The sequence below is a fragment of the Calypte anna genome, chromosome 3 (genome assembly GCF_003957555.1).
Source record: "Calypte anna isolate BGI_N300 chromosome 3, bCalAnn1_v1.p, whole genome shotgun sequence".
NCBI lineage: Eukaryota > Metazoa > Chordata > Aves > Apodiformes > Trochilidae > Calypte > Calypte anna.
The window spans coordinates 14454789-14680601 of NC_044246.1; the positions used below are offsets into that span (position 1 = coordinate 14454789).

Here is a 225813-nt window from a genome sequence, read left to right on the forward strand (position 1 = left end):
TTTTGAATTAAAATTAAAGCTGCACCATGCTGTGTATTATTGTTTCTTAGTGCACGGCACAGCTGAGCTATGCAGTCTCCTATACCTGACTGCAGAAATGTCATTCCTTTTACTCAGACCCAGATAAACAATTATGCTCTTCTTTTTTTTCAGTGAAACATGGTTTATATCCGCTGTGACATTTAACACATGGGGTCCAAGAAGTTTCCTTAATTATGCATTTTATTTTCAAAATTTCATAGGGAAATTGCTTTTTGCTTTTAGCAAAGAACTAGAAACATAACCTAGGGCATTATGGAGTCAGTGTACCCAGTTACTGATAGAGGAGACCAATAGTTGTACTTCTATGTAAACTTCTTTTAGTGGTTATAAGAATATCTCAGCTTTACCTGAGCTCTCTCCAGCTAGTTTTCTCTAGTTTAACTGGAGGGAAGGTTACTGCTACCTTCTAAGTTAAAAAAGAAAATAGAAAAATTGATAGTCAATTAAAAGGCAGACACGTTTCTTCACTTTGAGCAGAGTTGTTGCTGGTGTCTGCAAAATTTTCTTCACACCTCCAATTGAAATACAATTTGCAGAAAAGATCAAGCCCAGAACACACTCTAAATCTCAATCAAAGATCTGTGAACAAAGCTAATGTATTTCTCAGTTGCAGTGGTCCTTTACCTGGAATATAGGGCAGTGTGGGAAGCAGAATGTGAGCCCTTACCATCTCAGCAGCTGTGGGCCTCTCTGATTCCTCCTTCTGACCGTGCATGTGAAGCCCTCCCTGAACATAGCAGCCACCAGGCAGCATAGAGTTCCAGCACCAGCTGAACCACTTTCTTACCTACATCCTAGCAACCCATCATAGCCTTCATCAAATCTCCTTCACTCTTAGCCCTGGCCCAGTCAACGGCAGGGAAATGCAGTTTCATTAACTGTTTCTCATAAAAACTGCATTCAAGTGCACCATCCAGATAAGTACTAATGTTCGTTCAGGTCCTCTTACCTCAGTTTCTCCAGCGACTCTTCTTTCTTTCTCTTCTGCCTCCAGTAAGCTCTTTATATTCAACCACTAACCTCAGGCAAACTTTTTATATCAAAGCTGGATTACTGCCTTAACTCCCTCTCTCCATTTTTCTACCACTTATCTCAGTGCTCTCTGACTGTGAGGATGTAACACAGCAACAAAGGACCAAGAAAAAGACAAGGGATTAAAGTATAAATGGATCTAAATACTTAATAGCTGAAAGGAAGAAGAATGTGACCTATATTAATCAGAGGTAAAATAGTTACAATAAGCTTCAGCTGGTTGTGTATCTATTTATTTATTTATTTATTTTAAAGACACCAGGTAGCAAGAAAACATGCTTGAAAAGCTGTAATTCTAATGTGGATTCTGACATGATTTGGAAGTTTTCTACACTTTGGAAACAACTGGACAGCATTTGAGGGAAAAAAATAAAATTCACCTTTATGAGGGCTGGCACTCCAGACAAGAGACAGTCAAGAGCTGCCGATTGAACCCTCTTGTGTGTAAATAACCAAGATTTCTGTTTAATTTCACCATGAGGATCTTTGTTGCCAGTACTTGAAACTCATCCATATGCCTTTCAAACTGCAGCTTAAAGCTTCAGGCCCTGGAGTCAAAAGATGATGTGAGAGTTTCAGCTTCTATCACAGATAAAATTGAGGCCTGACACTGTAATTATAAAGATAATGTTGAATGTCAACAAGGTTCAGATAGCAGGGGAAAAGAAAAAAACCTTTTCTGTTCCCTTTTACTTAGTGTTTGTAAAGGCAAACTCATAAGAACACTGTACTGACTTTCCTGAATTGCTGGAGTAAGCAGTCCAATAGACGTGGGGCTGTTGTAAGTATGCAGATCCCTCATGTCTATTAGGTGCATCCTTCATTTTTCAATCGAGCTGCTACTTGAGAGAAAAGACAGAAAATGCAAATGACCAATGTAAACAGCTAGGTATGTGCCATCCGTTGCCTTATGGGAAGTCTGGGAAGAAGACTTGCTCTTCTGACACTTCTTGTCTTGCCAAAAATAGGGTGCATCACTGGGGTTCTCAAGCTTGAAGCAATGAGCAGCTGGGAGTGATGCATTCATAGCTTCAAACTATACCCTAGCTGCTACCTTCCTTTGAAACGCTACAGCTTCACTTGTTGACTGTACTCTGGTCTCAGCAGCCTCTTGAGCTCTGAGCTGGATTGGGTTTCCTTTAACAAATCAGCCTCCGAGCCCCCATTTTAACATTAATTGATTGGAGATGCTTTTAACTGTTCCTTCTGGGTGTATTAATTTTTTACAGATTGAATTTTGTTTGATGAGGCAGGAAACCCGAAACTATTCCTGGCATCTCCTGCATGCTCAGAATAACCACTCTAATGCATTCAAAGAAGCACACAGCAGCAAAGTGGTAACAGAGCATGGCTGGGGAGTGGGGAGACAGCAGAAGGGGGGGTGGGGGATGCCTAGGTAGTCACCTATCCATTTCCAAAAGACATCAGTAAGTGATTGCTTACCCGTGTCATCTTTTATATTAAACATTTTTCCCAGCAATGCAGGTATTTCGATCAGGCTGGGGCTGCTGACATTAACAGATATTAAATACACTCAGGAGAAATATGATCAAATGTTTGAAGTGTCTGGTAAATGTGCTGTTAGCCACCCTCCCGGGTAGGCTTAGTGCAAGCTATTGTGTTTTGCTGAGCGAGAGAAAGGCTGGAATATTAGACAAGGAATCCAAAGGCAATTTTATCAGCAGTGTTATGCAGCTCTGGAACACATTGCTAAAGGATTGGAAGCTTTTCTATTACAGCCATCAAATTACTTGCTATTCTTAAACATTGAAATGCCATTTTGCATTTTAAACCCTCCAAGTTGGCACCTGTGAAGAATTGCTGTGCTCAGCAACATCTTATTTTGACACTGTGGCAAGGCCCTGAGCAGGGCTGAGGTTTGACACCCTGTTAGGCCAGACAAAGATTTCATCCTCCTGTTCACCCAGACATGAGTGGGGGATAGACTTGGCCAAGTTCCTCTCTCATGTAATCTTGCTCAGTTCAGCACATTTAACCCATAGATGGGTTTGACTGATCCCATTCCTAGTGAGATGCCCTCAGATGGCCTTTATCCATCTCAGAGACCATTTCTTGATTCCTCCAATTAAATTTGCTATATTTTTACTTCTAGAGATGTAGTACCAGCAAACCTCATCATTGCAGCTCAGCTACTCTGCTCCTGGAGCAGAGGAAGTAACAGATGGGAAAACAATTGGCTGAGGAGGAAGGGGGTCTGCCACACTGAAATGAGAAGTTTGGGGCTGCTCCTTTCTTTTGACAGACCGGGGATACTGTCTGAGCCTGTACAAGCTCTGTTAGGCTGGGCAATGTAACCAGTCCCTCACAGGTATTTCTTCATCCTTAAAACAGCCTCTTAATCCTTCAGGACTCTTCCACAGGGTCATAAAAAATAAACCAACCAAGAGCAAGAGGCCACTTTCTTTGGTAAAAGCTCAGGTTGCCTTAAGGAAAAATGTTGTAGCTTACAGAAAGCAGTCCACTTATTAATAACAAATAAGTTACATGGATTAGTGACATGTAGTATTTTTCTATCCTGGAAAGCATCCTCGTTCCTCTTAAACTTCTCAGTATATCCGAATAACCCAAATACAGCCATGCCTGGACTGGATACAGCACCTCAAAATACACAGCTCCAGCCAAGAGCACTTTCCATTTGGCTCAGCCAAGCTGAAGAACCAGGGTTTTCTATTAAAATTCTAATAAAATTCCATGTTCCTGGTGTTTATCTACACCTCACCTAAAGTGGACAGTCGCAGGAGCAGCCTAAAGTCTTGGACACTCCTGAGACCCAGTGCTACATATCTACAGCATCCTTGTAGATGATTCAAATTCAGCCTGTACTCATACTACACACAAATCCTGCCACCTTTCCAACATGGTCCAACAGTCTCAGTGCCCTGCTGGGAAAGGACTTGGACCATCTCATCTGTCCAATCAATTATTTGATGTTGCCAGAGGTCAAACAAGATACACAAGGACATCAGAGCCATGCATCTCACACTGGGGTCTCCAGGTACGCTCACCCTTTAGCACCTGTACAGCACCGTGTTCCCTTTCTACCTCCTCCCTATAACCCTGGGCTGGATTAGCCCAGAAGTAATCCAAGGCACTGATTCAATGGGCTAGACAGTCAGTGTGGTCAAGACTTTGAGACCAATTACTAATCAGGAATGGTGGTCAAAAAGTAACTGGCCAAAGCACTGCAGAGGATTTTAACCCACCATTGAAGCACTGGGTACCAACCAGTGGTGTCATTCAGGAAAGCAAGGCCTCGTTCCTCCCATTTGTTAGACTAGCATGATGATTTTAAATTCAAGTCTGCTGTCTTTTTGTATTCTTCCTTTTCCATTGCTAAAAATGGTTCTATGACAGATTTTGATGGATATGAATTGTCTGCCATATGTTGTTTCCTTTCCTGACTGTTATCTCCATATGTCAAATGTACTTGGATCTGATGATCTCCATACAAATGATAACAAAACAAACAGACAAGGAGAGGGTAGAGTACAGGGGAAACAGAATCCCAGTCAGAGAACTGAAATACCAGCAGATGGCCTTTCTACTGGAGACTGTACAGTTTCTGTGCTATCACTCAAAACCTCGATGCTCCTTCCAGGCACTCTCACACATCAGGTGCTCCCTGACTGCTACAAAAGGACATGTATGAGGGGGAATTGCCTGGGAATCCTCAACGTGGATAGCATATACAGAGTCTAGCAAGAGACTTCACGAGTAAGGGTTTCTCTATCTCCAGCATAATCAATCCCAAGCTTTTTAGATCTTACTTTTCCTGGTAAATTGGGTAAATTATCAGAAGTGCCTCAAGTGAGTTAAATCTACCAGATATTTGATCTCCCGAGTCCCTTAGACACTCGTGAATATTGGATCCCTTCTCTTTTATAGGTTTTTTTTCTTACTCTCTCATTTTCTCCTTACCCCATTCCTGTTTCTCTTTCTGTCTTCGAGGTTTCTTGTGCACCCTGAGAGATACAACAACAAGGAGGATTTATAAAACAGAGGAACATAAATATCTGAAAATCTGAAGTAGTGTAAGGTGGAAATACTACCATGTTGCTCCTAATTAATTTGCATATTTGCTCCAGTTTTGTTTACCAAACTAAAATACTAGAATTTCTGCTCATTCTTCAGGCTGCTCCCCTCCTCACACCCCCTCCTGCAGTGAGCATCTCTGAGCATGGGAGCACTTAGCCTGGCCAAAGTCTCTTTTTCAAGTCTGTTGCAAAGAGGATAGGCTATTCCCAGGGAGGCTGGTGACACTGAGGACAGGTGAAGCTGAGCTCCACAACATTCTCCTCACTGTGGTGGGAACTTTCTTTGAGGCTGACACACTGTGCAGCCCCTGTGACTGCAATGCATCGCTGGAAAGAAATCATCTTTCCAGTGACCAGTACATGTGCTGCCCTTCTCCCCTGTTCCCGTGCCCAAACTCTCCACACACAGGCAAAGCTCAGTGCCTTTCATCCCAGGTGAATCCACAAGGAATCAAGTTTTTCCTTATGGAACAAGGTAAATCTTTGCAGTTCCAGAGAAAGAACCTACAGAAGGATAAAAGTTAAAAAAAACATATTTTAGGTGTGATAGTTTATGACTTCCTCAAGTTCTACTTCTCTGAACCCTTCTTTTCCTTCTTCTTCTCACAGTTATTGCCCTCCTGAGCTGCTCACAAAACAAAGTAAAGCGTTGGACTAGAGATCCTTGCAAGGTTAAAAAAGGCACCTTTCACTTTAACAAATGATGGTCTCCATCTGTTTAGCATCCCTCTCATGTGTCTGTAACAGATACAGGCAGAATTGATTATCTTTACTTCAGGCTTACTAATTAAAGCCCTCCTCTGATGTAATGGTGCTACTAAAATTTCCACTTGGGTCATCTGTGTTTTTTCTGTGGATCTGATCCTTTTTTTAGGACAGAGAAGATAACATTTAAGGGGATAAATTTTTAAGGAAGACCAGATGGAAAAGAAATTAAAGGAGCTGATGAGTCAAAACAATCTATAGGAACAAATTCTAAGATCCAGAATAATTCAAGTTGAAAGGGATTTTAGAAGTCCATCTAGTCCAAGCACAAGCTCAAAATCAAATTCAAAAGTATATCAGGTTGCTGAGAGCCTTGTCCAGAAGTTGTAAAAACCTCTGACACTGTTTAACACTGGGCGGGCAATTAACCAATTGACAGATGTGCTCTCTATTTATTCCCCTCCCCTGCCTGATAAAGAAAGGAGAAAGAATAAAGGAGAAAGACTTACAGGTTGCAAAGCAAACTACACAGCTTTAATGAAACAATAATTATAAAAAATGAAAAATTATAAAATATATACAAATATACAGAAAAACTATACCATGTTCTTTCCCTCTTTCCCCCAGTAATTCCCATGTCACCACTGAGGCTGCAGGGCAGACCTGGAAAAGTCCTGGTTGGACTCCTTGAGTCAGCAGCAGATGGGAGCTGGAGGCAGGGGCACGAGGATTCAGGCTGGCACGGATCAGGACAACAGGCAGATGAATGGATGGAATCCTCCCGTGATGATGAAGCAAAGAGGAAAAGGCAAAGAAGGGATGGAGAAAAATGCAAAGAAGGTGAAGAGGAAAGGGCTTGACCCTTGTGATACCTCAACTTTATATCAAGTTCATATATATATATATATATATATATATGATATGTATGGGATGGGATGAAATACTCTGCCTGGTAAATTTGGGTCACCTGTCTTGTCCACTCCTCCCTAAAGGAGGGTTGCAGGTGTGAACCCTTTACTCTCTTTCTCTTTCTGGACCATAAGATATTCCTCAGAACTGAGCAGAGGCCTTGGTTCTAAACATCGAATGTTATCAGCCCTTGAAGCAGACACTGTCTGAGAAACTTGCTGTTAATTTCAGCAAGTGCAGCTACTTACAAGAGACTTCTGCCATGCCCACCATTATCTTTTCAGAACCTTAGCAAGTGATTCAGGTCCACAATACACCCAAGAGGACAGTCAGCTTGGGTACTGAGGCAGAAATGAGGCAGAAATGAGCAGCAAAGAGCAGTCCAGGTCAGAGGACAACAGCCCAGGTTTCACCTGCTTCAGTGCTAAAATCTATGTGCTAAAACTGTGGCCAGAGTGCTGAGTGGTATCTTTGAGAAGATACCAGAACAAGTGCTGATGCTTGTATGAGCAGACAGGCACAGGAGAGGGTCTGAACCCTTCAAGAAACACCTCTTTCTGGAAGGTAGGTTACTACCTCTTCTTCTTGAGTGTCTTTAACAGAGGTCAGAGACTCTCCATAACTCTCAAGGTGAGTCCCTCACTTCATAAACCTTGATGCCATTTTGGCAGCAGGCCCTTGTGATAGCAGGCCCTGTGTTTTCCAGACCCTCCTCAGGGAAGGAGGAGAGGCACAGGCTGCAGCAGATCTTTAAAGGCACAGGGAAAACAAGATTTTCCTGAGAAGTTGTGATACATGTAGAGTTTATTTGTCAAATTAGTAATGCCTGAGATAACAAAAAACTTGCTGCTTCTCTAATGCAGTCAAAGTTTAGCTGTTGGCTCAGGCCAATACTACAGCTGATTGGTGGAGTTGCCTCTGTTCTACATGATGGTTGTTATTAAATGTGTATTTAGATTATTTTTTTACATGAATGGGATTCATTTTTTTTGAGCTAACTGAAACAATGAGTTGACCCAGACAGAGTGAATAGACAGCACAATGTGCTTGCATACACTGGAGTTTTCTTTGTTCAAGTTATTCTAACACTACCAAGCCTAAGATGTCAGTATTTAGCAGGAAAATTCACACTTGTTAAAATTCAAGTCTTCTAGGTCACTTGCTCATCAGCCACAGAAGTGCTCTGCTTGGAAATGCAATGTAAATAAAAAAGGATAATGTATGTAATTCAAAATCAAGAATTTGATTTTGCACCTAGAGATTTTTTTCTTAAAGTTACTCATCTTTCTCAGACTCTGGTCTTCTGACCATACTTTAAAACCTGCTGTTAAAGAAACAAGCAGTTTAGCAAGAGGCACTGGGATATGGGAAAGGTTGAGAACCAGGGAAGGATCAGTGTGAATGGACTGTGACCACCCCAGCATTAGCACTGAAAGAAAGCAATAATTTCAGACTCTCCTTCACCACAGCTCCAGTTACCAGAAATCCATCTGTAAGGATTTACGTAGTAAATAACTCCTAGTTTTGTCTCTTGTACATCTCTAGTCATTAAGTACCAGTGTTATTGCCCTTGGGGAGCACTTAATGTCTCCATCTATTTTAATTTCATATCATTTTGCACTGGTTCTTTAGAAATGCAATTGCATGCATTGCTTTGTTTCAGTCAATAACACCCAGACAGCTTGAAGTCGGTACAAAAACTCCTTAAAGATAATAATGCCCTGAGATGAAAAGAAAATATTTGACTGCTTCACACACTTGAATAGGAAGGAATTGAAAGGACCACTACCAACATCAGACAAGCTCTCCATTTAATTTTATATTTCAAGAGTCTGATTGTATTTTGTTGTCAAACTCTTGGAGTTCAATTAAATACAGTTTTTACTATCATGCAGACCACTTCAAAGCTGCTACTGCAATTGTTTCTATTTAGATGGTGCCCTTGATCAACAAAAGATATAGTGTTAGAGACAGCATATATGTATAACTCTTAGAAGGCCTTGCCAAATCAGAACTCATGAACCTTCACAAGCTCTAAAAACAGGTATATCTGTGACTGGAAAATAAAAGGAAACATAAAGCTTTCCTAATTAGTGTATTCAGTTTTGGTGCCATCTAAAGACTGAAGCACGTAAGTCTCCACGTTTAAAATTAATTCTACAAGACAGAGAGGAACCACTGCAGCACACAAGCAGAACCAGGAAAGGTGAGCGAGGAGGAACTGGAACTGCAAAACAACTGTGGCACTAGCAATTACAGATAATGACAAGATGTTACAACAGATAATTTGTCCAGAGTGTGCATGTTTGTGTGTGTGCATGAGTGCATGGGGTGAGAATCAAAAGGGTGGACTGCTAAACCTCAGTGGAGTTGAGCAATTATTTAATATAAATAACTTCTTGAATGAAGTTTATCTGATAGTCTGTTTACTCTTTAGCAGGTACCTGTCCACTGATATGAGATTTTTCTGAAATTAATTCATCATTTGAAAATGTATCTGGGAACCTGTTAATTCAAATTGTTTATGCCTCGTTCATAAGCTGCTTGTTGCAAAAATTCAGTACCTGAAATTGTGCTGGTTTTGTCTAGATTTCTACATGAGATAATATGCTTCTCTATCCCTAATTTCTGTCCTTCATTAGTTGCTAATTCTGGTTTTCAAAGGCAGACTCTATTACAAATTTGAAATCCACTGTCTGAAAAAATTCACACACCACCTAAATTTCCTGGTTAAATGTAAGCAAAACAATTCTCCCTTTTAACAAAACTTCTGTTTGTAAGTCAACCTGGGAACTCTGTCTTCCAGCTCCCCTCAGGAAGACATGGCAGGGACAATGACAACTATGTCACATAATGAGGGTGGGCTCACAGAGCTCACAGCAAAGGACTAGGGAATTCAAAATGAAAGATGTACTTGAGAGGCAAGCAGTAATTTGAGCTTACATCTCTTAACACTGGAGGCATTTTAGATGGGTGTTTTGGATAAGATCCTCAGCAAAGACAATCCCAGTGAATTAGTTTGAAACTACAAATGTTGATGGTAGCTTTGCTCAAGTTGATTAATGGAATCCCTTGAATGGTTGATTTTGCTCTGATGTTAATGACTGCAGGTACCTTCAGTTTAGATGGCACATTTCTCTTCTACAAGAGAAGGATAGTCAGAGCCTATCTGCATCTGCATCTGCATCTGCATAGGCATCTGCAGGATGCCTACTGCATCCTGCTAATGCAGTAAATCTCTAAATTTAGTCACAATAACAGGGATAATGACAACAGTGCAGGTACCACAGCAAGTGGCCTTAGCTGTGTGGATGCTAAATTTTTGTAAGTGACATCTAAGGGGGACAAATAGCTTCCTGCACATATTTGAAGATCATGTATAGCAGAGTTGGAAAATGTCAGTGTAAATGGAACCTAGATGTAACAATATGTCTGTATTGTGCTAAGCCAAGTAAGCTGGTGAATCCAGCTGTGACACAGTGAGGACTCACACATACCATACGCTTCAACTACAGCAAAGGTGAGGTCCCCGATTTGGCTGCTTACATGGGCTGTAAAAATAAAGCACTGAAGTCCTACAGAGGATATCTAACATGAGGCATCATGAAACAAATGAGCTTGTAAGAATGGGGCCTGACAAGCCAAGGGACAAAATCAAAGGAGAAGGGGTAATAAACACATTTTTGAGACACTCAGTTTGAGAGCAGGTAGAGAGATGCTGAGTTGGTCTTTTCCACGTATAGCTGTGAGCTATGATTTGCTAGCAGCCAGTGGCAGAAAAAGAAAAAAAGAAAAAAATGAAAAAGGAAAATTGAAAAAGAAAAAGAAATATTTTTCTGAGAGTAAAACAAGCATTTCAAATCCCCTTTCTGTGGCAACATTTATGACACGTATACACCCAGTGAATAGTGGGAGACATGCTCCCCACTACTCTTAGTGCCTCTTCCATGGACAACCCTTCCCATGCTTGGTATCTCTTTTTGGTGCTTATTGCTTTCTTGTCAATGATAAAGCTACATCCATCACTGCTGCTGTAGGTTATGTAATCAGATTGGACTTCAAAATCCATGGAGGTATGACTGACAACAGGAAAAAATTTAAATTAATTGAGATTTCCCTCTTCATTTGGAAACAACTCAGGGAAAACATAAACCTTGTCATATCTGAAGAATGGCTTAATACTACACTCCTAAGTGAGACATGACTGAGTCTTAATCCCACTGAGTGAAACTTGACTAGTTTGTATTAATAGTTCATTATTATCTCTGATAGTTCCCACACTCCAAATCCTTTGTGCATCATTTACATGGGATTTTTAAATGGCAAAGCAAAATCCATTTGGAGAGACATTTTCCCATTTTAATAACATTTTCACACACATCAGCTAAGTCAGTGACTGCTGCAAGCTCAGCCTCCCTTTTTCTGCAGGGATCAAAATTAAATGTCAGCTGATCTCCAGGGTGGCTACAGACTGAGCCAAGCACACTGAGTTCCTGTGGTAGATACTAATGCTCTTGGTGAATCCCATCACTACTTATTCATGCATTTAGCAGTAATCCAACACCACATTTTTACACAAATCATGGGATCCCAGCACAGCATATTTTGCTGAGGGAGTTTCTCCATAGCCTGAGACTGGTCTGCAAGCTTCCTCACTCCAGCCTCTCCATTTCTCAGTGCCAAGCTAGACCCTCTCTCCACTCTGGATTAAGTGAAGAAGTGGCCCTGAAGTTAACACAGGAGATGGGAGCTAAAGAAGGCCAGGAACCTAAGAAGCAGATGTCAAATTCAGGCTTTGCTGTTATGTTTACATTCTTGGTTATAAATATTTTTTTTCAAGAAGGAGCAGAATATAACTCCTTTTATTTCTCCATTACAGAACAGGTCTCTGTCTCTCCTGGGAGGAGCTGAAATGAGAAGTAGAAACACCAATGTGCAGCCTCCCTTATAGGCATGGCCAGCACTGCCTGGCCACAGATGGCCAGGGTTCATTAAAAAAAAACCAAACCACTGGGATTACTTAGTATCAGCTCTGTCTTTTTACAAGTAAGGTCCATCTTCATAAATGTGAATACATAGATCTGTGATAACATTTTCCTAAGATTAACACTGTAACAAACAATTCAAGAACCTGTGCCAACAAGCCCTTCAGATTTGGAGCAGCAAACTGTATGTGCGTTCTTCTGAGGACACCAGAATAAGAGAAACCCAATTACAGAAGCAGGAAGAACACTCACTTCAGGGGTTCTTCCACAACTACTACCTCCTCTTGTTCCCTCAAGATTATCTCTCTTCTTAACAGCCTGTGTCCCAGCCCCCTACATGGCTAAAACAAAGAGCACTTGCTTTGAATGTAATCCTTGAGGGAGGGCACACTGATGCCAGCTCTGCCATCACCCGGAACATTTTGCAGGACTATAAACCATCTGAAAAAAAATCAAATGCAAAACAAACACCAATGTGCAGGACAACTGTATAATAAAAAACTTGCATTCTGTTTGAGGTATGAAATGGGTCAGGTGATTTTAATTGTGAGTGCATCCAGAATCCTTTCCCCTTCACTCTGCACTGCAATCATAGGTGATCACAGCCCACCTGGGAATCACTCGGGGTTCAAGCTGGCAGTGTTAAAATTCCTATTCAGGCCCCGATTTTGATAAATTGAATTTTATTTGCAGGTTACAAGCAAACAAGGTCATGGGAAAGGGTGTTTTATACCTAGTGGTTTTCTAAATTTATACCAGCCTTGTAGGGTGGGGACTGCACTCAGTCTCAGTGATCCTGCTTTCAGGCAAGAGGCAGAAGAACTAAGGGAAAGTGCTACCGTGTTTTAGCATTTGCTGGTAACATTCTGTGATTAGGGCTATTGTAGCATCTGAGCCAGTCTTGCTTTGCACCTTGCACAGACATTCATGCCTGAACAAAGAACATACAAAATGCTACTCTTTGGATTTGGCAGCATGTTATAAGCAGTTGGCACAAGCATGCATTTCAGTGTAAAGTGCAAGACAACAAAGAATCCAATCCTATTCACTTCACAACGAAAAGAGGGGGGAAAAAAGAAGAGTATTTTGCACTTACCTAATGACAAAATTTGCCAGGTCTGAAGAGTCCTTTTTTAAATGTTCCTATAACCCTTGCTTTTAAAACAGGAAGAATGGTAGCTGAGGGCAACTAATAGCTTACAGGGTCAATCTCAGCATTAGGATTTGAATGAAGAGATGAAAGAGGTCTAAAGGGAATAAAATCCCCAGACACAGAACTATGATCCTTTTGGGAATTGTTCCCATGGGGCCACTTAGCAACAGGCCACCATCCAAACACAACACCCCTGAGAGCAGAAGAAAAACTTTTTTCTTTGTATTTTGCCCTCTCTGTTGAAAATACTGTTTTCAACTTATTCTCTGGGGAGTCAGTGCCTCATCAGGAAGAAATAAAGCTGGCCGGTCTGAGAGTGATTGTGTCTTATGCTCTCCAAAGGCACACATTTCTCTTATCCCCAGGAAGAAAATTGCCTCATTTTATATTCAGAACCAAATGTACTGAAATTATAAGCAGTGGAATAATTACGTTCAACATGACACACTAGGTCTGACCTTAATAAGAGAGCCTGGTGGCCTTAACTGTTAGGGGACTGGTTCCTTCCCTTTGCAGACCTGGGGATTATTTCCACATTCTCCCTCCAGTAAAAATAAGTTATGTGCTTCTTGCATCATGTCCATGTGCTCTGTATGACCCTGGAGGCTAAAGCAATAACTCATTTGGTTCTGCAGCATCTGAGTGCTGACTCGGCCAGTCTCACTAACACAGAAACAAAGAAAGTAAACATTTACTTAGAGAGAGGCACAGACACAGCCATGGAGTTATTTTTAAACTCTAATTGTTTGATATTGAATTTTAGCAATTCTAGAAGAAACTGTGTCTCCTCTGACACAATGAATTTGCCCTGAGTATTGATGGCTCCACTGCAGAAAGGACATACTTCTTTGACAAAGGTATTTGTTATCAAAATCTGTCACACACCAAAATCTGCCAGCAGCCATCAATTCTGACCTCCAGATCACATTGATATTCCAGTGCCACCTCCATGTTCCTCTGCCAGTGCTGCTTTGTCACGACCTACGCCCGCTACTATTACAGCACCGAGCACCCCACAGGATGTAGACAACACATTTTTCTGGTGAGATAAGTAGATAAAAAAAACATCATACAATTTGCAATTATTTGCCTTTGCTCTGGACCCTCCCTCCCTGCACTTAGACAACAGAAAGCTGCAGGACAGGAGTGGGAAGGAGGAACAGATCTGTCCAGGACAGATCCTGGGAGCTACCTGGGAGCCTGCAGATGTAGATTTTAATCCCTCTTTTCCTTGGGGATCAGTTAATCAAAAGCAGGTGAGAGATTCAAACCATCATCCCACCTTTCTGCTGAGTAACAGAAGCAGCTGGAGAGAAATATATGTATTATATAACTGAAATCTAACAACTACGTGCAAATTTTACTCTCCAGGGGGGTGCACACATGACAGTTTGGTTGAGAGTTTGCTCCTTCTCCCCTGTTAGAGGAGGTATTAAGGTATCTTCAAAACCACTTTCTGATACACACCTTGGGAAATGATAACATGGCAAGCTGTAGGCCATTCATCAAGGAAACCTGCACAATATGGCTCTGCAAAGGAGCCACAGCACCTCTTGCATGGAGTCCTATCCTCTTTCTAAGAGCTCTGCAAAACAAACCATAAGCAAAAACAAAGGCTGAAAGAGTACTCAGAAACTTCACTGTACCTTTGTCCTCCTGAGTTTCCTGGTTTTCCTGTTAGGAGTCTCTCAGTGCATGTAATCTGCCTCAGAGAGCCTGGCAGGACAGAAGATGCCTCATAGCCATTTTGTCACTCAGTGTTACAGATCAGGGACTCGTGTTCCCACCCCTGTCAAAAACTTCTGACAGGAATTTTCCAAGCTTTGGTGTATCCTTTGTCTCCAAGAAAGTTCCATAATCTGAAGTCAGAGAGGGTCTCCTACCCAGCAGGAACTGGTCAGTGCCTTGCTGCTTCCCACTGACAGGGGTTTTGCTCCTTGTGTTATTTTGCATAACCTAAGCATTTATGGTCTGTAGCCTTCTATACACCCAGCTCTTTGCAATGCCACCATGGAAATGTCTGTGTAATTGTGAATTTCAATAGCCATTATACTCCCAGCAGCAGCAATCTGTGTTCTGTACCTCAGAGCCTGTTAATCTGTAGTAGTCATAAGGCTACTTATCTCCTGCTCTTTTCAAATACTTCAGTAGTGGATAAAAAGAGAAATGGCAGGAGCTATTCTTCTCTGGAGCCTGAGGGATCTTTCTTTCTTTCTTTCTTTCTTTCTTTCTTTCTTTTTCTTTCTTCTTTCTTTTCTTTCTTTCTTTCTTTCTTTCTTTCTTTCTTTCTTTCTTTCTTCTTTCTTTTCTTTCTTTCTTTCTTTCTTTCTTTCTTTCTTTCTTTCTTCTTTCTTCTTTCTTTCTTTCTTTCTTCTTTCTTTCTTTCTTTCTTTCTTTCTTTCTTTCTTTCTTTCTTTCTTTCTTTCTTTCTTTCTTTCTTTCTTTCTTTCTTTCTTTCTTTCTTTCTTTCTTTCTTTCTTTCTTTCTTTCTTTCTTTCTTTTCTTTCTTTTTCTTTCTCTCTTTCTTTCTCTCTTTCTCTCTTTCTCTCTTTCTCTCTTTCTCTCTTTCTCTCTTTCTCTCTTCTCTCTTTCTTTCTTTCTCTCTTTCTTTCTTTCTCTCTTTCTTTCTCTCTTTCTTTCTCTCTTTCTTTCTCTCTCTCTTTCTCTCTTTCTCTCTTTCTCTCTTTCTTTCTCTCTTTCTCTCTTTCTCTCTTTCTCTCTTTCTCTCTTTCTTTCTCTCTTTCTTTCTCTCTTCTTTCTCTCTCTCTCTTTCTCTCTTTCTCTCTTTCTCTCTTTCTTTCTCTCTTTCTCTCTTTCTCTCTTTCTCTCTTTCTCTCTTTCTTTCTCTCTTTCTTTCTCTCTTTCTTTCTTCTTTCTCTCTTTCTTTCTTCTTTCTCTCTCTCTTTCTCTCTTTCTCTCTTTCTCTCTTTCTCTCTTTCTTTCTCTCTTTCTTTCTCTCTTTCTCTCTTCTCTCTCTCTTTCTCTCTTTCTCTCTTTCTTTCTCTCTTTCTTTTTTTAAATTTTTATTTAATGTTGTACCATTGCTACATTACCAAATGTCACATTCAAAACTGACAGCAAAGTTTGCAAGAGAGATCAGAGATGACAATCTCTCAAGTTTCTGCTAGTGTAAGACTCCTGGCCTAGGAAAGCAGCTAGTTGTGGGGTGATGTTGCAAGGGCTCAGTGTGCTTAGCTCTCTGTTAGCTAATTAAAGCACCATGATCTGAAAGCTTTGAAAGATTTAGTTCAGATCCTCCTTGGGGTCATTTTTAGCTCTACTGCTGATTTGCTGATGAATCCTCAGCTCCAGCCTACAGATACCGAGCTGCAAAAGGAAGTTTGGAGAGGGCTGTCTGTGTGCCATGGACATAAGCGTTAAAAGACAAAAAGAGATGTGGCTCCTGAGAAACTTCTAGTGAGGATAACAAGTGCTAAAAAATCTGCAAAGGAAATAAATTACAAAAGAAAATTTGTATTGCATTTGGGCTGCTGCCTCTGAGGCTCTTACAGTGAAAAATCTGGGACCATGACTCACTTAACTTCTACCACTGCTGATATTCAAAGCTGAAGCATTTAAGCAGCCAAAATCTGGACAAAAGCTCTCCCTGAGAGCCAGCCTTCATCCCTTTTTATCTCCCCAGGTGGAGTGCTGCTTCTGAGCAATAGAGCCCATTGCCCAGCCCTGGGAGATCTCACTGGGAGGACAACTGTGACTAAAACAGGCCACAAAAAGAGCATTCTTCATGATTAACTATCTAGGTAAGTTGTACACACTGTGTCTAATGAGGGACTGAAGAAAATTCTGTGCTCTGGGATGAAGTGTTCCAGATGAGAGCAGAGGTCTGCCAGATGCTAGCAAGGGAAATCCAGCAGGTTTACAAAGCCAAAGGGAAGTACTGGACTTAACACATCCAGGCACTCCTGAGCAGAGCTGGGTCCCACAAATGGAAAATTATTATACCAGCTATGGCAGGACATAGATTATTGCAGATGTGAGGGAATTAAGAGGATGCTGAACATGCTTAGCAAAGAGCTCCAAAAAGGTGGGGTGATCTGGTGAGTTGGTTCTTGTGAGGAAATTGTAATACTACAACTTCATTTTCTACATACAATAATTAAGATTCTTCCCAGTTCTTTCAGTTCAATTTTAATCATTGTGTAACCAAGAGACCCTTAGACATTTTTTTCACTGACCTTTATTTTGTTAAAACCATGCTTCACTCCTGCCACTTCTGCAACTCTACCAGCAGCAGCAGCAGTGGAAGGGCTAGAATAGACAGAGCAGCAGTGTGGCCTCTGTTACATTGTCACACCATTTTGTGGGCCTTCACAAATCAATTTTAGGTGATATTGCAGTGTAAATGTCAGCAGCTACGGCTGTACTTTTGGGAAACAGTCATGGTCTCTGCTCAGTCAGGCTGGCATTTTACACTAGAGATAAGGAACAAAGGGATAGCATAGGATTTGCTCCTGTCCTGCTACCAAGAGTCCAAGAAAATTCAGCCAAGGATAACACATGGCTCCTTGGAAGGTATCTTTAATTCCAATTGAATTTCTGCAGGGCACAGCCATATATAACAATAATCAAGCCAAGACAAAATAAAAGCAAAGAGCAAGGCCTAGCAACCTAAGATAAACCGCACTCCTTTTGCTATTGATCACCTTGACTGTGCTTTCACGCATAGTCAAATCTGATCAAAACATTGGAGAGAGAAACAACTCAAGGATTTCTGAGAAAATAGGACAAATGCTGTATACCTGAAAAATTGTATCTGAAAAGCCATGGGCCATGAGCGAAGAAATAAAATGGAATTAAAATCTGTCTCTCTTTCCCCCTCACCTCTTTTCCACTTCCCCACAGAGCTAACAAGCTTCTACCATCACCTGCTTGTGAAAAGGCAAAGGCCTCAGGCACCCTTTCTTTTTCTTTGCCACTGTCATTGTAATTACATGAGCAACCACCAGTGTAGTAAAGGAGCCTTTTCTTCAGCAAGTCTGCCTGTTTGGCCAACCTGGAAGGATTGTACTTTCGGTGCCTTTCCTTGTACATCCGCATGCACAGCCCACTGCGACTTGGTTGGTGTTTGCTTTTCCTGCCTCAAGGGGACAGATATTCAGCAGGAAGAAAGTAAATGAGAGAGTGCCCAAGGTGCCTCGAAACACGATTTGTTTTGCCTTCTAAATTATTGCTGCCAGAAGCTAATGAGAATTTCTCCCCAGACTTTCTCTCACACTATCAGAAAACTCACTTAGTTTAGCAAGATTTTCCACATGCCTGTTGTTGTGGGTACAGGCCATGCAAGCCAGAAATGAGAAACATTTTCTTTGTTTGAGGCAGCCATACAAAAACAAAAGAAGTTTTTGTAGAAATCAGGAGACATAATGAATGAGCTCAGATTTGCATTCAAACTTTACCTCAGATTGTCAAAGGCAGAGAAATCTGAGGTGATCTTTTCAGAATGTTTCCTTGCCGTCTGCTCAAGGTGAGAGTGCATGAATACAATTTTGTGGTTTATGTTTAGGTGCTCCTGTACCTGCTGATTATTTATGTGAACTCTGGCATGCGTGTTTATATATATATATTCAGGGCTTGCTTCAATGGGTTTGGCAATACTAGTAAACCCATTCTCCAGTGTTTACCTAAGCAAACTAATAAGCTAGTTGTACTTACAGCACTTTGCAGCCAGGACACTTGGGGCACTGCAGAACAACAATAGAAGCATTTCAGAACACAAGACAAACACAGTATTAAAATCACCTTATAATTCAAACAAAACATGCTGAGCTCCCAAGAGGCAGAGCAATGGAGATGACAGAAAGGAATAAATATGTGGTTACAATGGTTTTCTTTCACAGCACACTGTGAGAAAAAAATGGTTTAGCTGGATTTAGCAGGGAAGAGAGGGTGGGGTGAGTTCCCAGCGCTGGAGCCCCCTCTGACAGAGTCACTGTAAAAGCCGGGCTGTGTCTGGCGCTGCCACGCAGTCAAATTAAGCTTGGGGGAAGCAAGCCTGGGGTATTGCAGGGAGAGGTGCCATAAAGGGCTTTCAACGAGCAGTACCAGCGTGTGACGATCACTCTGCCCCAGAGTTGGCATCCGTGAAGCTGGAGGCAGGGCAGGTGAAATTCATCTGGGGGATGTAGGACCTGGGGGATGTAGGAGCCATGTGAAGGGATGGGGAATGATGCCTGTGACCCCCAAAATGCGTGCTGCTCCAACAAACAGCCCATCCCAGGTACAAAATAGACACCCCCCACCCTCCTCCTCTATTATTACATTTGGCCCTTACCTTCCCATGGGTTTACCCGGAGAAACACAGGTCTGACCACTGGGAACATGAGCTCCCCTGCTTGCCTGCTCAGACATCGAGGGGTCCCCAGCAAATGCTGACAGAGCCGTTTCCTCCTGTGCAATATCTCTGAGCACAGCACAGCACAGATATAAAGCCAGTAGGAGCCTTTCAGACAAGAGCCTGGTGGTGTGTTGAGTGCCTTCTCCAAGGCTAGCACTATGCAAAGGGAGCTGCATCTGGTGATAAGAGTCTAGCTCCAAGGCTCCTTGAAAGCTAAATAAACCAACATTTATTTGTTGTGCAGCAAGCAGAGCTGTGAGCTGGATGCTGCCTGGTGCCTTCCCTATGGAAATCAGGGAGTTCCTGCTCAGATGCCAAATGTTAGAGTTGCCTTGGAGTGCCTGACATTGATTTGAATGTGAAGCCATCGCTGGAGCTTGGTTTTCACTGAACAATACTAAAGACCTTAAGGAAAGTTGTGCCAGGTGGAGACAAGTTGGGTGTAGCAAGAAGAAGGCTGAACACTGCCCTCTGCCTTTTCATCTCTATGCAATAGGCATTTCTCACTCCCAGACATACTTCTGTAGTATTCCAGGAAAAATGCCAGGAAGCTCTCAAGAAGCCTGGGGTCAGGGCTGAGCCCTGCTGGTAGTGTGCACGGTGAACTAGAAATACTAGTGGGACAGAAGAGCACCAGAGAAGGAAAAAATATTTGCCAGGAAAGCACTAACACTGCCCTGGAACAGAAGCACTCAGTATCATCTTGCTCAGAGAGGTACCAGAAAGCTTTGGATTGTGGTGGCTGTCCTGCAGGAGTCCTGATGCCATCAAAGCAAAAGACCCACAGCAACCTGTCTGACTTTCTTGATAGTTGTGTGTCAGAGTCCCCACAGTGTGTGAGACCCAATGAGGTATAAAATTAAACCAAATACTTTCATATAATCCCACTGACATAAATAAAATCATGAATTTCACATGCCAATTCTATCATGAATGGGACATCCATATTTTCCCTCTAATTTAAAGAACATCAGGTGATCTTAGCCCAAATATTAATGTAACATAGCAAGGCAGGGAAAGAGCCATCAGTATATAAACAAAATTACTTGTTTGCTTTATCAGAATAGCACAGAATACAGATTAGTTATCAATATTTGTACAGTGCTTAGATGATGGCTGAGTGCTTGGGCTCTTGGAGTATCCTCTCAAGCAAAGGAGACAAAAGACACTGTTATACCATCTAGTGGTAGATGGGAATCTACCACTACTGTTCCACCACCTAGTGGTTCTACCATCTAGTGGCTCTGGCTGGCAGAGGTCATACTGGAATTTCTTCTCTTCCCCAACCACCCTACCCCCAAATGTTTAATTTTTCCACAAAAATGAAGGGTACTGTGGATCTCAGGTACAGTGCTCAGGATTTGTACTCACAATGAAGTCATCACTGACTGAAAGAATAAGAGCTTAAGGTAGTATTGAATCAAGAACCAGAACAACTTAAAATTATAGTATTAGAGTAATTACTGATCTTCTCCAGTCAGTGTCTCAGCTGGAGAAGTTCCTGTGGCAATAAAATCAGCATCCCTGCAAGGCTCAGACAGGGCCTGAGACTCCAAGCTTCAATTTTTTTAGGCAGGACCACGCAAGAACAGTTACAGCAGCTCTGTCATTTCAAGGTTAAATGTTTGAAATACCTAGTGTATCAAAAAATGAAAAACATCAGGATATATTGGGCCAATTGGTGTAATTAACCCTCAAAGGAGGATTGATTTCCACCTGTCCAGAATCCCTTCAGTACTGCCTTTGTCTCCATGTATTATTAGTGACATTAGACCTGTATCTGTGGCCTCTCTCTCTGCCTGTCACAGTCCCTACACACCACACACTAACATTGTCCTTTCCTCCCAGCTTTCATAAGAAATGACATTTTTGACATCATTCTATGAGCAAGAAGAAGCAGCAAAGCTACAAGCTATTTCGGGATGAAAACACACAGATCCACCCAGTTAGTGATCTGAGAGTTTTGCAGGCAGGTGATGCCTCCTGTAGGTTTCTTCTTCAGATGGAAGGAAAAAGGATACACGGAAGATGGAATATCTCACAGTCCAGGGCATCTGGTAAGAACGCGACTGACAGCGTTCAGAAATTTCCGAAGTTTGTTTCACTCTTTTAGGGTACACTTACATTTGGGTGCTTTAATTAAACAGCCTCCTGGGGCTTCCTTGCTCATTTTGAGAAACTCCCTTTGCATGTGAAGCACTTTCCTTGGGCATTCGGGCATGTGAAAGTGTAGAAAATATGCAGTCTGGGAGAGAAACTTGAAAAGATCAGCTATTCCAGGAAGAGGTTTAAAGATGCTGAAAGAGACCACATGTCTCACTGTGGACACTTCTGCCTTCCTGTTGTTCCATTCTCCTTCTTCTCCTCCCTTTTTCCTGAAAAGAATTTAAGGATAATGATCAGCAGTAACACAAATAGCAGAAAATGACAGATAGAACCTAATAAAGTAGATGCTCTTCTGGGACTGGTCTGGAGTCCATAACAGTGCTGTAAGTCACTGCAGAACCTGACTTCCACATTGTTCCAATCTCTCTGTGTCAGTTTCCAGCTTTATTTTTCCTTTATTTTTCCTGTCAGCACTATATCTCTATGGCAGTTATATATAAAAGAACAAACAAAGCATTTAGTGCTGCCTAATTTTCTGAGGTTGTAGCTCAGTTTTGACTCAGTCTTTCCTCAAGCTCCTTCTGGAGAAAGAACTGAATCGTTATTAAGTAGGGAGCATGTAAAAGGAAATGGATAAACAGAATATGAAATGTTTTTCCTGGAATTTTGTTCATATTTCAGCCATTACCCTCCATTTATGTACAAACAGATGAAAGGATGGGTACAAATATGTTCCATCCTAGACAAAGTAAAATTGATGGAGACTACAGATGCCAGAGCAAATGAGATCTCTGAGGGCTTGGAGAGAAACTCGCTGACATATCCACTCAATATTCATTGAAATGAGCTCAGGGAACTTTGCTCAATTAAAACCTGGCTGTGGGGAAAGGCAGATCCAAGCTGAACTCAGAAGTGGTTTTCTGGACCCATGAGATCTAGGTCAAAAGAGACATAATTAACCAAAGTATGTAGTATATTATAATGACATCTTCTGGAATTGGTGTTTTGGAGCACTCTGTCTTAATGATGCTCATCTCCTACTTATACCAGGGATGCAGTTTTCATGCCTCTATAGCAAGCTTGGTAGCATAAATTTGCAAATGCAGACTCCCACAGACAAAGAGGACTTTTAAACTGACCAATGAGAGAAGAACAATTAGGATTCTCATCCTACTGACATAAATCTGAAATCAATCCACTGAATTAATTTTGGTGGATTTACAGTAGCATAGACTGTTTTTACATATTCAGTTGTTGTACTGCAGACTTAGATTGATATAATCATATATCCTGTGTCCCTTTCATTTGGAGAGAGAAAACAACAGACAACTGGAGTCAGCATTACTCATCACCTACCCAGACTCCCCATAAAAGCTCCAGAACAGGCAATACTCTGCCAGTGAAGGTTAAACAAACCTGCATTGTCATTCTAAACAGTGTCTCCCAGCATGGTACTGAGCCATACTGATGCAGTTGATTGCAATGACATCTTACATTACTGCATCTTTCATCCCAAAGGAGACAGTGAAGGGTCCAGTTTAGAGCTTCCGTGGAATTCTTTGACCCTCCTTTCCTGCAAGAGAGCTTATTAATTAAAAATACCTGCTTGCAACTGCTGTGAAGCCCTTTCCTGGAGCCTATGCAGTTCAGTCTGACACTCAATAACATCACTCACTGACCACTCAGCAAACACCACCAGCAAAAGCTGTGAATGAATGTGAAAATCTGTCAGAGAAGAGACACAAAGAGACACACTCTGCAGGTAAAAATCAGACAACCCTCCCTGGTTGCACTACAATGGGAGGCATAATGTGGATCATGAATTTCCAAGCAATGGGTAAATGTCATGACCTTTAGAACATGAAACTGGAAGAAGTAGATGCAGAGACCCAGCCTAAGAGAGAATCTAGGTAGGATGGAGACCAGGAAAAAGCTGAGCATTTTCATCATGTTGCATTCTCAAATTATGCTGTGAGTATCGGACACAGAAAGGAAAATCTTCCATGGGGGATCTGACTTTTCTCTGCCTCCACTTTTGGTAATGGTTCCCACAACACTGAATGCAGACTATAATTTAAGTGGATTTGATAACTAACTCTGGAAATAAGGGAATTACAACCATTAGTAAATCTTTTCACCTCAGAACCTAGACAAACAGGATCAAATTTCTATTTGGTGTAATCTAATTGAATTCCATGGATTTACAACCACAGACAAATTTTAGCCCATAAAGAGAAGAACATAAATGTTTTATTCTGGCATTTGTGACATCATAAAGTTAATATATCTGTGCAATGAAGAGAAAATTTCTGAGCACATTTGTCTAATTTAAGTCTCATTTATAAAGGAAAGTAATTAAATACATTCAATGAAATTGGAGAAAGCAGAGGAGAATGCTGAAGACTGTATCTTCATTTGTGCAAGAGAGATGTACTTTGTTGTTTCCTGCTGTTTATCTTTTGCTCTGTAAGCAGGAGTTCCCATTTATGTTCAGCAGTCAGCTGCCAACCTAGAGCCCACTGGAAGATCCATGTCATTTCAGAAGGAGCTTAATAAACACCACCAGTGGAGAGGCATTTCACACTTGGCAGTTCATCTGTCAGAGCAAGAGATAACTTCAAATAATTTTCATGACCATTCTGCTAATATTTATGGAAGAAGGCTAACACCAAGAAGATAAAACTTAGGGAAGACACAGGTTAGAGAGCACGCACTTGTTACATTAGAGTAGAGCACAGTTGCATTAGGGTAGAGCATTGCACTGCAAGTGCACCTCTCTCAGCTACTACCAGCTGGTAACTACCTAGCAGGGCTTCACACACACACAGAAATTTAGCTCTTCTCCCTCCAACAACTCTTTGACACCAAGGGTGTTGGGACTTCTTTCTGTTCTAAGAAAATAATCTTCCCATCATGAAACTTTTCCTGGGCACTTCTAGAAGACTTGGTCTGTTCTACCAAGACTTAATGTGGAATGGATATGAAATATGTATTTGGAAGCCTGGTGAAGTTAGGACAAAGCTGGAGGCTACTGAGCAAAATCTGCTCCTGTGATATATGAACTTACTCTGGTTTTTTTGCCCTATAGCCAAACCTAGTCCTGGCTGGTAGAAGGTGAAGCACAGGGTCTTTGAATATGTTAAGGTCAGCAAGCTGCAACAAAGCATGGCTCAAATGGGAGGGTGGTTTTTTTATTCCTTCTTTACACCTAGGTGCTAACCATTCTGAAATGCAATTTTATTATGCAGCCTGGCATGATTTCAGCAATTTTATCAAAAGGGCATTTTGTTATGTTTATTAGATTTGTCAAGAACACATTTTACAGTGCTTACGAGATCATGTATAAATTTATGAAACTTTAATATTTTTTTCAAAAATAGCCCTTACTAAAAGTCAAATAATGCAAGTAGTAAAACCTCCCACCAGACAAATCCAGGCAAAATTTTCTGTCAAGCAAGGCAAAGACTCATCCACTGAGAAATCTGTGAAATACTGACACTGACACCTGTGCTGTAAAGCAGTGGAATAGCTGCTGGGTGCATGCAGGAAGGCTGCAATGCTCCCAGGTGGGTACAGATGTAGCAGTTCTGTCGGATGTCCTTGCCTGACTACAAGTGTGGGAGTTTCAGGGCATCTGCTGGTTTTGTTGCCCATACATTTGCAGTAGGAAAAAGGAAGTAGGAAGAAGGAAAGAGATTCTGGCTTGTGTTTCAGCAAGTGTACTGCTGTTCATATTAAGCATTTGCCCCTGTGGGCTCCAGGGCAAGGCTGGCTGGGGTTAACAAGGACACAGGAATGAGCTGCAGGCACATCTTCCACCAGTTCTCTGCTTCTGCCTCCACTCCTGAAGCCCTTTCAGTGGGTTTTTTTCTTAGGTGCTCTTCTTGGTCTTAATTTTCCTGTTATCCCACTCTACACATTATCACACTCAGCTCAGTGCTTGTCAGACCATGCCTGGAACACTGATCTCAGTTTTGGTCCCCACTATATAAAAAAGATGAGGACATGCTGGAGAGGCTCCAGAGAAGGACCATGAAGATAATGAAAGGACTGTGAAGCCTGCTGTGTAAGGAAAGGCTGAGAGAACTGGGTTTGATCAGCCTTGAGAAAAGAAGGCTTAGGGGACACCTCATCACCATGTTCCAGTACTTAAAGGATGGCCACAAAGAAGAGGGAGAGTCCCTTTTTACAAGCAGTCTCCTGGAGAAGAAAAGGGGTAATGGGTGCAAATTACTTCTGGGGAGATTTCACTTGTCCACTAGAAGAAATTTTTTCACAATGAGAGCAATCAGTCATTGGATTAATCTCCCCAGGGAAATAGTGGATTCCCCAACACTGGCTATTTTTAAGATTCAGCTGGATAAGGTGATGGGCCATCTTGTCTAGACCTCACTTTTGCCAAGAAAGCTTGGACCAAATGATCCTTGCAGTCCCCTTCCACCCTGGCATTTTATGTTTCTGCTGTTCATTTCTGTCCCTCCCTTCCCACCTCCCAGCACACTTTTAAGTACAAAACTGCCTTGTATTTCTGCTCATGGATCTCCCTTTTTCTCCTCGTTTTTTCCCTTTCTTCACTGTCCACAATACCACCAAGACGATGTGAAACACTTGATTTCTTTTTCCCTTTCCTTTCTTACTCAGGATGTCAGTCTGGCTCTCTGCAGCTGATACTCTTCTTAGAGACTGCAGTGTGGCAGTGAGACAGGCTGAGGAGCTGATTAAGTCATTACTGTGTCAGCTGAGTTCTCTGTAGCAGCCAAGACACCATTTCCAAAATGATGATGTTGGAATGCTGTTCCCAAGTCTCCTTCCCAGGTGGGGGAAGACTTAGAGGCAATAAAATGCTTCCCACACTGTTTGTCCCTTGTGACAGAGCCTTAAAAAGTTGGAAAGGTGGAGGGAATGAGAGCACTGGGAGGTTAGGCAGGGGGAATCCGTGTAGTAAAGAGCTAGAAGAAGAGTAAGGATTGGGAGGAAATGCAATCAGCCCTGCCTGTGTGTTCAGGCAAGTTGTCCTTATGCTGTAGGAATTCACCCTGGTATGAACAAAGCCCTGAAGAGCAGAGAAGGGAGATACCTGAAAAGCAGAGAACAGGCAGGGGAGATGTGGTCACTTCATGTGGCAGAGCAGCCCTCTCACAGGTGAAGCATAGATTCAGAACAACCTTTCTGGTCTTGCTTTGTATTGCAGTCTCGGTGAGAAGCTGCATCTCTGTCTGCTCACTGTTCTCCTGTATTTCATGAGGTAACACATTCAATGCAGAGTGCCAAGCAGGGTCCTGCAATAACCTTACTAGACCTAAGCTCTGATGGTGGCATGAGGGAGCATCTTTGTCAGGGTCTACCCTCGATATTTGCACAGGGAAAAGATCCCAAATTTACAAGAAGTTTCCACCCTCATAGCCCTGGCTAAGTTAGGAAAAGTGTCCTCTTTGCCAGCAGCACAGCCACAGCCTGCACAACACCTGCACCAAGTATCAGACCCAAAGATTCAGAGGAGAAATAGGCACTTGGAGTGTTGTCAGAGATCTTGTTTACAGCACTGGGCGTCCCCCATTTTTTGCCAGTTTTATTCCTTCCTTGTTGCAATCAGCTATATTCTAAGTAGATCCTTCTCCACTCATTCATTATAGTATAGATTCCTATGTCTCTAGGCCACTCCAGGCAAGTCTGAACAGCCTGATTTCCTGGGTATAGGATGTACACTCCTGGATGACCGTGGACGGGCAAGGATGTTGCAGGACGTGATACAGTATATAAGATTTTTGAGAGTATATATTCACAGGCTATTTTGGGGTACACATACCATTAGCTGGATCCCACTAGCTTGACCCTTGATTCAGTGAGAGCCAGATGAGTAAGCAGATGAATCAGTCATGTGGGACATCAGCAAGAGGCCAGGCAGAGAAGTTCAAAGTGTACATGTGTCCACACAAAACACACTGTAGCTTATCCAATGATTTTTGCACAAACCATTCTTTAACATTAATCCAATCAATAAAAAGTGAGCACTGACTCACTGTATTTCACTATGCAAATTCGAACTGTTTCAGGTTTGTAAGAAGAGAGTAGTACAAAAGCACAGATAGAATAAGCCATCCATTAGGTTTGTCAGATGGCTGAAAATAACTGAGGAAAGCATGTGAGCAGCACACAGAGCCATAAAAGAGAGGAGGATCAGAAAGAATGGTAGAGCTTCTTCCTCTTAAGAATTTGTTTAACCCACTGACTGCTTGTTTGCTTAATTCAAAATAAAATGTTGCTGAAAGGCCTCTGTGGTTCTTGGATGATATATTGAGGATACCTTAACTGAGCACTTTGGCTGGTAACCTTCAGACAAAAAGTGGTCTTGGTACGATCCCAGCACCTTCTGCCAAGGTGCACCTCATTGCCACAGTGCTGATCTTGCCCTCTCTTCCTGAGGCCACATAACTGTGCTTGGCAGTTATGAAAGAAATGTATGAAACCGAAAGAAAGGTATGAGTGCAGCTTCATTAATTTTACTCCAGTCTGAATGAACTTGGAAAGCTTCCTACGCAAGGTTTTGGAAACAAGGGAGATTTATGCCATTAGTTTTTTTAAATCTATCAACGCTGATCCTGATTTAATTTTTCTGTATCGCTTCAAACATGAGGACTCATAGTCAATCTCACAGGACTTTCAGAAGAGGCTGCCTGAGCACTTTGAGATCACAAAGGTCTTGGAAACCAGATGCCCTTAATATCTGAATGTTGTTGAGAACTCAGGAGAGATTCTTGTCCACTGGAAACCTGATTTTGTCTGTGCTAACAAAATATCAATTGCCTTATCAAAGAAAATGTTCTTCAGATCTAGAGGTGGCTATTGCTATAACTGATGAGGAGGAGCATTGTTTACTGTGGGAGCAACTCTAGTGCATTGTCCTTTAGAAATAAAGATGGAGAAAAAGAAAGGCTCCAGGGGGGTTGATCAGCCCTCTCCAGTGCAGCTCCCATGCCTAGTGATGGGATGGGAGGGAGCATCTGTTGGATCAGCCCTATTTGCCCCTTCCTGCCCCCCTTGCTGCCCTGGATACTTTTGCACCCTTCCCCTGACCCTGTTGAATACTGAGCCTGTATACCACAGAGCTCCTGATGCACCTGTAAAATATGCAGAATGAGTATGTGAGAGACTGGATGGGCTCCGAACTACTGCATGGGTCACCAGCTGAAAGTGGAGCAGCTTGCAGCTGAACAGATGGCAGCATTCAAAGTACCTGGGCTCGCATCCCCCAGAGCCCAGAGCTTGGGTCTCAGCAGGGCCAATCCAGTGAGCTATTCCCCAGTTGCTGAACTGCAGTCCATAGATCTTTCTGTCTTTAATGCTCTAGATTAGAACCTGCACATCCTGAGGCTGTGCCTGGTTAGTATTCCTGCAATACATTTTGCAGCACACTTAGTGAAATCTGGGTTCCCCCAGTGGTTTGGGGTAATATTTGCAGCAGGAATGATCTAAATATCTAACTGGCAAGAATCCTAGACCTTCTAGGGAGTAAATTTCCTGGGGAGGTATTTAATAGATAAGATACTCTGCCATACAAATAGATATATCAATATTTACAATTTCTAGGACAACACTAGAGTCTCTTGCTGAATAACTGGAAGAACTCACACATATTTTGACAGTGCTAAGTAAGTGTTGGGCATCAACTCTAATTTATAGCATGCTTTGGGATTAAAGGTGTCCTATAAATGTAAGATTATTATTAACAACCCTATCACTTCAAGTTCCAAAGCAGTGAGCAAGGAACAAATAAAGGGGTATTCTGCATGTTTGTTAAACCAAACAAAACCACTACAGAAGGCCGAGTTATTCTTGCATTTTATCAGAAGAAAGATGAGAAGCAGTCTGAACAAGTATGATTAAAAAGACCCTCTGGATTAAATGTACCCCTGATTGCTCTCGCAAGCCAGATATCAAATTTTGTGCTGTTTTCTAGAGGTTGATTTTTACTCTACAGTCTTTATCTGATTTTACAGTCAGCATTACTTCAAGCTTATTACATTTGTAACAGGATACAAATACAGCACCATTAATTTAGTTTTATTTACACTTCAGAGTTATTCAGTAGGAATAAATTGAACACAATTTGATTGAAACTGTCCTGCAGGACTGACTTTAAGCACATTCAACAAGAGTGCTTTATAAATAATGGCAGCATTTCATACACGAAAGACACCCCTTGGACTGGAGTATTTGCAGAAGTCATTAGTAGATGAGGGGAAAATAGCATTGCCAACAACAGAGTTGTACTGAACACTCCTGCTCTGGAGCCCACTTTTCACTGCATGCATCTTTGGAAGAGAATTCAGCTGCAGAGCGGGATGACCTTTCCACTATGGATTCTACAGGCAGCAGTTGGTAGCTTTGGTGTTTCACTATCACAAAAACACCAGGACTCAGATGAACTGTTCAAATGAACTCTGACAGAAAAGGGATGAGGAATATCAATGTTTGTTTTGCAGAGGCCCTCAGAAATCCTCCTCGATAGTGGAGAAGTTGTTGTAAAGACACTTCACAGAATCAAAAGACCATCCCTACCTGCCAGATATGAGCATCTATCTGAAAGGCAGAGGGTGTATCTGGGCAGTCTGGGCAGAGGATAGGATGAATAAACTCTTGTTTTTCAGTACGATGCAGAGTGGCCAAATCACTGCCAAGCTCTTCATAGTCAGCATAGTAAAGGAGAGTTTTCAACAAAGATTTGGAAAGATAATGAGGGCCTTTCACTGCTCTTTATCAAGATTTCTCCCAATAACAGCAAGGAAAAAAGCACAGAAGTGTTTCTATGAAAATGTTAACAAGTGAGAAATAGAGCCTGACAGAATGATGAAAAGGGAAACGACATTGTCATAGCAAAGGAGAGCTCCTTGGCAGGGTAAGAAGGGCCTTGACAGGAGAGATAAATAGCTTGTATTTGATGGACTAAAGAAGAATATAGTAGAGGGGAGCAAAGAATGTGTAAAAACCTCAAACTGATTGATTAGGAGGATGATCTTTACAGCAATATTTTGCAGGAATGTGCACAGACTGAAATTACAGTTGGCAAGACCAACGAGAAATAATCATAATGCAAGACAATTTAATTTTAGCCAGGTTAGCTAAGGCCTTCTGATGCTTGTAAAGGAAAGCGCTAGGCTCTTACCAGCATCTTTGCCATCTTGCCTGGAAGTGAAAGGAAGAGTTTTGAAGCATTTCTTCCTTATGATTACAATTGTTTCGTTTTTACCCCAATGTGTTTTGTTTCAACTTCTGACAGCCTGCAGCATCCCATTCACATGTGTGGGAGAAGGACATGCTCTCAAAAGCTGTAGGTTTTGGGGTCCTTGGTGTTCTGCCACCTCTCTAGCTGATTTTGCACAAGCCCTGAAGGAGAGTTAGAAGGTGTCACTGTTAGGAGAGGTAAGTAAGATTTGTTAGTACTGATTTGATGATACCTAATACACGGGCACTCCAGGTCAACCCCTTGAGGGAGCTAGCAGAATTAAAAAGGGATTCTGTTTCAGACTGATGGGATTTGTGTGATGTATCACAGTGAGATATCTGATTATGAAGGAATGGAATTGCCATGCTTTACCAAACAAATGGACCATATAGTTTAATAATCTCACTGTAATAGTGTCTGGTGAAATGCTTCAAATTAAGTACAGGGAACCTAAAAGAAGACAAGTAGGGAATAACTTGTCAACAAGGGAAGTTTCTTTTTAATTCTTATCAGTTGCCAACTAGCCTAGGCCCTGAAGCAGGGGGGTTTATATCCTTTCATAACAAAAGAAAATATGTATTCTATTTAATGAGAACATCCCCAATTACATTATCCATATAAATGTCTAATCCTTTTTTTCAAATCCTACTAATCTCTTAGGCTTAATGTGATCTTATGAGAATGAGCTAATTAGGCACTGCATAAAATGTATTTCCTTTAAAAAAATTTATATTCGTTGCCTTTTATTTCCATTGAATGTCCCTTTGTCTTTGTATTCTGGGAAGGTGAATAGGTCCATTGATTTTTCCTTTTTTCTGTAACCTGTATATTCCACATCCCAGTCAGGGGCCTCCTCTCTTATGTACAACTTCCAGTATTCCCAGATCTTCCCCATTTGAACACCATATTAATGTTGTCTTGCTATTTCTGCAACTTGTATCTGAGAGCCTTATCCATTATCTTTCCCAAAACATGAAACCAGAGTAAGGCAAGAATATTGTGCCATTGACTTAGTTTGCAGACTGGTTTGCCCTGTTCTCAAGCTAGATTGACATTATTTACATATTTGATCACCCCCTTATGCCTTAAGAAGTACAATCAGCTACAATCTCTCTTGCAGCACCCCAGTTCCCTTCCGAAGGCACAAAACCCAGTGAGCTGCCTGGGTCCCTCAATCACCCTTTCTGGAGGCACTGCCCTTCTGTGCCCCACCAACAACCCCAGCTCCTCCAGGATCCCTCTGCCATTGCTTTGCCTCCTCTAGATATGAGAATACACCATGGCAGTATCAGATCAATCTCTTACACCTCTCTTTCCCCTCTGTTTTCCAACCAGTTAAACAGTGGCCACAGCAGGGAGTAAAGGGGCATTTCCCTGCCCATCTTCATCAACCTAAAAGCTGATTGCTTACTCCTATGTTTTGTTTCCAGTCCTTTTGCAGGTGTTAGATAGCTCCACATCTCACCTTTGCTTTTTAACAGCATCTTGGTAAGGGGTTTTGATATGTGTTTTTAATTGAGCAAATAAAATTTGTCAATTTGTTCACATCTTATACAACACTTCAGTGGTGCTGGAGTCCTGAGAGTAAAGCTTGGTTCTTGCTAGGATGCACAGAGCCTGTACAGAGCAGAATACAGAAATTGTGAAGGATTTCTGTATTCTGGATTCAGTACAGCATTTCTTCTGGCTCTTATCCAAGCTTCCCCACATTGATTTTTTTTTTCAGAGCTTATACAGGAAGCCAAACAACCTTTCCATTGAACTCAGAAGTAAACTGATCACAAGCCAAAGATGAGACCTCTCTCTGCAGCTGAATCATTACAGCAGCATTTGTTGAGTGTGCCTTTATTTTTCTGTTTTTAATCTGCAGTGTGCTGACAGCCCCAGAAAGATCCTTCTTAATGGACTTTAATAGCAATGCAGCACTAAACTTATATAGCACCTGCTGCACCAAGGCATCCCAATAGACTTCCCAAATGAAAGAGTTTAAAGCTTCTGCTTTCACAAGCCAAAGTCAAGGCTCAGGAGAGCAAAAATAGGTTTGGGTTTTAAAATATTGACAAGCTTGACATTATTAATTTCAAGAGGTGAGTTCATCACTGCTGGAATGGATTTCAGGGGAGAAAACAGGGAAGGATCAGAAGAGACAACATTGATCAACTTACAACCAAGCACCTGGATAGGAACCCAGGAAGGAAAACTGTTGTTCAACCTGCAACAACTGCATGTTTACTGCTGCTTAACCCACTGTAATTAAAATAATTCATCCAGAAAAGTGACAGAGAGTCTGAAGTCAGGCTTGCTGTATGTAGTTTTGAGCTTTCATGCAGTACCTTCTATGTAATGACCTCAAAGCATTCTACAGCTGTTAACAGGTTACACCTCCCTGGTAGCAAAAGTGTTACAGTGATTGCAAACCCAGACATCTAAGGATCAAATGATCTGTGAAAATTAATTCACAGGAGTACTAACAGCAGAAACCCAGGAGCTCTGGTTCTCATCTATCCCTCAGAAAATGAAGCTTTTTGGAAATCCAAGAGGCCAGTGTGTCACATGCATGACTTCTTTTTCACTTTGGTCCTAATATTAACAATGGATACATATGTACTATTAAGACATATGTACTATAATGTTGATAATTGTAGCCGTTTGGGTGTAAAGCAGGTGTCATTTCCTCTCATCAATAGGATTTCACACTTTTAAAGCCAAAGAATAGGAAAAGAACCAAACCTTGCGTTTCCCAAGGTTCCCAGCCTTTCAGCAGTAAATGAAATACATTGGAAACATCTTGCAGACCACCTGAAACAAGAATATGAGATGCTGAAATGTTTGGAACATTTATATTTTACATAAATATTTAACAGAGCCTGGTAAGAGGTTTTACCTTTTTTAAATGGAATGGGAAACCTATTACTTAGCTATCCACATGAGCTGATGTAAGCTGCTGCTGAACTGTGGCTGCAAAGTTCAAGACAAGTCATACTTTCCAACAGGAAAGCAGGCACATTCTTTCTGAACATTACAACCAATATATACTTTTTGGTTCTATATATTTAGAAGTTAAATGCATCTTCAATGATTACAACCATCTTCTTATTCTCAAGTTACTTATCACATGTCTAATAAATCTGTGAGCACCGATCAGTACATCAAGCTGCAAGTTCCATTTGAAACTCCTAAAATACTTTTTTGTAATGGCAATAAATGATTTTGATTCAGACAGCATAAGTAATGCATCTTATAGATATTATACAGAACTGAGCTTGGAAATAAGGCATTTTTATTCCTCTGCTCTAAGATTGCCCTCCTTGATTTTCAAACCATTCTCAGACATTTTGCTGCCGGGCAAAAGACAACATGTAAAAATAAGCTCTTAGAATGAAAGGGTATGACTGAGCAAAAAGCAAGCTTAAAAAAAGGTAAAAGGGGCTTTTCTCTAAAAGAGAAAGTTTATAACCAAACCTAAACAAAGAAAAACAAAATAAAAAACAAACACAAAAACAAAAACAAACAAAACAAACAACAAACCAACAGCTCTAGTGCAGGGATTTGAACTATTCTTATCATCCATATCTGAACTTCACCCTTCCTCAAGGTCATTCTCTCTTTTTGTCTCCTAAGCTGCCCATTTACAATTTTTTTTTCTTGAGTGGCTTTTGAAGGTGTAAGGAGGGACATAAATGAGCTCTGTCTGGTTAGGAACCAATTAGTGCCCTGCACCTAAAACTAATTTGCAGCATCACTTCACTTATGGACAGAGCATCTGACCCTGGAAACCAAAATGTTGAACTAGTGTCCTTGTGCTCTCCTTCAGTTGTTTGGTGTCAGGAGAATCCAGCTGGGTAAATCAGATAACATAAAGCCCACTTCAAGTGAATTCAGGATCACTTTCAATGCTATCCAATGAAGAAGGTACATCTTTGGGTTAAAAAGATTCAAAATATGCAGTATTAATGCTGATTCCTTCCAGCATTCAGGTGTGAAAGTAACAAAGAGATGTGTTGTTCAAAATGCCTGAACACCACAGAGGCGCAGCATAAAAAATGAGGCAGACTGGATGGCAGACCTTCCCTTGGCTCATGCATCAGCCTGCATGTGTGGGGAAACAGGCAGTAAAAAACCTGCTATCTTCTATGCTATGCTAAGCTATGCTATGCTATCTTCTCTATCATCACATCCAAAGCTGGGGCAAATAGTCACCAAGAAGAAGTTGATGGTGGTACCTGTTAGAGGAGAAAACCAGCTTGGACTGGTCATGGACAGCCAAAAGTATCAGACAGCAGAAGGGACAAAGCAAACTCATAGATATTTTATAGGATTGACATGGCTCTTTTTGGCCCCTTGCATTTTGGCCCCTCTAAATGCGTGGCCCTTCCTGAGAGATGCTGCCACTCTGGCAGCAGGGTTGGTGGGGGATAGAGAAGCAGCTTAGCACCTTGCAGCTGAAGGGAGCAGAACAGATGTTCACAGACTCTCTGGGGAAGAGCCAACCTTTTTTTTTTAGGTTTTATCCAAGGTTGGCACAGCATGGGAGGGCAGGAGAGGGGAGAGAAATAATCAGGTACTTTATCCTGGGTATTTTAGTGGCTTTACATATGTAGAGGATTTTATGTGTTTCATTCAGGGGCAATGTAATGCTGGGTACTGTCAAAATATAAACTACCAAGGCAGTTCTGCCTTGATAAAGTTACCAGATAGGAATGGGGAGCACAGAACAGATCAATATTTAAAGTGGGTGTCATTGGCAAACCACCTGCTTAACCAATGTCTAACAGCCTGTCTCTAGAAATAGACTACAGGAGACAAACTCAGTTCTCAGAGATTCTGCAGAAAATAATTGTGGATTAAGTTGCCACTAACTACCGATAGTTTGTCTCTCATCCATTTTTGTACTGCTTCTCCTATGGCTGCAGTCTTCATGCATTTGAATGACAAACTTTATTTTCTTTCTCCTGAAAAAAAGCTAGTCATATGCACCTTGCAGGGATATAAATTAGAGCCTAGGTTTCAGTGTAAGCTGAACCCAGCCTGGACACAGCTGAAACCTAGAGAGTAGAGTTTAATTTTAGTAGCACTTCGATGCCACTCTGTCTCCTAAGCCTGTATTTTCTAGCCTCTTCATTGCTCCTCCTTTTCCTCCACCTTACTAGAAGCCACCTGCTTGTTTCTAGCAAAGCTGAAACCAAAAATACCACAACATGCTCCATTTCTTCACTGCTCAGCTCTCTTCAACAACCTAAAAAGATACTACTTGAATGGGCCACTTGCTGGGCTGAGTGCTCAGCCCTGGGTGCTCATTGGTGAAAGAAGGGCAAAGAACATGGTTTGGGGAAACCAACTGCTGTGTGAAAACAGTCATGGGAATCTGGCAAGTGAAAGGCTTGAGCAGATGGGTGTCCCGCACTGGGGCAAGTGGAACACTGTTAGATTATCTCAACTTTCTGTTTTATAAGGCAAAGTACTGCAACAGCAAGAGCAGGCAGGAGGCATCCCCATAGTCAGGAGGCTGACAAGGCACAGAGTCAAGTGGTGATATGGGTAAAAGAGAAGAGACAACAGAGCACTTTGGGAGAGACCTTGGCAACAGGAGGACCAGAAAAGCAGGAACAGACCCTGGGACAGATTGTGTGATTAAGTGGAGCTGGAGATAATTGTACTTTAAAGATCTCCTGGGGAATGGGCTCAGAATAGAAGCAGCAGCAGGGCTGGATCTGTACCTATGTAGATAACTATCAATGCATCTGTTTGCATGGAGAAGGAAATGGAGAACCATGGTCTACACAGGTAAATTTCTTTTTAGCAGTTCAGTGCAGTGCTAGACAGATGAGCCAATGCTAATGGTGTAAAATTGTCCCACACAGGCTGTGGTACTAAATGAAACTGTTGACAGGAATAGCAGTCTCCAGGGGTTATTTGTTCACAGCCTACTGCTTGGGAATAACGAAGGAAGCTGGACAAGAGATAATTTTTTAACCATCTGGTACCTTAATTCAGCACCAACCACTTTTAGGTTCAGTCCAGTTGTTATTGACTGCATGCTTCCCAATTTTTTAGAGAAGAGAATTGATGCAAACTGTGATATTCATATGCAGGTAAACAGTCCAACATGTGCCAGTTAGCCCTCCCCATTTGTTCATACAATGTTTGGTCAAGCGGTGCTGAAATCTCCCCTCTGAATAAGTATATGATTTTCTTTCAAAATCTCAAGAAAAGTTATCCACTCTCTTGTTCAGAGGTCTACAAAAAAATGTCATCCTCACAGGGTTTCCCCAGGCTGGAGAAGCAGCATAACAGCAGTGGATGTGGGCACTACATCTGATTGCCTTAACATTTTGAGCTATTCCCCTTACCTTTTTTCCATTTTTTTAAATGAAATCATTTGAAACCATGACAATAGAATAGGTGCAGCTGCTGCTAGTAACCAGGTTATTAATATATTTTGAACAGGCTAAGCAATTAAATAAAGGCATGCCGGGTAAGCAGAAATACTAACTTGAGGCCATGCTGTGCAGTAAGTTTTAATATAGGATTTTCTTTCTCTGGACAAAAAATAAAATGCTCTTCCATTGTTATGATAGGACTTGCCACCTCAGCATGGCTAAGGCAAATGTTCTCACCTTTCAGTGTGAGAGATTTGTGATGCAGGAAAAGCAAAAGAACTCGGAAGGAATAATGTGCAAAGAAAGCCCGGTGGCTTTGTACATTTGCCTCAGTACCAGGAGGGAGAGAGTGACAGGGAGAGAGGAAATAGGAACAGAGGCAGTGGGGACAGGAAGATACATACTACCCAGGATGTGAAGAGAGGAAATGGGACAAAAAAGCATCAGCAGAATCTCGAATGGTTCATGGATTAAACAGCCATCAAGTAAAAACCCCAGGAACAGTGTTTGTGACAGCACCGCCTCCCATGATAGCAACCAAGCAATCTCTACATCCTGTGAAGCACCTAAGAGTGGGTGATGCTGGTGGTGAATTAGGGAAAAAGGTCCCTATTCACTGCCCTGTCACCCTCTGTCACCATGAGAGCAGACCAGGCATTGTGCAAGCCAAGTGAAACACCACTTGGTGCCACAGGTCCTTTCACACCAGATGCACACTTCCCCTTCAGCCTTGGCAATGCATATTGCTTACTGGCAACTGTGAATTTTTTCAGTATCACATTTGTTATTTTGAAACTGTGTTATGGTTAGATCAGACAGTAGATCTGTAGATACACATGGGAGAAAGAAGGGAAAATAAGGAAGCTTGAAATGAAACATCATTAATTATGTAAGAAAGGGCAATGTCTTGCTCTGCCCTCAGAGCTGTACATGGCATCACAGAGGTCACCCCGTGATGTTGGTTGTGAGAATAGAGGTCACTCCTCTGTCACTTTGGCCCAGCCACAGCATGGATGAGTGCCTTTGCTGGCTGCCCATATTTTCCTGCAAACTAGTGGAGCTTTGAACCCCTTTCTGGAGAACTGCCCTGACACCACAGATGCTGTGCAGATGCACTGTGCTGCAGCAAACAGGAGCTGCACCCAGGGGGCTTTGCAGCCAGTGTGGCCATGCATTCAGTGCATTCAGAGCACCAGATGTGTGCTACCCCCAGCACAGCATGTATAGACCACTTACTTCCAGGTGCTTTGATTTCAACATTTACCTCTTGAACCAGAGCAGTGCAGTCTGCATTTCTTTAAAAAGCTTGCAGCATCCCTTGCCTGGTTGCTGCAGCCCCTTTTCCAGGCACAGCCAAGTGAAAAACTCTGGTTGTGAGAGCAGCTGTCTCACTCTCTGTAATAAATCAGCATGGCCAGAAAGTGCTGGGGTAGAAGCAAGAGGGTCACAGCGTGTGGCCTTCCCTCAGGGCCCAAAGTAGGGAGGTGATGTGCCCATCCCAAAAACGAAAGGAGCCACCACAGAGAATGAATGATTCATGGCTATCAACACCTACTCCAGTCATGCTGTCTGGAGGACCTTGTGTCACCTCTTGATCCCACATGTTAAGGAGGCTCTTCTACTAAGTGCAAGTAACAAAAGTAGTCAACAAGTAGCAGAGTCAATTCACACCTCAGAGCTATTGTCTATGAATTGCCTTTGAAAGTCAGCAGAAATTCCTGGATAGGGTTTTTCAAGCTTTTTAAATTTTAAAAAATTATTATTTTTCCTTTATTTTCTTTTAATTTAATTTAATTTAATTTTATTTTATTTTATTAAACCAGGAAAGCAGAAAGCTTTCTACCCTGGAGAACTGGTTAGAAATAGGCCCACACTAACGTGGTCTTAATCCAGCCTTGACTATGAATAACAGAGTAGAAAAACAAAGCAGTCTGTCCCAGATCCTATTTTGAGGTTTAAAACTGTCATACCACTTTCAGAAATAGATGCTATTACATACAAAGCCACTGTGCCAGCTTTTCCCTTGTCCTCCTTTAATCTCTGAAGCCCCTGTTAACCACTGCCTGAGGTGAAGGGTTAATAAAGAAAAAACTCAACTGCTCTCAAACTCAGCAGGCAACACAAGCAACAGTCCCAGCAACACTGAGGAGCTTCAAGAGGCTAATTGCAACACTAAGGGCTGGAGGATCCCTGCTCAGACATCTCTCAGGTTTTGTGTTGCCTCCCAAGAGCTCACTGGTACCTTTCCTTTTCCTATCCTCCTGTTACTCTTTTCTCAATTGCTATGGCTTTGCCTGTGGTACTACACTGAATTATTTTCAGCTTGTTAAGCATTGACCTCCCCACATGTTCCACCTCTTCCTCTCTCTACCTGTCAGCATCCTTCAAGATGTATCATGCAACCTGCTCCTCTGTTGAAAAGTTGTCTGTAAAATGTAATAATCCTCCCAAACCCCATTTGTAAGCCCAGTTACTCATCCTCTCTCACCTACAGGTGGTTAGACATCCACAATCATCCACTGCTTCATCTCTGTACCAGCACTCAGCTCCAAACTGAAATATGGTTATTCACATTCATCATTTGGCTGGACTCTTACTCCACTCACATTCTCATTTATCCTATAAATCCACACATTTTTATCCCAGACTCTCTGAATGTGAGAGGCCAGACTCTCTGCTGAAGCCAAAGATGGTTTGGGGAAGCTAGAAGGGTGAGTGCAACTTCAGAGAGTGAAGTACAGAAGGTGTGATGAGTCCGTTTCCATCTCCCTCTTCTGCTCCAGAAGCTTTGTACCTCCCTCCTCCATACAAACACTTGTAGCCATTTTCCCTCCCACCTGCTCATGAGACATCACCCCTTTCACAAGAGCTGACTGCAACTCTGGACCATCTACATACTTGGGGTGTGTGTTATGTGCTATGCAATCTGGGATGGAGAACCCCAAAGACTTTGAGATGAGGCTTGCATTGCCTGCTGCTATGGGAAGAAAAAGATGACTGCTGCTTGTGGGGGCATCAGTACCCCCAGCAGCAGCCCCACACTGTCCAGCCCTCTTTTTGTACCAGTGGTAGCAGCAACAGAGCTGTGCTGGGATGGAGTAAGGAGAGCAGCTGGAGTCTCAGTGCTGCTCACACTGTGGTCATGCAGCTTGGGTGCTGCAGCTTCTTTCTCATCCAGGTGCTTTCCACCTTCTGTCTCATCTACAGCTATAAAGTTGTTGCACAATTTCAGTTCCTTTCTTTTGCAACTGAGACAAGGTCTCTCCTTATGGCTGGTATCTTGTGGGAAACTTCACCCTAGTCACTGCTTCACTCACAGATTCCCAGCCACAACTCTCCCAGTTCCCTGGAAACAACTTTTTCACAGCTCTGGTTTCTTATCTACTCCTCTGTTGTAGGCTCCCCTCAAGTTTCTTCCCTGACTGAAACAAAATGGAGTATTCTGGCTTCACCAGTAGCCTGGTGAAGTGAAATTCTTACCAGCTTGACAGAAGGAGATACAGAGTTCCCCCGCTGTGTTTCTAAGGAAAATTAAAGACTTCAGCATTCTCCTTACTCACCCTCAAAGACCACCATCTCTTCACCCTCTGGTATGTACCCCAGCTCCTCCACCCTGGAGCTCCAGCTCTCCCCTTGGGGTGAAAGTCTCCAGATCTCAGTGTTTCCAGCAAGAGGAGAGGAGAGAAGAGAGAGGAGAGAGGAGAGGAGACTCTGGTGGCTGCTGCCGTGGTCTCGGGAGGACCAAGCTGCTCAGGGCTACTACCTCTTTCTTCTGCTTGCTTCTTTCCTGCTTGTATTCCTGCCATCCCACTGATGCAATGGGCAGAGTGAGAAACACTGGGGCTCTCTGGCAGGCTGGAGGGATGCCGCCTAGCACAGGGTCAGAAGGCACAAATTTAATGGCGTAGGCCAGCAGGTTTGACCACCCCCACCGGCACTGGTCAGCCCAGGAGATGCTGCTGTGTGCCATGAAAGTTGTGGCTGGCTACAGAGAGCTCTGGCACCCCAGCCTGCAAGCCCACCCCGAGTCTGCCTGGCCATTTGTAGCCACCAGCTGGGTGGACATGTTGCTCAGCAGAGTTGGTCTGAAAGGCAAGGGGACTGAGCACAACTGTGGTGGCTCAGCTGGAAAGCATAAAGGAAAGCTGTCAGTGTGTATGCAGTAGGGGAAACCCTGCCCTGGGTACAACTGCTAACACTTTAAACTTGTTTTATAACAGCATCAGACAAATTTGAAACAGTTGCTCTGTGTGCTCTTCATTTCCAATGGCAATGCTGTTTTGTTTCATTTTTTCACTTGCTGTAAAATAAATTGGTGCTGTTGCTGTTTACAAAATTACTCAAGCTGCACTTAAGACTTCTGGTCTTGCTGTAATCATACGGATACCATAAGATGAATTTTTTTCTCAGCTAATATCAGTGCCACAGCCCTGAAAATGTTCATTGTTGGATAAATTCTGGAGGGAAGCAGAGGTAGCTAGGGAGAATGGAAGGCTCCCATTTCACATTCTCTTAGGACCTTTTGTCATTGAACTACCCAACACTTTCTCATGCCACCCAGCAATTAACGCTGGAGAGCTTCTGAGGGAATTGCAGCCCATCTCAGCTGTGCTCAGAAACACCAGGTCAGAAGTCAGAGAATTGATAAACCCATTGAGGTGCCTGAAAATACATCCAGCAGCTAAGTCCCTGGGCTGACACCTTCAGAGCAGCAGATGAAAGAGCAGAAATATCTTATGTTCAAACAGGTTGCCAGGGTCAGGCACCTATCAGTCTAATGAAGGCTGAACTGTTTTATATTTATAGAAGACGAGGGCTTTATTATGCTTGTTTATCTGTGCTGCAGGAGGACCCAGACCTAGGTGCAGACAAGGTCCCTTAACACAAAAAGTGCTGAAAGGAACCCAGATAAAGAAAATAGAGACATATGCAAGTATCATTGAGCTTTTACCTTTCCATCTAACCATATCTCCTTGGCCTAAGGCTCCTTGTTTAAATGTAAGGACAGGCACAGTGCTTTATTTAGGTTTAACTCTTTAATTCATAAAGCAAGTGTTCACATGAAATATGATTTGGGAGGCCACTGATAAGAGAACCTGGACCCCGGGGCAGAGGAGGTCTTGGGGGTTACAAAAGGATCACACATGGCACAAGCTCTGGGAGGAGGCTCGGACTCTGCATCTGTTTCTATCTTGGGAGCTGAGCAATGTGAACACTATTACTGGATTGGCAGGTGCCTTCTTCTGTGACCCCAAGCAGCTTGTTTCACTTTCCAAGGCTGCTTTCGTCTTGGTTAAACTACTGTAACAATGCTTACCTTTTTTTTTAAAGAAATGCTTGGAGATCATTTGCTAAAAAGAGCTTCCAAAGCCTAATAATGTACTTTGCTGAGTCTGCTATCCATCATCAGGAAATGCCTAGCACAATGTGATCATCATTACACATTCATAAATCTCATGGTTTATAATAATAATAAAAGTCTAGGCTTATATATGAACATCTGCAGGTTTATTTTTCTGTGAGTAATTTCAGTATTAGTCACTGTCACATCTGTGTGGGGTCACTACCCACTTTTTTCCTAGGCATCCTCCTTTTATTAATCATGCCAAATGTTTTGATTTTTTTTTAAAGTATTTTATCTGGCAATTTTAGACTAGCCTAGAATGTCTAATGGCACTCCATTTTTTTGCATTTGTGCTTTCCTCAAAGTGCCCTGGATTACATAGGGGGCAAGAAGAAGAAGTAATACGTGTGTGAAATAAAGAAAAGTATTATTAATAACAATAATAAATTATTATTATTATTAAATTATTATTATTATTAATAATAATAATAGCCTCTGGGTTAGTCATATCCGTGCAAATTGCAACTGGTTGTGTTGAGTTCTCTGTTTCACCTTGGACCCTCCATCCACCCATTAATGGCAAAGAAATGGTACTCTCTCAGTCACAGTAATAATAACAGTAATTCCTCATTTCTAAAAAAGCCATCCAATAAAGAGTCATTTACCAGACTGCCCATGAGTTTATTGTTTCCATTTCAGAAACTAAACTGAGGCACGGAGAGACTTAAAATAACCAAAAGAATGTCAAATTCTTGACTCCCAAATCTGTGATGTAACTATTTAAACTTACACTCTACTGTTCAAACCCATGTTTTACATTTACAAAAGATATAACTAAGAAAACCTTCTAATAAAATTTATAATTCTGAGTAGTTTTTTTTTTTTTTTTTTGCTTTGTTAACACTGCCAAAGTTGAGAGCCAAGATGAACTCACCATGCCTTCTTTAATCTGGAGACTTCTTTCAATCAACAAAGAAAACTAGAGTCAGATTCATTGAACCCCAAGCCAGAGGCTAAGGTGCAGGCACTTCTCCAGACTGTTTGCACTGACATCTAACTTAAACTAAATGAATAAGCAAATCTTGAGGCATTCAGCTGGATCACACCCTGCTATGCCAGCTGCACACAAAACCCAGGGTCTGCTTTTCAAATTCAGAAAATGAGATGAACTATGCACTGAAGAGCAGGCATTTGAAAGCCTGGCAGCCCTGGTCCCAGCCCAGCCAGCCTTGGGCAGGGTTCAGTCGCCTTTTGCAGGGTCCCATCTGCGTTGCTGCCTTGCTGCAGGTTACTGTCTTCATGGTCTGTAGCCTATGCCCTGGGCTCCAGCAAATCATTGTCACTGTTCACTGCTATGACTTCTGCTCAGAGGAGCCCCGTTCACTGCCCTTTCCTCCATGTTCATTTTGCTCTTCTGCCTCAATACAGAGTTTAACAAGAATGATCTTCCAAAAGAAAAGATCTCACCAAGAATATCTGCCTACTGGAAAGGAATAAGAAGTGGTGATTATTTCAATCAGTTCAAGAGTCTTTCTAACAGATTGGCACCACATGAATCACTTTTATTGTTTTATGGTAATTTAGATCTCAAGACGAGAAGGAAGATGTACAATACTTGTGACTTTCTCCACCTGCTCCACTTTTCAGTTGTGCACGTGTATCTCAATCAGGCAGTCATGTTTATACTAAAACAAACAACCCCCAAATGTTATGATTACATACAGGTTCAACCTTTTCTATTATAACTGAAAAAAAAAGAGAGCACTTGAGAAACAATGGTATTTAATTGTGACTTCTAAATCTGGCGGAGTTTTGCCTCCTGATCCTGTGAGGTCTGTTACCTCATCTAATCCTGCCATGAGGCCCTCTTGAGAACAAGCCTGAAGCATTGCAGTGAGTGATAAAAAACAGACTTTACCATGAGAACATTTACCGTATTTGTCCATTTGTAAGCATTTCTCCCCTTAAACACACCTCTTTTACATTTTTTACTAAACTCCGTGTGTCCTTCTGCAAAATAGCTTCCTTTTTTTCTTATAATTTCACGTAATTTTATGGTTATGATCTCTCCCCAGATGTAATCGTTCCCTGGCCAAACTGTATACATTTGATTTTTGAAGTATTTCAGTGTCTGCAGGCTGTAATTTGGTTGCTTTTGTCTGCATTCTCTCTGATTTGTCTGCAAACAGAGGCCAAGAGAAAAGCCCCATTAGAATGACTACCACCTTCCCCATCTATTCCATGCATTTGGATATGCACAATTACATCATCTGTTTCTGTCATCATATTGTTAAACTGTTGCCACTATTCCTCTTCTGGTATTACTGTTTTTCAAGTTACTTCTCTATCACCAAGTAGGTTTCTCCCTCACCTAATGCATGTTGAAAATTCACATTTGCTTCCTAAGGTTGACACACGCTTTGCTGTATCTTGACCATATGATGACTTTCTTCATATAAATATTCCTAGCCCTATCCAGCTACCCTATCCCTGCTTATGCTTTCTAAATGCTGTTTATCCATTTGTCTCTGGATGCTTATAAAATTATCTGAGAATGCATCCGGGTCTTGGACTCCGTGGATGAAAAAAACCCTAGAAAAGAATATCAGTTAGAACTAAAAACTCCTCAGGACGCCAGAGGCTCCCCAGGCTCCCCAGGAGATCTGTTGAAGGAAGCACCCCCACACTGAACAGAGGTTGCAATGCCCTGTTCGTGACTGCGTTCATTTTAGATCAGATGAACCAGTTTTCTCCCTGCCAGCCTCTGAAGAAGCATCACACAGCAACAGTTCCCCTTGCTGTCACTTTGCACCACCAGAACACATTTCCTGGTGGTTGCAAATGAATGGATATGATTACAAGAAACATGACAGTAGATTACAAGGGTTAGGAAAGCAAGTGTAAACTAACACAAAAAATCTTCAGGAAATAATACTGAATGCATACATCAGTAATTTCCATTTTTTATTGTTTAAACAAAATAGGAAATACTGCAATTATACAGAACCAGTGTTACAAAAGTTGTACTTTACAAAAACAAACAAACAAAAAGACAAATGTATTATACACATACAACATGATGGTATCGAATCACTCATGGTCCTTCTGCTCCAATCCGTTGTATTCAACTGTACTATAATCCTAAAGTCCCCCTTCCCACCCCCTCCTGCCCCACCCCCAGTATTCCTCTTCACAAGGGCATTAGTAGTAGGCTGAGATAGAGCTGTTCAGGTGTCTTTGTCATTATGCTTAATATGTTTGCTTCACATAACATTATTCCTAAGCTCATGTTTTTCTTGTGTTTAACTTTGGAGTGAATTACCACATCACTGCAAGACTTTCTGAATTGCTCAGAAATTTTTAATATTATTCCAACGTAACTTCACAAAATCAAGAAAGGTTCATTTAAAATTACACAAGAGTACTGAGAGAATGCTTATCCACACTTGTAATACTTGAAAGCTAACTCAACATGAACTGACTTTAATAGCAAAATAAAGGCAAACTATCAAATCTTCTTTTTAAAGATACTAGGGACAGGAATATCCCTACCTGAAGGTAATTTACAGATGTAGTAGCAGTGCACGTAGCCAGCACATAAGACAATATTCAGTTCACTTACTGGCTTAAAGGGTTGAGTTAATGAGGCCAGGGCTATTTTGTTCAAGCACTCACTTCTCTTGGTGCACTCAGCAGTGCTGCTTCAGCAGTTGGGCTCCTCAGAAAGCTGTGCCAAGAGGAAGCTCTCACGCTTCAGTGCCCAGAGTGGTGTGGAGACACAGACACTTTAGAGAGGGCTGCGAGTTGGACCAATTATTGTATCAATGAAAAACTCTCAACACATGCCATCTCACATGGTACCACGCTGATCTTACACTCAATAACATTACTGCATTCAAAGTCACTGCTGAGGAAGAGCTGCTGAAGTATACAGAAGGAAGAACACGCTGAAAGTCTGCTTGATGCAGCAAGAGGGAGGGAGGTAACCTCAGAGTCAACGGTTTGACAAAACAACCATTATGAGTAAATGCTCTCACAAACCACTCCCTTCAATGTAAGTCTGTTTACATTACTTCAATTCCAACTTTTTAATATAAAGTTTTAAGCATACATGCACACGTATCTTGCTATTGCTTTTTTCTCTCATGAATTACTGATATAAAATTCCTTAAGAAGGTTAATATTCAAGTCAAAAGGTCATTGACAAAATTAATTAGTTGCTCGAAAGACCTACATACTCTGTAAAGGATATTCATTACTTTCAGTGTTAAATAACCTTGGTTTTGAGTGCAAAGCAGAAATCAAAGCATAAAATGGGTAACAGCACTTCCAGAACGTATCAAAATTCCACCCTCAATATTGCCACAACAGTATTTTTCCACATAGCATGTCCCATTCAGATCAAAAGGCAATTCCTAGCAGGGGGGCCGCAATATTTCCACATCATGTACAAAACCAAGGTACAGCCAGTGCAAGACTGCAGGTTACTCAAGGCCATTTCCTAAACTCGTACCAGAAGTACAAACTCGATTACTCAGCCCTCGAAACTCCCCTCTCCTGTCCTGTCCAGTAAGCGCCTACACACGCTCTGCGCCTGCCTGCCTGCCATACCTTACCTCCTGCAGGTCCCTTTCTCTGGGGCCGAAACACCAGGGCTCAGACGGCCCTTTCCTCTTGGCTTCAGCCAGCCCTCAGCTTAGTGTCCTCAGTCACTGAGTGGTGTTGGCCGCAGGCCAAGAAATCTCCACGGACATTAGACACGTAACCGATTTTATTTCGCACTGAGGAAAACCGAGGACGAACGCTTACAAAATAAACAGGAAAAAGAAGGAGCGTCGCCCTCAGGGGCTTCCAGGCCTCCTTCCCAGCTCGCAGGGGCACGAACGCAAACAGAGCCCATAGAGAAGCCCAATCCACCTCCCCCATCCCCACACCCGGATCTCTCAGAGGCAGCCGCGGCAGCGCGCACCGGGCCGGGTCCCGGGCCGGGCAGGTGATGGGGCGCGGGCCCGCCCAGCCCCCCCGGGCCTGGGCAGCGCGGGGGAGGCCCCCGGGACCCTCGCGCCACCGACTAACTTCCGCGTCGAGCGCCTTCCGCGCCTGCGCTGCCAGCGCCGGCACCCACCCCCACCTCCCGCTTCCCACCCCCACTCCCCGGCCTTCCCGGGCTGTACCACTCTCAGCCTGACGTGTGGGTAGAGGCAAAACAGGGCGGCAGCCCCAGGCAGCCCTGCCGGCCTCGGCCCCCCCTTTACAAAGAAGATCGTTCCGTTCTCGAGTCTATGGGTGCCTTCCAAACTTCTTTCTCTCCTACTTCCTGCTCCTCATCTAACACGACTCCCCCTGGGGTGGGCTATGGTATCTGCCACTCCCAGCTGATCCGGCGGCTTGGCGAAACCATCCCGCTCAGGAGAGGGGGAGGCAAGGCAAGGCGCCGGAGGGGGGACAGACACTCACACGAATTGTGAAGCCAGGGGCCGAGCGACGGGGGAGGGCGGGCGCGTTCCTCTGCGACAGCGGGGTCGTGACAGGAACCGGCGGGCGGGAGGGGCCGCCACAGATTGCTCCGCACCGCGTCCCCCCGCCCCTGCGGGCCCGGCCGGTAGGGCGCGGCCGCCCCCCCTTACCCGCGTCCTCCCCTCCATCGCCGCACCAGTGGTCGCGCCCGGCTCCAGCTGACCGGCCTGGAATCCCGGCCGGGAGCCCCGCGCCCCCCCCGCCGCTGCCGCCGCCCCGCGCACCGGCCCCGCCATGGGAGACGCCGGCAGCGAGCGCAGCAAGGCGCCCAGCCTGCCACCGCGCTGCCCCTGCGGCTTCTGGGGGTAAGGGGGGCCGGAGGGGGAGGAAGGGGCTGGGATGGAGCTGGGCCGGCCCGGCTCAACGCTGGGAGGGGGTCGTGCAGCGAGGCGAAGGGCGAGGCGGTGGGGGGCCGCGGCCGGGCGGGGGCAGGGCCCAGGCTCTGGCTCTGGCCCTGGCCCTGGCCTGGCGGGCAGGCCGGCCGGCCGGGGCGCTGGGCCAGGTCGTAGCCGTGGGTTGGGGCCTGTCACGGGGGCTGAGCCCGCAGCTCGCCCCGGGGCGGGGGTGGCCGCTGGCCTGTGTCCGGAGGGCCGCCGGGGGTGCCCGCGGGGGGTGAGGGGTGTCCCCTGTCTCCTGGCGCGTGGCGGGGTGTGCCGTGGTCCCGGGGGGCCCGGGCGGGGGTGGCGGTGGCGGCAGCTCCTGGCTTAGGGACAGCGGGTGACCCGGGGGAGGGGAACTGGGGGGTAAGGTGGCTGCGTTGGGGTGTGGGGGTTTGGGGAGGGAGCTGCCCCTGCTCCGACACCTCGGCGGCGGCCTTCCCGGCAGCTCTGCTCCTCGGGGGGAGGCCTGACCGCTTCCCCAGACACTCAGGTTTCTTGGAGCGGCTGCCTCTCCTCTGGGGCTGCCGGCTGCGCTCCGGGGCTGCCTTTAGCTCCTCGTAGGCACAGGCGAATAGTGTGGGCCCCTGGCTGCCCGGCCTGGTGTCCTGGAGCGCGGTGCCTGGCACGTCCCTGCCCTGCGCCCGGGAACGGGGAGCTCTCCCAGCTATTCACGCCAGGAGAGGAAAATTAATGAAGGAAAAAGGCTGAGGACAAAAATATACTCATTTCTGCGTCTTACGGAGGCAGAGAGATTCATAATAGATGAGGTCCTTGTTAGCTGTTGGCTGATCCCCTTTTAGAAGGAAGGAAGTAGGGTCATTCCTGTTTGCCAAAGGTGAAAAAAAAAAGAAAAGCTGCTTCCTTGCTACACTCTTCTCACCTCTAGAGTCATGATTACACGAGCAATATTGATTATTGTTATTTTTCTTTTTTTTAATCCAATGTATCATGTCAGATGTGATGCTGGCAGATAAACATTTTCATAAAGCACCTTTAATGTATATCAGAGTTATTAGTCCCTAATGTTCTTGTTTATGGAGAGTTCAAAGAGTATGTGACTAGATAGACTTTTGAGGACCCACCTGAGATTTACAGTTACCCGTGATTGTACTTTCTTGGGATTTATGTCATGCAATTTAAAGTACTCTGGGGGAGTGGAGGCTGAAAGAGGAAAGAGATGCAATAAGAGTGATTTAGTGATGTCACCCTGCATTTGGTTGGAGTGGCAGGATTTAAAGTGAAATCCTATTTTTGAGTTATGGCAGAAGCCTGAACTGCAACAAATGCCATGGCCCTTCCGGGAGTGATCTTGAAAGACAGATTATAAATATACAGTAAATTATTTTGTTTGTTTCCTTTTTGTTAGGATCCCATAGTCAGGCTGGATATTTTCTGGGATGTAGTGGAAAGCAAGTTGCTGCTATCTCTGATGTAGAATACTGACTTCTGTAACATGATACTGATGTGAAAGGAGAGTTGCAGAAAGCTGGAAGTGAACTTTTTCATTGGGCTGAACTTCTTGGCTAGTTCAGCATGTTGCAGTAATGAGAAGAAAATATGGTGATTTGTGTTCTTAGAATCTGCTTAATGGTGACAGCGCTCTCAAGAAAACTCATTGCCTCTAAGGCTACTATTAAAAAAAAATAATTATTTCCCTTGTACATGCAGCTATCCAAATGGTATTTTTTTGCCTTCTCCCCCTTCACAGTGTTTCTTGTACGTGGAAACGCAGCTCACTTTCTTCACCAATACAGCGAAGAATTAGTCTGTTTTTCAGTTTCTTTAAATGTCAGCCAGGTACATTTCAATACACAGTGGTAAACTACACTCTATTTTTTCACTTGAAACAAACAAAAAAACCAAATCTGTGCTGTCAGTTTCCAGAGTTTGGTGGTTTCTCATTTCCAGAAAACTTTAATGTCATCTTGTCTTTACTTACTTAGATCTTGCTACTGCTTGAAAGTATTGGCTGGTAAATCTGTGTAGACATGCCCTTCTAGTGAAGTTGCACTGGAAGGAGTACTCATGGGCCACAGTTTTATACCAGCTTTGTGGAGAAAGTAAATCAGGATAGCAAAAAGAATATGTATCTGAAGCTGGAATTCTGCTCTAGATGTCACTGGGGTTATTACTTGCAACATCTCTTAGGACTGTCTTATCTTTTACCTTTGTATCACATATGTGTCTGTCAAGTTGTATTTTGGAATAACAGGGCCATATTTGCTTTTTGTAGGCAGAACATTCAAGGCTATGAAAAGTTCTGAAAATTCTATTTCAATATAGCAGTTTCCATTAAATTTGTAAATAATGTAGTAGAATATTGTTTGTTGCTTTATGTTTCCTGGTCCTCATCAGTCCAGAGGTTGAGAAATCTTTTCATGGTGTTGCTCTTCTTGAGTGAGCCTGAACCATACAGGTAGCAAAACAATTTGGTGTCAGTGGGTCATATAACAGGGTCTATATTTTTTCAGGTATAAAAGATGATTTTTATTTATTTATTTATTTATTTTATTTTTAGTTTATTGATTTTATGTAATGCTTAGCCCATTTTCTGCAGTAATCCACAAAGATGGGAAACATAAAGGAAAATGCAGAAAGAAGCATTAAAATTGAAGTAAGCTCTGGGTCTCGTCTAAAATTTGCTTGTTGGTTAATGGTGGTATCGGTAGCTCCTCGGGTGCATGATGACAGTAATGGCATGCAAAGAGCTTACAAGAGAAGACTAGTATGTACTACTTACTGCATTGAAGTTGAAGGGGGTTTTCCTTTAAAATGCTTGCTTTTATATTAGAAATTCAGATCCTGTAGGTTTCAAGAATCTCTAGTGACTGCAAAACTACTAAACTCTTGATGTTTCAAGATCTAAGAGACTGAACAATGAACAGCTGACGGAAGGGACTTGACTGAGACTGTTCAGAACTTCTGAAGCATCTACTTTAGGTTAACAGCCAATGCTCGCTTACCTTTTGTTTGAAGATCAGATCCTCAAATCTTCTGTGGGCTTTCCCTTCTTTGTAGAATGTCCACTTTGTCATTTTTGCTCAAGTGAAGTTCAAATCGAGAATTGAGATGATCTTTGTATGTTACAAGATAATTTTCGTTACCCAGATAACCTCAGTTGTGAAACCTCATCTGTATTCATGTTATGAAGAATTCACACAACTTATTTGGATATAATTTTGCTCCCCTTTCTTCCTCTTTTTATATCTTAAACTTCAGTCAGTTGCACCAGCTCAATTTTTAGTGGAATAGCCTAGCATACAAAGGTTGGAAAGGTTGCAGCATGCAAGTTATTATTTTAGGTTACTTCAGCTAGATTTTATGCTGTGCTTAATGTCTCATTCTTATGATCTGGAAAAAATCTTTCTTCTCTTCCTGATTAGCAGACCATGTAACATTGTTTTTTTTCTTAGATTAGTGGATTTCAAAAACCTGTTTCACTTTATGGCATATATAAAATCTTAAACTCTTAAGTTAGTAAATGCATGAATGTATTACTATATGTATATATGCCAGTTAAACCATCTTGCTTATTAGAGATGAGGCATGATCCTTTAATGAACTATATGTTGGCAGTTCCCCATTGGCTTGTAAAGGACTCCACAAAGGTTTTATTTCTGTATAGCTCATCAAAGAGCTGGGGTTTTCACTATTAAACAGTTACATGCATAGATGAGACTTGTAAGCTAAAATACTCCTTGGATGGTGGAAGCATATAAGGTGAAGGAGTACGTCATAGCAGGTAATACTTTTACAATTCTGTTTGTACTGCAGTGACTGCTTTTTTCCTTTTTTTTTTTATTTTATTTTATTTGTGGTCCAGACTGGTACTATTCCATTGCATTCACTGCCTTAAAACCAGAAAGAAGGAAATGCATTAATGGACGTAAAACAAATGAATTCCATTCTTGAAATGGTGGCAGCCAGCAGGAAGTTGATTGAAAACACAGTATGATTAGTTTAATCTCATTTCTGGCAACTTTAAGGTACTGTAGTCAGATAAAACCAACGGCAATACTGTTTGAGAACATGCCAGCAGGGGTTTTGCAGGATGCTACCATTTGTTCTGCCTTTCCCTGACACTGTATGCCTCATATGTGTGGTGAGACATTGTGCCCCAAGCATTCTATGCAGGCCTAATCCAGAATTTATTTCAGAGTCTGGATCTTCCAGTCACTTATGTATCATCAGGTCTCTGCCATGCCAATCTTGCTCTTTTCTCCATTTTGTTTACTAAAATCAAACATCTGATGGAATGATGAATCATTTCGCATAAGCTTGGTTAGTTTCTGACTGTATTACCAAAGCTTTCTTTTAGCTTCTAAACAAACAATGACTGTATATATGTATATGCCATGAAGGAGAAGCCTCCTCTCTGCATAGTCTTTTCCATCTTTTTTTTTTGTGTGTGTGTGATTATAGCTGCTTATTCCATTTGAACTCTCAGTGACTGTCCTTTCAATAAATACTTTCTAATCTTATAAATTGTTCAGGTCATTGTGAATACATAATGTGTTCATAAACCTAATTTTGTTTTAGCCACTGCTGAAATATCACGTATGTGTTCCTAAATGAGGCTTGAGTAAACTGTTGAAATATGTACCTCTCCCTTTGAGAATTATTTTTCACTGGCCTTGTGTCATGCAGTTTCTTAGCCAGGCTTTCACTTACTGGAGCTTTGGATCAGATGCTAGAATAAGCAATGAATTTGGCACTTCATGCAGGACAACATATGCACTACCAAATGGGTTATTGTTTATCAGGCCTCATGAGGTCTTTGAGTGAGCAGTGAGGGTCAAATAAGGTGCTTTGGGATGGCTGTGTATGGGTAGTGCTGTATGAGGGGCAGGGTTTCTCTGCAGTTATTGATGATCAGAAATGCCAGTTCTTCCCTTTAAAATGTTAAATTGATTTAAATCAATAAATTAATGATACTTAATTTTAGGAAGACTACTTATTACCTTGTACAAGACCTAAACCACTTTTTCTTTTTTTTTTTAAGATAAAAGCTTGTTTGCTTTTATGTATTACAAACGTGCATAGGCCATCTATTGCAGGAGACTGCAATTGTTTGGAATAAAGTAATTAATTTGCCAGCTATGAACCTTTACTTTGTTTTGGTCTTAGAGATACTAAGATATCGTATTTTCTTGTGGATGAGCTCAATAAATACTCTGTCAAATCCTTGCCTGTAAGAGCTTGAAGCATTTTATAGGTAAAGCCACTGTAAACTGCTATGACATAACTACTGGTGTGTCACACAAATTGGTGCTATTACACAAATAGCAGTTGCGTGTTTAACTGATGGAAAAAGAGTCTGATGAGGAATTGATTTATTTATAAGCTTTACCAGGAACAGCTACAGAAGGTGATAACAGGCATTGGAGAAACACTGAAAGTCTTTGCTTGGATTTTAGAAGATACTGAGAATTATGAGGTAAAGAGAAATTTTACCTGAGGAGAGATTGGTTGTGCAGGGGGGAGTGAAACTTTGTCATATTCCCTGCTTGAATAAGAGTATGCAGAATAAAGAATTATAAATTGTGAGGTTGTTGTGATTTCCTTCAGTCATAATACTTCTGGAAAGGCATTTCAACTAAACTCAAAAGACAGGAATCTTTTTCACTTTTTTTATACAGTGATCAACTGCCTTTTGCTACCACAGTTGGAAGGTACCATGTTTTGGATGAGTGATGATTTTTAAAAATGCTTTTAATTTTTATTTTGTTTGATTTTTTTAAAAATTTTTTTTTCCTTGCAACAGCTTACCTTCACAACTATAAGGGTTATTGGCACTCGAAGTTAAAGCAGATAGACTGAATTTCATACTTCAGCTGTAATAAGCTCTTTTCTAGGAATCTGAAAACAATGCTTTCCTTTGCAGTACTTAATAGAATAGACAAAACAGAGAGGAGATTTTGCTGTTTAATGGAAAACAGCTGTTCTGGATCAGACCAAAGATCAGCCCTGTTTCTGATCTGGGTGATAAGTGATGCCAAGGGAACAAGCATAAGGACAGAGCAAGCATGCAGTGCTGCTTATCTTGGTGTATCTCCTTTGCTTCTGACAGTTTGACATAAGTTTGTCCTCTGTTTTATGGATTTATGGCTCAATAGGTCTTTCTTGTTTTCTTTTAAATGAATTTGCATAATGACTGTGTGAATCCACATGTACTCTTGACCCTCAACATCCTGCAGCAAGCAGTTCCATAATTTAACCGTTCTCTTTACTTATGAAAAAGTAATTGATTTTGTTTCTTTTAATCTTGCTGTGTGATAATTCTAAGGAGTCAATAAATTCAAACAGCTGGTGTATGAGGGTGTTTTGCTTAAGACCTTGCAAAAATAGGCCTGCTTGATTAAAAATGTCTCCACTTCTTCAATGAAGCCAGAATTTGAGAAAACAAACACTTGCCTAAACCATGAATTTATTAAAAATCTTTACATAAACTTTTTTAGAAATATTTTCTAATTGTAGATGGATGCAATGCTAATTGTAGGTAGATGCATCCAGAACCTTTTAATCCAACTGCAACTTCCTCATCAGTCACAATGAAATTTGGTGTCAGATGCTGTTTCTACAAGTGGAACAAACAAGAGGGAAGTAGATGATGTGCTGCTTCTTGAAGCAGATAGAAGATAGATCTTTGAATTGATGAGACATACATGCTTAAGGAATGTAGGGTTTAAATGTAATTTTTATTTTTTTAAACACGTTTTTTTGAAATTTAGTAACTCAGAAGGCAAACTGTATATATATAGCTCCATTCACTCTGAATTATTCTTAACCTGAGCTCAGGAAAAAGTATTCAGGAGAATTGAAGAGTTATAGTATTCCATGAGCTGGAGAAGGAAGACATTTTCAGTTTTGTTCAATCTCTCTGTCAATACTGTCTGAATACTGATGTTGTGGTAAGTGCAGAACTTGCCTGTACAGAGTAGTTGTGTTAGGAAATTGTTGATGGATTTTTACATTTAATCAGTTCTCTGGAGGCTTCCCTGCATCAGGGACTGCTGCCCTACGTTACTTATGAAAGAACTGTAGGTCTCCTGTTTACTTCCTGCTGTTTAATCTGGCCACCATATGCATGCTCTGAACTTGAACAATGAAAGTCCATAGGAGAAAGATAAATTTCAGTTGCTAAATGTTGTAGCACTTTTTATTAGTGGTATAAAGGAATATATTTTCAAGATTACTTTCACTGATGTAATATCGTTTGATAAATACACTCTGGCTAGTGTGTGATATCTAGTGATTATTTGGTGTAAATTAAAGAGAGTAAATGGAAGTAGTAAAAAATTTTGAATGGAGATAAAAACTGGTTTTCCTAAAATAATTTCAGTGAACGGTCAAACTGAGAAAAACAAGATGATTTGATTATTACTCCTTTCTTTTCTAGCTCTTTAGTCTATGTAGCATCTATTGCTGGATGAGCTGTTTAATTTGAGGTCTGCTAACTCCTGCTTGTTTTAATGTTGACGTCCTATTTAGTTGCTAAGTGTGTAGGGAAGAGGAAGAAAGGAATGCAGTGCTAGATTGGAAGCAGTGTTTAGAAGGAAGGGGGAAAACAAAAAGTAGGCTGGTTCCATGATAACCTCCTAATTGTGCATTTTAAAAAAGCAGAATCCAAATCCAGAGTCATGTCCGCATTGGCTTAATTGCTAAAGCACAACCTTCTTTCACAATATGACTGCTACTGAGATCAGCCCTGTCGCCATAACAGCAGCATTTCAATCTGTAATTATGTGTTGTTAGAGGTGTCTCAGAGGAAGTTGCATATACAAAGTAGGCAAAATGCTGTCATTTAGCAAGAGTCCTTCAGTACTGGAAATTGTGTTGTTATTCTAATTGCTGATGATGTATTTGATCCAAGGTACTGTACCTATTAAGGAGTTCATCTTTTTGATAAATCAATTATTTGCCTTTGAGCAGTACTGGATATTTGTTAAAGAAAAGTTTCAATGAAATGTACTTTTAGCTGGAGGAAGGCGAGTCTTAGGTCAGGTATTGCTGACACCAGTTTTCAAGAAGTATTAGTGTCAGATGCAGTAATGCTTCCTCATTGTCTGAATGTCCTACTGTTACCTTTTTTTTAGTAATCTCTGCCAGTGAACTAATGGACAATAATGGTTTCTAAAATTATCTGTGTTTTAGCAAATGTTTGCTTGTTCACTCAGGTAGGTTTCCAGTGTTTGCTCTGAATCATGTTAATCAAATTAAAAGCTTATAATTTCCATTTTTAAAATCAACTTTTGATTGTATTTCAGTACAGTGAAGTACAGGATGGGTGAAAACATCTTTAACATTGTATGCTTTCATAATAAGGGTTGTCTACGGCTTTATTTTGCAAGCATATTATTGTAATTATTCAGTTTTTAATAGAAAAAATTATTTGGAAAGCATCTGATTTTTAAAATGCTCAATTTTAGAAGATTTAAAATATAGTAGTCCTTTGAGGCAGCTGAAATATTGGGGTTTTATTTTCTTTTTACAAAAATGTGTGGATGAACAGTCAGCTGTGCCATAGCTGATTAAAGAGCTTCTAGGATTAATCCCTGTATACTCAGTAATTTCTCTAGGTTCTGAGTTTTTAAAAGAAAAGCAATTAACAACAGTATTTGAAGATTTCAAATACCTTTTTTGGCATTAGGCCTTTGTCATTAATACTTCATTGCAAAGTAACTGAAATTCAACTTGCTTTTGACATAATAATTAAGATGGTACAAGTTGACCCCTCATTTGATTTGAGGAAGTGGACTAAGTCTGTTGCTTGTAGCTCCTGGTGTTGCTAAATACACGGAGTGCTTGTGATACTCTAAAATAAGCATGTGAGAAGTGCATTTCTTTTCCAGAATTATTTAGTTGTTAGAAATGAAAGTTTTGAATTTTACCTTATGTGTGTTTCATCTTTTGTCTGTACTTAGCAATTTATTTATTTTTGGACACTGGGTGTGATCTTTTCTGCTTGGGTAGCATAATTCCAAGTATATAGACATTACACCTCAGATGTTGATTTTTTTTTAAAATGCATCTTACATTTATTAAGAGTCTAGAGACTGCAAACCCATAAAGATAGTAAAATGTTGTGTTTTTTTAAATAAAAGTCCCCTTTGTAGCATTTAAGTTTGGAAAGGGTTTATTATTACTTCTGCTGCTGCAGTGTGTGGTGTGGTTCATGCTTTTCCCTTTGCATGTTTTCCTTCATTAGTGAATTATATATCACTCTTCATTAAATTTGGCAATGCTTTAGGAGCCTTGAATGAAAGACCTGGTAGCAAGGAGTACTTAACAGCTTCTCCACCTCTGTCCTTTAGAGAGAGGTGTTTGTTTTAAATCAGAACTTGCTCTAGGACAATATTGACCCATTAACGTGTTGTTCCCAAGGATGTTGGCATAGAAGGAAGTGTTTGTGGTAGGTGGGTGAAGTTTCTTTCAATCAGAAGAGTTCCTGTGCAATCAGAAGAGCAAGAACCGCCTGCATTACACATCTGCAAGTCTCAGGTGGTTTAGCAGCAGTCTCTTGATGAAGATAGGACCCCATTATTATCCATTATTCTCTGATGCAGTCTCTCCTTTGACGATTAATGTTCTCATGTGACTAATTCAGGAAAGACCAGAAATCTTTCTGGTGAATAATTAACACTTCCTGTCCTGCTGAAGTGGCTTGTAAGGACAGATTTAAAAGGCAAAAGAAACATGCAGTCATGGATATTGTCGTAGTAAACAAAACTGATGTGTTACACCATTATTTCAAAATAAAATGGAAATTCCATCACGTAGTGGCATAATGAGAACTTGGGCATTATAGGTCAGAATTCGTTTGCCTTAGCTGACATGTCTGCTCAAGTGTGTCTGAAATTCAGATAACTGAAATTACTGGTTGTTTTTGAAATTGTTTTAACTGAAAACCCAAACTAAATAGAACTAGAACCAGGGCTTAGAGAAACTTAAACCTACAGCTTTCAGATACTGCTTTAATTTCAATTTCTATTTGCATGTGTGTCTTCAGATCAGGTTCCCAGCACACTGCTAGGTGCCATTGAGATGGGAAGTGATTTAGCTTCTTTCTTATTAACATGTTTTCTGTCCTTTTTATTTCAGTTTACTGATTTAGCAGTGGGTTTCTGACGTGCATTATCAAGGACTTAAATACAAAAGTGCTTTTAAGTAGTCTTTATGTTGTGATGGAAACGTTGACAAAGCGTGTGGTGGTTTTATTTTATGTATATATATATATATATATATATACACGCACACAGACACAGAACTTTGATTTCTTTGCAGCTTTTGATAGAGAATTATAAATATTGAAATGGCTTCTTCTGAAGCACTCATATAGATCAATTGTATGGACTTACTGTAGCATAGAAGAATGTTTGCATTTATCAGTTTTCAAGATGAAAACAGCTATAAAAGAAAAAAATTTTTTTTTTTTAAGGTTATGTAGTAAGATCACAAATGGGAGGTGTGATGACTTGTGTTCTTTTGGTGTCTGTAAAGGCAATAAGAGAAAGGGACTAAGGGAAAGGGTGTAAATGATCCTCACCTTGATAGTTATTATTAGCTGTTAAAGAACAGTACTTTCTTTTCTTCTGGTTTGCTTTCTTGTCTCTCATCATCCATGGAGGACAAATTCTGAAGGTAGATGTTATATTTTTAGTAGCATGACTGAATATTTATTGGAGACACAAGTTTTTCTTCAGTATATTGGGAAGCTGACTGGCTTTTTCTAAGTATTTACCTAGATATTACCTTTGTCTCTAAAATCAGTTTTGCCTGTATCCTTGGGTCATCAGGGTTGCAAAAAGGTACTGTGAAGACCTGTTCATAAACTGAGTTGAGAAAAATGATGCTCCTAAGACCCAACAATTCCATCTGCCCATCTACTGTTCACCTGGTGTTAAGGCTACTAATCTATTGCTCAAGGGTGTTAAGTACTGGGTAGTAAGACAGCAAGAAAACTGCATGTGGAGTTCATAGTTGACATATCTGCTATTTATTAGTGCCATAGTTGGACATACCTTCTTCACTTGTACCTGCCACCTAATTTCCCAAACTGCTGTGGTGCTTTGGTGAAAATGGAGGGTGAGGGAAGATGGTGTGGTTTCCTTTCAGAAGCCTTGCATGGGTAGCATATAACTGAAAAAGATGCATAGATGAATGATAAACTTAAATGTCATGCAGACCATGAAAACGTTAATTTTTCTTTCTTTCATTGTCTGTTTCCTGGAGACTAGAGATGACTGGAGAGTTACTAGCTGACACTGCTGTTTACTTAATTTTTAAAACACCTTTTAACTCCTTCTTACATTTAGGACTCCATGTTAATTTTACAGTTTACAGCTGTAACATGTCACTGTGGTTAGATAGTTAAAACTTGCTTGTGTTCTCCTTGTATACAGAGTTTACACATAGTCTGGATGAGAGTTCAGGATGAGGTAATGTTACGGGGCTCGTTTTTATTACCCTAGTGTTAATGATCACTCTGTGTTTGGTTACTGTGCCTTTGCCTAAGATTACCTTTAGAAATGCATAAAAAGCTGATTGTAGGAAAGGGCCTTTGCTGTTTGCTCTGCATGCATGTAAATGAAATATTTAACTTGGCCGTGAGTTCCCACTGTCTGAATTAGTTGAAATAAGTGTACTGAATGCCATTTATCTCTTCAGTCTTGATTAGTAGAGAAAAATCAAAAGTAGAGGCTTGTTCTCACACTTTCTCTGTGTTGTTTCAAAATTTTAAAATTATGAGAAACTCAATGCTTTCTGTGAGTGCTGCGCTACCCTTGTTTTTGTTCATGTAAAGAAATCTCGGATGCCTCTTTTAAACACTTAAAAGTTAATAAAAGCTACCTTGTGAAAATGACAGCTGTGAAAATTACATTACACTACAGTTTGCATTTACTTTAGTCTGGACCGTGGAAGATGGAAAAGCCAAAATACCATCCTGTGTGAAGGTTTCCTTCTCCTGGCATGGGATGAAGGGTAGTTTTTTCACTAAATATTTAAAACCCATGAACTTTAAAGCAAAATGGGTATACTGAATTCATTCTAATCTAGGAATTGAAACACAATTGCCTGAGACCTGGGAAGCAGGCTGTGTGAAACAGGAAAAAGGCACAAGGCATTAAGTAAAGGGAGTCTTATGCCAGCTCTATATCTGGCACCCTTTAAGTGCTGTTCTCTGCCCTCTGATCCGCTGAAGGGAACCCACAGAGCTCATTCCTCATTGCTAGAATACCAAGACAAACTTGGTGGAGAAAAGTGAGCTACCTGTACAGCTGGTCCAGACTGCCTTCTGCAGTGGTTGCTGTCTTAGTTCAGGGTCTTTCACCTGACCAGGGGTGGCATAAGAGCTGCTGTCATCAAGCCTTGGAGCCTGAGGAAGGCTATCACAAATGCCTGCACTCAGGAATTGATTTGGACCGTGGCAAAACTTTGAAGGAGGGGGGAGTTTAAGCACATTGACATTATGATCCATTCTTTAGTGTCCTTGCTACCTTTTCTTTTGGGTCCTCACAAGTAGAAAAGAAAAACTAGTTAATTTTATTTTTAACAGAGAATAAAACTTTACAGTTTGGGGTGACCTTGTTCTCTCTGTCCTCCAGCCATTGAATTTTAGATCTGCTGTACCTGCAAAAAGGATTTAGTGATAAATTTACAAGGAAAATGTCAAGTGGCTAAGCACAAAATTTGTTCTATCTTGTTAATTAGTAGACACTGCAAACTTTTCCGCATACTGCTTAAAACTCTTTGGAAAAAAGCACTCATTGCTGATCTGTAATTGAATTATGATAGAGTAATGTTCACACTATAGAATGGTAAATACCAGTACTTTCTACAATTTTACTTCAGATACTGAGGCAGTAGATAGTATGTTGGAGGGTAATGTTTAAGATGCTTGAGAGATCCTTATAATTTATTTACTTAAAACAGGCTGGCAATGGATTTTATGTAGTTCAGAAGAGAAAGTTAGTGCTTGTCTTGAATTAATTGTATGAATTAACAGAATTTGCACATTTAAATTGCAAAAGTGGACTGATGTAGATCAAGCAAGTTACATTTGGGAGCTTAGATTTGTGGGTCACTGATTAACTCAACATATTTGTTATGTTAAAGTTGTTTCCAAACAAGATTTATTGCTGTTGATAGCACGTTTGATTATTAAGCTAAACACTTAACTAACCCCCCTGCGATTCAGCATGCGTGGTGTTTACGTAGTTGCATTTCTCATTAGTTTCTCTGGGAGGAAATGAGATGAGCAGGTTTTATTTATGTTTTGGCAAATTATTTTATAACACTTTCTTGTATTGCTGGACTGCTCATATTATAAAATTCATAAAAATGCTTCTTTTTTAAAAAAGTAAAGTTTCTCTGAGCTTTGCATGAATAGTTATTATTTATAAATGATAGCTATGTACACCCTGCTTTGCAGAGCTGCCACATAGACTGAAATATAAGAGAAATTGATATTTTTTTTTCATGAAAACATTAATTTTGCTGAACCTAAATTTGGAACAGCACTCATATGAAAATATTTATATGTACTATAGAGACACAAAGATCCCTCAAAACTGGAAAAATAATTTATCAAACTGACATAATGTGAAATTGCAACTGTTAATAAATCAGAATGTTCTGCACTAGAACAGTTCAAAATCCTAAAATGGAATTGCTTCCCAAAGTGTTTGGGTAAAAGTAGAGAAGTGTGATGCAACATAGACCTGGGTAGTAGTAGTACAAATGAGTACAGCTACCCAAGTGTAGTTATGAAGTAGGGGGAAATGCATAGGAGATTGTAAACAGAGTTATTTGGTATCTTACTGGAAATATATAGGGAAATGTATGCATGGAGGATGTGTTTGGGGAGTGCTGAATGCACTCCACTGGGTATGCCACTTGCTACTTAAAGGAACCAGATTTGCATGGTGACAAGGTGAGAGCAGAGGACAAGGTTGCTCAAACACTGTACAACCCCTGGGTTGTCGTTTGAATGAAATTCCAGAGGAAGGGCAGAACAGCAGCTTGGTGTGCTGGGTGGGCACTGGCAAACTCCAGGTTTGAGAGACAGATGGTAAGAAAGGACTCCAACTTTATTTTACTTTTCGTATTTCATTAAGAGGAGTGAGGATGGTACTGGAATGCATAAGGATGAAAGAGATTTGCCAGAAAAATAGCAAAAACTTGTTTTTAAAACTTGGAGCATGAAAATGAAAAAACTGGTAGAGATCATGAATGAATGGAGATTTTTAGCCTAGGCAGTATTACAGTCCATCTTCTTGGGTTTCTCTTGCTGAGGTTGTTTAGCCTTTCTGTACACTTTCAAATACTGAAAAGTTAAAAACTGAGTTAAGCCCACCTGAATTTTGATGATGTAACAGAGTTTCATGTATTTTTTTATTTGTTGAAGTTGAGTTTTGACTTTTTACTGGGAGGGCCTGGTTAGAGAAGCCCTGAGAGTAACATGATTAGGTTAAAAATAAAAAGAACTCTGTCTTTTGTGGGTTCAAGGCAAACATAGTTCTTGTAACTGAGTGTCCTTCACTGAAAGTCCAAACGCAATAAATTATTTCAAAGCATTTAAATGCTTGTGTGTCAAATCCCAATGACACTTGGGAGACTTTGATAATGGTACGTTGCCATCCATACTTCTGAAAGGGGATCAAACCTTGATTGTAGGCTTGTAGGACTGAATCCAAAGCCAAAAATGAGGTGAATATCTTAGTGGGGTGATTTTGTTCAGTAGCAGAGTCAGGATTTAATAGGCTTGTGTATTACTTCATTTAGGTGCATTTAAAATGTAGTTGTGTCAGCGTTTTCTTTTATAAAGCATATATACTTTAAATATTACACCAGTTTTTTACAACTATGAAATGATTTACATGTTGGAGTAAATCATAATTTTACATTCTAATATTTTCCCCAACTGGCGAGATATCAGATTAAGAACTGTTGTATATCTGTGGTTTACATTCAGTCTTGTAGTAAAATTTCAGAACATTCAAATAAAGAAATGCCACCAAACAGCATAAATAACCATAGCTCTGTCCGTAGTTTGCACATAGGAAAATGAGTCAGAAATACACAGTGACTTAGTAGATGACTTTTTTTTTTTTTTTTACTTCTTACTGGTTACTCTTTTGTGTAATTAATTACTGGCACAAATGATCTTATGTGTTTGAAAAATATGTATGTGTTCCACATTAGTATATTATTTATTAAAAATTATCACTTATTACAATTTATTATTGTTTCTACTCACAAACTATTTTGAGAGAAATATGTTCTCAGCATTATATTCACATTCTGCTTAGAGCTATTCCTTTGACAGACTCTGTAGCAGTACACCTAATTTTTGTTCTGTTTGACCTATTTTCTCACCATTTTGGTTTGGAAATTACTTCAGATATCTGCTATGCTCAAAAAAAAGTTTGGTAAATTTTCTCTGTAAAAGATGCAGATTTGTTGCACAAAATGGTCTACAAGTCTGAAGGAAAAAATTGGAAATCCTTAATTTCTAGATCTGTTCTCATGTTGCATGTTAACTTCTATAAAACTAAGTAAACTCACATCTTTAACCCCTTTGCTTGTGCCTTAGGATGGATTCAGTAGTGTGAGGAGCTCTGGGAGCAGTAGGATTTTTCCTGAATAGGACAATCAAGTAAATTGCTTGAAGCAGGAAACAGGGCAGGAACACATTGAATTGTGTAGGAGTAACAATTTAAATATGGTATTGGGAATACAACTTACGTTCTGGTATCCTGAATCAGCAGGTTCTCAGTTCACATACTTTGCTGCTAAATTTGGAGGAAAGGGGAAGGACAAAGGGTACAGAGCAGTAGCTGTCATCAGTATGGTTGTTTAACGTTCAGTGCTATGAACCTAAAAGTAGTTTGGAATCTTTACCTGCACCCCAAAAAGCCCCATTAGTTTCACCGAGGTGTGAATGCTTACACTGTGTAGGAAATTGTCTCCAAGTCCAGACTACCTGTAACTTAATAGCATTCCAGGATGTAGTGTTTGATACGGTACAGGTTCAAAAGCCTCAGTCACTTAGAAGAGACAATAATGAAGAAAATGCATTATTCCATCCACACAAATACTGTTTTTGGAATTAGATGCAATGCCAATTGAAGCTTTCATTCAACATAGCTTTTAGAGAAAAGGCTAAGGTTTTTAGAACTGCTCTGCTTTCTCCTAATCAACCCTTGAATTATTTGAGATAATTCTGTAACATTACACAGCTAGTTTTTGTATTACATAATATAAATGCCAGAAATACCATTATAATCTTTGGCCTTCAGCTGTATAATGAAAAAAATTTATAAAATACTTGGCCTGATACATAAAGGGAACTGCTTTGTAAGCTAGGGAGACTTCACTCAAGAGTGAAGGCCAGAATATTTGTCTGGTTAGTTGAATTAAAAACAAATTAAAACCAAACCTGTGTATTATTAATGTTCCAACTAAAAGCAATGACATAAAATGCTCACCTTTAAGGAAAAAAAAAAGCAAGCAATACAAGGAAAGACACACGTGTGTATGTGTATATGGTTGATGTGATGCCTTGGAAGAGAGGGAGCAATGGCAAGTTGTTCCTGCCTGCAGGAGGCAATGCAAATGTGTCTGTCCAACAACTACACCACCTTCCAGGTGCCACAGGTGTACAGTACTTTGCAAGTGGAGCAGGATAAAGGTGAGAACAAAAATGCCTGTAGCTTTGAGGTGTCATTGAGGTCTAGCTGGACCACCCCTCTGATCAAAACAGCTGCAGTAAAGAAAGCAAACCTGGTCCTTGTCCTAGGGGATTTGATTCTGCAGGGAGCAGAAGTCCTGATATGTAGACCAGACCCCTGCATAGGGAGGTTTGCTGCCTCCCTGGTGCCAGGGTCAAGGACGTACAGAAAAAACTTCCTACCCTGGTCAGTTAAGCCCTTGGATTACAATCCATTAGTGGTTTTTTAGGTAGGCAGTGTTGAGATTTTTACAAGAAGTCCAAGGGAAATGAAGTTGGTTAGGTGGTCTGGAGCATAAGTAGTGTTTGCCTCTATCTCTGTTGCAAGAATTGATGAGGGGATAAAGAGGAGCAGCCTGCAGATTAATGCATGGCTATGTGACTGGTGTCATCGGCACAACTTAGGGTTCTGTGACCATGGGCTGCTTTACAAGGTAGTGGGGCTGCAGGGAAGAGATGGGGTACACCTATCTCAAAATGGGAAAAGAATCCTGAGTCAGGAGCTAGGAGCACTCATAGTAAAGTCTTTAAACTAGACTTGAAGGGGAGTGGGGGTAAAACTGGGCTTACTAGAGAGGAGCCTGGGAGTGGCTTGTCAGGACCAGAGGGACAGGGTAGTAGTAAGGTTCTGCAGCCTGCCCTCTCAGTGGAGATGGAGGATAATAGGCTGGCAGCAGTAGAAGCATCCAAGAGCTGTCTGGTGGGAGTTACGGCTTCTCCATTCAAAAAGGTGGCAGGACCATTAACCCAGCTGAAGTGCATTTGTACCAGTGTGTGCAGTATGGGGAACAGATGTGATGAGCCAAAGATCTCAGTGCAGTCACAGGCCTTTTACAGGCAGCTGAAAATATCCTCACAATCACTGGCCCTGGTTCTCATGGGGGATTTCAGTCACCCAGATATTTGCTGGAAAGGCAACACAGCCAGACATGCATGGTCCAGGAAGTTTCTGCAGAGTGTTGATGACAACTTTCTGATTTTTCTCCCCTACAAGGAGAGTTGTGCTGCTGGATCTGTTGTTAACAAAGAGGGTCTTGTTGGGGATGTGAAAGTTGGGGGTGACCTTGGCTGTAGTGACCATGAAATGGTGGAGTTTACTATTTTATGTAGAAGTAGAGAAATAAGCAAGACTACAACCCAGGACTTCAGGAATGTGGAGTTCAGCCTCTTCAAAGATCTACTTCTTGGAATGCCATGGGGGCAGGGCTCTGAGAGGTATGGATACCCATGAGAACTGGGCAACTTTCAAATACTGCTTGCTTCAAGCTCAAGACTGGTGCATCCCTAGGAGGAAAAAATGAAGCAGAGGAGGTAAAAGACCTGCATGGATGAGTAAGGGTCTTCTGGGAAAAATTACAGGGAAGAAAGAGATCTACAGAAAGTGGGAAACAGGACGGTCCACTTGGGAGGAATATAGGAACATAGAGAATGCAGGAATGCAATGTGGAAAGCTAAGGACCTCCTGGAACTAAAGCTGGTGAAGAATATCAGGGACAGCAAAAAAGGTTTCTTCGAGTACATCAATAATAAAAGGAAGAATAAGGGAAATGTAGGCCTGCTGATGAATGAGGTGAGTGCCCTAGTGAGCCACAGGGACTTACTGAATGCCTTCTTTTCTTCATTCTTCACTGCAAAAGCCAACCCTCTTGCATCCTGGATCCTGGAGATAAGAGATAAGGCTTACAGAGAGGAAGATTTTATTTTGGCAGAGGAAGACCAGGTTAGAGGCCACTTAGTCAAACTGGATATTAGTAAAACCATGGACCCTGATGGGTTGCATCCATGAGTTCTAAGAGAGCTGGCAGATATTATTGCTCGGCCACTCTCCATTATCTTTGAGAGGTCATGGAGAACAGGAGAGGTAACTGAGGACTGGAGGAGGGCTAATGTCACCCCAGTCTTCAAAAAGAGGAAGAAGAAGGACCTATGGGCTGGTTAATCTCACCTTTGTTCCTGGTAAGGTGTTGGAAAAAAATCATCCTAGATGTCATCACAAAACATGTGAAAGCAAAGAATGCTATTAGGAGAAGACAGCGTGTATTCACCCAAGGGAGACCAAGTTTGACCAGCCCAGGTGCCTTTTGTGGTGTCTTTACTGGCAGGCTAGATGAGGGGAGAGCAGTGGATGTTATCTACCTTGACTTCAGCAAGGCTTTTGATACTGTCTGCCATAACATTGTCATTGGGAAACTCCAAAAATGTGGGCTAGATAAGTGGACAGTGAGATGGATTGAGAGCTGGCCGGGTGTCAGAACTGAGAGGGTGGTGATCAATGGAGCAGGGTTGAGTTGGAGGCCTGTAAGCAGCAGTGTCGCCAGGGGTCAATATTCGGTCTGGTCTTGTTCAGCATGTTCATCCATGACCTGAATGAGGGGACAGAGTTTGCTCAGCAAGTTTGCTGGTGATACAAAGGTGGTGGTGGGGGAGAGGGCTGACACTCCAAGGGGCTATGCTGCCATGCCGCATGACCTGGACAGGCTGAAGAACTGGTCAGAGGAGAATCTGATGAGGTTCAACAAGAGCAAGTGTAGGGTCCTACACCTGGAGAGGAATAACCCCAAGCACCAATATTGGTTATGGGTGAACCTCCTGGAAAGCAGTTCAGAGGAGAAAGGTCCTGATAGACAGTAAATTGTCCATGTGCCAGCAGTATGCCCTTGCTGCCAGGAAGGCCAATGGAATCTGGGTTGCATAAAGAAGAGTGTGACCAGTAGGTCAAGGGCGGTCATTGTCCCCCTCTGTTCTGCCCTGGTGAGGCCACAGCTGGAATCCTACATCCAGTTCTGGGCTCCCAACTTCAAGAGAGAGAGAGAACTACTGGAGAGAGTCCAGAGGGAGGCAACATAGATGATTGGGGGATTGGAGCATGGGACTTCTGACAGAGCTGTGACTCCTTAGCCTGGAGCAGAGAATGCTGAGGGGAGACCTTGTTAATGTACCTAAAGTATCTAAAAGGTAGGTGCAAAGAAGATGGAGCCAGACTCTTCTCAGTAGTCCCCAGTGACAGGATGAGAGGCAGTGGGCACAAACTGGAACATAGGAAGTTCCATTTAAACACAGGGAAAAACTTCCTTACTATGAGGGTGTCAAGGCACTGGAACAGGCTGCCCAGGGAGGTTGTGGAGTCCCCTTCTGTGGAGATACTCAAAATCCACTTGGTTGCAGTCCTGTGTAATGAATGTGCTCTAGGTGATCCTGCTTTAGTGAAAGTTGAACTAAATGATCTCTAGAGGTTCCAACTCTGATAATTCTGTCATTCTGATATGATGACTTGTCCCAATGGCAGCTGAAACAAAAGAGGCATTTTGTTCAAAAACTCTTACTTTTTCATTTGGACTGCTCTGTCACTGTTATTGAGGCGGCTTCTGGACCTTATTGACTGCTCTGGATGAAGTTCGTGCCTGCATTGTGTGACTGGTTTTAGTCATGCTTATGGGTAAACTAATGACATTTTAATTAATTAAAAGCAAGCTAGAATTGTCTGTGTTTTGAAGCTTTAGGAAAGTGTTGGTTACTGATCTGCAGCTACTAAGAAAATTTATTTCAAACAGAAAAATAATCGGAAACATTTGGGAAGATGGGAGGATTTCTGGGATTTTTTCGTATATTTTTTTTCCTCCCCCAGAGTAGGTATTGTAACATGGAAGAGTCTGTTTCAGGATGTTAAGGGCTTTAGTGTCAAATGTGAGTCTTAAAGAATCATGTGTTCTTATGTTTGCTTAGACAGTTGTCCAGAAAAAAATTACTGTCAAGCAGAATATATGAATTCATGCTCTTATGTTACCAAAACCAAGAGGTGAGTGCATGAGTTTGACAGTTGCAGTGTGTGATGCATTTTATACCATTTCAATTCAGTTTAAGGTTTTTAGATGGCATGTTTCAGAAGCCATAAGATTATGGTAACAGTGCCCTCATATGTAGAAATACTAATAAGTATTACGTATCTCACTTTTGTTGAAGCCGATGTTAAATTTGAGCAGTTTACTTTAGCAAAAAAAAACACATTCTCTTTTTTTTTTTTAAACTTGAGGATCTAGAGAAACAGAATGTGGTCATTTCTTGCGTGATGCAAAGAAAATGAAATATTTTATCCACTTTTAGAAATATGGATAATTCTAGCTGTCGAGTGACCCACAGTTTAAATTTTGAATCAAACTTAATTCTGAAGTTGCAGCCAGTTGAAAAGCCTGAGGTCTTCACTTAGGATTTTAAAAAGGGATTGCTAAAAGAAAGTGTCCGTCTTGCATTCTTTTCTGTTGTTATTTTAACCTTTACAGAGACACTGAAATGATTTATGGTGTGTTTTATCAATAAAGCTATGGGAATCCTCAAGATGCTTCTTTCTTTCCATTGAATTTACTAAAGTCTCCGGAACAGAAGTGGGAGCTCTCACAAACCTTTATTGAGGGAGCAAGAAGTGAGCTGAAATACACTGTATTGTTCACTTTTGCATTGCTCAAGCATTTTGTGAGTGATCCTTGTATTATATTTAAATAGATTAAATAGATACTTATGTTTTCTTTCCTGGATTCTTGGTTTCCTATTTTTTTGATGATTGTACCTCCGAATGTATTTATTCTCCCATCTTCTGAACTGCTAGTTCTTATGTTGAGAAACGAAAGAATGGCCCAGAACTCTTGTAATGTAGTGTAAAAAAGAGGCAAGGGAATACATTTTTGTGTAGATTGCTCATGCTTTTATTTTGTAGAGAAATGTTCTGGATTATTTTGCATACATGATACAGAATCTTGTAATAAGATAATCTGTAAAATTTATCATGTTGCTCTTAATAGAGAAGCCAACATTTCTCCTTCTTTCAATAGCATACAAAACACCACATCAATAAATGCATTTGGTTGCTATGTACGACTGATAACCTCTTAACAGTACAGTCCAATTTCTGTGATTGGTAGTAGTTCCCTATAAATTTATTTACAGCCTTTGCAACCCGGGTTATGATGTAGTAGTGCCTATATACATCTACTACATCTATAGTAGTGGATGGCATTCACTGCAGCCTGGCAGTACAAGCAGATAGTGATTTAGTTTGGTTGTTGTAGAGCTGAGGGGTGATGTGAACTTGGTTCAAGTCCTGCTGTGTACTTACTGAAGTGTGGTAACCTGGTTCTCGAAGACATTTCCTTTCTGCAGTAAATTCTCATTAGTGGTGCTGGTAGTTCAGCTGATTCAGTGGTTACAACAGCAGGAGGCCTTGTGTGCTGATAGTGTGAGTTATAAAATGTTTCACAGATACTAGTGTTCCTAGAGAATTATGGATGTTCAGCACAGACTGGCAGAGACCCACGGAGTGCAGGGTTTGTAACACAGCAGAAAGGCAGTTTTGTAAATACTGTTCTGTGTGGGTGCATTTCTGCGGTGCATTGTCATCTTGGGAGTCATGGCTACAACCCCTTAGGTGGTTATACCTGTGTTAGATTTCCAAGTATATAGGGTCATCAGTTACTCAATAAGCAGTCAATTTAATTTTCTAACTTTGGTTATGAATGAAGGCCAAGGGGAAGTGAGCACCACCTAATGTAAGACAGTCTTTCCCTGCCTTCCTTTGCCATTTTTGTATTGCCATGTCTGATTTTTTTAGTTGTTTTGGTTTTGTTTTGGTTTTGTTTTATTTGTTTTTTAAGGGGTCTGCAGACCTTTTAAAGACAAAGGGTTATCTGAGATTTGGAGTACGTATGATTTTGCCTGAGAAGATGAATTAGACACCAGAACAATTTGTCAGGTTTTTTATAGGATGTGCTCAAGAGAAGACAGGTGGAATATTTACTATTAAATAACTTGCTGTGTTACTGAGCATCACTATGAACACAACTGGACTTTTAGAAGCTCTTTGAGTTTAGCCTGTACCTAATTAATTCCAGAAACTTATCTCAGGAATGTAGGCAAATTGAAGAATGCTTAAGAATTATTTTTAAAACTTATTTGTAGAGTTGACTATAGTGGCATACATATTGCAGCACCTGTGTTATTTCTCTGCTCTAAGTCACACTTTTACCTCTCCGTAAATAAAGATTTGAGTTCTGATTAGAGAATATTGTTGTTGTAAATTTTTCAGTTGATAATCAAGTAAATGAGGAGTGGAATTTGATGTTCGTGTCTCTGATTCTAATTTTAAAAAATGTAGTGGTCTCCAGGTTTGGTGGTTGATAGCTGGAAGTACACCTGTAGGTAAGTGATGTATGTTTTTAGGAGATTGGAAGCAGTACTGACTGACAGCACAGCAGTGGGTTTTGTTCCTTATCAGGGGTAATAGCACCATAGAAACCTTTGGAGTGATGAGTGTGAGGTAAAAAAATGTTTGACCAGGGAGGCCTTGAAGCCTGCCTGTCAGATAAATGCATGCTAAAATGTCAGAGCTTTGGTGTGGCAGTTTTTGTCCATACCACAGAGCTTTGATTCCTATGCTCTGTTTGGAAGATAACAACTAAAACTTGAATGTGAAAGTGCATATCCTGGTGTTAGTCATGGATGATCTCCTGTCAGTAAATAGCTTCAGAGCTGTGCAATACAACATGGTAGCAAACTGAGTATTACTATGCAAAAGACAGCCTGTATGGAAAAAGATATTGGAAAGGTATCTGTACTTTCTCCCTTATGCTTCACTCTTGGGAAAAGATGCTCATACTGGAATGTAAGGGATTTATGTTCAAGCATTCTGCAGTTAAACATGAAGAAGAGGGAACAGTCTTGGTCACAATCGAGGCCTCTGATGAGCTCTCCATCACTTTGAATATTTTAAGTAGGAATTTTTTAGTGGGATAGCTAGGTATATGACTACCCAGTCTTGAATGTTTGTGAATGAATTGCTAGTGTTTACTTTTAGAATTTTGAGAAATACAGGTTTTAATATTTATTTTTAAGAGATACAGAGAGATGAAAGATGGAAAAAAATAGGTAGGTAGACTCAGAATGATCTGGTGTAAAAATGCCAGTGCAGCTTCATAAGGAACAGATCTTTGTCTCTTAGAGCCAATTTGCACTGATGCTGTTGGTCTCTATCTTCTACATGCTATTTGAGTGCCTATGGAAGATTCCTCATTCTTGTTCAAGGCAGTGACTTGGAACAAGTGATCATACAGTCAAGAAAGAGAAGGGAAGGATTTTATTTGCCTATTGAGAAGAAAAAGGAAAAGCACTTGTATAATAATGAAAATAATTTACATATTTCTCAAATTACTTTTGTTGTATACTTTTGTTTCATTGTTTACATGCAAAGTTAAATATGCAGTTATACATATAGACAGCTTTCCTATTACACAAAGTTACTCTTTTATCAGGCTTTTATTTTCAGGAGTTTCAATTTACTCTTTAGAAGAAATTAATAAACATAGACATTTATGTTTTTATTGGTTTGCTCCTTGAACTCTGTTGTGATTTTTACCAGAATTATATATTTTCAGACAATTTAGAAGTTGAGTATTTACCACAAAACATCTTGGGAGTTGTTTGTAAGTGGTTTTATGCTGGTTAAATTCCCTGGAATTATGTTGAATTCTAACTTCATGGTGGAAAAAACAGCAGTTACATCTGAGACATCTCAAGTTTTAATATCCAGAGTGCTCTTCTGGGTAAAAACTTTGTGTTAGGTGCTAATACAAATATTGTTGTAGTATCGCTGCAGTATAGGAAGGGAGTGGCTCTTTCTTTCTTTACTCTTATGTATTTCTTGAGGCTTCTTTGGTGTTCATTTTTGGTTGTTGATTTTTGTGGGGTTTTTGGGTATTTTTGTTTGGTTGTTTATTTTGGGTTTTTTCTCCTATTTTTCTCTCTGATTTTTTTTTTTTCATTGTGCCAGCAGGGCTGAAATGCTTTCTGCCAGTATAGGAAGATCTGCTTTTAGGGGTGTTGTGTTTAAGTAGTTAACTGGCAGATTGCTTCTTGTGTGGACACACCCTTAATAAGATTGATTTTGTGGCTACAATCTCCCACCAAAAATGCCTGTGCCTAGTCAGGTGCAGGGGCAGCACAGACCAAAGTAAGAGCTGGGTTGCTTCCTGGCTATACAATTGGGTTCAAGGCTAGCTGGGATGGAATAAAGTGAATTTCCTGCAGAGAACCTCCAGGTAAACTTTTAAAGACTTTGCCAAAACCTAGTTGAAATGATGATGAGGAAAAATCCATGCTGATGCACAAACTGGTAGCTTCTCTTAGACATAGGTGTTCATGTGTAGTGTAATAAGATAGGGTTGCAGGCACTCAGTCAAAACTCTTCAGCTGCTTTCCAGGCAGTGCTAGAAATCTGCTGTAGCCTGCCTGCCTTTCCAGAAGGGTTCCATAAGCAAGAAGTGCAGAGTATTTTAAGAGTGAAATGGTCACTTATTCATGAAAATAGTGTTCTATTGCTACTTTTTAGGGTGACTTAGAGGGAGATCTAAGCAAGTTGAGGCAATTGCTGGACAATCTGCTCACTACAGAAGGGGCCACAGCTGCTTACTGCTGTTGGAACAGCAATGCTTTCTTGCTCTGTGCAAGGGACACTTTCCTCTTCCTTCTGGCTGTGTTACTGGTGAACCTACCTTCCTGTGCCTTGAATAGTAGGAATAGCCAAAATAATTCTTGGGGTTCTTACTGTCACATCTTGTGAATATAATGCACCTTCAGGTGCTTTCCTTCCATGTATTTGGGCTAGTCAACTTTTTAAACTCCTTTTTGCTTTTGCAGTATTTAACTTTAACTTGTTAGACATTAAAAGTAGCTCTCTGCAACACAGGAGTTGTTCTTAAAATTTTGATACAGTGCTAACTTTGGAGAGAACACTTAGGGCACAGTAATTAAACCAGACTTTGTTGGTGTGCTTTGGTAATACTGTGCAACAGCATTTTTTAACTGATTTACATAAGTTGTCTTTGTAAATGTTATTTAACACACGAGGTCTTTGAAATATTTCGTAAGGTGTCTCCTGGTTTGGGTTTTGTTTTTTGGGGTTTTTTTGTGTGTTTGTGTTATTCAAAAGTTCTGACCATAATAATGCCAGGCCTTTTAACATTTTGAAGTATTTTTTTTTCCAGAGAAAATTAACCATGATTAAAAAAAGGGAAAATGCTGCTCTGTGCTTTTCTGTAGAGAAGACGCAAATGGGGCTTCAATTGAGCAGGAATGAAAAGTTTTCCTGTTTTATAAGCTGAGTGTAACAGTTGTTCAGGTCAGGAATTATTGGAATAGTTTTCCTGGAGTGGCTTGTTATATAATTAGCCATGCCTTTAAGTCACTGGGACAAAAAGGATACTTTCTTGAGGCTTCTTCCAGCTTCTTTTTTTCTGAGAATGTTTTACCTTTTACCTTTACCGACCCTGTTGTAAAAGGAATAACACAAATAGAATAGGGTTTCAAATGCTGTTTGTATGTGAAGCACTGGAGTGCCTGATCTGAAGAAGAAGATAAAGTTGATATGATTTCCTAGTGTAAATCTGAAGAAGATGATTGTGTTGTCATAGAGCAATGTTAGTTATTACCTTCAATGCACTTAAATAATAATGTGCTTGAGAGGTTGGTGGAAGGTGGGGAGATCAGAAATTTCAAATTTTATTCCTCCTTTTCTACTAAAGGCTCTTGGACTCTTAATACTTTAGTATTCCAACATTTTTACTGTCCTTTAAATGGTGGGCTACACGTCTTTATGAAAAAGATTGTGAAGATTTGCAGAGGACTGTCTGCTATAGGATTTTCCTGCTCAGATATTTTTCTTAAAAAAGTGTAGAGACCTGTATTTATGGGAATATGAAGCATTTAGCTTTAGGTTGTGGGCAACAGCTTTGTAAAATCAGAAACCCAGTTGAATCTGATCTGAGTTCCTACAGCCTGTCTTACCTAGTTTAGATGCATCGGATTCTTTGCAGTTTATTGTATGAATTGTTGGAGAAGGCTTTAAATTGAAACTCTATCAGTGTTTTTGTGCCAGAGTCCATGATATCTTTTGTAAGAGTAAGGAGTTTGTTCCTGTGTGCCTTTCCCGGTTTTCCTTTCTTACTCTTGTATATTTGTGCTCTCCTCTGGTTTTATTGTCAACAAAGTGCTTTGGTGTCTTTGTATATCCAAAACATAAAAGGTGCTTCAGCCACAGTTTTAAAATAAGGCTTCAGTGTAGCTATTGGAGAAAAATAAAAATCAGGATACAGCAACTTCATTGAGATGCATCAACACATCCTTTGAGTGTGGAAAGCTGCCAGAGGGGCATTGCACTAGCACACTGTGCTGTGCATAAAATTTACCCTCCATTTCGTTTCAAATTGAGGTCAGAATGTTGAGGTCCTTACAAATGTGTGACTCACTAACTGAAACATCATTTTCAGCAGCTTACTGAAATTCTTGGAATTGTAAGAAAAACTTAAATTATCTGTGGTGAAAATGAGGACTCCAAACCCAGAACACTTGTATATTCTCCAAGCAATGAGGATAATAAAATCTTACTGATAATACTTCTCTAATCGAACTGGAGTTCTTATCGCTGAGTATATGGGTATAGAACAGTTGATGAAGTAGAGGACATTGTTTTCATTTGTGAAGTGTTTAATTTCAGATTTTATTCCTCTTAAAAACCTGGTTTTGAGGTTATGTGTTTCTATTTGCCAAGTTCTCCATAGATCTACCTGCATTTGACATGCTCCATTTCTGCTCTTTTATTTGAAAAGAATTTGGCATATATAATTCCTGAAGAATAATTGAGCTGCTTCTGTCTCAGAATATGAATAATTATTTAAAATGTAAAAAAAAAAACTTTGCCCATATCCCATTAGCAAGGTCATAAATTGAGGAGGAACTATAAATATCAAATATGCGGCATATGTGAAATCAATGAGGTGACTTCTGATTTAGAAAAGTTAAGATGGCTTTCTTCCGAAGGTAGTGCACAGGATATACAGAACTTTCAAAGGACGATTGAGGGTCTTATTAATGCAATCTAATTAACCTCCTTCCTGGACAAGGTGAAGTTTTATACGCTCTAAGTGAATGATGAGAAGTGTAAGGGAAATACAGAACTGGATCAATTTTCCTTTAATGATAAATAATCCTTCTAGGCTGGTTGGATGAAAGTAAACATATGTGGGCTATGATTTTACTTTTGCTGTGTGCCAGGATTCAGCTCAAAGTGAATTCTTCAGCAGAGTTATAAGCCTTTGAAAATTGCTTTATAATGGAAATGGTGACAGACCATTAACTACAGTGGTATAAATGCATTGATTTAACATATGTATGGTCGTCCTGGGTTGCCAAATACATGAAACAGTATGTGCTGAATGTATAGGGAGGAGTTCCCTTTGTAGTTTTAACTAATTAATGACATGATTCATGTTCTGTTAGTGTTTTTCAAACATATGGCCCCTGACAGTTTTGGGCAGGTATCATTTAGGGGCTAAGGTACATTTTTTCCTGTGGTGAGACAATGATCCCAGTCTAATTACTGTACTGGAATAGGACCAAGAAGCATTTAACATGATGCGCTTAATCACCAGTGCAATTACAGTGCTACTGAAGCAGATATGTTTTCCTACTATCAAGTCAGAGGAATTTGACTTGTAAAGGATCATGACTAGATTTGCTGAAAAACTATGTTTCGTATAAAAATGAAGATTCTAGGATTCTACAGTCATACTTAATTTTAATCTGTGGTTTAAATATCTTTAAAGTTAAGTATCCAGTGCACATTTGCTTTATTCAAGTCTTTTTTCCTCTAAATACCTTATTCTTTCATATTCAAAAGACAACTGAACAAAAATTATTTTCAAGAATGACTTTTACTCTAATGACTTTTACTTCAAATTATGAGAGTATACCCCCATAGGAGAATCCTTACTTATTTTGGTGCAGCTGCGTGATTCTTCCTGTTGGTGGACATTTACGTTAATAATGCTGATTCACTATTATCTTAAAAAGTGTAGGAGAGCTGAGTATTTTGTGTTGCCCTTTTGCACTTGTGTGAATTGAAGCTAGTGTTATTTTTTTAGCATATCCTCTTATGTGGTGGGTTTTTTGTTTTACTATGATTTGCTTATTTTTTCCCCCACTTAAAGAGCTTTAAGTACCTGACAATCTACTTGAAAATAGAGGCTTTTACTACAAAATCTTTACAGTATTTTTTAGGCATAAATTTCTTGGCAAAAAAATTGTTTGCATTGCAGAGGTTCAGTTCAGACAAATTTCTGTATACTTCTTAACTCTTCAAGTGCACAGAATTTCCATGTGTAATTTATTATCAGACCTTCAGATGGAGCTTTGTTTTTTTAGCTTCTGGCTGTTCTGATCAGCTCTTGTATATCTATCTAACAGTCTTGTCTTTGAGATTTATGGCTAGAGTATCAACTTCATTCTCTAGATGTGGTTTTGTACTGATAAAATTTGGGAGAAGGGGGAAGGGAAAACAAACTTCCAGTAAAGACAGAGTAGAATGCATGTTGATTTTAATGGTTCCTTGTGATATACTGCCAAATGGCAAGAAAGAAAAGGAATAATTAGCAGAATAGGGCATAAATTTGCATAAGTAATTTTCAGTGCTTTTAGTGGAGTAGATGTGGCCACACCTTCAGCAGACTGTACTGAAAGTAACATGAAAATTCAATCAAGGAAGCAAGCAGAGGGGCTGAGTATGAGTCTTAGTTATTTAGTTTTATTAATTTATTATGTATCAATACACAGGATTTGACATGGTATTTTTGTTACTTGGTGCCTCTCATAGGTGCTCTCTTTGAAAGATCACTTTTCAGATCTTTAACTGGGGATGCAGATATTACCTTGCTGAAGTTGGGAGTGGTCTGAGTAAGCATATCTCTGAAGGCTCAAATAGTTTATTTTGCTATGGAGATCTGTAGATGCAACCCTGTGAAAGCACAATGGTTTGAACAGCCTCATGGTTTTTTTGTTTAGTTGTTCTTTTGTTTTTTGGAGGTTTTTTGTTTGTTCTTTTGTTATTCTATTTTTTCAATATTTTTATCTCATGAATTACTCATTGCTTAAGTAGAAAGGTTACCATTTGCAGGATTTCCCATTTTTGCAGATTTCTCCCTTCTTTCAGAGTCCCTGTCTTTGTTACTACTTTTATGCCTGTGTTGTTAAGGGAGTGTTTTTTCTTCTGGCAGTGGAAGCTCATGTAATACCTACACTTTTTTAAGATCAAATCCTGGGGAGCTGTTGCATGCAATCATTCTGTAGCCTCTGGGGTTTTCCAGCTGGCTTGAAGCATCTTCTGCCTTTAATTTCCTCTGCCACTTGACCTTCTGAGCTTGCTTCACCTTGTGGTTTCCAATCTACATAATAATTTTGTGTCGCCTTTTAACTAAATGGTTTCTTTCTGGCAGATGGAAGTAACTTCAAGTAGGGTTTAACTTTATATTCTGCCTCAGAGATAATAACATTCTATTTGACTTGATTTATCCATAAATATGAATGTCTTTCTGAATACCAGCTTAAATTATGTACAAATGGAGATTCAAAATTGCCCCTATAAAACTGGCTTTCTATGGATATTGTACATATGAAGTGTCTACTGTAGTAATTCTGGATTAGAAGCTTTTAAGCATGAAGTTAACTATTATGAGGGAAATCTGGAAATTACCTTAATATGCCCAGTTAAAAACTGGTAGTTTGGTAACTATTTCACATATCACTGACCTAAATGCAACAGAAGGCTACAGAAAGGTTCAAACTTGCAGTCTGAAACAAGAATTTCTTTTTGCCAGGGCTGACTTGGAATTTTAGCTTCACTGTGCCTTATTCACCTTTACAGTCATGATTTCATTGCATATTCCTAGAAATCTGAAATGTATTGTTTTCTCTGGAAGTTACCTGATCTAAGTAGCATTGGCCACTGTGACCATTGTTTTCCTATGCAGTGGAGGGAAAGGAGTCTGTGTCATCCCCAGGACTCTCTGATGCTTTTGACCTTTGAATGCTTCAAATAAAATTAGCTCAAGAAATAGCAAATATTATAGGTGAATGATAGATTTTAAAAGGCAATTGAGAGCAAAGATATTTTATATTTTAGTGTTCCTGGCTGGCAGCATGAGGTTCTTGTGAATGATGGCATCACTGGGAAGTGTTTAATGTAAAAGAGTGATACTGTTAAAAAGATCTTCTTCAGAGAGAAAATAGTAATATGTAGTTTTGCTTAATTTCATGAGCCTGGTGAGAGAGCCCTGCTGTAAAGAAAAAATCCTTGTAATGAGAGAAGGGATTTGCAGTGTAACAAAGAGCTGTCAAACATGTATTTTACTTGAAAAGCATTGACATGACTCAGATAATACTTAGTAAGTCTGACATATGTGAACTGCTTAATGTGTTTTCTTTATAAAGCTTTTGCTCTAATTAAATATTGCATTTTCAAAAAGGGGCTGATTGATCAATGCTGTTTCTATGTTTCTAATAAAGTAGAACTAAAAAAATGTTTTTTTATAATGTTGATGGATCTGCAGTGACATGAATTGACTGTGTTAAAAAAACTGAAATACAAAAAAAACACCCTCAAATTTTAGATTCTTGTCTTATGTTACTGCCTCAAGCTGACTTTTACATCTTAAAAAAACATGTAAAAGGGTCAGAGAGAAAGTGATCCTTGAAAATGTAACAGTGTTCTGATGTTATTTGGCTCACAGGGTCACTTGTCCAGTTGCACTGTCCTTCAGAAAACCTGCTTTTTTGTGTAATGATTAATAGGCAGCCTTTTTTCTTTTTTCACATAGCTGTATGTTGTGTATGTGTGTTTTTCATTGTTGGTATGCTGATAAGTAAATATTATGTGAGGCTGCCAGTTGCTATTTAACAGCTGAGATGGTTGATTATACCACTGAAAACATTTGTCATTGCCCATTCCAATGTCATCGATATGAACCATCTGAACTCTGCCTTTCTTTTTCTTTGCTGCCCCTGGGGTTTAATGGCTTTACAGAGAAGCGGCTGCCTGGCATATTGAGCTGCTCCAGAAGGTCTAACCCATAAGCAGTGAGTACTGAACTGCAGCACACTAATGCTGTAGGTGTTGACTCACCATGCTGTTTTTAATTGCAGTTCTTTTCAAGGTAGATAATCTGTGCAGACTGTCAACATAGATGTTGAATCTTTGGGTACATACCCTTTTGATGATGTATTTGTATGGCTAAAAATGCTGTTCTGCTTTTCTTTTCCTGGGAATTAACTTTTCTGCTGTCTACATACTGTTTGTATTTAAAACCAGCTTTCATGTGTCTGTGGCTCTTGCTATAGCTGGCAAATGCTTATGTCTTATATATGCAGTGAACTGTGTCCTTCTAGAATTCTTGAGCCTGATGTAAACCAGCTTTCAACCATGCATGAACTGAAAAGTATCTGTAATGTTTTGATGTGACTAATACTAAGATATGATTGACCAACTCTGATTTACTTTGTTACTGGAAAATCATAGAAAATATCTATTTGCAAACTTGGGGATGGGGTAGGAGTTCTCTAGTTCTGATAGATGCATTCATTTGTGAGATAATTACTTTGAAAAAAAGAGTCAATTTTTGTCCTGAGGTAATAAAATAGTTTCGATTTTTATTTTGTAAAATGCAGATCTCATCTCAAAATTCCTTCCATGTTTGGATGGAAGTAGACTAAAACTGTTTTGGTAATCTCAATTGTTATTGTGTACACATATTTCTAAAGGCAAAGGTGCAATCAATTTAGCTCAATTATGTGTTCCAGCTAGAGGCTGACCTAGAGAAGCAAAAAAGTCTTATGGGTATGGACAGTTTTGGTCCTTGCCTGTCAAATACTTTAAGACCTAGCCAGGTTGGTGTTAAGACTCACATGTAATGATGAAGCTGATCAGGAACACTGAACAAATTAAATATTGGACAGAGTGCATACATGCTGGGTTGCTCTTACCTAGCAATATTTTGATGTGTGGGGAGTTTTCAAGAATATTGTCCAGCTCATTTTCTAAAAGAGACTTTGTGATATGAGAAGAGAACTTCCGATAAAGTGAGAGAAACTTCTTCCATAGTACGTTACTTTGGTAGTTTCTTGGTAGACCTATAGATGTCTACAGCCTTATTTTTTTTTCTTTTCCTTTTTCCTTTTTTTTTAATTTTTTTTTTTGTGGGCCTACTGACTTCCTTTATGAGGGTGAACGCTTGTTGGGATAATTGCACAAACACTTCACAGACATCTGGGAGGCTTAAGAAATTGCTGTCATTCTGCAGCTGTTTTTTCTCAGCTGAAGGTTACTGCCCTCAAAGTTGAGCCACAGAAATGGATCATGTGAACTATCCCAGTCCATGTCAGTGCAAAGTCAGCCAGGTTATTTTAAATTGCTGCTGGATGTGGCTGAGGATAGTAATGAGCAGCTTGAGGTAATAACTTCTTAAGCCATTCCCATTAGACTTCCAAGAGCACATCTGTCTGTCCATACAAGTGCAATACTGAAATCTCTCTATTGCTGTCCTGTTCAGGATTTTGTCAGTACTTTAAAGCTGTTGCCAAGGGGATTCTAATATTCAAGTGGAATGTCCTGACTCTTCCTGTCTATCATACTATCACGTAGCAAGAGAAAGATCAGAATGACAAATGTATAACATATACATCGAATGGGAAAGTAAGCTTATTTTCAAATATGTGGTAAATGTGTGGAAGTCATGTATTTGAAGCTCTTTAAGTTGGAATGAGATTGCCAGATGAGATTCTCTCCCCTCATCCTGTCTGTTCTTAGTTCAGCCACTTCTAGCTATTTATCTTTGATTCTTAGCCATTTAAGTTTATACCCTCTCTCTGCCCTTGCTTCATTTCCCCAAAAAACTTTCCCATGTTGATTAGAATGATAATAAATTTTTTAGCTCTATTTTTTTTTTATTTTTGCCCCAGGTCCAGCAAGACTATGAATCTCTGTTCCAAATGCTTTGCTGGTAAGTGCAGTAAAAGGTTTTGTGTTTTTCTTAGAGTATCAAAACCACATTGTTGGTATCTCCTTCAGGATTTGTGCATGGTTTTTCTTCCTTCAGTGCATAGGTGCAGTCATATTTTCCTCACCTTGGTGCTTCATTTACTTACTAATGAAGAACCTTTGTGTCAATGTACCAGTCAAATCTTGTTCTTGAAGTTCATGGAATTCTGGAATACCCTTGAACTACAGAGCTCTGCTGTCATCACAGCTCCTACATGGATTACGTGGCTTTCAAAATGCATGTCTGAATTGCAATTTGGAACTTTGTAGGATTTATTTTGTAATAACCTCTGAAATATATGGGATAATGAAAAATGAAAAGAAAAAAATTGATGTAGAAAACCACTTGCTCCATTTCTTTTTATCGTGCAGTCCTTTGAACATTGTCATCCGTAGCTCCATAAGTAAGCTAATTCTAATTGCTACATATTTTCTTATTGCAAGGTCATTTCTACTGTGTAAAATCTTAGGAATTGCTAGTGACCTTTTCTGGTTAGCATTTTCTATCTTTGCCTTTCTGAATATATTTTAGGTTGGATTTAGTATTGTAAACTTTTAATTGTAATGAAAGTATTGTCGTAGTTAATGATTTTTCATTTCTTTGGGGGAACAGATGCACTATTAAAAAGATCAGAATATTTATTTTAACTCTCAGTCATTGGCTTCTCTATGAAATATTACTTTAATATTGAGCTTGCAGAAAAAATAATTATGACCACTGGCTTCCAAGACAGAATCTTTGAAAATTAAGGCAAAATAAAGAAAAAAAAATGAAAACTTTTTTTCTGTGTTTTGTTTTGTCTTTTACAAAAAATAAATTTTGACATGTAGATTTCAGATCTTGGATTCAGCATCACTTCATTAAAAAAACACATGGGAAATAAAGATTATCAAAGACTTCACCAAAATGGCATAAATTTCTTTGTCTGTTTTGCAAAGCCATGGGTCACTGGAAAGGCTGAGGATAGTTCAAGTCCTTTCTTGTACTCTTTCCCTACTGACCACTGTCAGAAACATGCTAGGAGGTCTTTTTGGTAGAAATGTCATGTTCATGCTTGCACTGTAAACAACTTCTGTTTGGGTACCTAGAAATGTGAATTTTCTGATTCTGAGATAACAAAATATTCCCATAGTGGTCTTAACAAAGAACCCAAAAGGCCAGCAGGTCAAGCATTAAGCTAAGCATCTTTTATTTTGGATTTACTGTTTTTGGGTTTTGGTTTTTTGTTTGGGTTTTTTTTTCCTTGCTGTTTGTTTTGAAAATTGTTGGCTTCTGCTTTCTAAATGTCCTGAAAAGCCACTACTGCCTCTGATCAAGTTAATTTTTCTGTTGTGAAAATACAGGATGAGGTTGAAACATTTTAGATGAGGTGTGTACAGGGAAGGTTACCTTTGAAAATTTTCAAGACTTTCTTTACAGCCTGTTTATTTTAATGAAATAAGACTTGAAGAGTTTGAGTAACTTAAAGCTATCACAAGTTGGAACAGAACCAAGTATTGTGGAAAAAGACATTTATTCATATCTTTCTAGATTTTAGCTTCTATTCCTTCAGCAAGTATTACTGAAATAAGCAGTTCTGTTTAAGCAGTAACTAGAAAACTCTTGATGTTACCAGTCTTGCATAAGTTTTTTGATTTTTTTTTTTTAATATATTTATTTTTCCTGGTATTGAAGTGTTTTTAGCATACTTTTTATATATGTATGGGCTTATATATATAGATATACATGTATATATTTTTATATATATATGGGCTTTCAGGTGCAGTGTTGAAATAAACGTGTATGCTCTTATTTTCTAACTTTAATAAACACAGCAAGATTTTTAGGCAAGTAAGCTGTTGAAGTAATTTTACAGCAATTCATGCACTCTAAAGATACATTGTGAAAAAGATTCTCCTTGTTTCTCTTTTAATATGGGAAGTTATTAGTTCAAATGTATTGAACCAGATTTATATGCAAGGGAAAATGGGGAAGAATTATTTCTCTTGACTGTCGTTTCCTTTCTCTTTTATTTTAGAAAAAAGAAATCCACACAACGAAAAAGGTTAGTAACTTTCTAAATGTTTGGGTTTTTTTTCCAGAGGGAATCCAGTCTTCTTTGTGTTTTCAGACACACAGAGAAGCATTGGTGTAAAAATTATCCTTTTATAGGAACCAGGGGAGAAGAGCAACAAGTCAGCACAAGATGAAAACATTGTTGGGTTTACATTGTAATATGAATTATTATGTAGAACCTTTCTATTTTACTGTTTTTTTGTGACCTTCTGAATTATGTGCAAGTTTGTAAATATATGATCACGAGCATTTCCTTGCTTCTGTTCTTTCTCTCCTCTCCATCCCTGGTCATGGTTTGATGTCTGGTATATTTAATTAGCACAGAAGTAGAGCAATGGTGTGGGACTGTCAGTGTGCCCTCTTGTTTGACCAAGCACTTGAGATTTCTAATTTGTTATCAAGATAAATTCACTGAATTTTCACTCCCATTTGTCCCCAGATGAAACACAAAACAACAGCAACAAAAATACTTAGCAGGGAGAGTGGCATCCCTTGTTTTTGCTATCTTGGTGCACTTAAAAAATATTAAACGTGAGAATTCTTTTCACAGGTTATTATAAAGATTAGGTTGTTCAACTGTCTATGGTAAGAGTGAGCTGGATACTGCAAAGAAATGTGCAGCCCTTTACCTCGATGAGCCCAGTGTCTTGACCTAGATCTAAGAGGTTCACTAAACATTTTTTTATAGCCACAAATCTGCAGTCTTTGCCATGGACTAGGTCTTGACTTGCACGTAAATTTGGTAAATACTGGATAGGAACTTGAAGTTAGCCATCTTCTTCACCCCTCTTTGCCTCCTCTTCACCTTTTCTGCCAGTTCCAAAAAAGACAACTGAATTGTTTTATTTTAAACCCTATGGAAGCAGCAGATTTTGAAATGTTCAAAATCCTATATAAAATAATTTCAAGTTAATTGTACTTCTGCAAAGTCCTTAGCAACCTTCTGTCTCCAATTCAAGTGCTGACCATGTGCTAGCAATGCCTCAGTCTCCAGATACAGTACAAGTGTAATCTTTCGTGTTAAATTGCTTCAAATAAGTTTGCTCTTCAGATGATTAAGGAACAGTTTGAAAAAACTTCTATCCAGAATACAAATGCAATAAAGATGGATTTTTTAAAAAAATCAGAATATAGACTGGTAAGTGAAAAAATGCAAATTACAGCCAAAGTATCTCCCTTAGTGACACCACTTTTTTGCTAATACTGCAACCTCTCTTCTGTCAAAGTAAAATTTGAAAGCTGAACACTTAAAAAATACAGCACAGTGGTGAGCGAAATTCTTCAAAAATGCTCTTTGTTAACCTATCCTTGCTCCCATTAGGTTTATAGAATTTTAAAAGGGACATAATATTTGATTACTTTTGAGAAGCCACTTCTACTAAGTAGGCTCTTTCAGGCAGGAATTCTATGAAATTTCTTGGAAAAAGCACCTGGTGCCTGAGGAATTCCTTTTTAATTGAAACCACTGGGAACAGTCACAAAATAAGCTATTAGAGAGTAAGAACAACTATACAAATACAGAAAACTGTAAAACTAAACTTTCCACTTAAATCAGTCAAAAAATTCATTCTACCTGTGATCCAGTTGATTGTGATTCTAGAAAGTTTAATTTTAGTTATGGTGCAATCAGCATTGGAAAGGGATGCAGTAAGTGGATTTCAGTATTGGAAACAGAAGGTAAGTGCAGTGCTGGGTGCACTGGTGGAGAGATGGAGTTGGAAAGCTGGAAGAGAGAGATTACTAGAGTATTCATGTATTTGTGAATCAATTTCATAGCCCTTCTGTTGGAAGGTGTAATTGTAATGTCAGTGTCCACCTGTTTTTACCCAGGTATGCCTGGGTATGTTTATCATAGAATGGCTTAGGTTGGAAGTGACCTTAGAGATCATCTACTCCAACCTCCCTGCCATGGTCAGGGACACCTCTCATCTAAACAGGGTTGCTCCCAGTCTCACCCAGCCTGGCCTTGAACACCTCCAGGGAGGTGGCATCCACAGCTTCTCTGGGCAGTCTATTCCAGAGTTTCATCACCCTCATATTGAAGAACTTCTTCCTAAGATACCGTCTCAATCTGTTCTCCTTCAGTTTAATAGCATTTTCACTTGTCCTTTTGCTGGACACTTGTATGAAAAGTCCCTCTCTAGCCTTCCTCTAGGTTCCCTTAAGATACTAGAAGTCAGCTATAAGGTCCCCCTGGAGTCTTCTCCAGGCTGAACAATCTCTCCCTTAACCTCTCCTCAGAGGAGAGGTGATGCAACCCCTGGATCATCTTTGTGGCCCTTCTCTGGACTCATTCCAAGAGATTTTTGTCCTCCTTATGGTGGGGATACCAGAACTGGACACATTATTTGAAGTAGGGTCTCAACTGCAGAGTATAGAGGGAGAATCACCTCTCTCGCTCTGCTGGCCATGCTTCTCTTGATGGATTGTAGGATACAGTTGGTCTTCCAAGCTGCGTGAGCTCATCACTGGCTCATGTTGAGCTTCTTGTTAATCAACACCCCCAAATCCTTCCCTCCAGGGCAACTCTCAGCCCACTCTGTACCCAGCTTGCAGTTGTGCCTGGGACTGGTCTGACCCAGATGCACCTGGTCTTGTTGAACTGCATGCAGTTTGCACTGGTGCATGTCTCAAGCCTGTGAAGGTACCTCTGGATGGCATCTGTTCCCTCAAGTGATTTCACCACACCACACAGCTTCATGTCATCAGCAAATTTCCTGCTAGTGCACTCAATGCCATTGTCCATGTTGCTGACAAAGAAGTTAAACAGCACTGAACCCAGAACAGACCCCTGAGGAACTCCACTTGTTACTGCTCTTCAGCTGGAATCAAGCTGTTGATCACAACTCTTCGAGTGGGAGCCAAGAGCTTTTAGCCATTGAGTTGTTCACCCATCAAAGCCATGTCTCTCCATCTTAGAGACAAAGATGTCATGTGGAAAAGTGTCAAATGCCTTGGTCAAGTCCAGTTAGATGACATCAGTCATGTCTACCAGAGCTGTAACTCTTGTCATGGAAGGCCACAAAATTCATCAGGCATGATTTGCCCTTAGTGAAGCCATGTTGGCTATCACCAGTCACCTTGTTGTTTTTCGTGTGCCTTAGTACAGGTGCCAGGAGGATCTGCTCCATGGTTTTACCTGGTACAGAGGTGAACTTGACTGGTCTTTAGTTCCCTTTGCTTCATTTTTAAAATATTTCCAATCTGTGGGAACTTCTGCAGATTGCCATGACTTCTCAAATATCATGGCAAGTGGCCTAGCATCTTCAGCCTCCAGTTTCTTCAGGACCTGAGGCTGAATCTCATCAGGTCCCATGGACCTGTGTACTTTTAGGTTCTCTGGGTGTTCTGGACGTGGTATTTGCTTAATCTGGGTGGTTCTTCACTCTCCCAGAACCTGCTGTTGCCCTCTGTGACTTGGATGGTGTGGCAGAAATGGTTATTAGTGAAGACTGAAGCAAAGAAGTCACTGAGTACTTCAGCCTTCTCTATATCTTTGATAACCAGGTCACCTGTATCCCTCCAGAGGGGCCCCACATTCTCTCTTGTTTTTCCTTTTTTTCCTGGCATATCTGTAGAATCCTTTTTTGTTACCTTTAATGTCCCTGGCCAGATTTGACTCCATCAGGGCTTTATCTTTTCTAACCTGGCTTCTGGTGTCATGAACAATTTCCTTGTAATCCTCCCAGGTTATCTGTCCTATCTTCCACCCTTTGTGGATTTCTCTTTTGTGTTATGTTAAATGTTCTGTGAAGTGCTAGGTCAGCATCACTGAATTTGAGAAAACATTTCAACTGTATAATCCAAGAATTCTCAAGAGAGTTAAGGGCCTTGACCCTTAGTTCCATTTTATTTTTAGTTTGAAATAAAACATTTTTTCACATACTAGTGCCTTGATAAATGAAAAATTACAGATTTTTAAAATCTTAGTCTATCAACTAAGCAGTCAGTATTGCTGGGACCACATAGATATTGTCCATACATATGCATGGATCTACGCCAGATTATAAAACTTTGTAGCTTTGATACTATCCTTTGTTCTGAATTAAAAAAATCAAATAGTGGAAAAAATAAAACAGACACTATTGTCTCCTATGTATCATCTGAGTCTAGAAGTATCAGATGAATCACTGTTCATTCTGTTTCCTGAATTCACTTAAATATCTGACTTGAGAGTTATTTTGTGTTTTTGTCTGTCTTAACCCTTAACCAGACCTTTATTTCGGTGTGTTTAAGCCATGACAAAGCTTTACAAAATTCTCGGGGTTATGGGACTGGCAGTCACTTGACTAATACAGTTTCCTCCTCTCTCCATCTTTGTAAATTCTGGAAGTTATTTAGAATGTTGCCTTTTCTGGCAGTAACAACACCTACGGTAAGCATGAGCTGCTAGAAGTCATTGTTCCTGCCTAAATAGCGGTTGATTAACATCAAAGTGTAACTTGATCCTCAGTTACACTTTCAAATTGCTTACTGAAAACCTTTTCAAAAGGTACATCTTGCATGGTACTAGTTCAAATTTTATTATCTTTCCTGTAGCTTCTTGTATGATACATGGAAAATTATGCTTTATTCATCCTGCATCTTCTTAATGACTTTTTCATTCCTAATTTAATGATTAATAATCTGCTGTATTTGCATTTTCTGTACCCTTATGTGGATTCACATCAGAAATTATTTTAGTACTCTGCTGGAAAAGGAGCAAGCATTTTCACAAGTATACAAACAAAAGTTAAGTACTGATTTTCTTTATTTGAATACAAACTCTTTTGCATTGTGGTATTCCCTTTGCTGGTTGTTGGCTTCATTAGACAAGAATTTGTTGCTATATTCATGTCTGTATTTGTATTTTTTGAAATACATGGGCTTCTTACTGCAAAAACCTGCACTCGCTGACTAGCATGTGAGAGCAGTGAAGTTTTATCTTCAACTTTTATTATACATCTAGACTGGAAGCTAAATAATTATTTGGAAAATTCTTTATCTGGTTATAGTAGCAACAAAGATATTCCTAATTTCTAGAACACCTACTAGATGATAATGATAGAATTCCAGGTATAAACATGGATATTGATTGGCAGTGCATTTTATTTCTTTTACTCTGTACCAAAAGAACTTTTAAATGGGAAGGCTGCTAGGGAAAAGATGGCTTAGCATAGTTAGTATATTTGGAAAGGTGAAATATATGCTAAACTTGAGAATCACAATCAACATGAAATGGAATTAAGAAAAAAAAATGGATGGATGACTTAAAAAACCCAAAACTTAAGTTATTTCTAACCTTGATTTACTCTGCTGACCCCAAAGTTGTTTTTTTTTTCACTATCACTATGCATCAATCTGCATTAAAAAAAATCTGAGATCTGAATAAGAGCTCTGTTTTGGTGGTTAGAACAGGGCAATATAGTGTGGAAGAATTCTGAAAGCTTTTGTCTTTAGTTTATTCCTTTTCCCCTAGCCTGTCTTAATGTTTTGGAGAAGAAATACAAATTAATAGAAAACTATTTAAGCATAGTTGTATTATCAAACCTTAGGATTAATTGGTTTAATTCTGTCAAAAATTGTGCCAACTGAAATATCCAGGGGATTTATGCTATGTGTTCCCAGTACTCAATGAAAGTATAGGAGATAAGGATACCTGAAGCTTTCTGGGCTTGCTGGAGGTTATAGGTTAAACAGAGAACATGTTTTGAGGGAAGTTACTATAAGGTTAATTGAGAGGTCCACTTTTATTCTGTGTCTATACTGTTATGACATGGAAATTGTGGAGTACAGGGTTTCTATGTTGCTTTGTGGCACCACTGGTATGGTTTTGCTATGTGTTATTTAGGATGGTGTTAAATATGCTGTATGGAAGGCACAGCCCTCAACTGCCTGGGACCTCGTTGGTGAAGGCAGCTGATTATAACCCAGCAGCATGCCCAGGTGGCCAAGAAGGCCAACAGCATCCTGGCCTGCATCAGAAATAGTGTTGCCAGCAGGAGCAAGGAAGTGACCGTGCCCCTGTACTCAGCACTGGTGAGGCTGCATCTTGAGTATTGAGTTCATTTCTGGGCCCCTCACTACAAGCAGGACATTGAGGTGCTGGAATGTGCCCAGGGAAGGGCAGTCAAGCTGAAGTTCCTAGAGAAATAAGTGCTATGAGGAGAGACTGGGGGAACTGGGATTGTTTATAGTCTGTAGAAAAGGAGGCTGAGGGGAAGACCTTATTGCTCTCTACAGTTACATGATAGGAGGTTGTAATAAGGTGGGGATTGGTCTCTTTTCCCATGTAAAAAAAAAAAAACAAACCAAAACAAAAAGCCTAGAGGAAATGGCCTGACTTTGTGTGAGGGGAGGTTTCGGTATAGATAAGGAAGAATTTCTTTACTGAAAGAGTGGTTAGGCATTAGAGCAGGCTGCCCAGGGAGGTGTTAGAGTCACCATCCCTGATAGTATTAAAAAACCATGTAGGTGTGGCACTTCAAGACATGCTTCAGAGGGTATGAGGTTTTTTTCCGGGTTGATGGTTGGCCTTGATCTTGGTCTTTTCCAAGCATGATGATTCTGTGTGTCCAACACTACAAAATAAGTTATCAGTAGGGCCAATGGTTCAGCTGCTGGTTTGACTTCCTCAATTTTTTTTCTTTTTTCCTTCTTCATTTTCACCCATGTAAAACAGTGGGAAGGGGCAAGCGCAGATGGAGAACAGACCCATGAAAGGTTTTTATTTCTATACATAGAAACATATATACATAGAAATATATATATATACTATTCTATACGTAGTGGAAGAAAGAGAATTTATTTCAAAGCTGGCACTCAGATATTGCATATTGAGGGAGGACAGTTTTTTTTCTTTTTCTCTTCCTGGCTGCTATTAGCTTGAAGTTGGTAGTGCTTTTCTCCAGTCACATTTGAAAATATCTTTTGATCAACACAGTCAAGGAAAATTGAATGCCTTTTAATTTAGAACTCTAACATTTTACAGCAAATCAATCCTATCAGGAAACTACCCTGTAGGACATTAGTGACTGTTCCATTGAATTGAATCTTGCAAAATTCACAGGCTCATTTGTTAAAACTATAAATTATACTCAAAGATATGACCTCTTCTGAGTACTGGCTACCTGAAAAGGCAGCCAAATAGTCTTAATCACCAATATTTTCCATGTGTTTTCTTTCTCTTACCTCAGGGCATTTTCAGTCTCATTTTACAGATTGATCCATAAGCAAAGAAAAGATCTCAGCCCTTTTTTGTCTCAGACTTGCATTATTTTTAGTCTTTCATGGCTCTGTTTTTTAGTATTTTTCTTGCATATGGTAAAGCAATTTTCTTTGTTTTGTTAATATCTTTTTCACCTTCTAACTTGTAACCTTTCCAAGTGACTTGTCAAAACACCAGCTGTAATTTAGTCTCTCATGTATAGGTTCTCTGATGTAAAAAAAAATGTTGAGAAATCTGACTTAATTGCCATGATGTTTGCACATTGCCAGCATGAAAGCAGAGCTACCTATTTAGAATGCGCAACCTGCAGGTTTAATTTATTAAACTTTCTTGTAACTTCATTCTCCTATAAATGCCATGTATAAGATAGGAGAAGAAATGTTTTTTCTTTTTTTCCATCCACATTTAGCAATTTGCTTGACTTAAAGAAAAGTCTGTGCTCTGTTTTGTGTATTTGTTCATTTGGAAACCTTCTGCAGTTTATAGAGATGCAAGTGATTTGTTCCTTAGCCTCCCTGTGGAGTTTATTCCATATTACAATCTAATTCCATGTCCGTGTCGTGCACTCCTAAGCTGTTAATTTGTGCATTTCGATGCAGTTTGTTTCATCGTGTTTTTGTAATCCAAACTGAATGTAACGAGCTGTGTGCTTCAGGGACCCAGCCTTGCCTTGCCAATTAGAACAAGTGGTTACTGAGAGAGAGCATGTTTTAAATAAAACATAGCACCTCTGCATGGGACCAGAAGCCTTTGGAGAATAAAATAGGGTGTTTAACTCTTTCCCTCTGAGAAGAGGTCTTTATCAGTGAGTATGTTTTAGAAAAATTCTATTCATTCCTTTGAGAAGTAGGATGCAGATTCATGTTTCATCTTGCAAATAAAATTTTGTCATTTGAGACATGTTTTGCAGTACTGCATGGGGGTTTCTTAGGAATGAACAAGCATAACTGTCAAACTGCATATTTTCTAGTATTCCAATTGCTAATGTCACATGAAAAATTGTAGAGAACTAGCAGCTAACTTTTCTCTTGCTCCTTGAACTGCTACTTAAGAGGCTGAGGTAGGACAGGAAAAGTGCCAGATTGTAAAAGAGTTACTTTCAAAACCTATTTTACAAGGGAAGGAATCTAGAAGCAATGTTTATTTAATGAGAGTAATAAAGGTATGTGCTAGGTGACCATGAGGAAAGGCTTGTTGTTCTTGCAATGTTTTGAGGTAACTGGGAAAGGGTGCCTCTATGACCATCTGTATTTTTGACTGTTGCAGAAATTCTCCAGTGCTATACTTGTCTTTATAGTAGCTAAACTTCCTGGTTAATTCAGGCAAGACACAACAACAATTTTAGAAGTTAACTCCACTTCGCAATTCTCCCCCAACATTTCCTTTCCTCTCTGCTCTAACTTGCATGTTCTACTTGCTTGAACATCTTCAAAGGGAAGAAGTTTCTGTCCACCATTTACCTTCAGCTAAGGACACAGAAAGGATTTAGGTGAACCATCATGCCTATTGACTCAGACAACATTTCAACAGTCCTTACATAGACAAGGAAGGCAAGACCAGGAAAAACCTCACCTAAGAGTGAAAACCTCTTATCTCTGCAGATAGGAACAAGGGAACTGTAAGGGTTGGCTAGGGTGATTTAGACTGTTAGGGAAACAGGTGTACAGGACATATGCAATCTGGATAATGGAACAAAACAAAACTGACTTTTCAGCTGTCCATTTTATATGAAAGGAATGTGATCTAGCAGCTAGACAGCTAGCTAGGAACTTGAGACTTGTTTTCTTTTTTACAGTCAATGAGCATTTCCTTGTGATACTAGACCAGTTGCTTGGTTTTGTCTTCTGCTTTGTTCCTTGTGTTTTCCTGCTTCACTGGAGTGTTTGTGAAGATAAAATATATATCCTGTTCAGTATAGTAACAGTGGACATCTAAGGAGTGGAGATAAATTTAGATCCTTATCTTGGTCATTTTGAGGAACCAGAAGGTCATTTTGAGAAACAGTATCTGTGTTTTCCTCTTCCAAATGAACTCGAAGCAAGTATGCCATTAACACATACTAGATTAAAATGTGAATTGCCTGTCTGCAAAGTCAGTCAAGGGCTTCAGGCTGACAAAATTGCCCAAAATCTAGGATCAAAATTTGCTTCTTTCATTGTATCTAATGAAGATTCATCCCTCACTCCTTCCCATCCCCCAGCTCTAGCATAGTGTTACTGATAGTGCAGAAAATCAGTGTAGCAATTTAGTTTCAGATCATATGGAGGTGGAAGGCAATTTTCTTTAACAAAATCTGTAATTAAGTTAATTTTGTCTATTAATGCTTTCACACCCATGTACTCATAAGTGTCAAGATGCATGTCCAAACAGTATGGCCAACATTACCAGTGTGTGACATGGAGAATAAGATATTCTGGGTATTAAGCCTTCTGCTGTCTTATCAGGATGATAAGCTGATTTTGGACTTTCCCTTTATACCTTTAAGGAATTTCAGTTCTCTCCTGTGTGTGGTTATGCTGCTTGTTTCAGCTTTGCTTTTCATCTGCTTGACACTTTCCTCTAGTTCAGTTTGTTTCTCTTTTTAATTTGAATGAAATCACATTGTGCTGTTGCAGTTAATGCATACCATTTCTTTTAACTCTTTTAATGCTGTTTTGTGTGGATTTTTCAAACATTCCAGTCATTCTTTATTCATACCAGTCTTCATGTATCTGTTACAAATCTTGTCTCACAAAGTTAGTCACCAGAGGGCAAACAGCTCATGCAGATTTAGTCAATACAACTATAGCTTTCTTTAAAAAAAAAAAATAACAAACCCAAACATGGTCTATGAGTGAGTCTACATGTAGTATTTATTAGATGGAAAGTGAAAAGTATAATAACTGTCTTCCTTAGAGATTTAGAAGTTAGAATTTTACATCAAATGAGAGGGAATTTTTAAAAGTTATTATTCAAACTGTTGCACTAATTAGCAAACTTTGGGGTTAAAAAATACCCCTCTAGATATTTTTATTTCTTGTGATCACATTAAAATATCACCTAATTTTTAGTCATGGAGAATAGCGGCAGGTTAAAATAGTATCCAGCTGGAATCTGTCTTTAACATTGATTGTGAGCCAGTAAATCTCCATAACAGGGTGGAGTGGAATATTATGGTGAAGATCTCTGAGCCTGTAGGACTGTAGATAAAGCCCTTCTTGAAAATGAACCTGCAATAACTGCGTCTCCTAGTAACTGGACTGTAAAATTTTGTTCCTTTCCTTTGCAGAAGGCATAGACTGTTGCCTGAAACTGGCACTGTAAATTTAGAAAACTAGAAGACAGATTTGGGTGCAGCCATAATTAATCCAATCCATGTATGTGCTTTATAATTAATCTTTTAATTATGTAAAAGGATCAAAGAGTACAAGAAAACATAAGCTTATGTGCCTAATCTCCTGGTTTAAATCACAGGTAATTTAATATCATTCAGGTAAGGCTACTTTGCTAAAAATGTCTCCTTTAAGCAGATACCCTGTCCTAATGTGAAGACACTTGGGGTCCTGCATGCACCACAGGTGCTAGTATTTCTAATGAATTACCTTCCTTGCTGTTAAGTAAGAAATAAGGTACACATTTTTAACTGCAATACTATAGGGATGTTTCCACCAAATTTTAATTCTATTCATTGTACTGAATAAGAAGCAATACAAGACATTCTGTCATGCCCTGTATCATTTTAATAAAGCATTTGCACATTGACCTGAATGGAGAATAATTATTTTCTTTACAGAATTTATTTAGAGAACTAATTAGCCCCCAAGTGCTTCAAGAAAATAAGTAATTTTCCATCTTGACATTTCTGTGAGTCAAGGTGGTGGTATTCTTGTTAGCTATACATAGATAAAAATCTAAAATGCAAATGTCAAACATCCACAGATATTCAGTATCAACTTTCCCCTTCCTTGGGACCACTATAGTGGTCTTAAATCTCCCTTCACCAAACCATATAATTTTATGGTGCTTCAAGCGTTGAAAGTATAGAACTCCCTACTTTTATTGAACTGCAGGGGTATTGAATGCTTCTGATAGTGGGGACCTAAGTATACCTAATTAAACATCCTGAAAATAAATGAATGGGAGGAACTTAAAAAAATCACATAGGAGTTCTGTGACATAGTGTGTAGAAGGTAGTTCTATTTGATTTCTTTTCAGAATTTTCCTCTGGGATAAAAGCAAGCGATTAGTCTCAGAGAAAGGAGCTTTGCCTCAATTGTCAGTTTTGAACTTCTCATTCTACCCAGTCAGCAGGCTAAGTGGCCCCTAAAATAAAAGTTCTGTAATTGTTTGTATGCATTGTAAAAACTATTTAAAATTAAATAAAGAGGTCAGATCTAAAGTGTATAAAAATCTTTTATCTGAGGTGAAAGTTGTTTGCAGTGAGCAAAATCAGCAGTAAAGGATGGATTTCTTCATTCAACTTAAGTTGCAGGATTTTCTCACTTAACTGAAGATGGTAGATGGTGATTTTTTACCTTCTGTCCTGTCTTTTTTTGCTTCAGAGCAGTGAAAAAAACACTTCAGTACTTTAGATAGTATCTGTGGGGGTAATACCAGAGTCTGGATCATTTCTGGACTGGAAATGGAATATATTGTGCTATCATTGTGCTTTAGCAATGTTTAGTATAGTGTTACTGGTCTTAATACACAAGCTTTTGTTCACCTCTGTTGACGTGTCCTGCCCTATGATACGTGAAGAAATGGAAAGCTGAATCCCAGTGCAGGTGAGTGCACTTTTTCACTATGACATTTTCTGTGCCTCAGCAAAGTCTGTGCATCACTTTAGGCCTTCAACAGAACTGCTGTCTGCTGGAGAGCTTTGAGCAGCACTTTAAAAGGTAGATTCGTGACAATGGCCATGCTTCTAAATTTTTTGTTTGTTTCTAAATGAGACTTACTAATATCTAAATAAAACTAATAGATAAAAATAATCCTAAAAATGTGGAAACTTATAAGGGATATTGAAATCTATGTAATTGCAAAGGGTAAGTTCATGTTCAGAAATACCTCAAATGTTATTCTTTATTAGGTACCATTTCTGTTAGTATGTAATGATGTATTCTTTAATAAGTTAAAATTATTCTATAACTGGAACCTTTTAACTGCATGGGTTTAATTTAAAACATACACAGCAGTAATTTGTTTTGGTAGTTGACACATGAAAATCATAGCTGATTTTAAATTTTTTTTTTTTTTAATTGGGTTCACAGAATCACAGTGTTAGGGTTTGAAAGGGACCTCTGGAGATCAAGTCCAACCCCACCTGCCACAGCAGGTTCATGAACAACTGAGGGTAAAAAAAGTGTCCCTGAAATCAGAATCAAGATGGCTGGCAATATTCTTTGAATCAGTATATCTGGTAGCTCTGCATAGCAGCAGGTCTCCAGTGCACTTCCTTCCTTCTAACCCTCCTCCCCTCCGTCTTGTTATGCCTCAGTTGGGGGAAAATACGAAGGAATATTCATCAAACTGGTTTAAAAATGCAGAGTGCTGTAAGCTTCTGTAACAGATCCTGGTTTTCTTTGTGGTAGCCAAAAGAGCTTTTTTGATGTAAAGGTCAGATTTCATGTATTTGTTCCCACTTGAGCTGGTTTTGACAGAATGAAAGCTATTTTGCTCTTGATATATCAGATATTTACCCTGAGTTAGTACTGCATAAGCATCTGACATTGTGAGCAACTCTGTGTTCTGCTGACCATGTCCTAGTAAATGATGAAAGGAGTTTTAAGATACTGAGGACTTTTCTGTAGGTACTGTAGCGAAGTACAGAATGTCCATTTACAGGAAAGGGGCAGTAATTGCTCTGTTTCAGGTTAAACTGCTTACTCTTATACATAGCAAGCTGCAGTAGGTAACTACCTGTAGAAAGGGAATGGTCAGTTTAACTCTTTCCATACATACACCTCAGCCTAAGAAATTAAATAGTGCCTTAACCTACTGGGTAGCTGAACTTGCAGCTCTCAATTTTGACTTCTGAAGATGTCAAAAGAACTTGTATGTCCTTTTAAGAGACTTCAGAAAATACTAAACCTTCTGTACTGGAAGCTTGTTATATAGTGAGGCTTAGCAAGGTATTTAAGTAAGTTCAGCTGCTTTAACAATAACAAAAGGTAACAATTAAACAATTTAACAATTAAAAAAGGTAAGCAGGTAATCCTATTGGTGTGATGGCATATAACATAAAATTTTATAAACTTCTATCCTTTTATATAAATTATTTCTATGAAGAGCAAGGACAGTTTGTAATCTTACTGAACTCTAGTAAAATTGAACAATTAATAAATTTATTGGGTTCTGTAGGAGTTTGTTTAGTAAGGAAAACTTTGAAACCATTTGAGAGGTTTCAGAATTTGAAACAGACTTTTAGTATATTTAAACTTAAAATGTGTGAGAAGGTGGTATTTCAAGGGTTAAGTTATTAAGCTGAAGTCTCACATTCTCAGAGTACACTTGAGTAATGTCAGATTAAATGCTCTTGTCTGCATAAGTCTTCAGATACTCTTCAGTGTGTAAAAAATGCCACAGTTCTTTACCAGTTTTTCTTTCCTATGGTGTTGTTTCATAACAATCAGGAATAAAGATATCTAAATCTTGAACTTATTTTTTGTTTTATGTTTCTATGTATTTACCTAAAATGTTCTGTGTTTTTGTAGACATGTACATGCACACTCTGTTTTTAAGTGTATGTGTTCTCTCTAGATATGTGCTCTATATTTTATGTGAATGCTCTAAATTGGCTCTTTACTCCGAATTGTGTTAAATATTTCCCATCATGAAGTTCCTTTACTTTTTAGAATTTTATATTAAAATGTCACGTTCCTAATCAAAATAATCCTTCAGAAACTGAAAGCCCTCAGTGATTTCTGAAAGCCCTCAGTGATTTCTGAAAGCCCAAGTATGTTGTTTTGAATTGACAAGCTTTTAGCTGCCAGATGCTACAAAGGAGCAGATCAAGCATGAAGTTACAGAACTCGTTGGCTAAGTACTTGTATAGAAAAAAACTGCCTTTTGTTATAGTAACCTGTTCTGGAAGTGTAGAGAAAATATTTTTATGAATTTTGGCTTATTTTTATTATTTTGATGGTAAACATAAAATTGTAAAACAGAAAGGGCTTCCTCTGGCCTCTTTCCTTTAAGCTATGAACAGAGATGTTGGACAGGAAATATGATGCAGGATGTGGCAGCCTGAATCAGACGTTGTTGACAGAAGTAGTTCCTCTAAATAAATCCAAAGTGTCCATAAACTTAAAGAAAAGTAAAAATAATTCAAAGCATTTGAGCTAGCTGTATTTTTTAACTTTCTGTTACATTCTGGTTTGCATTCAAATGTATGCCCAAACTATGAATAGGCAAATAAGCTAACAAACAAGAAGTATCTTTTAATGCAAGTGATTATGTTTAGGTGCGAACAGTGACTTTGAGTCAGTCTTTAAACTCTGATCACCAATTTATAAAACATTTTAGTTTAAATCAGTCTTGTGAAATAGGATTAGAATATCATTCACTAAGTTTAAAATCTGACAGCTCTCCCTAGAGCCACCAGTTTAGAACCATTACTTCCATTTCTCCTTTCCTAGAGAACTTCTAAGGAATTCAGAACTTGAAAATGGAAGAAAAGCATGAATTAGTGTGAGATTGTATTACTGAGCTGGTGAAGGAATCTGATGTTCTGTTCTACATTCTCAACAAAGTCTGAGGCTGAGTAGCTGTAGAAACCTGAGTGTAGTGAGAGAAGGCAACCAGGTGCCCCTAATTGCCAGGGAGTGGGCATGAGCTTGTGTCAAGCCCACCTGTGCCTGATTAGGGCAGGCCCCAACTGCACATGAGCAGGATTAGGGGTCCAGTAAAAGGTGAGGCCTGAGTCACAGGCTCAGCTCAGTCCCGAGATAGCTAGCAGAGAGGTCAGTTGCTCTTGGAGCAACAGCACTGATCCGGGCTAGTCAACTCTGAGGGATATAGGCTCAGAGCACTACTTGTGAGTCTCTGCTGGAACACCTGGTTGGACCTTGAAGCGCCGTTCCCTAAAAGAAGTTCGTCTTGCTACACCTGTGTAGTTATTTACTTGCAAGGACTGAGATGCTTGCTGGTTTCTTCCTCTTTGGTTCTCCTGGGCAAAGGATTGGGGGGGGGGGAAGTTACAGTGGCATGGAATTTCCCATGTCCAAAATATTGACTTTTTTTCTGCCCTGTATTAGAAAGCTCCTATTTTATGTGGTGTCTTGTGTTGTACACAGAAAAAGAAATGTACTCTAGCAGGGACATAGGCCCCTTTACAAAACACTAAGTCATGCATAACTGGTTAAGGAAGGGAAAGATTCCGGAATTTTGACTAAACTGTAGCTTACACCTGGAGGATAGCTGAGTGAAACTAGTAGCAAATTATTGTCTTGCCTTTTTTTGCCTGTGCAGTTCTGTCTCTCAAGTTGCAACTTCGCTGAAAACTTTCTATGGTACTTAGTATTATTTCTTAAATATAGGCTTAATGCAGAGTTGAATTTTGTCCTTAACGGCAACTCATTTTCTGCTCTTGGCTCAAGGGAAAGTAAGTAGGAGGCTTCTTGCCTCTTTTCCAAGTTTTACTGCTGATTAGGGAAACTGAAACTATAAAAGTTGGCTTTTTTTTTTCTTTATAAGTTTGTGTAGCAAGATATTAACAATCTTTCAGTTGTGTTGAAGTCTATTAGCAGGAATATACAGTGGTACAAGAATGAATTCCTTGAAAATTTTATGCTTTCATGACCTATTGTACAACATTATCCTGCTGCAGTGTTATTAAGTCATTTTTCATTTCCTCTTAAATTAACATTGGTGTTCTATTACCGAATTTCTTCTTGTCTTCAGATTGAAACATAAAGGAAAAAAAAATTACTTCTGGAATATTACAATTAAGTGTTCGTTAAGCAGTACATTTCTTGAGGTAGAATTCTCCTAGGAAGTTTATAATGCAAGATCAATCTCGGCTTTAGAATTGCTTTCATGTATGAAAAAGTACTTTTGGAACATTCAGGGCATTGGGAGAGTGCTGGAGGGATGACTTCTAATTGCAGTGAGAAAGGGGAGACTGCAGGAGAAGGGATACTTAATGTTTGTCCATGCTGATAGTGCAAGGGATAGTAATGCAGAAGAGTTCTGCCTTTACTGAGCATCATAATGCTTTTTCAATAACTGCCTTTTAACACTGTCTGCTGTTTGACTTGGATTTTATGTGATGTACAGAGGTGGGAAAGCTGTTTAAATTAAATGTCAGTCCTGGTGGTTGTTGATATTTTTTACTGTTTTGTTTTTGCTTGCTTTGAAAAGAGCCTGTTTGCAAAACTGGGTGCAGGTTGGGAGCAGACATGTTTGGAGCTGGCATTTGACAAATGCTAGAGATTTTCAGTCTGATTCGGCTTGAGTCAACCATAACTATGTCATTAATATGGAATTTCAATTTGCCTGTAGAAGACAAATGGTCTTTATAATTCAGTTTCTGTGTAATACTTGTATCAAAATTTCAGAATGATCCAGGTGAAGCATTTGCTTGTAACTTTGGGAAAGAGGTAGATTCATGGAGATAAAGCTAGAGTACACTGTATAACCCGTAAGAGGTTTGGGTTGGGAAGTGGAAAGAAATGCCTTGTTTTACTTTTAAGATAATTTCACCAACCTGGAGACATACAGTCCTTTAGACAAAGCTTAGATTTATCCGTAGGTGACCTGGTATTTGTCAGACCTGGTGGATCACAGACTACTGCTGAGAAAAACATGCTGTATTTTTGCAAAACAATGCTGAATGACAAATAATTCGGTTATTAACAGCCCTAGACAGAAGCACCCAGTTCTGAGATGAATCAGTCATTTCAGAACCTGTTATATTCATTAGGCAAGAGAATTATTTGCTTTTACTGTTTGGCGTTTTCTTTTTCTTCTGGAGGCATAGCCACCACCACATGGTAGCAGAGGAAGCAGAAAATTATTTTCAGTTTGTTTCAGGAATTGTTCTCGTGTCTTCTACTTCTCCTGTAGAGTTGCAGCAGGATCACATGTGTACATTTTTAATGCATTTGGTTACAATTCATGACTTCAAATGATGTTCATCTGGCTCATATAAAAAAGAAAACCAATGCAAAGCAAATTGCAGTAGTTTTGTGCTGAAAACATTTTTAATTGTTGGATACTTCTAGATAAACTGGACTCACACACTGGCCAAAGAAGTACATTGAGATGTGAAACCTAGGGTTAGAGTTAGCTTCTTTCTTTTCACCCATGTCGCTGAAGTTTAGTTCATTAAATGGCTAGTTGGAAATTTTTATGCCAGAAGTCTGAATTGTGTCTCTCATCTGATGGGACAGACTCTTGCTGTAATTCCATTTATGAAGAAGAAAACTGGTTTGTTGAATGCCATAAATTAGTGACAAAAAACCAGTCCATCTGCAGGAAAACAGAATTTCTGATCTGCTTTTGACTTGTGATTGATTGTGATTCGAGGGTAAAAGGCAAATTATTGGAATTGCTTCTTCTTTACAAACAAGATAAGAAAACTGCAAATTTCCTCAATGTCTACCAAATGCAATTCATCTGCAAGAAAATAGCATTTTTTTCCTCTATTATCATGTCTAACACCATGATATTTTTGCACTTTACCTAAATTTGGTCCCAGAGGCTTTTAGAGAGTTTTTTTAAAAAAAACATTAGTGTTTTGCATAGGCTATCTTATAATGAAAGTGCAAGACACAAGCATGAGCTTTTGTAGGGTTACAACAAGTGAGGACAGGCTAGCACACCTTTCTTTAGAGCTGCCATTTTCTAGAGCACTGTCAGTATAACTTAGCTTTTTATAATTTGTCCTCATAGGCTACAGCTGCTGTCCTATGTTCCAGCTCAGAATGGATCATTGCTCAATTATTTTTGTGATTTGTATGAAAGTACAAATTATTTAATTTCATGTGCATAAACGCACAGAACAAAATAAGGGATTTGTTAGAACAAAAATTAATTAATTAGGATCTCTGTGTTCCAGTTTGTAATGTTTGTGCTGCCACCCACCAGGTCTACACGTGTCTGCTGGAAACAGCTTCTTGTACTGGACAGTTCTTCCTGTCTCCTCCCCTCCTCCCCAACACCCATCCCCCCCCCCCCCCCCCCCCTTTTTTTTTTTTCCTTCCATTTTCTTTTCCTTCTTTTTTTATTCTTTTTTTTCTTTTTTTCCCTGGTTTGATTTAGAAGATGGGTGATAGTTGTACATCCATCAGTGTGGTAATACCTTACAGAATGCAGTGCAGGAAGGTTAAAGGAGAGCATCTGTATCTCTGATAGCTTTCTGAGAAGCAGTTTTAATCCCTTAGGTGTGATGCATTGCCTGTCTTGTATGATCAGTGCTAAGTGTTCCTTACAAATGAGGCATTCTGTGGCAAACTCTTTAAATTCTTGAAATCAAACCCACGGTGTTCAAGAATTGTAAAACCAATATTATGAAGCTTTCCTAAGAAACAGCATACTCCTGATGTTTTTCATTGAGATAAAATAAGTGAAATGTTAGCAACTTTTATTCTTTGTTTACATAAGTCATTTGTGATAATGCTTCTGCCCTCTCCCTAGTGTCATCTTCTGCATAGGTATAAATGGTAAATGTGAACTGCATTTTTGAAGGAGGGCCTTCTGGTGTTCAAATTTTCTTCTAACTCTTATAATGAGATTTCAAAACTGTTTTAGTTTCTAAACAAGGTTTTCAGATATGTTCTTGCTTGAAATGTACTGGGCAATGGGTTTTTCTGGGCAAATTTCTCTAAATGAATGCTTATTCCTTTTCCAGAGGAACTGAAAATTAATCTTAACTCTAATCTGGCAATATTGCATGTGTGTGTCATTCAACCTTTCCATGATTAAAAAATATAGGATAAGGTTAGGTTACTAGGTACTGCTAAACAAACTGTGAAGTGTACAGAGAAGCTAACTGGAAGAAATCCATAGAGAAACTGTGCTCACTTTTGGAAGTTAATTTTTATTTTTGTTCAGTACTTTGTATGTATCTGCACAATACAGATGGAGGGATCACAGTTTTAGTTTCTCTTCTGCCAGAAGCCAGTATAGTGGTTATGCAGAACTCTATCCATAAGACAGAAGAGATGAGAAATTGTATACAATAAAGATAAAAGTTTGAGAATTCATACTGAATCTTCGAATTTGGTCTAAATATCTAAAGAAAATTGAGTTGCTGTTTATTTACAATATTTCAGTATGTCATGCCACTCCTGGCAAGTTTCTGGAAAGCACTGAACAATAGTGCTGCATTCACCTACGTAGGATTGGCAGCAGTGTTGGAAAATTACACTGCTCTTTTGAAACCCTTCAAGACTATTTGGTAATTAGCAAATTTAATTGAGTTCTAGTAACATGTGATATTACTGGTGATGAAAAGTTACTAGCAATCCTGAAAAAAATTCTTTGCTCTCTGGTGCTCTAGTAATGATATGAATCTTCTAGATGAAATTCCGTAACGACGACGGCAAAAATGAATGTTAATTTCAGTTTTGTTTTACAGTAGCAGTCACGTTTATGGAATTTCATTGTGTGGATTTTCTACCATTTAGGCAGTTTGGCTTTGTAATTCCCATGTGGTTCAGTCAAAAATAAAGCTGTGTACTCTACAGAGAAAAGTGATGATTCACTGTGAGCTCAAGTGTGTGAGCGAGGAGATTGCATTGTGCTGGGGAGGCTGGTGTAGGAGGAACATACAGGCAGGGTTTCTGCAGTGGGAGAAGCCCTGGACTTCTTGAAACTCTTTGTTCTCTGTCAGTAGCAAAAACTTCCATGAATAATAATTCAGAATGTTGGATTCTGATTTTAATTTTTAAAGGTGCTTTTTTATATTTTACTATTAAAAATGTAGTATAGTTAAATAAACAATGGCTCAAAACGACATTTGGTTTTTTTAGTGGAAGACACTCATGGGAAATTTTTACCTAGCTGTTGTCTGCTGTGGGACATAATTCAGTTACTTATGTTTACTTTAGGGGTTCAGAAGCACAGGGTAGGTTTACTTAACTTTGAAAGGAGGAGGTGATGGGTGCTTCTGCAGAGCTCAGTCTGTGGACTCACATTGCTTACAGACTGTTCTTTTCATTGATATAGTTCAATGACCATCAGTCTTCTCTTAAGATTGTGATCCCGAACAAGTAGCATGGAGAAGGGAATTACATATCTGAACAAAAGAGAATGATCTTTCTTTTTGAAAGGATGAGATCAGTTTCCTCCTCTCAAGGCAGAAATCGTGGTCTTATAAGGGGAGTTTCCTCCATGGTGCATGAGGATAAGATGAGTTTTAATCACAAATGTGTGATTGGTTTGGGATACCAAATGTATTCAAAAAGAAATTTTCCTTTACTTGCTTTCTGAACAGTAGGGCCTTTACTAAGTGAATTTTCTTGCATTGACCAAAGCAAGGAATTGACAGGGGGCATGGAAGTGCTGGACCTGATATAGGTGGCATAAAGGAAGGTTTCTGTGCCTGAGGCTGTGAAAGCCATGCTTGTCCTGTGAAACTGTGGGGTGCAATAGCTTCTGAAACCCTGAAGGGAGCAAACCATTGAAACTTCTGTGGGGTTTTTTGTGTGTTTGTTTGTGGTTTTTTGTTTGGTTTTTTTTCTTTTATCCTCTGGTAGCAATTTCTTTCCAAAGACTACTCATTTGGCATACTTGGGTAAAAAAGGTGGGGTTTTTCTGGTTTTCAAATAATGCTAAACTGTTGTGACTGACTTAGAGATAAAGAAGAGTGTGCGCATGTGTGAACACATTTATTTGTTTATCTCTCAATTATATAGAGACTTTTGCAAGAGGGCACCCTCTACTTTATGCATACACTGTACCATATATGAATAATTCCTACCCCTGCCCTTGGAAGAAGGCTGATGAGACAGTTTTATATGTTATACAGCTTTTTATAGAGGGAAGAGACAATGCGTTAAGCATGGTCTGAAATGTGTCCTCTACCACTTCAACAGTTTTAAGTACAAAGTATTTATCTCTGCTGCTGCTAGTAAAATAAGAGTTGATCAGCTGTGTTGGATTTTACAGTAAATGAATGGGACAGCAAAATGTGAAAATAGAAGAGGGAAGGTGGCAGCATCATAATACTGGAGACATTTATAAAAGAATATTAGGTCTATTGATGCACTGTGCTGGGTCAGGGCTGTAGTGGAAGCTATTGACTCTTGCACAGATTCTATTAACTAGATTTTTTCTTAATTTAGGAAGCTTCTTAGCAGAAATTTAATTTGTTAACCTGACACAGACCTTTCCCTTTGCCTCTCTTGAATTGGTGCAAGAAAATTAATTTGTATTAGGTACTTTATTCAGAGTTTTATTTCAAGTTCTTGGAAATAAATTTCATTAATTTGCCTTAGGCAAATCAAACTAAAATTTTCTGCAGTGAGTTTTGTTCAGTCCTGTCTCTAGTATGCATTTATCCTGCTGTGTGTTAATGTATGTTCTAGTTGCTAACCCATTTTTTCTTCTGGAAGGTATGTTTCAGATGTGGAATATAGAAAATCTACCTTCAAGAATTCTTTAGTGAAACTGCAAAGAGAAATAAAAACACAATTCCCTATTGTGTAAGAGTCTCAACATAAAATACTAAATTGGACTTTCCTCCTGCTTCATGAAAATCTCCTGGATGCAGACATAAATAGACAAGAGTTCAAAGTAGTTTTCCCATGGATGATAATACTATAATTAAAACTTTTTTTTTTACTTTATCTTTTAATCTGCTGCTCAAAACCAAAACTTACACAATTTTCATAGCATTTAAATCTATTTCATAGTACCTGAATGTTCTCATATGCACAGTCTCTATTTGTTTTTTGTATCTTTTTACTCTGCTGTAAATTTCTCATTTGAATACTCTATCAAGTTTTCTTCCATTTGTACATGGAACTTACTATTGTTATACTGATTGCACAGTATAAAAATTTTAATAGATAAAATCTAAAAAAAGAAGCAAAGAATAACTAAGACTGCATGGTTATGAACTGTTGTTCCAAAAGTGAAATTTTCAGTAGCTGAAGGATGAGAATAGTGGTGAAGAAGACAGCATCAGTCATTGTCACTTCAGAAGCAGTAAATCCTAAAGCAAGATTGTAGCTCTGAAGAGCTGAATCTTGCTCTTGACTAAGCTAAACAAAATGAATATATGATTAATATTAAGTATATCTAAAAAATGTTTTCAATGTGAAGAGAAGAAAACAAATGATTTTGCCAATTTTGATGATTAGAGATTCTTAAACATCTTTAATTTATCTTTTTCCACACTCTAGTATTGTATGTAGAAAATGAGTTACCGTACCTTTTGTCACAAAGTGTAAACACGCAAATAATATTCTTTGGTTAAAGTCTTCAAATCATACACATGTACTCTATATAATTTTATTGCCCCTCCATAGTACAAGACAAAAATAAGAGTTTCCAGTGTAATGGATGTGAAACAAAAAAATACAGCAAATTTGGTTCTGACAGGAGAGTATTTGTAAACAAAAGGGAAACCAGTTAAAATTACATGCTGTCTTTCAGAAAAATTCAGAGACCTCTTAAAAATGTCAGCACTCTGCCGGTGTCCCTGTCAATACTAAACTGTTGGATTATTTTTTCTGTTGGTACTGTCTCTTTTATTATGGAATATTGTAATAATTACAAGCACTCTTACAATAAGAGTGTCTGTACAAGTGTGTCTATTTGTATTTAAACGTCTACAAGCTAATGCTTCCAAAGTGTTTTCAGTCCTTCATGTTACTGTTCCGCCCATCAAGAGCACAGGTTCTCTCAGTTCTCTGTGACATGGCACAATTTTCTAGAAGATCCTGTGTTTTAGCATAGCTACTTGCCTGCCTCAAACATAGTCTGGTGTCCTGTACTGCTATTTCTGTTGGCTCAAGTGTGACGTTTTCTAATTATTCTGCTTCCTTGATCTGGTTTGTTTGTTTGTTTCATATATGTAGTTCTCATTTTTGTAATGCTGGGAATTAATTAAGCAATGTGATTAATATCTGTTATGGGTGGTTTGTTTTGTCTTTCCCCAAGGTAAATCCTGTAAGGCTGTTAAATACTTTTATTCTATGCTCTATATTTATGGTAGTGAAAGACAGATCACCAGAGTATACCTTGCCTTTAGAAAAGATATTGGTAGTACTTGCAGCGGTGTTTAGTTTCTCTAGGAATGTATTACACAGACTTGAACTTACTGTGGTGAAGAGTTTGTGCTGTGCAGGTGAGCGTCACCCTTGCTTTAGGGAATTTGTGGTGTGTTGATTGACTGCATGGTTCAGATGCCTTCTAGGACCATGTTGGCAGGTAGCTGGGTTTCACAAAGATAAAATCTAAAATCTCACCTGAATTTCTTCTCTGAGAAGCCATTATAGAGGTACGGTCAGGTTTCACATGCTGCTCACAGTATGATGGCAACAGCTATGTTCAGCACCAGTTGCAATTCCCTGAGGCTTTGGGTGTCAGCATTTCTGTAGAGCATCTGACATACAACAACACTGAATGTATCTGAGGCCAGATCATCACAACCAGATAGGATGCAGCTTCCTTAATGCAACGATACCCTTAGAGATAATAGTTACTTGTAGGTGTTGGTACAGTGGTTGCTGTCTCCTATAAGCTGACAGTAGAGGTCATCCATGATTTTCATAGATGATGTTGATTTGACCTTCTACATGCTGTCAAAATATTTGTTTGTTTCTATTCTCCAACCACGACATTGGGAGTATGGTCTTAACACTGCCAGATAGCTCTCTAATATCACATAGAAATAAGTTTCTTTCTAGGCCACATAACAGTACTCCTATTCACCTAAGTTTCTGTGTCTTAAGAGTTCAGTCAAGCACAAGTGTAGTTCCTGGTTGATGAAAAGTTTGTCATTTCTTGACAGTTCAGATGCTAAAGGCCACATGATGGGAGACGCAGGAAAATTTGCCTTTATACCTCCAAAATGTAGGCATTTGAGGCAGGAGGTTTTAGTAATAGCAAACAGCGTTTCATACTCTATAATATTTACAGGGCTTTGAATATGTTAAATATGTTATATCAAATAATTAGGTTAGCTGTAATGATGAATTTCAGAAATACTAATTTACATACAATTATTGTGATATAGATAGTTTAAAAGTTACAGCTTTGCATATAAGGCAAGCAATTACTTGAAGTCACTATGTAATCAAATTCTTAGGATTGTAATTTTTCAGGGCAGAGGATTAGAAACAGTGGCCCAGTATTGTGTACTGTCATTTCCAGGAGGTACTGAAGCATATTTATAAGAGGCAGTGAAGGTGTAAATTGCATACAAAGAGCACAACTAGCTACTGTACCAGTAGACTTCAGCATTTTACTCTCCTTCTTGTGCTGACCAGGAGTTTCAATACCTGGATTCACATAACTGTTTTATAGTACCAAAATCTGCCAGTGTGCTGTTCTCTAGTACCTATTAACTCCGTGATGTTTGTAATAAAGAAACAATAATGTAGGTGACTGACAATCCACAGCTCACCTACTAAAGATGTAACTGTAAAATTTGACACTGGAAGAACAGTTAATATCATTTAAGCTTTGTATTGGAATGGCTTTAAGCAGGAATGTATAATGCCCTAGAGAAAGGCCAACTTAATTCTCTGCATGGTGGCCACTAAGTAATTTATATAGTATTTTTAGTGGAAAAGCAGTTTAATGGACCTGCGGGTAATGTTTAATAACTGAGAACGTAAGTTAAATTGACCATCTGTTACGTGTCTCTGCACTCACTGCAACAGCATGTGACATGGAGGAAAGTCACCCTTCCCTTGTTTCAGTTTGTTCTAATTGTTTCTTTCTTATGCAAACCATGAAAAGGCTCCTGCAATTAAGAGAATACCCTTTATAAACTAAATGTAAACTCAGAGATCTAATCAAATTAATTCCAGAGTACATTCACTGCATTTGAGTGATAGTAAGCAGCCTCATAACTGACTTGAAACTGGACTTCATTGCAAATGATGTCTCTGAGGTGCCTACTCAGTTGCTTAGCTCATTCCTTGACTGATATGCCTTGGTTAGCTGGTTACAGTTTGTCCCGGATTATTTTATTTTGGGTCGTTGCATAATAACTTGCCCTGTTTTTAAAAATCCTGGTAATTTGTAAGTAGGTGTGATTTTTTTGGTCCTGTGTTTGAGGTCATAGAGATCACCTTTTCTTGAGGAAAGCAACAGGAAATGGAATTCAGAAGAATTTTGTCCATATGCAAAACATGGTAACAAATATGTCAATTTCATTGACTCTAGGAAATTAGAAAATGTTGCCATCCCTCTGGCAACTCATGTATTCCTCAATGGACAGCAGAAAGGTTATGCCATATGCTAATGAAATAAATAGTACTCCTCATTATGAGAAGCTGAACCATCTCTGTCAGCTAATTTAAAAAATGTCCAGAATGAAGTCATGAAGCATAAGTGAGAGGCCTCTTGAGAAGGTGATTACTAGCTGTAATACAGGAATACTTTTTCAAATCAAAGTTACTTCAGGCATCAACACATGGGTTGAAAAGTGCCCTCAAGCTGACATATATTGGAGGACAAATCAATATTTTAGCTGCACAATTTCTTTGGAAGTGCTACAGTCAAAATACTGTTCATTTCTTCAGTGTATGTAGAATTAGATGGAAACTTGTGTATACAGATATCTTCTGAGAGCAAAGTTTCTTGTGCATTGTTGAACTTGACCTAATGATGGGTTCAGACACACAGAAGTGAACTCTATAAGGGATTGGTAAGGATAAAAGCTAGATTTGGCTTAAATGTGAATGGAATTTTCAGTAATGTTTCTTTTCTACTATCTACATGGTTTTCAGTGACTCGTAAATAAACTTGGCTTTTCTGTTTTTCTTTATCAAGGAATTAGAAGAGGAGAAAACAAAACCAAATTCTGTAATCTTGGTTGAATTGTTAGGTAATTCTTCTGAATTGTTTTGGCTTATTGTTAAATTGATCCCATGAGTGAAGTTGTGGTATTATATAGAAAGCTGCTCCCAAATCAGTTAAACATGATCAGTATTTGGTTCAGAAGCACTGCAGTTGAAATAAGGAAATATTTTTAAAGCATATTCCTGTTTTGGGGACTCCTTAAGGATATCAGTTACTTCGTGTAATTTATATAAAGATAATTTAAGAGTTATTGCCCTTTCCCTATTCCCCACCATAAGAGCCTTACCACATGGTGAGTGGCAGAAGTCAATCTTTTGCTGCCTTCATGAGTAGCTTTAAAAATACTAAATTTCAGCTACAGCACAATGGATACTGAAGGGTACTTCAAGCCAGTCAGGGTTTCTTTGCCACTAAATAACCACTGCTCATAGGTGGAGTGAAGTGTTATCCTTGTCTGTGTCTAATGGAAAGCTGACACGGTGTTGGCCATTTTCCAGAGAAGCTGATGATTCTATTAGGCCTAATAAATCTTCCTTCTTGCCGAAGGAGGAGTAAGATGTGTTTCTGCTGATTCAAAGCACATGCCAAGTTCTGCAAATAAGGAAATTCATACTACATTTCTTAAGCTAGAGCCTGGTGATGTACTTGTTCAGTTACCTGTTTGTGTCTTGTGACTAAGTAGAATTGCTGTACAAAATAGTCTCGAATTTGCTGGGCTTACTTTAGCTAAAGAATAGCAATGCTTAGCAAGAAGCTCAAATAACATCTATCAATGCTTTATTTTGAATTCCCTTTTTGCTGAAAGTGATAGGAACAAATTCTCAGATGTGTCTGTGTTGTTGGGGTTTTTTTTTTCCCCTTATAGAAGACATTTAAATGCTTCTAGATTAGTAGCTTTTAATAAACATTTCTTAGACTGCTTGATTTATTAGAGCAAAGATTACCAACATCTTAAGGTAAACTGCTATTGTTTTATACTTCTTACTGGGAGTTTCCTCCTCTGTATATTAGTATCATACTAACAGAACTGGATATAAACCCTGTTTGTACATCTGCACCTTCCAAAACCATAAACACCTGTCATAGGTATGACAGATCTTACTGTTTATTTGAATGTATTTTATGTAATACCATGGAAAGAATATTTGTTCATGTCCAGTGCACAAATCACAGAAGCGGGCCCCTATATATTTCATCTTGCACACACCAGTACTTGTTAGTTATGGAAAAAAAATATATATACAAAATATAAACAAAATATATAACTTGAGTGACAGCCTACATGGGACTTGGTTCTAGTATGCTTATTAGTTTGCACATGGGAAGACACTGTCTTGGTTTCATTGCTAGCTGGTAGTTCTCTAATTTCTCATATATCTTCTCATGGCTTTTCCTTGCTGTTGGACAGGGTGAATGCTTTTGACAGCAGGAGTGACTTTCCAGCTATGGAACCAAGATGTGTACCTTCCATTATAGTCTACACAATGCTACATCCCTTAATTCCCACTCTGCCATAATTGTTTTAAAATGCTTTTTTTGGACAATGTTAGACCTTGCATTGATACCTCAGACAAACAATTTGATCCTTTCCATTCTGACTTCCATTGTGTAACGTAGTCAGGATTGTATCCCACCATACCCACTGAGAACATGCTTGGTATCCCAGGTTGTTCTTCAGACAGTTAAATAAGGAATGCAGCTGTGGTTTATAGCTCAAGTGGAAATCAGAAAAAGGGAGGTCATTCTCACTGTAATGGATATAAGGAAAATAAAAAGTAAATTTTTACTATAATGCTCCAAAATCTAAAGAAATTAGTTATTCAGAATAGTTAAATAAATGTGGCCATTTTTAGAACAGTGGGTAGTGCTGTCTAAAGTAACCAAAACAATAGGGTGCTTTTGAGAAATGTAACCCAAGTCATTAGCCTTGTAGATTAAATATTTCTCAAGTTCTACTTACGCAAGTTTGTGTCTTAGTTTTCAATATGATAAATTAGATAGAGGGCCAATAGTAGAGACTTCTGATGTGGGGGTTGTGTACAAGCAAATAGGAGTAATGGAAAAATAAGCTGTTTTTCTTCTTTGGCTTTCATTTAGTTAGACTGTCTTTCCATTACAGAGTTACTTCAGCTGGTATTTGAAGTTGGTTATTAGTGTGCCCAGCCAGCCATGTATTCAGTGCTTTTAAAACACAGTCTGAAAGCTTGATCTGCTTAGTTCCACTATATCAATGTTCCTGTTTTTGAAAACACTGAACTGCCTCTCTTCAACTTGTGCATACAGGGATTCAAGATAAGTTCTGAAATGTCTACTTACTCTTAAAGCTTTTTCTATTATCGCTTGACGATGTGGAAGCACTAGGAGGAAAAAAAAATCCATATCTTTGTAGCTATTACCTAACTTGAAGGAAAGAAAGAAAATCACATAACTTCTCAGAAGCTGTGGGGCTCAGCGCTTTTATTTCTCCTAGTGTTGTCCTTTGAGCTGGACAGATGATGGGATACAGGTTTCTCAGCAGACAGATAGGTGACACTACGATGTGTAAAGTTTTTTCATCTCGAAGTTAAAACCATCCCCTAGAGACATCATGTTGTGTTTCAGGTTTCTACTTTTTCTGTAAATCACCTTTAGAAGGTTTATACTGTCTACTGGTAGCTGCTATTCTGTACTAACTTTCTAAACTTTTTGTTTAGAATTTTGGTTTTGTCTTCATTTTGGACATCTTATATGCCATTTAGAATTAGACAGAATCTTATAGTAGATTTCTTTCTTAGACTTTATCTACTTTATTGTTCTTTGCCATTCTTACCTTCCAGACAGTAATAATGCCTCGTGGAAATCTTTAAGCTATTGAATTGTCCAGTTTGCTCTTTAGATATGTCAAGCTTATTTTCTTCAAGTTCGTCAGTACTTGGACCAATCTTGCTGCCCCAACCCCAGTATCTGTTTCAAGGCTCAGTGCTGAAAAATTTCATCTGGAGCTGTACATGATCAGCCTTTCTATGTTTAAATTAATGAAGTTAAGCTGGCTCAAATTAAGTTAAAATTTAGGTTGTTCTTTATAGAGTTCTACCAGCAATATGAACTGATATACATAAACCACATTACAAAGCCTGACTTGCTGCTTCTCACTGCTAGTGTAGTTTATTTGGCCACAAGCAGATTGAGCTGGTAGAAAAATAACCAATCAAAATGCAAACACATGGATGAGTTGTGGATTTCAGTGTATTTTACTACCTCACAAATAGCTTTGAGACCACAAGAGGGAGAGCATTTACATATGGATCAGAATAGATGGGTAGTGGAAATTAATAAGGTAGTTAAAAACTAACCATATATATCATCAAGTTGTCTGAAAGTCAGTTTAGGAGTAAAGTTTTATCATTTCTGCATCCTAGAGAAAATGAATCAATGGTAATTACATGTTCTAACGTTTTTGACAGGGCAATGCTTAGAGGGATGCCTTTCATCCAAGTCAGTACAGTAGTGAAAATAAGAAGATAAAAATAAATTTATGAATTCCCTTCACTATTGCTGAGTGAAATTCAGGAATTTTGTGGAAATTCCTACACTGAATCAGACTGGATTCAGAACTTCCTATGGAAAGGGTGTTGTCCAGGACTTTTACTAAGAAGAAGAGAAAAAAAAATATTCAAAAGCACAAAATGCACAACCATATAATAGCTGGAGGTTTTTTTTTTTATCCTTGGTGGCAACTGGTTTTCCTGTGGAGCAGGAGGGTTTAATATGTAGTTTGGTTTTTAGATAGAAGCATTCTCAATTGTTGCCTCTTTTAAATCTCTCTAAAACACTGACTCCCATGATATCTTTGGCAAAGACATACATGGTTACCAAGATAGGAATTTTGTCTTTTAGCTAAAAAATGGAAGAGGGAATATTTGTAGAAGATGTGATTAGAAGAAGATTTTAGAATGTTTGTTACAAATATTTAACTGTGTCAGAGACATTAAACGTGGTTTGTAGAGTTACTTCTAAATGAAAAGTATATTGAAAGTCTTGAGGCTGTTATAACAAAGGAGAAAATTGATTGAGCTTTGTGCAAGTTGGGAGAAGTGAAGAGTGTTGACACACTATCTCCTAGTAATAGCACTACTCATGGTTTTAAAATATGTATGCCTCCATAAGAAGAGGGTGTAATTTAAGAAAACTGTCCCATAAAGCTACTGACGCAAAGGCAACAAAGTTACTCGATTTTGCAAGTTACTTCAGACACTTGGAACTTGACAGCTCTAAAAATTGTGTCACTCCTTACCATATATATATGTGTATATATATATTTATTTATATTTATATGAAGCTAAAGCTGAGGTTTCAAGTACATTTCTTCTACAATTGGTACAGGTTCAAGGACTCCCTGTTGTTTTTTCCTTCCTCAGTGTTGCTCTCCCTGTTCTGTAATGTAATTACATTAGGAACCATGTGGTGCTGGCCAGATTTAAAAAAAAAAAGGCACTAAAACTGTGCCTTTTCTGATATGTAAGGTTCTTTGGGATGAGAGAAGGTAGTGTATTCTTTCCAAACTCAGATCAGTTTTCCAGTGTGGTGCATCTCACCAAACCATCGGTACAACTGAAGCGCAGTGTAGCACCATCAGCTGAGGAACATGCAGGAGAGGCTGCTTATACTGCTGCTGCTGTTACAATAAATGTTTCCCGAGCTATGGTGTGTTTTTCTCATTTTTAAATGATAGTCGTCTTGTCTTGAATACATTTTGGATGGACAGTGCTTAGAGTACTTTTGCATTGGACAAGATTTCAGACTTTTGGCTCATAAAGATAATTGGGTGGGATAGCCTAAGAGCTGTGAGGTTTTTTCCAATTTGAGGAATAAAATTATCCTCAACTGGAGATTAGAGAAGATGTACTTGAAAAATTATTTTGATAAAGAGTTTTATTTTTGGTAAGGATAAAGACTTTATCACTGCAGCATGTAAAACATTTTTGTTTTTGTTAATGTTATGTAAGAATGGAGAATAGCAAGACTTACCGTTAGCTGCATAATTCTAAAATCTTAGGGAATTCTGGCTGTTTATATCATAATATTTTTGGAGTTTTATAGACTCTTTCTAGCTCCTCAGTATACAGACAGTTCAAAGAGAAGGTCTGGAGGAAGAGAGCATGTAGCAGATTTACAGGCCACTGTGTGTTCTGTGTTGGGAAATGTCAGATCCCAGAAAACAGACAGCCTGACATTTTCCTCATTTGAATTATTGCACAGGGTTCACGGACTTGCAATTTCATCACTTTTCAGTAAGATGTATGCTCTCAGTGTCACAGAAAGTTGCATAGAAATACTACTTAACAGGATGATTACCTTTTATATTATACTATAAACCAGTCTGGTTTGGTCTTTCAGTCACCACAAAGATGGAATCCCACAGAAATGTTACAGAAAACTTCAGACTTGTTATTTCATCACAATATTCAAAGTACATTGTAATATCCCAAATATACTTTCTGCAGTCTTGCCTCTGCAGGTTCTTTTGTTTGTATCATACCTTGGATAGTAGAGCAGCAGCAATTTTTTTCTTATTTAAGCATTTAGTACTTTGTGGGTTTGTTTTTTTAATTATTGTTGGTAGGTCTTTCTGTATTTCCCAATGCCGGTAGTTGGCATAAGTCAATACAATGGTTTGCTTTTCCGTCAGTAATTACAATAGGTCTGAATGTTAGAGGGTTGAGTTTTGAAATGGTCATAATGTGAGAGAGACTATAAATTCTATTACAGCCACATTCTGAAGTGTCTGAAGAAAACATGATATGGTGGCAGTGTTATTAGCATGAAAATCTCCTTTTAACTCCAGTAAGTCTATGACATGCTCTTTCCAGGGAGCTCACGAATCTGTACAAAACCATTTGCTTTGCAAAGCAGAGGTGATGGTCTGTGCGCTGAAGCAACAAGACTAAATAAAATGACTTGTGAAATTTAAGGCTGCCATCTCCTTTAAGAAATACATGTTCTTGTTTTCCCTCTCCCAGCCTTTACTGTCTTATATTGTTCAGATTGCTGTTGGTCTCTATGTTAAATGAGCTTTGTATCTCTCAGTTAATTTTCTGCCAGCATCACTTTAGGCTGAGGACTGTGTGTGTTTGTGTATCCATTAAACACACTGCCAGGACATGTCCACCACTTACTACCTCTCTCATTAAATGGCTGTCAGCGGGTTTAGAGAGCTGCTTTCTTGCTTTGCATTAATTGCTGCAACTCGCTAGATATGGTGAAAAGTGCCTATAAAGACAGAATACGGAGTTTACCTTAAAATTTATAAAGGTAAATAGAAATGCCATGAGCAGTTAGGTCAGATTTCATATATAATGATACCAATATTATTAACAGGAAGGAAGTGACACTTCTTTTTAAATATTCCCCTTTCAACTAACCTTTCTCCTTGACTTCCCACCCCCTAACAGAAATACTGCAAACCTAAACAAGTGCTTATCAGAAGATTCTTAGATGGGACTCTTTCACTGAAACTGTGTATAATCCCATGCTGAGATTTGCAATTGGTTCTGAAATTAAAATCTGTTGGAATTAGATCAAACATCATCCAAGCTGAGATAAACAGCGTGGGGAAGATTAATGATTTGTCCATGAAAGTCAGTATGAAATAGGGTTATTGCCTTAAGGCTTTCTGACAGGCATACTAAGATGGGGGAGGACTGGTAGATTAATGAGGTGGACCACAGCTAGTTCACTGTGTATTTGTATGGTGTATTTCTGCAAAATGCAAAATTCTCATTTTAGTTCCTAAGACAGATGCATTTTGGGGGGTTTCTTTAGTACTACTTGAAGCAGTAAAAGCAATAATAAATGATTAAGTAATAACATAGTAACTTTGTACATCCTGGCTTCTAGTAAAATGTTCGACGTGAAAATTACTGGTGAGCAGGCATAGAAGGCCAACACAAAGGGATGGGAAAATTCAGGTGTATTGACTGGAGCTCTGAAGGTTGAATCAAAGGTTTGGTATCTCTGAGAAACTTATGTGAGGTTTTACTATACTAAGCCTTTTGTTCAGTGACTTCAGACTTTTCATTTATTTTGAGTTAACTTTGCTGAGAATCTTTTGCAGGTGAATTCTGAAATCTGATGAGTTTGCAAGCTAATTTGATGAGATCAGCATATGGGAAAAGTGAAAATAGACTCAGCTGAAGTGACTTGTACAACATCACACAGGAAGTCAGTGTTGGAGGGCTCCTGAATACGCATCCTCTATATCGGACAGCGCAGCCTTCTGAAAATTCCTGCAATAGATGTTATCCTGTTAATTCTTCTATTCATTCCACTTTCTCTGTCTTCTCACACTCTGAAGGACCATGAGTTTTAAACCTAGTGATGTTCTCTTCAGAACCTCTGTTCTCTATACTTCTTGCTGAGTATCATTGAATTGGTCTTTAGAGAGCTGTTCAGTGTTTCTTCTCAAGTGGCTATCTAAGGGCACTGTTGAATGATCAGCTACTTATCTCTTCTGCCCGACCTGCTGGGGTTAAGCTTTCTACTCCTACTGGTCACAGCATATTGGTGAAATAGGTAATTTAAAAAGATGATTAAGGTCTCTAACATCTTACCGTAATCTGTGTTCTGTGTTTTAGCCCTGTGCAGTATCTTTCTATGCAACATCTCTGTGCTGCATGCAAATACAGATATATAAAACCAGTCTCTGTATAGGACTCAGATCTGCCTTGTCACCAGGCATCTCCTGTTTTAATAGTTTCTAGGCCTCTTTAAGATAATATTACAAACCATGTTCATCATATGACTTAAAATTCTTCTGAGCTCTTTTCTGCTCTTCAGTAATGGTTGTGTTGCTCATAAAAAGTTTTGATGAAATTTCACACAATTGCCTTCACCGTGTTTGTAAGTTGTTTCATTTCCAGTCATTGTAATTTTTACAGAGAAAAAGAGATAAATGCTCCTACATTTTAAACATAATTACTAAAAAACCAAAAATCTGGTATCTCGTTTTTCTGTCTACTCCTTCTACTCTAGTGGAACTTCTCTTAGCAGGAAATAAATACTGTCTCTTGGGTTTTCTGTAGTTTTTTGTAACTGTTCTTCATGATTTTACCTATTAAACATGGCTGGTGATTTGTTTCTAACCTCCGAGGAAGCTTGCAGTTTAATGGGTGAAACATTATGTAACGAAGAAAAATGTTTTGCTGCTTGCTCCAGTTTTGAGATATGAATCTTACGGATGTTATATACTTAGATTTTGATAATAGCAAAAACTACCTACTCAGTTTTTTAACTTTTTTGAATGTGCTTAAAATTTTTGGTTTTCTCTACTCTCGTATAAGTTAAAAAATAAACAGATAAGCAAAAAAAGACACAAAAAAATGACTTTTAGGAATGATGATTATATCCTAATTTTCTGCTTCAAATTTTCCTGTAATCTGACTGCATAAACTGTTTCATTATTCATATTGCTTCTAAAATCTTTGGAGTGGTCCTTTTCTCCATCTTGTCCAGCATTAGTTAGATTTAAATAAGCTCTAAGGCACATTCGTATAACGCTATTTTATACAGGCTTCTTCACCATGTATCACTTTATATTTTGAGTATTTTCCAACTGTGCTGAAAAAGTATTATGTTTTCATGCTGACAGTTCCCTTATCCTTTTGCCTGGGGTAAATTCATGCACAGGCAGTGTGTTTTTTGTTTGAAAGGTTCTAGGGGAGGGATAGTATTGGACAAGTGAAAAGGGTATATATGCATGCTGCATGTTAGAAGGGATAAAAACATACCTTACATCTGTAAATAAAGTGAAACTGATAGTAGTTCCTTGTTCTTGTGGGAGCTCATTACAGATTTTAGTGAACAATTTGTATTCTCCATTTCATCTATCTGATTTTTACTATTAAAAAGTATTCTGTTGCTCTGGAGATCTGTCAGTTGCTAGGTCAGTGCCATCTCTTGTGGAATACCTTTAAAACTGGACATTTTGAATTATGATCCAAACAGCTTTTGAAACTATATGAAGAATAAAGATTGATTTAATCCCAAAACATCCTCTGTTTTTTGAACAGATGTTCCTCTGTATAAACACACATCTGTGCTTCAGTGTATGCGTAGAAAACATACACGTACTCAATACCAGGACCATTTTCCATTGAGATGAGAAAACGCCTTCTAGCCAGTAGAAAATGACAGCCATAGTAGCTGTTGTTTCACGTTGATGAAGTTCCTTGGAGATGAAAGCAAAGCTCTTTAAATGCAATCAAATTGTCCATTAGGAATAGAAAAGTCACATTTTCAAAAGTGAATTTCAAATTTCTTCACATCAAAGGTGGTAGGATGTGCAGGTTTGTAGTCATTTAAGTTCTCACAACAAGGAGGATATGTTGTGAAACTGAAAGGTACTAAGGGAAGCTAAGCTGTCTTTGTTTAGATGTTTATAGCTGAAATCTGATGAGTGTTTTAACCAATGTCTGCCGCAGATCCATATATTTACTGATTGTGACTTGGAAATTGATGGTCAGATTTTAAAGCAAAGTATTGACTGCATATGTCAGATATGTACAGTAACTTCTGGGGATTTTATCAGTATAATCACAATACTTGTATGTTTTCCAAATTGTTCTTCCCCTCTCCTTTGTTATCAGACCATAACTCACCAAGTGCTGTGAATGTGTTATGGCTATGTTAAGTGTCAGATGGTCTGAATAGTTGCTCTCCACTTCCAAAAATGTGAAAGTGAGCAGTGTAAGTCATGAAACGGTGAGTAGCAACCAAGAAGTTAATTCATTCTGTTTTAATAAAGAAGAAAAAAATAAAATAAGCTTTAGAGGCAGGTTTTTCCTCAACATATTAGAATGGTTAGAACAGATGAGCCTTGAGGTCCCTTCCAACCTGATACTCTATGATTCCATGATCTTAGTGTCACTGAAGAATTCTTTGCCACAAAATATCTCCTAAAGCCTACTTTTTGCATGTAAAACCGCTTCAAAAGCATTTAAAAAAATCCTTATAAATAAGTATATAAAATACTAGTGAATATATAAAAGATAGAAATCCCAAAGGAAATCTGTGGTTAATTCAATTTATGCAATATTGGGTGGAGCCACAGAAAATCAAAATGAAGTTTTGAAGAAAAAATATTCTTCACAGATGGCTGTTTTTGTAGATGTAAATCATTAATATTTATGCAAAAGAGTGGTCTTCTCATTGGAGACTACACAACCAATAATGGATACCAGGGGGGAAAGGTTCTTAATCAGTAAAATTGATGTGTCATGAAGTCAGGAGAAACTATTCAAGTAGAAGTTTCTGAAGCCAAATGTAAACTGCCACTCCTCTGTACTTCATTTCTCTGTCTTCTTTTCATTTTACTGAGAAAATTCAAGTTTTGCATTTGATTATGGACTTGGGTTTATAAAAAGGGCAGAGTAGGATATCTTGTAATTCTAGCTCATGTATTTATTAAGAATAGGTTTTGACAGTATACTGGCTATAGCTTTCTGTATTATTTCTGTAGTTGCCTGTCGTGGAAGCGGATTAAAAAACTTGATGTTTTTTTGGTTTGGTGATTTTTTTTTTTGTCTTGCTTTTTTACATGTTGATGAGAAGAGGCAGTGTTATACTGACTAGAGCACCCAGTAATTGTTACCTTCTTGCTCTGTAAAGCCCTAATTAGGGTGAATGAGCATGGAAAACACTGAAATACAGTAGATAAAGGTAATACTGTGCCACAAGAGAAAAGCTTTCTTCGTTATGACCAAATTCTGGCATATTAAAAATATTAAAGAGGATTAAATGGGTGAATTAAGTAGTTCTGCTTTCACGCACCATTTACATTTGAAAAGGAGGACTTAGAGCTTAGTTATGCCATGTCCCAGCCTACTCAAAGTCTCTGAAGGGACACTGAAACAAGAATGGACCTACTGATTTCCTCACAAACATTTTGCTTTTCAAATCATTTTTAGGAGAGCAGCTGATATGCATAAACTTCATTAATTTTAAGAGTGACTTATTGAGGAATTTTGCCTGAAAGTGAACTAACCAAATTAAATGGCTGTTTTTTGGTAATTTAGTGAGTGCTTCATATGTAAGTACTTTAATGATTTGAAGTCTTAATTAACCTAGCACTATTTAGTGCTTTCTTAAATAAGAAAAAGTCATTATTTTAAAAATAAAAGCAATGTGTAAATAGCATGCTGTTAGATTAGTGTCTGACTGTGGGGCCTCTTCTGATTTTTATTTTCCAATAACATTTTCAGGTGCAATGTACCTCAGGAGTATCTTTTCTCTTTTGGTATAGCTAATTACTCTATATTAGTTCTCTCTGCTCTCATTATATTTAGAGGATGAATGGCATCTTAAAATATTTAGGTTGCTCCTACGGTATTAGTGGGAAAATACCAGATGTTGCTGTCATATGGCTGCTTTCCACTTATGTGTACAAATTTCTAGTATATGAATAATTGAATTGTGGAGCAATCTGACATTTTTAAAGAAACTATATAAATTATTGCTACATATTCGGCACATTTTCAAGAAACAGTGACCATTCTTATGTGGATACATATATATTTTCGTGTTCTTTATTTTTCTAGTGTGACTTTTAGTTCTTTAAATAACATTTCCAAAAATCTGTTGTTTGCATCTGTATATAGAATAGATGTTGTCTTTTGCCTAAGCAAGGCATATGTCCTTGTTTAAAAATTTCAGAAATTCCCAGTTGTGGACTTCCTACTTCTGACTCCTGGAAAACTGAATGGGTGTAAGTCCTGAGCACAGGAGCTTGGAGGGACTTCTATGCATCTGTGGTGGGTCTTTTACATGACCTGCTATAGACATTTCTTCTCTTCTCCTGGAAAGCTGTGATGTAAAAATAGCTCGTAACTTTGTCACTACAAAAAAAAATCTGCAAAGTAGTTGTAGCTTGGCAGTTTTAGATCAGTTTCATTTGAACTTCAATTAGACTAATTTTGTATTAATGTAGAGAGCTGTGCTTCCAACTTCTATTTTTAAAAGCATATGTTTTTGAAGATATTTTGGTACTAATCAGGCGTTTGAGTGGTAAGCTACAGCTTTCTCTTCTTCAACACGTGAGATTTGATGAAAGCTGTTTGCTGTCATTGAGCAGGTAATGAAGATAATAGAAACTCTACTTTGTCAGCATCAGAATAGAAGGCTAAGATTTGTTTCCTTAAAGAAACAATGAAAACGAGTTCAGAACAGCAGAGGCATAGTTCTGTACCTTTACTGAGTGCTAAGACCACTCCTGTTAAACATCTTTAGTGACGATTTGGATGAGAGGACAGAGTGCACCCTCAGTAAATGTGCAGACAACTTTAAGTTGGGTGGGCGTCTCAGTCTGCCTGAGGGTAGAGAGGCTCTGCAGAGGGATCTTGACAGGCTTGATCCATGGGCCAAGGCCAATTGCATGAATTTTAGTAAGGCCAAATTTTGGGTCCTGCATGTAGGCCACAGCAGCCCCCTAGCAGTGCTCAGGATGGGGAAGAAGTCTGGGGGTGTTGGTTGACAGCCGTGACCGTCATGAGCTGGAAGTGTGCCCAGGTGGCCAAGAGTCCCAGTGCCACCCTGGCCTGTGTAACAAATAGTGTGGCCAGGAGGACCAGGGAGGGGATCTTACCCCTATCCTCGGCCTTAGTGAGGCATCACCCTGAGTACTGTGGGCAGGTTTGGGCACCACTGTATGAGAAGGACACTCAGGTTCTGGAGAGGGTGCAGAGAAGGGCAGCCAGGCTGATTAGGGGTCTGGCATACAGACCTTATGAGGAGAGGCTGAGGGAATGGGGGCTGTTCAACTTGGAGGAGAGGAGGCTGAGGGGAGACCTCATGGCTCTCTACAACTACCTGAAAGAAGGTTGTGGTGAGACAGATGTTGGCCTCTTCTCCCTGGTGATCAGTGATAGGACAAGAGGAAATGGAGTCAAGCTCCAGCAGGGGATGTTCAGGTTGGATATTAGAAAATATTTCTTCACAGAAGGAGTGGTTAAATACTGGAACAGGCTGCCTGGGGAGGTGGGGGAGGCACCAAACCTGGAGGGGTTCAAAAGATGGGTAGATGAGGTGCTACAGTGGGTGGTTTAGTGGCTAGGGGTTGCAGAGTGGACAGTTGGACTTAATGTTTTTAGAGGCCTTTTCCAACCTTGATGAATCTATGATTCTATAAAACAAAAAAAAGCAGAAAGTGTCCATCAATATAAGATCTGATGATGGCTCCCTAAAAATACGTGATGAAAAGAAATGTATTACTAGAATACCTCTTACAGCATTGAAAGAAGTCTGGCAGGTAATGCCGAAATTCATAAACTTGTGTCTTGAATCTAGAAGCAGGTGACACAGCATTCATGGCCTTGTAAAACTCTCACTCTCCACTGACTGATGACTGCTTCAGTATTTAGTATGAATTAAACAGAAAACTTGAGAATCTAGCACTGCAATGAATTTGACAGACAAGCCTGTTCTTAGCCCAGTCTTTGTGACTGTAATGCTTTTTTAAAAAATTACTTTCCTGCTACTTCATTTGGATGTCTAAAAATTCTTAAGAGTAGTACCATGTCTTAACATAAAGTACTGCTGCAGATTTAGACCGATGCAGTTTTTCTCATGATATTGCAAATCAATATCATTGTGCTGTTTTCTTGCAGAGTGAGTTTGATGGAAAGTACAAAGTGTGTAAATCATGTTTAAATTGACAAGAAAGTGCCAAGTTTCATGTTTCTAAAACTACTTTTTTTGAGAGAGTGTGGAGAAGGGAAGAAATTTCAGGCTTGATGAGCAACAATAATAGAAGAAGCTCTAGAACCAGAAAGGTAGTTTACCACTTGCTATGATGGTCTACTTCACAGTCTTCTGGAAACAGAGCACAAAAGTCTGGGACTGAAAAGACATTACTTTATTTGAAATAACACTCATTGGTTTACCATTTGCAATATAACAAGCTACTTGGGTATTGTGTAATGTGTATAGACGTGCTGTTTCTTTTCAGGAGGACTGGCTGACTTCTTCAGAGAATATTTTAAAAACAAGTTGTGTATGGAAGGGTCAGCATGATAAAGTAAGATACAACAGCAAACCTCACAACTTCAAAGTGGGTAATACCAGTATACTCATATTAATTGATTTGTGGCAATGAGTTCTCCACACAGTGTACTGCTAATTCTAATCTTGCTTTGCTGATTTCTGTTCACTTTTCTCAGCTTTTTCTCTTTACAGTGTTGCTTGCTCTCTTCAAACCTTTAACTGTACAGAAGTCAACAGTTCATAAATAAGCCATTAAATTGAATAAATTAAGAATATCTATACTAGGCCAGCCAAAGCCATGATTAGCCAGCACTCTGCCACCAATAGTGGCCAAGGGTACCATATTCTAGATAGAGGGCACACTATTCCGAAAGCTTCTAAGAATATTTAAAAAACAAATTAAAAAGACCCAAACCCACAACCTTCCTGAATTTGAAATTAATAGAGGCTTCCTGACTTTGTCATGCATCTCCAGCATGAAATTGGGCAAGGAGCTTAATTTTCTTCATACACAGCTTTTTCCTATCTCTGAAGGCAGTGGGATACCCTTACAAAATGGTTATGAAAATGTACCTAGCAGCATTCAAAGTGTTTTTGCAAACACTGTAAAAGATCACTCAACAATAAACACAAACTTTACCTTCAAACATGTAATATGGGGCATTTTTCAGTCTAAATGGTGTGCAGTTCAGTATAAAGCATGTTGAAATACTCCAATTGAACATAACTACAGAAGGCTGGATTTCATCTGTCATGCTTTCACAGTGGTGTCTTTTGGGGCACTATTTTATTTATCTTTGGTTTTCAGAAATTCTTTTAAATGATCAAATTTAAATCCACTAGCTCAACCAGCATCACAACTAGGAGTAGGTTTGGTGGTGGTTTAATAAAGCAGAATTCAACTCAGGACAAACTGGGCAAACAGATGTAGCACAGCTGCTAATGTAAGTGTATACAAACTATAAAAGTGAATGTTCTTCCTAAAGTTAAATATGAGACGGTGAAATCTTGTAATTGAAAGCTGAGCTTCTGTAACTATATGTTGTTTGCAGATGGCATGTTGTAATATAGCTTGGGGAGCTTGGAAATGAAAGAAAAAGCAGGAATTCAGACCACTGTTGCAATCAAGATTGAATTATGTATTAAACTGGGATTTGGAGGAGATTGTAGTTTGGAGTTGAAGAGTGTGTTGTGGAGGTCACAAATTAATTAGCAAGGGAGTATGCTGATGGAACTGGATGAGTTTCATATCAGGGTATTTATAGTTCTGTGTTGTTATTAGTTGTTGCTGAATTTGACAGGAAGAAGACTGGGCAAAACTGGGCATGATCTTAGATTTTTGTGAAATTAAAGACAGGAGGTTTGCAGATGACTTGCCTTTATGAAACTGGATTTAACATTCAAATTTTGAGCTCCCCTGGAATATCAGTGCAGTTTGCATGCAAGCCTAAAACTCAATTTGTTAGTTAAAAATATTGGAGAAAATATGCATCATCTTGGAATTTAGTTCTAGGGAAAAGCTAAAAAAATTAGGCTGTGGATTGATGTAATCAACTGAAATATATTCACTTTAGTTCTGTTTTTTGATTTACCACTATTCATGTGCTGTGAATCTTAATGTATTAATGTTTATTAGTGCAGGTCATTTTTTATTATTTTAAACCTATAAAACATCTTTGCATGAAAGTAGATTTTCTAGAGATAGCTCAAGCCCATAGTATGAGTAAAAGCAATTGTTCTACTATTCTTTTCTCATATAAAAAAAAAATTTTTTCTTCCATTTTGACCTGCTCTAAATACATTTAATTTGTTGAAGTTTATATATGAGCATAAAAATATATCTGGTGTCAAAGCCATTGCTGTGGTCTTACTATATGATTATGAGAATAAAATCCATCATTCAGAAGAACAGCTTCTGAAGTTGTTTGCTTCAGACATTTTAATGCAGAGACAATTATGCAGCATTAAAATGTTAACTTACAGCACTTTAGATGAGGAAGAACAGTGGAAAGTCATACACAGAGTATTGCCTGTTAGATTTAATGCTGCTGTTTCCAAGCAAAACCCATTTAATAGGGAAAGCTTTATTCCTCCTTTTTTTAAAAGATACATTTCTGCTTCTGCAGCAACATAGGATTTAGCAGAAGAGTATCTCCTGATAAAAGCTACTATCTAACATTCATATACTGAAGAACTTGACAGCTTTAATTAGAAATAGCTAATGTGAAGGATGGCAGGTTTATTTTCCAGGGCTGGAGTTTGTGTACTCTGTATTTGAAGCAATACAGATAAGAAAATCTAATGCTCTCATGTTTATCCATATTTCTGTTTGCTGTTGGTTTGAGTCATGCAGATATTGAGCTCTGTAGGAATCACATATTTCTATTTTTTCAAATACAGGGGGCTTGGTTTTATTCTTTACTTGTGAAGAATAGGTGGAGCCATTGGAAAGCAAGATGGCTGTCTTGGGGGATATTTAATTTTTTAAAACCATGTGTAACTGAGTTGCCAACTGTAGGCAATAGAGGCAAGTGAGTATTTCAAGAGAGTGATTTAGGCACTTTATATTGCAGTAGTTTTTCTCCTCATGCAGGCACTCTGAATCTTTTTTTGAAGATGTCTCTGCCCACTCACACTTGTGCAACAAATTAAGTGCCTGCCCTTAACACTGTCAGCACCACTCCTTTGTCTTTTAGGAAACTGTACTATTGATTATTCCCACAAACATATACAGCAAAATATACAGAAGATGAAATAAAATGCCTTGCATATGGAACTATTTCTTGTATCTTTCAAATCTATTGTGTTACTGAACTAATTCATGTGAGGTGACACCACATAACACTTTTTTTTCCTCCCCACTGAAGTAGTAATAATTTTGGTTTTGGGAAAAAAATTGTAGTGTTCCCTAGTTGTATTAAAGATGAGCATTTCTATTGTCCTTGTGTTTTGGATCAGAAAGAGAGTATAGAGGGCAGGGCTTTTGTTGATTGTTTGAGGTGGAAATTATGGATCACTTACCAAATCACTTCTGTTAAATAGAAAATCAAATCTGCTGTAGCAGTAATTAGTCTAAAATGGATATACACATGAAGAGACTTTTCAGAGTGCCTTTTCAGAAAGGAGGGAGCTTGTTCCCTACTGAAGATTAAGCAGAACAGAAATCAGTATGCTGAGAGGGGATTTTTTGGTAAATGCAATATAATAGAACACCTCCCTCTGGTGGTAGACATTACATAGTTTGATGTGGTGAATCACACACTGAATTGGAAACTTCATGGTGGTGGATTCCTGTTATGCTGCTCTGGAACAATAAGTAGAAGGTTCTGAACAGATAATTGAATTGCATGTAGGATTCCCTGCCACTCTTGCTCTTGGAGGATGGTGAGGGAGGGTTGGGCTGCTTGACCCAGTTTATTCTGAGTTTCTCAGTTAATTCAGTTTTTCTGCTGCCCTCCCCTCTTGCTGCTGGGATCAGTTGCATTTTGCCATTTTTGCTGTAAGGATAGGTTTTATGGGTGTTTGTGCTTCAAGCAGGTGTATAGCATGTGCAAAACTGCTGATAGCTCTTTCTGAAAATTAATTCATTCTTTAGTTTCATCATATTTAGCTGTTTGATCTGAATTTCACATGCTGGTCCTCAGTTTCCAAAGTCACGCCTGTACTCACATGTACTTGAAACACAATTAGTCACCCTGAAGGGGAAAGGTGGTTGTTAACTGTTTATCTTGTCGATTATTAATGCCAAGAAACAGATAATTCCTAACTTTTTCTCTATAAGCTTTTCAGAGATGGATCCAATCTATAGAATGTGAGCCCCTGAGGAGGCTCTATAATTGTTATTTCTAGTTCTGTTTAGGCATAACAAAGAATGCTTGAAAGAATTCTTTTGAAATGCTTCTTTAAAGTATATTTTACAAGTTCCTTGCTTCTCATGGCCATTGCACTTTACAAAGTGTAACAGACTAGCTGAATGTGCAAGAACAACATTTTTCATCTTTGTTTTCCTTTCTGTTTAGTAAGCATTCTAGGATGATTTTTCCTACTGTTCTTTAAGAGCATAACAAAAACTGTTCTTCTCCCCCCCTGGCCCAGGTTGAACACTCAAAATAGTTTTTTCCTTTTTTTTTTTTTTTTTTTTTTTTTTTTTTTTTTTTTTTTTTTTGTATGTCATAAATAGAAGAACCTGCAAAACCTTCTAAATTTTCTTTGAGGCTGTAGATGAAAAGCAAAACCTGGGGCCTTTCTGCTAATAGGAGTCCTAATTCCATGGCTGTGACATTGTTAAACTCATTGAAACAAAACTTGGAACATGGAGGGCTGGCCCCAGAATTGTACTTTTAGGTACAGGATCCCAACATTACCAGCATTTAATTAATGTATTGGCTGAGGTTGGCACATTGCTGCTTTCATTTAGAGATCTATGGTTTGCTAGTAAAAACTCCTGTTTAACAGCTTCCAAAATATATTCTGCTCAGTAATATTTGCAACCCAGAGCTCTGGCAACAGCTCTGGTGTAATGCTAATTTCCTCATCTCTAGTAACTTGCAAGTGGTAGCACAAGAAGTCAGATCACACCATGTACATCACAAATCATGTATGAGAGAAGCAAAAAGATAATTTTCTTCTCATGCTTATTTTGTTTATTTCACTTTATTTCCATATTAAGGCATATGCAAGAGTGTGTATTTTAGCCAGTTTTCAGCATTGATCCTCCAGCAGTGACAGGAAGAATGATCACTTCATCATTGCAAGAGATGCTTTATGTTCACAAGTATTTGCTCTATAAGAGTAAGTCAATTGAGAAGAGTATTTATCCATCTTCTCCACTGGGGGGACAAGAAGGCATCACTGAGGAAAGTGGTTTTTCCATTCCTTTTGCTTTTCTACACTTATTCTAAAATGAAGAAATGAGAGGGGCATATAAATATTCAAACAGTCATAATCTGTAAGGAAAAACATGTAAAAGTCCATAAGCTTTAAATCTGAACTCATTAGATTTTGCAGCCATTTTGTACAGATATCAGATTTTTGAGATGAACTCCAGCTACTTTCTTTGGGATTAATTGGCTAATAATGAACATACATGTTGTCATTGATTTGAATCCACCTTTTCTACTGTCTTCTTCTAGAAGACAATTTTAATAAGAATAAATAAAATTGTTCTTATTGACTCAAAACTTAAGCATGCTTTGTTGCTCATAGAGAGGCTTAAGCTATGTTTATTCTGTGTTGGTAGTTACTTAATATCTACACATATTAATATTTTTGTTCTTAAAAGACATTAATATATATTTCAAGCTTGCTGAAAATAATCCAGGGGTGCTTAAATTGGCATTGGATTTCTGAGCCACAGTGATCTGTAGTTAGAGTTTAATGTTACACCGTGGTTTGCAGCAACTGTATCTAGTGAAAATTTCCTGTGTTCAGCCTTTTGGATTCATAACTCTAGATCAACTTGCCTTTCCTTGTTCCTTGAACTTCTGCAGTTTTCTGTTGGCAGGCTGAACACTGCTGTTGTGCATTTCTGTGTGATTACAGAATAGCATGGAGGGACAGTTAAGTGGGAGGCTACAGCTGTTCCCTTAAGCTCCTGAACTCCTTTGGGAAGTTAGCAAAACATGGAGCTTGAAGCTAAGACACAAATGTGTCAGGTGAGTTTCCAGTGAGTTTTTTCAATTGTGTGATTAAGACATGACCTGATTTTCTTTCCATGGTTTTGTATATTATTGCAATCATAAACTGCTCGTACAAACTCCAAACATTGGAAAGTTTTTTGACCCTACAACTGAGGACTCTAAGACTTGGAGTTTCCTCTCCATGCTTTTCTCTAGCTACTGCATAAGAAAGACAAATATTTATTACAATTAGAAGCATCAGATTCCAGTAAGGTTGAGAAGAGCGGAAAGCAGCACACCCCATATGCGTAAAAGCAATAGAATCTGAGTCTTCCTCAGATGCACATTTCAGGGGTTTGGGTTGGCTGTGAGGAAAAGAAGCCAGGAAATAGGAGTGCATTCTCTACCTTCTCTTCCAAATTGGTCTTTAGGCTCTGCCTGTGTTGAAAGGAGATTAGGGAAAAAAGGGTGATAAATAAGTAATTCTGATTATGTTTTGCAAGTTTTCATAATGATAGTTATTAAGGTGCTTTAACTGGAGATGAGGGAGAAGGAGCTGATGAGGGGTTTTGGGGTTAGTACTAGAAAGGTTTAATTTACTGTGGAGGCCTTTTTTCCCTTGTGAAAATCCTGGAAGTTTAATATTGTCAGATATTTGGAAATGCTTGAGCCACAAATGTGACTGATATTGACAGAAAATTAGGCAAACCTTTACTTTAATTGGAACCACATAAATTACACTGGATGAATTAATTAAAAAGTAATAGACATGCATTTTCAAATTGGAGGGTTCCCTCTAGGTATTGTAAAGGGCATGATAAGGTGACTTAAAAGATAGGTCCAGTACAAAAAAAAAAGCTAATTGAAACATTTCTTTTATTAAAACAATATTAGTTCCTGCATGCCTGGAGAATGAAGTGTCCAGAGTATATGTGAATGGTAATTAAATTCTATTTCTATCATTAACAGCTCTGTTTTCAAGGTGTCTCATTATTATGAAAGCACCTTGAGAAGTTCACTGCAGTTGTTTACTTCATATGACTTGCTGCTGTTGTGAAGTGCTTTGTTTATAAATCAGATTCTTATAATCAAAATTAATGTTTTTCCCCCTTTAGGGGCATAGCTTTTGACATACGAGTCTGAATTTAATTTGAAATGGGGCATTTCTTATTAATTTGTTCAGTTTTATAAAGGTGTACTAATACTAAAAGAATTCTAGAGATAAAGATGCAGAAGTTTAGGGGAGTGATAGAGCTGTGTTTTTTTGTAGGTTGTGTTGCTTTTAGTCAATTCTAAAATTACACATTTGAGTACTTTCTCAAATTTTATCTCATGTAGGTTTTAAATGCTTATGTTGCATGTTTTCCAAGTCAACTCTGAGAATCAATTCTAAAGATCACAGCTGCTTAGATGTTTTCCCCAGATACTTTATTTTTAAACTTTCCTATATTTAATTCTGTTATATCTCCACTGTTGTATTACTCTTAGATCTTATCTTGTTAAATGATTGTTCTCCTTAATTACCAATTGAACTCTTCAAATAGCTGCTGCCAATTAGATTTACCAAATAAGTCCATAACTAGATTTTTTTCCCTTGTTTCTTGGGAGAGTTGGTCAAATTATTGTCATTGCCATCTTTTGCAGTGGCAGCAAATCAGAGTCCATGGCAAGCTGCCCACTTGGTGTTTTACTAGTAGTCTGTTGCAATAAATGTTCTTCCTAATGAATTCCCACTCTACATATCATTGAAAACTAAATTATTTCTTCCAGTCATGCTTGAGGAGTGGTCACTGAGTGGTTTTCCATACTTTGTTTGAATTTCATGCTTTTGCTTTGAGTTGGGTTGTTAACAATATCCTTTGATAAGAATTCAAGGGTCTGTGCAGTCTAATTAGTTGAATAGTAAGTTGTCTTAATCTCCTAGCTCCACTTCCTGATGCAGGTGCTGTATAGCTAGCCCCTCATTGCTTTTAGTTTTTGCAATGTAGTAGTACCTTTATATAATCCTTTCTCACTCTATGAGCTCTGTAATGAATGAAAGTATGAATACTAACTGTAGACCCGAGGGATTCTGTAACAGGAAATTTAAAGTGGGTTGTGAAAGTAGGAGTTTATTGTTTATACGCTTCAGTACTTTGGATCTTGTGATTTATTCTTCTTCTTCTTCTTGTTAAGTTTTATAGAACGATGAAATTTTAGTTGAAATAATATAAGCATACTACTTTAAGTAACAATAGGAAATGTGACACAAGGGTTTTAAAAATGTTATTTGCAGAGGTTTTCAGTGACCTTTTTTCTGGTCAATACTGAATTAGTAAGCAAATTGTTATTATCAGGCACAGCAAGGAGTGTTTGTTCTGTGGGGAAGCTGCTCTCAGAGAATACTTTTGTAGAAGAAATTATTTTTTTGTAATTCAAATCAGTGAGCTAAGGGTTGGTCTCTTTACCCATGTAAAAAATCATAGATCTAGAGGAAATGGCCTGAAGTTGTGCCAGGGGAGGTTTAGAGGAGACAGTAGGAATAATTTCTTTACTGGAAGAATGGCTAGGCATTAGAATAGGTTTCCCTGGGAAGTGGTGGAGTCATCATCCCTGGAGGTATTTAAAAAAAAAAGTGTGGATGTAGCACTGGAGGGGATGGTTTAGAGGGCTGGTGGTGTTAGGTTGACAGTTCGATTTGCTGATCTTAGAGATCTTTTCCAACCTTCATGATTTTATGATGTAAATGAATAATACTTGAAATGCCTCCAGTAAGCTAAAATAAGTAAATAAAATCTTTAGAACTTGCAGTTCCATGGCCATATATGAACAGTTTTTCTAGGCATGTGAAGAAAAAAACATTAAATGATTCAATAACTTACAAAAAATAAACCAACCCCCCAAACTATAGCAATTTGAATATCATAATATTTGTGTTACTTTCCATAGAGTACTTTTTAAATTCATTTTGTTAAAGTGTAGAACTGTTTCCTGATTGAACAAGAGTTAAGGTAAAAATCTGTTGTGTACACTGGGAGCAATGGACTAGCAGACATTTGATGTAACACTAACACATTAATTTACACTCTGAAAAACAAAGATGCTCTGTTTATAAAAAATGCGCAGACTGCAAATTCAGTGCAATGTAATAAGCAAACATTCTTAACTTTTTTTGCTGCTTCACACTGCTAAGTTATGGGAGATGTGGGACTGAAGAATAGAAAGAGTTGTGTAATATTGCATATCAACCTAAATAATTACTTTAAAGACTCTGATTTTTCTCCTCTTGGCATGCTGCTTTACTCTGACGCTTCTTGCAACATCCATTATTTATTTGAATGAACTTCTTTCTTATTAATGAAAACATCTGTTAGAGACCAGAGAGCAGGAAGTGTTTGTAACCTTGTCCCCTTAAATAAGCTAAAAGGAGAGCTTAAGTTTAAGACCCTTTGGGAATTTCATAAATTTTATCATTTCTCATACCATAGCATGAGTGCAAATGAGAAGAAGCTCTGGCTTGGTATAATCTCATTTCATGTAATATTTTGACATGCCTGTCTCTTTCGGAATAAAATCCCTTATGTCACACTGAAACTGCTTGTGTGATACTTGGCTCTCCCTCAGGTTTCAATTTAATTTAATCACAGAAATTATTTACCAGCAGCTGAAGTTCCCTGCTTAGTTATAGACCTCTTGTAGTTAAGCAAAATTTGAGGACTCAGTATTTCCTTAGGTACTTTGTTGGATATTGTTGGCTAGAGTAAACTACATACTAGAGATGGGAATGTCTGATTTATTTGTGTGTGTATCTCAGAATTGGGAGGATTTGTGGTAATGAAAGAGGTAGGAGGTTCTAGTTTGATCTTGAGGTAATTGGTGAAATGAATATATTGGATGGATTCTTTCTGGTTGCTCACTCTTACCTGGTAGCAGTAACTGGAAAAATAAACAAGAGAGTTTCACTCCTTTGCAGAAAATGAGATTTTGTGTGATAGTTCCGGTTTTATGGGTTAGAATCAGAAGCTGTGAAGGTAATAACTTTCATTATCAATGTTATTTTATGAATACAAATGGACAAAAGACTGTCTTACAAAAGAACTTACCTGCTGCAGTCTGGAAACAAATCTGACTACTTGCCTTTCATTTAATCTAAGCTTTTTTAATTCATTGTATATATAGAATATGAAATGTTTGTGTCATGACTATATGTGCATCCTAAGTAACAAATCCTAAGTAACAAAAATAACCCTCTTACTGTTAATGTGCAGTGCATGAGAGCCCTGCCAGAGATTTTCTGCTCCTGCTCAGCTAGCTGAGAACCTGGGTGCAAGCCCTGAATTTAACAAAAAAAGATTTGGGAGGTGGAAGACTGGCAGTGTTCCTACTAACTACAAGCAGCTTCTCTACCATTCATTAATAGTTCATTGGTTGTATTTCATGCATTTTATCCTCCTGCTATTCCCCCATGCAGGAAATGGATAATTTTCACATCTAATTTTGGTTCTGCTTCACCTTGTAATTAACTGGGACAATGTTGAGAATAAAAGATATAAATGAATAAACCTACTTTCTCCATTTGTCAGAAAATATGTTTACTCTATACCTTAGTACTAGTTGACGTATCTGTAAAAATTTACACAATTGCATTTAATTAACGAGGAAAGGGGAACAGGGATTTGGTGGATTTTTGGTTGGTGTGCATTTTGGCACAGACTTTACTAGCATAGTGAAAGTCTCAGTAAAAATGAAAAAAAAAAATTAAACAGAAGTGGTTTGCATACATCCTCTAACTAGTTAAATAGAAATGTCTGGAAATATGATTGATGTCTTGCCAGCTGTCAACAGAACTGCATTGTGATGTTAATCAGGATAAAGCCTTCCCTTCAAAACTTGCCAGGGTCTTTTCTATATTGTGTGTATTTTTGTTTTAGTTTATTTGTTAATCAGTTAAAGCTTAACTTGATTTATTCAGACATCTCTCCTGTAATTTTTGCCAGCTTCATTGTGCCTGTGAGGAGATCAAGGTGATCTGCAAGTTATTTATGTTAATGAGAGTCCTGGTTAACAGAAGCCAAATGCCATCCACCCATACAGAGAGAAAAATACAGTACTGTTCATCCTGTGCATCATTAGATGTGTATTTTGTAGCAGGTGCATACTGGACTACAAATCATAGAGCAGTATTTCAGAAATCTAGTGGTAATTTAGATCAAATTTATTGTATAAATGGTGCTGCTTAACAGGTTCTGTATGGCTGTTGATGCCACAACTAAGGCAACTTGTTAATAATTTGCTGTAAAGCAAATAAAGCTTCAGCTACAGTGCTTGTCCCAGTGTCTGAAATCAGCAGGCACAATGTACTCCTCTGGTGAAAAAGAAGCTAAAAGGGTTAACTAAAGGGGGGAGATGTTCTCAGGTTCCGGACAACTAACCAGGTTAAGATATTTTTGAAATTTAATTGATATGCAGTCTGAAAAAAAATCGAAAAGTTAATTCTAAACACGAAGTCCTGGAATTACAAAGGCAAAGAGTGCACTTAACTGCTGCATGGTGCATTTTGCTGCTGCATGGCAACTCTGAACTGTTTTACTAGTAAGTTTGCTGGGGAATACTGTCACTGAATAACCATTTTTGACAGCCTTTTGTGATCTCTGGAAAATTTATCAATAGGTTGCATAAGTGAACAGTTTTTCAGGGAAAAATCCCACCCCACCTTGGTCAATGTACTCTTAAACATGCAGCTTCAGGAGACAGATTAGCACTTGTACTTAACATACTGTCCTTGAAGGTCTGTCAGGGCCTTCATTACACAGTCCCATTTTGTAAGAATGTTTTATGTTTCTCTGTAAATGCCTTTTGTGGATAACACTGAGCTCTCATGCAGCCTGAGTACAGTATTTGCAGCTATCTAGCAAAAAAAAAAAAAAGCAATACAGTGTGTAGCAGGAGGAGCCATTCTTGCTCCTGAAGCTCGACGAGCTGCTGGTCTCTTCCAGGACTCCAGCCACCACACAGCGCTTCCAGGGTAGAAGTGTAGTGGGAAGAGCCTTTCGTGCTCCAGAGGCTCGACGAGCTGCTGGCCTCTCCATGCCTCGCACCAGAGTGAGCTGAGGCCTTCTCTGTGGGTGTGTGTTCCACCTTTATTGGCCCCCTGGCCTTGCTCATGCCCAATAGGGGCCTGTCCTAATCAGGCACAGGTGGACTCACACCCACTCACTGGCAATTCAAGGCACCTGATTTATCTTATTTCTCTACAACAGTGGCTGAAAATTTCTGACTTGCTGATTTTTCTATATATTTCATAGTATGTACTGCTGTTCATGAGCTCTAGGCTTCCTTTTTAAAATGCATTTTATAGATTGCTCATGGTGTATAATATTGAAAATAACCATTATTTTTGCTTTGCTCCATGGAGATCTCGGTTCTAATCCATTTGCACAACCCAGCTTTATTTCTATGGATTGTCATGGATGCAGTCTCATGTAACACACAGTCTTTGTAGCCACCTTCTATTTGCAAGAGATATGCAATATGTGAGATATGCAGCAAACAGTATATGAGATACTAATTTATTTTCTGTAGTAGTTACTTGATTTGCGAAACTGTCTACAGCTGTGAGCTTCCCTTCTGACAGGACTGTGGCCTCAGGAGAGGTGTCACAAGTTTTGGGGATCTTCTAGGGTGGTTACAGTTGTGCAGCTGTCCGGCTGGGGCTGGTGCAGTAACCCAAGTGCTTGAAGCTATCTTGATAGCACAAAACCACTAATAATGTTCAGAAGCCTGACTTTGGTGAAACTTTAACTTGTGAGGCCTGAGTAGGACATCTTCCTGGGTCCAGTAATTTATCAGCATCCCACCACCAGTTCTTCAGAGTGCTGAAGGGGTGGCTGATTTCCAATCTGCCATTGCCTTCCTCTTCCTCTCTGGCTCTGAACTTGTTCTCTAACCGGGACTTCTACCTGAGTCTTCCACAGTAATTTGTCTTCCACAGCTTAATTTGCCTGACAAATCACTAAAATGATAAATTAGGGACTGTTTGACTGTAGTGCTTCCTAATCCTAGTGAGTCATGTAGCGACCTGTATTTCTAACATGTCATCATCTGCAAATATTTATGGACTGTTCTGTTTTCCTCTCTGTTATGACATAACAGTGAGCAACCACTACAGATTTATGTATGTGTTTGCTTAATGAATAAATTTTGCCTTTGTTTGTAATTTTTTAAGATGTATTTAGGAGTAGCAAGAGGTGGTGCACCTCATCTCTTTACAAGGGAAAGGTTCCCTGTGCTGCACTGTGAGGGTGACTGGATGTTAAGCAAGCCAAAAGTCACTTGGCCGGGAGGAATGTTCCCTGGGGGCATCCAGTGGCAGAGCTGTGCCAGACTGAAACCCAGTCATGTAACTGGTAGGAACTGAGACTAATGCTAATCAAGTGTCAGGACTGTGGATTAGGGAAAGCCCTAGATGGAGGTTGTACATTTGAAAAGGAAGGGAGCCTGTCCCTCAAACATGAATCTGTTTTGGAAGCAAGAAAAGGAAGGGAGCCTGTCCCTCAAACATGAATCTGTTTTGGAAGCAAGGTAAGCTTGAGGATGGCATCTATCACAGATGGAGAATTCAGACTTTGGGGGCAGTTTTGAAACTTAACGTGACTCGGTGTTTGAAGCAAAAGAATTTGTCCATAGCTTTACTGTATTGTGGTGATTTACTTCCCGTAACTGCCTCTATGGCTGTAGATCAACAAGCAACTTTTAGAGTAAGTTAAGGAAAGAGGAAGGAGATAAAAAAAACCACACACCCCTACCACCACCAAATTCCCATCAGACAATGATGCAAATCCCTCAGCAGCTCCTCCATTGTAGGCTGGAACCATAGCTGTCTACATTAGTTTCATAAAAACTGTTACAGGTGGGGTTTTATAAAACAGCATTAAGAAGTACTGCATTTAGAGAAGTGGGACATTTTCTTACAGTTGTATCACACGCTTTAGTTCTTCCTTCATCGGATGTTTGCCCCTTGCATGTGTTTGTACATGTTCTCTGTGAACTATTTTAAAAATGATGCGATGTGCTGTATATTGATATGGACAGTGGTAAGCTTTGGATGGTCTTGGACAGGTAAGGAAATGGTCTTTGTGTGGTTCTGAAATTGTTGCTCTTCAAGAACAAATAACTTTCAAGATGCTTTAAGTCTGAAATAGAAACTTTAAAGGCTACTCTAACTTTGTGTTGTGTGAGTTATGGGGTTATTTTTTAAGCTCCAATTTTGTTAATAACATCAGATGATTAGAGTGAGCAAGTGGGATGACATGAAATCTTGGTTTTGATAGATTTCCAGAAGAAGCAGCCAGATGATGACTCTACTCCCAGCACAAGCAACAGCCAGTCAGATTTGTTCTCTGGAGAAACAAACAGCGACAACAGCAATACCTCTCTAACCACGCAGGCCGCTAACTCCAACCAGCAACTTTTGACAGAACTGAATGTAACTTCACCAAGCAAAGAGGAATGTAAGTGCACGAGTCCTAAGTAACAGCAAAGGGAGCATAAACATTTTGGGTTTTTCTTAGGCTTATATTTTACTGGCTCCCTCTGGAAGTAAATATTGTGTCATTTGGGGCAAAAGGGAAATGTTAGAAGTTACAAAAGAAACATTGCTGGCTTTAACAGAAGGACAAGTTGAAAGGAGCAGCTTTTCAAACCACAGTGTACAATTTAATTGCATTTTGAGGCACTTGCATTCTAAGAAACTTTCTTGTGTTTCTGGTAAATTAATACTTATATTCTAAGATAAACACGAATATCTTGTAGATTTTTACTTTAAAACCTTTTGGTCTTTTAAGAATTGCAGTTGCTCATAGCACTTCCTGTAATGCGTGTTGGTCTAGACTACTACTAGGTAACTTGCATAAAATTTAAGTTTAATTTGCTAATCCATCTTTTCTTTCATGACCTGTCTTTCTTCTTTATTGAACTCAGTATGGCAAAAAGTCTCCCTTAAGGTAAACTAAGTGGTTAAAGATTAGCAGACACAGTGAGATAGTTATGGTTGGACTTGATCTCAGGGGTCCTTTCCGACCATGACTATTCTGTGACTAATTGTATAGAGTTCTAAAATTTGCATTCTGCAGCTCAACATCACTAGTAGTAATAATAATATGGAGTATCATTTTCTTCCACCTGTAGCTTGATTTTTGGAAGATACTTTATAGAGAGAATTCTTGAGCTGAGTTTGCTTCTGCCTCTTGGCTTGTAAATAGATGTACATATTGCAAGAAAAATATGCTTATTTTTAGTAGGGAGGGTGCTACCAGCTTCTCTGGTTCCTGAACTGCGGCAACTGCTGGAAATAACAATGCTGACAAAGCACTAGGACTGAAAAAAAAATCTTTGATATGCTACACTTGTTTTCAGATGTGTTAACTATTTGCATAGAGTGGTTTTGCTTAGTTGCTGAAGTACAGATTTTGTTTATAGGTATGTAGACTTTGCTTTTGTATTATTTTTGCTTTTGCAGATAGACTATGGACTAGGTAAAAAGTGCCATTTTGGGATTGTGGTAATTTATTAGACAAAGTAATTTTTTTTTAATTGGATTATTACTTTCTAGCTGTATGTGAGAATATTGTCAGAAACACAGCAGTGTTAATTTCTTGTAATAAGAGTAAACTTGCTGTCTAACTCTGGTTTCTCCTTCACATACACCGTTGCTGCTGATCACCCATCATCTCTTCCTTCTGTCCAGTGCTTCTTCAGGTGAAACCTGTAGTCTGAAGTAAAAACAAGGCCTTTAAAACAACCTTCCTAGAGAATTCAGCAAAATGTTATGCTTCAGCAGCACACTTGGGCCTTCACAGGGCAGAGGGTTTCAGCACCTCTTCTGGCTTAATAGCCAGAATCTACAGTTGGTTCTTTATAGGGTGCTTCTCCAGTGCTTACTGGGTCAGGCTTTGTGAAAATTTGTTCAGTTAGGAATTAAAACTGTTACAACAACATTTTTCTGCTGTGATGGAGAAGGATTTGGGGGTCAGGAAGAAGCTGATGACAGGGATGAGAAGGAAATTTTAATAGTGCCCTTTCTCCTGAATTGCTGTAAGCTTGTGAAGATGTACTGAAGGTGATGGATATTGGGCACCACAGCATGCTGAGCATTTGAAAACAAATACCTATTAAAAAGTCTTTATGACTTTGGGAGAGATTTATTTACAGCTTGAGCTCTTTCTGTCTTCTCTCAACATACCCACTATCTCTTTAATGAAGCTTAATATCATTTATTAGAAATGTTTATACACATATGGAACTTTTTGGATGGATAATGGCTTCAGTGTGGAAGATTATTCTCTGTGATGAAGAATGTCGAAACATTGTGTCTTTTTTAATTTGAGGGAGTCTCTGTGTAATAATTTATTTTTGTAGCAAGTTCTATAAAGCATGCACTGCTCTCGTTACAGCTGTGTTCATCAAAGACTGGTATTTTGCAGTGCTGTGTGATAATGTACAGCTGAGTGCTATTCTGACTAGAATTGTGTCATTCACCAGAAATCGATGTTTGGCTTTATTATGGTAATCCCTATTGAAGTGTGGAAAGATTGGAGGACTCAGGAAGGATTCTCACAGTGCATTCTACTCCCGTCGTTTCCCTTGCAAGCTTCTGAGCAGAGTTGCACATCTAGGCACTTGCCATGGTACATAGGGTAAACAGATGGGACAGAATTGCAGCAGGTCTTTTAGGCAATTAACAAATTCCATTCATGTTACGACAGCTAGAGAGAACCATAGAAATCTCATGCGGTAAAATTCATACTCTGTGATGGAGGGGCTTTTTTGTACTTTTTTTAAGTAGCCATTTTCTTTTGTAAACCAGAGTGAATGATAAAGAAGAGTTCCTTGAACTGGATTCTGCAGGAATTAAATTTCACAACATGCCAGTATTTCTGCCTTTTTTTTGTTTCTGTTTAGATTTTCTGTGAGAGTTGCGTTTGCATACCTTAGTGCCTCATGTACATGACCAGGCTGTAGTGCCTTTCTATCTTCTGCCACCCTCAGTTCTGAACAATCACCTACCCCATTTTTGCTGATTATTTCTCTCCCCCTAGTACATGAAAAATAGTTCTGTCTTACAATTCCAGTCAGCAAAAATGTGTTAAAGATTTATGTCCGGAGGCCGTGACATAAGCTTCAGGACTTTGTTTTCCTTCTTCACAAGTGTTCTGTTTTTGTGAATTATTACTTACCACTTCAAAAAATGCTGTTGCAATGTAGAAGTAGGAGGGCAAAAATGTGAAGAATTCAGCCCCTCCCCCAAGCCTATCCCTAACCATGTTTCTTGAGTTACCTTTCTCTATCTAGACCCTTCTAGTTTCATCATTAGCAGTAAGTTTTCCTTAATACAGTTCCACAGACAAGGAATATGTTGATATTGGTATATCTGTACTAAGTCTAGATTTGCATGGATTTTAATAATGTGTTTCTTAACAGACAATTAAATCATCTTTTGTTCTGTTGCTTTATGTGCAGATAACTCTCTATTCAAGTTCTTGTGTAGTTTTCATCTCTTCTTATTTTTCCCTTCTATCTTCTCACTTCATTTAAGAGGTTGTAATGGTAGTTATTTCAGTGTCAGTCACCATATGAGTCCATTGCTCTATTTTCCTTATTAGATGTACAGGGATTTTATTTTTTGACAGAGAGAAAAAAGGGGATTTGACAGTGGCCCTTGCCTCTCCAGCCACCAGCAGTTAAAAAAAAAAATCACCTTATTATGGGAGAGTTCATTTGTTTTGATAAAGGTCACACTGCACATGGAATAATTTTGCTTAGTGTCAGGCCTTCGTTGTTTTTTGGGGCTGTCATGTTATTTTCATGTCACTATATGTGTAGACATAAAGCTGATGCTATGCAGGGCTGAAACTGTGTTGTTATGTGATAGGCGAAATATCTATGTGAACAACTCCGACTCTGGCAGCTGGATCAGATTTGATATTTCAGTAGTTCTTAGCTGCACTTGACATGATTTTCTTTTAATTATGTACTTAACTTTTCCTGACCTCCTTGAACTAGTAAGAACCACAATTGAAAAAGGAGAAAAGGAATATATGATGTTTTAGAACAGTTAGGTGCCTAGCATTTCTGCATTGGAGACTCCATAAAATGCACAAAGATCTGAGATACTGTTGTAAATGTCAAATTAATTCAGCCTGGAAGCACAAGAATCACTGACCACACCTTGCGTCTATGTGCACAGAGCTTTAGATGCCTAAGTATGAATTTCTAGGACTGAATATCTGTAAATTTGTGGTAGTTGTTTTATACCCTGCAGAATTGAACTGTTTCATGCCAAGTGAAGTGTTTAACACATCATGAGTTTATCTCAAAAACTTAAATTTGCAAGACAAGGTTGAAGAATTCTTTAAAACATTTTTTTTATTAAGGATTTGCATGTGCTGCAATCACTTAAATACCTGCAATTTTAAAGTTATTTTGGTGAAGTTGCTTTCTGTCCAGAAAGTGTACTACGTCTGAGACAGAGATTGAGCAGGCTCCTGTAAAATCTCTGGCAGAAGGATGAGAGATTTTTTTTCTACTGAATCTATTGGATGTTTGTACTCTTGAGTTTCATGGCTTGTTGAACCATGACAAAAAGCCTAGTACTCTAGTACTAGAAAAAAAAATAAACTCTTTTTTCAACATAACCTTATGAAAATTGGATTAAAAAGTGCATCCTCTTTTCTTTTGTTTATTGAATGGCCTTTTTTCTGACAGTACGCTAAAGGTTTCTACTAATTTGTGATGACTTCACAGTTTTGTATTTTGCCTGGGATTGTAAGTAGAGTCAGAGTTGACATCTTACTGATGTATGCTCTGAAAATACTTCATATTTTGAAGTCTTATAGTGTTATTCTTCATTGTTTATTCTACCTCTTAAGTGAGGACAGGAATTTTTAAAATTACAATTGCTCTTGCATGCTATCCATTTTATACTTTTCTGTATGCCCTGGCTTTGAGAATTCAGTTGCTCATTGCAGTAGGAGTCAGTCCTGTCTCTTTTCTCTGATTGTGACTAGGAGGAACTTTTGTTGTCTGGATCAGCTGTGACTGAAAATTATGTCAATACCTGCTTCTATAAAGTATTAATTGTATAAGCAGACCAAGCTAGCTGCCTATTTTTGTCTAGTTCATCACAAATGGTTGTAGAAAATAATTTACTTTGTTGCTAACTTGCTTTATTCTGATACCAATTTATTTGTTTTTTCTAATCCAAAGCAATACAGTAACTGTTGAAATTATGCTGAGCTACAAAACTAGCCTGCCTGACCTGCATGATTTAATATTGAAATTAAACTCATACCCAGACATAACTGAGAAAGCTGCAGCGAAGTGATGGTAATCATGAATAATTCTAATTTTCCTTATCAACTCATAAGGTTGTTGCGTGATCTTTCTTATTATAATCAGTTTTGTGTTTTGATTTGTAGCAAAAAAGAACACACCTCTAAAAAAACCCAGCCAGTTGCATGTCCTGTATTTGATTTCTATGCCACAAAATAAGAACTAGCAATTTTTTCAGTCATATTCTTCTACTAAGTTAGAAACTATTAAAAGATTTTCTACATCCTAAGGTTTTTTTTGGTGTTTCTTGGGATTTTTTGTACTTGTTTTCATCAGATGGTATGCACAAGTAGTCTTTTGGACTGTTTTTAATGTTCAAATTAACAATAATTAGCTTTTCATCTGGAGTATCATTAAATCTCAGTTTTCTTGAATGGTCATCAAAGAATACATGTATTATCAGTGCAAGCACTTTCTCTTTGGAAATTTACAAGAATGTTTTCAAATACTTAAATCACTTTGAGCTGTGGGCTGTTCAAGTTGTCTTTTAAGAAATGCCTCTGGTATTGGGTGCCAGCACAAAATATATAAACAGAAATTAGAAATTTGAAGAAAAGAATGTTTAGTAGAAGTGTTGCCTCCATCGTCATTTCATGGTGTTAGGATCTTTCTGTAAGGTTCAGTCTAATTCCTACATTTAAAAAGAACATTTCTGGCTCCTCTAACATCTTAAGCAAAGGTCTGGCATATAAATTTATGGAATGAACACTTTTTTCTGCATCTGTGGCATGATAATTTTGAAATATAATGAAGACCAGTAGAATAGTACCACTGTTAATTTTTCTTTCTGATTTATAGTCGATTCACACTGCAGAGAAGCCCAGTGTATCCTAGGGTCCCATTTATTAAAGTGAAAGGACCCCATGGAAGATGAAACAGAAACACGGTCACGTAAGAAAAATGTGGGTTAGAGCTGCACAGCTCTCAAGGCTACCTAAAAATTATTTTTATAAATATAATTTAATTGCTGGTTTCAAAAGCACATTTTTACACTGAAACTTACACCTGTGAAGTTGGAAAGTATCGTATCTGTTTTAGAAATGAGAAAAATGAAGAACAGTAGGTAGCAGTGAAACAACAGTGGGGAAAAAAGTGGAATCTGAATCTTGTCTCCCAGTTACTTCATTACAGTTGTTAAATTTCTCAGCAGTTCAGCAGTAGCAAAGTAGTCCAGGTTTCACTTCTCCAGAACTTGCATGTAGATAAAAATTCACAAAAATAAATTATGGTGAAATTGTAAAGGTAGATTTCAAATAATATGTGTATGTGATATAATCCTATTATCTGTTTGGCAGTGATATAAATTATCATGCAGCATATCAATTCTGCAACAGACAAGCAGTTCTGAAGCACTGTGAAGTTATTTTGCTTTTTCTTCTTAAAGTTTACATGTGGTCTGTGCAGACTGAATTTAGAGATTTATATTCCCATTTGTTTATGTAGTGGTTTTGGAATCAGTGACTGTTTTCAAACTCAGTCGTGTAGATTAATTAGACTATGTCTGTACCAGTTCAGGGAATGCACAACTGAATTGCTGGTTTGGACTTCTAAGGGAGGACTCTTTTCTGTATTGCAAATAGCTCTGAAGTTTTCCCTTTCCCAGCTACAACACTGTTGTCCAAGGGAATTCTGCTCATCCTTACTCTCTTCAAGCCTGTTGCAAGCAAGGAGCTGCTCTTTTTCTCTGGGAATGAACCATTATGGCACTGGAAAAGCAAAGCAGTTTGGACATGCTTACATCAGTCACTGAGCTTCAGGCTCTTTCACTTACTTCTCATGTTTGCTCATAAATGTGGCTTGCAGTTTTTGGGTTATCTGTAATCATTTCAGTGTATTATTGTAATCTTTAGGTTTGTAGTCTTTGACAAGCTTGGTTTCACTCCATTCTGCATCGCATCCTGTTTTCAAATGTACCTGGCACAGGTACCCTTGGTTCAAACTTACCACTTCCTCAGGAAGAAGAGGGGGGGTACCCTTCTAGTATTTCACTGTTTCATGAGCAGGAAGTTCTGAGTGGCATACAAATACTTCAGGAAGGAAACACAAATTACCCTCACACAGGGTATGTCTTGCGGGAGAGGTGCTACTTGGCAATTGCTGCTGGCTTTCAGGAAGCAGGGTGAACAGTGCAGAAAGATGCTCTAGGGGTGTGTTTAAACATACAGAAATTTAATAGTCTATAATAGTTAACAACAATATTAGCACATATATATATATATAAATGTAAGTAATACCTGCAATTTTACTACTTGGGAGATCAGCAGAGAAAGAAACTAGTTTTGAACCTGTTTTTCCAAATTTATGTATTTAGAGTACAAATAACAGTAAGTTAGAGAAAGCTAGAAATATCAGATGCCATGAGTATAGCAGCTACATTAATAAGACCTTTTGGTTTAATTTATTATAATGTTTGAGTTAAAGGGTCTTGTTTTGTCCTTTATTCTGTTTTTTAATTTGAAACTGTGATTCTCACAATTGTCCCAATTTCTTTAGTAGCTTTTAGTATTTTTGCATTTTAAATCATCTTCTCTTGGGATTACATTATTGCTGGGCAGTCGCTGCTTTTGTTCAGAAGAGGAGTTGCAAATGCCAGAAACCATGCACTGGAAAGAAACAGGAGCAAAAGCCATTGTTTAATCTGTTAATTGGATGTAGAACAGAAAGATATCTTTATTCTTCCATTTTAATCTCTTGTTTGTGCTGAGAGAAAATAGCAGTCTTACAGCCCTGTGGGTTATGTTAGAAGCTAGGCATGTGTGACTTTCCATTGTGCACAGAAATGTTTTGTGTACCACAAGCAAATTCCCCTGAAACAATTTTTTGGGGAGGGGAAATGAAGGTGTGCATTTATCCTGAATAATACTAAGTAATAAGCCTACCTCTGTGTATAGCCAGGAAGGATTAGTGTTCTGATGTTCTGACTTCCCTTTTCTTTCCTGCAGAATCTCTATCGAAGCTGCAGGAAGTATACTGGCCTGTTTGAAATAAAACAAAGATACCCAAATTAGCCATTATGTATACCAAAAGATTCAACATAATGACTTCCACATAGAATTGCACAGTCTAGCCCACACTTCATAGTATTGAATTATGCATGACATTTTTAATGGTGGAGCAAAAACAGTAGCAGAAGGAAATGCTGCAAAGGGCGTGAAGCCTTCTCTGGTTATTAGGCACTGGTGTATGTGTGTGCAAATCCCGAGATAGCCTTTGTTGAAACACTGGTGCTGTGCTATACAAATTAAAGCTATATGAACATAATACCTAATGAAGAAAGATTAAATAAGAGAAGAATTCTAACAGGGGAAGCACAGAATACATACCAACTCATTGCACTTTGCACTTGAGCGGGAGAAATAAAGATCTTCTGTTTAGTTGGATGTTGAAAATATCAACTAGTGTAAATACTTGCTGTAAAATAATTGCATGGATTAGTCTTATTTGATAGTCTACAGTGATGATGCCTGTCAATGTCTATTCAGTGAAAATTGAGAGAATGTAATTAAAATTATTTAAAGAAGAGCTGCAGCATCTTAAGATACAGCTGTGGTATGAACTCAGTGCATTGAAATTCCATGCTCTGTTGTATATATTTTAATATATTCCACATTCTGTTGTATATATTGTTTACCCAAATTCTCTATTCAAACCAACACTATGTACTCAGTCTTTGAAAGTTGAGAGTGACTGAACAGGCCTGCTGAGTAGTTTTTCGAATATCCAAAAGTTTTCAAAGGAAAATTTGGTAAGGATTCTGTTGCAGTATTGATTTTTTTTTTTTTTTTAACCAAGTGCACCAAATCCTAGACTATGCATTTTTTTGAGCCTACTACAATAGTAGTACTAACTATACATTTTTTGTTATATTCTAATATAGATAAAGTTACTCTGTAAAGAAGTATGTGAGCTTACTTGACCATTTCTGGTTGATACAAAGCGGCTGTTGCCTGCCAGTGCTCTCAGGCCTGGAGCAGGCATCAGCATGGTGATACCAGGATCTTTGATCTGTCCTCTTTGATGTTTTCCTGTTGGCCAGAGAAGGCACCCAGCCCACCCGTCAGTTTTCCTCACAGCAAAAGCAAGCTTGCCTCTTCACACATGCAGACGTGACTCTGCAGAGAGGCTCCCACCATTCCCCTCCACTCATCTGTGGAGTTCAGCCATTTCTCACCAAATCCCTCCTTACCAGCTTGCAAAATCCACCCATCCCTCTCAGAGCTGTCTGACTTCTGCCAGCTGCATGTGCTGTCACAGAAATCCATTTACTAGGGTAGTTTCCCATGTCCTGTTCACTTAGTTTAACGCCAGGCCAGGCCCTACTGACTGGTCTTTGTAACCACCTCTTTAAAGATTATCTGTTGCAGTTATAAAATGATGTATGTTGCTGGAGGGACTTTTAGGAATAACAGATAACTCAAGTTTATCAATACTTCTCTGGAAAACTGAAAGTAAGATCTTCACTCCCAAGTGCATTTCATTGAAATCAAATGCACTGAAATAAATTCCACATCTCTTTCCCTCCCCTACCAATTACAGAAGGGTTTTTTGTTTTGTTTTTTTTTAATATTACACTACTATGCATTTTACAGGATAGAAAAAATTACCCAAGACCTAATCCTTACTGAAAAAACAGAAATGAAAGAAACACTTGAAGGGGGAAGCATCTTGGTTATTAGCAGAAAAAGGGTTTAGTACCTAGTCAGACTTGGAAGTATTTGAAAAGATAAAAAAGTTGCCAAAGCCACAGTACAGCTTTCCAGACATGGAAAGACTGAATAAAAATTAGGAAAATAAGGAAAAATAGTATTTTTCAGGGTATGAAGACTTACAGAAAGATTGTCCTCTCATACAAATCTCTGTTGTATTGCCTGTGTAGTACCACTATATCATCAGCAGTCCAGTTCAAACTTGATTATTGGTATTTTGGTAGCCAGACTCCACTGGAGCTAGCTTAATTTCAGGCTCTCTAGTATAATCCAATTTGTAGTATCCAATTATCAATGGCACGATATTTTATTACCATTGGTAATGCTACTGTTAATTTGTCTTGTCTTCACTATATGGTTGGGTTTTATTTTGTTTTGTTTTTTTACTGCACATTGCTGAGTGCACTCAACTGGTTGCTTTTTTAACAAGATCTCTGGAGAACTCTTCAATGATGCATGTTAAGAAAAAAGCCAGAAAGCCATTTACTACCAAGCAGATACTAGATGAGTGGGCAAGAGTCCATAGTTAAAAAAAAAAAAAGCCAAAACACTTTAAACATGGGAAGAATGTATTATCATATAGTTGTGCCACACTTTGAAAACATAATGAGAATAAGGTAAGAGGCAAAGTCATTGTCTCACTGGAGTCAGTGATTTCTGTTGACATTGGAGAAGTGATCAGTTCATTTCATGTGTTACTTGTGGGTTAGTTAGATAAATTTCTAGCTTTGTTCCATCATAAACTGTACCTTTGTCAGCACTGTAAAAAGTGCAATTACAGTGCATAGTTTTCTAAAACTGCCTCTTAAAATGCTTAAAAAGCCTAACGTGTCTTTCTGCCCCAGCTTCTCATCTGTTTTTTCAGTGCAAAACCTATGTGGATTTGACAGGGAAAGAAATACTGAGACTTCTTCCATGTATGTTTTCCAAAGACAAGTGCTTTTCAGCGTTTTAGATTCCTAAGTGTAATCCTGATGTGGTTGTAAACTTTAAATATTGGTGGTGTTTTGAGACGTGATTTTCTCTGTTTGCAGGTGGGCCATGCACAGGTACAGCTCATGCCTCCTTAACTACACCAACCAAAAGATCTTGCGACTCAGGTATGTGTTCTGTGGGGATCCAGGAATTAGGTTTTGCATGCTATATACCTCTGTGGCTGTAGTTTAATAGTCATGAGTAGTAACTATATCTGGCAAATGACAAATGAAAACAAATGTTGCTTTGCTGTCAGAAATGTATATATAAAAGGATTTGTGTGGCAGAAAGTTCATATCAGAGTCCTGTTAAATATAATTCCATCAAGAAATGCTATGTTTTTACTGATTCCTTGTAAGCATAAGATGTATAATAGTAATAATTTTTATTTAAGTTCAATGATTGTGGCAGTGTTCTGGAAGTCTCCTCCTTAAATGCAAACTACTCCAAAATACTGTTTTGAGTATATTGACTTCACTTTCCATGATCAAAGATGCAGTATAGACAGCTGATGTTTGCTTTGAGATGAAATTTTACTTGGTTTGGGTTCTTTTGATGATTTATTTCTACATGGAGGATAGAGATGGATCATCTCTCGCAGGGCTAGTGTTAGCAATGGCATGTTAGATTATTGCCAGGCTGAAGCTGTTGCTTCTGCCGTGTGCCTGACATGAAGAATCACATGAGTACTCGTTCAGACAGGCAGGCAAGTTACCTGCATTGGCTCAGATATTTTTCAGACTTCATTTTCACATGGGTTATGGAGAGCACAAATAACCAGCACGATTTTGGGAAGCCTGTAGAGTGGCAGTGACAGGCATCTAGATAATGTTCTAGCAGTTTGTTTCCAAAATCATTTTTGCCTATATTTGCATTTAAGTACCAGTGAGAGCTGTATTGAATGTGCAGAAAAGAAGGGTATTCATGTTTCCTTAAGGGCTCTTTTCTTTTAATTCAAGGTAAATTTCCTCTGAAGTAATATTTTCAAGAAGTGTTTCAAGCTATTGTACATTCAGCTGAACTGTTGTTATTCTACATATACATGTTCTTAGCTTGTAGAAGATGTGTGATGATGCAGGTTGGCTTGGTATGCAGTGAAGAAAAACTGTGTTACCTTGCATATGATGCAGTGCAGACCTCTCAAGTTATGCATGATAATCTGTGACAATGCTGTGAGTATTGTTTACCAAAGAACCCTCTAAGCTTGGCATTGGAAGGTACTGGATCCAAGTTCTCCACAGTAAGAAGACCGGATTTTCTTTTCTGCCTGTCCATGGAGATGCATCTAAACAGGATGGAATGTTTGCCAAACTGATCTGCTTTTCTTATGGTATAACTAAGTTGTATTTTCTGTATATGTTAGCTGTTGTAATGTTTAACTCCAGTTTTCATTGCAGGGTAATTTAAAAGCTTTCTATGATGCTACGGATACTGAAAACTTAGTGTACTGTTTGAGTGTTTTTTAAAATGTGTTTGGGATTATCAAAAAGACAAGTAAGTCCTCTGTTCAGAGTGTCAAATGGCAACAGTAGAAGGTCCTTAGAATAAAGCAGATGAAGCTACTAGATATGTTAAAAAATAACCATTAAATGGTTGGCTAACTTGTCTCAGTATTTCTCTTTCAGCTTTTGCTAATGTTTGGTCCCTACATGCTTCTATGTTACTCATTTAGCAAGAAAGTAATGAGAACTTCTTAATTTGATGCAACAAGATTCATCTTCAGTCAACTAAACCTAATGATTCTATATTACCTCATTTTCCCCCAATTTTTTTACACTGTTTGCTGAGTGATCTGCATATATTTTGTAGTCCCTTACACTAGTAAACCTGTTACCAGGAGCTAGTTTACATCTCTAGAGCTTAAATTTTCAGCAAACTTTAAAAAAAAAAATAAAAATCACCAAGTTTTCAAAGTCTGCATTTGGGAATCCAGATACATATGAGAACTGAAAAGAAAACATTGGCTACAAAATATTATCCAGAATTGGTATGACATCTTGAGGCATAAGCAGTAGGCAGTGTAGGTGAATATTTCATGGTACATTCACTTCATCCTAGTGTCTGTTCTTAGAAAGCTGTTTAAGTGATACAAGTAATATTTGTCAATACTGCACATTGTATATAAACTGCTTATTCTGTAAGTATTCTGCATTTCTCTTGTTTGGAAGACCTTTGAAGGGGAATGTCTTGGTGGAATTACTTTTTGTAATTTTCCCTCCTTTCGAGCAGTTTTCCTCTAAAATCTGCCATATATCAGCATTTGAGACAGAAAATTAGAAATAAGACCTCTTTATATTGTATCTAGGTTCCCATCAGGAGTGTATTAAGGGAAACACAAAGCTTTCATATTTTATTAGCATTAATATAACTATTGAAGAAAGATCAAAACAATAAGTCTGTCAAGACACAGGAAAAGTTTTCTTACCAAAGAAAAGGTTTTACATCATGCTTTTGTCAACTTGCATGCTCAAGTAGCTATTGAGAAAAAATTGTATTATGACACCAAATAGTGTTTTTTTTCATTCTTCTGTTCATCAGAATCACTGCTGTTAAAAGTATTTCTGTTCTGAAGTGTGCCTGTAGGACAAGTGTTTTAAAGAAAAGTTTGGATGATGCCTTAAAGGTTTTTGAGAGCCAGGATTCTGAAGATGTTGTAGGAAAAAAGATGGGACTGTGTGGCTTAGTGTGTAGCTTCTTAGTTATTTTGATTTGTTTCTTAATAGTCAGGTAATGTTATGATTGATGGCTGATACTTAGAGGCTTGCTGTAGCCAATAGGGCACTCAGGTCACATTTTTGTTGGGTGCCCATGTCACTAAAGTGCAGTACTAAGTGGCATGCTACTCTTCTGCTGTACAACTTAGAGATGATTTAATATGCAATTCTAAACAAACAAGTTTGTAAACATTTTCATGCAGCTTAAAAAAACCTTAAAAGAATTGGTGGAACTATGTGAACGTATTCAGTTAAGTTTTATTGTGGTAGAGAGGATAGTAGAAACAAGCAGATAAAATGCAGTGATTATAGACTCAGTTCATATATTATATCCATAAATTTGGTAACTTATAAAATACTGTATTTCTCAGTAGCGGTTCATGAGAAACATTTATCTTTAATGTATGTGCAGATAGCCCACATTTTGTGAGGGTATCTGTCCTAGGTTATGTAGGAAGAAAATTAGGAAGGAAAAAAAAGCCCAGCTGGAGCTCAGCTTGGCTACTGCCATAAAGGACAGCAAAAATGTTTTTACAAATAAATCAATAATAAAAAGAGAGTGAGAGTGCATCTCCATCTCTTATTGCATGCGTGGGGGAAACATTGCAATCAAGGATGAGGAAAAGGCTGAAGTACTTAATGCCTTCTTAACCTCCAGCTTCATTAGTCAGACCAACCACTCCCAGGGGATTCAGCCCCCTGAGCAGAAAGATGAGGACGGAGAGCAGCACAACCCCCCTGTAATGCAGGAGGAAGCAGTTAACAAGCTGCTGGAGCACCTGGACACCACAAGTCTATGGGGCCAGATGGGATCCACCCGAGAGTATTGAGGGAATTGGGAGAGGAACTCCAAAACTCTCTCCATCATCTATCAATAGTCTTGGTTAACAGGGGAGGCCCCAGACACCTGGAAGCTTGCCAGTCTGACCCATCAACAAGAAGGGTCAGAAGGAGGATCAGAAGAGCTACAGACCTGTACAGTGCCTGTAAAAATTATGGAGTGGTTCACATTCAATGTGCTCACACGGCAAGTGCAGTTCAGCCAGGGGATCAGGCCCATCCAACCCAACTGGTTCAGGAAAGTCAGGTTCTGCTTGACCAACCTGGTCTCATTCTGTGGCAAGGTGACCTGCCTAATGGACGAGAGGAAAGCTTTGGATGTTCTCTACCTGGACTTCAGTAAAGCTTTTGACACTGTCTCCTGCAGCATTCTTCTCGAGAAGCTGGTGGCTCATGGCGTAGACACTTATACTCTTGGGTGGGCTAAAAACTGGCCATGTGGCAGGGCCCAGAGAATTAAGTCAATTGAGTTAAATCCAGATGGCAGTCCGTCACCAGTGGTGCTCCCCAGGGCTCAGTTGTGTGGCCAGTCCTGTTCAGTTAAAGATCTAGATGAGGGGATTGAGTGCTGCTTCAGTAAGTTTGCAGATAAAACCAAGTTGGATGGGAGTGTTGATCTGCTTAAGGGTAGAAAGGCTCTGCAAAGGGATCTGGACAGGCTGGACCGGTGGGCCATGGTCAGTAAAATGAGTTCTAACAAAGCTAAATGCCAGGACCTGCACCTACCTTGGTGACAACAACCCCGTGCAATGCTACAGGCTTGAAGGGAGTGGCTGTGAAGCTGCTGGGCAGAAAAGGACCTGGCAGTACTAGTCAATAGCCAGCTGAGTATGAGCCAGCAGTGTGCCCAGGTGGCCAAGAAGGCCAACTGCTTCCTGGCTTGTGTCAGGAACAAGGAGAAGGGAAACAGTCCTGCCCCTGTACTCAGCACTGGTGAGGCCTCACCTCAAGCACCCTCACTACAAGGAAGACACTGAGCTGCTGGAGCGAGTTCAGAGAAGGGCAACCAAGCTGGGGATGGGTCTGGACAAGAAGGCCTGTGAGGAGAGGCTGAGGGAACTGGGAATGTTTAGTCTGGGCAAGAGGAGGCTGAGAGGAGACCTTATTGCTCTCTACAATTACCTGAAAGGAGGTTGTAGGGAGGTGGGTGCTGGGCTCTTTTCTCAAGTGGGCAGTGATAGGAGGAAAGGAAATGGCCTCAAGTTGCACCAGGGGAGGTCTAAACTAGATCTGAGAAGAATTTCTTTACTGAAGTGTTAGAATGGGTTGCCCAGAGAGGTGGTAAAATGACCATCCCTTGAAAGATTTTAAAACTCTGTAGATGAGGCCCTTTGGTATGCGCACCAGTGGGTGATACAGATATATATTTATATATTTTTTTTTTGGGGGTGGCGGGAAGGGGAGTAGGGATGTTGTTGACATTTGGATGCAGTGATCTTAGAGATCTTTCCCAACTGTGACAATTCTGTGATAGATGGGTGTGGTGATGTTTATATTGTGTAAGATTACACTGTCTGTTTCACTGCTCTATGCTTTTTCTAGTTTAAATTCGATTCTGGAAGATGTAAATAGTTCTTCCACTGCTTGAGCAAAGCTGTTAAATGGGTGTATGGTCTTTTTTTGAACTTTCCACGCTATTGGTGTTCTTATATTAAGAGGTGTGCTTGATTGTAGCAGTGCTAGAAGTCTAAACGCTTTGAGGCTGAACCTATATAATTGAGAAGTCAGTCTCTGAGGAGTTATAGAAAGAGCAGGTTGTGGACATAGAAACATACAAAGCTGCAGTCAGATAAACCCAAGAAACTGTTACTTTTATATGATCAATTTTTTATCCATCTTTATGTGTTGAGTAAGGACAAAAAGAGCACTGGTGAGATTATTTTTTGTTTAATTGCTCTGAAGTGTTAAGCACTTCAGCCAAAAAAAAATAAAATGGAATGGTCTTTATATAACATCTAAGTAATTTTAAGGTGTGTTTTTCCAAGGGACTTGAAAAATGTTTAGTGTTTGACTTCTGGAGGGCATTGTGTTAAAAATCCAACCTTCTTGGAGCTCTCTCACCCACAGGAAAGTGATGATAGAACAGCTTTTGAGCAGCATAATAAATCACCCAACCCTGGCAATAATAGTGCCCATTAGGGACACTCCTTTTTTATTTTTTTTTTCAGCTCAGTTTCCTGCTGTACTAATAGAACAGTGCATCAAGCAAGGCTGTAAATAAAAGTTATAACCTAATAGGTGGGCACTGAAGTGGAACGGACAGGAGCTGAGGCATGCAGGCCTTATTACTGCTCATCAGCAATTATAAACAGGATAAAGTGTCTAGGACTTGCACTGGTGCACCAAGAGCTAATAGAGGCTGGGAGATGACACCGTGCTGTGATCAGGTGATGCATGTTCACAGGTTTTTATTATCTCATCCAGGTGCCTATTTCTGTGATGTGTTGTGTTATCTGTTCATTGCTTCCATATCTATCTGGATGGATAAGAAGCTTGAACCACATATACTTGAGGTTGCTCTTTTGACCATGTGCTTTGCATTAGTTGCCAGTACTGGTTATCTAAGAGATTCACAAAGATATATAATAATTGTAGATTAAAATCCTCCTAATGGTAAGGATCATAATAGTCATATCTGTAAACATATTCAAAGACTTTCTGTAATTGTAGGATTTATTTTCACTCTCACGTTGTTCAACTTCACAAAATCACCCTCACTCATTAAAATTGTGGATACGGTCACTTGAACTATCTTTTACACTTTTACATGCATCCCATGTGTTTTATACTAAATGTGTTATAATCACTGTGGTTGAAGAATCCAAAGAGATGGACCTGGGGTCAGCTCATCAAAAAGTTTGTTAAAAGTCAGCTATAGCTGTGATGATCCTTGCCTCTGAGTTATAAAAACTTCAGCTATTCTTGGGAAGGTTTTTAAAAGCTTGTTAGCACACAGTAATTGGTAATATTCACAAAAATGTCTTTCTTGGTCTTTTATCTATCACAGAGAGTCTAGCACATTTTTGTGCTAGACATCTAAATCTTCTCTTTACTAAACCATTGTGAAAAAAAGGCCTTGAAATTTAGCCTGTACTTGCTTTAATCTAAAGAGAAGTTTTGTAAGCATCTTCATAGTTCATACATCAATCACTCACACTGCTTACTTCTGAAGAGAATTTTTTTCCAAGTAGTGGAAAAAATAAAAATTCAGAAATAAAAAGGTGTGCAACAGCATGACAGCATGTGAAGACAGTGACTTCTGTCCTTGTCTATTCAGTAGAGCCAGGATAAAATAAATAGATTTATTTTTCATTAGGACATTAGCTCAGAAATACTTCTGTCTGCCTGTGTTAAAGTAAACTAAGCTGAGATGAATGGAAATTCATCCGTTTCATAGTTAGCATTCTTTTGAAATTAACTTTCATACTTACTGGTTCCCAAGTGTTCCTTTCTTTTGCACCACTCATAAAGTGAAAGGTAGTACCAGATGATAGGACGATGGTAGGCACTGTCTCTGGATTAGCTGTGTTAGGGAGAGGATAGCTGGCAAATCAAGGGTAGAGATTTTTCCTCTCTAGTTGGCACTAGAACAGGGATCCACAGAGGCTGTGAAATCTTAGTCCTTGAAAATCTTTTAACGTGACCAGGCCCTGAGCAACCTGATCCAGCCTTGATGTTTACTCTGCATCAAGCAGGAGTCTGGACTAAGTGGCCCACGAAAATCTGTTCCAACGTGATTTTTTTCAATGACACTAACAGAAGATATCTGAGTGATTAAAGGTATTTAGTCTAACCTCAACAGCATTCATAGCACTTAATAAGAGCTGAGGCAGGTAGGCTGTACAACTACATGGGAGCATTTAGAGCCTTAAGCATTGCAGAAAAGTCAAGAGAGAGACTCTTGAAAAGATGGGAGAGTCAGGATGGTCAATGCAAACTGAAGAGGTGGGAGAAAGGTCATTGCACCAGGATTCTCAGGCCATGAGCAGGATAGATGAAGTGCATTTGAGTAAATAAATACTCTCCTGTCCTGAAAAAAAATTTATCCTGCTGCCTTTATCACTTTCTCACCTCTTTTCCTATATATGGTTTTCAATCTTTGGTGAGATCCTTGCCAAATATTAACCTATATGTTTTAAAGATAATTATCTTTTCAAATTCATATATGACCACATCTTTGCATTAAAGTCTTGGGAAATTATAACAAAGAATTTGTCCCTGAATTTATTGAAACAGAAGAGTAAAAATTTTATCCTTTGGGTATTTTTATTAAAATGAAAAAACTTTACCTTTTATGTTTTTTCAGTGGTTTCATGCCATGTTTAGTTTTCAGAACTAACAGGATCTCTTTGATCAGTTGACCTGTGACAGTAGTACACAATTATTATTAGAGAATATACATCAATTAACCATACTTGGCGTGATGCTCTTAACAGCTCTGAATTCCTTGTTTCATTACCAGCATCCACCCACAGACTGCTGGAAAGCCATTTCCAAATAATAAAATTGCAGCTTGTAACTTTAAATAAACCACATCAACTTTAATTTCAAAGGCAAAGAAATCAGGGTTACATGTCTTGTGTTTCCCACGTACAGCCACTTCCTAAAACTTAATTAAAATTTATATTGGAACAGGACTGAGTGAGATCAGGGTTTGCTTTAATTTTTATTGGTCTTGCCCAGTAGCAAGAGAGTATGGATAATGTGGCAAAGAATAGTTGAGATCATTAAGTTCAGACTCAGTGAGGAACTCTAATCCTCTCAGCCTAAAGAACTGGGTTGATTTTTCTGCAGTATGATGCAGTCAGCACCTTCATCTGATCTGCAAAGATCAGACAGCATTTTTAGGGGCATGCTTTAACAAATGAGACACAGCTTTTTATCATTTTAAATTCATTATTTTGTTGCACTGTTTTTTTTTATCAAATTCAGTATTAAATAACTGTCCTGAAGTATATTTATAAAAACACATAGACTTACATTTGCCTTTTAATATTTAATTATTTTTTTTAATTATCCTAAAATAAAACATGTAGCATGTAGGGAGCTAAACCATAATCCTGTTACTGCTGTAATTTTTGATATGGAGGCAGTGCCCCAAGGGTTTCATCTGACTCTTGGTGAAGGCCTCTGTTCTGACTAATGATTTCTGTAAGCCTCAGGCAGATGTTAAGTAAAAGTTTCACTATTTTCCACTTATACTAAATTTCTTAAGGACCTTAAAAATATATGGAAGTAGCTTTAGAGTCTCTTGGAAGTATGCTTAAATCTGCCGAGCATATATATGGGAAAGTGTATTCCTGCAAAGTGAAGGCTTTATAAATATTTCTATGTTTAGTGAATTGTCACACAACCATCTTGTTCCTAATAATTTTCAAAATTATTTTCCATAACAAAGGTAATAACCTATGATCACTTGGGGCAGAAAGGGGTTAAAAAAGAGCTGGATGTAAGATCCAAGGCAGTCCACGTACTATTATATTGTCTGAGTTTCATTGATCTGCTCTGCCTCTCCCTTTGTGTAGATTTGGTCTTTAGTTCAGGCTAGTGTGGATGCTTCCCAAATACCTCCTTTCAAAAAAACAACTGGCCAGTAAACCAGCCTGACTTCTGATGTATTGTAAACAGTAATCGTGTACAGAAATTGGTTTTTCCTCACAAAAATTGCTCGAGAAATTAATACAAAATATAAACTGATTTTTTTTAAGCTTTCTTTAAAGTAACTGAATCAACACCAGGTGGGTTTTGAAGATAGATTAGCTATATGCTTCAGAACCTACTCTTAATGCGTTCAGTAAAATTTTCATCAAAATACAACAGCTTCTAGGGTTTTTTCCCTTCGACATCAATCAGTTACAGACCTTGGAATTATAGTCTCATTGCAAGATTTCTGTTGCTAATGGCATCACTGAAGTTCTGCAGTTAATGACAAATAAGTTTTTGGAAAGATAAATATTGAAATTATTTTTTTTTTACTGCTTGCAGGCGAGACTTCTTCACAATTTCTCTTCTGAATCTGTGTCTTAGCCTTGGAAAACCATCATTTCACCAATGGAGGGAAGGTTGTACTAAGAAAAACTCAGTGTATGAATGAAAAATAACAGAGCAAGTAGTTTCTATATAGAACTGGTTTTAGGCTATTAGTTTGAAGAATTGCCTTCCCGAATACTGTATTACCATCTGATTGATGAGGCCATAGTTGGAGTATACTACTTGGATTTTGAAGCAGAACACCACTGCTTATTTATGCACTCTTGAGCTGACTAGTGAATACACATTATTTATAGCATTATCTATTTTTGTTAATGCAATATTAGAGAATTTCAAAAAGCATAAGAGGGCTCTCAAAGTTAACAAAATCAAAACTATGATATTGCTAGATGCTTTTGAATTTCCCATTTTATCCAGTGTTTGTGAGCTTTCATACATATATTAATATATCTAAATATGTCTTTGAATTCTAGTAAGTAGTCTTCAGGTGCTTTGGAATGGCCAAGATCATTATTTGCTTTCATAATCTTTTCATCACGTATATTTCTGTGTTACAGCTTTTTTCCTTTTTGTTTCTGTTCTTCCATTTAGCTAACTGTATTTGTACCTTACTCCTTCAGTTAATAAACTTGTTCCGATTACTTAGGCTACTTATGATAGCAGTTTTTCTCCATTTTTAACTGGCATCAGAATATGCCTATGTCCCTCTCCCAACCCTGCCTTTATGCTGATAAAATACAGAATTAATAACAAGAAAAGAAGTTGAAATTGACACTTTTTTTTTTTTTTTTTTTTTTTTGTAAACTAATGAGTTTAGAGTTGTGGCCTTTTTTTTTTCAGCCTTTTTTAGGGTTTGGTATTTATAATAGTCTGAATACATGAAGGGCTTGAGATGCTGTTTGTCAACTATGGAAAAAAAGCCAAAACCAACAACTCAAATCAGCTTCTCTTGACGCCCTTAGAATAGTATCAAGTTTCTGCACTGTATTAATTGCTCCCAGTAATCAAGACAACAGGAACTGAGGGTCATTCCTGCACACATGAGCAGTCACTCTGTGTGTGATGTTGCTCTCAGGATGTTTAACACATCCTTCAGCTGTTTTCCCCTTGTAGCAAGAGATGGGTAGTGGCAGTGAGCACATCTCCAACCTTCTCGCTCTCATCTGTGGCTGTGGGCTCTGGAGGTTCACAGACTTGGCCCATTGGTGTAATTCCGGGAAGGAAACCCTATTACCTCTCTTCTAAATAAACAAGGCCCTGCTTTCAGTCAGCAGCAATAGCAGTGACCATCGCTTTAGGAAATGTTCCACTAATAGCTGAAACTTCATTCAGCTGGGTTAATCCATCAAATGAATACTGAATACTTTTAAATATGTACTTATTTATTTCTCAAACATTTTAACTTAAATTAATATTTCCATAAACTAAAAGACATGTTGACATCAGAGAGTATCGAGGAAGTAATGCAAGAATTTAACTGTAAAACAGGTGTAGTACACAGGAACCTGTAAATATGAAGTGAAAACTAATTAAGTTTTCTCTTAATTAAGCAATTATGAAATTTATAGAAAAAGGTTAATAGAGATTTTTTGCACTTTTTCTAATGATCTCTTAGCTGAAATGCATGCAATAGCCTGTGTAACTCACCATTTGTCACACAGTTTCCAATGTGCATTTCATTCATTTGGGTTACTGGCTCTAGATTAATCTCTTCTGTTTCATTAGGAATTGTAGTTAGTAGCCTCATAAAGTCACAGTGCAGTACAGTGTACTTCCTTTTTAACATGATACTACCAACAGTATAGCTTCAGAGGAAAACAAAAAATGTCAGAAGTAGGAAGGAATTAGTATATACATTTTTGCTTTATTTTTTATTTTTATTTTCCCATCCATGAATCTCAGAATTACAGGATGGCTGAGGGTGGAAGGGGCTCCTGGAGACAACCTCCTTGTTCAGAACAGGCTGGGGGCCATGGCTGGTCAGGTTTTGAGAACCTCTGAGGATGGACCAACATGTGACAGTGTCTGGTCTCTCCTGTAGTAAAGAGTCTTCTCTTACATATAAGTGGAATGCTACTATAATCATATGGTTATTCTTCCACATATTTCTGTTTTCCTGAAGTTGTTTTCACACACATAAATACAGTTTTAACTTGAGAGGTTTAATTTTTGAAGTTTGATGAGAAACACAGATTAGGTTCAAGCATTTAAAACACTGAGGGAAAGCAGCTGCCTGGTTTCCTAAGGAAATAAGACCCTCAGTTTGTCTGACAATAGCTTCTCAATCTCCTGGGTTATTTTAATCAAATTTCAAAAAGGTACCAAGTTCTTCAACAAACTAGTTCCACATGCAGGTTTTGTGAAAATGGCAGTTTAGTACTTGAGGAGGGCACCCGTGTGACATGATGGTATTCAGTGTCCCTGTTGAAGTAACCCTCAGCTGTGGCTCACCTCCCCTCTGTGTCAGACCAGGTTGCTTTTTGGGGGATAACTGGTGGCTGGGGGACCCACCTTGTCCTACCTGTGCTTCCCGTTGTCGAGATTCAGGTCAGGTGGAGCTGCTGGACTGCAGTAGCATGAGCTCAGTCACACTCCTATGCTGTTGGGCAGCACATTTGCTTAGCATAGCACTGTGCTTGTGTGCTGTAAGACATGCTGTCAAGTTACCCACATAGTGAAGTTTTGTGATGCTCTGTAGTGTTCATCTTTCTGTTTTACAAATGCCTGTTATAACTATGCCAGCAAAGTGCTTGGTGCTGCAAAAGTTTGAGTTTCCTCTTCTTTACTCCCAACGCATGTATCATGTATCAATCAACCATTTCATTTGGAGAAATGAAGCCATGCTATTGTTGAGCTCAAAACTAATGCTTGCACTCAAAGCAATACATGTGCTAATTTTTTAGCTATTTTCTAGTGTTCATTAAAAAGAAACCAAACATTTTAAGTCACTCTCTGTATTCTTAATCTCTATTGCAAAGGGGGGCAGACGGTTTTGCTGGCAGAGTTTGAAGCACATAGTAGTATTTCGCATTTGAAACATCTTGCAGCAACCATTTCCATTATGTCTCACACACAGCTAGGCTAAAATGTTGGGGGGTTTTAGTTGTTTGGTTGTTTTTACTCAGTAGGAATGGAAACAACTCCTGTTGAATGGCTTTGGCACTTGATGTAGAAATAATAACTTCTGTAATGCAACTTCTGGAGGTTATAATCTCCAGAGTGCTTTCACAGGGAGCCTTCTGAGGCAAACAAGAGGCTGACAGGACTTGAGTTCCATAGGGACTATTCCTATATAGTCTTTCCACTCCACATTGTTTAGGGACAATGGGTTTTAGTGCAATTGCTTTTAAATTCTAGGGTGTGTGGGGAGTAAATCAGTGAGATGGTAATGCTCTATCATGATAGTAAAAATAGGTAGTGTGGTTAAACATTACCAAAGGGTTTATGTAACAATTTTTGAGACATCTGTCTGTAGTGGTTTAAGAAAAGGTGAGGTAAATTCACAAGAGAAATTAATTTCTTATGAGCATGAGTGCTTCCAAGGAGGAGAATGCTTATGTTTCTGACTCAGCTTTGAGATGCAGTTTTGATTGTGTGAGGGGGTGAGATGTTCATCTGAACATAAATGTCAGAGTTTCCACAGCATTATACATCAGCAGGAGGAACTGTTATGGTCATGGTTGTTCAAACTTGGCTCATCGTATGTTAATCTTGAATTTCTGTCTCTTCATTAATAGTCAACAAGCAAATGTTTTTTATAAAAACTGTTAGTTTTTATGTTCATTTGAAGTGGAGAAGATTATTTTAAATGATGATTCTGATAAATGTGCTGGGAAGGATTTGTAAAGTGACAGTTTCCTCTAGATGACATTTCTAATGCACAGTCAACATGCCATCTAATAATGGAATAATGAAGGAAAAAAAATTCTGGCAAGAAGGTATTGCTCAAACTTAATGCTTGTTATGTATTCATTGTCTGTGACATGGACAGAGGTTTTTTTAACAGTTCAAGCTCCCTTTATTAAAATAGTTTTGGAGACAGTAGCAGTGATGTTTGAGGGTACATTCATTATAGCTCTTACTGGTGTTTGTACAGGCAGCTGAGATCATAAACGTCAGTCTGTCACTGTGATGGCTTCTTTATTAAAAGAAAAAAAACACCTGACTGAGTGCCTCAAAAGCTGTCATCAAACCAGAGATTAAACAGATCCATCTCGTTCTTGAAGCAAGCAGCAGCGGACGAAGACTCCTTTTTCTCTTACTACTCTCCCATCTCTTCCTTCTTTCCTCCTTCTCTGTTTGATCTTCTAAGCCCACATCTCTGCTGGGCTGATAGCTTCTTACCCTCTCCCCAAAATACCATGGAAGGGCCATTGTGATTGTTAGTGAAGCTGCAAATTGCTCAATGGCATCAAAATAAGAGAATGGCATTCGGCTCTGACAGCCATAACACCATTTATTTGGAAAATTTTGGTGGGAGAATGTGAGTAATGAAGATGAGAACAGTGACAGTAAGCTACAGATGTGTGTTTCTGTCCAAGACATAGCAGATTTTTTAAGAACACTACTCTGCTTGCTTCCTGACAAGCCTCTGCTTTCTATCTTGCTCACCTGAATTACTTTGTTCTCTCATTTCACATGAGAGTTTGATAGAGTTACCAAAGTTAGAGGAATCTTCATCAGATATAGATTAGAAGAATCTGTATTTCTTAAGTCTGAATTGATACACTGATGTGATAGTATCAATGGCAATTATTTGCCATTGATATTTTACAAAATTTCTTTGTAAAATTTTGGGGATGTCTATAGTTTTTCTTCATTGTGACAAAAAAGTTTTCTCTTTTTTGACATTGCAGGTAAAAGGAAAGTATTCTTTTTTTTGTTTTTTTCCTCAGACTGGATAATTTCTGGTTTAGGACTAATGCTAAAATACAAGTTGAGTGTGGAAAATGTTTCTCAAAAGCAAAGCAAGAAATAATTCATGTTTAACATGCACCCTTCTAAGCAAAGACAGTATCAATCAATGGCTGAAAGAATCCTCTTCTCTGTACCCATTTTTGATTGTTGAATATTTTACACTGAAGATTTACACGAGTCCAGTTGCAGCACTTCATCCTGCTCCTAGGGATTTGGGTGTTTTTTTTTTTTATTGCAGTCCAGGTGGTATAGCTTTGTATGACAATGTCCTTTTTTAGCAAGATCTCTGAAATTTAATGTTGCAAGATTCCATGTGCTGGAAGATTTATTTGGTATTCTGTATTGCTATTTGTGTCATTATTGTGGAAGGCAATGTGATCTAGAAGAAACTCTTGCTGGACTGAATTTGAAAATTCTGATTTTTAATCTGTGCTTTCTCATTCTTTGTACTTGCCCCTGATAAGATGTGAGCGTGGATACTGTTGGTCTGTTTTGTAATGAGTATTAGCTTGTGCTCGTGTGTTCAAGGCACCATGCAGTCCGGGATTAGATAGCAGGCACTGTCCTCAAGAGTAAGGTTTAGTTTACCTCAATCTTAACATTGTTTAATTTATGGCAAAAAAAAAGATACACGTTTCAAAAAATGAGAGACCCAAATTTTCATTTGTTTTCATTTCTATCATAGTAAGCAGCTTTTAATAATATTCAGGATAATATTCAGTGATTAGCAATTAAAAGGAAACGTATAATGAAATATTTTAATTACAGGACTGCTAGCATGAGTTGATGGAGCTGTTTTTCTCATTAAGGCACACAGCATCACTAACTGGTTGATTCATGCACATGAATCCCTTATTTGGACTTCATCATAAGCAGACCACTAAGGTTTCCATTGGCTTAATTCAGAATGCCAAGTTCACTTCTGAGAAATACCAGAAAGGTAGATGTTTCCAGAAGAAAAGATGTATGGAAGACAGCTATTTCAAAATGGCAGCCTGTGTCATGAATAAACTATAATTCATGTGTTTCCCTATATTTGGCAACAAGGTGGGCTGGAGCAGATTTCTACTGAACCCTGACTCAGCCAGGACACAGCACGTGAGCTGTCTGATGCTCCCTGCTGCATTCAATGCCAGGCAGCTCTTCATGCACTCAGAAAGCAAGTGTCCAGTGGTAGGACTGCTGAGCTGGGATCACTGCAGGCTGTTTATAGCATTTTTCTCTTGGATCATCTTCTGCATAGAGTTAATTAATACAGGACCAGTTGTTCCATAACTGCAATAATTCACTGCACACTGTCTGCCCCTTCGAGGCTCCCGCACAGCTAGGAACGCTGAGGTGGAGTGCGTTGCCTACTGAGTGTTGGCTCAGGCCTTATAGATGTATTTTGTAGGGTCTAAGTTGTCATCTACAACATTGATCAAAAAAAAGGCTGAATTGAGGCACGCATCAGATAAAATTATTGCAGCTTAATAAAAATTTATCACCTGTATATTGTGCAGAAAGTGGCTCATGTTTCCATTAAACGTGAGATTCGGGAACTTCGTACGTACTGAAAAGCCAAGCACCTTTTCAGCATACCTTAAGAGCAATGTGAAAGAAATAAAGTGGACCCAAGTGAGCTGGGTTGGATAGTCATGGCTGTAGTATTGGGGTCCAACAACTGGGAGAACATTGTGAGATAAGGTCTGGAACACAGGTAAAAAAAAAGTTCATATCTACTGCATGTGAGGAACTGGGCAAAGTTAGCAGAGCACACTCTGGAGAGAGCAGCCAGCAGATACTCTAACAGATATTCATAGTCTGACTTTATTATATATTTGGTCAAGGAAAGGCATGATATTGATAACCAGTGGATCAGATAAGATTGTTGAAATAACAAGCATGTGGACCATGTTTTAGCCACAGTGGTTAACTTTTACTAGCTAATCCAGGACAGCTAATGCAAAGTAGTTATGTTTTCTGCAAGCACAGGACACCATTCAGTGGACACCTAAATAAAGGTAAAAACATATTCAGTAGGCTGCTGTCCTGACAAAACTACATATGTTGTCTTAATGGTCTTTCAAAATGGATTTAACTGAACTAGTTTGTTTGGTTTTTTTTAACTTGATCACCATGTTGCACTAGAACACTAACTGATTGCAATAATGGCTTTCAGTGGTTAGTCTCCTTGCATTGCTACTGCAAAACTTTAGTTTTTACTATAGTTTGGATTAAATAGTTTGCAGCTTCTATTTTTTAAAAAAAGTTCAAAATTGATTCCACTGTGCACATGCTTGGCACAGTGACATGAGTCAGATTGCAAAGTGGCAGATCTGCTGAAATCCACTGCCACTGACATAACACAAAAAAGACATGGGCATCCCATGTTCCTGTCTGTAATGTGCATTTCACATGCTACTCTAAAGCTCTGGTCAGCATATTCTCCATTGTAAAAGAACAAAAAAATATTATATATATAGTATAAAACCTGAAATAACACTTTCCTGAATTTTAACTTCTTAAGTTTTTCCACACACTATTTCCTTATAAGCTGAAATTGATAGTTATTAATGCAAATAATATTCTGTCTAATTCTTTAGAAATGCACTTTGAATTTATAGCATGCATGTACAGCTTGGTCTTATTTTGTTTGGGTTTATGTTGTTGGTCTATATTAATTTACATTTAAATTGTTATCCATGTGGAAAGAGAGGGAAGCACAGTATGGTGCTTTCATGGTACTGCCTTCAGTCATAAGAGAGAAAGTTTACATGCTGTGCCTTAAAAATCTCCCTCCTGCCCAGGGAAGAAATCGGTCAAACCTGTTTGCTTGTTTTTCATCAGCAGCCTCTTTGAGGTAGTTTGCACAGGGAGAATGAAGGAGGTTCTAAAGGAGAAACTAAATGAGAGGACAGATGAAGCCTGCAGTTGTTCAGGATGTTCTGTACTCTATATGTGTCTGTCCATGAGCCAGCCATGGCTGGAAGGAAGCTAATCAGTTCATTTTGTATTGCCAGCAGGAGGGGTTCTTATAGGGAACAAAGATAATTTGTCCTTTACTTGGTGCTCATTTTGATTGTTAAGGAAAATGTGTATATGCAATAGAATGAAAACTACCATGCTGCTCGGTGGTGACCTCAGCTGAAAGCAATATGCCTTCAATCTGCCCAAAGGTTTGCCTCAACGAGGAAGTTCTAATATTTTTCCTAAAATATTTATTGTGAATACAGCAGATTCACAGTCCGAGAGTGAGGCTTCTCCTGTGAAACGGCCACGGCTATTGGATGACAGTAATGACAGGCCTGAAGAAACCAGTCGATCCAAACAGAAGAGCAGACGCCGATGCTTCCAGTGCCAAACAAAACTGGAGCTGGTACAGCAGGAGCTGGGGTCGTGTCGCTGTGGTGAGTACCCCCTGGCAGCAGTCAGATTCCTGACACAGACGCTCTTGGGTCCGTATCAGAGGACAAAATGCAGAGAACACTTATATTTTGTATCTTTGAAGATAGTTTAAACAGAAGTTATGGCTTCTACCAGTAGCAAAAACTTATAATTAGTTCTTGTCTAATTTCCCCCTTAAAACTTTGGCCTTGATGTACTGCTTTGTCTCGAGAGATCTCGGTTGTTAATGAATTTAGCTTCACAAGTCCCTGTAAGGCTAAAGAGCATCATACCCTCTTGACAGGAGAAGAAGCACAAAGCACATTAGTAAATCTGCAAAGATGGCAAGGCTTTTACAGAGCTTAAAGGAACATAGGTCAGCATCTGCATTCTGTATTTTATAATTACGTTATTATTAGAGAGTTAAAACTCTCTAACTGGAAATATTTTCATTCTCACAGAGAGCTGTTGGGGAGGGGGGAAGAAACTCATTGTTCACCATACACTTAAAATCATCAAGCCTGGCATTTCCAAAGTTGGTATCACTCTTCAGCTAATTGAATTGAGGATGATAACCTCATGCAGACAGATAATCTCATGTTTCGTATTACATGCAAATAATCTTTCTGAAATAATAATTTATGTGACTGGATACCAGAGGAGATGCTCTCTCCTTCATGGAACAATGAGCATCTTGTTAACATCTTGTTTAAATGTTTGCATCAGATCCAGTGATAATGGGAGTGGTACTTTTACCTGCTTATTATTTTTTAATATAATGGTGTGTTGAAAGCTTACAGGTCTGCTCTCTGACCATGGTTGTATTGATACATTTGAAGAAGGTTGTTCAGTTACTTTATTGACTCTCAGCAGGGTGGATAGTTTCCCAAAGTTTTGCATCATGGATAGGAGCAATTCACATGGCAGCTGTGAAATGTAGAACATTGTATTAAAATGTTTTCTGGGTAGAAGGGGCATCTTTCTGAGCAGCAGTGGAGAGAGAAAGGATTGACTAAGGTAATTAGAGGCCCAGCTAATAAATTCCAGATTGAATACTTAAGTAAAGTGAAGCAACAGAAAACTGCAAAGATTCCATGTTATCCTTTGTTCATTTCCTCAGTGTCTGTCTTCAATCTGTAGTGATTACTGATGTGTTGTGCTCTTTTGGACATGAGACAGGTTTCGTTTCAGATATTGGAGCACTGCCATAGAACTCGCATAACGTACTTGTGAAGCCACCAAACATGAAACAGTACCCAGTAAGGTTTTGAAAGTGCCCAGTAAGGTTTTTTTTTATCATGCTGAAGAAATTCAGCACTATCAATGGCCCAGTTTGGTGTGGTTCTTTGTGCTCAGCATGGTAGAGGCAAGAGTTTCTGCTCTTGGTCTGCTCCTGTCATGTACCAAATGACTGAAGCTGCTCACATATACCTGCCTGAAATACAAGAATCCTCCATAATATTGGGAGCAAGAGAGTTTTACAAGTTTGGGAAGAACTGGAGAAAAGATGACAATTATGTTATATCCTTAGCATTTCCTGAATACTGCAGAATTGGCACTCTGTAAGAGCAATGAAGTTGAAAGCAGCTTCTTCAAAATCTACCCATTCATGTTTTTAAAATTGTACAACAACACATACATTTAGTTGGTTCCTTTCAAGTTTTCTTGAAGTAGTTCTGTAATTCAGTGTTGTGGTAATACAAATGTTGTAGTAATTATTCTTAAAATTGTTTCTACTGGCTATATACATTTTTAAAGTTCATAAAATGTGTTAGTAAATCATGAATGTGAAACAAAAAAAACCTGAGTGCCTGAGCAATAAGGAGAAAATGAAAAATTGCTTTCCTGCATTACATATTACATCCTATATATTTTAAAGGATGCATAATAAATATATTTCACATATTTAATTAGAGAAGTGGGAGGTAGGAGTCTGTTTCCATGCTGCTGTTTGATTAATCCTGTATTCACTTCATCTGTTGTCCATACAGAAATGCTCTCATATGATGTGAAAGTAAGCATACCCTGAACTACTTACTTTTAATAGTAATATTAATTAGAATCAAACAAAACCCTGCCACCAAGCAACATGGGTCATCTCAGCTTCACTGCTTTATGAATATTTACTAGTGTGTAGTTTTTGTCATTTTTAAAGAAGATGCCTTAGAAACCACTCTCACTAACTTTGTCCTTCTAACTGTAAAATCAGGTTGCTTTTAGGTCATGAATGACAAGTTGGATCAAAAACCCTGAGAAAGGAGTGATGGAAAGTAGGACAGAATAGATACGTATTAATATTCACTTAAAATGTTTTCCAAATCCATATGTGATCAGGTTATCCTTTCAATCATAATATGAAGTACAAGTAATGATGTGTGTGTAACTGGAAGTGATGGAAATATAATCAACTGGTATAAGATAAGCATTTATACTCTTCAGAAGAAACACTCAAGGTACAATATTGTTTGATTGGGACTTTGGGCCAGGGCTGTTAAACTTTTGGAATCTGAAACCTTAACTGAAGCACTGGGAAAAAACATGGAAAAAATCCTTAGCTTTAAATATTAAAAAAATTTCTGATATTCAGAATCAATAAAAAGGCATACACGATCTTTAGGACAAATGTGTGTGTTTGCTTGGCTTTAAGGAAAAATTATTAACCCCATAAATATTGTGTTGTTCCAAAGGTGTGTCTGAAACACTGTTGTTAAATTCCAAATTAACTCTTTAAGGCTCCAGAGAACAGCATTTTTATTGGTTGCAGTTACACATCTCATCTCATCTTGATATCAAAAGTGCTAGAAATCATCATCTTTTTTGATGACGTGTCCTGGTGACTCTTACAGTGACATTTTTAGTGAGACATAGTGGAAAGGAAAATCAATACATGCTGGGCAGTGTTTTAATACACCTGCAGATATTAATCCAGTGCACTTGGGACTTGTCCAATGTGGCTTTTAAACAGGGACAGAGAGAGTGGGCTGCTTCTTTACAAAAATTTGGAGAATTTTGGGAAAACTATCATAATGGCTCTTCTCTCTCCTGTTCAGAGAAAGGTATTGCTGCTGACCTTCTTCCCTTGGCACTACATAAAATTTTAGATGGATTTGATAGTGTTATAGAGCTTTGCCATGAAGTAAAACAATTCACCGCTGAGATGGGAGTTCCAGTAAGGGTCCTTCAAAATCAAACACAATGTTTTTCAGCTGTAGAAAGACTTGTTTATTTTCATACACACATGCTCTCAAAATCTTTTTTTACGCTGCTTCCACTCTGTGGAAGTTATTAACTGCTGACAAGAAATTCACATCTCATAAATAATGCTTAAGAGCCACTGCTGTATAAATTGAATGTGTTATGAATTGTGATGGGCCTTTTTGTAGCATTCTGTGCCTGGAGCAGGAAGAACAGAGGATGTCATTTTCATTAATTTCTAATGAGGTGCCAATTAAAGGCAAGGAAGGAACTCAGAAGGGAAGAGTCACAGAGCTCCCCTGAATCCTGTAGCCTGGGGCTGTCAAATGAGTGTGCTGCCAAGCCTCCTCTGAAAGTTCCAGTAAATTACAAACTCATCCAGAGCGCACACAGACAAATTCAGCTTCCCTTTGATCTTCAAAAGAGCAATTTGTAAGACGAGTTTTGAGTCTTTTCACACAGCGAACTGGGAGAAGTGATAGGAATTGTTAATTGCTGATGCACTTTGCAAGCTTCAGTGAGAGGGAGAAATTTTAAGATGAGTTTTCATCTTATGCCTCTCTGTCTGGATAACTTTTAAATCAACACTACTAGAACAAAACCAGCTTCCTCTGAAATGCTTGTAGATGACAGCTACACTAGGCACGTGTTCCAGACAGCAATTTGCTTTAGTTTTGATTGGGCCTTCCTATAGTTCAGTGTCTTAAATGGAGAACAATTTTATTGAAAAAATGTATTTTTTTTATATCAGGCAGTTATATCAGCAAGGAATTACAAGAATTATATTCTTCAAATTACATTCCATTACAGTATTTCTGCTGGAAATGTAAATAGTCCGTAATCGATCACCTATGATCCTTGATCTGAAAACTGTTATTTCAGTGATGTGATAAGCAGGCAGTTACCAGAGACTTGCTTAAAGACTAGAGGCAGCAAATTTGTGAGTTAAAGTAGCTATATAACACAGAGTTCTCAAGGTATTTTAGAAAAAGACTGATTGATTATTTGCAAATTAACACTAGAAATTTATGGGCTGTGTCTTAACTACTTGACTAGATGTGTAGTGCTACTAAAGTCATGTGCATTTTTTAAAGATACAGAGCTCTAAACTTCTAAGCTGTATAAACTATTGGCACAGAAACAATATCTTAGTTTTATGGCAGAGCTTTAGTATTTCACTGCAAAAAAGCATCTCAGCTATGGCTTGTGTAAGGCCAACACACATAAATCTGTTCTGGTCTCTAACATTGTTGGAGTTGTATAAGTCAGATGAAGATATTCTAGATGATCAGTAAAGGAATTTTATATCTGTTGTGTTAGATGCAGCCCTAGTTAGCAGTTAAAGAAAAATTAGTACAGTGTGCTAGCTCTTCAGCAGCTTTTTTTGTAGGATGTTTGCTGTTGTAGGCCACATGCTAGTGGACACATCTGTAGCCAGATTCCACGTATCCATAACTCTTGACAATCAATGGGGTGACCATGTTATCAGGTCCAGGAAAGTAAGCCTAGCTTTAGCTTCCACTGCCATGACCCAGAGAGATGTTGCTGATTTGTTGGTGTGCTTCTCAGGTAGGAATCTCAAGTTTTTAGTGTTCCTGGGCCTAAGTAGATGCTTAATAGGATGGGAAGATGTTGAAACCTTGCAGCTTGATCAGACTGTATTAAAAGAAACACCTGCTTGGTTGAGATGCAATCTGATCAAACAGGTGTTAGTAGTGTTTGTTTCCTGTGTGGACAGAAAACACTTCATTGGAGTTTTGCTGGCATAGGTTGTGTTGTAACAGGTTATAATTGCTCAGAATGTAGACAGACTTGAACAGTTATGTATTCATTGATGCTTGTGATGGAGACTGCAGTAACTACTAACCTCAGATATGGATGAGGGCAAAATGTATTGTTTTGCAGATTTTCTTTATGAGGTGTTGCCAATTATTGATTTTTGCCTAATTCTTGAATTGAAGGGAGGCACAGTCACAAGTGATCTCTTCAATAGGAAAAGGGGCTGAGTAAGGAAACAAGAGCCTAACTGCTGCCTCCCTGTGCATGGAACAAGGTCATAGCACCTTGCTGGAACCACCTTTATAAGGGTGTAACTTTCATTACCAATTTGTTAGGAGCTTTGTGTATCTTACTTCATCGACATAGATTGTGATTGACATAGATCATCAGTACAGCTTATTATGATGGAAATTTAACTGCTAAAGCATATCTCTAGAAAGAGGTTCCAAATTTTAGTTGTTGTAGTATATAAAGTGCTGCGTTTGCTGGATGTGACTTTAATGCAAACTGGATAAATGCCGTGTTAAATTCTTATTAGAAGTTGGTGAAAGGCCTCATCAAGGTGTGATCGAAGTGGGTAAGATTATCATGATAAAATGGCTTCTAGTTCTAACAAGTTTAATAGCAAGCTGCTTTCCACAACTTGGCAACATAGAAAATCAACATGTCTGAATGGCTGGTAACTCAATTTGTACCTGACTACTTTGTGGCTTGTTTCTTCTAAGATTAATACATAAAACCACTTAAGATTCTGCATTCTTTGATTAGATTAGAGGAGGGGAAGAATGAAAAACAAAGAAAGAAAAGAAAGTAAAAAAGAAGTAGTACAGATGTACATGTTGCATAGTACATACAGTTTGCTTTGATGACAAATTCATTTGTATAGAAAAATGAAAAATAAAAGAGAAGCTGAACTGTGAAAGAGTATAAAAACAAGGAGGCAGAAAGTCTGAGTCATCTTAAGATTACTTGCCCAGGGATGGAAAAAACAGTGTAAATAATGTTTAGCTATCTTGATTGAAACCAGAAAAAATAGGGGCAGCGGGACAGGTGATTATAAATTATGGAATCAGATGAAAAGAATCATTGTCCGAATGATTCCAGGGCACTACATTCCTTTGTCTGTGAACAGTAATCATGAGGGAAGTTACTCATGGGAAGAAAATCACAAATTTGAGAAGTCATTTGAAATAAGTAGCTCAAAGGAAGCTGACCTTAAGGTGATGAGGTAAAAAACCCATGGGGAAGACATTTATCTTACAGTAGAACAAAGTTAAAAACAAACTAGCATTATATTTCTTACAGAATATCCTACATCCTGTGCCATCTTTGACTTAAGTCTGGTGCATTTTAAAGATAACTTGGTGCTTGCCAAAATATGTATACACACACACACATAGAATTAATAATGGAAAGGACTTAAAAACATTAATGAGTGAATGCATGTTGAAGGAGATCCAGCCACCATGAGAAGGCATTATAAATAAGGTGCAAAAAATCTGCAGTCTTTGCAGAGACAGGAACAAATTTTATTTTTTTTTTTTTAATTTGGCAAACATCTCTTGTAAACTATTTCAGAAACTTGCCTTACATAATGTGTTTGTGTGTGTAAGTATATATATATACACATTGCTACACAAACACATAAGCATAGCAAGTATAAAAAAGAGAGTTCTGGTATGTTACTATGCTTATTTTTTCCACACCCCTGTTTTTAATTTAGTTCTGTATAAATTTGTAATAACCTGGCAGAACTATTTACTTGGGATTATTTCATTAGAATGGTTTGGGTTGGAAGGGACCATAAAGACCATCTCGTTCCAGCCTGCCTGCATGGACAGAAACGCCTCCCACCAGACCGGGTTGCTCCAAGCCCCATCCATTGTGAGCTTGAACATTTCCAGGGATGAGGCATCCATAGCTTCCCTGGCAGTCTGCTTCAGTGTCTCACCACCCCCATAAATGCAGAATTTCTTCATAACATCTAGCCTATATCTACCCTTTTCCTATTTAAAGCCATTACTCCTCGCCCTATCACTAAATTCCTCTGTAAAAAGTCCCTCCCCAGCTTTCCTTTAGGTCCCCTCCAGGTACTGAAGTGTCACTTAACCTTTAGTTTTGGTCTTCCACTAAATGAACAGTTAAGAGATAAAAAAGAACAGACTCATATCAAGCACTGAGTATTTCTGTTTGCCATCAGTAACAAAATGTGTTGACACAGAAGAGTCTGTACCTTTTTTTACAGATACAGTGGCAGCAAGTCTCGCTGTGATTCAGTAACAGAGCAGGTGGAAGGAAAACAGTTGCAGATTCTGAACTTGTGTAACAGAGCTGCTTTTTCATAAACACAGGAGATGAGGCACTTGTTTGGACTGTGCCAGAATAAATATGAAATTATTTTATTTACTCAGTTAATTTAGAATAAAAATGTCCATATCTAACAACTTCTTCATCCTTCACTAAGTTTTCCAACATGTTTTGAAAACTTTTTTGTAAAACTCAGTAATATATTAAATCATGGTTCCATTTCCATGAAACTTTTTTCTGTGGAGACAGATTTGTAGTGGCACTGGTAAATTCACTTTCTAGGTGGATAAGGTTTATCCAGCACAAACAAAAATGGCTTCAGGACATGATTATATGTTGGTATAACATATACTTCCATTGACTAAAATTAAATAGGCACACTGCATCTGGAGATTATGAGTCAGCCAGCTCAATAAGAAGTATTAAAGGAAAAATAAATCTTATTAGTAACTGGTTACATTCTGTAATTCTGGCAAGTCTGCCCAACAGACCTTAAGATGTACCATATTCAGTTCTGACTGTTCCCATGAGATAACTGCTCTCAAAATAGTACTTTAGCCTCAGCCATTCCACTAATGCTTAGCATCTTATCTTAATGTTGCTGCAAGTATTTAAAAAAAATATTTGAATTCAAACTCAAAAGGTATTTTTGTGTTTTGGGTTTTTTTTGTTTTATTTTGGTTTTATTTTAGAGAGATGTTATCCCAAGACTAATTTAATTGATAAGGTATTGGAGCTCTTAGCTGTAGCTGGTCTCTGAGTAATATGTATTCTGAAAATGCTAGAAATTAAGCAGTTAAAAGCAGATGACTGATGTATCATCAGTTCCAAGAATAGGACACAGAAAAACACTCTGGTGTCTGGGCTTTAGAAAAGCTGTCTACAGCTTTGGAAGTGTAAATGGAGTTCATGGTCTGCTTATAATTAGGAACTGTGAAATAGAGTTTGAAAAAGCTCTGGTACCCCAGCTTGTTCAGCAGTTCAGTGCCTGTAGTCCCAATCAATTGATGTAATTGAAATGGGCCAGTCAGTCTCCTAACTCCTAGAGTTCTCCTAAGATAAAATGAATTAGCATGTTCTTTTTAAAAACAAAAAAAACAAACAAAAAAAAGATTTTAGTTTGACACCACTGATGTGGTAAGTCCTTCAGTACACAACCTTCAGGTATCTTTTGCAAGACTACTACAGTATAAGGAAAAAATAAGCATTTTGTTGGTGTGCCACATTAGGCCTCTTCTTGCATAGATACCTGTGTTGTGGTTACAGAAGAAAGAAGGGAATACATGAAGTAAAAGAAGATATAATTTTTAATTGTTCTGTGTGCACAAGAGGCACATGGCCTACTGAATTTGACCATAAAAATCTAGCTAATTTCATGTCTTTAATTACTGCTAATAGTAATTTGCTCAGAAGTAATTAGAAGTAATTTGCTTAGCCTTTGAGGTATTTTTTTGTCGGAATAATGAAGATAATATCAACCTACCTGCCGGATGTTAAAGGAAACATTTTTAAAGCTTAAAGTATTCTACCCTTCCTAAACAAAATTCTTTTATTACAGTGTTCTTACTTATCCAAATTTCACAGGCATGTATTAAATCAACAGGACAGTGCATTTAGAAAGTTTCTGCTGGTCAGCAGGAGGCTGCTGCAGTCTGTTCTCGGAAAGAAAAATCCTGCCTAGACAGCATTCCCCTCAAAATGAATCAAACAAATTTGTCCATATGTTAGTTAATAGCTATGCACATAAGTACTGATTTTACTAATGTGCTTGATATTTGAAGTAAACACAGAAGGCTCACAAAATGGTATCATCATCTGACAAATCCTGAAGCAGTTACCAGCCTGTTTAATCTACTATGAAGTAAGGCTTAAGTAAGGAGGAATGATGCCCAGTGATTTTTGTTGGTAAAAGTCTAAATTCTTCATAGGAAGAAGTCAGAGAAAAACATCCCACCAATTGCTGCATCAGAACTAGAAGGAGAAAAAGGAAGCTAAAAGGAATTGTCAACATTTGCCTTGAAAAGTCAGGATTCTTTCCAGGAACTAATGAATTCCTGAATGAATAACAATACCTAAAGGAAAATGCTGTGATCTTAAATTCCCTATCTAAGTTATAAGAAAGTGCTCAAGCTAGGTGCTGGGACTTGAGACTGCCTGGCTCTCTGCTGGAGCTCTGTGCTGGGTTGCTGTGGGCCTTGTGAGGAAATGGTGTAAAGATGAGTGTGCATCAGTTTTCACAGAAGTTAAAAGAATGATATTATTCTGTGCCTAGAGCTTTTGTCACTAAGTATTTCAAGCTTTGGAGGAAGGATTCAAGGGCTGAAAAGTTCTGTATTTGTGGATATTCTTCTTACTTCGTATTTTTCTCAGGTTTGTTAAAAGCAATACATTTGCTCACTGTATCTTTATATGTCATGAAATGGTAATGTTTCATTACAGAGGTGTTCACAGCAGTGACATGTTCCTGACTTGCTGAAAGTTGCTGAGATCTGTGCATCAGTGGTGTACAGGGGTCCTGCCATATTCTGAACAAGCAGGAGCAGGGAATGTTGTGCAAGTCTTTGCACCCACAATAAAGAGGAACATATGCATTGCTCTAAGTGCTTGTTTTCCTTTATGGTGTACACAGAGCTGCTGAATGGAGCTCTATTTCCCTTTGGTTAGAAGAGGAATTACTCTTGACATAGATAGCAAGAGGCTACAGGAATAGAGCGTGGAGCAGAATATGTAATCTAAGAGACCTGGACATAAGGTTTAAGTAGGGGATAAAGACGTAAAATAAATTTCATTTAGATTTAAAAGAAATCAAGCTGCTTCTCTCCAGTGATTTAGCCAGCAAGTCTCGCTGTTGTCAGGCTGTGGATCAATATTCTGTAACCTATAGAAAGCTGTAATTCAGGAAATACACTAAAACTCAAACCTGGAATCGTATTCAGCATGTGATGATTTGAAGTCAAAAGACATGCAGGATTCAGAACAGTTGGAATTAATACATGTACAGTACGTTAGTGTAGACCCTTTCATTATTCATTCCAGTTCTTTATTACTAGCCTTATCTTCTCTGCATTTTCATTTGGCTAAACAAAGTGATAACGCATATATTATTGAATCACTAGGTATTGCTTGCTATTTTAATTAAATTACAGAGTGCACTTTGGCTTTTAATTAAATCTTCAGCTTCTGAGCAGAGTGTATTAGCTCAGGTGGGCTTGGTGGGGAGAGAATTCTAGAAGTATTAATTAGTCCTCTGGCTGTTTTGAAAATGTCAAACAAGCTGCAACAAAGCCCTGCATCAATGCCAGGGTAGCTCTGTCATCCACCTGCTCTTTCCCAGAAGACTTTTTCTGTTGTTTTGTTTTTGATTTTTTTCCACTCTACTCAAATCTAAGTGTTCTGAGTAAGTTTCCTGCACCAGTAGGAAATACATACTCAGTCTTTGCTGGGTTAGCCTGTGGAAAATCTTATTTTATAAGAGTACTGCCATTTGCAATAGTCTGTGATTCTGTGATCTGTGATTTGCAATAGTTTTACCTGTTACATTTTTCTACTTTATTATGTGTCCACTCTTGGCCACTAGGACACCTTTTTTGGGCATAATCCTGCTTTTTTACTGCATGTCCTGTTCTCTGGATTCATTCTCCCACATCCTACAAGATACCTTGTGAAACTAGGAATGACACAAGAGATGCAGTGTTGTTTCAGTGGGTTCTTGGCCCTTCAAACGGGGCAGTGAATGTTCCTTTTTGCAAACTTAGTGGTGATTTTAATTCCTCCTGAATACATCACTGCAGGATCACATGATTATTCAAAAAAGAAAACTCTCTTTGCCTACCTAAAGCCTAAACATTGATTTTGAGCCTAGCTTTTCCACTCCCTCTAGTTAGTCTTACATAGATGTGCACTGTCTGTTGTTGGGAGCAAAATGGTTCCTTTAAAGATTCTCTTGTTAAATTAAACTTCAACAACTACACAAATCTGTTGAAGAAAAATGCTTCTTTCATTTATATTGAGAAATAATGTGACAAATAAAAAAATGCTCATTTCTCTGAAGTTGTATCTGTCATTACAGAGGAACTGGGATCATACCCCCAGTTCTACTGATGTTCTCAACAGTGGTGCCCCACTGTTTGTGCTGGCTGCCAAGGTATCTTGTTGGGGCACAGGTACTGCTTGTACCTGACTGCTATGGATTGCAGCTTAAATAAAAAATTGAGGACAGTGTAGAAGATTGGAAGGGGAGTCTACGGATGAAATGTGTAGGTCAGTGACTTCTGAGGTATCAAGCAGCTTAGAAATGATTATTGCATGCTGTATCCTTGGGAGTAATCATGTACCAAAGTTGCTCCTCTAGACTGCCTTTGACAGATGCCTTAGCTCATTAATCCAGAGTGGGGTGAAGAAGTTGTGTTGTAAAAGTAGCTACTTTAATGTGCATATGGTCTGTAGGGATAGGTAAAGATTTGGTCCAAACCCAAAAGATGTAATCACTCTTAGTTCATGGTACATGGTGGAACTGTGATATGATCCTCACTGGGAGCTGCAGGATTTAGTAAGACCTGACTCACAGCAAATGTTTTTACTTGCAGTTAACTGTGACAAAGCAGGTATGCTGTAGTGTCACTTTGAAACTGAGTTCTTTGAAATTCAGAAATTATTTCCTGAAAACATCCATTCTGTTCCTAAAGATGCTCCATACTTCTGTGGAGTTGGTATTTACTAGAGAAAAAGCAGGACTTGCATATGGAAGAGTGCCATATCTTATTTTTTCCCACTCCAAATATACTGTCTTCAAAGAAAAAGGAAGAAACTTTTTCTTTTTGAGTTATCCTTCTTAGTTCCAAGTCAAGTAGAAGAATGTCTTTCATAGAACTTTCGTAAGAACTGTCAAATTAAAAAAAACCAACTCTAAAATATCAGCCTGTGCTCTGTCCTCAAGAGAGGACAAAAATTTTTATCACACTTAATGTAGGAAAAAATAGTTTGACAGGTTTCTATGCAAGTAATAAGATAATTAGGAAAGTAAATTTGAAATTATCACAAATTTGGATAAAAGGTAGTTGGTTTGCAGAGTCTCCACAGTGCAAAACAGCATCCTGTGCATGCTCTGTAAAGCAGCTTCTCAAGCTTCCAGAAAATAGACAGAAGGCACTTGGAAACACAGGTTTACATGACTAAACTTGGAAATACAAAGTCTTTACCTTGCAGACTCTTTAACCACACCAGTGGCTGTTACAGAATTAAGTTGACATAGTCTTTTTTTGTGTGTACAACTTCTGCCTTTCATTTCTTGGGCAGTTTTTTTCACTCATGCTTAGTTATATTGTTTTAACCCCTTTGTGGCAGACAGCAAAATAAAACAAGATAGGAATAAAAAGAAAATAAAATCTTTGTTCCCTTCTCTCTCCTGACCATAAACCCAGCAGCAGAATTACAAAATGAATCTGCAGCAACTTGTAAGCATCCTGAGTCTCAGACATAAAATTCTATGTAGTATCACAGATGTCATGGAGCTGTGTGCTTCTATCATGAATCCTAAGATTATCCTTGCTCTTGATTTAAGAGCAAGGATGGAAGTCCCTTATTTTCCTCTTTTTTGATTCAGTTATTTATCATTTTGGTAGTCCTGAGTGACAACAGATGATCTGCATAAAGAAGAAAATATTGAAAGGCAAGTTGCAGTGACCATAGAAAATTGTTAGAACTATAAATTAATAAGTTATGTACACTTCCTGCTACTCTGTTTCCTGAATCTGTTGCAGCTGTGCTGTCTGTGTGGGAACCTGGAGCTGGAATGCCTTGAGAGGGTAATACATAAGATACTGTGTGTTAATATTTAGAGGCTTCTAATCTTGAGCACCTAAGTGCTCTTTCCTCCTCTGCTCTTCTTTGAGTGGAAATGATAGAAAGGACTGCCTCAAGCTATGTTTTATGGAGTTCTAATAAATGCATCTATTTGGTTAAAAAGCTTCACCATAATGTGACTTACTCTCCTTTTCCCTTAGGAAGGAATGAAAAGATTTCTAGCCAAGTTGTTCTGAGCTACTTGGCACTTAATCAAAGTCCATGACATCTTGAAAAGCTGGGAATGGGAAACAGGAGAATAGTTTAGCTCACATATTTCCAAAAGCTTGTTGTTTAGCTTGTTGGGAATTGGTTTGGTTTTATAGAAGATGTCAGTACAACTAGAATGTTCTTCGAGTTGTGTAATGAAATCTGACAATGCCAACGCAGAGCATTCCCCACAGAAGAGAGGGAAGAGCTAATTAAAGTATATGCAAGAATGAAGCTGTCTAGAAAGATAATGATACAAGGTATCAGCAGACTAGGATATTTTTATATTGTAAAAAATCATTGCACACAAGGTGCACTGGAAGTTCTGCTAGGCTGGACTATAGGACACTTCCATCCTTCCATTGCTGGTTGTTGTTGTTGAACAATCTCCAAAATATTAGAGGAACAAACCACATTTTGAAATCCAGAGAGTTTTTTTCTGAGGTAGTCAATGCACAAGTCTTTAGGATCTTGGCTTTGTGTCTTGGTAGCTGCTTGTTCTGTTCCTACATTAATTTCTTGCCCTTTTCCATGTCTTGAAACAATAACCAAAATATTTCCCTTCCACACTGTTTTAGGTTGCTTCGTTGTTAGTATCATTTACAGCACATTAAGTTGTCTTTCCAGTTAGAAGGGTTGGAGGATGTGCATAAATGCTGTTTTGGGGATTACTGGACTCCTTTGGGGAGTGACGTGCAGTTATCCTGGACAGTGCTGCAGCAGCAGGAATCACAATATGAGCTGATCTCTCTGCCTGCTTTTGCTGAGCTGCATGATGCCTGTAGATACCTTCATCTTTCAAAGACATTTTATACTCTTGCACAGAAATTTGCATGTAGATCCACCCAAACCTTGTCCAATAACACACCTTTGATATGTATTTTTGCAGCACCTTCATCTCTCTTAAGGTTACAAGGTATTCTTCAATTCTGCTTGTTGGTTAAAATTTCAAATCAGCAAGGATGGTAAAATTTGTGAAGCCTGTGAAGAAGCCAAAGCATACAGCATAGAATTCTGTATAGGAACAAGTCTGTGCCATTATAAAGACTGCTTTTGAATAGGCTTTGTATAGGAGATCTATACAAACACAAGTTGTTTATTAAATAAAATCTGGAAATGGCTGCAAATCCTGGCAGTTTTGAACTTCAGGTTTTTGACTTGGGAATGAAAATACTAAAAAGCATCATTAGTGGGAAAGCAAGATGATTTTGAGTGACAGAAGCTCTTGTGACAGATTTTGTATGGTAATTGTGGCAGCATGCAACTACTTTTTAAGATGTTTTCAACAGGGACACTTTTAAATGTTTTTAAGACACTTCAAAAATGTGCATATAAGCTGCATATATACTTAATTAGCTTGCTTGGCACTTTTACACCTCTGAAAACATGCTCACAAACAAAGCAAGTAAGTCTGTCCTCTTTTAGCAGCTTTTTGAATGTCTCATTAATGAGATTAGGAGCAGATCCTCAGGGCAAGCAAGAAAGGATCTTCCTTTGTATCATGATGCTGTTCACCGAACAGGGATTGTTGTATTTATTATAAATTTTATGTAACAGTGTGATGTTCTCTAGAAGTGCATTAGGAGAGTTTGGGGATATTTCATGCCTGGCCAAGGATGTCCACTAGAGTAGTCCCACCAGTGCACTGTGCTTCTCTGCTGGTAGCCTGCAGTAATCTAGTTACTGGGCTTTTGTGCCATTTTCCAGAGTCTGACCACTTTCTGTTGAGTTAACAAAAAGTAAAAAGAAATTTGACAAAATCAGAAACCCTCCAAGATTATAATTTGTCTTTTGTGTTGCAGATTATTATACCATTTAATTGAATTGTTTCTGTTCACTTGTCACTGTCTAAATATTTTTGCAGTTTACTGTTTTCAGAAATTGAAGACAGAAAGTTAAGGATTATACGTAGCTTTAGTTGAAATATTTGCCTTTTGTCGTTCCATGCTCCCGTCAAGCCAGTCCTCTTGAATATAACGATGAAGAAATTGCAGTTGGTTTTCATCATCACCCACACAGAGTCAATTGTAGGTCTATGGTATTCTCTGATCTTGAATATAGAATAATTTTTTATTTACTATCCTCTTCATTTGCCTTTTCCCAACAGATTGCTGAGGAATGATGAAAGCAACTTCACAGTTTCTTGTGTGCAATCTTAGACTTCTTTGAATGATGTTTTTTTCACATGTCCTATGCAAAAGACTCATCTGCATGAGTACAAGTTAAGGCAGAGGTAGAACTCTGCTCTATGGCTTTAACTATTTATGCTCTGGTGATGAAATTGAAGTGAATTTTTGATATACTGTGAAGTAGTTGCTGGAGTGCTTAGGGAAGCTCTAAGGTTTTGAGACTCTTTTTTCTAAGATGTTTGCATTAGAAGCCCAAGGATTAGGTTATCTTCTAGGTTTACTTCTAACACAGAAAACTACACTTGCAATACTGTGAGATTTACTGTTACATTTACTAGACCAAAATCTTTATTCTTGGAGTTGAAGTCTGGCCTATTTTAAGTTGATGACAAGGGTAAACTAACCATAATTGGCAGATGGATTCCCCTTTCCAATGCTCTTTCCCCTAGCAGAAAGTCATTTATTTTGTCTTTCAGTTATAGTGTGCTAAAAGAAGGATTTCTGAAGCAAAATATTTAAGAGAAAACAACCTGTATTTGATATCTTTAAGTTTGTTAGTCTAACTTGCTTCATAACCACAAGAACAGAGTTCTCAGGAGAAGAGAACCTCTAAATATAGAGTGGTTTATAGAAAATTTTATCTGAAATAAAAAGTATACAGTACAGCTTTTCCTACATGAAAACAGGTGGTATGAAAAGATCTAAAAGGTGTTCAAAAAGAAATAACAATATGGCAAAGCACAGAACACAGGTTATATTGGGGAGTGGCAAAGTGGAAAGGAACATCATGAACTTACACTGTAAACGTCTCCTGTATAATACAAGAGACTTGGTAGAGGTGAGGAGATGGGGCAGTTGAAAGGTCATGTTCCAAAGTCATAAATCATGATACATATATTTTTTTCTTATTAGATTTATAGAATTTTCAAGGCATCTTGTTCAAGTTCTATACATGTTTAAGATTTCCTTTAGCTAACATTAAATAGCATTGCTGAATATGTAAATGTAAATATTAACAGGGTTAATATTGTTAAACATGTGGAGAGGATCTGTAAAACCAGCAGGATTTAAAACTATTTTTTACCTACAAGGGACTGAAATGATTTCAGCCCAGTCTGTATCTGCAGGGTTTACTGAATCTGCTTTTTACACATCCACTGCAGATAAGATGAATAAGCCCATCTAGTCAGACATTTATGTGTTCTTCTGCCTGCAGTGGGCACTGGCTCAGTAATTTGAAGTCTTATGTCAAGAAATAAGGGACATCTTCAGTCCATCCTTTCTGTAAAAGAAACTGAGTGAAATGCCTGTGCAGTATTGAAACCACAGTCCCAAGGATGTTTTCATTTTAACAATCAAACCTTGAATTTTCGGCACCTCAAGAAAGATATTTGTCATATTTGAGTGTGGTATGACCCAGATTGAGATTGAAGTGGAGGCAATGATCACAAAGGGCAAGATACATATCAATTCAATGTGCATCTCTCCATCCCTATTTCTGTGTCACATATACCAATACAGAAAACTTGTCTTTCTTGCTTTGTTCCTACAACTGGATTTCAAAGCCAGCTACAGATAATAGATATGTCTTTTCATAGCTGGGGCTATTGAAACAAAGAGCAAAGATAAATCAATTTTCCTTCACATTTTTTTTTTAATAATACCATGTGTGATTTTTTTTTTCCTTTTCTGTTTTCTTAACAATCACACTAACATAAAGGTAGCCTGTTGTTATCTCCTACTATTGATGTTTTATGGCTCAAGGGCTTGAAATACTTTACACACATTTTTAGATATGTGTGTGTGAGTATATATGTGTGTGTATATATATATATATATACACAAACGCAAAATCATTCACTCCTTTTTACCCATTTCCATCTCTTATATCTGGTTTTGATATCTGCTGATCATTCAAGGATCAGAGTAATGTATAGCATTCAGTGAGGGGCTTTTGCACTATCAGGCAGGAAAAACATTGCAGCATAGGCAATATCACACTTTGTTTCAGATACAGCAAACCATGTGAACCCTGTAGCTGTGTGACTCTTCCCTACACTATCATCTTAGTACTATGTATGTAACATTCATTTTAGTGGTAGGAAATATGAGGCAGTTGCTCTGCTTGTATGAAGTGTTAGGGCTAAATAAGAAAAAAGCCAATTTCCTCTGTAGATTAGAAAGAGGTGGCTGCTGAAGGTGCCCTCCTCACCTGTAGGAAAATGTATTGCCATGTGCTTCCGAATCACAGAACATGTGATTCAGTGACCATGTGTTCACTGAAAAACTGAGTAACATTGACAAGATTTAAACAAAGAGACTACCGAGCAAGCTGATGTGGCGTGATAGGTGTCTGTGTCTCTGTGTCCACTCCCCAGACTTAGATTCAGAACAGCTCATGAAGAGAAGTTTCTGAAAACTGGAACAGTAGTGGAGCAGTGAGCTCTCCTGTAATTGCTGCCAGCTTAGGGTGCTGAGAGTAAGGAAGAAACAAGATGCTTAGATTTAATAGTTCTGACTTAAATGCCTTTTGGCATAGGTTGGCAGCTAAATGTGAAGTACAATAGCCATAAATTTCAGAGCAGACAACCAACCCCACATAAAGTAGAAAAGATTTCAGGGAAAAAAAAACCAAAATGCCCAAAGCATCGGCTTTGTTACTATCTGGTGTATCTAGTTTAGATGACACTGGTTTGGCTTAAGCCCAAACCTGAGATGATGTGATCCTTGAGACTGTTGGTAAATATTCAAGAAAATGGAGCAAATAAGCAGATATTTATTAATACTCTGTAAGGAAGATAAGTAAAAACTTAAAGTTGGTGTTAAATTTTGAGAAATTAATAATCCTCTAGTAGGGGATCCTTTGCTTCTGATTCAGGTAAGATTCTCCCATTTTAATGGAGTCCCTAACTGTGGTTTTTTTCTCCCCTTCCACATAGGTTATGTGTTCTGTATGTTGCATCGCCTGCCCGAACAACATGACTGCACGTTTGACCACATGGGACGTGGGCGTGAGGAAGCCATTATGAAAATGGTGAAACTGGATCGGAAAGTAGGGAGATCTTGCCAACGCATTGGGGAAGGATGTTCCTGAGTGCAAGACTGCAACCAAATGCTGTTCTCTTAGTTCACTAATGTTAGCCTTATTTAGGACAAAGTCAGCCAGACACCTTGTACTAGGCAAGTTTCAGACTACAGCCAATCAGTTTCCTTTCTTTAGCCAACCGTCCTGGTACTGTAGTTTCGGGGTTGATGGTGGTTGAAATTGATTTCTGGCTGGTTACTAAGGTGCCTGCTAGCCACCGTATAAAAACAAAACATGAAGAAATATTATTTTTGAGCATGGCTAGTGGATTTACACAAAACAAGAGAAATCCAAAGGCTTCTGTTTTTGCTGGAGTCACTCTAAAAGCCTTACGCTGGAAACATTCCAGCTGCTGAGTTAAAACAAATAGTTGTATAGAAGCTGGTGTAAAAGTTTGCTATGCACATGGCTTTTGGACAAACTGTTCAATGTGCAGCCTTTCACCTCTTCACTGCTAGTGAATCCTGAGGAGGTGAAATACTACTAAGAGCAGCAACTGCAGCTGCTTAAGCCCAGAAGACCTGACTGGTCACTCGTGCCTTCATTGCGTGTGGCTTTTGAGTTAGGCAGTGTCACCAGCATCAGGGATTCTGTTGTGGGGTAGTAACATCTTTCTGGTTCTTTCCAGGAAGCCAAAAAGAAAAGGGGACAGAGATTCTTATGAAAAATTTTTATATCTATCTTACTATAGAGAACCTATCAGGGTTTGGTTTTTTCTTTCTTCTCAGTTAAATTATGATCTCGCTTTAAAGCCAACTCCATCCCAGAGCAGTAAATGGTGCATACTTTTTACATGGCATCCACAGAGATTCTTCAAGTTGTGTGAACAGATTCCACGTACCTTGAGCAGTGCAGCCATTCCCACCGGCCGAAACCTGATTGGCTCTTGTTTGCCTTTTGCTAAGTGCAGGTATCTGATAATTGATCAAATAAGGCTAATTCACAGCACAGTAGCCATGGCTGGATTCTACAGACTGACTTTCTGTAGCTAGACTTATATATTGGGGGGGGGAAAAAAAAGGACATTTTGTAGCAAACGGAATTCAGTAACAGTATTGGGGAACAACCAGTAAAACACCCTTTGTCAGACTGAGTTTGTGTTCCTCACCTCCAGAGTGTCAGTGAGATAATCAGAGGGGCTCCATCAGCCCTGGTTCTATGCAGCTGAACGCTCTCATGAAAATCTCTGCCCGCATCTATTGCAAAGCAAGTATAGCAAGTGAATGTGAAAAGCATGACATGGAGTAGAATGTTTTGGATCTGTTTAGACCTATGGTTCTGTATAATGACACATCACGTTGAGTTGAGCTGAACTGAACTGAATTGCACCAGTCTGGTCAGTTTAGAAACAAAAAAGCAAACATAATACAGGCATGTCTCCTGCTGCACGCAGGGCTTATACAGGTAAACAGGATTTGTACTGATATGGCCCAGCTTAATCCTGAGTGAATTTAGCTTCTCTGTCTATTAGCTAAGCTATTAACAATTAGGTAAATTTATAAGAAAACCTGAGAGACGGAAAGATTTTGTCTTATTTTCAAATACTGGGCAGATATAAAACATCAGAAGGGTAAAGTAATGCATCACTTGAAAAACCCCAGCATTTTTGGAGTAAGTTTGTGTGAATCATCCTCCATTCTACTTGTTACAGGTAACTAACTCCTTATAGGCCAAGTTATATTGTTACTTTGGTAGCCAGCTAGGAGCATTTAACAAGGAGACAACTAATGTAAAAAAAATAATAAAATAATATATATAGGTCTCTACACACACACGTTCAGCATCTTACTGTATTAGAATTAATTAACCATGAAGCAAATCAGAAATGTCCCATCATTACAAAATGCAAACTATCTAAAAGGCAAGCTGTTTTGTTTTTTTATTATTATTGTTACTATTCAAGAATATGAAACCAGCAGCAAAACCTTCTGTAATGTGCTGCATTTTCAGGAAATGGCCCTAGTGGGAGGTTCTGTCAAAGGATGTTATTTAATTTGCTGTGAGGAGTTTAAAAACCCCTGGATTTTGGTGGCTGCTGTGATACGCACTTTTCTTTTCCTACAAAATCCTACCATAGCATTTGATGGGCATTCTGATTGATACTGAAGACTTTTCTGCATTAATACTGAAGATGCTATTTTGTTCCTCAATATTCTCTTTAATCTTGTCACAAGTGCACAGATGGTTTCAAGGTGGTTCTTGAGAGAACACTACTTAAAGTTCATGTGAATTATGGACAATGTTCACTTTAAACAAAAAAGTTGGGGAGGGGGTTGTTCCTTTGCAGTATCTGTTCTGTGAAGTTTGTTAAACGTAAAGAAAGCTTAAGTTCTTGTATCTTAAAAGAAGATCTTATTTAACCCTTTTGTGTTCTAGATTTACTTACACATGTAGCCTAGAGCTCAGTTTTAGTTTAACATTGTGAAAATATTAAAAGAATCTTGTAACTTTATTCTTTTTCCTCCTGCTAAAAAAATTAAACCAATCAGATTAAAGTTTGAATTCATTTCTGCCTATTCCAACAGGTCTTGCTATATTTTGCACCATTTCTACTGTAAGTTTATCTAAGAAATACGAATGGGGAAAATACCAACGCTGGGCCAGCAACATCAAGCTGAATTTACAGTTTGTGGAAGATGAAAAGTATTTTCTGCCAGTTTGGAAGGGGAGAATATTTCTGCTGGGTTCACGCTTAATGAATTACTTTGTAAACAAATCTGGCAAATCTACTGTTGCCTGATACGGTTCAATATAATTTTGAGGTTTGATACAGTAATCTAATTAACACTTGTTCCTAATCTAAAGTCAAATGCATACTGTACATTATATCATTGGCATCAAAGTTTTAAAATGTCTTAAATGTTCCTCATGTATTTTGGCAACTTCTGCACCAAGAGTAGCAACTCATAATGGGCTGTAGAGTAACTATTGTTTCTTAAATGTTTAGGTGCTAGAAACACAAAGTTACTTCAAAAACTATGGACTGTATTAGCAGGAGAGATATAATCAAGGTGATCATTTAATAACAATTTCAAAAAATGTTTGAACTGAGATTGTGCCTGATTCATGGAACACATACACCTGTTTTATTTTTCTCAAATTAGTCTGGTACTTTCAATTTCAAAACTCTGCAGGGTTCTTGAACAAGATGGCTGTGTTATAGTACAGGTAAGTTAAGTAGAACAACTCTGCCTTTTCATCAAGTTTCAAACCTATAGCTGGGTACAAGCCAAGGCTTCAAGGAAAATAAGAATTGCCCATGAATGTTGCTATGCTAAAGCCTAAGGTGTCCTTAGTTTCACTGGTTTCTGTTTCAAGGCATTCTAGTGTGTCAAACGAGAAGCAATATAACTATAAAATGAGGTACTTGAGAATATGAACCTCAGTAGTTCATAAGCAACACCCTGAAAGGAGTCTTTATGCAGTTATAGCAGCCCAAAAGTAATTTTTAACTGCTTTTATCTGCTCCATGGAAGGTAAATACGTGTAAAACTTGAATTTTGCATGACTTTCTTCTTTTGAACAAACTGCAATCCCCTGGCCTCTTGAACAGTGTCTTGCTTAAATACAAGTTCTTTCTCATTGTGGTATTCAGTGCATTCTGCAATCGCAACAGTTTGTTCTGTGACTGTGCTACAACTTAGATATAAACATCAAAGGGATAAAAGCAGTCTTTTAATCTTACAGTTACTATTCCAATTCAAAAAATCACCAGAGAAGAAAACTGATACTAACGGGGTCATAAAAATACAGGGTTTTAATAGAGTCCAAGAAATGCATCAGTGGAATAATTGATGCAGGTAAGTGCACAGACAAATGAATTAACAGTCTCTTTGTTGTGTTGTAGTTACTGAAATTCAGTCATCAGTGGAACACCAAAGAGGTCCAATCAACTCACAGTGAGTTTGTAGCCAGTTCACGCTGGAAATAATTTGGTTTCCTCCTGGGAACATTTGTACCTAGAAAACAAATGGAAACATTTAAGACAATGCTATTTAAAATGAACTGTGTTTATTTGCACCAGATGTTTATTTTATCACTGAAATACATGATTAGAATTCTGCACACAGAACAAAAATGTAAGCTGTGGCTCAGCATGATTGACGTGGCAGGAGCTGCTGTATAAGGACACTAGTGTAACTAGATAACTAGTGTAACTAGTTAGTACTTTATTTAGTTCATAATTCTATGCTTAGCTGAGACTGTGTCTGTGTACTTTACTATCAGAAAGGACCACGCTGGAAAAACAGAAGTATTCAGTGTGCAGTAGTGGGCATTATCTCTCAGTATCAGCAGCTTTTCCAGGAGAACAAACTCAAAAGATGCTGCTAAGAGCCACACTTAAAAACCAGTTCCCAAAGAGGTCAGTGAGAAGGACATATATTTCTATCTCTTTATCTCTTCCCAGTATTCATTCATTTTTCCTCTGTGTTGCAGCTGGGCATCTGGAAGTAGTTCTGCTTAAATATTGCTTTGCTTTTTTGTTTGTTGGTTTGTTTTGGGTTTTGTTTGGTTTTTTGTCTTTTCAATTCTCACCACGGGAAAAAAAGTATCAACTTTATTTTTCTTGCAAGCTCCTGCATGTTAGTCCAAGCAGATTAAAGTACAGTTGTTGGTGATGAAGGATGAAGCGATAACCTCCTTGTGTATTTTACTACAATGTCAAGCTGTTTCTTCAGTTAGCTGAAACTTGATGCAGACATCATTTACTTGTTCTGGATTTTAGGCTATGGGTTTTTTTTAACTTTGGTTCTGTGATACTGTTCATATACACCTTCCCATAAACTCTGTGTTGCTCATCTTCCAACCTGAAGTTGAGTCAGGAAGAAAGAAGGCATAAAAGCAGGAGGCAGAGGATGCAAATTGACAAGTGCTTAGGGATCATCTCCACCTTCCTCTTCAAGTCAGCTCAGATAATGAAAGGGTAAAGAGACAAATGATTACCTGCCAAACAGCACCAACTCCCTTGACTACAGAAGACTGTTTTGCTTTATTTTTGTGAATATACCTGTGTAGAGGTTGTGTGAGTCAATTCTGCAACATATGCTATATGCAAAGAAACAAGACAGGACTGTCAGAAAACATTTTTGATGGATTATTTAGTATTACCTACATATTTTGCTACAGCACCTTCCTATTTTGAAATATGTTGCTATTTCTTTGGAAGAACAAGCAGAACTTTGTAAGACTAAATATAAACTGTATGAAATTCAATACATGCATCTGAAGCATTAGGAAGATGACTGAAGTTATAAGTAGGTGTCAAGACAATGACTGCATACTCTTAACAAGAGTTTTGTTCTTCAGGTAGCAGCAAGTGTTGGTGGCAATGGTTTAGCCATAAGCAGAATGCTGTGAGTGAGTAACTGGTAGCACAGTGCAGTGACTGAGCATGTATTGAGAGAAAAAAAATAGAGACCTGTCCTTGTCTGTCAGCTCTCTTCACACACAAGGACAGAAGATGGCACCCACTGTTCCCATGTTCCTTACTCCCTTAAATTCTTTTCTGAGTTGCAGAAGAGAATTTCCTTCCCTCTACCAACCATGCTCAGGAGGACAGGAAACCACACACTTGAGTTCCAAATACTTTGCTTTCAGAGATTGGTATTTTTACAAAAAAAGAAAAAAATTGACACGTGTTGAAGTCTGTATCAGATCCATCTCCTGTTGAATTGTGCAGTGAATTCTGAAGCAAAGTAACAATCCCCACCCCCCAAAAAAAGGAAAAGAACAACAAAAAAAAAGGAATCACAAAAAGGCATGGTGTTGTATCCTTTTTTGAAAGGAAGGCCTGCATGATCAGGACTTCTGCATTAATAAATGAAGCTAAATGAAAGGGTCATTGTTAACTCCTGAAATGCTTAGACTTGAGTCTCAACTTTCCAAAGGATCAAATAAATTCAAGGGAATCTGAGCCCCCTGGTCAATAAGCTAAATTCAGAGTTCATTCTGTGAATAATTTGGGGTTTGTTGGTTGGTTGGTTGTTGGTTGGGCTTTTTTCCCCTTCTTCTGCAGTGTTTATGCTACAGTTGGCTTAGATCCCTCAATGTTTTAGCTAGACTGGATTCTGAAGACATCTTTTAATAGTCTACATTTGGCAGTAGCATGAGGATGATTAAGAGCTCCAAGAATAAGTTAAAATTTATTACTGTTGTCTGGCACAACCACTTCTGTCTATACTCAAGAGTCCTGAAGTGACAGCTACCTAAAAATGTTTTAACTGATCCACCTCTGTCAGGATGAGTCCTGCTCCTTTGGGTCATCTGTACACTGCACAGCAGCCAGAGGTGTTGTATTTATGCTGTCTGCATGCAGGCTTTCCCCTTCATTCCCCCCCCCCCCCTCCCATGTTTATATAGATTAAAACACTAATTAGGTAAGCAGCAGCTTCTATAGCTATCTTCAGTTCACACAGCACACCCACTGTTCCCCTTTTGGTTTCAGGACCTGTCAAAAATAATAGTTTCAAATGGCTGAAAGAAAATTATGTTTCTGAACTAAAACACAGCTTTTGCTTTCTGCACACCCTCATACATGTAATCAGTCCTTGTCTGGCTTGTCTTCTGGAGAAATGTAGGATGTCACAATATCTCGATTTACCCATTTAATAATAAATTATCAACTACTATTTAGTAATACATTATCAACTACGATGCACTTAGTCCTGGAAGCACCATTTACTACCTCAATAGCAATACTTTGGTCTACTTGAGGCAGTGACTCCTCCTAAATTTATGGGAGCAGTGCCCTATGTGCTGTTAGAAACTCCCTGATCCCTCTGTCAGCCTCTGTTCTAGCCCCCATGCAGGCCTTCATGTCTCTATACTCTTGCTTCTCTGCAGTTATTTCTGAAGGCTTCCTCCATTGCCCCTTTTGCAAACTCTTCCCCATCAACTCCACTGCCCCCCTCCAAAGTGTCATCTTCAAAGACAGCCTGTGTGGTGACAGCAGCACACGATTGCATCTGAAGGTACTGAAGCTATTGCCAGTAGCTCTTTCTATCTATAATGACAATGTTACATCTTAAATGACTGCTGCTGTTTAGAATATATGAAATTCCTAGAGCTGTCTTAATATACTAAAGCAAATAATGCTGAATTGTGCTGCCAATTTAAACACCTTCTTCATTGCTCTTAACTTTCCTTGTGGACTTTCTCAGCAAGGAACCTTAAGGCTAGCATGGCACTACAGTCACTGAAGATACGCAAGCAGTGTTTTATAATACTACTACAGTTACTAAATACTAATCCAGACCAAGAATAAAAGACTTTGTTCTGTCTTTTAATTCTTTCTGGTTTTAACTTGATATTATTACTCTGCTGTAGATAAAATATAAAGCTATCACTCATTTGCCAAGTAATGCTAAATATTTATCAGTCATGCTTATTAATTTAAAATTACAAGCATGTGGTTGATACTCTGGGGTAAGATTTGTTTCCTTACATCAAACTTCATGAAGATAATTCTCAACCATCATGATTACTGAAATAGGCAGATTTGATTGGCATAGAAACTATGGGTTGAACAGACCCAAGTCAAACTTCTTGTGTAAATCAGAACCAGTTCTTTGCCTTTGTTTTCCAGCGTGGATGCTACAGGTAAAGCCAACTACACTGCTCCAGCTGCATGCAGGTGCAAGTTGTCCACTGGCTTGGGAGCTCTAGTGGTGTTCTGCACTGTTACACAAGCCCTCAAAGATCTCAGGATTCACAGAAGGTATCATCCATGTGTCCATGTAGGCAATCACACTGTATATTGTACCTGCTCTTTCTAACCATGTTTTTTGTGTGAAACAATGAAACTATTTATAAAGAAACATAAGGTATTAAACAAGACAGTGCTGATATGTGATTGAATTGTGCTTTCTAGGGTGTCTGTCTTCTGTCTTTTATCAGCCTTTGGCTGATAGCAGAAATGTAGGGAAGGAAATTCAACAGCCTGTGGAATTCAAATCACAGGAACTGGAACAAGTGTTAGGCCCTATGCAATTTGCATACATCCAGCAAGCCAGAAAGCTTCATGCAGTCTTCAAACATTTGTTTCACACCAGCCCTAATTCACTGACTTAACATCAACACAGATCAGTTTTCCTTAGCCAGCATTCAGCACACTGCTAGAGTAAAGGTGAGGAGGATCAATTATTTTGAGTAGTCTGAAGATAAAACATATCAGAGTCAAGTATGGTAAGAATTACACACTTCTGTGTAAAATGTACCAAAACAGAATTCTAATGCTGAGATGTGTTTAAAATACATTACATTTCTGATTTCTCAGAAAGCACCAGGGGAGGTCAGATTGGGACATTTACAGCAGAAAGAAAAAAAGGCAGTAGGCTTCCCACACCTTCATTCTTCACAGTGAGACTGTCTGACCCTTGCTGTTCTTACTGTTTATGGATTTCTTGGTGTAATTTTCTGTTAGAGCTTAACTGTGAACTACAGTTTGTGGATACTGTGTAATTCCATTACTAGATAACTGCTACTCCAAAGGGTATGAGAAGAATAAGAACATTGTCTTAGAATGGGTAATTTTTTTCCTTTATTTTAGGGCATGTGGCTAGGGGGTTGATCTCCTAAATGCAGAAAAGCAGATAAATCTAAACTAGTAAATTCTTTTAAAGAAACTGCATAAACTCTTCCTGCAGGGAATTCATCAGCACCTTCATTTGGAGCTGCCAGATGAAGACTTCATTTTAAAAAAGGCACCCCATTGATAGCATGACTTGCTCACTTTGGCCTGAACCACATTTTTTTCATGACTTGCTTCTGTTGCATACAAATGACTCAATTTGCAGCCCATGACTACTGGGGCTCTACCTGTGCCAGCATAACCAGACAAAAGGACAAGCACTGCACACCAACTCTCACTGTCTGTGAAGGTGACTGAACTTCAAAGGTTCACAAGAGACAAGGGTTTACATGATGCTGTTCTAACCACTTACATTACCTCTCTGGGGGTATGCAGGCCAGATGGAGAAAGTATAACAATTTATTTTGTATAGGTGAGGCACTTAGCAAACAGGGACTTAATCAAACACTGGGGGGGGGAATCAATCAAACAACTTTTTGAGGCTATGGAACCAAGTCACATTTCTCAAGATGCAATAGTGCTAGAACACTCACAGGATAGTCTCTTACACACCCAGGCATTATTTGGTCAGAGCTGACAGACTATGCAACCTTCACCTGCAGGCAGTTCAGCAATTTGTTTATGTAATTTGGCAAGGACAGAGAAGTCATACTGGGCTCTAAAGTATTCACTAATCCTGAGTTAATTTGAATGTGGTAGCCACCCCTGATACAGTTACAGTCTAAACCCACCCACATACAGGAATCAAGCTCTGTGTATTTGTCCATACTGACTGCCAAACCATAAAAGAAATGCCATCCCCAGTGTGACAAGTTTCTCATTACTCAAGTCATAGGCAGTATCAAAGAGTCTGGACTGAGACCTGTGTGCTAACCCCTCTACAGAGAAAGGAGTACAAAACTGCTACTGTGGAGTGGATAGCATAGAAAAATTCAGAGTGACTGCTATCTTTGGTAGACACACAGGAGAAAATTTTAGTGATATGTAGGACACCAACAGTACCATGTTTGTGCAATGTTGGAGCTACTGAGGCATCATCTGTATTAGTTTCACCTGCATTCTGCAGACCCTCTCCTCCAGGAGTAGGAAAAGGCCTAAGACCTTTGCAATAATATCCACCCACTTTCTCTCCTAAGACAAAGGGCAGATCAGCTCTGGCAAAGGACAGATCAAAAAGCTCTGGAAGTCAAGGGACAAGAGTACAACTCACCATGCCACCTTGGATGGCTGCAGTCCTCGATGAAACCTCCTTTCTCTCTCCCCATCCCCCAAGTCTTGTTCCAGCTCCTGCAGAAGATCAGTAAAGTCACACACATGGCCCACACACTTGCCTCCTGTATCCCACCAACTCATCAGAATTCCAGTGGTGGCTTGGTGCAGCAAAACCAAACTGTTCCTCAGGAACATGAACAGTAGATTTCTCTGCCACAGTTTCATTCTCTTTGCTCAACATGAGCCCTGAATCAGTGACTGCACAATACCAAGATCAGACATACCTGACTCCATGCTGAATTTGTGCTTTGGCTCATTATTTGATTTTCACAAGAAATTAAAAACAAGGAGACCTGTGAGATTACTGGGAGGACAGGTCACTAGCCTGGGCTCTGCACTAGACTGACTTCTTGCAAGCTGTTTTAAGTTTCCTGAGGTTACCTGGAGTACCCTTCTCTTTCTCAAGCCAAATGGTGTTTGATTTTGCTTGTGATGTTGCAAATCTGGCTGCTTCCTCCCAGAGGTATTTGCACTTTAAGAAAGGGATCAAAGCTTGCAATCATATTTGTAACGCACCAAAATACTTGTTCAAAAGCGTTATGTACAGACTGTTGAGAGGTTCTCTGTCAGTATTCATTTCAGAATAGCATAAAGAACCTTTTCTGCCAGAAAAACAACAACAAAAAAACTACCTGTGTATAGAAGAAAGGGTCACACATTTATTTCACCAAGTATAAATAAAGCCAGTATGTGGCTCCTGAAGGAGAACTTGAACAAAGGAAACCCAGAAGCTGAAGGTCAGGGTTTAAAGTAATTTCCATTTAAGCTTTACCAGCCTTGAAAGCAGAAATGTTCCATCTCACATGGCTACCTCTTCCATAGATCAGGTTTTTACTAGCACTCCAATTTCACACCTATATTTATCTAATAATGGACAAAATTTATTGAATGGCAGCATTTAGCAACTGAGAAGTAAAGCTGGAAAGCAAGACATATCCAGTAACTATTAAGACTTCTGGTATGTGGCTAAAATGAAACTTGTTCCTAGATAAACTAGCAGCTCCTCTAGAAACAATTCTGTAGGCAGCAATTAAATGCATAGAATTATGCAACTGTGTTACAATGCTTCAGAATAAGTAATTCTACTTAAGAACTGAAAGCAAAAGTGAAGCAACCAAAAGAAGAAACACTTCTTGATATCAACAAGAGGATCTGATGTCAGGAAAGAAGCAGTCACCCTCAGGGTGCAACAAATAGATGGATAGGTGTGGCTGCACTGACCATCTTTCTATTGCACACAGATTTAAAAGCATTTCTCTACTTCACTGGAGTATTGCTCAGTGTGCATTGCATGGTTTATGAAGGCATTGATCAAACTGCCTTGCAAACCTGGTCCAATAGTGTTGGGGCTTCACTCATCTGCAGTAAGTCTGGTTGAATTCTTGTCACCACTCTAACCTGTGGGTCTTGGAGAAGTCCAATGCTGAGATCTCATTGTTTGCAGATCTGCTGGCCGTGCAGTGCTCAACACCTCAGTATCAACACACCATCACCTTGTAACAAGCACAGCAGCAGCAGCACTGATCAGACTTCAATCAAGACTTTTATTATTTCTTGTATTTGGCAGAACTGCCATTTTGGCAGATAAACTGTACCAAACCTTGCCCTACCAAGCCTCAGGGCCCACCCTCTGGCCTCAGTACAGCCAATGCTTTGGCATAAAGATCATTTCCTGCTGGAAACTGGGCGATGTCTCTTCTGCTCTAAGATCACCAGGCCACACAAGCCTGGAGCTGCTGACCTTTGTCATCATCTTTTGTTTTAAAGCACTCTGGACAGCCACGATGCTGTGCAAAACACACCCATTTAGCCAAATGACATTAGCTCTGCCTATTACACTGATGCAGCCAAACTGACATTTTTATTGATCCAGGTAGCCTGGTTTATGTCCCCTCTTCATTATTTTCCATTTGTTCAATTATCATTACAGAAAAGAAGAAAAACAGGCTGTGTCAAACCCCTGAATCAGCTAGAGTATTCATATGGAACTACTCCTTACCTTTTCTTCCAAGGAAGTGCACCAAGAAGCACCTAATCCCTAAACTAGAGTATGTTCTAATTTATTAAGATCTAGAATAAGCCCTCTCTTCAAGATTATGAAAAAAACCCAAACCACTGAGATGTGCTTTGTAAGGTAGTCAATAAAAGAGTTTCAAAGCAAATCCTCTCTTCCTCATCACTCTGTCCTCGTGGAAAGAGAGAGGAACTCTGTCTCTTCTGCTGGAGCCAATGCCCACATCACTGCTCTTTCCTTATAAAAAGTTTTCTTAAGTGAGAAGAAAGGGTATTTTTTTTTCTGAGAGAAGGTGCAAAGACCTCTGAAATATCTCACCAGAAACACACAGCACTTGAAACAAACTGAACAAACCGAGCAGCTATGTCCTGTGCTGCATATGCCACCTATCTGGTTCTGTTTCTATCAACTAAAAAAAAAGCAGAACCCAAGAACTGTCCCAGCACAGCAACTGGCATGCCCAAAATCTTCATTATTACACCACACCCAAGATAATGAATTTCTTGCAGCCAAGCGTGAACAGAAGAGCTGGTAAAAAATAAGCTACCTAAATTTAATTCAGAGTGTTAAACTTTAATTCTTGTAGTCAGATTTGACACACAACTTAAAAATAAGCCTTGAAGAGAGGAAAAGAAAATATTCTTCTTCCCTTTACTAAGAAACCAAACAGAAGGCAGCTGCCAATAAGGTAGCTTTTGTTTCAGTCACCTAAAGAACCATATTCCATAACCTCAATTTTTTTATGTCAACAAATGACAGTAATAGAGAAACTGAGATAACAGCAAATCTCCATGAGCCCAGAGGTAGCACTGGGTCTCAAGTGACAGACAGTTGAGCACTGTGCCAAGATGGCCTTAAACTTGTGCAGAGGCTTGGCTCATTCTGAAAGCTTCTTTTTATGTTAGAATGTAAATGGGATGTGTTTACAAAGCTGTGGGGGGATCAGATGGAGATTGTGTAACAGCTCTTTTTGTTTTGTTTTCAAATGAGATGTATGAACCTGTAATCAAAATGTTTTTAAAACGCTCTTCCTTTTTACAGCTTCATTTCCAGCTGCCAAAATGTTTTATATCTACAAGCTTTGAGAATTTTCATGATTGTTTGATGCAGTAGCTTCAACAGTGATTGTGGGGTTATTTGATGTTTATAGATATACCCAATTAGTTAACATTGGGATGGTTCTGGTGCCTAATTTATTCTATTTCTGTTTTTGCCAATACATTTCCACTGAGATCAGAATGCCAGAAACAAACTGCAAAAGCCAAGCAATGTCAGATGCTGAACTCAGCAGTTAGAACTGTTAGAAGTGCCTTTTGAATAGCAGAAATAGATCAGGGTTTTTTTTTTGTTAACTACAGTTATTCAGCACCACTCTAATCTCTCTCATCTCCCCACCATCCAAACAGGATATCTGAGACAGTATATTTTGGCTAGGTTCTTTTCTCTCATTTGGAATAATTTCACTGACTTTTTAAAATGGGCATCCAGCAGGTAAAACAATCACCCAGAAGACTATCCATTCAAAGACAAAATAGGTTACAATGGTTTATGTTGGACCCTACCCTCTGTGTCCTGAGGTATTCTGTCATTCTAGATGCAGGTGAGAAATCAGTGTAATTAGTACATATTTCTTATTGGTAGCTGAACTGTCCTACCTTGTTCATACCATTTTTTCCTCCTTGTTCCAAGTGCATAGCAGCATCTTGCCTTCAGCAGTACAAAGGGAAGATCAAGTCAATTAGTGGAGAGAGGAAAAAAGGCAGTTCCTGCCGTATATAAGAAGGGGACAGCAGATTAGATGGCTCATTACATTCTTTTTCATCTTAGATTTTAAAAGGCAGCAAAGATGCTAAAATATCATCAGAAGAATTTTCTATGAGTCTCTACAGTCATACCAAAGTCTAAATGTAACAAAGTATTAGAAATCCCATGTGAAGCCTAGGTGCCCAACAGTCCCAGATCAGAGAACTGAAATGCTTCACATGGCATCACGAAGTCATGGGCATCAGAGATAGGCCATTAGGAGATGATACAAGGCATCAGTACATCCCATTATTCTTTGCACCAGATAAATCCAAATGTTCACTCCACTACTGAAATTCTCCTGCTAGACCTAGCTTCACTTGCAACCCAACCACAAACAATTTGTTCATACAGAAACAAAACCTCAAATACAAAGATCGCTTTCCTTCTGCTGAGATTCCTACATTGCAGTAAAGACAACCCTTTCCACACCAAAAAAATCATAAAATGTGTGGATTAAACACAAGATTAGTCACCACCCCTCTAAGCACACTGGCAACACTGCACATTTCTGTGGCTTGGCAAAGCTCAGTCATGTTCAAATGAGATTGCTGTCTCCATCCAGAGCAACAAATGACTGAGTTACCTTGCTGTACACTGAATTACAGCTTATCCACTGAGCAACAGTAACCAAGGCCATGTATGCTCTTAACCCATTAAAAATGCAAAGCAAAACCACTTACGCAGGTTTAAGCTAAATCTTGTCCTGATACCATTTATCATCAGTGCTTCAGTAATGCTTCACACACATTCTCCTCCTCTTGCAAACATAGTCCTTAGCACATGGTACTTCAAACATTTGCTACCAAAGGAACATGGATTTAGGGTTGTTTATGTAGAAATTTGAACAGGCCATGCAGTATTGACCCTCTGTGCCTTTTCAACTGCAGCATAATCCAGATGCAATTTCCATGTTATGCATGAAAGATGGTGCTTTCAGAAGGACAACATCCCCTGTTATCACACTGAAGTGCTGTCTGCCCTCAAAGAGAGAGGAATGCCAGCTTCTTCATCAAAAAACAATACCCTGCAGCACAAGATTTTCCTTTAGCAGTATCCCACCTAAGAACTGACCAAACTTGAGCCTGCATTACCTCACAGAAGTTAGCAGAATCACAGCCTGCTGACATGCTCATAGTGTGCCAGAATGACAAGCAAAAAACTACTCTGATCTGTGCAGTCAGTGTCTTTTTTCCAGCCTTCACTGATTGCTTTTGAGCTTGGATTCTGAGCTCCAGTGCCATCTTCAGACACCACCAGCTGCAAAGTATTACACCTATTACTACAATAGACCAGCATTAAAGTGGCTGTGAAATCTCACTGCATCAGAGCAAGCCACAGATATTATAACCCAACATGGAGATGAGAACTGAAATGGACAAACAAGACACACAAAAGGAATATATCATTTGCTGATGTTAAAGGGCAGTCTCCCACAGTGTCACCTCTTTTCCTTCACCTCTGCAAGTCCCAGACAGACCCAATAGCTGTCTGTAAGACCACAAGTCAGGATGAGAATGAACCAAGAGCCAGTGCTGGTTCACAAGATGTATACTGTGTCCTTTATGCTTGGGCTGGAAGACACAGACCACAAAGTCTCAGGGATTTTGGATTAAAGCCAGGGATAGCATGGCAGTCTTAAGCACAGCCATTTTATATTGATACATAGAATCACAAACCAGGATTCACAGACCCCAGCTCTCTGACACACCAATCACCTGAGCTCAATGATAATGCTAAAGAAGAGCAGAAAGAGCAAAATCTGCACAAAGACTTCAGCAAGTGTATGTCCATCCCAGCTCATAAGGTGCAGGCATCAGCAGCAAGGTTTCTCAGCAGTAGTGATGCTTTCTTCTGTTTTAACACAGTCTACAGACAGTTGTACTTTCAATAGCACACATTCTGCTGTACACTTACATCACCAATGACCTGGACCTGTCTACACTGCTGAAAGCAGCTAGACAGTAGGGACCATATACTCAAAAAGCAAACTGCTGCATAGACTGGACAGAGAACCAAATTCAGCTTCAGATTTACCAGTAACAGTGAGATGACTGGAAAATGCAGGTGGGTTTCCCTGGGTGAAACTAGAGAAGGTAGGGTCTAGTCCAACAGAAGCTGCATACAGGAATCACACTCTCCTCTTCCAAGTCTTTTCTGTGTTCAACCACTGGGAGCAATATGAGATGCAATCTCTGCCCTTTTTAAAACTCAGACATGAGCATGTGCATCTCAGAATGGGAGAACACATCTCAGGGTAAAGTGAGTAATTCTTGCTGCAGATGTTCATCAGACTCTGCATCTTAAGAGACCAAATCTGGAAAGCATAACCTCAGCTAGCCCTGCAGTTTAAGCACTCTCCCTAGCCACCGGCCTAGGAAGAAGTCCCAGAACAAAGTTCTTCCTTCCCCCAAAAGCAGTGCTCCACTTACTAGAATATAAAAAAAAAAATAAAATGCAAGGGTCAGCACAAGTGACTGGCAAGAAGTCTTCAAGAATCACTGTACAGCATAAACATGCCAGACATTGCTTCCTAAAATTGCTCCTACAGTTGTTAAATCATCAGAAGAGCTCTCTTCACACCTGCTGCAGCTTAACTGGTTTAACTGCAGGTGACCAGCTGCATTCAATATTCTACATATGGTGGCCTCAGTACTTCCCTTCCTATTCTGAAAATTCCTCACTAGGCATGTCTGAAAACAGGAATACAAAACTGAGATCATTACAGGGTGAAGGTACAGCAAGCTCTGTTGTAACACCCACTATCCACGTTTAGGTTGTTGATAGCTGTTAGGACAAGAGCCTGGCCATGCTTGTTTTCCTGTTTTTCTCAGCCCACTGGTTCACTTGCTTTACTACCACACATAAAGTAACCATCTTCACTCCTTCACAGTTCAGTTACCTCAACTCTAGAATTTTTTCTCCTAATATTGAGGCAAACTTAATAGCTCATCATGGCAAGTGTGCCTCAGGCATGCCCTTCCCATGCTGCCCTTTAAACATAGAAGCAGTCACACATTAAAACCTAAAGGGCCACTAAAAAAGTTCTTCATGTCTCATCTTCACTGCACTGCCTACAAGATACATGACAACGGCTGGACAGACCATGCTGTTCCAACACTGGTCACTTCCCAACCTCCACTTCTTTTGCCCTTTCTACTGTTACCCCGTGTTGCTCCAGCCTCTCAAATCCCTCTCCTATTTTTCTGTAATTGTTCAAAGGTCTCTGGAACAGGGATTAACTTTTCATTACAAACACAGTAAACTCTTGACTCTGGTTCTGGCTCTTAGATGCATGATACAAATCAATAATAATAGCTGCAGAACAGTGGTAATACTCACCAGTTGTGATGGGCATGTGGAAAGATTACTTGATGTTTATAAAGCTCTTTGAGACTCCTGGATGAAAGTCAAGCTTGTGATGCACAGGATTTATTATTCCATTCAACACTTCAGTATCCAAGGCTAGCATCTATTCTAGTTGAAAAAGATTTTTACTGCATTGTAAGATGGAAACAAAATGAAATATATACAGTGCATGATGCTTTATATTTAAGGCACAAGCAACACAGAAACAGAATTTCATTATTGAAATGGATATAGCTGATGCTGTTACACACAGTAGGTAAAAGACCAGATTCAGTGACCTCTTATTGCATTTTATCAAAACTGTTAGTATATAGATTTCCAGAAGCCAAAGAAAATTTTTGGGTTTTTTTTCTTTATTAGATATTTCATCAGTTTGTAATAAGCCTTTGTAGCTACTTCTGATGTGAATCCTAAGCAGACTTGACCAGTGATGAAATTAAAATAAAGTGAATGCAAGTTTAACAACACAACCACAGTTCTGAAATACTCTGTGCATTTTACCACCTAACTGTAACCATTCAAAAAGGTTGCACTCCTTTTTTCCCCATCACAAGTTTCTGCTCATTTCATGGCATCCCCCACTGCTCTATTTAGACACAGACCCTTAGTATGTTCCCCCCTTCACCAGTTCTGCACTTGCTGAGCACAGAGGGCAGAGAATGCTATTTTAATGTAGCTAGTTATGTTCTGTGTGGTCTTGCTTTTTCTAGGAATAGACATGCTCAGACATCAATTAACATCTAATTGTGGAAATTAATCTTGTTCCTCTGCCTCAGATGCCACAGAGATCAAACCAAGCCCATTTGCAGTTCTATTTTTAATTCAGCGGAATTATAGTTTTTCCATCCAGTGAAAAATAATTAAGTGACATGCTGTCCAGAGAATATACAGTTCAGGGATCAGGGTGTTTATGAAGAAATGAAACAAGCAGGAAGCTATCATAACTGTGCCAAAGCAAAAGCATTTTTGTTATTTCAAGCCTGTCTTCACACCTTCTCTCCAGTATTTCTCTTCACACCTTCCTGCTTGAGATAGTGAGGATTATGAGAGTGGCTTGAGAATAAGATGAGAGTCCCTAAGACGAAGATGAATCTCATAGGCAGCTTGTGCATGGGGCAAAACAAGCATGGAAAGAGGGGAACAAGTAGAGGGGAAGGATTTTAAATCAACAACAAAAATCCAGCAAAATGGTTTTGCAACACTCCCTTCAGCAGTTCATCTACCTTCTTTATTACCTGCTGAAGAGAGAAATTGCAGGTCACAGACAAGGCTTTGTACTATTTGCAAGTCTTTGTACTATTTGCAAGTCTTTGTACTGAATGAAGCCAAGTTTCCAGCAGAGACAGCTCCTGATCTTAACATTCTGTCCCAGTTTCCTATGTAAATTAGTGAGGAGGAATTGAGCTTGACTGGTGAAGTTAGGCTGGAAACAGGATGCATTAATCAGCAATAAAGAACAGAATCTTATATGAGAAGAACAAACCTGCAACAGATACCAACTCAGAAAGCTCTATGAACCTGGGCCTCTTAAGGGACTGTGTGAAATAGCTCATGAGCCTACACTCTGGGTCAGAGTCACAGCACCTTCATGTATTAAACCTAAAGCAGCTGAAGCAAGCATTATGTCCTCTTAAAATGCAAACTAGTGACCTATATTTCTTATCCTATGGAAAGGGACTTCGATGACTCCTCATTTTCAGAAAGACCTGAACCACTCCTGCCTCATTCCCAGGTAAAACTGGCCAAGTCATTGGTTAAATTTCAAGGTCATGACAGGAAGCTTCACTCATTTTTACTCCTTGTGTCAGTCCAATTATACTCTTGGCTCCTCAGCACCAGTGGCTACATCAGAGCTGATCTCACCTAGGGCCATCACTCCTTTGCTTCTTCTTCCAGTCAGTTGCCAAATACAGCATGCCTGGTAATGAATGCCCCTGAACCCCTCCTTTTGCTTCCTTTACCAGGAGGATGTGACACATTCCCACTTCGATGCCTTCGTAACAGCTCAAACTCCCTCCAGAAATGTAGCTTTAGGAAAGGTGTATGTGTAAAGCTTTTTGGCCCCTTTACTGTAGGAACTGTATTCCCTGTGTGAGGAGCCCATTTGGAGTAGATGAACATCAGTCAGCCTTGCACCCATAGATATTTCAGATTTTACCAAGATACACAAAAAGGGGTTTGGAGGAGCACCACCATTCCATCTGTTCTAACAGGCTTCCAAACCACACTTTCTGATAAAAAAAAAAAAAAAAAGTAAAAAATTAATGGTTCCCAGAGCTTTGGCAACCAGACCCAGCTTTCTCACAGTGCACTGCAGTCCTCAATGTGACAAGTGTTGGTGGAGATTTCCCATATCACACCTGAATAAAGAAACTTCTGATTCCTGCAGAAAGGGAAAAATGCTCAAAAACATGATACAGTGAGACTGTCTTAGGAGCAGGTCAAATGTAGTCATGTTTACATGTGAGTGAAAGGCAGAGAAAGGCTGTTTGTATCAATTTGCTCTAAGAAGAAAAGCAAACCCATTTATTCAATGTACATCATTAATTACTTAATTTACATTCCTACCAAGCAGCAATAAACATCCTTCTGCTGCTTGCCATTCCTCTTCCCCTCAGCCTTTCCATTATGAGCTCAGCTGGAGGCAAGGAAGGAGCAGGAGAGGAGAGAAACAAAGAACCTAATTCTACAAACAAATTCCTAATTCTCAAGATACTGGTACATAATACTGCCACAACTTGTCAATCCTAACTTATAACCTCTGTGCCCCACGCAGTCCTTACTCATTGTTGACAGTAGAGCTCCAAACTAACACCACATCTCAAGAAGTTATCTGACTTGCTTGCTACTTCTTCCACAACCTTAATCCTGTACTTTTACTTCCTAATTGCATCCCCTCAAATTTCTTAATTTTTTGTCCAGGAGAAGCCCCCACAAAAAAGATAAAGCAATGGTTACTCTAACTCATTTGCAAATTCCACTGAATTTTCTGGTGAGAAGAAACACTTGCTGTCACCTTGGAAATATATCCTATGGAATGGAAGAAAAGAAAGAACAGAGTATTAGAACTCTCAGATAAAGAAAGTAACCTTAATGTCAACCCTAAGAACAGAAACAGTAGTTTAAAAAGTAAGTCATGCTCAAACAAAAACATTCTCACATTCCGAGTTCTTTCTTTCTTCTCAGACCTCAAAGGCACAGAGAGTGACACCCTGACCCAGGAGCAATCAGATGGCTTCTTCAGAGAAACAGCTACACACCTGAGCTCCATAGTAACAAACAGTTACACTTGAAGTGGTGCAAACATGAGAATTCAGTTTTCTAAACACAGCAGTGTCTAGGGAACATGCCACAGGCATGGGAGTAATGCCAAAGCACATCAGCACTTTACACAATATTTGTAAATTACAGCCAAGATTTTACTAAAGAAAAAAGGTGTTTAGTTGAAAGACAGTAGTATCCCATTTCTGACTTAGGTTACACAGCAAACCAAAAAGTGACCTACATTTCTGCCTCACTTTACTATCTATATAATGATGATACTAGTGTTCAGGCATCTTTTAAAGATATATTAGTATTTTTGTTTGACAAATGCAACATTAATTAAGTTTATTCATGCTAGTCACTTCTATCATACTCATTAGCTCTACTTGAAGCATCACAGCTTTATTAGAGACAGCAAAATTGCTTCATAAATTTCAATTACATAGTACAAATCATTATTACTATTATTTTATTAACTCGTGTAATTGCCTGTTGTGCATACAATTACAAAGTTAATAGATGTAAATCCCACTTTCCAAGTTCTTCCTGTACCTTGTATCTGCATACCTAGCACATATGTGCTTGTATGACTTTTTTCATCAGCTTTAAAATCTCCCCACCAAAATTTTCACTGTCCTTACACATACTGGCGTTATTTACACATTAAAACACCAAACTCTAAAATGCATTGCTTCAACAGCTGCCATTTGTGTCACTGAAAAAAAAAAAAAAAAAGCAACCCACAAGATCTTTCCATTTAGATGTATAATGAAATATTTATATTTACAGGAAGTCTTGAAAAAGAGGATCACATCATTACTACTTTGATTTTTTTTAAAAAGGAAAATGAAGGCAGCCACTTAGTTGGGTCTCAGGAATTATTAAGGTATCAAGATCCCAAATTACTAATCAACAGCTTTCACTCAGCTGTTGCCTATTGATGGCAATGGTCTGCTTTTAGAGGACACCTGAGAACTTAAAACAGGCACCTGAGACAACACAGCATTCACATTTGAGCCTTATTAATTGATAAAATAACTATGTTTTCAGAACTCTGGACTCCCAGGTGACTGATTTACTCCATATGGGAGTGGAGACAGACTTTCTTCTCCTATGTATTATTTTCTTCATGATGGCACAGCTTTAATACCAGGGGTAACATATACTCTGCCTCTCCCAGTAAGCTACAGGCTTAGAGTATTTCTATAAGTGGAGAGCACTTTAAAAGTCATGAGGCTGAAAAGAAAATAATCTCCCACTTTCTACATGGTTTCTCTGACAAGGTGTTATATACCAAGGTGGCAACTCCATCTCTTCTCCTACAATAAGAATATGTTACAGGAAAAAAACCCAAACAACCTCTTCTCTTTGTAGGCATCTCTGCTCAGGAAAGAACTGTAGATGATGTTCCAAGTGTTTCCAAATTAAACACTTTAAAGAGGATGGATGATAAACCCTTCCACCCAAAATTTCCTACTGGCTAGCTCTGTCCTGTGTTCAAAGCACTGTTCTGGAAGTTATTTTGATATACCTAGTTTTTCCTACACCTCATTCAAAGAGTGCAAGTGCATCAGGGAGAGGTCATTAAAAAATAAAGCATTCTGGCATTTAAAGTGACATAGTTCATTGTGCTGAATTTTTCAGGGTGTCTAGCTCTTAGAAATTGATGCAACAAAGCTATACTTATTTGTTTTCCTCGAAATCAAGAAGCATCTGAATGAAAACTCAGCAAGTAGTTTAAAAAAAAAATGGGAAGAAAAGGGTGAAACCCAAAATTGATGGAAAGCAGAAAACACCTGTAATATTAGGAGAGGTTTCAGGTAAGTCCATAATAACCTTACATACACGAGCCCATACTCTTCCCCAGTGAAGCACAAAGTGACCGCCACCTCAGGAGCCATGGGAAATTATAAAGCCATGATTGGAAACGCAAGGAAAACAGCAGATGAAAATTGAACGAATCACAGGGCATCTCCTGTAAATAAACATAATGACAATGGAATTACTGTCAAATCAAATTATACAAATTACAGATTGTAAACTGTAGCTCCAAAGCAGCCTGATGGATTACTCAAAATGAAAGGAGAAGCAGGAGGAGGAGAACACCTCCAGCATATCAAGCAGCTCCTCACTCAGCAGGTGTGGTTCCAGGAGCACGGCCAGGCCCAGTAGCAACAGACCGAACCACCTTGGAAGCAAGTTGATTTACAGCCTGACAGTATCAGGCTACACGTTACTTTTAAGTATTGTTTGTTCCCAGTTTGGTGGAGTCCTCGGGTCCGGGTACAGTTACCCGGCTGGGAAAGCACTGACAGGGATGGTTCCTTCAAGAACGGGCACAGACCGTGGCAGGGATAGATGCCAATGGCGGTACGCCTGCCTACTGCTGCTGGGAGGGGAAGAGGCCTGCTTAGGCTAAAAGAAAACCAAGAAAATAAGGAAAGGCGCTTAACCAACAGAGTTCAAACAAGGCAAAAAGACGCCCCGCAACAGCACCACCTTCCCCTCCTCAGGCCGGCGGTCCCGCCTCACCTCAGCCGCTGGCAGTCAGCCTCCGGCTCCCTCTGCAAGGACCGCCCCATCCACCGCCCCGCAGGGATCCCCGCTCTCCCCGGCTCCGCAGCTTCAGCCCCGAGGTGGGCACCGCCCCGGCGGATGCAACTCTCTGCCCCTCGCCCTCGGGCTGACCGTGAAATGGCCGCGGGAGCTGCCTGAGGCAGGAGCCTGTGTCTGGGGGAGAGGGCAGGGGCTGCGACAAGGACAGGGCCTGAGAGGCTTTTCTGTCGCGTTAACGGGGAATAAAGAAATCTGTAAGAAAATAAATCCCCGTGCAATTCAGCTAACTCTCAGAGGAGCTGGGGGCTGCTGGGTTTAGGTGCTGAGTGACAGCAAAATTATCTTTAGTAGGCCGGAAAACAAGGGTCCGGATGCACTACCAACACCACACTACCCGTCCTGTCGTGTTTAACAGGAACTATCATGGCCACACACTAGAATTTGGTTGCACTCAATGAGGTTTCTTTTCACCACCAGAATAGTGTGATTTGTTAAAGCAATGCTATACAAGTTCTTTTGGATCGATAGTGGTAAACTTTCTGTCTGCATCATCATCATGGCGTGGTTTCACAAACGAAGATTTCAGAAGGGCTCTCTCTCCCCACACCTGCTGCACGTGTGCTGATGGCTGATAAGACCAATGTGGGACAGGCAGTGAAGCTGCAAAAGGCACAGCACAAAGCCTCCTCTGGTGGTACAGCCAAGGCACAGTTCTTTCTGTGTTGTCTTTTCTCCTCCAGACTGATTCTATGTGTGTTCTCAAAGGACGCAGCAACATTATGGATGGTGTCTCCATGTCTCTCAACTGGAGGCCAGAGTGGAGCACTGATGGCAGTCAGTATGGCCAAAACTGAGGGATTGTTTCAGGGAGTCCTTGTATCTCTTCTCTGGGGCTCCTCTGTTGCAGCAACTGGTGGCAAGTTCACCATAGAGCAAAATCTTAGGGAGGAGGTGATCCTCCATCTCGGTCACGTGCCCTGCCCAGCACAGCTGTGTCCTCAATATCATGGCCTCAGGATTGGTGACCCCTGCCTGTTCAAGGACAGGGACATTGGTCACACAGTCAGTCCCGTGGATGTTTAGGATTGAATGGAAGCAGCACTGATGGAAGCGTTCAAAGAGTCGCAGGTGGTGGTGGTAGATGACCCATGATTCAGACCCATATAAAGGAGTAAACAGTACAGTGGCTCTGTAGACACATCTTTGTACTTTTCTTCATATGTTTATTGCTCCAGCCTCCTTTATGAAATCTTCCAAATGCTCTGTATGCCTTTGCTAATCTGCTGTCTATCTCTTTATCGATCTTGGCATCTGATGAAATAATACATCCCTAACAGCTGAACTGCTGGACTGTCTTAAGCTCTGATTCACCTATGGTGATGTGGAGATGTTGGAAGTCTCCCTATGGTGCAGGCTGGTAGAGAACTTCTGTCATCTTCAAGTTGACTTCCAGGACAAAAAGGTCTGCAGCCTCTGCAAAGCAGGATGTTATGCGCTGCATTTTTTCAAAGGGTGGCAGGTTGTTGGCCCAGGGTATCAGAAGTGCAGTTAGTTGGTATTGTTGTCACAGAGCATGGCTGTGGCATCTCCACAGTGCTCCGCCCTCCATCCAATTTCTCTTGGAGTTAGCACGCTGAGTACCCTGGTAATGCCAACATCTAACGTAGTCATGGTATACTTTCCGCATTCCACTGCTTCCAAATGTTGGTCCTTTACTTACGAAGTACAAATACAGTCTAGGTCATTTCTAGCAATTATTTCCATCATTCCACAGGGGAGAAAGACCTTAAGGTGTCTGCCAGGGCAGGTGGAAGTGATTGGGGTGTGGCCATTTGGAAAGGGGTGAACCTTGGTGTCATGTGCGAAGAAGAAAGCCAGTAGTGATGTTGGAAATACTGTGGGGAAAAGGTCAGACCCCTCATTTGGAGCCCAGAGGAGCCACTGGATCCACCCAGCCTGAGTGCTACTGTAGGGAGCAGGGTCACTCCAAGTATCCCATCTCTGGTGACAGTGGCTCTCCAGACCTTTCTGGACAGGGCCCCAGCACTGCTGTGAAACTGTGGGACGTGCTGGATGAAGGTCAGGAGATTGCCTCTCTAGGGAACTCCCTTCGGTCTGTCTAGCCATAGTCTTGTGAAGGTCTTCCAAGAGGTGTTACAGTGCTATGTCTTTCACGGAGATATCTGATCAGAGTAAGATGCCTCTCCCTGTGAGAGATAAAGCTCTTTTCCTGTAAAAAGTAATCTCATTTTAAATTTGAATGGTCTCCTTCAATAGAATAAGTTGTTTTTATCATTTATTCTGTCTGTATAAAACACACCGGATTTGTTGCTAGAGATAAAGCTATAGCAAAGTACAAGGTTTAACAAAAGATATCAAAGGATTTCTCACTAAGCGATGCTCAATATACACTCCACATTATTAATACCAAGGAAGGAAATAGATGGTCATTGTAGATCATCCATCTCCAGAGGGACTTTCCACAGCAGGTTTTTATGTAAAATTCCATCTGGTGTCCAAAAAGTCCCAGCTGGTTCTTTCAACTGTATTTCACTGAGTATCACAGAACAAAACAGTAACCCCTTAAATACATGATTGGCATTAAGCTCACAATGTCAACCTTAATATGTCACTGTTTCTCATCTGGCTGGCTGTGTGGAGATCAGAAAGCACTAAATAGTTTTAGGTTGTTTTCCCTTCACTCCTTGCTTGCCCAGCAGTTCAGCAGCATTTGCTCAGGATGTTCTGCAACAAATTATGTGAAAGAAGCAAAAGCAAATATTTCCTCAGCTTCCATAGCGGCATGAAGCTGCAGCTCAGCTAAATCTTCCTTTGAGGTCTTGGCCAGATAGACTGTTATTTAACTCACCTACCTTTATTTTTTAATAAAATTGTCTTTAAAATGTATGAGGTTCATCAGAAGGGACAAGGTGTACAAGGACAGAAACTGCACTGTCAGCCAATAAGTAGCGAAATGCATACATCAGTAACAAGAGAAAGCAGAAGGCCTTGAAAGATGGGCCTGTAAAGATGTGGGAATGCCCAAGAAAGCAGTCTCATAGAAGAGCAAACACTACAGTTTTGTTCCCAGGCAGACAGCACAGACGATATGGAAGAAAAAGCTACCACTGCTCAGGGTAGATGCAGTGAGATCCCAGACACAGGCCCTTTCAAGGCAGAAATACCAGTGCTTTACACTGAAGTAGCCAGACAGATGCTAATTGCAGATCACAAGGGAAAGGAGAATCAATTCTTGCTTGCTGTGATGAGCTCCATGTGGCTGTCCTAGAGGGATTATAATCTGTCATTTCAGTCCACTAAAAATCTATGGCATTGCTTAGTAATAACTGAGGCAAATTCAGGGAAATCTGGAATTGTCCTGTCCCTCTCCCAGGACAAGAGAAGGGCAATACTCACCTTTCCCTAATGCTATGTATCCAGCAAGTCAGAGATGCTACACAGGATTTCTAAAGATTTACAGAATGGGCAGGAAGTAACATGACCAGGCTGCTTGCTTGTTCATAAGAGGATTTAAAGTGAAGATAGGGTTCAGGGAAGGGACATGACCGTGACCTGCCACAAATGAAACATGCCAAAGTGCATGGGCAAAAATCCAAATATACATCTGTTGGAAGGAAACACCATCATGAAACTGTTAAATCCAAGTTGATGACATTATTTCCAAGAGTTCCATTGATTTGTTACATTGCCAAAAACATTACTAACTGCCCAGATCACTCTGTGCCCTTTGCTTTGCATTTCTCCATGTAAATAGATGGGGACTTGAGATATTTTCAAATATCTCAAGATATTTTCAAATATCTCAAGAAGCAGTAAATCTAAAGCACTATCTGGTTTTCAGAGGTATTCAGATTTCTAAACTGCTGGGGAAATGAATTGGAGGGGCATTTGCTCAGCATTGCTCAAAAATTAGGATGTCTTGTTCAGGTAGTACATCAAGTTGAAAATAAAAGCCTAGTTTACACACCTGGGTTGAAGATTTTAACACAATTTTTATCAAGCATCAGTCTAAGACCAAGTGTAAGATCAGTGTGGCACATGGAAAAAAATCCTCAAATGTTAAGAGAAGCAATTTTGTGTCAGCTTTTCTTCCTCAGTAGCACATGGTGCTCTAGAGGTTAAAGGAGCTGCTCTGTTATGTAAATACTTAGGTTCTCATGAATAGATTTTGGGGTGGGGGAAGGCAGGAGCATTGATAGTTAAAATTTCTGACACTGGCTGTAGAAAGCACTTTTCTTGTTTTCTTAAGAGGAGAAAACCTAAAAAGAGATTTGTTTTACCAAGGAAATGTAAAAGAGTCTGTGGTACATTGTTATTATTATTATTTCATATGGAAAGTTAGAAACAGGTTGCAATTTTAAATTATTTACTTAGAAGAAGTAACATGCTCTTTTTTTTATGTAAAACTCACTCATTTTTCAGTTACAGGTATTTCTGAGGAACAGACAATTGCTGACTTCTGAAATGTTTGTAGTGGCTGTGGTTTTACCAGATCAGTGGAAACCCCAGATGATAATCCAGCCTCTGATGCCAGCTCATCCCACCACAGCAGGATCAGGTGAACTCTGGGATGAAGCAGAAAATTTCCACTGGTCAAGACTTCTGTAGTAAAATGCACAGATGAAAGCCAATAAACTATCCCCTAAAGCAGCCTCAATCCTTATGGTAATACCATTATGAATTTATTCTCAAACCATCTGGAATTGGTATTATTCCTGGACTCCTAAAGTGGATCTTAGGAAGTTTACTGCTTCACTATGAGGTTGGTGAGACTCTGGAACAGATTGCCCAGAGAAGTTGTGGATGGCCCCTTGGGGTGCTCAAAGCCAGGATGGATGAGGCTTTGAGCAACCTTGTCTAGATAAGAGGTGTCCCTGCCCATGGCAGGGAGGTTGGAGTGGATGATCTCTAAGGTCCCTTCCAACCTAAACCACTCTATGATTCTGTGATTCTATCAGGATACTGTTTCCCACTGTGGTTATTAGGTGAGCAAGATTTTCTGTGCTGCACTCATGCTGCTTTCTGGGGTTAAGCTGTATATAAGGAAGAGGAACAGCTCCCAGACCTTTTCTGGCTACACAGTGCAATATTGTTGAATCTGATAATTATTGCTAATATGATGCAGAGGGTTATGAATGCAACAGTGCTAGATAGAGAACAAGAACAGAAAATGTTCAAAATGCAACAAAAACATTCAAAATACTTCACAATAGGAGAAATAAGGGAGTCTGCTTATTTACACGTCCCATCTTTTAGAAATCTCCATCCATGTTCCATCAACATTGGAAGCCTTTCTTGGCCAAGAATTCAACCTGTCTAGGGACTGAAACAGAAAACAAAATCTCCTGCTGCATTCAACACTTTTCCCCAAAATAAAGAGCATTACAAGCATAACAATAAAGTGTATTTTCCAAGGCATTGCTCTCACACTAGCAAAACAGCTTTGGAAACACCACCACCTCAAGCCTTCCACCATACTGGGAAAGGCATCAGCAAAGAAGCTGGCAGAAGAGGAGCACCTAAATGTCTGCTGAGTGGTATTGGGATGTAACCACTCACAAAGGTCTTGATACTGTGCAAGGTCTACTAATAAGGAACTAGATCAGTGTCTCTCGTCTCTCACCACAGAATGGCTTTTTAAAAAAGAAAAGTGTAGGAAAATAATTGCTTTCAAAATTCCACATTATAAGCAATCTGACAGATGGCAGCTGACAGAGAATGTGGCTGTTTTGACCTTACACTTCTGAGGAGCAAAAAACATTCTGCACTTGGGATGGATAGTTAAATCATGCTTATACTATTAGCTAATGATTAATTTGGGAGAGCTGATTATATTGGATACTAGCTATTTTCCAACAGCTCTATGACCCCATGATGGCCCCATCTCACTCTGATTTTTAGACTGCAAAAATTACAGTGCCAAACACTGTAAAATACAGTCCCTCTGCTAAAATTTCTTTACACAAAATGTTCAGTGAGTAGTTCTGGGTGCGAAATCCACTTACAGGGATTGTTTTCTGCCCAGAAACAAAACTCAGACTCAGTGGGAAAATAACTTGTTGCAGGCACCTCAGGTAGATTGACAGTAGCAGGCTGGGCATACTGTCACTGTTCTCTTTACACACAAAAAAACACTTGTAAGGGAACATGCTGCAGATCAACATAAAGGACAAGCAGAACATCAAACATTTTCTTAATGGAAAAAGTGAATGTAGTGCTTTTGTCAGCTGCTTCCAGTAGACGACATGAAGTTGTGGGCAGGAAATAGGGAGCTCTAATGGAACAAAGCTTTTCTAAAGGGCAAGTCAAGCAAGTGCTCTCTCAAATTTCCAAAAGAACAAGCCAGCATTTTGCAGGCAAATCTGCTGTCCGGCTGGATCTGTTTACCACCTGCCTTATCTCAGAGGCACAGCTGAAATAGTAACAGGGATTTCAATGCCTCTGAGTTAGTTCAAATATGGCTTTTTAAAACCCAGGATGACTTGGGAATGTGAAGATTTTTCTCTAAGACACAGTTATTCAGTATCAGGGACTGACATGTAAGAACACCTCATTGCTGGCCAAAAATGAGGGCTGGATGCTTGAGGGGTTGGAGCATCACTTGGTTCCACTCTGAAGAAAGGGCTTGAGGAAGATATGGGGAACAGGAATAAGTATAAATCTGAGAAGCTGCAAATGGACAACCTATTCTAGACCTAAATCAGTGTTACTGTCACATTAGATGACGACCAAGATAATATTTATATTTCCAAATTTTTTTTAAAGACCTAAAACTTCTGGACCAGCTGGAGAGAGAACTGCTATGGAACTGGGTACAGCATGGCACATTTCTTATTAAAGAAACATGATTAGCCTGTTGTTTTCTGTAGGTCAAAACTGATGATTTGAAACCTGTTTCATGCTTACCATGCCTGGCTATGATCTCCACACACAGGATCTTGCTGAAAAAGCAGCTTGCTACCCAGAAGAGATGATTAGTGACTACCCCCATTACCATCATCCAGAAATGGCAAATAACTTCTTTATCTGACCTCTGCAGAAAACCTGAAGCCTCCAGCAGCCTTGGCAGCAGGATGAAGTAGACACTGATCAGGAGGAATCTTGCCACTGGTATCTCTGGTTCAATCCTGCCAGCCCTCAGAGCACATTTGGATTTAACACCCTCCACAGAAGACTAATACTTTTCTGCCAGTTTCTTAATCACCTTTTTGTCACCACAAACAACAGTGCAAATGATAATTCACTGTAGCTGGGAAATTTTAACCAGGATTTTTCTATTAATATTAATTCTGAATCCTTATCCACAAAGGTGAAATGTTTGGCTCATATTGTTTACTGCTTCATGTTAAGTAGAACAATTAAATCTTCAAGGAAGGAAGGAAGTTATTGGCTGCCCTGGCTTTGCTGGGACAGAAGTATAAAATCATTTTTCTGCTCAGAGAAACTGTAGCTTTGAGAGGTCGCAGAGTCCAATTTTGTGAGAACAAAGGAGAAACGTGTTCATTTATACCCAGCTTTGGTATGCAGGTTTCCATAGTGACCAAGATCCAGAGTAGTTTTAAACCATGCAGTTACAGTGGGCTAGGAGGGGCAAAACCCAGGGCAGCTGACCCAAGCTGGCCAACTGATGTATTCCATCCGTATCATAAATGTCACCCTCACTACATATGGGAAAGTTTGGGGGATATTTTTCCTTCTGCCATAGCTGCTTTCCCAAGTGGGTCCCATCTGTCTTGTCTATTGTCCCATGCCCAAGGCCTGCCCTAACACTTGCTGTAACCATCGCCTTCTCCCTGGAGCTCCCAGTGTTGGGCATTCAGCCTGCACTGCTAGAACCACACAGCTCATGACTACAATCTGGTGCTGAGTATAACTTTGTATCTTATATTAGTATTGGGGCTAATTACTATTCTGTTTGTTAACTATTATTATTCTGTGAAATGTGTTTTAATTTCAATGCATGGGTCTCCTTTTCTGTTCCCGATTCCTCCTTCTTGGGTGGGGTAGGTGACAGCTGTCTAACCTGCAACACTGGCATGAGGATATTGATCAAACCCCTTGTCTCTAACCCACAACTGTGTTAGCATGTGGAAACCAGAATGTGTCAAAAGAATCAATGTGCCTTTACCCTTTACTATATAGTAACAAAGAAGAATTTGTGAATCTGTATCTCCCTTTTGTGCCTCTGAAGCCATGCAACAGAACACGCACCGAGTTACCCAAATCCAGTATTTAAGACAGCAGAAAACTGATTAATACCGTGCTCTGCCAGCTCTCCAGAGATCTTACAACAGTTCATAATTGCTAATTCAACCTCGGAAACCCCAGTGAGATGGTCTGGCATTGTTATTTTCATTTTGAAATATGAGGAAACCAAGACAGAGTGAAAGGCTCTGACTCATGGGGTATTACTTCAGGAAGACATCTTAGACACCTGCATCAGAGCTGAATGGTTCATGAAGACTCAGCCCCCATTCTCACTGAACTCCAGGACAGTGTGACTGCTTTGCTTAATGGTGTTTGTCACACATTGGTAGTTGCCACCACCAGATAAATCAGAGGAGCGTATAAAATCCAAAGGCATAAAATCCCATCATTCCCACGGCATACATCAATCACTGCTATTAAAAGTACTGTCTCCCTCTTGCTTAACTCCTGCATAAACCTTAGTTGTTAGCTGTACAGCCACCAACCTTTAGCAGCCCAAAGAAGGGTGCTTTCTTTCTGAAGTGTTCTTCATGTCATCTTATGGCACCCTCCTGGAAGATAACTGTGAGGGTTCTTCAGGTGGAGAAGCTAGGGCTCAGCCATGTACATTTCAAAGCAATTTATAACTCTTTTGTTTTGAATTGTTTTGCTTTGTTTTAAATTAGAGGCACCACCAGAACCACAACATTATAATGAATTTATGATTACAGCGTTCAGTGTTAAATCCAGAATTCTATGAGTTAGCTATCTATCTTTTAGATGAGGTCCTACACTTGTTGTGTCTGTTTCCTGTTCCATCATTCTGGGCACTATAATTCTGGATATCCTTAAAAAGGTAAAATGAAGTCTTTTAGGGGCTTCTGTTTTTTTCCAAGAACATCTGGAACTTGAAATCCATAACATTTTGGATTGTTTGCTTTGTCCAAGAGCTATTTGTTTTAACTCATCACCCACTAAAATCTTCTTTGGGTCCTTTCTCTAACATACATCAAAGGGATAAAAAAAACAAAGTAATTTTGGGGGAGAGATGCTGGTTTTCCTTTACCCATTAGGGAATCAGGACAGTTTACTAGAGATGTATTGAAAACACAGTTCTTCAAAATGAAGGAGAATGACAGAGGAGAGACATTCCTTCAGAATAACAAAGGATCTGATTTTAGTAGTTGGTTCCATATTCATTTTAATGGAATTTTCCTTCCTCCCTCATTAGCCAAGAAAGGGATTCAGATTACCCCCATCCCAAGCAGTTTTCCATATTCTCCCAGGGGGGTGAATGTATCCAGAAGGCAAATGAAACCTGCTTTGGTTCTCTCTAAATATTTGAGTACCCAGGATCCCCCTCAGGGGTTTTTCATTTAGCTGCCTCTCCTTATGGATATACATTTCAGTCAGCCTAAGAAGCTGATTCTATTTTTCTGCTGAAAATACAGGTAGTAATGTATCTGATTTACCATGACTATAGAAGACAAGCACTTTTCCATGCTTAGCTCAAGACACCTTTGCAATCCATCTTCTTCTTCTGTACCTCCATTTTGTAGTCATCCTAGCTTTGCACAGCTATAGTTAACAGAAATTAATGGTGTAGATATTACTATACAATCACCTCTCTGTTTTCTGGGACTGGATTATTCAAATTGTGGTTTATCTCTACTATGGATGCAGAAGTCATTGGTTCTGATATACTTTATATTATAGCTTAGGCACAGTGGTGAATATGCACAGACCACTTAGGGGCTTGGAAATCTGTGTTGCACAGAGCCCCAGCTATAAACCCTGTCAGATTTAAAGTATCTTAGTGTCTGCTCCCCACTGGCAGGACTTTGTAGGCAGTCAGGAATAGTGTGCAGGGACAACTTCCAGAGTCACAAGGAATAAGATGGAATACAGCAGCTTTGGGCAAGTTGGACCTGAGCTAATGCAATGCAGATCCACTGCCTCATCACCTGTAGCTCTGAGCTCCTGGTTCCAGGGCTTATTTATTTGAGCCATGATCACAGAAACACAGAATTGTCATGGTTTGAAAAGACTTCTGAGATCATCTAGTTCAACTGTCAACCCAGAAAAAAGCACCATGCCCACTAGAGCATGTCCTGAAGTGCCACCTCTATGTGGTTTTTTAATACCTCCAAACATGGTGACTCCACCACCTCCCTGGGCAGCCCATTCCAGTGTCTGACTACTCCTTCAGTAAATAACTTCTTTCTAATATCTACTCTAAACCTTCCCTGGCACAACTTCATGCCGTTTCCTCTAGTACTATCATTATTTGCTTGGGAAAAAAGGCCAACACCCACTTCACTACAACCTTTTTTTCAGGTAGCTGTAGAGAACAAAAAGGTCTTTCCTCAGCCTCCTCCAGACTAAACAGTCCCAGTTCCCCTCAACATCTCCTCAAAGGACTTATTCTCTAGACCCTTCACTAGCTTGGTTGCTCTTCTCTGATGTAGCTGCAGACCTAGATCCTAGCTAGCACTGTGCTGGGTTTAATGGTTTACTGCAACCCCTCTCTAGAAGCCTGGGGAATGAGAGTGTGACTGTAAGACCTACCTTAGCTCTGATATGGCCAGATAAGAAGCTCGATGGGACTCAGATTTGCACTGGCCACAGTCACTGCTTATATTATACTGTGCTCTCAGGTGCACCCACTAATACTTGTGAAGGCCTCTCATCTCAAAAGTTTCCTCATTACCTTTGATAACGGAGATTTAACTCTAGAATCTCTCTCCCACCTCATATCTGATAGCATTTATGTTTATGGGAAGAAGAACAAATACGACAACTGAGATCTGCAAATTTGCCAAACAGCACAACTGCAGCAGCTCAGCACACACATTTCCATTCTTAGTTGAATACATTTTGCAAGAGATTCTAAAGATGAAAAACTGTCCAGATATTACTTTATCAAATATAGCTTCTGTCTTGGCACGTTTGTTGCCCCAGAAGCTTTACTTATTTACACAGAGATAAGATAGACAGGTTCAACCTGGGGGAGTGCCTGCCTTACATTTTCAGGAGGCTCGGGAATGACTAGGCAGAGAGCCAAGACTGAGGATGCTACTGAAGAGGCCACCTGACACAGAGAAAAATGGACAGCTAAATTAATTAACTGTAGTTTGGAATACATTTGATAAGCTTTGGGACCTGTCATGTTCAAGAAAAACAACACTTCAGAGAGAAATAACAGTAAATAATCTTTTGACCTAGCTGACTGTGACTACAATTACTCCACTTCTAGCTCTACTCCCAAGTCCTTGGCTGTCCTTTTTGACCCACTCGTGTGTGTGATTTCCTTCAGACTGATTTAATAACAAGCATATTTGCATGCACATTTTGTTTCACTTCAGTTTCTCCAACACTAAGCTTCTTTAGGATTTTTGGCTTCCTGTATCTGCTTTTTTTTTTTTTTTTTTTTTTGCCACAACTCCTCAGCTTTGTTTTTAGATGAGACACAAAATCCCAGATTCTGAGTAACTTTGCTTATTGAAGTTCTACTTTTTGAAAGAACCAGATAATAACCTGGGAAGTTCTATTTGTTGTTTTTCTTTTCAATGCCACTTCCATCTTTTTCTTCAGGATCTATGCAGCCTTTTTTATTTATTCTAATTCTTCACATCTTTTTTTCCTCTTATTCTTTCCACTCCTCCTCCACCCCCCCCTTCTAACCTTTAGTTTTTGCCTTCTTTCCAGCTTCTGTCCACTGTAGAGAAGACCAGTTTGGTAGTCAGAAATGTAAGTTTGAGTCTCACTCATGCATCTATCAGATAAGACATAGATCTACCACTTCTGCACTTGTAACCTACAGAGAATTTAAGATTTTTTACAGCTATGGTTTTTAAATGCCTGAATGACATTGCAGTGAGGGATACTTGTTTGCTCTTTCCCTGCTACAACCATTAGAAAGTGCTTTCTCTTGATCAGAGTCCACAAAATTAATTCCTACAGATCTCAGACTAGCTGGTGGGTTAGTTAGCCTCTTCTCTCTTTGTCATCAAAAGAAGAGAACAGCATGAATAGAGGCCATGAACATGGAGAACACTGCAATTATTCCAAGTCCACTTTTTTAAACAAGCCATTAATCATGCCAGCAGTTTCCTCCTACTCTGCTTCATGTGCTGAGCCCCATCATTTCCTTTAATCATGAATTAGTGCACTTGTCAAGCAAAAAAACCTCTCACACAATCCAAGGCTCTTCTGAATTTAGTGAGTGTCAGCCCTGACAGCCTTGCAGCTAAGATTATTTGGTACATTTTAGCAACTCCATTCAAGGAAAAACAGTTTGTCACCAATCTGAGATACCATATTGATCCCTGATGCTTATAGTGTGGGATAGCCACCTTCCTGACACATACTAGTGCCAAAGCACCAAATACATCCCATAAAATGATTGCTTAAAAGAGCAGAAGCAAGGACCAGGAAGGATGAGACACAAATGTGCAGAACTTAGAACTTACTCATTTAAGATATCCTGTTTCATTTGATGATTTCTCCTTTTCTCAGCAGCTTTTTCCCTTAACATAGATGTTCCTTCCCACCTATGTCAGCTGTAAACCTGATGTCCCAGATTGAATTGAGTTGTGCTATTCAGTGGAAGCACATGAAGCTGAGCATCAGTATTAATACATAGATTTCTGTAAATATCTCTTTTTTTTTTTTTTCCTTAGTGAAGCCATCAGTCTTATGTGGTAATCTAAATCTTGCTAAAGAGGTATTTAGATGAAACAGTAATCTAATAGTGAAACGTGAAGGACAGTTGCTATGATCTCTTTTGCCTTTTGGTATGAATGGAAAAGCCCACCAGCACCCCAAGTTAAGTTTCTTATGTTGTTGGATAGTTGCAGCAAATCATGTGTAAAGGCCATCCCAGGATGGAATATTCTAGTTGCTTTCTCTAGATCTAAAACTGCATGGAAAATAGGGTACTACTATGTTTTCTACTGAGAGAGACCACAGTTCTATGGGTTCCCTTTTCGTGTGACAGACATTTGGGACACTCCCTTGAAATCCATAATCCAGTCTCTGGTATATAAAATCAACTTCTTTTTTCATTTGCATGCACAGACCTAAGTGCTTTGCCACAAATATGTCTACTGTTTTGCTACCTTACCTATTCTTTTATGTTTGAAATTAGATTTCCAGTTCTTTGAGACAGAAATTCTAGATCCATTTTGAACTGTAGAAGTGTTTAGAATATGTTGAGGTGACTGAAAAAACGTATTTAAAAAAGAAAAACATAACATGGCAGTGATTCTGAATTTTACAGACCTTCATTAAGGCACATATATGCCAACTTTTACTTCGCAAACCAAGGATCCTTGGTTAGACTTAGAATTAAAGGTTATAGGTAGGCAAACTGTGAGCAAAGACTATAAGCATAATGCTTTTACAATATTTTAGTTATATAGTTCTGAAAGTTGGCTGTCACTCATACAGGTAAAGACAAACCTCTCCACCCAGCTAACTGACCAGAGGAGTGTTTTCACCACAGATATGACTTAAGAACAGAAGTTATTATCTCAGGAGGCTTTTAATGTTGTTTTTTTGTTTGGTTTTTTGTTTTTTCTTTTGGGGGGGGTGGGTGGGGAGGTTGTTTGTTTTTGCTTGTTTGGGGTTTTTTTGTTTTGGTTTGATTTTTTAAGTATTTAAAGATTCTATTGCCTTGAGAAAATCCCAGCTTTCTGGGAAAGAGGTTGCCTTGCAGGTTCCACAGTTTCTATCTTTCTCAGAAACCTAATTTTGCCATTTCTGCGACACTGATACTTTCTTCTGATTTCACATGGGCTGTTATTCCAAGCATTTTCTGAAAGTCCACATTATAGAAATGAATGTTGATTCAGCCATAGAGTTTCACGTTATATTCTTAACTCACTATATCTATCTAACCTAGTTAGGCACAGGCAGTCCTCATTTCTACAGTACCTTGAGTGCCCTGGCAGAAAGTTCCACAAGTTTTCATTAAGAGTAAACCAGAACTGTGCCATTAGGAGATCAAAGGTATCTCTCAAATGTGCCTGGAATCTACACTGGCTGTGCCACTCTGTTGATTGCTTTTGCCAGAGTTCATTTTCTGGGTGACAGGGGACAGTGAGAAGCAGAAAGAATTTATCAGAAAACACTTAATTCTCAATCTCTGGGCAGTGACAACAGCAGCACAAACTGACCTTATCTGCCACTGATGAACCTTCCTCATAAATCCAAACAGTGTAGGAAAGCAGCTGATATTGCAACTCCTTTGGCAAAACTCTGTGATTTAGTGTGTAACACACTGGTGCATATTGTGTGACATCGCTACAGAGCTCCAGGATTTACAGTGGTTCACACTGTGTGACTACATTGTTGAAAAACTGGAGAAGTAGAAACCTCAGGTAAATGTATTACATTGTCTTTGCTTTCCTAGCTGCTTTGTTAGAGCTTTGATATGTATTTGCTAGTTAGTTGAGAGACTTGGGGATCAAAGGCTCTCATGTGTCTGCATCTGCTTTTTTCAGACATCCATGTGCATATATTCATACATCTCTAGCCTGAGGAGTTAGGCTGTTGTAGGTATACAATCAATATCTATAAGCAGTTAATTATTCTCAGAAAAAAACCTCTATACTAGTAGAATATAGGCAGGAACTATAAATACTCCATATGCCACACACCTTAGACTATAATTTTACTGATTTGAAGCCTCTGGATACTCACCATCTGCTTGAATTTGACTAACAAGAGGAAGGAGAAAGGAAGAAGAGTGGATTTAGGGGTTGAGGGGTAGAACATTACAGTTCTTTATGTATTTTCTGTTTTGAAACCACATAGAATATAATCCAAAGACTGTTTTACAATTTGTTTTCAGCATGACTTGCTGGCTTCAGTGACTCCTGGTTGCCCCCTGCAAAATGAGCCTTTAGAAGGCCAATGCACTTGTTCAATCCCACTCCATCACTGTCATGGACATTACCCCAGTGAGAAAAGGCTGTGAAAAGGCACAGACTTATGAGCACCCAGATTTGACTTTGCAGTGTCATTAAGAAACTCGTATTTTCATATTGCATGGATGGAACTACATTACTGTAATAGCAAAGACCCTTGAGCATGTAGCATGTTGTAAATTTGCTGTAATAGAAGAATATTTCTGGTCACTTTAGGGGGAGGGGAGGCCCCTTCACTGTGATTCCCCAAGTTTGGCCATGGAAATTAAGGCACTGTCAGCTGCAGTTGGTAGGAAGTAAAAGCTACCTGCTTGTGATAGCTTCTGTCACTGAATGCTCCTGTTCAACATACAATGCATACTGCTCACTCTTTGGTGTTCCTACAGATTCTGGTATTCAGACATTCAACTTTAAAAGCCTTCCCCAATTTAACACAGTACCAGATGCAGCTGTAACTTGGGAAGATAATTAGGTGAACCAGGCATGCAATGATGTTCCACTAAGGATAGTCTCTGTGGCAAACCTTTGAAAAGCAAAAGATAAACTCCCACTAGAATACACAAAGAAGCAGTAACCATATGGGGATTGTGATGTTGAATATATCAAAGAAATTGAGAAAAGTGTATTTCGGGATATGTCAACATATGGGAGGCATCAGTAAGGCTTTGACATTCTCAGCTCAGGCTGTGTGTTTCTTACACAGGTCACAGAAAAAAAAATGCTAATGACAGGAAGAAAAATGTGAAAGATAAAAGTCTGTACATGAGTTAAAAGCAGCTCAACGTGTGGGCATAGTCAACAATCTGTGAAGCAAAATGAGCAGCATAATATATTGCAAACATATCCTTCTAACACCAGGTTGCTGTTCCTCCAGCTTGCAGCCTGGTCTTCTGACCACCACTATTTGCTCCATGGAAAAAAGAGTAATGAGACCGTGTACTGCAGGACAGCCATTCATCACATGTAGGGATAAACAGTTTCTCTTTGCCTGAATCTTATATCATGCTGATCACCATGGTCTCTGAAAATGCGCTTTAAAAAAATTTAAACTGTTGCTTTTTTCTCCCACTCTGCCCTCAGGAATTATTTCCTGACTCTTCATCTTCTTCCGTCCAGGACCACTCAACAGGTCACACATGTTTTAGAGAACCCTTCCCTTTAATTAAAGCATCCAACGCCAGTCCCTGTTGACTGCAATGTAACCCGTAAACTTGATGGGTGACAACATATATGCTAGGAGCAGTTCCCTCTCCTTCTGGAGGCAGATCATACATTTACAAATGGGTCAAATTTGTTTTGTAATGCACCAGTCTATCATTCAGTGAAAGTGAGTTAGCAATTTCCAAGGTAATTCCCCTGTTTCCCTGCCAACAGCACTGACAGGAGCCCCTGGGGAAATAACCATTAAGCAAACACCTGTGTACTTCCTATCTGTCAGCATCTCAACAGCTTCAGAAGTGGGGGCTGACACCAAGGATCTGCCTGCTTCACCAGAGCCCAAATTCCAAAGCAGCTGAGATTAGCAGAAACTCAGACTCAACAGTGATAACGACCAAGAGATATACTGACCTACACCAAGTAGCAGCCTGCTGTTTTCCTAAATGTATTATGTTCACCTTGATACAATATATGTCAATTTTTACAATACAAATCTCCCTTGAGAACCTGCTGCAGGATTAGTATTGTCATTGTCTAGTGTCATCTGTCTGGTGATGATACATCATGTTGTCATCTTGTCAAAATGATTAAATGAGCTAAGAAAAGCTAAAATTTTAGCACTTTCATGATAAATAAAATGCACAAAGGGTTCTTTTTGTTTGTCAGCATCTGTTATGTTTTAGTAATTTGGCTTTGCTAGGAGGAGGGAAAAGAAAAGAGAGAGGAGAGAAAGACAGGTAAGGAAAACCATTAATCTTGAGAAAAATAAGATTGTGATCAGCCTGTCAACCTTAAGATTAAAACACTTAGAAATCAATGGGCAATTTTATTTTCACTTAAGAAAGAAAATGATAAAGCAACTTCCAGTTCACGTTCTCAGAAGTAAAATCTACAGAGCAGCTGCTACCTAATAATTTCTACACTATTTTCATGGGAATAGAATATGTTAGTATCTTCCTTGCTATGATGTGGAACAGCCAGCACTTCCAAGTTACCCCTGAAATAAACCCTTGCATATCACCTGGCAGAGAATACTGTCTTCAGTTAGACCAACAGTGAGACTGTAATCTTATGTCACCCTTAATATTTATTAGATACAGGGAAGTGTTGCAAGTGAAATTTTTGATGGAGGCTGTACTGTAGTTATCTTAATCTTGTAATCAAATTTGTAATCAAGTTGGAAACATTTTATATTTTACATTTAGATATTACACAAGCATCTCAACTGAACAGATATCAACCTTTAACTTTGATGTAGGACTGCTACAGGCAACTGCGGGGCAGTCTTTAAGGCTTCTTCAGATTTATGTGCCTACTGCTGTCTTGCTCAGGACAGCATGGTTGATAGGATTGCTGCTACTGTGAACAGTGGAGAGACCTAGAGACCATATTCAATGCACATAATACAGATAATCTGCTGCCTCCAACATTCAGCCTACTTCCCACTGACTATATAGTGAGCCAGGACTTGGCAGCCTTGGAAAGCAAATGATCTAAAGTATTTGGTGCCTCCTGATATTAGAAACTGTTACAGACACCAATCTTA

At 39.0% G+C, this 225813-nt stretch overlaps 1 protein-coding gene across 6 annotated transcripts; it reads left to right on the top strand.

The window, feature by feature from the left end:
* The first annotated feature begins 47944 nt into the window (after window positions 1-47944).
* On the top strand, window positions 47945-187617 carry ZFAND3 (zinc finger AN1-type containing 3). 6 transcript variants are annotated; one of them, XM_030447242.1, is made up of 9 exons: window positions 48030-48111; window positions 79812-79864; window positions 81743-81783; window positions 83840-83866; window positions 137988-138167; window positions 148787-148852; window positions 166405-166578; window positions 181846-181914; window positions 184956-187617. In XM_030447242.1, the coding sequence occupies exons 3-9, from the start codon at window positions 81756-81758 to the stop codon at window positions 185108-185110; spliced, it is 699 nt and encodes a 232-aa protein (XP_030303102.1). In that variant the 5' UTR covers window positions 48030-48111; window positions 79812-79864; window positions 81743-81755; the 3' UTR covers window positions 185111-187617. The 6 variants fall into 6 exon arrangements, with proteins under 6 accessions (XP_030303101.1, XP_030303100.1, XP_030303098.1 ...); XM_030447238.1 differs by lacking the exon at window positions 79812-79864 and having other exon boundaries at window positions 47989-48111; XM_030447239.1 differs by lacking the exon at window positions 79812-79864 and having other exon boundaries at window positions 47989-48111; window positions 166408-166578.
* The last annotated feature ends 38196 nt before the right edge of the window (window positions 187618-225813 follow it).

Bases quoted from the DNA above. Each gene is read 5' to 3' on its own strand.
- ZFAND3 (XM_030447238.1), top strand. From the start codon at position 48,041: ATGGGAGACGCCGGCAGCGAGCGCAGCAAGGCGCCCAGCCTGCCACCG. The intron at 138,168-148,786 runs GTAAGTGCACGA...CTCTGTTTGCAG, and splicing joins TTCACCAAGCAAAGAGGAAT to GTGGGCCATGCACAGGTACA. The intron at 181,915-184,955 runs GTAGGTCTATGG...CCTTCCACATAG, and splicing joins TCACCCACACAGAGTCAATT to GTTATGTGTTCTGTATGTTG.